The 257,798-nt window shown below is 41.1% G+C and overlaps 2 protein-coding genes across 9 annotated transcripts; both read right to left on the reverse strand.

Annotated features, from left to right (window-relative positions):
* Window positions 1-16,228: 16,228 nt before the first annotated feature.
* Window positions 16,229-45,220, reverse strand: Rap2a (RAP2A, member of RAS oncogene family). Its single transcript, XM_090341949.1, has 2 exons — window positions 44,696-45,220; window positions 16,229-20,273 (listed from the first exon to the last, which is right to left on the reverse strand). Exons 1-2 carry the CDS (start codon window positions 45,007-45,009, stop codon window positions 20,036-20,038), a joined length of 552 nt encoding a protein of 183 aa, XP_090198075.1. The 5' UTR covers window positions 45,010-45,220; the 3' UTR covers window positions 16,229-20,035.
* Window positions 45,221-84,007: 38,787 nt separating this feature from the next.
* Window positions 84,008-229,715, reverse strand: Mbnl2 (muscleblind like splicing regulator 2). 8 transcript variants are annotated; one of them, XM_090341951.1, is made up of 10 exons: window positions 229,434-229,715; window positions 180,869-181,486; window positions 136,471-136,635; window positions 129,249-129,449; window positions 125,704-125,967; window positions 119,321-119,374; window positions 118,494-118,647; window positions 111,235-111,270; window positions 109,855-109,949; window positions 86,704-86,816 (listed from the first exon to the last, which is right to left on the reverse strand). In XM_090341951.1, exons 2-10 carry the CDS (start codon window positions 181,040-181,042, stop codon window positions 86,802-86,804), a joined length of 1,158 nt encoding a protein of 385 aa, XP_090198077.1. In that variant the 5' UTR covers window positions 181,043-181,486; window positions 229,434-229,715; the 3' UTR covers window positions 86,704-86,801. The 8 variants fall into 8 exon arrangements, with proteins under 8 accessions (XP_090198076.1, XP_090198079.1, XP_090198078.1 ...); XM_090341950.1 differs by lacking the exon at window positions 109,855-109,949 and having other exon boundaries at window positions 84,008-86,816; XM_090341955.1 differs by lacking the exon at window positions 119,321-119,374 and having other exon boundaries at window positions 229,434-229,714.
* Window positions 229,716-257,798: the final 28,083 nt, after the last annotated feature.

Raw genomic sequence — 257,798 nt, forward strand, 5'->3', positions numbered from 1 at the left:
CTCTGTTAGGCACAAAGATGGAGCTCTACACAAGATGAACAGAGTTACTGCCTTATTCCAACCCACAGCCTCATCATGATGTCACTATATATCATATTCCACTGGAAAATATCTGTAAATTAGCACCTAGGACTTGAATATCTAAGGCTTTGCAGACCACATCGTCTCAGTTGCAACTTCAAAACTGCTTTTGTGCGGCTGGGAATTTGGCCTAGTGGTAGAATGCTTGCCTAGCGTGCAGAAGACCAGGGTTCAATTCCTTGGTTCCACATACATAGAAAAAAGCCAGAAGTGGTGCTGAGGCTTAAGTGATAGAGCTCTGGCCTTGAGAAAGCCCAAGGACAGTGCTCAGGCCCTGAGTGCAAGCCCAGGATTGGACCAAAAGCAAACAAAAGAATTCCCCCGCTTTTGTATCAGGAAAGCCACCATTGGCATTGTGCTTATGAGTGGTCATAGCCATGTGTCAATAAAACTTTATTTACAAAATAGACACAGGTTGCTGCTTGCCCACCCCTGCTCTACTTGCTATGCTATATTGCATTCAAACATTAGAGACATACTCAGGTAAAACTTCAATTTGACCTCAAATTTCCACGTACATTATACACCCGGGTTTATAAAAGTTACCCAGTTTCATTACCTGCTTGAACAAGTATTTATGTCAGGATGAAAGGTTCAGGCTACATTGCGATGGCCTCTGGTGGTAACATCAGATTTGTGTGGTTGTCCTCAGGTCTCCTTATCCATGGCTTTGTTCCACCTCCAGATGTTTCCTATATACTCTTCAGTGCAAAAAGCAGAGAATAAAATGACATACTGACCCTCAGCCACAGGCTATGATATTACCTCCTGCTTGCAGTTACTATGTGATATAGAGAACGGGGCCATCTTCTCATAGCATTGATCCTAACACTCTCCCGCCTGCTTTGAATCTCTTTTCCCTTCTATAGCTGGTGCAGATGCCACCAGAGCTTTCTTCTATGAATAGCTTAGCTGGCCAGCAGATCCTATCGCTCCCTTATTCTTTCTGTTTTCTTCCCTTCAAGGCTGACTTGCAGGGCCAATATCAAAGGAATCCCACCGCCCTCTTGCTTCCTTTTGGGTCTAGCCCAGGAGGCTTTCTGGCAGGAGACCTGAAGGAGGAAAGAGGGTGAAGATGGGTATTTCCTTTCCCCTCCTCGGCAAGGACCCAGCTGCCTGGCTTCCACATGCACAGTCACTTTCTGCATTTTCCCTAGGGTGGAGGGCTGGCAATGTGGCTGCCACCAGCTTGGATTCCTGTACCACACAGTGTGTCTTCTACACTCCACCCGAGACTTTATAATGTCAACTTTTGCACATAAACTCTTTCCAGAGTGCCCTCATTTGCTTGCACGGGTGCACAGGTAGGAGCTCTGAGGCGGTGGGTTTTAGCCCATGACTGTGGCCTGTGCCACAGGCAGAAAAACTCTGGGAGAAACTCCTAGAAACCTCAAAAAAGCACACAGCATCTGTCAAGTCTACACTGAAGCCCTTTGAACACCGCGTTCTTCAAAGGAAACAGTCAAGCAGAAGCTTTGGAAGTGGGTGCCAGGCAGAGCGGTGGAGCAGAGCCCTCAGCCAGCACCCAGGCTATGCGCTGGGCTGTGGCCCAAACAGATGCACGGGTTCAAACACATGTGACAGCATCACCAGCCACCACAATCAATGCCCCTAAATCCTGGGGCCATGTTTATTTGGGCAGCCTCATAGACAGTAAAGGAGTTAAGCAGGAGTTAAGAGATCTGAACACAACCCCCAGATCTCTGGGGACAGCATCATGAGCTAAATCTAGCACCCATCCAAGGTCACTTACTTGGTAGAGATGGATGAGGGGACCAGTTGTGTGTGGTCCCTTCCAGTTCTGTGTGATAAAGTGACTTCACCATAGGGGAGGCAGGACTCGCTTTCCTCTTCTGTATAGGAGCTATTGTGGGAATTAAATTAGGTAATATTTACAAACATATATTTAGTACATAGTTAACACAGTAAGCCTCAGCAATTAGTGTTATCATTGAAGGCAGTCCTTGATGGGACCTGCGCACATAGCAGGATCCATTCTGGAGCAGGATGTTCTGGGGTGCTTTGTGGAGATTTTTCTGTTGGACTCTATTTCCTAAAAGGGATTTAATTGTGCTTTTAGTTAGTGAGTGTAGAATGCACAGGTCCTCTATGGCTCACACCTCTCATGTCGGGGAGAAGGGAGGCAGCAGTGAACAAACAAACCTCATCGTCATGTTCGTGACAGTGCTATGGAGAGACACAGCTCAGGCTAGAAGATACATGCCTTTCCAAGCACATTTAATTTAAAATCAAACCACTGGAGAAAGTTTGGCTGTGAGCTTGGCGGGCTCTCATCTCCCCGAGTACAGGGCAGTAACTGTAATCAAGTTGTGACTTAACTGATTTTCCCATAGAGACCCTCACGACCTTTCTGTCCCCCCCATCCCCCGCCAGGACACGAGAGTAAACAGAATATTACAGACCCTTAGCACCTCTGCTCAAGAGTTTTCTGGCAGCACAAATGGATTTAAAACAAGAGGAAAAAATCATCTCATTTCTTCTTCTGCAATGAGCATGCACTGCTTTCGTAGTGCAAACTAAAGATTTTCAAATTTTAAATAAGTTGACAGCTGCAAAATAGAACTTCTTTTATTAAAGCACACCATGAGTTACCACTTATCAAGCTTGAAAAGGTGTCGAAACACCAGAAGAAGAGTTCTGAGGTCGTTATGCTCCTTTTTTTTCAATCTGGAGAGCCTAGCACGTGGATGGGGAGATCAGGCAAGAAGACCAGAAGCAACCCAGATTCACAAGACATCCAAGAAAGTCAGAGTGGCCAGAAACTTTGTACTCGTGCACAAATCAGACAGTAATGCAACTGGGTGTAGTTTCCATCTGGAGATAGTCCAGGTTCTTGGTGTCTTGAATGAAGAATTGAGTGTCCAGACTGGCTTTGAACCATGTTTCCCAGATCTCAGCCTCCTGAGTAGCTAGGATTACAGGTGTGAACCACCAGTGCCCAGAGGGTTTAGCTTCTTATAATGCTCTAATATGCTTCTTCCCACAGGAGGCAAGAGAACAGGGAGTTGGAGTAGATGGTTCTCTCCGTTGGGTAACACATGTTTGACACAGAACTCCATAAAATTTTCTTATAGGCAGATTCCAGTCTACACAATTTTACTTTTAGCTCTATTAATAAAATGGATTTAAGGGATATTTATGGGCCTTTAACAGTCTTCAACCCTCTTGGGATAAAGATCTGAATCCTCAAGTTTGTTAAAATAGCACTGTATGATCTGACTCTCATCCACTTCTCCACATTACATCTCTCGACCTCTGGCTTCCCAATACCCACCCACACTGGCCTCTTTTCTTTCTTAAGATACCTTCATGATCTAAATTATCATAGCTTTGTATACTGTTCCCTCTCCCTGGAACCATTTCCCCCCATACATACCTTTGGGATTTTGGTTTGTTTTTTTTTTCCCCTTCTTTTCCTAAAGAGCTTTCTTCAGACTTCTTTTGGAAGATTTTCTCCCTGTCTAGACAAGATAAAGTCTGATTTTTATAGCATCCTACTCTTTTCTTTCATTGTGCCTCTAGTAGTTTGGGGTATGTAATTATGTAACTATCTACATCTGTCTCCTCCCTATGCTGGAAGCCCCAGAGGTGAGGGCATTCCCTGATTGGCTCATGAGGGTAGCCCCACCTATACATGAGGATAGTTCCAGCTACATCAGAGACTTCCAAAATAACGATTGAGCTGAGGAATGTTAATAGTAGGCCAGAGAGGAAACACTAAGTATAAGTGTCTGTTTTATATTTCCTTACTCAGACCATCCTTAGATCATTAACTGTGTGCGAATGTGTGTGTGTTTGTATATTTGCTGCATACCGACTAGATGAGCTTCTTGACTATCAAAAGAGTGTTCCTCTTTGCCAATGGTGCATAGACAATTCGAGAAATTATAGATGTTGTTTATGAATTGGAGATGCTTCTGCAATGGAGCAATTAGTTTCAGTTGGAATTTGTGAAGTAAGCAGTATGCCACAGTAGAAAGAGCCCCAGAATTAGGCTTAAATCCTGTTCTTTGTGTCCACTGATTAGATACCAGTTGCTGTGCTTTGTTCTGGTAGAAAAACAACAACAGAACATTTAATAAGACCTGTTTCCTGTTTCTAAGAGGTGTGGTAACAAAGGAGATGGCTGGGGGGGCTGTGACGGGAGGACAGAGGGAATGCTTCCCTGGAAAGCCTTCCCACAGGGAAGTCTCTGAGTTCAATCTTGAAGAATGGGAAAAAAATCTACAGGAGAAACAAGAGGAAAAGGATTCACCTTTGATGCTAGGGAGACAGCACATGCAAAGATACATAAATAGAAAACAATAGCTCGTGTTTCCCCGGATGGTGAGGCTGAAGGGTTCCTGGAATGGCAAATACACAGGGAAATCGCAGGAAGTAAAAATGGAACAAGACAGGATCCAAACAGTAAGGAAATGTCTTTAAGGGTCAAGATATTTGTCTTAAAACAAGTAGCACGGAAGATGGCGGAATGATGAGGCAACATCATCTTGTCTGCATTTCACAAAGGGCTTGTGGCGAGGGTCTGAAGAGTTGAGTGGAGCAAGGCCTGGATGAGGGTAGGAAGGGGACAGACAGAATGACCCTCTGCTTCCTGTGAATGTAAGGTTAGACAGAAAGGAAAGGAACCCCACCAGATGGTTTAGGCAGAAAAGAGTTTATTGGGGCCTGCATTAGATGGAGGTGTGTGGAGACAGAGGGGAAGGAGGAAGAGAAAAAGAGGAAGAGAGGAAGGGACCTGTGTTTAGCTGGATTATATCTGGAAAGGCGTCAGGCGGGCCCGCAGTGGATAAGGAGGTCATCTCAGAGCCTCGGGAATCTCTCACTGTCCAAAGGAGGCCTGACCAGGGCAATTGAGAAAATGACCTCAGAGCCTGGGATCCTTGGCTGCCTCAGTGAGAGGTTTGACAATCAGGTGACTGACAGGTGCTAAGTGGTTCGAGGAAGGTGAAAAGGAAGGCAGGAGGGGCAGTTCTCCAGGGCAGACCTAAAATTAAGGATGTTAATGTTAATGCTGGGTCCTAATGACTTACTTTCAGTTTACCTGTTTTATATTTATGCTTATTTGATTTTATTTTTGTGCAAATAATCTAAGGTTTTACCAAGCCAGGCCAATATGACCTTATTGACAGAGGTCAGACCCCCCACTTTTTTTTTCTGTCAGTCCTGGGGTCGTGAGCTGCCTGTAACTACTCCTTAGGTCAGGATGCCTATGATTGGCTGTATGTGAGGCCAGTGACTAGTGGCAGAATCATCCCTACAAGTGTATATTGTTTTCCAATGGCAATATCTGGTATAGAAAGATAATCAGTCACACAAAAATAACAAGTGAAAAAGACAAACAGAAACATCCATCCACAGGAAGAGATGCACAAGAGCCGACAATTATCAGGCACATCTTAACAATAAATTCCCTTAAGGTGATGAAAGATAATATCAAGATGCTAGCAGAGAACAGAAAGTATTAAAGGAAGGTGCCAATGCACCGGAAATACATAGATGTTCAAGAAGTAATGTACTCACTACTTGACGAACGTAATTGTAATCCCTCTATAGATCACCCCAACAATTAAACACAATAAAAAAGGAAAAAATCTGAAATTTGCCAAAAGAAGTGTGAGATCACTTAAAAAAATAATTCCACTTCAATTAATGTCTCAGAAATAGCAAGACACGAAATGCTGGATTCTGTTTAAAAATGTTACTCTGCAGTTCTTATATCCAGTAAGAAACAGAATAAAGGTATAATGAAAATACTTCCAAACAAAGAAAAATGTGGGGGACATTTTCATACTCAGACTACATTCTTTCTTTGTTTGCCAGTCCTGTGGCTTGAACTCAGGGCCTGGGCACTGTTCTTGGACACTTCTTGCTCAAGGCTAGCGCTCTGCCACTTGAGCCACAGCACCACTTCCAGCTTTGTCTGTGAATGTGGTACTGAGGAATCGAACCCAGGGCTGCTACTAAGCTATGCTCAAAGTCCTCAGACTACATTCTTTAAAGAGAAGCAAAATGGGCAGGGTGTGTGGCTTAGTGGTAGAGTGCTTGCCTAACATGCACAAAGCTCTGGACTGATTCCTTGATATCACATATCCAGCAAAAGCCAACAGTGGCTTTTGCAAGTGTTGAGGATCAAGTAGTTAAGTGTTAGCCTTGAGAAAGCTCTAGGGCAGTGCCCAGGCCCTATGTTCAAGCCCTAGGACTGGTGCCCCCCCTAACCCCCCAAAAAAAGCAGTAGCAAAATGTTCCAAACTGAAGGTCAAATGCTCAGGAAGGAGTTAAGGAGCAAACAAAATGCTGAACATCAGAATGTATGGATAAGAATAAGACCCAATATATCATCATAAGGGTCAGCATGTTTATAGACTCAAAACTCAGGAAAACAGTAATGCGGAAATTAAGGTGAGTTTAGAAAATAACAAAGTTTCCAGGGACCAGTGGCTCATGCCTGTAAGCATAGCTACTCAAGAGGTTAAGCCGCAGCAGGAATGTTTGTGAAACTCTTATTTCCAATTAACTGCCAATAAAAGCTGGACATGAAGCTGTGGCTCAAGTAGTAGAGTTCTAGCCTTGAGCACAGAAGTGCCAAGGTCCTGAATTCAAGCCCCAGGACCACACACACACACACACACACACACACACACACACACACACACACACACACACACACACACACACACAGAGTAATGATGATGATAAAGTACTTTTGAGTTATTACATTGTTGAGGAGTAAGTAGCATATTAGTTTCATATGAAAAGAGTATTAAAAAATACCCCCTAACTCACTGTTTTGGTTGCTATAGTAAAATGAGGAAGAAGTTCCAAATGGGTAGAAGGAAAATATGGAGAATCTAAAGCAAAGGACTGATTTCAGAAAGAAAGACAAATGAAAGTACAAGGTAAGTCTAAATGTAGGCGATGTCTAAATGCACTAGGAGAATACTTCAAGGAGAATGGGCCAAAACGTTTGTTTCTGGCTAAAATAGGAAAAGAAGAAATAGACTTATTCTTTTGAACAACCCTCTTCCCCCCTTCCCCCAAAAAATCCCCAAACCAAAGATATGACACGATAAATTTCCAGGCACTGGAAATGAAGCAGGAAAGGGCAGTGATTCCTGAAAGACAGAAAATGAATGAGATAAGCTGTCATGCCCTGGTTCACCATGGGTGAAGGGTTCCAGGCGTTGGCCAGAGTTCAGCTTCTGGGTATGCTTGAATTGAAGAGATGAAAAGATGAGGGCAAGTTAGACTCTTCACAACAGAACTGCAACAAGTAGAGAGCGTTAAGAGACAGAAGCTCAGAGAGCTCCAGAGGGTCAACTTCAAGTAGTAAAGTTGAGTTTCATCTGCACATTATTGCGTGGGAAATACTCGAGACCAGAAAAAAATGCAAGAGCCTGACACTCATTTATGACTGGAAATGTAGTACCTGTGACCACCAGATTCGAAACCTTGTAAATGTTGGAGCATTTGGCAAACAGAGAAAGTCCTTTTTTTAAAACAAAAATTCTTAAGCAGTAATTAGTACTGTGATGTGTGACCTTGAATGCTGTTTGCAGTGGTAATACCATTTTTTGTAAATATTTAATATTCATCAAGAATAAATGGAAATAATTCATGCTCTCTAGTTGTGTCTACTAGAAGTCTTTTCAGGTAGCAGAATGATACCCAAAGAAAATATGGATCCATACAGAGAATCTGGAGCAGGGAAAAGTATAAAAATCTCTCATAACTACCAACACAAGCAAAGATAATACAGCAAGCACAGCTCGGGTGAACTTGTGGTGATATAAACAATATTACAAAGGCAGTGTACAGACAGGAACATAGACTGTTATAAATTGCATGGGGCTATCCCAAAATCTGTCTAGAGCTAGACCAGGGTGAGACAAAGGAGATAACTTCTTTTGTGGACACAGTTAAGGCTACTCCAAAAACTTAATGACTAAGGCAGATGCTAATTTGACCCAGTTTTTAAAATATAAAATCGAGTACAAAAATCCATGCGGAATAGCCATATTTTACTTTAAAGTCATTATGCAACATTATATTAGATCTTGAAATAAATGGAAGAAGCAGGACAGTAGACCTCCTTATTTTGGATGGATTATGTCCCAAGACAGGCACTGAGAAACTAGCAAAGTCAATCATGTAACAGATGCCAGACAGGCAGGTAGCATATTCATATGGACACAGTACAGGAATGAATCACTGCCTGGGATGGATGGAACAGGAGAGCTAGGATTTCATCATGGCATCCAGAACATATGAATCATTTCTAGAATTTTCCATTTAATCTCTTTGGACTATCATTGAGTGTTGTTAAGTGGAACTATGAAAAGGACATAGGGGATGAGGGTGATTATTGTAATGGTGATCTTATCTTTATTTAAAAATGGATATTTCGAGGGGCATGGTGGCTCATGCCTGTAATCCTAGCTACTCAGAAGGCTGAGATCTGAGGATCAAGGTTCAAAGCCAGCCCAGGCACAAAAGGACCTGAGACTCTTATCGCCAATTAACTTCTAGAACATGGGAAGTGGGGCTTGGCTCAAGGGTAGGATGATAGCCTTGAGCTGAAGAGCTCAGGGACAGCCCCCAGGCTGAGTTCAAGCCGCATGACCCACAAAAAAAAAGGTGGGATGGGGGGGGATATTTCAGCTGGTCACTGGTGGCAATCCTAACTTCATAAGGAGGCTGGAAAGTGCAGGCGACACTTACCTACAGTCAACCACCAAGAAGTCAGAGTAGAGCTATGACTAAAGTGGTAGAGCCCTAGCCTTGAGCACAAAAGCTCAGGGACAGGGCCCAGACCTTGAGTTCAAGCCCCATGACCACCACCGCCAATAACAAAAATTGATATTTCATCTATAATGGAATCTTTTGTATTAACTTTGATTTTAGAAAGAAATGATTGCAGTAAAGAGTTTATTTGGATTACTAAAGCTTTTAAAGTGTCCATATGTATGTATATATATGTATGTATGCATGTATGTGCATGTACACACATATAAGTATATATATGTATATATATATTTTTTTTAAACCTGTGCTCTATTTCTAACTTGGAGGTAGGAGCCAGATATATTTACATTTTTCTTTTTCTTTTTTCTTTTTTTTGTTAGTCATGGGACTTGAATTCTGGGCCTGGGCACTGTCCCTGAGCTCTTCAGATAAGAGTATCACAGACTTTAGTGTGCCCAGGCTGGCTTTGAACTGCAATCCTTAGATTTCAGTCTTCTGAGTGGCTACAGGCGTGAGCCACTGTGCCTGGTTTATTCACATTTTTCTAATGCTTTATTGATCACCTTCCTACATGAGAATGGCTAAAATGATCATTTCAGTCTTTTTCTTCCTTCTTTCTGTACTGGGAATTGAGCTCAGGACTTTGAACTTGCTGGACAGGAGCTCTACCACTTGAGATACACTTCTGGCCCCTTTCTGCATTGTTTATGACCAGATTGGCTGGGTGTCCTCTTGCTGATGCTTCCTACACAACCAGTATTTTTATTACTTGGGCCTTTTCTTTTGTAGACCCTAATCCCAAGTGAAGAGAAAAATGTTAAGTAGTTTACATTCTTGCATTCTTACTTTGGCTGCTAACCAATTTGTGTGTGTGTGTGTGTGTGTGTGTGTGTGTGTGTGTGTGTGTGTGTGTGTCGGTTGTTGGGGCTTGAACTCTGGGCCGGGCTGGCTCTAAACTTTGATCTTCTGATTTCAGCCTCCCGAGTAGCTAGGATTATAGGTGTGAGCCACCGTGCCTGGTTTATCTAACTTTTTTTTGTGTTTTTTTAAATATATTTTTATTGTAATTATTAGAAGGGTTACATTATATTCACCAGATAGAAGGTGCATTACTTCACAAACATTGATACTCTTTCTCATGTCTTGGTCCCCATTTTCCTCCCCCCCACCCTCACCCCTCATCTTGTTTCCCTCTTCCCTATCCAATTTCAAATAACCCCAAATACAAATATATCCAATATGTCAGATAACGAAGTGAGATACTGTAACAATATGAGATAACCAAGGGACAGCAAAAGAGATGAGAGATAACATAGTACATTAAGGACCACAATCACTCATTATATGGCTTTTGTTTCTATATCCTGGAGGTCCTTACATTTAGTGTCATACTATATGGCCTTATGTATCTAGGTTTTGCTCTATTGCAAATCTCTGCTAGGAGAGCCCAAGGTTTCTACTGATTATGACAAATGAGGGAAACCATTGAGCCTAAGTTCCTTTGAGTCTGGCTTACTTCACTTAATATGACTTTTTCTAAGTCTTTCCATTTCCTAACAAACGGGGTGATGTCATTCTTTCTGACAGCAGCATAGAATTCCATTGTGTACAAATACCACAACTTGTTGATCCATTCATCAACTGAGGGACATCTGGGTTGGTTCCATATCTTTGCTATGGTAAATAGTGCTGCAATGAACATTGTTGTGCTAGTGGATTTAGTATGTCCTTGTTTCTGGATATTTGGGTAAATGCCAAGGAGTGGAATTGCTGGGTCATAGGGGAGCTCTATGTTTAGTCTTTTGAGGAACTGCCATACTGCTTTCCATAGTGGTTGAATGAGTTTGCATTCCCACCAACAGTGTAGTAGTGATCCCTCCTGGCGACATCCCCTCCAGCATCTGTTATTATTCGTTTTCCTGATCCTGGCCATTCTAACTGGAGTGAGGTGGAATCTTAGAGTTGTTTTGATTTGCATTTCTTTTATGACCAGAGGTGTTGAGCATTTCTTCATGTGTCTATAGGACATTTTTGTTTCTTCTTCAGAGAAGACTCTCTTTAAGTCTTTGGCCCATCTTTTAATGGGATGGCTGTTTCTTTGGAGATTAGTTTTGGAGTGATTCAATTTTTTGAGCTGTTGATATATTTTAGATATGAGGCCTTTGTCCATTGTATGGTTGGTGAAGATTATCCAACTTTTTTAAAAGAGGTAAAGATAATGAATGTGGATATAAAATATCCTCTGCCTTAGAGAGTTCTGATTTTTTTTTTGTCCAGTCCTGGGCCTTGAACTCAGGGCCTGGGCACTGTCCTTGGGATTTTTCAAGGCTAGAGCTCTACCACTTGAGCCACAGCACCATTTCTATGTATGTGGTAACGAGGAATTGAACCTGGGTCTTTGTGCATGCTAGACAAGCACTCTACCACTAGGCCAAACTCCTGGCCCCGAGAGTTCTGATTTTTAAAGAGTTAAAATGAATTAGATTAAAAGGTGTAAGTCTAGCCAGCCATGGAGGCTCACACCTGTCATCCTAGCTACTCAAGAGGCTAAGATCTGAGGATTGCAGTTCAAAGCCAACCCAGGCACTAAAGTCTGTGAGACTTTTATCTCCAATTAGCCTCTAGGAAACTGGAAGTGGTGCTGTGGCTCAAGGAGTACAGCAGTAGCCTTGAGCTGAAGAGCTCCGGGGCATCATGTAGGCCCGGAGTTCAAGTTCCACGACTGACCAAAAAAAAAATGTGTAAGCCTTCTGTATATATCCAACAGTGGATTTAGCAAATTCTGAGCTAATTTATTGCTAATCTAATATGGATTCTCAATGTACTGGAATTTTCTTTTTTCCAATAGTTATAATTATAGTATTTGTTTCCACACTCTTATTGTTAAGAGTGTTTAAAAAGCTTTTGCAATGTTTTGCCAGTGATGTTTAAATCAACAATCCTGAAAAGTCTTGAGCTGATGGTTTAATCTAGAAATTCCGATTCAAACTGTGATCTAAAAAAAAAAAATCTGTGTTTCAGATGATGTGGATTTTATTAAGTTATCCTAATAAAGGGTAATCATTTTTCAAAAAGATTATTTGCATCTCTTCCGCTTTTTCTAATAGAGTTGGAGTGTGTGTGTGTGTGTGTGTGTGTGTGTGTGTATGTGTGTGTGCCAGCCCTGCGTGCTATTGCTGAGCTGTTTTGCTCAATGCTAGTGTGGAGCTGTGGCTCCACTTCCAACTTTGTTTTTGGCGGGAAGGTTAATTGGAGATAAGAGTCTCATGGCCTTTTGTGCCCTAGCTAGCTTTGAAGTGTGATTCACAGATCTCAGCCTCCTGAGTAGCTAGGATGACAGGCATGAGCTACTGGTACCCAGCTCAGTGAGATGAGTATTTCAGTATGATCTTGATTATTGTTAGCATATTTTAGTTATAAGTTTTCTCATTGATTTTCTTAGGTCTTCAAAACAGTTGTCTATATTTTTTCTTTTAATTTCTATCAATGTCTTTATATATTTTTTTGCTTTATTGAATTAGACAGAAGTGTTGGAGCAGTGTCTGATACTGGTGGCAGGGCAATCACAGTGGACTTTCTTTTGTGGACTATCCTCAGTAGTCTGTCTTTAAGTTGTTATGTATGTGTGGGGGTAGGGATGGTTACCCTGGTAACAGACTGGTATAATACAAGCACTGGAGATTTCACCTTGGCACTTCAGTTTCAGATTTCAGCATTGCCATGTGCAATTTAATGAGGCATTAGAAACAAGTATATGATCCTTCTAAGTTGCAAGTACTGTAACTTGGAAATTGAACACATAAATTTTAGAAAGATTTTCAACAAATGGTACAATATATTCTTGCCTAATTAACTTTAAAATTCAATTCATTACCCTAAGCACCTCAGTCTTCTAAGGTAAGATTATAATTGGCTTTTCCTAATTAGATTTATGTCACACTCCATTATTTTCCATTATATATGCTATTTGTACCTCCCACCACAATCTATAGCATTTCAGACCAGGACTTGAGAAAGTCAAACTTTGAGTTAATAAACAAACTCCTGAGCTGAAGGTGTATTACCCAGTTCACTTTTTTGGCCTGGAAACCACCACCAATTGCTGAGGAGCTGAGGAATCGTCCTGATTGATCTTATATCCTGGACATATTGATGCTTGCAGTCAGACAAATAAACTTACGTTTAACTCTAGCCACAAGACTGCAGGGATTAGGCTTTCTTGAGTTCAGTTGTGGCCCTGTTACACCATATGTAGAAATAATTAGGGCTAAATACCCCCCTCCATAAGTCTATGATTTTATGCCCAGTTCAGAGCACCTGAACTCATCTCTACCTTTGAAGACTGTCTAGCACCTGTCTATGGGGCCTGGTGGGCCACTGCTTAGGACTTAAAGATTCTACACAGCTTGTCTGTCAAGACAAGCTTCTCCATGGTGGAGTATGTGAGTTGGTCAGAACTGTACATTTCCTCTTCTTACTCTGCTCATGGTCAGTAGTTGATGAGCTTGTGATGACCGTCTGGCTGCCTCTTCCATTCCCATCCTCCTCTAGTGATCGCTAACGTTGAGTTAATCACAGTACAAAACTTGCCAGATGGCAACAGTAGGTGCGTGCTACAATATCTTTTAAAATTCAGGCTTTGAGCAGTCTTGGACAACATAGATGCTTCATTTGGAACAAATGATTTCAAGACTCAAAGAATGAGTGAAGAACAAAACTGACCAGTTAAAGCTTTCACAGATGTGCTCTGGCAAGGATGGCTCAGAGGAAGGGCTTCTTGCACTGTGAGCGCTCAGGTTGGAAAAGACCTGTTCTGAGATCCCACACTTTCCTCCAGCATTGCAGTTTCCAAGGTCTGTGGTTTAGGATCTTATTGTTTCTGAGAACAAATGTTATTTAAAGCTGAATCCCCAGTGAGGTTCTCTGTGGAGCTGGCAAAAAGGATTCCAGACACCTGCATTTTGTTCCTTGTGGCATTTTTTTCTCCCTTTACTCTAAAGAAAGGTGCCTGAAAAAGAACCATTGCAAGAAATGGGAACCAGAGTCCAACAGCTGAGTACCGCCCACTGTGTATACACAGGACTGGCTGTGTCATCTGAGGAGCCCTGTGTATTCATTCAGCTCCTTGCTCAGGATTCCTAGAATGCAACAAGGGCAAGGCTGGGCATTGTTCCCTTCTACATGCACGGGTTACATGTCCTAAAGCGAGCTCTGCAGATGAGTACTTAGGCTCTAATGGTTTTTGAACAAGTGAAATGGTACAGGGTTGAGGTGGACATATTTTTACTGGAGCAGTACTTCTTAATAGAATTTTCTGTGACTATCAAACTGGTCTATCTGTGCTGTCTGATAGTCCCTACTGAACATTTTAGATGGTCGAGTGCTACTGAATAAACAGTATTTACATTTTTTTTGGTAGGTCATGGGGCTTGGACTCTGGGCCTGGTTGTTGTCTCAGCTCTTCAGCTCAAGGCTACCACAGGGGCACTTCCGGTTTTCTGGTGGTTAATTGGAGAGAAGTCTCATGGACTTTAGTGCCTGGACTGGCTTTGAACCGAGATCCTCAGATCTCAGCTTCCCGAGTAGCTAGGATGATGGGCATGAGCCACCATGATGCTGGGCATGAGCCCGGGAATGTTTACAATTTTTATTTTAGCTAATATAAACGTAACTAACTATATATGCTGCCATATTAGACAGAACTATCTCCCAGATCATCCCAGCTACAAACAAAATGGTTGCAGGGCAGGGCTTGCCTAGCATCCAGGAAACCCTGGGTTCAACCCCTGGCATTTATAACACTGAGAAACACAATGTGTCTTTCATTTGAACTGTTTTTGAGCACTGACAAGTCTGTATGTTATTCCAATGGAAAATTATAGCACAGCTTCTAAACTCATAGGCAAGAGATTTCTTTGTGCCATAAAACCACAAAACTTGGGGAAGATTCCTGCTTCCTAGACTTCCTACAGATAAGAGGGTTTCCATGGCAATAGTGAATTCATCCAAACATAACTAAAAGCCAGGGACTGGGGTAGCTATTTTACTCAGCTCTGGTACATTTTACTTTTAATTATAGTTTTCTAAGCCACAGATGTGCTAATATGTCAGACAATATTTGTTCAGGACTCAGGCTCAACCAGTCATTGTTAGAAGAAAAGAGAGAGCCATGACCCTAAAGGACCATCAGGGATGCTGTAGATGGAATGAGAAAAGACATATTCTTTCACTACAATGTAGAATTCCTTCAACTATGAGACTACTGCCAGGTCTTTTCCTTGAAGGAAATATGTTTTTTTGTTTTTTTTTTTTCCAATGGGTTCTGGGTTTGAACCCAGGCCTGGGCATGTCCGAGCTTCGTTGCTCAAGGCTAGCACTCTACACTGAGCCCAGCTCCACCTCTGGGTTTTAGGTAGTTATCTGGAGATGAGAATTTCTTAGACTTTCCTGCCTGGGCTGGCTTTGACCAGTGGTCCTCAGATCTCAGCTTCCTATGCAGATTGGATTACAGGTCTAAGCCACCAGCTCCTGCTCTTCCCTTTAGCCTTTTCTAAACACCATTATCCTACAAGACCAGAGACCAGCTACATTTCAGTAACACAGCCATTCCTGTCTGTTCTTCCCTGAAACCCCCAAATGACAGTTTAAGGAAGTTTGGTTTGGGAAAAGACCCTGCTTCACAAGCCCTCAATCAGGTCAGTGGAGCTCCAAATTGGATGGCACTATAAAACTCCAACAACTGACATTTTCACTCATGGACTACCATGAGCTAGAAAGTAGACAACTCGAGATAATTTTGAAATACTTCTCCATCTCAAGGAAATTCTCTTAATTAAAATAAGAATTGTATAAGTATGAATGAGATTCTGAAGCCAATCTGCTAATATTACCAAAATCTAGGCACATATTCCTTTAACTAGCTGAGATTCAGTCTACAGTGCCTCTGTTATATTCATTTAAATTATCCTTATGTCCTCAAACAATGAAGCTTTCTCAAATGGTGGAATGTCGCCAGGGGGTTTCAACTGAATTTGAAGGCCACATCACCAAAGGCACCCTTCAAATGGGCTTAGGGAATGAATGGGCGCCTTATCAGAGCAGCTGACGCTGGGTACAATTAAGAGCATCTGTGGACGTTCACAAGGCCCCCTATAGAACAAGGAGGCCCTGCAGCCTGGCAGAGTAGCAACTTTCAGCTTCTGGCACCTTCAAGCCCACATGACACCAAAAACAAAGACGACTCCCATTAGCTTCCTGGCCCAGCTCAGAGATGTCGCAGGACCACTAGATTAGGCCAACAGTTCACGTTAGTTATTCCGAATAATGCCGCTAACTTTAGTACCAGCTACCAAGGAAGTATTTTTTTTAAGGCGCAGCTCATATTTATGAGTGATTTAAATCTTTCTCATGTCATTTTTATTTTTAAATGGCTTTAAGAGGATCTTGAAGCCCTCACTAGGTCTATGATGAATCCTCAGTTCTTTTTTTTTTTTTTTTTTTGCCAGTCCTGGGCTTGAGCTCAGGGCCTGAGCACTGTCCTTGGGCTTTCTCAAGGCTAGAGCTCCACCACTTGAGCCTCAGCACCACTTCTGGTTTTTTTCTATGTATGTGGCACCTAGAAATCAAACCTGGGTCTTCGTGCATACTTGGCAAGCACTCTACTGCTAGGCCAGACCCCCGGCCCCTGATTCCTCAGTTCAATTGTTTCCATACATCTGCCTGCAGAAGATGAACTTCGCAAAATGCACCTCTTTAGTATCTAAGATATACTTCACTCATGAAATGCGTACAAAAACCACAAATTCCAGAATTCATTAAATAAATTTATTTGTTAAAATAATTTAACTCCAAATACAACTGTTGAATTTGCATCGAGTTCTAACTACAATTCATATTTTAGTGGAAATGCCAAGATTTAACAACTGACATTGTTACAAAACAATAAACTGTTGTTCAATTTGAAATGGTCAGTTGTATTACAGCTCAACAATTAACTGTGAACTGTATCTCTGGGAAACCTCAAATCAATAATGATAAGTCTGTTTTCAAAAACCTACTGTAGTCATTCTTGAAACCCTGATCAAGATTTAATAGATGCACAATGACAAGTTAAAAAAAAAAAAGGAAAGAAAAAGACCCCTATAGTCTTTAACGTTTGATTGGCTAAGAAGACAATTAAAGCTTAACCAGTGCTAACACAGAGCTAAGGAGAACCGAATACAAAACAAACCCAACACCAATAAACTATGCACAACACTGTCAAATGCACACAGACACTGACAACATTCACCCTGGAAAACAAATACGAGACATTTTCAGGCAATATTTCCTTACACAAAAAGCAAATCAGTAGTTTTACCATGGAAAGTGGTGGCAACTGCAGGAAAGGAGTGAAAGTTCAGTCTTAATTCTACAAACCGAAGGAGAAGAATCATCGGAGCACCTTTCAACAGTTTAAGGAAAGATTTTATGTGATTTTTCTAATCAGATGCTGGCTTGTTCCCAGAAAGCTGAACAAATTCAAAGGCATCAAGTTACCACCACTGTCACAGCTTAAGAGAAAAAAAAAAAAAGCTGCAACATTAAAAGGAAAAAAGAAAGTTGCTGCCTTAGTATAAAAGTAAAAAAAAAAGGAAAAACCTTACCACAATACCTAAAGAAAAAGTGGGTCTTTGGATCAAACCATAATATTTTTAAGGCATGTTAGAAAAACTCACTTTTCTTAGTTGCTAGACTGATCAGGGCATAAAATAGTGACCTAAAGTCACCAACTCTCCTCGACAGCCACTGGTATTTCATGTGCCAACAAGTATAATCTTCGTGCTCTTGAGTTTTCAGTGACTATCTCAGCAAACACATCCATCCGCTGTACTAGTTAGATTCCTGCCGGGAGAAGGCCGAGTGCAGGAGGGCCTGGAGGCCATGGCACAGGGTCACTGCACGTGCGGGCCACGTGGGAACACAGATCAGGTGGCCAATCATTCCTAGGAACGGCTTTCTAGTAAAAGCTCACCTTACTGTCTGGCCCATATTTCAAACCCAAACCCCACATGTTAGCTAAATCTTTCCCACTTGACAATATTTTGTCAGACCTCTCTCATGGGATCTCACCTAGTCTTCAAGTCTGTGTAGCATTCATTGCATGAGAAAAAACTGTGGACCTTGTTTAAGGTCATAAATTGCTATTATGAAATCTTAAAAAATTGGAATCATTTTGAGAAGCTGTAGGCTTCAAAACTCATGTTAATTAAAAGAAAATCTCCTTTAGTGAGTTATTACTTCCTGCATCTTTGATTTCTGATGGATTCAAATCAACTTTTACATAATGAAGTCTGTTTCAATACAATTGGTTAAAACTATTCTAAACTGCCTGGTAACTGAAGTATTCATATTCAAATAATCGATTATTCTAACAACCTAGTTTTACCCACTTTATTTCTTCACTTTTCTCATGTCTTTTCCTTATCTATTAAGCTTAATGCCAATTACTGCAGAGTTGGAGGTGGGGCTCGCCATGACGTGTAAAGATGATTTAAAAGAAAAAAAGGCTTTTTGATACAGTACAGACTGCAGTATGGACTCTCAGGATAGGCGATTATCTCTGACTTGTGCCAAATTCTTAGGAACAGTAAACATACATGCACACACGAACACACACTCTTCCCTCAGTTACACACGTTAAGACCAGAGGTGGTTTGCACAAGACTGTGGAACGAGGAAAGGGTGAGGGGTATATGTATATCGCAGGCTCAGTGATACTGCAGTTCTGAAGGCCAAATTTATCTCCAGAGGGCGGGCTCAGGACAATCTCTTCAGTATTTACAACTGAAGTGAGGTGAAAACCCTTCTACCCTTGATTGTAAAACTTCTGAATAGGTTCTTCCTGTGTGCCATTACTCATGCAAATGATAAATACTTCACGGCTAGGCTATGAAAACCAAAAATGTCAGAGCTTTAGCACCTTTTCAAAACAAAATATTCACGCCAGCCTTATTTGCCACTTCAGTAATCAGGGCAAAATTGTTTTAAGAAAACCTTTATATAATTCTTCAGAAAAATGAAAGGTAAAAAGGCTTTTTTGTCCCTTACCTTTCACTCTATAATTTATGTTCTACTTTTAAGCTCAAATTATCTCACATGGTTATTCAACTTTTTTTTTTTTTAAATGCCTTGCAAATAAAGCTCTGCTACAGCAAAATGGATTTCCAAAGCAGGGTAGCCAAGGCTCACATCACAACCATAGCCCTTAAAGGCAGAGGAGGAATTTACAGCTTTAATGAACATAAAAATGCCAGACACCTGTCCTGTCAGGTTTCTGCAAACGGGAACAGCATGGCTTTGTTTTCCTTACGTGGTGGTAGCAGGTCATCATCTCCTAGACTGCCCATGCTGGGGAGACTAGGTAAACGCTCCATCTCAGTTGCTTCCTTCTTGTTCAGTAAATAAAGACCAGCCCTGCTTGGCTAAGAGAGGTGGATTTGTGCCTTTAATTCTGATCAGACCCCTGTGAAAATTTCCATTCTCTGTGGCAAAGTAGGTGACTTAAATTCTAAAGCCTGACTGTATCTGCAACACAACCTTGTTCTGACTTTGACTCTATCAAGGATTGATGCATGAGTTAGTTTCATGTCACAAATTAGAATCACATCTACAGTTCAGCATGAATTCTGAAAAACAGAAATGTGGCAGCTGAGCAAAAGCTCTCCCCGCAGTTCTGTTGGCAGGCCAGCTGGTGTCCGATTTGACGGAATACACTGGTTAGAAGTTCCTGAAGTTCAGTACTCTTGTAGGAAAATATTTCTCCTTTACTTTTTTTTTTAAAGTCGACAAAATATTTTAATTGTAAGTGGTCATAGGAATTCTTCTGGTGTCTCTCTCATGATTATTTTGAGATTGTACAATAGTTGCTTTGTCAACTCAGAGGCCACGCCACCATTGCTTTCAGATGAGATCACCCTGTAGATCGACGGCTGGTGCCTTCAAGATGCAGATGCACACGAAGGAGACAGGACAATGGTGAGGACCGCAGGCACTGAGCCCCGCTGTGCTCACAGGCAGCGTTTCTGAATAAGGGCCGCAGAGCACTGAGGATTCATACCACACATCGTGCCAACTGCAATGGCCTAGGCGAGCTTTCTATCACCTGCACTGCCAGGCACATTCCACCCAGGACAGCCACATTCAGGTGCTACTGTATGTTACAGGCTGAACAGCATGGATCGTCTTTGTCAGGCTGAGCAGCATAGTTCATCTGCCTCACGATTTCTGCAAACAGTTCGTCCACCATTGTTTTGCTCTTAGCCGAAGTCTCCATGAAAGGACAGCCCCACTCTTCAGCCAGCGCTCGGCCTTCATTGGAAGATACTTCTCTCTCACTCTCCAGGTCCACTTTGTTCCCAACCAAGATGACTGGTACTTTCTCATACCTACAAAAGAATACACAACACACACAGATTGTAGCAGTAAGCATCAAGTTAGACAGGGCAAATAGATTTTCTCTTTTCACTGTATCTTTCTGTAAAATGATCTCTTTAGTTGCAGGAGAAATTATATGCACCCGTTGGCTGGACACCTACCCAGGGCCATTTTACACTCAAGATCCAAGCAGCTCCACTTTAGTATTTGACAATATTGCCTAGACAGGGATATATGGGATGTTCTTAACTATGCATTTCTGCATACATGTAGAAGTGTCTGACATGGTGTAGTTGTTTACTGATAGTGATTGATTAAGGCGCTATTTGCTTAATTAGCATATATCTATTTGCTAAGAGCTAAGATACTATTGTCTCTACTTACTATAAAGACAGGCCTGTAAGATCTCTCCCTTTCACAGCACTGACCTCCAGAGAGGACACTAATACTAATAGTAAATACCAATAAGCAAGTAAATGACAGATTAGGAAAAAAACCCAAACACCCAAACTCCCCAAAATCAAACAAATAAATGGAAGACAGAGTCCAGGGATCGGGTTGGAAGCCCAGCTGTCATTTTTGGTAAGATCACCACACGCCTTGCTGGGAAGGCAGCTCGGGAGCTAAGAAGTGAAGGCTGCAGAGTAGTGCCCGGGATGAGAGAGAGAACACTCCTACTGGGCCATGGATCAGTCAGTCTGAGGCGAGGAGAGGACATGGCTGGCGGGTTCAGTAATAGCAAATGAGCACCGTGTGATCTCCCTCAGCTCCTGCGGGATCCTCACAGTACAGGAAACACAACTTGCTGCAGGGGAAATACAACTGAGAACCTGGGGTGCCAAAAGTGGCCTCACCAGACCAATTCAAGGCAGGGCTGGCACAGGCCCTTTGTCAACGGACAACAGAAAGTGTGTTCATGTTCTACAGTCATCACAATTTGGGAGGTTGGCTTCATTCTCTTCCCTTTTCTAAACACATGGCTTGGGTAAGAAGAATTCCAAAACGAATTTGTGTACGGAGGCAGGGTACCACACTGTTGGTGTGTCAGGCATTAGTGTCAGCTGTTGTCCTTGACATTTCCTTTGAGTATGACCAGTGTCAGAGAGTGGTTGGTGCAGCTCAAATTAATTTGTTTACAGTATGTGGACAAACACTTATTTTATTGACACAAACTTTCACACTGTTTATTGTATCCTTGAGCATGATTACATAATGTATGAATAAATAAAACCCGCTCTTTTAAGCAGCTGTGCCTAATGGATTGAATGAAACACTGCTTAGCTGTAGAATGTTGATGGGCTTCCAGTGAGGCAGCTTAGCAAAAATCAGGAGCTCAAAAGTATTGGATGTGTTTTTGAATGGACTTTATGTCTTCTCCTCTCTTGTAATTTCCCTAATAGCTACTGATAGGTATCTGGTTATGTCCATTTTATTCTTGGTCAATCATTAAAACAATCTGAGAACTATAAAGGTATGGATTGGTGGGTCCTACTCCAAAGCTACTGAATCTGACTCTGTGGGATTGAGGGAATACTAAAAATACTTATTCATACCTCTAACAAGCTTTGAAGATGGATTCTGAGAGCTTCAGACAGTTTAGGAAGCCCTAGGCTCACCTATGACCTTGTGACTGCTCACGACAATGACAAGACTAATCAGATATTTTCCACAACATCATGAACATTCCTTTTGAGGGTGTTGTAGTATGTTAAAGAAGGCCATAGTTCATGGGAATTTTATCATGCTGTTATATGCTTAGTTAGAAGCAGACTGAAATATAATTTTCTTTGAAATCAGAAAAGAATCAAAAAAGGTATTAAAATCCACTTGTTTAACTTTCCACGGTGTTAAAATCTCCTCTTGAGGCAAAATGTTAAAACACCTGATACTTGTCACTTTTGAGTCAGCCTCACCAAATGACTTTGTAGATTATATCTAAACATTTTTGGTGATGCAGAACTCATATCCAAAGGCAGCCTGCTTTGTCCTTCCTGTCAGCTCTCTTAACTGTTAGTGTTAAGTGTTTGTCTTTGTCCCCGTGTAAGGAACGGTGATTAATGACACTCTGCTCTCTTCTCACAGGTCCTCAGTTCTCTTCCTTTTAGTGTAAGGAGACTTTTTCTTTTCTCAAAACGAAACAGATTTTCTTCTCTGGCTTCTAGCTCAAATTAAACATATCTTAAGTAAGAAAAGAAAAATAGAATTCATTCTTATTTTACCTTTGTGAAATGATCACAGACTATTTTTCATGTCTAAATAAATAGAGGCATATGATTACTGAATCATATTTTAAACCACTCTCAGACTAGCCTAATGGTATACATAAAACACACAGGAAATCTATGAAACAAACCTGACACTGGAATCAACCCTTAGGCAAGGAGATCTATATAGAGTTTATAGTTAGAACCTAGGAAGGTTGGTTTTCTGCTGCTACAAGGAAATCAAAATTGCATGTAATGCTGAAAATGTTTCAATCTAAAATGACCAAACAGGCAAAGAACCAGGTAACTGTGACTAACCATCAAGGCTCAAGATAATCAATGGCTGTACGCATAAACTCAGATGAAGAGATCTCAAAGAAGCTATTACATCTGAGCATTTCTAACCCTCAAATCTGAAATGCTCTAACATCTGAAAATTGGTTGATGATATTATGCTACTCTGAAATGTAAGAACACTCAACTAGTTTAAGAAGCAGAAGTACCTAAAATTTAAAAATGATCATGGAAATCTGAAGAAAAATCAAGGTAATGGAAGGAAGAAATCATAAAGAACAAGAATTAAAGAAAACTAAAAAATAATGTAGAAAACGAATGAAATAAAAAAACTAGTTATCTTCTGAAACTCACTATATTTGAGTGAACTAAACCAAGCCAAGGAGTCAAACATCACATGGATGCGCTTCTCAAGCTGGCTTCCAGGAGAGATCCCGCAGGTCTCAGCTTCCTGAGTAGCTGTGATGACAGAGGTGAGCCGCCAGCTCCTAGCTTGAGGTGCAATATAATAATGAAAATGGGACATGAATATAAAGGAGGAACAATATGGGGTAGAGGGGAATGGGAATGAGAGGACATTACATGCACATCTAAGGTTGGAAGCATATTACATTTACATATACAAAGACAATACTGAACCCCACCAAATATTGTATGATATCAGAGGAGAGTTAGGGGGAGATAGTAGAGAGAGAGAACTTAGTCAAAGTACACTGTATGCATCTATGAAACTCTCACAACGCAACTCTCTTGTTATCATTAATGATTCCTAAAAATAAAAAGATGTAATACAAAATTTTGTGAAAGGATAACCAAACTAGTTGAGCTCAACAAGGCTCATAAACCTCTGGCCAATCTATCTGCTAAGACAAAAAAAAAATAAGAAATTTAAAACCAGAATGAAGTACAAAAATCACTAGATAATGCTATGGACATTGTAATGGAAATATAAAAATATGACTCTACAGACATAATGTTTTATTTCATAAATTAATGTTTCTATGACATACAAACCCTTAGCCTAATTTGGATTAAGTTCTAAAAACTAAGTCCCACTGATTGTATATAGATTCCCTTCTTAAACAGTTGTTTGTTAAAGTTGTCATTTGAAATATGATGTAAAAATCAATGTTAATAAATTCTTTAATTAAAAAAAAAGAACCTCTAGGATATAGAAACAAAAGCCAAAAAAAAATCACTAGACTCTGTAGATAAGACATGAAAAGAATATACTCCTGAAATGAAAACATAGATGAAATGCGCCAATCATTTGAAACAGCATGGTTATGTCATCCATCCTCGACTCTGCTGGAGCTGGTAAACAGCTGTCCATTGATGATCAATTGTATCATCTATCTAATCCTGCTTAGCTTCTATAGCCAAAGCCGTAGCATAAGATTAATTCAATCTTATCTCTTATTTAACTTTCCAAAAATGAGCTTACATATTAAATTCTATGACATTTTTAAATTGTAGTTTCCTACCTGTAGTAGTCTCTCACTAATCAAATGTTAACTAGCAGGGAGGTGTGGGTGGCTCATGCCTATAATCCTAGCTACTCAGGAGGCTGACATTTGAAGTTGGCCCAGGCAGGAAAATTTGTAAGACTTATCTCCAGTTAACTGTCAAAAATAGCAGACTGGCTCAAGTGGCAAAGCACTAGCTGTGAGCAAGCAACCTAAATGAACACCGAGGCTGCATTCAAGCCCCTGAATGAGTGGAAAAATGTTATCATGCAGGGCTTAGATCAAACTTTCATGTCTTTAAAGTCTTTCTCTACTTTCATAGATGTTCATTTGTCTAAATTCTTATTTCCATTTTATAACACTGAGAATTTGGTGTTCATGGGTTTTCATTAACTGCCGAGCATCTACTAGGCTGCATGAGGGACTGATGATATAAGACAAGGTTTCATATTCAAGCTGAAGGAAACACACAAGTATCACAGATAGACAGTTTGTACAGTTAGTGTGGATGTGGATTGATCAATATCACATGAAGTGAGAAAAAAAGCCTCTCAGAGAAGATCCTACACAGAGGCTTGAAGATCAAAAGTTAAGTCGCCATGGGAAGAAGAGACATTTTAGATAAAACGAAGAGCTAAGGTCAAGAGGAAGTGGGCAAGCACTAAGCCTCACAGTTTGAGGCTAGCCCAAGCAAGAAAGCCCATGAGACTCTTAACCTCCAACTATCAAGAAAGATGGAAGGGGAGATGTGGTTCAAGTGGTAGAGCACTAACCTGTGAGCACAAAAGCACAGGCACAGTGCTCAGGTCCTGAGCTCAGGACTGGCACCAAAAAAAAAGGGAGGGAGGAGACCAGTACAGTTATGCTATAAAGAAAGAAAAAAGAGAAGTAAGATAATGAATGATGGATGAAAGACAAGATAATGGATGGTTTTCACAGGTTAAAGTAGACCATGTATTCACAGAATAGAAAAAACACTCATCTAATATGTTTAAGCATGGTAACCATGTGGTAAGAGGTGAAAGAGAAATGGATTTTACATGCAGTTATACAGGTAGGCAATGACAGTTTTCTAGGAAGTGACAGTGGTGACCTGGGCTGGAGCAGCAACTATGACAATAGGAAAAAATGATTTAAATACACTCCTTCCCCACTCTGTGTGTGTGTGTGTGTGTGTGTGTGTGTGTGTGTGTGTGTGTGTGCGCGCGCGCGCGTACATGTTGTGTGTGTCATCTGATGGGGATATGTTCACAGAAAGGTGTTATTAGGTGATTTGACCATTGTGGAAACACCATAGTGTGAACTTTCACAAACACTGAGGGTATCGCTTACTACCACCTTACCCTCTAACCCTGGTGGTATACACCCGGTATATGTGGAATATCACTGACGGTTTGTAGGGTGTGTGACTGCGCAGAGGTAGTATAATGAAGGGTGTGGTAATCCACTGCTTGAAGGAAACAGTGTAAATTGTTTTGAAAAAATAGTAATCAAAAGTGACTAGTAGGTATTATTTACTTTACAAGTCCAGCTTTATCTCAGGACTAAAAACATTAGACCTCAAAGAAACTACTGCATCTGCCTCCTATTACCTGCTGTTTCTAATGTACTTGTACAGGGATCACGTGTATACACATTATAAAAATCACTACTTGCAAAGAAACAATCATAGAGTTCTTAAGAATAAGTATCATTTCTTTTTGGTGTAACTTTTACAGAGGTTATTTTCATACAAAAGTGAATATTTTTTTCTTCTGTACTAAGTGAATAACCTATGAGACTTAAATGTTCACAAATGCTAGTCAGGTTAACTCACTATTCATACTATTATGGATGTCTACTTATATGTTACTAATTACCTGGAGGTATTTTTAAGAATACGTTATTTACATGTACAAACTTTTATTAAGTAAGATTAAAAATCCTTTCTAACTCCAATATTGTCTCGAAGGTCTTTCAACATTCCTATTTCTACTAAAAGAAAGAATAGATTGGGGCCTAGTGGTAGAATGCTTGCCTAGCATGCATGAAGCCCAGAAAAAGCTAGAAATGGCGCTGTGGCAGAGCACTAGCCTTGAGCAAAAAGTGTCTAAGGACAGTGCCCAGGCCCTGAGTTCAAGCCCCAGGACTGGCAAAAGAAAGAGAGAGAGAGAAAAAGAGAGAGGGGGGAGTGTAGATGTAACATACTAAATACTATACTATATCCAGCGGTGACAGAACACACATTCTTTTCATCACCAAATTAATCATTTTGCAAAATACATGGCATTTTAGGTCATATTGTTTTAATGTACATAGTAAGCTAGAATAATTTATTGTATCTTATGAGATCATAATAGATGAAGTGAGAAATCATCAGTTAAAATACAGAAAATTTACAAACCCTTAGCCAAAATAACCAAATGAAAGAGGAAAGAATCAAATAAAATTAGAGGCAAAAAGGAAGTATTGTAATATATGTCACTGATATTCCTAGGAATATTAAGATGCATTTTGAAAAATCATACACAAGTAAATTGGTTCTAGACATATTTGATCTACCAAAATTAAACCAAAAGAACTGGGTACTTGTGGCTCATACATATAATACCAGCTAACTTAAGAAGCTGAGATCAAGATACACAGAATTCCACAGCATTAGAATTAGAAGACAATGAGAAATCCACAATAAAAGAATTTGGAAGCCAAATTCAACAGCACATTAAAGAGATCATACATCTTAATCAAGTTGCTTTTCTTGTAGACAAAATGATAGCTCACCATATGCAAAGCAACAAACATATAGCCCAGCCAGGTGTGGCGGCTCACGCCTGTAATCCTAGCTAAGATCTGATGATCACAGTTCAAAGCCAAACTGGGGAACTGAAGACTATGAGACTCTTATCTCCAATTAATTACCAGAAAACCAGAAGTGGTGCTGTGGCTCAAGGGGTAGGGTGGTTGCCTTGAGCTGAAAGCTCAGGCCCAGAGTTCAAGTCCCACAACTGACCAAAAAAAAAAAAATATATATATATATATATAGCCCATAAACAGAATCAAGGACAAAAATCACATAGTCATCTCAATAAGTGCATAAAGCCTTTAGGAAAACTCAATGTATGATTAAAAACCCTGAATAAAACTAAATAGAGAAGGATCATACCTGAAAGGCTAAAAATGCTTGAAAGTCTATAAATAAAAAATGCATAGCCAGTATCATATAGAATAGGGAAAAACTAAAAACATTTCCTCTAAACTCAGAGGAAAATTAGCCATAGCAATGAGGAAAGAGAAATGAAAGAACTCAAATAGAAAAGAAGGAAATAAAATTACACCTATTGTAGATGACAGGACTCAATACGTAGAAAACCCAAAAGCCTCTCAGAAATGATGTAACAATTTTAGCAAAGTAGCAGGATTCAAAATTAGCATATAGAAATTGGTAACATTTCCTTATACACCAATGAAATTAACTGAAAAAGAAGTAGGACAGTAATCACAGTCAAAATAGCCTTAATAAATGAATAAACAAAATAATACATAAGGATAAATGTAATTAAAAAAGCAAAAGTGATAAATGAAAAAAAAATACTGCTGAGACTGGAATATGGAAAAGAGCTCCCAGGTTCATGAATAGGGAGAATTAATATTGTTAAAATGTCCCTGTTACGAGAAGTGATCTAAAGATGCAATGCAATCTTCATCAAATTACAATGACTTTCTTCACAGAACTAAAGCAAAATTAAAAAAAAAAACAACAATAGCCAAATTCATATGAAAGCACAAAAACACCTCAAATCTCAAATGGCCAATGTAATGCTGGACTGAAAGAGCAATGCTCAAGATATCAAGGTTCATGATTTAAAATATACCAGAACCACAACCACAAAGAGAGCATGTGCTCAGTGATGGGACAGAAGACCTAGAAATAAGCTCACATGGCTACAGCAAGCTGATTACTGACAACACAAAGGTGTTAAAAGCATATTCTGGGATAAAGGCAGCCTTTTCAGTCAATTGTACAGGACAGACTTGCTATCCGCATACGGACTACTGAAACTATACCCTGATATGGCACTCCATGCAAAAATCAACTCAAAATGGATCAAAGGCCTTAATGTAAGACCTAGCAGAGGCAAGCAGGGGAATCATAAGATATCAGTACTGGCAATGCTGCCCAGGAAAGAAAAGGAATATTTTTCAAACAGGAACAGGTAAGAGAACAGAGAGAGGGCTCATGGGTAACTTAACTGGCTGTCACCAACATTCACTTTCCCATTTCATGTACACACTACTGAGGTGAGTCTATAACTTGAAATGTGAACTTTTTTTTTTTTAGGGTTAAGAACAAACTATATAAATGTTTTTAAAAAATGATGGCAGTACAGACTGGAAGAAAAACTTTACCAGTCAAACATCTGACAGAAAACCAGTATCTATCTAGAATACAATAAAAAAAAACCACACATTTGAAAAATTAATAACAAAGGCTGGGTGGAGTGAGGCACAGGGAGGCATCCGGGTCATTCCTTACTCAGGCAGTGCAGGTCAGCATGGACAAAAGTGAGGAGACCCTATCTTTGTCTCCCTAGGCTGGCTGGCTTGCTCCTGTTCGTGTTTTCTCCTTTTCTCCCCACCCCCTCTCTTGTTGGTCTCGTGGAGCTTGGACTCTGGAGGTGGGCACTATCCCTGAGCCCCTTTCAGCTCATGGCTACCACCCTACCCCTAGAGCCTTAGCACCACTTCTGCTTTTCTAGTGGGAGTCTCAGGGTCTTTAGTGCTGGGCTGGCTTTGAACTGAGATCCTCGGATCTCAGCCTCCTGAGTAGCTAGGATTACAGGCATGAGCCACCATGCCAGTCCCTCCTAGGCTTTCTAAAGAAAAATAACAGCCAGACATAGTGGCACATGTCTGTAACTCCATTAACTGAGGAGCTGAGGCAGAGGTAACAAGAGTTCAAGGACAATGTAGTTTACATAGGGAGATCCTGTCTGAAACATTTTTTTTTTTTAAAGAAAAACTGTTCAACTGTTAGGAGCAGACCTAGGGTCCTAGGGTCTCACATGCAAAAGCACATTGCTCTTCCACAGAGCTACATCTGTAGCCTGGGTTATGTTCCACAATGGGACCCTTTCATTCTTTCCCTTTCTTCAAGCCAAGCATTTCCATTTAAAAAAATAATGATGAGATATGGTCCTGTGGTTGGGGAGAGCAGGGGGAAGAAAAAAAGATTTAAAGCTGCCATTGTCCTAGCTTCCGCCAGAGGTTCACAGTACACAACCTGATGAAATAGCTATTATTTTAGAGATGCATGGCTGTGTTGGTATTAAAAAGCCAAATAATATAACCAGTAGACTAACAGTAGAAGAAAACTCATTTTGTGACATCCCCAGCCCTATAAACCTGTTTTGTAAGCAAGGCGGTGGTTACAAGGTCAACCTATATATACAACACCAGTATATTAGAATAAGAAGACAAAGAGAAAATTCATTTAAGATCATTTACAGTAGCAAAAATATCAAATACCTGATCTAAAACACTTTTACAATGAATGTAACAAAACAGTGCTTAGAGAAAGACTTAAGAACAGGAAGTTCTATGAAGGACATAGGTCCATAAGGTAGACAAATATGTCTTAAAGAACCAACTGTAAAAGATTAAACTGAACTTCATGAAAACAAGAATTAAATCTTTTCTTTGTTGTTGTTGGTCATAGGGCTTGAACTAGACTGGGTGCTGTCCCTGAGCTCTTCAGCTCAAGGCTACGGCTCTACCCTTGAACCAAACCCCACTTCCCTTTTCTGAGGGTTAATTGGAGATAAGAGTCTCAGGTCCTTTTGTGCCTGGGCTGGCTTTGAACCTTGAACCTAAGATCTCAGCCTTCTGAGTAGCTAGGATTACAGGCATGAGCCACTGTGCTTCCCCCGGCTAAGAATGAAATCTTATGAAAATAACCCATTAAAACAAGTGAAAGGGTAAGTCAAAAACCAGGAAAATGTTGTTAGTGGTACATATATACGGCAAAGAATGTATATCTAAATTATATAAGGCATTTCTACAAATCCTTCTTGTAAAGGTTTTTTCTTTTTTAATAGATGAAAGGCTTTGAAGGTATTTCTCAACAGAAGATACTCAAATAGCCATTAAGCTTATCAAAATATGTTCAACCTTACATAGCAGATGAATAAAATCTAAAATCACCATGAGATACTTAGAATCCTATGAGATTAGCTAAAATTAAAAGACTGACATTACTGAATATTAGTCAGGACATAAGGAAACTGGAACTGTTCCTGGAAAAAGAGTAAACTGGTTGTAATTACTTTTGGTAACTGCTTGAAGGATTTATGAATGCTGGACAACATGTGTATTTGTGGACTAATAATTTGTGTTTATTTCTAGGCATATAGCAAGAGAAAGTGTATATCCAGTCACCAAAGGATATATGCTAGATCAGCTAGGTTTTTTTGTGCCAGTCCTGGGCTTGAGCTCAGGGCCTGAGCACTGTCCCTGGAGTTTCTCAAGGCTAGAGCTCTACCACTTGAGTCTCCGCACTATTTCCGGCTTTTTTTTCCTATGTATGTGGTACAGAGGAATTGAACCTGGGTCTTCGTGCATGCTAGGCAATCACTCTACCACTAGGCCAAACTCCTGGCTCCAGCTAGAAAGTTTTTACAGTAGCCTACCTGGTCGGCTCCAATCTAGAACTATCCAACCAAATAGATAATGAAATGACAACATACTCAGAGGTACATACTGTACCTCAGTTAATTTGAACTACCACTACACCCAATGTGGATGAATATCCCAGAGAGAATACTGAAAGACAGAAGCCACAAGTGTGATAGGAAAAAGAAAAGACCTAATGTATGGCAATCTTTTAAAGTGACTGGAAGTGAACGGTGAGGGAACAGGCTGTGCTGTTTAAAATGGCGGTCCTACATCTTCATCTGGTATGGAGCCTGCTGCACAGAGGGTGTGCGTGAACAGGGGATGCTTCTAGCTGGATATCTAAGGATACTTCAGTTAAAAAAAGTAAGTTGAAACAGAAAAATCAGTAACCAAACAATTTCCTCATTAAACAGAAATAGTAGAATTACCTCCAAAACAATCTGTGGGTATTTAAATATAGTGTAAATGCACAATCCAGGGTTCATCAGTCAGTTTATTACTCTTAAATACTGCTAATGGATTTTCAACTTCTGTCCAAGATTTTGGTTGTTTAATTTATATCCAAAATTGGTAAAAGACTGAAAGCACTGGGATACTAATGTTAATGTAGAGCATGTGAATGAAATAAAAATGATGATTATGAACGTTTTCTTCATTATTAGATCTATAAGACGCTAAAGTACCTCAATACCCATGTTAAAAAGAGAAAATATAATAATAATTACATTTATCACTAGATGTGGAGATTATCTATAACAGAAACGTTACAGGCAAGTGTCCACAAGTAGGAGCCTAAAACTTTGTCATGTAAAAATGCAAAAATGTCTTAATAAAACAGCGAATTGGCTTTTTATTTATAAAGTACTATACCCAAGACATCAAAACTAAGAGGGAAAAAAACTAGTTATTGATCTATATTTGATTACTTTATATGTATGGCTAAGTTTTAACCTGTACTTTAATGTGCTTTTAGTCAACAAATAGAAAGTATATCCTTATAAATCTGTCATTAAAGCATGTCTCGCCTTATACAATGTAAATATCAAGAAAACTCAAGCTTGTACACATACAAAACCAATGCACATGTATCAAATTGAAGGAAAGCATTCAGACATAAAACATGCATTCTGTTTTTAGTGAGAATCAAAGTCTTAAATCATGCATTAAAAGACAGGCTCAACTGTTGCACTTGAAAAGATAAAAACTGATTCATTCAGGAATATATGCAAGTAGCCTTAATTTTTTTTAAAAGCCAGAACAACACATTTTCACAGTCCCGACAGATTTCTAGAAAGCTAAGATTTGATATCAACAAATCAAGAACTTCTCTCCAGCAATAAACAACTCAGGAGAGGAATATATTGACTAAATATGACCTGCTTTTCTAACTGGCTGGGTCCACTGGCATGAGTGTTGCTACCTACTAAAAGGGTCTTCAGATTTGAGAAAAAAGAAGTGATAGATGGGAAAGCAAAAGGAAACATGCACAGGGAAGAAAGCACCTAGAGTTATCATTCCTGGCAGAGAGTATCCCATCCATCCATGTAGCTGACTGAGAATGACAATGTGCAGAGGGTTTGACAGGATTTAAGCCAACATCAAATTAAAAGACACTAGAAGTACGAAATCACTGAGGCAGGGTGGGTGGTAAGCCAAAAAACCTCTGGTGGCTCTAATCATACTCAGGTACAGGAGAGGAGAGGTGGTAACCACAGGCCTTGGGGAGTAGTGATTCAGGGGAAGGAAATACTGGATGCTAGAAAATCTGTCCCTTTATTTTCTTACCCACTACAAACCTCTCTCATTTCCAAAACAGCTCAGACCTGAGTTAGTCCAATAGTCTCCTAACTAGTATAACCTGTTTCTCACCCCTCTATCCTACATGTTACTTCTTTATCAATTAGCTTAAAATATAGTCCTTCAAGAGGTCTTGCTATCCCCACAACTATAAAAATATGTACTAGCCTACAACAAAGCTTATTTTTAGGTTACTTCAAGGACAACTGTAATTTGGTTACTGGCTAAAGTCAAGATGTATACACAAACCAGAAAAATTGGATCTGTATTTAGAGAACCTAGAAATTAGTCTTTGTTCTAGGCCGTTAATGTCAACAGGACTTTGCTAAGGCCCAGACTCCTTATTTATTTATGTAGGAGGTGCTGGGGTTTGCATTCAGGACCTTGGGCTTGCTCAAAAGAGAGTGCTAAGCCTTACCCTCCAGTCCTTTATGCCTTTAGTTTCTGCTCCCCACCCCAGAAGAATCACATGTTTATGCACCAGAAAGCCTGGACTGGATCCTTTTATACTTGCCCTGTAGTTGAGATTATAGGTACGTGACACCACAGTTACTGGTTAAGACAGTCTTCCAATTTTTTTTTACCCAGTCTGGTCAGATTCCTTATTTGTGAAAGAGAAATAGTCATATATTAAAAAAAAAAAGATGATGGTAACAATAACAAATACATGTATGGAGGGCTGGTGTGGCAGACTTTTGCACTAAGCAATTTACATAAATTATCCATTGAAGTATTACAGGTACTGTGAAATACTACAGAAATGCTAATTATTCTCTTGTAAGTTCTCCCAAGCCATCTGTTAGCAAGTCAGTTCTAGAATCCTAATTGTAGGATATGGCTGCAAAAACGTACCAAAGTGTATTTTATTTCCATTCCCCTGGTCAAGTATGGTCAAATCTAACCATTTAACCTGAAAACTATAGATGCTTGTGGAGGGATTTGAGAATGATTACAATTCCCTTTAATAATATCCAGGGAGACTACTGACTGTTCTCTAGATAGAAGTATCTTTCCTTATGCTATTAACTTCTTGGTCCAAATATTGCTAAGTCACTCAATTTGAATCATAGTTGTGAATGCCTACTGAGACAATATCATGTAACAGAAAAAGATGATAAAAAAAAAACCAAAATCAGGCACGTAACTATGCATAGAATTAGCATTTCTGTGTTAAAAGTGTTAGCAACCCAGGCGGGATGGCTCGCTCCTGTAATCCTACCTATTCAGGAGGCTGAGATCTGAGAACTCAGTTCAAAGCTAGCCTGGGTACTAAAGAACCTGAGACTGTTATCTCCAGTTAATCACAAGAAAATGGGAAGTGGAGCTGTGGCTCCAGGGGTAGGGCAGTAGCCTTGAGCTGAAGAGCTCGGGGACAGTGCCCAGAGTTCATGCCCCAGATACCTCCCCCCCCCCCCAAAAAAAAGTCTTAGCAAGACATCTACTCTTTTGTTTTACCAACCAACATTCCAAATGGCCCAAGCTGGTTTAGATTGCTGGTTCCCAAAGCTGGAAAAGAAAATAATGTTAAGTATATATGGGTCATTTGGGGGTGAGAGAAACTGTAATTTGGCTAAGGAAGGGAAGAATGTACTGAATATACAGATGTGGCTTTCTAAAATTTACATGTGGAAACTTAATCCCCAAGGTGAGAATTAACAGTGGTTAGACCTGGAAGGCTCTGGCCCTCAGGGAAGGGATCCATTGTGACCTCAGAAAAGAGGCTTTCGGAGTCATTCAGCCTTTTCCATCTCAAGAGCATGCAGCAAGAGGGACTATGGTGCCATTAATAAAGAACAGGCCTCACCAAATATGAATTCCCACCTCCATGAGCATCAAATTACCTGGTCAAGAGGACCCCGAAGTACATACATAATTGCCACTAGTCCTAGAGTCTGATTTTTGACCTTTTATAACTCATTAAAATGAATAAGAAGTCCCTCTGAAAAGGTAGGCTAGGAAAAGCGATATTTTTGGTGGAAAGATGTTTCAAAACTTAGAAATCAAATTGTTAAAAAAAATTGAACTTCTGTGTAAATCAGCACTGTCAAACTCCATATTCAGACAGCAGATTTTAGCATATCAGAAAGATAAAGATAGTAACTTTATTTTGCATAATGCCCAGGGCAATGCTATGCAAATGAAGTTTAAACTAGATTATTTGATATTGGCAGTAATTTTTTTTTAATGGATAAAACTTTTCCTAGGACTGATTTATTAAAATGTCCTGTCAACACTTTACTATATATAACCAGCCATATAAACTGTTAAAATTATTTTTATCCTATGTATAGTTTTTGGTATTTGTAAAAAGGTCTACGATACGTTCTTCTTTTGGGGGGGGATAGAAAAGGGTCATGTCCTCCTGTCTCAGCCTCCTGAATGTAGGGATTACTGATCTGCATCATCACACTGGGTCACTACAGCATTTTTTCTTAAAGCATACTCACTAAAACCACTGCAATTCATTCATTCATTCTTTTCTTTCCTTCCTTCCTTCCTTCCTTTTTTGTGTGTGTTAGTTGTGGGACTTGAACTGTGGGCCTGGGTGTTGTCCCTGAGCTCTTCAGCTCAAGGCTACAGCTCTACCACTAGAGCCACAGCGTCACTTCAGTTTTCTAGTGTTTAATTAGAGAGAAGAGTCTCACGGACTATAGTGCCGGGCTGGCTTGGAACTGTGATCCTCAGATCTCAGCCTCCTGAGTAGCTAGGATTACAGGAAGCCTTGAGCCTGGCACCACTGCAATTCTTCTCTTCTCTTTTCTCTCTCCTTTCTTTCTTTCTTTGCCAGTCCTGGGGCTTGAACTCAGGCCTGAGCATTGTCCTTGGGCTTTTCTCAAGGCTAGTGCTCTACCACTTGAGCCCAGAGTCCTATTTGGGGCTTTTTCTGTGTATGTGGTACTGAGGAATAGAACCCAGGTCTTCATGCATACTAGGTAAGCACTCTACCACTAGGCCACGCTCCCAGCCCTACCACTGCAATTCTTTACAAAAACATATTGCTTACTGATTCAGGTCTCTATGGGTAAGCTGTAACAGAAAGCTAAAGCTTTCAAGGTTTATGCTGTAGGGTCTAAAACATACATAAGTGCTGAAATCGAAGAGAAAAAGCAATGGAGATGAGATGCTAGACTAGGCATATAATTTGTCTAAATACAATACGGCAAGTGAGTCACAGAATACTGTTTTATAACGTCAAGGTAAATGTTTGGGTTTTATATCCATTTCTGCAATTTTTGTTTTAAGATTTTAGGTATATCCATGTTAAACATAAAGAAATTATAATATAGAAAATACTAACTTGGAGCGAGCGGGGCCGGAGCGAGCTGGGCCTGAGCTAGAAAGAGGGGCCTAGCCGGGCCGGAGCGAGCGGGGCCGGAGCGAGCGGGGCCGGAGCGAGCGGGGCCAGAAAGAGAAAGGGGCCAAAAAAAAAAAAAAAAGAAAGAAAATACTAACTTGTTCCTATTACATAACTAATAAATGCTGGAGTTCAGCTTTAATCATAAAACTATATTCACAGATGAGAAGATCATTATGCACAATAAAATGCTGCATTGGCAAATACATATATATATACATACATATAAACATATATATATATATATATACACACACACACATATAACTTGAGCTCACTGAAAAATGGACATGTCTTAAAAAATTTTCCAAGCAATTATACAGAAAAATAGACATCTAGTGAAGAAAATACTTATAGGTATTGAGTAATTACATGATGTAGGATTTCCACATTTGAATAATTACATTTTAAGGGGATAGAAAGCATAAGTACTCATATTCTTTTTCTTTGCAATCATATTCTTAAATGTCTTAAGTAAAGCTCTGTAATGTTCTCTTGAGTAACTTCACTAATTGATTTGAGATATTATTATGGTCTTCTTCATTGACTGTCTTCATTTTACTGAATGAATACCACTGTGGACTAATGTAAGAAATCTTCTCAAAACAGTAGGTTTCAACTAGATGTAGCAGGGGATAAAAATCTGAGCATTAACAGAACATCACTTATCTGAAATGTTTGGGACCACTATTTAGTATTTCAGATTTTAGAATATTTGCCTATATGCAATAAAGTACCCTCTAGATAGACTCCAACTTTAAACATGAAATTCATTTGTATTTTATATACAACTTATACATTCTGTCTGAAGGCAATTTTATACAAGATTTTCAGCACACCTGAGTTTGACTACAACTAGTCATATGCAATTTTGTGGAATTTTGCCTTTATGGCATCATGTTGGTTTTCGAAGAATTTCAGATTTAGAAGTGTTTTGGATTCCAAGTTTTTAAACTGGGATACTCAACCCACATATCTAATACTCTGCTCCGAGTTTCCAAAAGGCTTTCCTTTCGAGAATGACCAAGACCATGCCAAAAACCCAAAATGCTGCCTTGCTCCATGTAAAATAATTTTAAAAATCCTTGAAAAACAATCTCTTCAAGTACAGTGTACTTAGTTTTTTTTTTTTTTTTTTTGCCAGTCCTGGGCTTGAGCTCAGGGCCTGAGCACTGTCCTTGGACTTTCTCAAGGCTAGAGCTCTACCACTTGAGCCTCAGCACCACTTCCGGCTTTTTTTTTTTTCTATGTATGTGGTACAGAGGAATCGAACCCGGGTGTTCATGCATGCTAGGCAAGCACTTTAACCACTAGGCCAAACTCCCGGCCCCAGTGTACTTAGTTTTATGTAATAATCCTTGTTTAGAAATATGTACAAATGTACAACATACAATTTAATGCACCATCAGACCTTTACTCCATAGTTAAATTATGTTTGTCAGGATTTAGTCATCAATTTTTATGATACTTATTAATTTTAAGAAAGTGACTCATGGTTGTTAGGTCATGTATCCTGAAGGCCCAGTTCTGGAGAACTTTTTGGTTCCTTGGAAGGAGGCGTGTGTGGGGGCAGGAGATAGCCATGTGCCTAAGTGTGCCAGAAGCTTCACTCCAGAGGCACATACATCACATGGCTTCTTCTCTGGTTAGGACTCAGCACACAGGGGGAAGAGATCAAAACGAAGCAATTGGTGAAGCGCTTCTGTTTCGTTTGTTAAGGAGGTTTATTTGTTTGTGGCAACTTATTATGAAGAGGAGCCATCAGCAGGATAACTTAAAAGACATAAAAATATCAATCATTTTGTAAAAACTTGTAACTTTTACTTAGCCCCATTGAACACCTTTTCTCTAATCTTATGCCCACTTATATCTCTATTGTTTTCTCACCTATACCTAACTCTCTTGAATTCTTGGCTATGCTTACTTGCTTCTAAATCCCGTTCCTAACCATATCCATTTATTTATACTCTGTAAACTTTATCCAGTCTGTTCATCTACTATCTCAATCCGCACTCTGCACATGATTCCGGGTCCTTATATTCATGTAGAAACCTGCCCTTCGAGGCTTTATTCAAATATTCAAATGACTTATCAAACATAGGGATCTCTGCATCATTATCATCACCCAGTAACTGAAATGATCTTTCCCAGCCATTCCTCTCTAATCCGATTCACCCATGTTCCAAATGTCAGTTATTTTTGACCTTTTCCTCTGGCTCTCCCACTGTTTGATGAATTCATCCCTTAAAACATTACTCCCATCCTTCTCTTAGACCCCAGTCTAAATCAGAATCTTTATACTTCATATAAATACAGGAGTGGCAATACTTACAACTATTTACAATGTTTACAATATTTAAAACCATTTCTCCTTACAAAACAGTGTTCTATGTATCATACCACCTCCACATTACTATGGAATGTTGATAATGGTCCTTGACCACAAGAGCAAGCCCAAAGTCTATGACTTTCTATGATTAAGCTTTCAATTTTTTTTCACTCTCTTCTCCCACTTTTACATAAATTTCTAATCTAGCCAATCTGGTTTAGTTAACCTCATAAATAATATTCTATGTAATTCTCAAGCCATTTCTTCCATGTGGAAGATATTCCATTCCTGATTGGTTACGGTTCATCTTAAATTGTATCTTTTCCCTCACTGGCACAGCTGTAGGTGTTCTCACCGAAAGAGGGCTGAAAAGTAGATTATCTCCTCTGTCGACAAAGTCAACATAAAACACTCCAATGCTTGGGGACAGAGTCCAATGACTGTACAAATACTATTCTTTCTGAACATTCCCATTTCAACCTATTATTTATTTTCTTCTACATGTTTATTGTTTCTTACGTATTTATTATTTGCTACTTGTTGGGTGCTATATGGGTCACCTGGGCATGGAGTTTAAGAAGACTGACTGCATATAAATCATTATACCAACAAATAATGGTTGATGAGTGCTACCGAGAAAAAAGCACTGATGTAAGGTTTGTGTGGAGGGCAGGGGTGAAGCCAGAAGTTAGTCTAGCATGATAGGACAAGAATGGATTCCCCACAGAAGGAGGACACTCTTTTAAGCAGGAGTAAAAGAATGATTAGGAATGCACTCTGAGAACCCAGAGAAAGGCACTTTCAAGGAACTACAATAAGGAGCTGGATGGAGTAGAAGAGGGCTGCAAAGACAAGGACCAATGAGAGCAGAGAAGGCTTTGAAGGTTTCTGAGCTTTACTTCAACTAAAAGCAGACAGGCCTTTAACAGCATGTTCCAAGATACTACAGGTCAAGACCATGGCTGGCCCTGGGATGGGTAAGAAAAAAGCAATTATTAAGTGAGAAAGAAAGCCGGCCGCAGTGGCTCATGCCTGCAAATCCTAGGTACTCAGGAGGCTGAGATCTGAGGATCACGGTTCAAAGTCATCCAGGGCACTCAAGATCATGAGACTCTTTTCTCCAATTAACCACTAGAAAAGCCGAAGTGGTGCTGAGGTGCTAGGGATAGGATGGTAGCCTTGAGCTGAAGAGCTCAGGGACAGCGCGCCCAGACCCAGAGTTCAAACCCCATCACCTACCAAAAAAAAAAAAAAAAAAAAAAAAAGAAAAGAAAAAGTGAGAAAGAATTCTAGTTTGATCACAATCGAAACCTTTACCAATCTTCTTTGTGCTTGACCTCACCCAAAGTTGTGGGGGGAAAAAAAAGAACAGGAATTTTCCTATTTGTCTACCTGGCTTTGACACAAGATATTGTGTGTGCATGCACATGACTATAAATACTAAAGAAATTACTTACCAGTTTTAAATTTGTGAGAATACAGAAACTCAGGAGGATGAGATCTGAGGATAGTGGTTCAAAACCAGCCTGTCAGGACAGCTTTTGAGACTCATATCACCCATAAACTACACAAAAAGCTGAAAGAGGAGCTGTGGCTCAAGTGGTAGACCACTTGCCTTGAGCAAAAGTAGTTCAGGGAGAGGGTCTAGGCTCCAAGTTCAAGCTACACACATACAAAAGCTCCATTTTTAGCCGGGTGGTGGCTTATGCCTGTAGTCCTAGATACTCTGGAGGCTGAGATGTAAGGATCAAGGTTCAAAGCCAGCCTAGGCACAAAAGGACCAGCGACTCTTATCTCCAGTTAACCTCTAGAAAACAGGAAATGGGGCTTGGTTCAAGGGTAGGGCGATAGCCTTGAGCTGAAGAGCTCAGGGGCAGCACCCAGGCCCAGGGGTAGGGTGTTAGCCTTGAGCTGAAGAGCTCAGGGACTGCGCAAGCTCAAGCCCCATGACCCACAAAAAATAGTAACAACAAAAAGCCTCCATTTTATGTTTGGTTATGCTTTGGTGCTACACTCAAGTTAGAGTCAAAGTTGTTAATAAATGAAAGGACAAACTGGGTGCCAGAAGCTCATGCCTCTAATCCTAGCTACTCAGGAGGCTGACATCTGAGGGTTGTGGTTTGAAGCCAGCCTGGGCAGGAAAATCCAGGAGCCTCTTACAAAAAAAAAAAAAAAAAAAATCTGTGTTTGAGGAACTGTTGGACACCTTAATACCTGTTTAATTCTAAGACTTTGAGAAGCACAGGTTGGAAGCTGACATTTCCGGAAATAAGCACGTAAACCCCAAGCCACATATCCTGTAGATCTGTGCTATCTAATGTAGAACCCAGGGCCAAAATATGGCAGCAAAGCACTTGGAAAGTGGTTAACTGATCCACATTAGCTACCAATACAACACACCAGACTTCAAAGGCACAGTCTATAAAAAAAGAAAGCAAAACATCTCAATAATTGACAATACTTTGGATGTATTGGGTTAAATAAAGCATTAAGATTAATTTGGGGTGAATAAATTCAACAGTGGTACTCACTAGACACTATGTTGAAAATGAACTATATAACTTGTAGGTAGGGATGGGAGAGAAAAACTAGGAGAATAAGGGAAGGGATAACATTGAAAAAAGAAATGTCATTACCTGACTAACTTAACAGTAACCCCTGTGTACACGACTTTCATAAGAAATTTTAAAAATTTGTTTGGTAATTTTTTAAAGAAGATTTTCTTTGCTACTAGAAAAATTTTACATTGCCTATTTGGCTCACTTTGCTTTTGTTTTATTTATCTATTTTGATGTCAATACCAAGGATTGAACTCAGGGCCTCATACTTTTGCTTGGCTTTTTTGTTCAAAGTGGGTGCTCTGTCACTTGAGCCATGCCTCTACTTCCATGGCTTACTTTGTATGTCTGTCAATCATGGCTGACCTAGACAAAACACTGGTTGTTGAGCTGGCCAGTACACACAAGCTAGAAGCTGGACTGGCATAGAGAAGGACATGTGGATTCACACAGGTTTAAAATCTCCTTTCTATCCAGGATTGGTCTTTGTCCTTTGGCTGCACCAAGGTGATCTCATGTTCCCAAACAACTGCTGAATAGAACATGTAAAGAATAGAACATGTAAAGCCTCTAGCAGTACACCTTGGGCAAAAGGCGGGGGAGGGGGGGAGAGTAGACAAATGTTGAATAACTTTTTTTTAGCTGTGCTCAGGGGCTGAGCACAGTCCTTGGGCTTTCTCAAGGCTTGAGCCACAGCACCACTTGCGGCTTTTTCTATATATATGGCACAGAGGACTCAAATGGGACCCGGGTCTTTGTGCATGCTAGGCAAGCACTCTTACCACTAGACCAAACTTCCAGCCGCTTGAATAACTCTTATAGCAATGAGTTTGTTCAAAACTTAGTCCTCAAGATTCCAATGGTGTATGTCACTCCTCTTCAAATCTAAGGAACAACTTAAAATGAATACCAGGAAGCTGAAAAATGTTCCTCAGGTAAGGGGGAGAGGGACAATGGGGAGAGGAGCATGGGGGTGGGGCAAATGGAGAGGGGAAGGATGGGCAAATACAATCCTTCCATTCAATGTACACATGTGAAATGGTAGCCTGGTTAACTTGAGGGCTGGATGGGAGGCAGGAAAATGGTGGAGAGCAATGGAAGGAATGACATTTGTTAAGGTACACTGCACTCATAACCTGTCTGGTTGAGTGGAAATTCCTTTACACAACCATTTAAAATTTAAAAAAAAATTAAGTATTCAGAAGGGCAGGAAATTCATGTTATTGAAAATATTATTCTTAAATGGTAGGAGTTAGACAAGTCCTACTTTAGATTAATGCATACCTTTTACAGTATACTTTTAGTCTATATACTATCTTTAGATTTGAATTGTTTGTAAGATGTCACAGACTGCAGAGCCAAATGAAGTCACAGCAAGGTATAAAACAACAGGACATAGATGGTGTGGTGGCGCATGCCTGCAATACCAGCACTCAGAAACTAGAGGATTCACTAAGAATTCACGGAACACCTGGATAATAAAGCAAGATATGACTTTAGCAAAAAGCCAAAACAAAAAAACCAGGATGTAGAAGGAAGGGAGACTTCCCTATGGAAGGTTTTTATGAACTTGAATCCAGCTGATAAATAGTCCTTTTATATCATGAACTGACACCAGTAAGTAAAATGGTGTCTCAGCCAACACAATTTTACCTTGCCAAGTCATAATGCAAATAAATTGTTCCAGCACATACCCTAACCTATCATTATAACAAAAAAGTAATCTGCACATTTTAAATAATAAGAAACCATAACATTATCTGGACTATCCTATCCACTATTTTTGCCAGGATCTTTCCCCTGGGCTTGCCGGAAGAAGTTAGCCCCGTGTTAAGGCATGTATGCATTAAATGTGAAAGGTGGGGCAGCAAGAGCATTTACAGACATAACCACTTGGCCTGCAACTGACATGTGACAAATATATGTGACTACCCTGTGGTGTACAGTTTGCTGTTTAACTGAGTGGTGGTGGGAAGATAATTTTTGATTTGGGTCACTAGAAAGTCCATATACATATATATTGTTTCCTAGGGGCCAGGAGTTGGGCCTAGTAGCAGAGTGCTTGCCTAGCATGCACGAAGACCCAGGTTCAATTCCTTGGTACCACATACATAGAAAAAGCTGGAAGTGGTGCTATGATTCAAGTGGTAGAGCTCTAGCCTTGAGACAGTGCTCAGGACCTAAGTTCAAGCCCCACAACTGGCAAAAAAAAAAAAAAGACATATATTGTTTCCTTAACTATAAGAGAACTAAAAAAAAATGAAATCGGAAAAGCAAAATGAAATCGGAAAAGCTATTTTAGAACAGAGACTGTGAAAATACTCACTGCATTCGAACTGAAATTTAATACGAGAAATAACATGCAAATTTTAAATTTAGCTATTATAGCACACACCCAATTAGTTGGGGAAAGGTAAGTGGGAGAGGGTCTTCCCTTATATTTCAAATACACCAGGAGTATCACTTGCAAGGAATTTTTCAGTGCTGCCAGAATGCAAGTTACTTGGTCCTGCCCCTTTCAAATTAGTAGGTACCTTTAAAGTGACCTATAATGTGATGGAGTCTACAGACACTTACAGCTAATTTTCAGTAAATGCCTTTAGATTTAGAGGTCTAGTTAGAGTTAGCTCTTGCTGGCACTAACTAATGAATAGCTGAAAATTACTAGCAGCATTAAGACTTAATTGTTAAGTCCAGAGTAAAATTTGCTGCCAACGCTGGAAAATGTATTCATCACAAGGAAATGTATATCACAAGGAAAAACATACTATCAATAGTAAGAGGAAACAAACACTTTAAAGCATTGAAGACTTCAGCTACCCTTCCAAAAGGCTGAGTACCAGGAAAAAAAAAACAAAAAACAAAACTTAATTTGCATTAACTTTAAATTTGCTTTTAAAACGTGGGGCCACACCACCTATGAAGGAACTTGCTTTTGGGGAAACGCCCTTTTTCTTGAGGAGGGGGAGGAAAAGTAACTAAGAAAAGTTCAGCCTCAAAGGTTAAAAAAAAAAACAAAAACCAGGGCAAACCACAACCACAACCACAAAAGTTTTAAGTGTGATTTGTTGCAGTCCGAATGCCCCACGGATGCTCACACTGTGCAAGCCCGCTTCAGCATCCTGTCTTCAAAAGAAGGTGATCCACCCGTCTTTTCAAGTGTCCAGGCTTGAATTCAAGTTTTTTTTTTTGTTTTTTTTTTCATGGGTGCAAAAAACCTCCCGGCAGCAGGAAACCTCCAGCCGAGAGACGAGAGAGCCTGAGAAAGCTTCTCCTCTGCCCGCGACGCTGCAGAAGGCGGTGGGAAACCTGGTCAAGGCAGCGCGCGTGTGCGTGTGCGCGCGCGCGGGGGGTGCCCTCTGCAGACTCTTCCCCTCCGCTCCTCCACACGCCCCGACCCCAACCCATTCTTCTTCTTCTTTTTTTTTTTTCCCAGCCAAGTTCTAAACTTTGTTTCCTTCGGGGCTGCAGAACCAGCGGCTACTAAATGACATCCCAGAGACAAAGGGCTGTGCTGTGTGGGGTTCACGGGATGCCAATTTTTCTCTCTCTTTTTTTTTTTCCCTCGTGAAAACAAAGCACTCAAATTTGAGATTCAGGAGGAAGGAGGAGGAGGTGGAGGCCGGCGGGCGCTGGGCTCCTTCCCTCCCGCCGCCTGCCCGCCCGCGCCGGGAGCGCCGGCGGCCCCGGGACGGGACGGGGCGGGGCGGGGCCGTGCCCCGAGCCCCGGCCGAGCTCCCCCCCCCCGACCCACCCCCGGCCCGCCGCGCTGGACTCACCGCTTCACTCGGATGATCTGGTCCCGCATGGGCTTGATGTCCTGGAAGCTCTGCTGGTTGACCAGGCTGTAGACGAGGATGAAACCCTGGCCGTTCTTGATGTACAGGTCCCGCATGGACGCGAACTGCTCGGTGCCCGCCGTGTCCAGGATCTCCAGCACCGACGGCGACGAGTCCACCTCGATCTCTTTGCGGTAGAAGTCTTCGATGGTGGGGTCGTACTTCTCGATGAAGGTGCCAGTCACGAACTGCACGGTGAGGGCGGACTTGCCCACGCCGCCCGAGCCCAGCACCACCACCTTGTACTCACGCATCGTCCCTCCGCGGCCGCCGCCGCCCGCGACATAGACCGACGCCCGACGCGCGGCGCCCGGACCCTGCCCGCCCGCAGGCAGCCCCGCGCGGCTCGCGGCGGCCGCCCCCACCTCACGGCCGCGGCGGGCCCCCGGGCGCCGGCGGCGGGGCGGCGGCTGAACGAGTGGCGGCCCTGGGCATGGGCCGAGCGGGGGCGGCGATGCGGCCCCCGCGGGTGCCGGCGGGGAGAAGCGCGAGGGTGAGCGGGAGCCGGAGCCGCCCGAGCCGCGGGCCCCGCAGTGCCGACCGCCCCGCCCCGCGCCGCCCCGCCCCTCGCGCCTCCACGCCCAGCCTGCTCCCGCCCGCGGCCGCCGCTGCTTCCCCAGTGCCCGGGCGCGCGCCCGAGCCCCAGCCGCAGGGCGACTAGGGGGTGGGGCCGAGGGCGGGGCCACAACGAAGCCCCGCCCTCTAGGTGGTCGCCTAGGCGACCGCCCGGGCGCGCTCCCGAGGGGCCCTGCGCCGCGCGGAAGCTTCTGTCTGCGCTGAGATAAACAAGCGGCGCACTGCATCCGCCGGGCAACACCCGCCCGAAAGGCGGGCGGGACCTGGGGCTCGCGTGCTGCGCGTGCGCGCGGCCTGCTCCAGGTGGGGAGCCGAGTCCGTGTGACTCCCACGCTTGGGAAGTGGCGGAGACGAGGTGGTAAAGGGATCTGGGTGACATTCAGGCGGGGAGTCTGCCAGAGCTGTGCACATTACGGATCCGCACCCAGAGAGACATAACGATGTCCCCTTTATTTAGGGGCGCTCGGAGGCGGCGGCAGAGACAAACTAAAGCGTGATTTCCCACGCCAGGACGTAAGGGCGGGGCGACAGGCCCTTCCAGCTCCAGCTGCGCAGACTCCACGCAGCCCGGTCCATGCCCGGTGACGTCGGCAGAGCCCCGCCCGCCCGTCCCGCTGGCCCCGCCCCCATCGCTGGCCCCGCCCCCCGAGTGCGTGACGGAAGTGGAGCTCTTCCCACGCCCTGCCAGCCGCGAGCACATGGAAAACCTGGAGAACGGAGGCCTGGGCGACACACCTCATAGCAACAGCCTGCCGGGGGCATCGACTAGGAAGCTGGGGGTTCATTTCCACCAATCAGATCGTATTCCTGGACTCCATGCTACCGCTCACGACCAATAGGAAGGTTCTTCATCCCATGTGATGTCTCCGCCTCCATCCAATCGAGAGGATAATTCTGGTCACAGATGCTGGGGGACCAACCCGAGACCTCCCCGAACCCCGCCCCTGCGCGCTCGCGCTGCCAACCAATCGTAGAAGATCTCGTGCGTGACGGAGGTTTGCGCTGAGCCAATCAGAGCTGGCGGCTCCCCGGCCTCTCCGCCCCCGCCCCTGGTTCTCCTACCCCGGGCTGCGAGTGGGGGAGAAAGGGCGGGGCGGAGAGGCTGGAGCTTGGTGGCTGTGCCCTGTGGTGGCCAGAGAAGGGGATGCATTGGCAGAGGAGAAGGAGGAAGCCCCCGTGACGGTCTTTCTAAACGATGGGGCCATGGGAGCGGGGCCTGGGGGATATGGGCTGGATCGCGGGCGGAATGGAGAAAGCTGGCACTTGAGAAAGCTGGCACTTGAGTCTCCAGGGTGGGAGATTTTCTGGTCTTGAAGAAGATGTCCTGCAGAAGAAGTTGCACAGGTCCTCCAAGCGTGCCTCCTCCGAAAGCACGCTCCCTTTTCCTTCAACGTGCTCCCTTTGAAAACTTAAGTTTCCCTGCCTCTCGCATTAGATCTTAGGACCACCGTACCATCTAATTTAAGAGACATTGGTCCCTCAGAATGTGTGTGTGGGGGGTGTGGGTGTGTTAGCTGGTTATTACATTTACTGTCCTTAAAAATATCTCCTCCTTCAATGGGCCGCCTCACAATTCTTGAGAATAATGCATTTATACAATTCTAATGCCAGATCAGGCTGTACCTCTTACAGGGCCTCTTCCCCAAAGGTCATTTGTAAGGGAGATTTGGGTCTGAGTTCCTCTAAAAGCCAGGATCCTTTTAACCATCATGCCTGCAGGCACCTACTTGGAGAGAGCAGATAGGGAGAGCCTCACGTCTTTTGCATGTAAGTGAGAGTGGATATAGTTATCTCTCCATATCTATGGGGGATTGGCTCCAGGATGCACCTCCCTACACCAGAATCTACCAGATGCTCAAATCCCTTATATAAAATGGCCTATTTGCATATAACCCACGCAATCCTCCCATATAATTTAAGTCATCTCTAGACTGCTGATACCCAATAAAATGTAAATGTTATGCAAATAGTTGTTATACTGTGTTGTTAAGAAAATAATACATACAGAATAGGAAAAAAGGGTCCCTTCATTGTTTTTGTGGTTTGTGGAATCCCCCTGATCCATAAGTCATAGATACAGAGGGAGGAAAACAGGTCTTTTTCTCTTCCTTTCTACTTCTCTCTCTCCCTCTCTACTTTCCTCTCTCCCTACCTTCCTTCCTTTTCTTTTTTAAATCAGTATGGAGGATTGAACTCAGGACCTCTAACCTCAGATGCTTTATCTCTTAAGACTCACCCACATCCTTTTTTTTTTTTTCTTTCTTTTTTTGCTTTGAGTTTATTTATCTGAGAGGATATCTGGCACTTTTCCCTGTGTGGCTACCTACCCCTAAAGGGACTTCTTACCTTGATCCTCCTGTCTGCCTCCCCAGTAGCAGAGATTACAGATTAGATATGTACTAGCATGTCCTGCTCAGTTATTATTTCTTGATTACATATTATCACATTATGAGTTAAATCAGAGCTATCAGAACCAGCAGTGAAGGAAGAATGTAAGGGAAAGGAAGAAACAGGAATGTTTAAACAATTGAAGTAGAAGAGTATGTCACATCTTAATGTAAGGAACGAAGGGAAGGTGAATTAAAATTGAGATGATTTATGTGTATGTTTTATGTGTGAGTTACATATTACCAGTGTTTCAAAAAAAAGTGGTGGGTAAATGACGTGTTCAGCTATATGGACAGCTCTTATTTTAAATAAACTTATGTGTTTATTTGTGATCACTTTAGTTCAGCAGTGTTTTTCTGATGAAAGACAAACCGTCTCTCTTTAGACAGCATTTGTTCCTTTTGGTGATAAGAAATTCTTATGTGTGAGTGGAGAAATTGACCTAGTGGTACTCTACCACTAGGTTCAATTCCTTGGTACCTCAAAAGCTGAAATTGGTGCTGTGGCTCAAGTGGTAGAGCCTTGAGAAAGCCCAAGGACAGTGCTCAGGCCCTGAGTCCAAGCCCCAGGGCTGGCAAAAACAAATTCTTAGATGTGTCAAAGCAGTCCTTTTCTTTCTTCCTTCCTTCCTTCCTTTCCCAGTCCTGGGCTTGAGCTCAGGGCCTGACTGTCCTTGGACTTTCCTCAAGGCTAGAGCTCTTCCACTTGAGCCTCAGCACCACTTCCAGCTTTTTCCTATGTATGTGGTACTGAGGAATTGAACCCAGGTTTTCATGCATGCTAGGCAAGCACTCTACCACTAGGCAAAACTCCCGGCCCCATGGCAGTCCATTTTTATGGAGATAAAAATCCTCTTACTTTGTGAGGAATAAAGGTCCAAGTTTGCACTTGAGAAATTCGAATTGGGATTATGGGTGCTAAAGGTAGGCTTTAACAACCCTTTACCTTAACTTCTATATCCTGCCGAATTGGGAATTCTGTATTGAGGTCACCTGATAGAAATGGTCACAGAGCTGGGTGGAGATGGATCATGCCTATAGTCACAGCTGAGACAGAACTGGCAGATTATGATTTGAAGCTACCCCAAGCAGAAAAAGTCCACGTGACTCCTCATACAAAAACTAGCAAAAATGCTGGACTGTAGGCATGGCTCAAATTGTAGAGCATCAGCTGTCAGCAAGTAAACCTAAGTTCAAGCTCTAGTATTGGCAAAGAGAAAACAAAGTTGTCACAGAATAGTGAATAACTACCTAGACAATCACCTGGCCTAATAGCGAGTGGGAAAGCTTCGTGATGTTTTCCTGACTGTCTTCTTCAACCTTTCATCACTGTTGACAGTTTTTGAATTGGAGAAGCACAGAGACCCCAGTCCTTGAGATGACTGTAGTTCATTTTTGTTCCTCATATTACGGAGCTTCAGGTTTTACTTTTCATGCAGGAGGTTTTCACAACCAAAGCAATATGTAGGATGTATGTGCTGCCACACCTGACCTGTGGCAGGACATAGATGACTGGTTGGGCTATTAACTGCTGTACAAAGAGATGTCAGGGCAGAACATTTTGAAGACTTAGGTAGGAGAGGAGTGTTTCCTCATTTCCTAATTGTGTTTTTTTCTTTGCCACCATGAACTCTCTTCTGAAAGAGATTATATACATAAACAGTCATGTCTTTGTCCATTTGTTTGTAGAAAAGACAAAAATGGGATAAGGTGAAACTGAGTTTTTTCCCCAAGAGCTATACATCTACGTGATAGTTCACGGACACTGCAGGGTCCTTTGGTTATAGAAGTGTGATGCTGGGAGAAAATAAAGAAAGAAACTTCATTTCTCCTCTCCCTACTGGATCCAAAAGGAGTAATCTCACCTATATCCTCATACCCTCAATTGTCACACTTGGGTTACCATGGAAACCCAGCTCCTTTCTTCCTTTCTGTTAAAGATGTTGAAAAAGGTGAAATGAAGTGGGAAATACATTGTGGTCTGGGACTTTCTGAGGGCAGCAAGAAGCAAAGATGCACAGGATTTAATACAGACAGGTTGGTAGAGGACATTTTTAATAAGACCAGTACATCGTGAGTGTAAAACCTTGATGCTTCTTGCTCCCTACTGATGCCTGAGGTCTCTGCTTCATCATAAAGGAGAACTTGTCAAGTCCAGCTAGCACCTATGAAAAACTGCTGGCAATTCTGAAGGGAAGGGGTGAGACATTCTTGGCTTCTGCAGCTCCTAATACATTTGAGACAAAGCAATACACACACACACACACACAGAGTTCTCCAGAAAGTACCAAATATGCTGGCTTTTCTTCAGAAAATGTGCTGTTCCTTAGTGCTTTTGAAAAGGAAATCGAATGCAGATACTGAGTATGCAAAGGGATCCATGAAAGAAAGCGATTGGTTGAGAAATCAGACTTTGTGAAAGCAAATTTTTCAATTAAGGAGACATGCTGGGGAGGGGCAGGGAGAAATATGGAGGTCTGAAGAATCTTGAGAGCTTGAAGTTCTGAGAGAAAGAGAGCTTTGATGTGATCCACTTAAAGGTAGACGTGGACACAGCCCAGCCATTTCCCTGTAATTTTGCAAAAGAAGCTAACACGAATGAGCACTGGACATTAATAGCAATGCTTTCCCCTTGGCCCATAGTGTAATCCATGACTCAGATCCACTGAGTGAGAAGAAGGCTGCCAGAGTCGGGGACTTCTGCTATACTGACAAGAGGGGGGGTGTTATCCCCATGTTTACACACTGTTCCTCTTGCTTTCTGCATTGTACATTAGTATCTGAGAAAGAGGACCCCACTTTTGAGCTGCCATACCTTATGGTGGAAGCAAAATGCCAGCCAAGCACAGACGACTAAGAAAGACAGAATAACCGGTGTCCCTGTTGAACTGTCACGCAGTGAAGCCCACACTGGAAGTGCCCACCTTTGGACTTGTCGGCCTATCTCAGGTTCTCTGCACTGAGAAGCCAAATACATCCCAACTGTTAGAGAGTGTAAGAAATTCCAGACAAAATAATTTTTCAGAAAATATCAGCAAGCTGGGATGGGGGTGTTGTCTTAGGCAGTAGAGTGCCTGCTTGCTGAGATCAAATCCTCGCACTACAAAACAACAACAACAAAGTTTGTAAAAAGCAGCTAGTGTTTGTGAGCTCTTCCATTAACATCCTGAATTATATGTAAAAATGTTTTATTTATTGAGCATTCACTATGTCTAGTTTTCTTAGTTCTGGGGAAACAGTAGTGAACAGTCAGCCCAAAGAGCTTCCAATCTAGCCGGAGGGAACAGACATTAAGTAATCAAGTTACATTTTGAATGATAGATGTAATGAATGCTACTATGGAAAGATCAGGCTAGGAAAGGTGTGTAATAAAGTATTATTAACCAAATATTACAAGATAGCTAACTTGGGGGCCAGGAGTTTGGCCTAGTCTAGGGTGCTTGCCTAGCATGCAAGAAGGTCCAGGTTTGATTCTCAGTTCCACATACATAGAAAAGCCAGAAGTGGTGCTGTGGCTCAAGAGGCAGAGCCCTAGCCTTGAGAAAAAAAGCCCAAGGACAGTGCTCAGGCCCTGAGTTCAAGCCCTGGGACTGGCAAAACAAAAACAAAAAGCAGCAACAACAACAACAACAAAAGACAGCTAACTAGACAATTGAATAATTATAGAAGCTGACAGTATAATGTTGATAATGCAGTATGTAATTCATATATGAATTCCTAATGATCAGGAGAATTGGGGCAAAAATGGAGGATAGTCAAAGACACTGTCTGAATAAAATTACTGTACAGCTATGTTTTGAAGGAAATGGCCAGAGGCCAAGCTGGATGGGGCAGAAGGGAAGATGTAAGCAACCAAGCACAGAACAAAGAGTGAAATGAGGCAAATATAATTCTTAACTTTTTTTTAATTCACTGCAGCACTATCACTCTACTGATGCTCCTTAGGAAAATGTCAGAAATCAGTTATCTCCAAGCAAGAATATAAAAGGCATAAAACATATAGAAGAATGACAGGAGAGTTAGGCCTCCTGGGTTAGTTAGATATGGATTAAAAAATGAACATAACACATGACAAATCAATTCTTTGGAGAAATGAACTTCAACCTGCTAGACAGTGGTTGTATGAGCATGCATCTGAAATTAAGGCATTATTCAAAATAATGACCAATTTCTACTGTGGGTGTCATGAAAGAATGGTCTCGTGAAGAGCTGGAGCTGAAGAGCTTGAAGAGGGAGTCAACTTTCACAAATACAAGTAGAAAGAAAAAGGAGCAGGAAAAAATGAAGACAGGAAGGAAACCAGTTATTATTTGTGGCAGTTTGTTCTTGACAAGCATTATGTAGAAGTGAATGTGATTTGATTGAAAAGAAACATTTCAATAGATATGTATTAAATAAAGGTGATCTTTTGGTAATAACGTAATTTGAAGTGTTTTCCTGAGAATGTCTTTTTGTACCTTGCTATAGAACAATCTCTTGAACAGAAAGGTTGATAGGAATAATAAACTATAGATAAATAAAACATTTTTTGATGTGGGAAACTCATAGATGTGTCAATTATAATAGTGCAACTATAACAAAAACTTGTAAAAAATCATAAGTCTTTTTCATTATGCAGTTTCTGATCAAATATGGTTGTACTGGTATTTATAATGCTATTTTCTGCAGTAGTATATGTATTTATATATATTTTAAGTTTAGCTATAGTAAGCATATGAACACACCTAGATATTATGGAAATAGAAGTTTTGCTTTTTTTTTTCCCTTGTGACTCCCTAAGTAAAACCTGAACAGACTTGTGTCTTTACATCAATACTACAAGATTTCTCCATCATCTGCTATGATTAGGAATATTTTGACAGTACTTAACTCACTTTTTATTTTACCAGCACTTACTCCAATACCTAAAACATTGTGGAAATGCATACAATGTTCATAAATGGATGAATGTTTGAACGAATTCTGACTTGGCTTCTCAATTCTGACTTGGCTTCTTAACACTTAGCTCTTTCCACATTAGGAAAATGAAAACAAAGTCAAGGTAGGAGATCCATATCTTGTACACCTAGCCTTAGACCCCAGGAAGCTTTCATCTTATAGAGTCTGTCTGCCCCAGGCAAAATGACTGTCAATTGATGGCCTAAGGTTGAGAATATCAGGAAGAAGCTAGAAAAAATGCTCTTCTGTTAACTGCTCTCTTGAAATTTTGTATTTAGGATTTTAGTGTTTTAGTATGAAGGAAATTCCTCTCCTTCCACATATCCATTTAAGTTTAACTTGAAGATAGACATTTTAGTTGTACTGTTGTTCTGGGGCTAGGCTTACCACTAGGCTTACCTGGCCATTAAGGAAAACAAAGTAAGTGTCATAAATCAGGATTTAAGACATGCAAGAGAGGTGTGCCTAAAGGGAGCACAGGTCATGGAAATCCACTATATTCTGTGCCATCCACATCACGCTGTAAACAATTATAACTAGGTTACAGAAAGTTGGAGGGGAGTAAGATCCTGGTATAAGTTCAAGTCGTTGCAATAGGCAGGTCTAAGAGATCTTCAAGATCTGATCTTGCAGATGTTCTGGTGATGCGATCAGACATCCTGAAATAGGAAGTCAGCAATGGAGGATTTCGCAAAGCAATCTGAAGACAATTGAGGATTTATCGGCTGGTAATCACCTTGAAGAAGGTAATGAAGAGTACTACATAATGCAGTTATGGAATTGTGACTTGTGGACCGTAACTCTCTTTATATGCAAATGGATATATGGTTTAGTCTGGTAAGTGCAATATGTTTGGTGTATCCAAAATCTTGTGGCACAGACATGATTTTTTTTTAACTGTGTCTTGCTCATCTGTGTGTCTCAATAAATTTGGGTGTATCTGGTTGCTGGCAACATGGAACAGTTGTTTTTCGGTGTCCTGTGCCAAGTGATTCTACCCTAACATTTTGAATCCCTCCCTCCCTTCCTCCCTGCCTCCACTCTCTGGGAACAGTATTCTGTTTCTTCTGAAGTAAAGGTAATACTTAAGTAGTAATCCTGGAAATTTACATAGGATATTGAATAATGAGATTACCTATTTTAAATCCAATATTTAAATTCTACCTCCTCCTTGAGTCTTTTGCACTAATCTCTTATTGCCTCATTCTCTAAATAGTTTACACCTTTTGTTCCTGAATGTATTACATGTGTACTATCTTATAATTCTTTCTCTGTGTCATTTTAGCCTATAAGGACTACTGGATATTTATGGGGTAGGGGAATGGAGAAGTTACAACATTTCATCTTTCTAATTCCTATAATGTTTTGATTAATCAATGACATTTATTCATGCATATTAGTTAAATGAGATTAAATATGAAATTTTAGGTTGCAGCTAAACAATTTTCAAATCATTGAATTTTCCCTATTTAAAGATATTACTTCTGCTTTTATAACACTTAACATCAATGGAGTTTTTCAGCACTGATTGACCCTAAATGCTAACAAATGAAATGTCAAAAACAGTATAATTCTCCAAAGAACAATCACATAAATTTGAACCACAACTATGTCCCATACTTCAGCTAATCATTTGTTTTCCTAACCAAATCATTATACTTGAACATAAACAAAAAATTCTGAGTCAGAAAAATTAGGTTGATGCTATAGAAAGACTCCCATTTTCTATCTCATTGCCTGTGAAATTATTCTTAACAGAATTGCATCAATGTTTCAAAAAAATAGCCAGTAAGACTATTCTAATTAGATAAAAATATAAATCAACAATAATAAAACAAATCACTAAGGCAAATGAGTTTTAAAAGACTCATTAAGTTATGAGTCATTAAGATATGAGTCAGTAGAGTTAAAAAAATATCGGGGGGATGTATAAAACCTTAAATATGCCCTTGATACAATTGTGTCTTGTGTGCTCTTGAAATTCCAGGAGCATTACTTGTTGCTTAGAGATTAAGTTAATCTGCTAGACACTGAAGTCTTGTGTCTGCAATCCTGCTACTCAAGAGGCAGAGATGTAACAATTAGAGTTTGAAGCCAGCCCAGGCCCAAAGCTCCATGAGATGCTGATAATCCAGTTAACAAGCACAAAACAGGAAATGGAAGTGTGGCTCGAGAAGTAGAGTACAAACACTGAATGAAAAAGATATGTGAAAGCACAAGGACCTAAGTTCAAGCCCCAGTACCAGCATCCCCCACTCACACAGACATAGCAAAAAGAAATCAAGGATATCTAAGTGAAAAGATGACAAAATATTAAGAGAATATTTGTGTTTTTAATCTCCTTGCTGGGAACTCCATCTTTCATCCCATCCTAAGGCCTGGGAAGCTTAGAGATGGCAAATGGCACAAAGGCAGCATAGAGGCTCCAGAAAGACTTTCCAGATGACAGCAGAGAGAGTGGAGAAGGAAGGATGCCTGCTTTCTCATTGTGAGTCCATCCCACACACCAGGGGGCCTCGGTGTGATGCACACAAATGATACAATCTGATCTACTTCTGTGAAGAAGTTTTTAGAGGCACAGTTGAATGTGCTAAAATGACATTACTACCTACTCAGAACATGATACTTCTGTATGTCCATATGCCCGACTTATTCCAAATGTAACTGGGGAAAATAAGATTCTTGGAACTTGAGACGTTGGGCTAAAATGTCCACGACTGTTGATTTGTCTCTGTAGATTCCATTGTGCACTTTGATGACCACATGACCGGTGTCACCATTGTAGTGCATGTATTCCCCGGCACAAGCCTTAGGTCATCATCCCTACCTCATGAGCCTATCAAATTTGTTTCTGCTTAGAAATTCTGAACTGGTCCTGGTGAGGTTGCTCACGCCTGTAATCCTAACAACTCAAGAGGCTGAGATCTGAGGATCAAGGTTCAAAGCCAGCCCCGGGCACAAAAGGACCTGAGACTCTTTATCTGTAATTAACCTCTAGAAAATGGGAAGTGGGGCTTGGCTCAAGGATAGGGCAGTAGCCTTGAGCTGAAGAGTTCAGGGACAGCGCCCAGACCAAGTTCAAGCCCCATGACCCACCAAAAAAAAAAAAAAAAAGAAAAGAAATTCTGAACTGGAATCCCCGAATTGAGCATTTACACTAGGAAATATGAGACAGTGATATCCGAAAAAGACTTTTTTTAAAATTTTTTTTTGTATTTTTTTTTTTTTTGCCAGTCCTGGGCTTGAGCTCAGGGCCTGAGCACTATCTCAAGGTTAGAGCTCTACCATTTGAGCCTCAGCACCACTTCCAACTTCTTTTTTTTTTTCTCTGTATGTGGTACTGAGGAATTGAACCCGGGTCTTCATGTATGCTAGGCAAGCACTCTACTGCTAGGCCAAACTCCCAGCCCCCTGAAAAACTTTTGAGGACTCTTTTCATCGTGTTCATGGACACAAGATCGTCAGTCTACAGAGAAATGTCAAACAATAATGCAGAATCATAGAGCCAGAGCAAAGCAGCGGTGGTTTCCCTAGGAGCAGAGGTGGCATCTCATTATTCCCAGGAGCTTTTCTCCCCATGAGAGGATCTAATTGCATGTTCTACTATTGGCATATGAGGATTCTGCTCTTCTCTAACCATATGTTAAGTTTTCCTTTAAGCTAATGCCAGGAGGTGTCTGTACTTGCAATCAAATTTCCAACAAAGTCAAGGTCATTCTATTAGAATGTATTCCCTCACATGCCATTTGGGTTACATTGGAAATGGATGGCATTCTACTGCCATTTTGTCAGCAATAAGTATATTGTGTGTCCCAGGCATTTCTCAGAACCTAATTGCACAGAGCTGATGATGGTGGTTTACAGGGCTGCTGTGTGGCTGTGATAGTTTATGTGGCCTGCCAGATTCACTGGAGGTGATACTTTGTCCCTCCGTAATGATGCAAACATTTTCTCTCCTGCAGATTTAATAACAGAATGTAAGGATGGTGCTCCAGGCAATAGCCAGGTCATGCAGAGTGAGGCCTGTGCTTTGTCTTATCTCACAGATTCAGGCCTTGAAATTGGTGCCAGCCTTCCACATCGTGGACAGTCTAGGAGGATTTGAGAATTCTGGCAACTATTCAACAAATAAAGAAGGAGGTGTTTTGCTTCCATTTATCATTTATTGTTTTTCTTATACAATAGTTTTCTGGTTGAAAAGTAATATAAATGATCTAAGCTCCTCTTTTAAACAAGACCTGGCTAGACCAGAAAACAGGTAGAGTTTCTCCTAGGAATTCTTCATTGTTTTACTGTAGCAATAGGGATACAGGCCTTCTGCATTATTGTTTAGGTCACATCTGTAAATTTGCTGTCATTTCTAAAGTAGTTTTAGATGCACAATTTTAAATAAAGTTTAAAATGAAACTCTTAGTCTCAACAATCACCTGAGTTTGGACAGTTTTGAGAGCAAAAAGAGTCACAATTAATAATGAATCTCAGGCAAAAGTCCTGGGAATTGGTCCAGACAAACCAGATGATATGTCACACCCAGGAATGCTGAGAATAGTTTTTGAGAATAGTTTTATAGGCTTTTGAGGAGTTCATGGATTCTTGGAATCTTTTTTTTTTTCCTCTTCGACTGAGGAAGGAATGCTACTGGTATTGAAACTCTACTCTGTCTTCCCTCTGGATTTATGTTGGTTTTCCATGTTGCTGTGAATGGTCTCAAACTCAATCATTATCTTCAACTCTTGGTTGGAATTTGTTCTCTATTTCTGTACTCAGTGACTTCTGATTATGTCTTCCATGATATAATAATTATATTTTTAGTAGCTTGCATTGTATGAATGTTTAGAATGGAGCCAAGAACTCTTCTTTATCAGCTCAGTTTCAAAAGCTAAATATTCATGAAGGTTTGACTTCTGTTCTTCAGAACTCTCAGGATGTCATATCTAATATCTGTCATGGATAGAACTAACACCAAGGAAACTGAACCAGTGTTCAAATCTCCATCATGCTATCATCCATCATCCAGCAGGTTTGTCTGGGAAAAACACAATATGACAGAACATACTATAAAATATATTTTGTCAGTTGAATTAAAGCCACAGCAGTGAGGCTACAGATTCTAAACCTGGAGGAGGAACTGGGATTATTTCTTTTACCATGGATGGTAAGTCAGCTTTCTGTTACTATGACAGAATACCTGAGATAGGCATCTCAGAAGAAGAAAAGGCTTACTTTAGCTCAGGTTTTCAAGAAATGGTCAGAGCTTTGAGGCCTGTGACAAAGCTGAGGTTTGTGTTTGACATGGTGTAGCATCACTGTTGGCCAGGAAGGAGAGACAGGGGTGGAGGAGGAAGAAGAGAGTAGGTATGCCCTTAAAGGGCCTGACTTTCTATTATGTCCTAAGGATTTCATAATAGTACTGGGCTGGTGACCAGGCCTTTGAGATCTGGGGCTCTGGAGGCCATTTATAATCCCACTCTAATCCCAGAAATAATTAGAAAAGGTTAGGGATTAGATGTGATCGTTTCTGCGTAGAAATGTGGGGGACACCAAAAAGTTTGGTCCCCATCGATGTAGTTCTTTTGCAGGACAGGATGCAGCCCTGCGCTCGCCTTTGTGGTGTCAGTATTCTTAGGAGACTACGGTCTTCTCCATCTCTCACATTCCACTTTCTTTAAGCAAGCTTTATCTGATACTTTTAATTCTAGGGCTTGGTGTCTCAATGGTGACATCTGACAGAATCTGACAGCATGTAAAGTGTGGGAAAGCACTGGCAAACAGTCATGTGTGCAGGGTTTCCCGTTTGTGATTTCCCTGTAGCTTTGGCTGGTTGGTTCTCTGAGCACAGTGACAATACTGGGCAGTGTACACAGAACTGGGCTATGACAGGGACTGATGAGGCCTTGAGGAGCAGAAATGTGCACAGACTCCCAACAGTATTTTTTCCTCTCTGTGCAGACTCCCAATAGTATTTTTTCCTCTTTACACAGACTCCCAATAGTGGTTTTTTTTCTCTCTGTACAGACTCCCAATATTATTTTTTCTCTTTTCTTGGCAGTTAAACAGTGTCAAATTACATTGTGAATAAATCCATACTGGAAGGTTATCCAAGTAAATTAAGCAGCAGTCTGCCAAGTACATGAGGTACAAAATAACTTTGCTTGGGTTCTCTGAAGGGATTGCATCCTAAGATTCAAACTTTATTCTTCACTGTTTAATAGTACTGAGAGCAAGCGTAAAGAGAGGTAGGACTTTCACACTACCCACTCTTACCTCTTACTGTAACCCTCAGCGCTACCTATCAAAAGACAGAGTTGAGAAACAACCCAAGTGTTTGTCCACAGAAAAAGGAATAAGTAGAATTTAATTCTGTATATCCATATGATGAAATATTTATTCAGTCATGAAAAAGAGCTAAAACATGCCTATCACAAATATACACATTTCTTAGGACAGGAAAATTCATAAATATAGTAGGCTAGAGGTCTCCCGGGCCTGGGGGAAAGTAGAGAATGGGAGTTGGTGTTAAATGGCTATCAAAATTCTGTTTGGTGAAGTGAAAGAACTTGGGAGATAGTGGTGGTGGCTATGTAGCCTTGTAAAAGTATTTAGTATTATTGAACTAGATATTTAAAACTGTTAGCAGTACGTTTTATTTTATATATGTTTTGTCTAAATAAAATAAAAGACATAGTATAGTCACTGCTGAAAAAAATTAGAGTAGTTGAACTTTTGCCTATGTCTTGTACTGGGTACAACTTACAGCAGTGGCTGAGATATATAAAACAAACTGTGGAAGGTGGAGAGAAGAAAGCGGGAACTTTGGGAAACTTTGATACCCAATAAATAACCAAGTGTGAGTTGTCTGAATTTTTTTTTTTTTTTGCCAGTCCTGGGGCTTGGACTCAGGGCCTGAGCATTGTCCTTGATCTTTTTCCTCAAGGCTAGTCCTCTATAATTTGAGCCACAGCACCACTTCCAGATTTTTCTGTGTTTGTGGTACCTAGGAATTGAACCCAGGGCTTCATGCATGCTAGGCAAGTACTCTACCACTAGGCCAAGCTTCCAGCCATTTTGTTTTTATAAAGCTAGGAAATGTTGGCAACAACTCAAGTGTGTGGGGGGGGGGAGTGGAGAGGAGATGCAAGTGAAAAAGTTGGCATTGGAGATTTGATGGAGGGAGGGGCTGGAGCTGTAATGGGGTAAGTCCCGCTTGGCCTTTGGACTTAAGAGTAGCCCTAGATGGTTGTGGCTGCTGGAAGAGCCTCAAGTTATCTGTGAACATCACCACAAAGCCTCAGCTTCAGTTTAGTACCCTAATACTACCTCATTGTTCCTTTCTAATGTTCACAGCACATTGTGAAAGATCCATTTGATCCCTTACATATGTGTGCCTGCCTTATATAGACAAGTCCACATCTGTGGAAAAGTTCAGGCAGATGTTCCTAAAGACAATGCATACTCACAAAGTATTCCAGTGCTTTTACACAAAACCACAGATATTTCCAATCTTCAAAGCACTGTCCTCGGTAAAGATTAGTTAGCTTCTTTTTAATTTTAGGAGAGGGACAAAACTTAAATTGAAGACAGCCTGGGTGTCAAGACTCTGCTTCTCGATAATCAGGGCAGGGAGCGAGGTAGAGACTAGAATCTGAGATTCCTTTGTGTCTTTCACCATCTTGTCATACCCTGTGTGTGTGTGTGTGTGTGTGTGTGTGTGTGTGTGTGTGTGTGTAGGTGTGTGGTCAGGATGGGACATCATTAAACTAGCTTCCAGTGCCTTTGTTTTCTTGTGTATAATAATAATAATAATAATAATAATAATAATAATCTTCTAGAGATTAAAAATAATCAACTTGGCTATTTATAATCTCTACCACAAACATCAATCTTCATTTTTAAATAAGGCACATTATTTATTTAATGCAGTCAGTTTTCTTAGCATTTGCTCTTATTGTAGGTTCAGGTGAATACAGTATGGATTTAAATTTGGTGTGCTTTCTTCTGCAAAATTCTGTCTTTTTTTTGTAACCCCTAGTGTGATTCCTATATCAGTTTTTCTTGAACGATCAATTGTTTATGCTTTTAAAGTTCCTAATAAACATTTTTCTGTTTTTAAGTTTTTATTTGTGCAGAGGGATTGCTGTTCCACAAAGCACTGCATGAATATAATGCATCTAAATCAGTGTCACTCCTTTTGCCATTCTTGCCCATCCCTTCCAAGCCCACCTCTCCTCTCCATTTTCTTAATTTTGTAGGATATGCATTGAGTTTTATGAGTTCATCCTCCCTTCCCTCTTCTTCCCTTCCTGCATCTTCCCCATTCTCCTACAAACATAAATCCTGCAAGACAGGGAGTCTCTTCCTTTCTCTAACATTCTAGGAGAACCTGACCTACTGGCTTATAAACAAGCAGTCTGACTACATCCCTGTGTCCAGGTCTGAGCCTTCAAGTAAGTTCTCAACCTGGGATGCATCACCTTTGCATCTCTTGGCCAAGAGATGTGTGCCACATCTAGCTTTATGTCCTTTCCTCCATAGCTCAGAAATCTAGCCACTGGGGGGGGGGCGGGAGTTTGGCCTAGTGGTTAAAGTGCTTGCCTAGCATGCATGAAGACCCGGGTTCGATTCCTCGGTACCACATACATAGAAAAAAGCTGGAAGTGGTGCTGAGGCTCAAGTGGTAGAGCTCTAGCCTTGAGAAAGTCCAAGGACAGTGCTCAGGCCCTGAGTTCAAGCCTCAGGACTGGCAAAAAAAAAAAAAAAAGAAATCTAGCCACTGTTTCATCCTAGGCCAGAATGTCCCAACGGTTGGGCTAATGGGTATTATAAGGCTTGAAGAAACAATCACACGGTCTCTTATTTATATACCTTCTGCAGAGAAATCAGGGTTTTCTTGGCTTCCTCAAATCTAATTAAACCATGAAATGACTCTATAAAGAGGTAAGCTTATTATCCCTCTTACACATTAAATAAAAAACTTAGAGGATAATCTAGTTATGTCACTTAGACAAGTTTAAGCAGATGAGATATACAAATGCAACGCAATGATCACTCCATATTTTGCTCATTAGATTCTACTCAGGAGGCTCTGAAGAAGGAATCTGGTATTCATGTTCTTTAGACCTATTTGCCCTCTTTCCATCAGTTCTCTAAGTCACAACATGGTAGGTTAACTTGAGAGCAATATAAGAAAATATAGACATTGTACAGGAGGAGGAGAGTAGATACTTATTTAATTTAAAAAGTCTTCCTTTTTTATTAACAAAAAGAACATACACATCACAGAATTTCCTTAGTGTCAATTAGTAATCCGTTAAATGCATTTCTAGGATATCCTAAGCTAAGAGTTAATGAAATTTGTCATTTATTTCACTGCCATAAAAGGCTAACCACAGACTATATTCTTGGGTGTCTTCTCTTATTTATTTCCATGAATTATTTATCTTATATCTGGAAATTTAATACATGTCATAGAGCTGCAAATTACACAATCCATCTTAGGTTTTGTAGTTTGCTGTCTAAATCAGTAATCAATCTCAGCTATTAGTTTTATTTATTAAGCCCTATTCCCAAAGTAGAGGTTTGACCCCATCTCATATTATGCTAAAAACACAGATATGGTTTGGCCTGATGTTGGAGGCAGTACAGCCAAAAGGAAAACCAATTTAAGTGAAAGGTGAATTCATAAATACTGTGCCAATCTGAAGTGCCAGAATTATGGGAGGATATTACTGTATCATCCTTGCCCAGCAGAAACTAGAACAAGCTTGCCAGCCGGGAAAAACATTGAATTAAATAATGGTTTCCAATTCCGGTTGTTCCCTATGGTTTCCAGCCAGTGAGACAAACTAGAAATTTTAAGAAATGAAATTTTTAGATGTGCCAAAACTTACTAGTGTGTGCTCTTAATTTGATTTCCCCCCTTTATTATATTGTTTCTATCTTAAGACCCCCAAATGTACCAGAATGTTCTAGCAGCTTTGTCTAGAAGTCCAGTGATACAATGGTGTGAATAACTGAGAATGGTAAGTTTTCTAGGTTGTTTTGGGTCAACTGTCTTTCCTTCGGAAGTGCAGAATAGATTTGTGGGATAGAGAATATGATGCTGAACCCAATTTCAGGACCCATGCAGTAATTCATCTCATTTTATCTTGTAGTAAGATGCGTATTTATCACCCCAACTCTTAAGACAGATTGTATTTTTTTTAAGCTTGCCAAACAGCCACCTAACTAACTTGTATGAATGCAGTGGTTTGTAGAGTCACAGAATCTTATTCACTAAAGAGAACTACGAAAAGAGGGTGTGGCTGGTATGCCAGTGTTACTCTGATTTCCTTTTAAACTATTTTTTTTTTCAGAAGGATTCCTAAACAGCATGTGTCAGGCAGCGAGTTCTCTGGATGTGCTATTTCCTGTACTAGGACATCCTCTGCTTCACACAGTCTTAACCTCTAAATCTCAGGATTTTCTAAATCTTCACATGAGCTCAGGTCCCTCTGTTATGGTCTTATATCCTTTCTGCAAGCCTTCTTTGATAGCAGCAAAATTTACATTCATCCAGGAAATTATCTTACTGGTGCCTGCCTTACACGAGGAGAAATAAGCTTAAGGAGAACAGAGGTCATGTCTACTCTTTCTCTTCATTTTACCTCGAGTTCTTAGCATAATGCTTAGGGTATAGCTGTGGACCTCAGCTAACCTCTGTGGTTCAGTGACTGAAAAATAAGAACAATTTGGCTTTTGAATTTGGTGAGGAAAGAACGATATCCATGTTCCTGAGAGCAGTAGAAAGGTATAGGAAGTCCAGAGATGACTCTAGAAGTGACTGGTTGAACTGGAAATGTCTACAGGAGCTGAAGGAGTCATGGTTGTGCAACAAATTCACCAGACACCAATTTTCTATTGCTCAACTAGAAGAAGGAAAGGAGAGAAAACAGAGCTGGCTCTTAGGTATGCTCATTGCTTCATGGTGCTTTTCTACTGTCATACCATCTGCTCGACTTCTCCCTACCCAGGACAAACAGCAGGGATAGCAGCAACCTGCAGACTTTAGACATTGGATTTCGGGGACATTTACCTTTTGGGGCCTTTGGTTTCCCACCCTTTGCCAAGGAAGATGTCACTCATGTGTATTTTCTTCAAAACTGCAAAGGAAACTCAAGATGTAGCTCCTTTTCAACCTGCTGCCTGGCATAACGATAACACTGAGCTATTGTTTGAAAGATAAAAATATACAAAGGAGTAGTAAAAATGGAGATTGGTGGGAGATGCTCCCTGTAGTTCATTCTTATGCTGTTTTCAATGAACTCAACTCAATTATCTTAATTTTAAGAACAGGATATAGGAGGAGGAGAACACGCAGATTTGTCAACACATGTCTGTTGGGGATTTTTGATGAAGAAGGCACCATGTGTCCTGATTAAAAAAAAAAAAGCATTCACAGTCTAATAGGAGAAGCCAAGTTGTGTCTAGGAATGTAAGACATAGTGGTGAGTATTAAAAGAGAAGCTAAAATACAATGTTACAGGAGGGCAGGGCAGGGAGAGAGTAATGCCAATTTAGAGATTTTAGAAGAGTCCAAAGAGCTTAAAGAGGAAGAAGGTCAGACAAGAAGGTGAGAGAGCACAGAGACTGTTTTGTTAATACCTATTGGTTAGAGTTGCTACTGTAGGGAGCTATAATAGAGACTAAGATTATAAATTTTGGTCCAGTCTATTGAGTAGGCCTCAAATGCTACACTGAACAGTTGGGTTTGATTCTATAAATAGAAACTGCTCAGAAAAGGCTAGCTTTGTCAGACCTTTAGTAAGTTTTGTTCTGTGTAGCTTAAAAAGAAAGCTGGAATTCTATTCTCATGAGGTAGAGAGAGACGGTTACTTTATGGACATTTTTGGTTTATATCTGCTTGGTGTGCAGGCATGGACTTTATTAGCTAGAAGCAAGAAAAGTGATTTTCAGTTTGATTCAAAACATACTATCTGTAGAAGAGGTTGGTTGCCCAGTGGCTTGGCTGATACTGGCTTTGCTGGCCTTCTTCCTCTTTAGGCTCAGTGAAACCTTCCTAGTTGAAGGCCCATTTTTTGACTCTTCTAGAATCTCTCAATTAGCATTCTGCAGAAGAGGCTGGTTGTCCGGTGGCTTAGGTGATAGGATCCTTGAGCCCCAGCTTGAGGACAGAAGTGGACCAATGTTTCTCTCTGTTGCCCTCAATAGTTGCATGCGCTCTGTTTCTTCACTTTATCACCCAAGCATTTTGAACTTTATTTCAGCTTTGTCCATTTCATTAGTGGCCTTTGGGAGTCCTTATGTAGGAAAGGTTACAGAAGCTAGACTGAAACATGTCTAATTTTTATGTAGACCTATGAAAATGGTGGCTAGGAACCCAACTAAAATAGAGAATGGAAGTTGACACATAGATCTATGACTAAGTATTCCAAAGAGGCTAATGGTCTTCCCAAGGTGAGCAAGCTGAGTTGAGTATACGTTCAAGAGATTCCAGGTCAAGGAGCTGCAGGAAGGATGTCTTAGCAATTAAAGGCCAGGAAGGAAGGATGTCTTAGAAGTTCAGGGTCAGAGTCAAATCTATAATTGCCTGGTGTGAGTGGGAACCAGCCTCCAGTAAAGGCTCTCAGGACCCCTTTGACCCACTGGTGTCAAAAGCTGTCAAGGCCCCAGAGTGCTCTGGACACTGGGCTCAGAAAGAATCTCCTGAGTGCAGACCACCGAAACGCCACAGCAATCAAAGGTGATGAGCAGCACAAGTTCAAAAGAAAACCCAGAGGGAGGAGACTCACCTGCATGGGAAAGCCAAACCAAGCAGACTCTCAGAGACTTTCAGTGTTCAATCAAAATGCTCAAAGAAATTCATGAAGAAGCAGGGTCTCTATTTTAATAACGGGCTAGAGGAGGTGGAGAGCATGCAGATCTGTCAAGAGGAAAAGGATGCAGACATTTTTAAGTCATGAGCAATAAAGGCATCAACACAGAGATCTGTTAATAATAGAGTGGATGCAGACGGAGAGGAACTAGATGGAAGGTCAAATGTGATGAAACAATATGGAATGTGCCACAGGAAGAAAGACACAGAGTGACCGGGGTTAAATGGATAGCTTCCGTACGTACTTGGCAGACATTACTGACAAGGAAGGAAGGTGGAAGAATAGTACTAGATCTAATTATTTAAAACTTTTTAGAGTTAATTTTAAAAACTGGAATTTAAAAAGGTACACAAATCCCTAGGAAATAGAAATTAATTTAAAACTAGATATATTATGTTAAAATCGCAAAATACCAAAGATAAAAATTCAAGTGCTAACAGAGATAAGATGATGTATACAGGAGCAAGTCCAGTGGGGAGTTGACTTGTTATGTGCTAGTCCCATGATTATGAATGTCCGAGACAAAACAATGTCTTATACAAGGCAGGAGATTAATTGGTTATCCACTTCAATGCCATTCAAAAAAAGGCAAGTATTTTCATATGTTTCTAAGAAGAATGATCAGCGACTGACTCTTTGGGCAAGAAGTGCTAAAGGGCTCACTTCAACTAAAAATAAAATTGAAATTACTTTCCAGAAAGAAAGAGTAGGAAATCCAGACATATACATAAAGAAAACTGATTTATGTCTGAATAGGTGTTCAGACATGTGGGTTAAAGATACTGTGTTCAATAAATGATGCTGGGATACTTCACTATCACCAAGGGAAAACAAAATGAAATTGGATTCCTGATTTACTCTCTGTACAGTGATCAATTCTCAGTAGAATAATTTGAAAGGTAAAATTATTATAGACAAAAATATAGGAAAATGTCCTCATGGCTTTAGGCTATGGAAGAATTTATTAAACCATAAATAAAAAGGTTGATAAACTTGATAATGTTAAAAGTAAAAGGATGGGGGTGGTGGGAATAATGGAAGAATGAAGGAAAGGAAAAAAGAAGGGAAAAAAAGGAGGAAGGGAGGAAAGGAGGAAGGAGGAAAGGAGTGAAGGAAGGAAGGAAAGAAGGAAGGACAGAAGGAAGGAGGAAGGAAGGCCTCCAAACTTAAAAAGACTAAAGACGTATATAGAACAAATTTCAGGAAAGGAAACTTAAATATCTAGAAACCTATAAGAAAGAAGTTTACTTACATTAGTGATTGGAGACAAGAGAATGAAATCACCATCATACAGGGAAAACAAAGGTAAACAAAAATGTTAATATAACGTCTAATCAGAAGATGTGGCATAAAAGTCTCGACAATTTATTTCCACCTAAACCATAGGATTGACTGCAGTCACTCAGCCAGGACCTAAGTTGCAGAGTATTCATTCATACAGTGGAATGCTGCCCAGTAGTGAAAATGGATGAGTATGAACAAAGCCCACATGTAGGATGAGCTCACATACATAATGCTGAGTGTGTAAAGCAAGTTGCAAAAGAATTCCTATTCCACAACACAGTTTACATAGAGTTTAAACATGCAAAATAACGCCCATAACATTTGAGGAGATACACTTCATACAATAAAATTAGGTGGAGATGCTTCATTCAGCAGGAAGAGTTCTAGAATCAAGACACATGTGGGGATTTTGGCTGAGTTTGAAATATGTTGGTGATAAAGCTGAGAGGTAGATACATACACATTTGTTCTTTCAAATTCTTCATACTTTTCTACATCTGATTTTTGGTTGATTTGTTTATTCATTCTTTTTGAGGCACAGTCCAGGTTAACCTGGGACTTGCAGTCCTTCCACCCCAGCCTGCCAAGTTCAGGGATTAATAGGCACCAACCATCATCATACCCAGCTAGCCTTGTCACATTGCATCATTGGTTTATGTAATGAGAAGGGTAGATGTGAGCTGAGAAAATGCAGATGGCATTACCAAGGAAGGGAAGAAGAGGTCACCTCACCCCAATACCATTGTGGGATTCTGCAAGTAAATCAGCATTTGAAACCAGAATTATGAATCAGTGCATTCTAGAATTATTTGTCAGTCATTTTTTTTGCAAGTCCTGGGCTTGAGCTCAGGGCCTGAACACTGTCCTTGGGCTTTCTCAAGGCTAGAGCTCTACCACTTGAGCCACAGCACCACTTCCGGCTTTTTTCTATGTATGTGGTACCAAGGAATCGAACCCAGGTCTTTGTGCATGCTAGGCAAGCATCTACCACCAGGCCAAACTCCTGGCCCTGTTAGTCATTTTTAAATAGTTAAATTATTCCAGATACAGGTCTAAATCATGGTGTGTCCAAATGGGAATTTTAATTCAATTAAATAAAGAAAAATAACTATTTTTTTCTGTACATATATTCTCATCTCTAACCAATTTCCCTTTTCTGAAAAGAATCATATAGAAAAGTGTCAAAGTAAAAAACACTGAGTTATTTATAATACTAATAAGGAACCTTCTACCCAAGAAACTATTTGATGCCTTGAAGAATTCTTAAAACCCCAATTAAAGGTTAGATCTTTTTTTTTGTTGTCATTGTCGGTTATAGGGTTTGAACTCTGGGCCTGGCACTGTCCCTGAGTTCTTCAGCTCAAGGCTACTGCCCTACCCCTTGAGCCACAACACCTCTTCCAATTTTCTAGTTATTAATTGGAGATGAGTCTCACATTCTTTAGTGCCTGGGCTGGCTTTGAATCACCATCCTCAGATCTTAGCTTCCTGAGTGGTTAGGATTACAGGAGTGAGCCACGGGGCCTGGCTTAAAGGAAAGATTTTTTTTTATGTGTGTGTGTGGTGAAATTTTTTTTTATCATTTTTTTAACTTTAGATTCTAAACTATATATCTTCCTATATCCTGTAACATCTACTCACTATAAAAGTTTCATAAATGAAAGTGCTCACCCACGCTTATGCCTCTCAGATACTTTTAAATGTGTTTTTAACAATGATACATTTTAATCGTCTCCCCTTTAAAATTCAGTCAGTCATTTTCTGAGTTGGGTACAGTGTGTTCTGTACTAAGGGGAAAATTGCTGCTTGGAACAAAGGTGTTGTTGAGTAGTTTTGCCAGAGAACTTTATTTCCAAGGCAGAATTTTATTTCACAGGAAATGTAAATCTGAAAGTATTTTTTTATTAGTAATTAGCTTTTAAAATAGAAACGACTTCATTTTCTCCACTTTGTTTTAGACGTTAGACATAGATGTGTGGGATTTTTTTTTTAAGCCTGTGCAAAAGTTTTTAGTAACATGACCTATTCTAGCTAAAAAATAAAGACAACCTGCTCTCTCCAGGATACTCCCAAGGAATCAGGAGACTCTGAGAAGTGAACTCTAAATGCTCTGAATGGGGGCGGTTCCAGGCAGAGCCATCCTCAATCCTATTGGCGGGTTTACCCTCTTTCCCAGTGAGACCTACCAATGTAAGGAAAGAACATTCACTAAATGGCCAGTCTTATTTCCATTTAGAAATGCAGGAAACAGAGGCACAGATAGGTTAAGGGTCTTGCTCAGGGCTCACATTTAATAACTGATGGGAACCAGATAAGAACCCACCCAGGCTGGTTGACTTCCAGGCCGCCTGCCATTTCTATTCTTGTTTTGGAGGTATTCAGCATTAGGCACGAGCTACTGGTGCGAGCAGATTTGGTCACATTTCTTGTTACCATTCTGGGCTTCTCCTATGACCGGTAAGTGGGGGCTTAGATCTGGACCCCAGGAGTGTGTACCCATGCCACAGTCACATATTCCAGCAAATGTTCATCACTCAAGTGACAAAACCACTGTCAAATCCCCATGTTAGGGCACAGTTTGTTGAATGTTTAAATCTTGTGGTGATCTCATAGGTGGGAAATGGTTTTAACTTCTGTATTTATCAGGTGCCAAACAAGGTAGGGGATTTTTCATGTTTGGGGGACATTTATATTTTCTCTTGTCTAAAATGTCTGTTTATGTCTTTCACCCGTTTTTATAGCATGTTTTCTCTTTTCTTATTGATTTACAGTAGTTGCTCACATATTTAAGCGTTCATTTTTAATGTCTTATAAATATAACACGTGTATTCTTTTAGTTTGTGTCTTCATATCTTCCTTCAAAAGGGAACTTAATTACCATACTTTTGCTCTACTTCCCAATGTTAGTTACTATCTTCTCAAACACTTATAATTTTGCCTTGCATATGTAAATTCTGAGTGTGTGAATGTGTGTGTGCATGCTAGTACCAGGGCTTGAACTCAAGGCTTTGCTTTTTTTTTTTTCTATCAGTCGTGGGGCCTAAACTCTGGGCCTGGTGCTGTTGCTGAGCTCTTCAGCTCAAGGCTACTGCCCGACCCCTGGAGCCACCACTGCGCCTGGCTCAAGTCTTTGCATTCTTGCTTGGCATCTTCATCCAAGACTGGTGCTTTACCACATGTGCCACACCTTACTTCCAGATTTTTAAGACTCTCATATACACTTCTTTCTGGGCTGGCTTTGATCTCAGCCTCCTGGATAGTTATAGGTATGAGCTACCTCTGCCCTGCTACATGCAGACTTTTATCTAATCAGGTTTGATGATTTTTAAAAAAAATGTATGGTGAGAGGTAGAACTCCAACTGAATTTTTCTTAGATGCATTGGATAGCCAAATACTCGAGTACTGTTTCCGGCATAGTTTCTCTGCCTGTGTTATTCTTCAGTCTCCATCTATCACTGTCATGAATCAAAATGTTCCTGTTAGCGTAGGCCGCTTAATTTTGTTTCATGGGCTGATTTTTTCTAACACTGTCAATTCCATGCTGTCATAGTTATCTCCATTTATTAATTAGCCCTGGTAAAGTGGAGAACATTCTTTTATCTTCATTTAGAGATATTTTAGCCGTTCCTGGTACTTTGTTTTTCCATATACTATTTGGACAATTTTACTAGTATTTTGGCTCAATTGTATTAAGGTTATACATAAATAGGAGAAGTTACATGTTAATGGTGCTGCTGTATTTTATATTTCTGCTTACTTAATTCTTTCCAACAAGTTGAAAATGAAGCTAAGGATGAAGCCAAGGTGGCTATGGTGGCTCAAGCCTATGATTCTAGCTTCTTGGGAGGTGAAGAACCAGGGCGGGGCCAGCTGGGCTGTGAAAGTTCACTGGGCTCCATCTGAACCAATGCCTGGGAATAGTGGCATGCTGTTGTAATCTCAGCTACAGGGACGAAACAGGGCTTGGCATAGTGGCACATACTGGCATCCCTAGGAGAGCACATGTGGAGAGATTGCAGCTCAAGTATAAAATAAGACCATACTTTGGTCTGCCTCTCTTCCTGCCACAGGCCATCTTTCCTGCGGTCTCCTGTGCCACATGGAGACTCTAGTTTACTGAAATTGGCTAGATTCCATGAGGCAGAATGTAGATTTGGTGCTAATTTGTGTTAAAGAATTATCTGGATTTTCAGCCTCTAAGCACTCCTTCCTATCAGAGTACCACAGTGCTTAAAGAAATAGTGGTCATGTTTTATCCAGCTGTCTTTCCTACTCTCCTCCAGAGACTCAGTCAATGTATGTATTCCATTGTGCAAGGAAGAAATAGTCTGGGATGTTCGTTACTGGGAGATAGAAATTGCTGAGTTGTCTGCTGAGCTAAGCCAGTACTGATGACAAGGCCTTGGCTTGCCTGACTCCACTGCAAGGTGGCCAGTCTCACTGTCCCAGGGAACAGGGCTGCCAGCTGTGTGGAGGAACTCGTTGCAAATGGCAAACATTGAAAGTTGGGCCTGTGCTTCAAGCATAGCTATGGATTTATAATGGCAGGCACAGTGCTGAGTTCCGTGTACAGTAACTTATGTAATTCTCATGACCACACATAGAAGGGGCTGGGAGTTCACTTACTTATCTATAATCACAGAGGCAGGAAGTGGAATAGCCAGGGTTTGAAACTCAATGAGCTCGGCTTCTAAGTCCATGCTTGGAACAACTACACTGTCTTGGAAGGTTGGAAGATGACATGTGTTTGGTGAGTGGTGAGTGCTAATCCCAGCTAGTAATCAGCAAGACTTCCCATATGACTCTGCTTTCCTGTCTCCATTACCTGTGGACAGGGCACAGAAAAGCTACATTCCATCACTTCATGCTCCAAGTATGTTAATTGATCCTTGTAAAGACTTTTGCCAGCACAGAACCACCTAATATGTAGCTGGTATTCAAAACATATTGCTAGGTCTTGGAGAAGTTGAGATAACCAGAACATTGATAAGTGTATACATTTCGTTAATTACTCCTTGCTGTCTTCACGGACATTTTTATCAATACTACATATTAACCGTCTCAGTCCCCAAATGGGACCCATTTAAACTTGCCAACTCCATGCAGCAACACTGGCGAATCATGTTGATTACCTGTGACAGACTCTGGACTAGGTAGAGTACACTCTAGTTTTTCAATCTCTTGGGTTCTATAAGCGGATTTGGCTTCCAATTCCTGTTTAACAAATGCAAATTTACTGTGCTGTGTTTTCTAATCTTATACAAAGATACTTGGTTTCCCTAAGTACTATTTTCTTCTAGTTTCTTTCCAAAGAAGTATCAGTACAGGGATGTATGTATGTATGTATGTATTTATTTATTTATTTATGTCATTAGGGTTTGAATTCAGGAAATAGTACTAGGAAAGTGCTCTATCATTAGATCCACAGCTCCAGTCTTTCTTAAGTTATTATTATTACTTTTTTCTTTTTTTTAAACCATCTGAAGTTCTTACCAGAGCCAGCTTTAGACCTGCATTCTCCTTCTTCTCACTCCTGTGTAACTGAAATCACAAGCATGCACCACCACCCCTGCTTGTTTCTTGAGATAGGGTCGCACTAACTTTTTTTTGAGGCCAAGGATGGCCTCAAACTTCAGTCCTTTAATCCCCTGTTGTATGATTACAGGTTTGCACCACCGCTTAATTAATTAATTGCCAGTCCTGGGGCTTGAACTCAGACTGGGCACTCTCACAAAGCTTTCTCAGGGTAATTGCTCTACCACTTGAGTCACAACACCACTTCTGCCTTTTTTTTTTTATGTGGTATGAAGAAATCAAACCCAGGGCTTTGTGCATGCTAGGCAAGCACTCTACCACGAGGCCATGCTCCTGGCCCTAGATGAGTTTTTAAAAAAGTGCTATATTTTCTCTAAAAGCACATGAAAATATTTTAAGTTTTGTTGTTGATTTAGCATGTGTTTTTAGTATGAGGGGGCTTTCACTGTGATATTTCTACCCATGCACAGTGTTCTTTGAACAAATTCACCTCCTCTTCCGTATCCCATGGTCCCTTGTTTTTCAAATGGTAATTATTTTTTCAAAAATCTCACTTTGAGCCTTTCTTCCTCTTCTTCTTCTTTTTGTGATGTTGATTTTAGTGCTATACTGGGTACAACACTTTCACAGACAAATGACTTTTTTGGCAAGGAAAAAAAAGAATCAAGTTGTTCATTTATTGCATTTTTTTTGGTATCAGTTTAGAAGTATTGCTTAAATCATGAGGTTGGTAAAAGCTGGAGATGAATGGATTAGAGAACATACCTGGGGCCAACTCAGTGGAAGGGAAGGAAAGAAAGCATGACTTGGCAGAAGAGGGGGTAGACACTGACACAGCCTCTGTGAGGCCTCAAGGAGAGACAGGACCAGGACACAGCCTTGCCCCCACCATGGAGCTGGAGATGACTGCAGCGTTGTCAGGCTTTGGGGAGGTCTTGTTGAGCTCTTTCCACACTCACCTGGCACTCTGAAGAAGGGAGACTGTGGACCGATGTGATTGGAATCAAAAGAGCTGAGGGCTGACGGCTCCCCACTGCGGGGGTAAGAGCTGCATGCAGAAGGAGGAATGGACAGCCCAGGACTGCATCCTTGTGTGCATATTTGTTTTATTTTGTGTTAATTGTAGCTGATGGTTCCTGCTATCGTCGAGCTTTCCATTTCTCTGTATGTAGAAACACCACCCCTTTCAATCAGCCACATTCATACCTTTATTCCCCTTGCTTTGCCAAATTCTACGTTAACCATCTACATGGATCCAGCTCCAGAGGCCTCTCCTGTGAAGTCTTCTGGGACATGTGCAGTGCTCACCCCTTCTCATGGCATTCTGTGCTTAGTGATCGGAGCTGCTTCATGAATGAGGTTCTCAACATAGAGCATCCGTGTTGTTTTCATCTTTCAATTTCTTTCTCTAGGTAGGTTGTAACTAGACAATGACAATTTCTGACTGGCTGCAATCTAATAGAGAAATAAACTCTGAGGGTTTTTTTTTGGGTAATAAACAGATTAGAAGCCAAAGTGTTTGTTAAATGAATGGATTCCTAGTTAGTTCATTACACAAGAATGACTGAGTATAGATGAGGGTATGAGAACAAATTTCAATGTCTTGTTTGGATTGTTTTTCTACGTCGGTCTCTTCTAGTGTCACTCAATACTTCCTGAATTCTAGTGTGCTCCAAACAAAGCAAAGAAGAAAAGGTGGTGAACAAGACGAGGGACCTGCTTCCGTGAAACTGAGAGTCCAACAAGAGTTGGAATGAAGATGATTCTGTGTGACTAGGGAGAGGCAAGCCTTCAGGACAGGAGAAACAGGAAGTGAGGAAGCAGGACTCCGTGCAACTGAGGAATAGAGGAGATTGAAGTTGTTGGATGGCTCAGCAGACCATAGTAGGATAAGGTTGGAGGTGGTGTCAACCACTGAAAGAGCTAGTAGAGCTGGGTCTTAAGTGAGGGTAAAAAAGCTCATTCCTAGGACTAGCACACATATGAAAAAAAATCTCACAAAGAATTTTAAGTGCCTAGTGTTTATTTTTACTGTTTCTGATAGGCATTGTGCAAAATTAAATCTAGAATCCCTGTGACAATGATAAACCTGTATATGCATGTGTATGTGTGTGGTGTGGTGTGTGTGTATGCGTGTGTGTGTAAAGTCATGACAAACTTGGCAATACAAAAGCATGGATATTGACAAGCACATCTAAATGAACCCTCCTGGCAGTATGATTGAATTACTTTTGTGTTAACTGTATAGAAAATACTACAAAGGCATTATTTTATGAGTGTATAATCAAGGGGGATACGGTTAAAAATTAAACCACACAATAGATTTAAACCACAGTGTTGGGTAGCTCCTAAAACAACAACAACAAATGTTGTTTTGCTTTCCATGTATTTACTTTCCTAGTTAACTTTATATTTATTTGAAGGGGAACCACTTTTTTCAAAAAAATCATTTTAAATCTTTTTAAGTAATTTTCTTTTCTTTTTTTTTCTTTTTGTTGTTGTCTGTCATGAACGCTAGGCCTGGGCACAGTCCCTGAGCTCTTCAGCTCAAGGCTACTGCCCTACCCCTTGAGCCACAGCCCCACTTCCCTTTTCTAGTGATTAATTAGAGATAAGAGGCTTATACTCTTTAGTGCCAGGGCTGGCTTTGAACCATGATCTTCAGATCTCAGCCTCCTGAGTAGCTAGGATTACAGGTGTGAGCTACCGCGCCTGGCCTCATTTTCTTTTAAGAGCTCATTCCTGGCAAAGTATAGAGAATAAGATTCCATATGGGATGAAGCATTGAGGTTGGAAATGTAAGAATGACATTATTATTCTAAGTAAGAATAAAGAGAAAAGACAAATAGTGTGCATCTTAACCAAGACAATATCATTTGAATAAGTGTACTGTAAAGCATATTAGGGGCTTTGAGAGCAATGACAAAAGCTGAATCCAGGGAAGAATACATAATGCTTTGCTTTACTTTAATTTCTTTATAAATATCTTATATATTGATAACTTTCACGTAGTAGGGAAACAAAATTTATCTGGGTGTTTAGTTATCTCAAGCACATTCATGTTACTTTATTTATCTCCCGTATTGATAAGGAAAATTGTATGTTTTATGAAAAATAAAAGAGATCATTCCCTGACACTGGTTTTGTAAACTTCAGGTCCCACAAACTTGAATCTGCTTCTGATGATGATGAGGCCTTGGTTCTGATTTCCTTTTAAAATGAAGCTACTGGATGCCATATGGAAAATACACCAAAAAGAGACAAAATCAGAGTGAAATCAAACAGATTGTGGATCGTAGCCAGTCAGGGTTGATCTGATTGTAGTTACTGAAGAAGACCTCTGGATGGCTAATGGTGGCCAGGAATCTTCTTTTCTAGCCGTCTACTATCAACAGTGTCTCTAAGAGGAGTTAGCCTTGGACAACTATGACTTTATTGAATCTTCTGGGATCTCATTCAAATGCAGTCTCTGCTTTTGCAAGTTCAGGGTTAAGGCCTGGAGGCCTCTTTTTTTTTTTCAAATCCCCAGTCAGTCCTATGAGGCAAATTCAAGGACTTCACTTGCAGTAATGAAATAGGAAAGCGCTATAGAACTTGATCAGACTTTCTGGATTTGAAATCCCACTTGGCTATAAACTTTGTGGCTTTCATTAGATTGTTTAACCTCTCACACTCAGCTTTTCATTTATAAATGGAAATGCCTCTAATCGAATCAACTGTAGAGAGTTTTTGTAAAGATTAAACAGGACACTTTATGTTAAGCGGATATCACATCCCAATAGCACACAAAAAGTTAGCTATTTTTGTTCTTGAAGCAATCAGACAGATTACTTAGTTGGCAGAGCCAAGCTTGGCCAGGAATCCTTCATCACCAGATTTGCAGATGCAGCTTGAGAGAATGCAAGGGTTTGTTCCTGTTACACAGGACTGAGTAAAATCAGTCTAGTCAGTGAAAATAGTCAGTGAAAACTTACAGAATCTATTTTTAAATAAAAATGACTGAGTAAGCCAGCAGCCAGTGGTCACACTTCTAGCCCTACATACACAGGTGGCTGAGAGCTGGAGAATTACAGTTGAAGGCCAGCTAGAGCAGAAAATGCTCTAAGTCTCTATCTTCACGATAACTACTGAAAGGCTGGGCTGGAGACATGGTTCAAGTAGCAAAGTATAAGCAAGGAAGCTAAGCAAGCATGAGGCCATGAGCTCAAACCTAGACACTGGCTAAATAAAGAAATAAAATGATAAATGAACAACTTTATAAGGTATTATATGTTATATATGAACAAATCACAAACTATTGTATTCTCAATGGAAACCGAAGATCTTGGAGTCTAATTGTCGTATTGTACAAACAAAATAGCAACACACAAATGGTTTTCCTAAGATTGTAGGTTTTGGCATCATATACCATATAGATATGTACTTGCTGAGAGCCACAGAAACCCTTTCATCAGTATTTTTGACAAGTAATGTCAAATGCTTTCACAAAGCAATCCTTATTCAAGCTCCATTTTTACTTGTTATGATTTGAACTAACACCTCCAAATATGAATATTAAAGTCCTAACCCCTTAGCATATGAATTTCTCTGGAAATGGGATCTTCACAGGTATTTCCAAGTTAAGATGAGGTCCTCGAGGTGGCGTTAATCCGATAGAACCATGCCCTTAAGAATCAGTGTGGAGGGGCCGAGAGTGGGGCCTTGTGGTAGGGTGCTTGCCTACCATGCATGAAGCCCTGAGTTCAATTCCTTAGCACCACATACACAGAAAAAAAGCTGAAAGTGGTGCTGTGGCTCAAGTTGTAGAGTGTTAGCCCTGAGAAAAATCCAAGGACCGTGCCTAGGCCCTGAGTTCAAGACCAGGACTAGCAACACACACACACACACACACACACACACACACACACACACACACACACACAAATCAATGTGGAGACAGGATGCAAAGAGAGAGAGAGCATGGGACCTTTGAGGCAGAGACTGTCACTTCCAAGGATGCCAGGACCAGTGACCACCACAAGCTATTAGTGTCCAAGAAAGGATTCCACCTGAGTGAGCATGACCTGGCCAACACCTGGCTTTCAGACTTGTAGCTTCTAGCATGAAGAGATGCAAGACACCTTCTGAGTGCAGTGTTCTCATGGCAGCTCTAGAGAACTGGTAAAATACTCTTCATCCTATCTCCATGTCTCCAGGTTTCTTGTAAACACTGGCTACAGTGTAAGCTTCTTGAGGGCAAAGGGTTAGATTTGGTGCCTTGTTTTGTTCCTTGAGCCACTAAGAGTGCTGAGTGAGTGCTCATTGAGCTGGGTGCAGTGGCTCATGCCTATAATCCTAGCTACTCCGGAAGCTAGGATCTGGGTATCACAGGTCAAAAAAGCCAGCCATGCAAAAAAGCTCATGCAGATGATCAGAGGCTTCCACAAAAATATGTGGCTCATGATTGTTTTTGTATGTTATAATTTACCTGTTAGCTTCTGGCATTATCCATCAGTGAAGAAACAGAAGAGCTGAGTTTCCATTGTCAGGAGATGTTGGATAACACAAAGGAATAGATAGTGATGGTGAGACATAAAGACTCATTTGCTAGTGTTTTAGAAGCATTCATTGATACCCAATGAGCAGCACTCATTAGGTGTTGGGTCCTACCCTTCATGGCAGTACATAATAATGTGTTTCCCTCATCCCTGTGAGTGAGATTGAATAGTTAGAACTGGCTCATAAAGGAAAGTGAATTCTATGTAGATGTCATTAAAATGTAGACTTGAGCATTGAATTTGGGCAGCATGACCAGAGACCAAGCTCAGAATCACTCAAGTGTTGTGGCATGAAGCCTCTGACTCCTGCTTGTGGACCCAAAATAGCCTCAGCTTTGTGTTTATACATAACAAAGGAGTTGGGTTTGTCTCTCTCCATGAATATGTTTGTGCAAGTGTGGAGTGTGTTTATCTTGTAATATATTTGGAACTTCCCTATAAAGTTGATCATTTTTCTCTAGACATCTTTAGAGTTTTAGAGTTAGCTTTCCATCAGCTGTTGTTTGGTTGTGCATGCATTTTTTTTCTCCCATGGTGAGTTGATACATTTTCTGTTTAAATGCATGGCTTCCCATCTCTTATAAACCACAGGATTTATTAGTGGCTGGGGAGCCTGCTGCAACCAGAGTACTTTTATAGGGTGAACTTTTATTTGAAAGAAAGGCTCACCAGGAAAAGAAAAGTTTGACGATCCCCATTTAGATCATTTCAGTTTGCACACAGGAAGAGATATAAATCTTTTCTTGTTTATAGAAACCAAAGATTTGGAAAGACCCACAATAAAGTTTTGAGCCAAAATACAACTGGTATCTAATTTGTCAGCCTCTCTGGACACAACTGGATTTTAGGGGAATGTATTCCATGTGTGACCTTTATTCAGAAATCCATTCTTTCTGGCTGTTCAGTTCAGACATTCAAATGATAACATTTTAGGGTTGCTTCTATGGAACTGGCTTATCGTTATTGGAAAAATTTAGTGGCTTTCATTGTGTTTTTATCACAAAAGAACCATATAAAGGCTTGGCAAAAACACATCTAAGTAAAATTTTAGAAAGGGGTAAGCTAGAGAAATGGCATAATGTAAAATTCTTTTACTGCTTTTCATTGCCTCTCAGGCTCTGTTTTAACTCTAGAATAGTACTTCATAATTCCTCATATGCATCATATTTTTGTGATAAGACCCATTTATCTGAAGGAAAGATGCTTATGATCTCACTTAAATCTGCATGAATGCTCTACTTTGTATTTTTTTTGCCAGTCCTGGGCTTGAGTTCAGGGCCTGAGCACTGTTCTTGGGCTTTTCTCAAGGCTAGCACTCTGCCACTTGAGCCACAGCACCATGTCCAGCCTTTTTTCTATGTATGTGGTACCAAGGAATCGAATGTGGGTCTTCATGCATGCTAGGCAGGCACTCTACCACTAGGCCAAACTCCTGGACCTCTGCTTTGTATTTTTAAATTAAATTTTGACTTGGAGGAGGCCACAAATAAAGCTCCTTGCAACACAGCTGTAAAGTTAGAGCGAGCCAGAACTTGAAACTCTTTGATCGTGACAGTGTTGTTTAATTGTTGTGAGTCTTGATTTCTCTTCAATTTTATGAGCGTAATAGATCTTTAGTGATGCTAAAGATAATGTAGACATGAACCAAACAAGTTGCATTTTGTTTATACCTTACATTTTTTTTTTTTTTAAAAAACAAACAACTCTATGGGATTGAGAGGGAGGTTGAAATGGTTTTTATTAAAATTCAGGTCAACTAGCCCATATGAAACTTTGCTAAAATGACACTTTAAATAGGAGGGCAATTGTTTTTCAGAGTTGTTGAAACAGAAGAAGAAAGTGAAGTCATGCACCAATTGCTCATGCATGTGGGCTGCACTGGCCTAAGATTTGGGAGCTGAGCTACGGATCCAGACATGGAGAGGCAGACATTGATGTGTGGTGCTATCTACAAATGTGCTACTTCTCACAGCAGGCTGAGTTGGTGGGCATCGTCTCCATAGCAGTTGGGATTTACTTATCCGTGATTAGTAAGTCTCTTCTGACACGAGAGGAGCTTGTTGGAAACCTCTGGAGAATATTTCACGTGGAGTGCTGACACAGCTTCATTAGGTCTCTGGCCAACCTTGCCATTTCCACTCATCACCCATCTCCAGCTCTGTCATCCACCTCTTTTCAGCAAGAACGCAGAGGGAAGGCATTACTGTCTCATTCTCTGTGACTCGGATTTGTTCATGGCGACTCAGCCATTTCTATGGAGATAGACCAGTCTGACGAGGATAATTGCTTAATTTTTCAGACACTGGGGTATTTGGGGAAAGGGAAAAGAACTCATTCTTTAGGTAGTCCACGCCTTCCTCTTACACACAGCAGAGCTTAGGGTTATGTGTCAGGACTCAAGCCTCTAGCTGTGTGGGAAGTGGAAAGTAGAAGAATGTAGTTTGAGGCTCCCCTCAAAGGTCCTAAAGATCCCCCAAAACAAAAGGTCCATGAGACTCCATCTTGAACATGGCTGAGTGGAATGGTCTGTATTTGTCACCCTAGCAACTTGGGAGAAATACAAATAGGAAGATCACGGTCTAGGCTGGCCCTACAATGAAGCAAGAGGCTATCTCAAAAAGCAATCAGCATGAAAGAGTGTGGCACAGTGGCTCCAGGGCAAGAGCATTTGCCTAGCAAGCATGGGGCTCTGTCTACTAGTGCCCCCAATACATACTCCTACATATTAGAATGTTGGTATTATTTTGGTTAGCCTGTCTGCCCCTCTAATCTATAGTGTTACAAGAGGACTTTGATTATTAATAGTGTATTTATGGGTTTGAAATATTTATTTTCAGTTTGGACAGCCTAAAGTCAAAATAACACTGCGTTTGGCAGATAATTACAGGATAATTTATACTTTACATCTAAATATTCCTATGCTGAAGTAATTATGTAGGGTTTTAAAGAAGATCCTCTCAAATTTAAGATACTTTTTTTTTTTTTTTTGCTGTTCCTGGGCTTGGGCTTAGAGCCTAAGCACTGTCCTTGGGTTTTCTCCAGGCTAGAGCTCTACCACTTGAACCACAGCAGCACTTCTGGCTTTTTTCTATATATGTGGTACCGAGGAATTGAACCCAGGTCTTTGTGCATGCTAGGCAAGTACTCTACCACTAGGCCAAACTCCAAGCCCAAGATGCATTTTTTTTTGTTTGTTTGGAGGTGTTACAGAAAATGTAAGTCTACTGCTGAAAATTATACTTCATAAAATCAGTAGTAAAAAAATAAGAAAAAAGGAAAGTTATGTTGCCTGGTGCTAGTGGTTCATACCTGTAATCCTAGACACTCAGGAGGCTGCGATCTGAGGATCACAGTTCAAAGCCAGCTCAGGCAGGAAAGTCCACGAGACTTTTATCTCCAATTAATGATCAGAAAACTGGAAGTGGCACTGTGGTTCAAGTGACAGAGCAGTAGACTTGAGCTGAAGAGCTCAGGGACAAGTGCCCAGGCCGAGTTCAAGCCTCACGACTGACAAAAAAAATTAAGTACCATTTGCCTTCAATTTTTCATCTAAAAGAATGAATTGCTCTCTAAACTTGGCACCCTGAACTTTCTATTAACAAAGGTGTTTTCTTAATACATGATAAATTGTACAGGTCTCTAGGCATTAACACCAAGTGAGACCAAAAGAGGCTACTCTTAGGAGAGGAATGGAAAGGAGCAGTGCCAATGTGCATCTGGTCATATAAATAATATTTATGTAAATGAACGCTAGGAAATGGAAACAAGAGGTGTTTTTTTGTTACAATTTTTGTTTGTTTCCTTTCTTTCTTGTTTGTTCCTTTATCTGCCTTTGGAAGAGCAAAGGAGGCATAGAAATGGTGGGAGCAAGGGTGAGCAAATTCAGCAGTGGTACTTGCTGAATACTATGTTGAAAATTAACTATACAACTTGTAGGGGACAGGAGGGAAAAGCTATGAGAGAGCGAGGCAAGGGGTGACATTGTCCCAAAATAAATACACTCATTACCTGACTCAAGCCATGGTGATCCGTATATGTAATCACCTTTATAAACACAGTAACAAATGCATGAAAAAAAGGTGTTTTTTTTGTTTTGTTTTGTTTTTTGCCAGTCCTGGGCTTGAGCTCAGGGCCTGAGCACTGTCCTTGGACTTTCTCAAGGCTAGAGCTCTACCACTTGAGCCTCAGCACCACTTCCAGCTTTTTTCTATGTATGTGGTACCGAGGAATCAAACCCGGGTCTTCGTGCATGCTAGGCAAGCACTCTACCACTAGGCCAAACTCCCGGTCCCTGTTTGTTTTTTGTTTGTTTTTTTGTATGAGGTGACAGATGAGATATTTTCTGCATTAAAAACTTGCTCATGCAAATATGTAGGCTTCTTATAGCACATACACAAACATGTTCTAAGGGCTTCTATGCTTGAAAATCTTAACCGGACAGGTTAAAATAAAAACAGCTTTATTTGTATATGTTTGATTTGATGAAGTGTAAAAGGCATATATAACTCCAAAGTGGTAGGCCTGCAGCTGTAAGTCTGCCATGCAGAGAACCTACTCTGTAATATTCCCATCTTGGCCTGCAGAGGGTCTGCCTGCCTTTTGTTTCTTCCCTCTTGGAAGTACTGGGGATGGACTTCAGGCCCTGTTGCTTGCTAGACAAGCACTGATCCATTTGAGTGACACCCTGACTCCTTTTGTTTTTGTTTCTGTGACAGGGTCTCATGCTTTTGCCAGGGCTGGCCTTAGATGGTGAAGTTCCTAAGGAGCTAGGATTACAGGTGTATACTACCCCACCTGGTTGAGAAGGTAATTTTTTCCAATCTCAGAAAGAAAAGGAATGGTGTAAATTACCTGCCCTGGTTTGTGTTCTGCAGAATTCACACTGAACTGTAAGTTACCGCTGTTCATAATAGTGAGAGAAGTGGGGCCTTTACAGTCATACAGATCACAGTTCTTTCTTTTTTTTCTGGACTGTGTTAATTACCGTGGAAAGAAAAAAAGTCCTTACTTTCTCAGGTCTGGATCCATTCCTGTGAGAAAAGTGTGTGATAAAGTGCGGCTGTCCTCATGCCCAGGCCTTCTTGTCTCTTGGCTGTTGGCCATGAATTGAAGATGCCTGATTGCTTCCCTAGGAGAGCCAGAATCCATATCCATACCAGTACACATCCTTGGATTTCTCAGTAACAGAAAACCTCTATCCCTCCCGAATCCTCTACTCCCCGATGTTACCATAGCAACAAAAAACTAAGACAGTAAGAAGTGGGTAGCATCTTCCTTGAGAAAGAACCTGGTCTCAAGGGCCAAGGATCCAGGGGTCCCTTGTCCACCAAGGAGGAGGAGAGCCGTGAGCCAGCAGGGACTGAACTCACCCCCTTTAGTGCATCCATTTTGTCTGGTGTTCAGTTGGCCAGGACTTCAGAGAACAGAATTTGCCTTTGTGTTTCTGTGTGTGACCTCACTTCTAAGTCATGCTTTCCACTCAAGCGCTTTCTGAAAGCCACATTTTAGATTAATGGGTGTTTTCTTGATTCCTAATGAAAAGGACCCATTTCCCCTTTCCGTATTGATGCAGCATTTATTATCAGCCAGCATTCATTATCATAGGCATGAAGAAGAGAGCTGAGTGGTGGTGGTTATTTTTGTTAAAGATTACTAAAAAGACTTGCGTTTCAAAATTGTCTAAAACATCAGGAAGGAACTGGGTGCTCGAAATGAGTGGAGTGGGGCCCAAGGGAAAAGGGGAGACGCATGAAGAGGAGGGTGCAGCAGAACATCCGAGGGATATCTTACAAAACTAGGAAAGAGAGAGAAGGTGAGGGATAAGAGGGCTGGGTGCGAATGCTGAAAAGGGTGACAATTATCAAGACGTATTGTATTCATAAACTGCTTTGTTAAATGTACAACTACTTAAAGATAATAAAAAGAAGAATTTTAAAAAAGCCTGTGAATATTGATGAACAAGTTCCTTTTTTCTAGCTTTGGAAAAAGTCCAAGCTCAAAGCAAAATCAACCCAGAATTTGGTTTTCCTTGATGACCTCTAATATTACTATGTGAATGTCTAAATCTTTTGTTTAGCTAATCATCCAGCTGTCCAAAAGAAGAAGGAGAAAAGACCACACACTCCTTTTAAATGCTTCTTTTATTTCATTGGTTGTACATTGGGTGAGTGAACTGAATATTACAACCAAAACATAGAATTGATACAAATTAGACTCCTGTTTACACTGTAAGATAGAACTAAGGAGAAAATTTTGAAGTGTTACAGAAAGATTTAGTAGAAATGTTACCAGTGGCATATGGCTGAAAGAATATTTCCATGAAGTGCTGTTATTTCCTGAAAACCAAGAGTGAAATGTGGCTCCCATACAAGTGGACGGTTAGTCTCTTAACTACAGTATTTGTTGAATTGATATCTTCATGTCTTGGATATTGGTGATTTTTTTGTTTTTGTAATTAAACAAAGCATTTAAGATTTATTCATCATAGTCAGACTTCTGAATATAAACAAACTTTTGGCAAATAATATTTATACAGAAAAATAGTTTTAGATCCTCTCAAATCCCAGAATTATTCTATAAAATTACATTATAAATAAATAAAAAGCAAAATCTGTTGTACATGTATTTGTACATCTATGCATTTGCCTTGCCTCCTTCTTACTGTAAATGGCATATTTATGACTCTTTGCATATTATACTCACAATTCTGGAAAATGGATATTATAGTAAAAAATACAGTCATCTATATTTGTTTGGGGATACAGGTGATGTTTTGATGCTCCATTATTAAAGGGCTGAAAATAGTTGTGTGCTAGTAATTAAAAAAAAACTAAAATAGTGAAATGAAAGAAAAAAAGACAATGTTATAACAATTAGTCTACAAAAATATTTCAATGATTCCTGTAATTTACTTCTTAGTAATGTATACTATGTTTTCAATGAGGTTAAATGTATAAACAAAGAAAAAGTAAAAGAAAAAAGGAAACAAGTTTGAATGGTTTAGGCAAGTTGTAGCGTAACTACATTGTTATAGCTGAGAAAATTACAATAATACATAAAGATGAGACTATCAAAGGAATACAAGTTAGATATAATACCTTTCCACAAATTAAAAACAAACTCAGCAATACAAGCACTAGGTAAGATTACAATTAGAATGTGATTTTCTTTTGATAGGATTATCAGATCTACTATATAAGACAAATTGATAGTAATTAGACTTTGACAACATGAATTAAAATGCAGATTTCTTTTTTTCTCAAACCAAAAAGAAAAAAAAAGGACATGGTTGATGCATCTAGTTTTCAGAGTAGGCAATGATGCCAAAATTTAAAATATTTTACATTCAATCTCAAAAGTCAAAATACTTCAATCACTAAAATGTTCACAAAGAAAATGGATGTTTTAAACAATTACACGTAATATCCATTTATAACAGCTGTTGTGTTCCTTAATAATTTAAAAACTATGTAGGTACTGTATAGGCTATGTGCAACATATAAAATGTGAAATATGAAATATTTGGTACGATAGTGCTTAAAATAAACTTTAAAACAAACTTTCTGAACAAAATTTAATTGTATCGCTATTACCTTGAAGATCAACCAAGTATTTAAAAAAGTAAACAACATTAAAATATGTTTTATCCATATATAGTATATATGTATGTGTATATATAATATGTATGTACTTGTATTAAAGTTTTTTATACTTTTGAGACATAAAATATGCTTTAAGTGAAAGAATTAAAAGAACTAGTTTTTTTTTTTCTCCATGCGGTAGTTAGTTACAACCCTTTATCCAACTTTTGAAATGCAAAAACAGTAATGGATTTTTTTAAAAAGTGAAAACTATCTACTTTTTTGTTGTTTACATAGTAATTTAGATTAAAGTCACAGTCAGGTTTGCAGTGACTAAACTCAAACTTACTTAAATTAGAATATTATACAGATCTCCTCACCTACAGCTTCCTTGTTTGACTAGGTTTGGATTAGAAGAGTTATTCTGTAACAGGCAACTGGATGGTGAGTTTGAAAGGCTCATCCTTGAGATTAAATTGTTGGCTTGGGCCTCTCATTCTTGTCAAGCTGGATGAAGTCTGGCAAAATCTAGGCACTTCTACAAAGTCTCTCTTATAAAACAACTTTAAAAATATACTTGTAAAATAATACCTTCAAGACTTTGTTGGGTGGGGTATGAAGCTCATACCGTGCAAAGTTTCATTTTCAATCTATTTAATGTTACTCCAGAATCATAGGATTCAATGCGGCATCTCCAGGCTAACCAAATCCCATACTTGGATGTGTCCCAGTACTTGTGCTTGAACTTGCATTCGATTTTAGACCTGCAGGGGCAGGTATCTGTTTTACTTCACTTCTTATCTTTGCTGCAGCGTGCACTTTGTCAAGAAGTGAAAGATTCCCCTTCGATTCAGTGAGTCAATGATAGGACAGTGGTTCGAGTTAGAATTGAACCTGCCCTTGGTATAGATTTTTCTTCTTTAAACTAATGCTAATCGTTTATTGCTAAATTTGAAATATTCAGAATCGAAATGAGTATTATTGGATGGGCTTTCTGCTATAGTTATGGAGATAAGACAATATTCCTAGGACAGAAACTATGTTTAGAAACTCTTTTAAAAGTAACCTGTATCCTCTTATGTCCTTAAACATCACAGCTGGTCTCAGGTAGTTAACTATCTTAGGTTGGAATATACTAAGCATACCATATTTAATACTCATATATGGATATAGCAGCACTACTTCTTAGAGTTGTGATCTGTCCAGAAGAACTAAATCTTTATTTAGCATGCAGTTTGTGGCAATTCTATGGAGGCGGAAACAGGATAGTATGTACAGTAACAATGTTTAGTTATTCTCAATGCGGATTCTTGGCATTCCATTCCGTTTCTGCTGATTATTTCAGAATTATCTGTTAAAGAAAAAGACAAGCAGGATTAGGATGCCTTCTGGGAAAGAGGAGAACCAGTTAGCACTTTACTCTTTTTTTGAAAGGGAGAACTTTCTCCCATTTTCTTATAATTCTGATGCGATTCTAGTTTTGCACAATCTCCATTGTTCATACTGGAGAAATTTTACACTCAGCCACTTGTGCTACGTGGCCACTGTAGAGAACAGCAACGCACAGCTTTCTGTAAGTCTGTGACAGCACACACGTGGTCATGCAGTCCAGTTAAATCTTTAGCTTTATCTCCCTTGGTTATATGCTATTATTATCCAGCTAATATTTGCTATGGTGGTCAAGAAGTCTAGCTAGAAGATTTGTCTGCACCTGTAAAGATCTTTGTAAGCTAAAACATAACTATTTGCAATGCATCACTAGTCAGGTATTATCCATCTATTGACTTATAATTCAAAGATACAGTCCCACTAATAGAAATTCGTTCCCCCAATATAGTAACAACCGGCTTCAAATTCAAAGTATTAAAGAGAAAGATGAATACCAATCTAATGAATCAATTAAAATATTCTTAGTAAGCATGGATAAGGTAACGAAAACGAAACTGTGATTCCTCTGGTATGATTGCCAAGTTCATTTCCTATTCCAAGCATTTGCAAAGGAACAAGAATTGGGCCTATTTCAGCTACTCCATTAAGTACCAAGCTTAAATGCCAAGTTTTGAACAGATTCTTACAAGAACACTTCCACTTGTTGCCATGTTTTGACAAAACTTTGTGTAATTAATAAATTGAAATGTTTATTTACTAAATAGTGAAGACATCTTTGCTTAGAAAATAACTGATAAAAATTCTTTGAGGGTACTGATCAGCAAATATTCTTAGACATGGGAATTCAATTCCTAAGAAGAACTTCATTTCTAAAAGTACAATTTATTATGCTATTATGTCAAAAATCATACAAGTATTTTTTCCCCTTTGAATGAGACTCCTGATGCTTATAAGCAATAGTTTTAGCACACCTGAACAGGTTTTCCCATAAAGTAAATAAGCATACTCTTTATTTCACGGAAACACTGATATGTAGAGAGTTGATAAAAATACAAGAATTTACATTAATTACTTATGCCAACTGAAAGCAGAAAGCAACAGGAATCGAGTTCATTCTTTTAAAAATATCTTGGAATTTAAAAAGCTAACTGGGAAAAAATGCCATTCCTTCATGCACATATTGATAGAAATAAAATAATGTATAGTAATGGTTATATGTAGGTACCATCACAGTTTCTAATCTTTGATACTATCCAAATACTATAATGCTATTACTATCATTTATATCAGTCAAATATCTGATCACTAAATTTTAGGTTTGAATATTTGACTGTTAAAAGAATTTTTTTTCTGCCAGTACTGGTGTTTGAACTCAAGAGCTCTAAATTTGACTGGCACTCTACTACTTGAGCCATACCTCTAGCTTAGCTTTTCGCTGGTCATTTTGGAGATGGGGGGGGCTTATAGACTTTTCTGCCTGGGTTGGCACTGAACTGTGATCTTCCAGATGTCAACCTCCTGAGTAGCTTAGGGTTTCAGGTCTGAGCTACAGGCACCTATTCTATTTCATTCTTGTGCTGCAATACTATCGGTAAGTTTTTCAAATAAAATTGTGTCTAAGATATAAAATCATGTCCCAGCTTTCTATTTTCTTTTATTTTAGTAAGAATTTCTCTGACACACTTAAGGAAAAAAAAAGTCCAGTAGTTTCTTAAGTTAATATATAATACTGAATACTTCAAAAGATATTTGCATGTGGCTTATTAATTGAAAACAAACTGCCATAGAGAATGAAATTTTGAACCACCTGGAAAGAAAAGTGCTCTCCTAAAAAGCCTGGCCATAGGCAAATCATCATTTGCATTATGGAAACTACTTCTAATGCATTGAACTTACATTCAACTAACAGCCATTATGACCACTGAGTTTAAATTGCATTGAAAATCAGTTTCGGGGTGAACTAAGAGTGTTACCTGGCTACCTTCCCAGGACACTCCTGTCCCTCAGTCACAGTCTTCTACACTTAATAGATGGATAAGAACAAGTAGACACGAGCCATGATGCTGCTTAATTTGAGGCTATCACCGTTGCCTGGAACCTTGACACGAACACTCTATCTACCATGGCCTTGTCTCTGGATTCCTTCAGGCTCATACACACGGTATAAAAAAAGAAATAGACTCTCAGAAGGTGTGATGAACCCTGAGTGGTTTATGAGATTTGATATCAGGAGATGGAGGAAGCTGTGAGCGTTTCTCCTTAGGTGTACCAATTTGAGAGTGGCAACATTGTTTTTTGAAAAGAACCATTTTTTATTTTTCTTCAGAGAAAAGTAGCTGGTGGTTACAGTTTGAGTGATGTGCCCTGTACACAGAGCCAAAATGGGAATCCACATGAGGACCAGCTGGCAACGGAGGCTTCTTTGATGGACACCTGTGATGGCAGACAGAACCCCAGGGGACCAGGGGACCCATATGTTTGGTGGGGAGAACACTTCGAGGACCCCATGGAGGGAAGAGGAGAGCCAAGGACACGCATATTCTTGGGTCTGTGAGAATTAGGGGAAATGTCATCATTCAAGAGGCATCTTTATTGACTCGTCCTTAATCTGCCTTTCCTGTATTCAGATTACATATTTAATTGGCATAACGAAACATAATTTAATGACGAATAAGTACATTTTTTTGCCTCTTCTCTTCAGAGATTTCTAAAATCTGTCTGAGCACCACTGTAATTTCTATAGCCAGGAGGATTGGAAAACATCAGATAATGACTATTTCTAGACGATCACAAAAACATACAGTCCTAAGATACCAGGCCTATACATGACCCTGGTACATGGGCTCCAGATCGAGCATGGACTACCCTGACTCCCGAATTTGTCAATTTAATACAAATTAAAACAGATGATCAAACGGAAGTCAACAAAACAACCATAGCTTCTTCCCTGTCTTAAACTGGATCTAAGTTGAGCATGATTGATACTCAATGTTCTACCCTCAGGCTCCAAAGGTACTGCCTCTACCTCCCAGGAGTTCTTGGAAGGGATAGCTAAAAATTGCAGAGACTGCATAGAATTTAGAGAAATAGAGCGCATGCTGGGTTTTCTGAAGATCTCTTCTCGGAAGTACCACTGTTTTTGTGGGGACGGTGATATGGACTGCCTTGATCTCTAGGGGGTTCTGAAAATTTCCATCATAGCCTTATAAATCACATATTCATTGTTGTCATATTTTGCAGATATGAAAGACAACAAAACTAATTTTAACTGGTTTATAGAAGCCAGATGTCTGCTCTCTCTGGCATGCAAACCACCACCAGGATGTGGACTTGGTGGGTGGTCTGAGAGGACACCAGACAAAGTATAGCTCTCAAACTCTTGTTTGTACCTCTAATGGGCCAGCTCAGGCGAGTGCTCAGAAGATTCCCGTGAGCTTAGGAATCTGATGAGTCCCAGAATGGGGCCTGAAAAACAACAGAGCCTGATGTACTAGACAGAGACAGCCATTGTGACAGTGACTGTGTGGAGGACACAGAGGGGGAGAGATTGCCAAGGTCCTGTGAGACAGTTGGGCCTGAGTGGCCAACCACATCCCACCCAGGGTGCCGCCCAACGGATGCTAAAACCGTATTTGCTCTCAGCGATAGAACATCCCATCTAATCTCAGCACCACTGCTCCAGATGCTAAGAAACTTCAGCTTGTGAAGTCACAACAATACAAAGATAAACAAATTCTCTATCTGCCTCATGAATGGCCTATTTATTCTCATAAACAAGTAGTATTTTATATAATATATAATTTTATATGACAGAAGGAGGTTAAATTCTTAAATAAGATTCTAGCCAATCTTATTGATTGATTGATTGATTGATTGATTGACTTTTTTATGGGTCATGGGGCTTGAACTTGGCCTGGGCATGGTCCCTGAGCAATTCAGCTCAAGGCTACCACCCTACCCTTGAGCCAAGGGTTTTCCCGTTTTCTAGAGGTTAATTGGAGATAAGAGTCTCAGGTCCTTTTGTGCCCGGGCTGGCTTTGAACCTTGATCCTCAGATCTCAGCCTCCTGAGTAGTTCGGATTGTAGGTTGTCTAGCCAATCTTATATAGTGAGTTAGAATTCTGAACTGATAGTTTTGTCTTCCACTCCTTTTTCCCCTTAGACGAGAGAACACACAAATGAGAAGAGCTGATGCCCACAAAATCCACAATTCTATTTATAAAGTAAAGGCTCAGAAGTTCCTTCCAAAGTCTCCAGTGGCTCCTCTGGTTGTGACAGGCAGATTTGTGTCTCTAAAGTATTGGTTGTAGTAGTAGAGCCTACTTATTCATAAGGAAAAGAACTCATGCTAAATGCATTAAACCATCGTCTCGAAGTAGTTGAATTTAAGAATCTAGTGATTCTGCTCAGTATACATTCTAATAATTACAATAAAAATATATGAAAACAATCTGCGTTCCATATTGTCTACCCTTCCAAAGAAAGTGGAATCTCAGCAATTAAATCACCTTCCAGAATAGGGTTCTGTGTGGGTCAAATGTGTTTGGGCTGATTTTTTTTTGTCGGTCATGGGGCTTGAACTTTGGGCTTGGGATGCTGTCCCTGAGCTCTTCATCTCAAGGAAAATGCTCTACCACTTGAGCCACAGTGCCACTTCTGGTTTTCTGGTGGTTAATTGGAGATAAGAGTCTCATGGACATTTTAGTACCCGGGTTGGCTTTGAACCAAGATTCTCAGATTTCACCCTCCTGAATAGCTGGGATTATAGGCGTGAGCCACCAGCACCTGGCTCTGGCTGCTTGTGTGGGAATACTGCTTCTTGAATCTAGCACCAGCTTGAGTTGTAGCAAAGTATGGGGAGGCAGGGATGGGAGAGTGAATGGGGTAGGGAGAGAAGGCCCACTGGAGAGCTAGTTCTGCAACTTTCAGACATTTGGCTTTCAATCCAAGGAACAGGGCACTGGGCCAACAGACACCTACTCCCTACAAAGAAAATACCATCATCTCTCCCTCAACTGAGTCATCTGCAATAAAATATGCATGTTCTCTTGTCTCTTCCCTAATGATGATGGATTTAGGCTAGGCCATCTATCGAGAGAAAGAGAGAGAGAGAAAGTGAGAGAGAGAGAGAGAGAGAGAGAGAGGGAGGGGGGGGAAGGGGGAGAAGGGAAGGAGGGGGAGAAGGGAGGGAGGGAGGGAGGGAGGGAGGGAGGGAGGGAGGGAGAGAGAGAGAGAGAGAGAGAGAGAGAGAGAGAGAGAGAGAGAGAGAGAGAGAGAGAGAGAGAGAAAGAGAAATGGTTTTGGTTTAAGGCAAAGTAGCATGTGTCAAAACTAAACCATTGAACTTGAACTCAGCACCATGACCTTAATGGTTGATCTAGTCAGGTCTCATGAATGAGTCTAAAACAAGATCAAGTAATATAGTCGCTTTTATATTTCAGGACTACCAGATACTAACATTTCAGACTCTTCTGCCATGTGGTCTCTCTCCTTTGGAAACTGAGTTTCTCAGTGGCTTCTAGGAATGTTTACATTTCTTATGTAAAATGGCCCATTGCAGAGATGCAGGGATGTCAGATGACTCAATTAAATAATTCAATTCATTTGAACTCTGTTCTGTGAGAGGGGGAGACATTTCAATGAATAGACCATTTGTTCCTCTGTATCCAAAACATGAAAACAATTAGAAAAGAGGAATAAGGGATGTTATGGTTCAATCTTTCAGCGAATAGCCACGCAATACTACCTTTGTAATGTGGACTTCAGAGAGAGGCATAAGCTACATCTTGAAAAATATCTGTGTGGCCTTGAAAAATAAAGGAAGCTCAGTGGATCTTGATATCACCAGCTGGTACAGTAATTGAGTTCCACAGCAAAACTGAATACCTGGAGTCAGAAGGGAATGCTTACTTCACCTGAAGGCACGGGCCTGATGTCAACAATGGGCGCACAGGAGGCCACTACTAGGTGTTGGTGACATGTACAGATAAATAAATATAGCCACTGAGGACAGAATGCTGCCTTGTTGGCATCTAATAGAAGACTGCCAGAGCATTCACAGGACAGAGAGCAACAGGGCAGGAAAAGGACCTTTTGGACAAGAGGTAGCTCTGTACCCTGTAGGGAATTCCATATTTCAGAACTTTCCAAGAAAAACAGATCCACCATCCTGGTCCCTCTAGCCTTTGTTATATCCAACAAAGGGGAAAGCACTCCAGGCTGGGGCTAGAAAAACCCACAGAGGAGGGAAACAAAAACTCCACCTGAAGCAAATTCATCTTGGTAGATTCCTCAGAATTCCTTGTCCATGGTTACAGGGCCCTGTGTCCTCAGAATGCAACTAATGAACAGAAGTTTCACTGCTTTCTTGAATATGGTTATTTATTTTAAAATGGAAAACTGAAGTTTTCTCGAAATACGATCAAGCGGGCTTGCCTCTTGCTCACAATCCTGATCTCGCTCCCCTGTCCCTTCTTCTGTCCTTGCCTTCTTTCCTCCCATAGTGCTCAGGATCAAACCCATGGCCCTGCCCAAGCTAGATAAGAGCTTTTCCTCAGGGCTGCACCTCTGCCTGTTTGCTTCATCCACAGTGTTCTTCTCCTTATTTGGTTGCACACACTCCTTTTACTACTCTCCATTCCTACCGCTCCATTTGTCTCTACTGTTTAATTTCTTTTCATCTCTGCCCTACTTCCCTACACCGCTTCTCCATGGCAACCTCAGTCTGAGGAGATCCCTCATCTCATCTGAGATACAAAACCTTTGGACTATTTTGGTTGTAGCAAATGGCAGAAATATAGTCGGGCAGTTGTATAAGTGACTCAATCTAATTTGGTATTTAATCAAAGACTTACTGAAGCCAAAAGCAAATGTCACTTTTATCCCAGTGAACATATGGTATTAGAGAAAAGGTAATTAATTAAAGCAATTATAATTATTCATGTCAATAACTATACACTTCCAAGCACTTTCTTGAGCACATCTCCTGACAATATAAACTCTAATGGTATGAAAAGTTCAGAGATAATTTGTGGTATGCAGAAGGGCATTTTGAAAATTAGTCTTTCATTACTGTGGGGGAGGACTTTGCTAGGGGATGACAGTGTTGTACCATATTTCATTCTTTGAAAACATATTGTTATCTGTGCAGAAAAGCCATCTACTGAGGCCCTGTGAAAAAATGCTCCAATATGATTAGTTTCACTCTTGGGAAGAGCAAACTGAGGTGTGCTAGAATATCGATAAGGTTTAGTAGCATCCCAACGAGCAGTTTGGTTAGAAGTAAAACAGCCCTATCTCCTGGCGTTATAGAAGTGTTGAAAACAAAAACATAGGCGAGGGTGCTGTGTGTTTAATCAGAAAGTCAGAAAGCTATCTTTGCTCAGTAGTTTCCAGAGAAGGAAGAACCCTACACACTGTGACCTTGGAAAGGTGACATGGGAGCCAGGGGGAAAAAAGAAAGCATATGGAAATATGGTGGCGTGAATGGGTGTGGTGGTTCCTAGGGACAGGTCCCAGACTTTATTTTCTTCTTTTAAAGTTTTTTTAAATTTTTATTTTTTTCATATATTTTTAATTGTAATTAATAGAAGGGTTACATTATATTCACCAGATAGAAGGTGCATTACTTCACATACATTGACACCCTTTCTCATGTCTTGGTCCCCATTTCCCTCTCCCACCCCGGCCCCTCATCTTGTTTTCCTCCCTTCCTTATCCGACTTCAAATAACCAAATACGCACATACACAATATGTCAGATAACAAGGTGAAATATTGTATCTCTCATGGTATTTCACTTACATATGTCTTAAAAATTAAACTCCTTGTTGAGTATGATTGCCCATGGCCCTTGAGCTCAGGGCCTGAGCACTGTCCTTGGGCTTTCTCAAGGCTAGAGCTCTACCACTTGAGCCACAGCAGCATTTCTGGTTTTTTTGCTATGTATGTGGTACCAGGGTCCTCGTGCATGCTAGGCAAGCACTCCAACACTAGGCCAAACTCCTAGCCCTGGCACTTGACATTCTTGATCCCACACTACACTTCACATCCTCACTCTGGAAACCATCCCTGAATAAGATTTCAGGCATGACATTCTCTGCAGAGTATGGCTTCTAGGCTTTGACAGGTAGAAGATGGGAAGGTATTTTCTATCACATTCTGGAAGATTGGATAAGGTCTGTACTTTTGATGTCTTTCCTGAATTCCAAAGGGAAAGAAACCTCCAGGAATATTGGCAGTGTCCTAGCCATCCTGTGCTATTAGCTCAGTATTATATATGAACCATGTTAAGAGTGAACACGTGGTGAATGGCTGCATCTAAAGGGCCTGTGATGGCTAGGCACCATTGCAAAGTACTTTGGAAACTAAAAACTAGTAAGTCCCAGGATAGGAGCGTTGAATTCACTGAAAGAATTCGTGGAGAAGTCATCTTTTAAAAATGTTTTGATTCATGTTAAACTTTTTGTATGGTGTTTCTAGGTCAACCACTCAAGTATTCTGTCTCTACGGGGAAGCTGAGTTCTGAACCATGTGATCAAGGGACTTTGAACAAACTCATACAATTAAGTCCTGTCTATACAGAAGGTTACATTATTTGACTCTATCAGGAAACAACAGAATATTGGGCCATGCTATTTAAGAAACTATTCTAAGATATCTAGAATATTTACAGTGGGAGGAATGGAAGGCTACATTATAATAAGGAATAAAAATATAAGAAGTAAGTGAAAATAAGGAAGAGATGCTAAGGTTAAATAGACTGTCCAAATTTGAATTAGTTTCACTGAACTGGATATCTGGATATGGTGGTAGAAGCCAAGAAAACTTTGCTTATGCAACATAATAGTATGAACTACTTTGTTGTATAAGTGTTTTTGTACTTTGTTTTGCTCATCCCTATTTTTGACATCAGGATTATAAAGGCTATGAATTGGCAACTCAGGACTGAAGATGACATAAATCACATTTTCTAGACATGCAAATTCACAAAGTGCCCATGAAAAATTAAATTAAAGCAACAAAGAGCATTTAAAAAACAAGTTTATGCAGCAATTGCAAAGCAATTTTGAAAATACTCATTTATACAATATGAGATTTTTTACTTCCCAATATGGGTTTTTAGTCACAATACTAGATTGAAGATTCAGGCCAAGAAAAACCAAATCACTGAACCATGATTCTGTTGGATTTAGTGTAAAGTCCCCAACAGTGCCCAATGCTTTGCTCTTGTATCCATTACCATTGGGTTTAATTTAGAATCCTGGGCACATTTTGGCTGCAGTATCTCTTTTGACAGTGGAGCAGAATATATAATTCAGCCTGTTAAGAATTGCCTTTGAAGATACCAAAGGCAGAAAAGCAACAAACTGCTAAAATTTAGTAAAAAGGACCAGAAGGATTAGTGTTATATGCACCACACAAAAAAGTATGTCTTACTGCATGGCAATTGTGCATTTCTCAAATCCGTAAGATGTTGGTACCACTGAAAATTTCCAGCACAATTAGGGTCCCTCCTTTTAAGTGTGTGTGTGTGTGTGTGTGTGTGTGTGTGTGTGTGTGTGTGAGAGAGAGAGAGAGAGAGAGAGAGAGAGAGAGAGAGAGAGAGAGAGACAGAGAGAGAGACAGAGAGAGAGACAGAGACAGACAGAGACAGAGACAGAGAGACAGAGACAGATATACACGTAGACAGGATGAAAGAGAGAAATTAATAAGAACACTGAATTGTGTCTAAAATTAGGGTGTAAAGAAACATCAAAAAAGTACCTATTAGTGGACTTTGGGAGTGTTTCTATGTCATCAACCAGACCTGTAACCTTTCTGGACCTTGGTTTCTCTGCTTGTATCATACTAGCTCCTGAGCAATGTGGTGGGCCTTAGTTCAGGGAAGGCAACATTTGTCCCCAGTCAGCTCCTGGAACTTTCAAAGTATCCTTTGTAGGTTGGAAGCATGGTCTAGTGGTGGAATGCTTGCCTAGCATGCACAAAGCCCGGGGTTTGATTCCCCAGTACCACATACACAGAAAAAGCTGGAAGTGGTGCTGTGGCTCCAGTGGTAGAGCACTAGCCTTGAGAAAGCTCAAGGACAGTGCTCAGGCCCTGAGTTCAAGCTCCAGGACTGCCCAAAGAAAAAAAAAAGAAAAAAATCCCATGTAATAAATGACAAGGGGAAACAAAGGAAGGAATTCCTTCATCCTGAAGGATGCCACTCTCTCTTTAACTTCTTCATTACTAAGTATCCCTCTCAAGGATAGGAGGTCAGGTTCATTCCTTCAGCACGTGCTTTTGGAGATGATCACTTTTGCATTATAATTATTTTTGACAGTAACCATTCACATGCTTGTTCACTGCTTGTGCCATTTGCTATAGAAGCCTAAAGGACTCGATTGGTTGAAATGGAGTCTTAAGGACTTTTTGTGCCTGGGCTGGCTTGAAACCCTAATCCTCATGCCCCAAGGAATGAGGCTTCTGGGTTTGAGCTTCTCTGCTTGGATCTCTCTTTTCCAGTTATTTTAGTCCTTGCAGTCAACTCTTTGCAGCCAGGATTATCTACCAGTGAAGTGATGCCATTTTTTTTTGGTCTGTGTTCTACCTCATGTTCACTGGACTGAAATTCCCTTGATCTCACTAACCAACAATGTTTTCTGACCCTTTCTGATAGTGAGCTTGTCCTCTGAAAAGGCCTTATCTCTACTAGAAAGTAATAAGGCAAGAAGCAAGCATAAAGGGGATCCAAATAGGGAAAAAGGAAGTAAAACTATCCCTCTGTGCAGATGACATGATCCTGTATTTAAAGAATCCTATAGACTCTACTCCCAAGCTCCTTTAGCTGATTCAAAACTTTGGAAGCGTAGCAGGGTATAAAATTAACCCTCAAAAATGAACTGCCTTCCTCTACGCCAACAGTGAGAGGAATGAGGCAATAATCAGGAAAGCAACTCCTTTTGCAATAGCCTCAAAGAAAATAAAGTACCTAGGAATTACCTTAACTAAGAATGTAAAGGACCTTTTTGATGAAAACTTTAAAACCTTGAAAAAAGAAATTAAAGCAGAACTGAGGAAATGGAAAACCTCCCATGCTTCTGGATTGGAAGAATCAATATCATGAAAATGACAATCTTGCCAAGGGCTATCTACAAATTCAACGCAATACCCATCAATATCCCAATGTCATTCTTTAAAGAAGTAGAAGAGGCAATCCAAAATTTCATATGGAATAATAAAAGACCCCGTACAGCAAAAGCACTTCTTAGCAGAAAGAACAGCGCAGGAGGAATTTCAATACCAAACTTTAGACTTTATTACAGAGCTATAATGATCAAAACAGCTTGGTACTGGCACAAGAACAGGCCTGAAGACCAATGGAATAGAACTGAAGACCCAGATATTAAACCAAGACCTATGGCCACCTAATCTTTGACAAGGGAGCCAAAAAAATAGAATGGAAGAAAGATAGCCTCTTCAACAAGTGGTGCTGGCAGAACTGGTTAAGCACCTGCAGAAAACTAAAGCTGTACTACAATTAACTCCAAATGGATCAAAGACCTGGAGGTAAAAGTCGACACTTTGAAAACTTTACAAGAAGGAATAGAAGATACACTAGGCCTCCTTGGCACAGGTCGAAACTTTCTTAATAAGGACCAAGAATCACAACAAATCAGAGAAAGGCTGGATAAGTGGGACTGCATTAAACTGCGGAGCTTTTGTATGGCAAAGGACATAGCTAGTAAATTAATTAGGAAGCCTACAGAGTGGGAGAAGATCTTCACCAACCATACAACAGACAAAGGCCTCATATCTAAAATATATCAACAGCTCAAAAAATTGAATCACTCCAAAACTAATCTCCAAAGTAACAACCATCCCATTAAAAGATGGGCCAAAGACTTAAAGAGAGTCTTCTCTGAAGAAGAAACAAAAATGGCCTCTAGACACATGAAGAAATGTTCAACATCTCTAGTCATAAAAGAAATGCAAATCAAAACAACTCTTAAGATTCCACCTCACTCCAGTTAGAATGGCCAGGATCAAGAAATCTAGTAACAACAGATGCTGGAGGGGATGTGGCCAGGAGGGATCACTACTATACTGTTGGTGGGAGTACAAACTCATTCAACCACTATGGAAAGCAGTATGGCAGTTCCTCAAAAGACTAAACATAGAGCTCCCCTATGACCCAGCAATTCCACTACTTGGCATTTACCCAATCATCCAGAAACAAGGACATACTAAATCCACCAGCACAACAATGTTCATTACAGCACCATTTACCATAGCAAAGATATAAACCCAACCTAGATGTCCCTCAGTTGATGAGTGGATCAACAAGATGTGGCATTTGTACACAATGGAATTCTATGCTGCTGTCAGAAAGAATGACATTGCCCCATTTGTTAGGAAATGGAAAGACTTAGAAAAGATCATATTAAGTGAAGTAAGCCAGACTCAAAGGAACTTAGGCTCAATGGTTTCCCTCATTTGTCATAAGCAGTAGAAACCTTGGGCTCTCATAGCAGAGATTTGCAATAGAGCAAAACCTAGATACATAAGGCCATATAGTAGGACGCTAAATGAAAGGACCTCTAGCATATAGAAACAAAAGTCATATAATGAGTGATTGTTGTTCTTAAGGTACTATGTTATTTCTCATCTCTTTTGCTCTCCCTTGGTTATCTCATATTGTTACAGTATCTCACTTTGTTACCTGATATATTGGATATATTTGTATTTGGTTATTTGAAATTGGATAGGGAAGGGGGGAAAACAAGATGAGGGGTGGGGGTGCGGGTGGGGGGGAGGGAAATGGGGACCAAGACATGTGAAATGGTATCAATGTATGTGAATTAATGCACCATCTATCTGGTAAATATCATGTAACCCTTTTATTAATTACAATAAAAAAAACCTCTCCCCTTCTTCAATGGCAGCTCTGGTTAGAACCCAGTTTCCCCTCAACAGATCAGTGATTGTAAATTATCAAATGCTTTTGCATTTTAAACATTTTCTACCTATCAGTTACCTATAGTAGTTGTAGTAGTGGGGCTGGACTCAGGCCCCTGCTGTTTCTCTATCACTTGACTCTGTCCCTACTTCCAGCTACTTTTATTGTTTTCAGTATGTTGTTAGAGAGGGACTCCTGTGTCTTCCCTCCCATTCCCACATCCCTCAAGCCAGCCATGAACTCTGGTTTTCCCTATGTCTACCTCCTGAGTAGCTGAGATTACAGTCATGACTCTTAAAAGTCTTTTATCTTGACTATTTCTTAGCATTCTTAGCATAATGGGAAAGACAGTGGTCCTCCCAGGGGATTATGAAAATGAAACAGTGCATTTAGTAAGTACCTGGTGACAACAGGCTCAAGTTAAATGATGTTATTATTGTTGTTACTGTTATTACTATTATGTGGCAATATTTAAATGATTTCACTTTCTTTGTCTAAGCCACACAATATAAATCATGACACATTATAACATTTGTTAGTAATGCTCAGATCTCTGTGCTTGGAGCAAATGACTTTTTTCTTTCGCTGTTGTTGTTGGTCATGGGGCTTGGACTCTGGGCCTGGGCACTGTCCCTGAGCACTTCAGCTCAAGGCTATCGTTCTACCCCTGGAGCCAAAGTGCCACTTCTGGTTTTCTAGTGGTTAATTGGAGATAAGAGTCTCACGGACTTTCCTGCCTGGCCTGGCTTTGAACCTTAATCCTCAGATCTCAGCCTCCTGAGTAGCTAGGATTACAGGCGTGAGGCACTGTGCCTGGTTAGTTAATGACTCCTTATGGACTCTTCCATGCACTTAATCTAGTAAAGCCTTTATCTGTCTTTCACCTTCTCCCTGCATGCACAGCATGAAGAAGAAGTGAGCTTTTCAAATGAAGTTTAACAAACAAAAATCCCCACACCCAACCAACTCTTAAAACACCTTTGTCTACTGTTAGGGCATGTGAATGGACTTTTCTCATTCTTTACACTTTCTGTAGCTTTCCCTCTTTTACTACCCCTTCTTGTTCAAGGCCAATGTTCACAGAGCAGAGAGTCAGAGGAGAGCCAAGGAAAGAATGCGAACCATAAGAATTGATCTAAGCAATCCCTTCTTTCCAGAATCCTCCCAGCAGAAGCAGCTCCATCGTCTGCCCATACACCTCAGTGTAACAATAGAAAAAGTCAAAAGAAGGAGTACTAGAACACTTAGGAAATTAATACAGGGAAAATACTTTGGGAAAAAAATGAAGCATTGAAGTTGAACATCTCTGAGTGTTTTTTTTTTTGTTTTTATTTTTAGTCCTCAAAAACTTTTCTAAATTATAAAGAGGAACTAAAGCTATATTTTGTTCAATTAAAAAAAGAAAGGCCCAAGAGTGTGGCATAGTGGTAGAGTACTTGCCTAGCATCCATAAAGACCCAGGTTCGATTCCTCACTACCACATACATAGAAAAGATGAAAGTGGGCTGGGAATTTGGCCTAGTGGTAGAGTGCCTGCCTAGCATGCACGAGGAACCCGGGTTTGATTCCTCGGTACCACATACATAGCAAAAAGCCAGAAGTGGTGCTGTGGCTCAAGTGGTAGAGCTCTAGCCTTGAGAAAATCCAGGGACAGTGCTCAGGCTCTGAGCTCATGCCCAGGACTGGCAAAAAAAAAGATGAAAGTGGTGCTGTGGCTCAAGTGGTAGAGCACTGGCCTTGAGGAAAGCCCAAGGACAGTGCTCAGGCTCTGAGTTCAGTCCCCAGGACTGGAAAAAAAGATACATTTAACACTGTACAATAGCTATGTGTTGATGGCTGGGAAAAAGGCCTGTGCAGTGTCAGGAATCTGAGTTTCTCATCCCTATGTCCCTATATCCTCTCATCCCTCATTCCATCACTCTCTGCCCATCTCCTCACTACAATGGAAAGTGAAAAGCTTGGTTTTCAATCTACTTCCTCCCCAACCCCTCAGTACGGGTATGATCTCAGATAAGTTCCTCAGTGTCTCTAAACTGTAGTTCCCTCATCACTTCCATTAGAATAATAACGGTCCCTTTCAGGGGGATTTTCAGTTTTAGTGAGATACTGTACATAAAAGACTATGCACCGTGCTTGGCAACATGGTAAGTGCTTCATGGAGGTCTGTGGGGTGGCTTAGGTTTGTGCTGTCTGCATGCTCTGTAGGCCTTGGGCCCAGCCAGGATCACTTCAGACTCTGCTCAGCAAGAAAGGTAACAGGGTAAAAGAGAAAAACACCACACCAGGCAGGACACAGATAACTGAATTCAAAGCCTTCCTCCCTTACTTGAGTTGAGTTAGATTCTTCATTGATCCAAGCCTCTATTCCAATTTGCAATGCAACACCTATCACAGTTTTAAAATGTTAGTTTAGAGACACGGCGTGATGACAGTAAATTCACTCTCATGACTTAGTGTCTTCTCTTTCTATAATTTAGTTGATCATGGTCTTGAGTCAGATCTACAATGACTGATGCACCAGGGACCAGAGGAAAAATGGGTGGCATTTTACAATGATCTGTTTAATAATGCTGTTTTCAAAAATGCCCTGTGATGACTCTGTATTTGATTACAAGAAGCTTTTCGAGGGGAGTTGAAATCAATGGATACTACGGAGCATGCAGACTGATGGGAAGAATAATACAATTTGATTGCCCAAACGAACACCAACAGATCAAAAGCTCCCAGCATGCACATTTGATGCAGAAGCATGATAGATTCTAGTTGTTAGAACAGCCATCATCTGTTATCAGCTGATGCCCCAAACTCTAGGCAACTGGCTTGTTCTAGCATAAACAGAAGGGCGGAACTGTAGACAAGAGTCATTTTCTTTTTAAACTCTATGGGAGAGATGTCTTAACGGAGAGTGATGTGGTGAGGAAGGGCAAGACGTGAAAATCCAGATGTGCTACAGGCTGATGGTAGCCTCCAATCGAGCAGAGGAGATCAAGGAAAGGATTAAGAAAGCTCTGGCTTTGTGTGATTCAGGTTCACTCATTTTGTCTATTCTTTCCATCTGTTTCATCACATCATGGACTGACTTGCTTTTTTGCCAGGTCAAGTTAACACTCAGCCTCTCCCAGCTACCTACACACTCAGCAGAGTCACGGTGACTCAAGCCTCTAATATGGTATTTCCTGTCCTGTTCTCATCCTGGCCCTCCATAGCCTGACCTCTTCCCTACACAGCTGTGCAGCTGCATTTTCCAGGACTTCCTACTCTACCTTGTGCTCCTAACTTCTGGTATTATCCACTCCCTGGCAGTGAGGTCCAAAGCAAATCATTCTTGCTCACACAAGCCACGCTTTTTCTTCTTTTAGACCTGAAGAACAATGCCTGGTCTGTTTATCTATGTGATGAGAGAAAGCCCTGGACTGGTTCTGAAATCCCTTTCTGAACCACATACTCTCTATCAGGGAACAGGTTCATGGGAGGAAGCTAGTTCATTGGGTGTGTCCTTGAGAGTAATTTTAGCTCTGTCTCCTGCCTGCCTCTCTTTTGCTTTCTGGATGCTCTCCAGGCCCTCTTTGCTATCCACTCTTGCCTCTATGATGATCTGCCTTCCCACAGGCTCCAGAGCACCGGGCCAGCTGATGACAGATTTAAACGCCTCAATTGGTGAGGCCACACTAATCTTTCTCAGGTATTTTGTCACAGTGACAGAAGTCTGACAACAGGGGCATCAAGGTTATAGACAGACTTGAGATCAACTTGCGGGCTCTGCCACTCATTAGGGCTATGATCAAAGTTTATCTTCAATGTCTTGATCTATGTAAGAGAAAATAGAGCCCATTTATAGGTTTAAATGTGAAAACATACATAAAATGGCACAGTGGAGCATTTAGGAAGGTGAGTTCCCTTTTCCTTTGACTCCATCTTTATCTCTACTCTTGAAACTGGCCCATGCCATTTATCTCATTACTTTACCCATCCTTTATCTAATGTCCACAAACCCCTCAGAGCCACTTTAGGGATGAGCTCTCCTATAGAGCTTATTTTCCATGAAGTGATATTTATGCATTGGATTTTGTGTTGTTTTGGTTTAGATGGTATGTCTCAATGGAGTCACATCTTGACTGGACAATGAACCCCTGAATCTCCTTGACCGATGGCCTCCAAAATGGTCACAGACTCAGTCAGATACACGTGGGTTGGATGTTAGTGCATACAGCAGTGTGATCTGGGGGTGGAGAGGCCAGATTAAAAGCCATATCTGAAAGCCAGATGATATCATATCTGGCAAGCAGAGCCACTGTCACCACAGGCTTTCCTCTGAGCCCCATTCATCTGCACATAAAAGCTCGTTACTCCCCAAATAGCCATACAGGAAGGTAGGCAGCATGGAAAGGGCTTAGGTAAAATAAATGCCTTGGAGTGAAGGTTCACTCTGTTCATGGCAGCTCACTCAACCCTTGGAAATGGGCCTGGATTTCTGCCCTTTGGCTAGGTTCTCTCTTCCTTTACAAATCTAGAGCTGGAAAAAAAAAAAACAAACAGCTAGGGTGAACCACATATTCGCTCTGCTCCAAGGAGGAAACCTAAAATTAGAGAAGTAGAGCGTGATTTTTCTACCATCGACAAAAGCCAAAATACTGACGGCACTATAACTTTCCAATTACAAAAGTGCCCCAAATCCCATCAAAATGCAAAAAAGGGTGGGATTTGCAGGTGTAATATATATGGCAGAAAAGCTTCACATAAAGACTCGACACTTTTTTTCTGTTCAGCTGTATAAAATTGGAGCGGATATTATATCTTTAGGTGGTATATACAAAAGAATTTAACCCAGCTTCTCATCATGAGGTGTAAATTATTCATGGAAAATGAAACTGTGTAAGACCACAAAGCTTATATAACCTGGCTTTCCTTAGAGAATCTGCAGACATTTATTAATTAAACCTCACAGTAGTCCTTCAAAGTAGCTGCACGTAAGGCAGGAAAACAAAAGGCCTAGTGTCTCCTTATTTTCTGATTTCATTAAGGGAAAAATTCATCCTCCTCTAGGTGGTTCTTATAGACATAAGTTCATCCAAGATGGGCAGAGTACTCCCAAATTTGACAACTCTTTCTTGACCCTACTAGTAATAGATCTAGATTTTCTAACTCTGATGGACAATGGAAGTTAGAATTGAAAAAATTGCTAAGTAGCTTTACTTAATAATGTCAACTGAATGCAAACACTGTCATTTTTTATAGTTTATCTTACGATAGACTTCAATTTCAATTCTTCTCTCTCTCTCTCTCTCTCTCTCTCTCTCTCTCTCTCTCTCTCTCTCACACACACACACACACACACACACACACACACACACACACACACACACACAGAGAGTCAGGCTTCCTTTCTCTGAAATATATTTGACATGGCAATTCTATTTCATTTGAGGCAATCATGCCCAATTCAGAAACCAGCCCCTTTCTCTACAGACACAGTAGTAACAAAGCTAAAGGTAGCTCAGTCACTAAGGCAGTATGGTGCCTAGAAGCTGTCCTAGCCCAGACGGTTGTTTGCAAGGGCTGGATTATAACAGTTGCATTCTATGTTTGGGGGAAAGAGAAGAAAATACTTGGGTCCAGCTGCTTTGAGAATCAAGGAAACTGTGAAAAAAAAGAGTGTTTCACAGTTTGATCAGCAGCACAGAGGATGGCCAGCCGCTCTGCCATGTATTTCAGGAGCGATCTGACAGGAGCCTACGCCTCCCACACTGCAGAACCAAATGGTTACTTGTGAAGCAAACACAGGCCCTCCCTTTTCCCCCCAATGGGTCAAGTAGTGAATAGCAGAAAACGTTGAATGCCTCCTACATTTGTCTTGATATAGTCCCAACAGATGGCCTTGAAGAATAGGAATCTCACAAAGCAGATGTGAGGAGATGTCACGAAACCTGACCTTACCCTTCTTGGTGAACTTACAAGTGATTGTGAAGCTGAGCTAAGTATGAAGTAGAATGTTTCTGAGATTTTTCTCTTCCCTCTTTAGTAGCTTAGAGCAGGCCAGCTGGAACATCCCAGATAATACATAGATCGTTTATTTCATTTTTTTCAAAAAGACTTTGTTTACATTTACTCTCCATATAGTGAACTTCTATCAAGCATATACGGAAAAGGGAAATTGATGGCTTCTCTTAAATTCCAATGACGAATGGCTCGAGTAATTTCCCATAAACCCTGTTGAATGGACAAAGTCTGTAGAGGAGGCCTCAGAAGTTGTGGTGGCCTTGATACCTCCTATAGATAAATATGAGGCAGCACTCCTTGGAGACATGGTTAAGTGCTGGTTAACATATGCCAGAAACATTATTGGACTTAGCATTTAAGACACCTCTGGGTGCTTAGATTAGATTCCTAATCCTCAGTTGGAAAGGATTATTTTCCCCTAATAGAAATATGAAACGAACAATGAATCAGAGAGATGATGGAGCTTACTGTCCAGAAAGCCATACTAAGGTGACACGGAGTGACACTGGAAGGCAATGTTTTTCAAGCACAGGCCTGGAGGCTTCTGTGTATCTCACTGAGGTAGGCAGCGGGAAGCAAGAAACTGAGAAAGTGTGGCAGTTGACCAGAGGGGAAAATGCAACTGCCATTCTAGAAGGGACTGGGCTCGTGTCCCATTCACATCAGCCCGCATGTATCTTTCGGTCACCTGATGCTGATTTATACACAGTACCAAATGGCTTTATATTTCCTTTTGGCTAAAAGTAATATTCCCAAAGCAGCGGGAACTGGTGAGACCAACAGGCTACTTGCTGCTGTTCCTGGTCCTGGTATAGATGCTTTATGGTTCCTGCAGACTCTCTCTTCCAATCAGTCTGCTCAGAATTTCTAGGTTTGGTTTCCATCACTACCTACTTGAAAACCCCTAAGTGGCAGAACCCTTTAGCCTGGCATGAAGGCCCTGCAAACTAGGAGATTCTGATTGTTCAGGTTGTTGGCTCTTCTCCAGCTAAACAGGGAAGCTGCCATGAGAAGCTTTCATCAACCTTTTTCCTCTCACGAATGATATAGTTACTTACAAGAACCTACTAGATCTGAAATGTTCGAACTGATGGTCTGAAGGGATCAAATTAGCTTAAAAAAGGGAGAGAGGGGTCAAAACCCAGGTACATTTGGTGTTGAAGATGAGAAGGCAGGATGCTTGTCCTTCTACAGCATCTGAGCGTCCTCTCTACTCTCTGTCCTGCCCATGTTACCTTTGTGACAAATCCATGCCTCAGGCTTGTGTAAGGGGCGCATATCTCAGTGGTTGTGAGGATTTCTTCTGCCTTTCGCAACTGAACAAGACCAGATTCCTCTTTCTAGTTGAGTTAAAAGGGTGACATCTTAACTGGATTTTTATTTCACAATCATTAGTAAGTCTCTGAGTTGCTTACATTTAAAGAATTCCCAAGTTCTTCTGTAGATGCTATGAGACTTGTTGAAAAAAAAGTCATACCCCCAAACCTATGGTTTGATGATTTACTTTTCTGTGTAAGCAGACCTTAATCAAGTATTGCTTTAGAATTTTATTTTATAACAACATGCAACACAGTAGCAACTGTTGAGTCAGACAAACTGTAAAGCTCAGAATCTAGGATTCAGAAAGCTAGTACTCCTTTAATTACAGTTGTTGACATGAAATTAATGTTAGAGTTGTTAGTCCCTTACTGATTACACCAAACTTAAAATGATTTGACTTAGTTTCTAAATGATCCATACTTCCTATTTCTTGCCTCTTTCTACAATTTCTACTTTTTCTCCCTTAAATGAAACCAAGCAATCAGTAGATTGAAAAAAATATAAATGACATTGGCCACACGCTAATAATATACAAAGGAACTTGCTTTGAAACTCCAAGACCTTCCCTTTCCTAGAGAAGACCTCTTTAACATTTGAAATATGCAACTTGCTACTGAGTATAGGTGAAATTTTGATATATTATGCTTCAAGCTTTTTTTTCTAACAAGAAATTTGGTAATAAAAATCAGATATTTAAAAAATCATGCAAACATGGTTGAAGGAGATAGGATGTAGACTCAGCAAATATCCATTTTCTTCACGAGAACAAGGAAGTATCTGGGCATGGAACTGCATGCCTGTTATCCCAGCTACTCAGGAGGCAGAGACAGAAGGTCTCTAGTTCGAGGCTAGCTCAGGCATGGTTAGGGAGATCCTATGTAAAAAACAAAATGCTGGGGCCAGGAGTTTGGCCTAGTGGGAGAGTGTTTGCCTAGCATGCACGAAGACCCAGGTTCCATTCCTCGGTACCACATACATAGAAAAAAGCTGGAAATGATGCTGTGGCTCAAGTGGCACAGTGTTAGCCTTGAGAAAAAGCCCAAGACAGTGCTCAGGCCTTGAGTTCAAGCCCCACGATTAGCAAAAACCAAAAACCAAAATGCCAAGAAACCAAAGGGCTTGGGCCATAGTTCAGGTGTGAGAGCGCTTGCTTAGCATGCATAAGGCCCTGGGTTCCAACAGAAATGATGAGCAAGTGATAAGAGGTATTTTGAATCTGATGACAGGAGGATATAAACAGCTTCTTTTCCTTTGGCCATCCTATGGTCTAGGTAAGGAACTTGCTGGCCTCCCTTTGTGATTCCCATTAGGGAACTTGGTGTGGGTTGATGAGCAGAACTGCAAACACATAGTTCATATTGCATCTGTGCAGTCTACTCCTTACTCCTTCCTGCTTTATCTCAACATGTGGAGGACAGAGCAAGAATTGTCCTGGGGGATAGGGAAGGGGGAAACCAAGATGGGGGGGAGGGGAGGGTAATGGGGACCAAGACATGTGAAAGGGTATCAATATAATGCACCTTCTATCTGGCAAATATCATGTAACCCTTTTATTAATTCCAATAAAAAATATATATATAAAAAAAGAATTGTCCTGGGGGTTTGTTTTCCTCCTGGCCACCCAAGGCATTCACACCTCTCGTTTCAGTGAGGAAGCCTTGCGCCTTGGGATCCCACAGTCACTGGCATGTGGATTCAGGCCCCCTAGCCTGCAGGAAGCCGGATGCAATTTATGCCAACCCGCTATTCCCCAATGCCCAACTTACCAGTTTTCCTATCAGTCTTGCCTTCCTGCCAGCCTACTCCTAGATTATTTCTCATTTTGTATTAGCACCGTGGATTATTTTTATTATATAGCACACACAGAATTCAAAACGAAACAATCTCCCCCACACAGAAATTACTCTTTTCTGAAGGTGGTTTTTAGGTGAAGGGAGAATTTATTCTCCATCATCACACATGCTATCTCTTTGTGACCAGGAAAGCATATGTCTAAGTTGACTGCTAAAGTCAAGGGCACAGTCACAGCTTGTGGCTCTAGGGAACAGTCAATGGCTCTCACTAGTTAGTGTCACAATCCAAGGTGGTACTGGAACATGCATTAAACCCACAGAGTTAAACTCTCCTAATGGTTTACATCCAGCTCTGTCTGTGAACCTAGTGGTACATTTTTTTTCTCCTTCTAGGATGTATAGCTCTAAGGCCAGGATTCTGGACAGATTGTCTACTGGGGACTGAGTGAGTTCGGTGGTACACTATGACCAATGTCAAATTAATACGTATTATGAGGACGTCAAATTTGGTCCTTAGAATGAAGGGGGAGAGACCTTTCTAAGAGGAGAGTTCTTCCTCTACCACAGGTCGTAATGAATAAACCAAAGCAAACTAGAGACAACTCTGGAGTACCCAGGGGTGCACCTTCCATTTTCATGGGGCAGTTCATAAACCACTGGAGAAGTCCTGCTGTCCTAAAAGGAATTTAAGCCTATCAGGTTAATTACACAATATTAGGTACGAAAACAAACAGTGCAACACAAAACATAGCTACATCATTATTTGCAGTAAATGTTAACTCTAAATAAGTGCAACCTGTCTGTAAATGCTTGCTATAAAACTAATTAAAAAAAATAAAATTTGATGGATAAACATGAAAAAAAAATTCTCTCACTGAGAATTTTTTTTTTAAATATCAGCACTCATTTAGAGTTTGGGATTTGTGAAAGAAAGCTTTAAAAGGAGCAAACCTGATTGGCTGTGGCTGTTGCTGCGAAGGGGACACTTGTTGCAGGAGTTGTTGCTGCAGAGACAGTGGCGGACGTAGCGCTGTGCATCATGGGTACTTTCAGGAGGGGAACCATGGGAGCAATGAACAGGAGGGTGTGGCATTATGGTAATAGAAGTGGTATTTGGCATGGTGAATATCAGAGCAGCAAGCCATCATGGGTTAAACCAGCAGATGGCATGCAATCACAATGCAAAGCAAGGAAGCATGGGAGAGAAATAAAAAAAAAGGGAGAATAGCTTATTACAAGTACAATTAAAGGAAGTTTTAAAACATAATCAGTGATTCCCAGAAAGGCCAAAGCAGACTACTTGGTTGATAGCTTTAGTAACATGTTTCTTTCTAACAATAGAACCATTCCCAATTTGGCCTATTGTAAATATAATAATGGGTATTTTTAACTGGGAAATAGCCAATCAAGTAAGAATGACAATCTAATATGGAATAATCATAAATTCTAAGACATCAAGGGCCCAATATGTAAGTCTAATTTGGGATAAGATATTCTTTGGAATTAACTATGGTCAAATTGAACATTTTTTTCCTTTTTCAATTTGAGATCTTTTAGATAAATGGGAATCTCTGGGGATTGTGTTTTATTTTGATCAATAAACAGCAAAGCAAAAACTATGGCCTTGATGTAAATTCTAACACAGTTACTCTGAAACAGCCAGACAAAGTCTGTCAATATTTGCTTTTCTGGACTCGAGCTGGAATCAATCCATACGTCCTAAAGACAGATTGAAGAACTATTATACTAAACATTGTTTAACATCAAAAAGAATGAGCAGGTACAAAAGTCATCACAAATTAGCTAACACTCATAAAAGATAAGCAAAGTATATCTGATATTTGATTTCAAAATAGATCCATGTATGTATATTGTATATATATATATATTTAAAGAAATACTTCTGGGAAACTCTGATAATTCTAAGACAAGCAAGAGGAGATAAAGGCACACCACTATGAAACTTTAAAACATTGATGAAATTAGCCTGCCTCCTGTCTGTTTTCCTTATGCTATACCAGATAAACTATAAAGAGAAACAAAACACAAATCATTAAAAAGCAGACTTGTACTTGTGGTTTTATGTTTTGGTAGCGGTTGTTCTAACACAAAAGATCACATTAAAACCATCATTTTCTTAAATATACATCTTTTTTTTAAAAAACAAAACAAAACAAAAAACCTTGTTAACTCTAAAGCCAAATAAGCCTTTAAATCTACGACTTCCTCAAGCATTGTTTTAAACCATCTCTGAAATAAATGTCCAACAAGTGAAAGTATTGTATAAAAGACATTATATAAAAATACAAATAAAAAAAGGTTGAAACCTACCAATACTGGTAGCGGGTGTCATGCACAAAACTGACCCTGACGTCATGCAATGGTGGGTGGAAAAAGTGGATAAAGGGAAAGAAACAGGTTAGCGGTTTAGAGTTAACATTCAAAAGTGAGATCGAAGCGCAACCAGAAATAAGTAGGGTTAGTTCACATCGTCAGTACAGACAACAATATCACTGACTTGTAAGCCAATCATCTCCCAAGCTCACACTTAGAACTACTTTTGCACGCTTGCTACTCATATATATATCACCAAGATTCTAACCAGAAGGACGTGTGACAAGGTTGTAGCCTCCTTCCTCTATGACTTCAAAGTATTTTACAGATATGATCAAATTAATCCTCCAAAGTTGGAAGTGGGAATTTTACAGATGAAAAATCTGAGGCTCAGTAACTCTTTCAAGGTCATGACTAGTGTGTGTCAAGGGCAAGACTAGAAATAGAACTCCATTCCCAGATGCTGGCCAGGTTGCAGGATTACTGCATTTATGCTGGGCTTGCTGCATGGGAAGTTGTTTGCTTAGTGGATTGATGATAAAATATTTTGTGTCAACAACAGTATGAAAAGAACTCTAATCAAGAATTTTTTTTGTATTTTCTAAATCAAAATTGTGTAGAACTAGAACTGAAATGAGAACCCAGGGCACAGTTTGTTTTTGTCTTTGATTTTGTCAAGGTCACATCAAGGTGACCGTGGAGGAAGGATTTTGGTAAGCCTCAAGTCTAAGAGGGTAATGGGCCAAAGTGGGGGAGGTCCATCCCTTCCTAAGGAAGAGGTGCTTTTACCTAGGGTGGTCTTATTAATGTACATGAATCACAAAACTTGGGGGGAGGTATTAAGACATGTTTGGGGGGCTATTAAGAACTGCATTGAGAACTTTGAGGAATTATCTGCTCAGGGTTCTTCTGTTCCTTAGGATGAAAACTAAGCAATGCAAATTCAATTAACTGGGGACTGAATGCTATGTAGGTGACACAGAGATCATTTTTAATGACGAATCTGAGATGTAGAAACTATTATTGTCTTCACTAAGCTCACCAGAGGAAAACTTCTTGTCTAACCACTATTGTGACCAGGTTCCTATCACCTTATCAGAGAGGTGATGGGAATCCTACTGGGTTCCTCAACAAACACGTGTCAGTCTAGACAACCACACACACACACACACACACACACACACACGCACGCTTTCCTATGCCCTCCCAACTTTACCACACTTTTTTTTTTTTAAACATTCTGGCAATTTTCTCTTTCTGTATTCTCATCCTTCCCTCAACTCTATCTCTGTATTCTGGAGTTTTCCTCAGTCCTGGGTCTTTTTCCTCTACTTTGATATGTCAGGCCTGGGTACTGTTCTGCCTCCACATTTAAAGAGCATCAATGAACTGATGACTTGCACACTTTGTGTTCTGCTCAGATTTCTTCTCCACTCCCTTCAACTCACTGCTCCTGGCCTCCGTACTTGAGTAGTCTCATGCGTGTCTATGTGACTGACTATGTGTCAACCTTCCGTTTCCCAGTCTTCCTCCATCTCAAGAGTTGTGTGGTGGACATCAGCACCCCTGTAGAACTCCCCCTGGCAGGGAATGTCACACCTGCTTCCACTTCCCCTAGTGATTCCCCCCACCTTGGTGGGGGCAACTCACCAAGTCACAGCAACCTTCCTCTGCAATGCAGCTTCCCTTAGTCTGTTTGCCCATTGCCTCTACCACTTCCTGGTCCTAAGGTCCACCATGGCTAGTCTCAGTTATGCCTCAGTGTCTTCACCGGCCTTCCTGTCCCTATCCTTAGTCCATTCTTAATCAACCTCTGCCTCTGCGAGGCCTGGCCATTCCTCTGCTGGGGAAGAATCAATGGCTGCTCTTGCTTTTGAGATGAAGCCCCTCCTTGGGCTGTCCTGGCATCAAGACCTGTACAGTTTAGCTTTTCATTTCATTCAAGAAAGCACATTCCATGTCCGTTCCCGTCTGTTCAAGCCTCCCACAAGCTCTCTGCTCTGTGCAGAACAGTCCTCACTCCTCAAGGCCCACGCCAGGTCTTCAGGAAGCTTCTCCACTCTTCTTCCAAAGACAGTCTTCTTTTCATCTAACTTTTTGCACTTGTAGTTCTTTAAATTGTACTCCTATTTTTATATGGGTGTCTGTGGGTCTTTCCTCTTTTCTTGTAAACTCAGTAGAACAGACTTTCTGCCTGGCTGTCTCCGGGGCGATGGTACGGGGGTCACTGTGTCACAGGGCTGTTCTTCATCATTAGTAGGAAGTACACGGGGCGGGGGTGAATTTCTTCTTCCAATTTATTCAAACACCCAGCTTGTGTGAACAACTTCATTTTTAAAGTCCCCCATGGCTGGATTCAAAGTAGCCCCTGTGACAACCCCCTTGGTTTGCTGGCAGTGGCCTTTGGACAGACTTGGCGGGAGGTATTCCTGAGGTGTGCATGTGAGCGGGGGTCACAGGGTTGCTGAGGAGGGACGGCTGTACCCCAGTCAACTTGCTAGTGGAGCTGTCAGACGCATCTGCCCAGCTTCCAATGAACTCAACCAGCTGCTCCTCTGGCGGCCTAAGAACGATGTGATGTGGCAAGTTCATTGCTCTTCATCGGGTTGGCTCTCTTATGCAATGGTCTTGCTCTTCTTTTCAAGGCTCAGCTCTGCGTTTTCAGCTCACTGCTCTCTTCCACTCTTCCAAAGACCCCATGAGTACTTGACCCTACCACGCAGGATGCTACCCTGCAAATACACGCCTGTGATGAGCTCCCCCCATCCCCACCCAACGATGAAATCTCCCTTCTCTTTGCAAGTCTGCAGCCAATGTCTCCAGCTTTAGAAATCTTCCCCCATACGCTTTGTACCATCACCCACTGCGCATGCTCATCCTGAATGTTGTGCCCTCACCTTGGTCTTGAACTCCTTTGTATTCTCACCACCGGCACTCAAACCCAGAACATACCGCGTGTCCAGGAAATGTTTGCCAAATGAAATGAAATGAATACGTGTGTATGTGTGCATGTGCATGTGTGTTGGTACTGGGGCTTGAACTCAGCTTCACGTTCTTGCGTTAGCTTTTCTGCTCAGAGCTGGTGCTCTACCACTTGAGCCACAGCTCACCTACAGCTTTTGCTAGTCAACTGGAAATAAGAATCTCTCAGATTAGTCTGTCCACGATGGCTCTGAACCTCAGTCTTCCTGTTTGAGCCTTTTGAGTGGTTAGGACGACAGTGTCTGGGCATTTGATTATTTTATGTGGACTGTTTCTACCCAAGTAGAAATGAAGTTTCTACTAAATTTCTACCCAACAAGGAAAAATTGGTCACAAGTCACACGGGCAACCTTAAGTAACATCACTGGGCAGCGCTTAGGAAGCATTCTCCCCTATAGGATTTATTCTGTGCTCCCATTATAATGGGCTAATGACTCCAGGAAGGGTTCTGGTGGTCACCTGTTTCTGTTTTTTTTCTGGCCAGCTGGGACATGTCACTAGGGGGCTACTTTTTTTTTTTGTCAATTGTGGGGCTTGAACTCTGGGCCTGGGCACTGTCCCGGAGCTCTTCAGCTCAAGGCTACTGCCCGACCCTTTGAGCCACAGCCCACCTTCCAGTTTTCTGGGTGGTTAATTGGAGATAAGAGTCTCATGGATTTCGGACTTTAGTGCCTGGGCTGGCTTTAAACTGTGATTCTTAGATCTCAGTCTCTTGAGTAGCTAGGATTTCAGGTATAGCCACTGTGCCTGGCTAGGGTATTACTTTTATAAACAAAAGTTCTCAGATTGTTTCTGCTTCCATTACATAAAGCATGTAACCCCTAGTCACTGTCAATCAGAAGTATCCAGATAATTCTTATACCACTTTGTAGAATAAACACAGCCTCAGGTTTTCCATCTGCAAAGGGCAAATAACTGTTTGCCACTAATAGAACTGTAACATCTTGAAGAAAATAGATAATATCTACAAGATCGCTTCCAGTAACTCAGAATAAACCTGTCAGAGAAATGCCAAGAATCATTATGGTGCTATTTTGGTGACTGTGTGTGGTTTTGTCACTTTCTAACATAGCAAAGAGAAAGTATAACTACTTGGTTAAAATAATCTCTATCGAAAGGAGGGAAAAAAAAGCTCCACCCACTGAAAATGTTCTAGGGCATAAACCAGGGTGATAATTATCTTAGTATGGTTTTGGGAGAAAAATCCCATATTTTTATGTGATATTTTATGTTGATATCTTTACAACCTGGAGGTAGAATTCCTAAAAATCTAAATTCACATTGTGTCAATGGGAGAATTTCAGTAGCATATCAAGACATACTATGAATGTCTTTTCCATAAAGGGTGACCTCTAGGAAAACAAAACAAGAAAAATGTTATGACTTTATATTTACTATAATCGCTTAGATAAAGCTTTCACATGCAAGTAAAGCAATTTTGTCCACTTAAAATAATGGGTCCACTATCTGCTTAGTTATACAAATTACTCTTTTTTCTTTTTCTTTTTTTGCAAAGTCCTGGGCCTTGAACTCAGGGTGTGGGCACTACTGTCCTTGGACTTTCTCAAGGCTAGCGCTCTACCAGTTGAGCCACAGCACCACTTTTGGCCTTTTCTCTGTATGTGGTACTGGGGAATTGAACCTAGGGCTTTGTATATAATTGGCAGGCACTCTACCACCTTCCCACATTCCTGGCCTTCAAATTATTCTTTTTTTTTTTTTGCCAGTCCTGGGCCATAAACTCAGGGCCCGAGCACTGTCTTTGGACTTTCTCAAGGCTAGAACTCTACCACTTGAGCCTCAGCACTACTTCTGGCTTTTTTCTATGTATGTGATACCAAGGAATTGAACCCGGGTTCTCGTGCATGCTAGGCAAGCACTCTACCACTAGGCTAAACTCCAGGCCCTCAAATTATATTCTTTTGAACATCATCACTTAATTTGCAGAGGCTAAAAACCCCAGGATTAACAATGAATGTGTGCCATCATGATCACTTTTAAAATGAAGTTGAAAATGTGGTTTATAAGAAGGAAACTCTGATGTAAAAACTTTGAAATTTCTGCTGTGGATTTAAAGTGGGGGAAAACATATGGTACTTTTAATAAAATGTTCTCTCTTTCATCATTTCAGAGAAACGTGAATATTTCTTAGAAGCTGAAATGGCACTTCAAAACACAAGCTCCACATCTCTTTTTCACTATGACCTTGGTATTATGTAACAAATGGAAACTTTTTAATTCACTGGATTACGTGGGCTATGTCCATTGGATGAAGGTTGCTGACATAGCTGAGCTGTTCCTAGAGAATCCACCAGAGGGCAGAAGTGCACAATCACCGCACCCAATACCTAATATCTGTCCTTAATATAAGACCTTTTCTGAAAGGCAATCAGTTTATTGCATGAGGGGTGTCATTGCTGCTTCTTTTGGAATTACTGAAGTGGCTTGCACGTGAAATATATCTTAAAAGGTAGATTCTTTTAGTAATTCCTCCAATCTGTCATTACTGGATTAGAGCAATGCATATGTAATTAAGGGCTTGAAAGTCTAGCAAAGGCTTAGCTTGGGTCTCAGGTATTCCCAAGATGGAAATGGTTTTATTTTCCATTCTTTAGGAACACACTAATCTTTTTTATGTTTTTCCTCTCAGTAATTTTTTTTTACCAAGGTCTACAAGTTAGTTGCAGAAATTATCCAGGAATTTGGGGATAAACTAATTCCCTAGTAATTGTTATATAATGATATTAGTTCAGGTGGGTTATATGTATTGATACAGCTATGCTATTTGTGTAGTCATTAACTAGGGCTGTCATTCAAGTGCTGATTGGATGCTGAATTCAGAGATTTCTCTGCATGTCTATGAATTTAAGATAGGTACAGAAATAAAATAAGAGAATTAAATCCTAAAATTCATTTTGCTTACATAATTTATACTTTTGTTGTAATAAATACAATTGTTTATAGGTTATTAGATTTTAAGGTATAGCTATTGTAATAAAGAATATTACAAAAGTATTTCTCTACCTCTGATTAAAATGAACTAATATGCTTTGGAATTTAAGAAAATGAGTGACAAATGAAAAATTCCAATCATAAGGAGAAGGATCCGCTAAATTATTTGTAGTGTCAGTGTTATTTAATCTTTATTCATCTTCAATTCACTACTACGGAGTGAAGAACTTCTGTTCTGAACCCCAAAGCTCAACAAATGGGAGATGAAGTCACATCCTGTTTCTAGCACAGACTGAGAGTGAAAGCCACAGCCTCGAGGAGCTCCCCACGTGTGGAAGGTGTATGTTTGGGGTACCTGTGTCTGTGGCAGGGAAATGAATGAAAGCTGGCATAAGCGTTGACATGCATTATGCTCTTTTCTTCATATGTATCTTATCTATTATCCTACTTTTCTTTAAAGAGCCACTTCAGGCTGATTTTGTTTCCTCGAAAAGCCCTTTGCAATCTTGTATCTGGATGCCAGTGGGCTGCTGTAGTGTCTATTGGACAAGGCCTGGGGGACCCAGTGTCTATAGTGTCCCTTGACACCTTAGAAAGCCACTTGTCATGGGGGGGGCCTCAGTTTTCTCATCTGTAAAACAGTCAACTGGATGAGGAGACCATGGAGATCACTTTACGCACTGAGATTTTATGATGATAACATTTTATAATAATTTTATGATTGATAGATAATGAACAGCAGCACCTTCTTGTATCATTAGATGCTGGCTCGGAAATGGAGGATAAGGACTCATATCTCTCTATAAAATTTGTGAACTTGGGGACTGTTGAGAAGCATGGAGAGAGAAAGAGAGACAGCATAAAAATATGAGCAGAGGATTGCTTTACTTTGAATAGCCTCATTATTTTTTAGTGCACTGAATAGGAAGAAAAAAAAGTGGTTAGTATTTACTGGAATTGCTATTTTTAGGTCATTCAGAGTTAAGGGCAGATTTCAATGGTCACACATAAAAGGTCTTATTGACAGAAACAAGTGTACAGGGCTTGCGTGAAGGCAAGAGAGCAAAAGCCCCTAAGTGCTCTGTTTGTCCTGGGTTAAATCTATCACTCAGTTCAATCAGATATTTGGCTTTAGAATCCTAACACCTTCCAGCTATGCAAGTAAGGTCAAAACATCTAGATATCTAGACAAGGATACAGTCGAGGCTGTATTGCACCATTAGATGCAAAACTAGAGGCCACCAAACAGCTTAAAGAAATGAGAAGAAAGCACATGACCGGAAGGACAGAAGGAGGCAGAGGTGGACGGTCAGGGCACATACCTGTGGGGATGAACGCAGCATGCTGTTGCAGCTGGGCACTGGTCAGAGCCTGCTGGTAATGTAAGACACTGGGATTGAACACCGTACTGGCACCGTTGCTTTTTTCAAGTGCTTGTCTCTTTGGTAAAGGATGGAGAGCACCAGGAGGAAAGGCCTACAAGGAAGAAGTCAATAAGACATGTCTAACTTAACGTAACCACATCTCCCAGGTGTCTACAGATCATCAAGGACAATATTCTTTCTTTCTTTCCGTTTTAAGTGATAGCTAAGGAGATGCTTATGCCATGCACCTTAATTTAAACAGCGGCAATGTCGAATGAGTGAGAATTTGTTATTGAGAGCAAAAGCATGATTTCCGTAACCCAAAAAACGGTAGCATCTCAAGTAAGGAAAAGAAAACCTATCAAGCAACAACAACGGAAACAAAAATGGCTTCAGCTTTTTTATTTTTATGGGTTCAACTAGTCTAATGGAGGGGAAAGGGGAAGAAAAAAGCATTTGTGTTATTATTAATACCTATTCTTTAACTCAATGGCGATTTCTTGACTGTTAAAGTTAATAAGAATTATAATAAGCCTTTTTTCTGAGCCACGTAATTTAAATTTGCTTCACTCTTTTGGAAAAGAGGTATTAAAAGTTGTTAGGGTCAATTGTATTTCACCGATTACATAGGCAAACCAAGATGGCTAAACACCTTATTGAAAATTTTTCCATTTTAAATTAACAATCAGGATTGGCTGCAACCAGTTATTTTTACAAGTAAATACAAATCTCAGATGGTTCTCTGAAAAGCTACATGCAAAGCGAAAGGTGAAAGGTCAAAGTACCAGGTCTACAGTTGCTTCGAGAGGTCGCTTCATTGCTTTGGCAGTCGACTGAGTCTTTTAATAACAGGCAGCGAGCACATGATGGCAGTGGGCCAATGGGATTCAAGCGAATTAACATACAGGTAAACAGCAAGCAGAGGTGCATCATGGGAACGGCATTGCATTGTGGATAGGTGAGAAGGAAAAAAATATTCTGAATGCAATATACAACGTACAAAACACTAGGCATGCACAACAACAAAAATGTTCTCTAAAGAAATGAATATTACACCTTTAAATTAGTATTGAAGCAAAAATGCATCTACTATACCTTAGTTAAAAGCATATAAGAGAGTAAAATATAGATGTTTGAAATTCAGGAAAGTTAATTAAAACAGCAGCTTGCATACACACCATAAGCATTTTTTTATATTGCTTCAGAAAAAAAAATGCAAAACTTTCAAGGGCCATCAGCTTGAAGAACGTCTGATAAGTTAGTTTCCAAGTATATATTTTAAAAAAATTCCAAAGGGATCAGGCACAATCCAAGTTGAAAATTTTCAGAGATAATTTTCACTTCAGTTCTAGTCTAACAAAATGAAGCAGCAAACTGAGACAAATGAAAATTCAGGCAAAAAAATATTCAAACACAAGATTATATAGGCAAAAGTGTTTGGGTTTGGAGGTTGATTTTTTTTTTGTCTGAATCATATAGATAATTGCCTCAATTCTTTGTTTCACTCTGCTAGTGTGGGTCTTTATAAGATTATATGGACTGATGTGCCAAACATGAAAGTACTGAATTTAAAGTGAGTTTCTAAATTTTCTCACTTATGCCCTACTTTATTTCTGCTTATGACTAACTTATCATCCATTCTGTTATTGACTACAGTTGAAATTATAATTTATTTCATTTCAAAGAACTTACCGGTTACACTACGAAAATACCCTCTGAAAAGGTATTTAGTGTCCTTGAGTATTAAAATAATTTTTATTTAGTTATCCTATTTGTAGTCAAACCAATTAAGGAAGGTGGAATTCTTGGCTAGACCATGTACAATAGCAAACAGCTAAAATAGCAAACAATAGCTTAAAGATTTGAAATAAATGATGTCTATTAATCGTATGTTTAGTTTCATTTAAACAATTGAAAGAATAACAGATATGGATTAATTTAGACCATAATGAAAAACTTCCTCTTTCTGTTTGTCACTAAAAAAAAAATCGGAAAAAATTCTATGATGGAATTCTATGAAAATAAAGAAATTCAAAGAACAGCTACAATGCAAATAAGAAAAATGAAATATCTCTTTAGTATGTTTAGCACAATAAGTAAATCCATCAGGGTTTTATAATAATGAAGAATTTATATTCTAAAGTTCTGAGGTAGAACTATGGCTTTGAAATAAAACAGAGTGGAACAAAATACTTAAAATGGGAATAATTGATCTTTTACTTGATAAACAAAAGGCCGTTTATCATCTTTTGATGATTCAAGAAAAGATGCACAACAGGAGATAGGTAAAGTGCTATGGTGTGGGGAAAAGACTGATTAGAGATAGAATGAGAAGGGCTGGAAGAGGAGATATGATTTGGCTACATGGCAAAGAACATTCAGAAAAGTTTTGATAAGGGACACAAAATAATGCAAAAGCAACGTTGTAAAACTTCAAAATTAAAAATCAATCCAAAACAGCGCAATAACAGAAAAGCTTTTCTGTTTTAAAACATTCAGTTTGACATTTTATAATTTCTATGGTGTGTGTGTGTGTGTGTGTGTGTGTGTGTGTGTGTGTGTGTGTGTGAGAGAGAGAGAGAGAGAGAGAGAGAGAGAGAGAGAGAGAGAGAGAGAGAGAGAGAGAGAGAGAGACAGACAGACAGACAGACAGACAGACAGACAGACACTAAGGCTTCAAGTCAAGCTTTTTTTTTTTTGGCTAGGATTCTACTCTTTAAGACATACTTCTACTTCTAGACTTTTGCTGGTTTAAGAGTCTCTGGGATTTGTCAGTCATGGCTGGCTTCTGAACCATGAGTCTCAGATCTCAGCTTCCTGGATAGCTAGAATTATACAGCCACCAGTGGCTGGTCAAGGTGCCATATTTGTTTGAAATCTTTCATCCCTGTCATTTCACACTGTTGAACCATGCTGGGATGGTTTGATTTATTCACATATTTATTCTTGTGCTTATACGATCTGTATTGATCAAAGAAAGCTACACAGTAGACTATTCTCTGAGTACATACTCAGAATAGTAGCTGGAAGCTGAAACTCAAAATCATTCGGCCTTAATTTTCAAGACTCAATTTTTTTCTCCTTCATTTTTCTCAGTCCTCAGGGTTTATAGAAAATGAATCTACTATTGAGTGAGTTTTTCCTGGCATGCTAACCAGAAAAGTCTCCAAAGGCTGATATTTATGATCAAAATTTTGACTCAACAAAGCATCCTTTAATGAAGTCTATCTCCAGATGGAATAAGAAACGTTGAACACTTCTTTTTTGGATAACCATATAAAAAGTTAACATTCTCCACATTTCCCCTCTTCTTTTTCACTTACTGAAAAGTAATTTTCCTATAATTTAGGATAATCTAAGAGTGAAAAAGAAACTGAGCTCCTCAAATTGAGCGTGAGAATGACATGTCTCTCTTTTCTATTGAATACTTTGCTTCCCTTATTAGATGCAAATACCTTCTTTCAAAGTAAACAGGTTTTGTAGGGAAGGTGTGCTTCTTTTAAATTGGGCCCTTTTGTGAGGATCAGGCATCAGGCCTCTTTTCTTATCAACCTCACTGACGTTTATAATCCGGTGCCCGTACAGCCTAGGGTACCTAAGTGAAAGAAGATGGAGGCCCTACATGTGCAGCCAAGCTTTTTTTCCAGGTCAAGGCACACACCCTACTTCAGGTCAAGGTGGACAAATCACAAGATCACAGCAGTGTCCCAAGCAAGACAAACTCTGAGGGGTCAGGAAACCCTGACAAAATAATCAGAACCGCTTACGGGAGATTAAAGGACGTGAGGAGCCGGATGGAATCCCCAGCTTCTACACATTTTCTCTCCATCAATTGATGCCTCTCTTGCCGATGGCCCCCTGCCTATTTCTCTTTACAAACTAGTGCTCTCCTAGTCTCGCCCCATCTTGGTTTCTGTGAACAAAGACCACGTACTGGATTTGTAACTCCCTTTATGTTCAAACTTGCTGAGTCTCACATCTTAACATGTCTGGTGAGAGCAATACTTGTATTTTAAGAATAAGGCTCAAAAAGAAACAAATGTGCCTCTTCTTCAAGGCAAAGCTTTAAATTCTTTTCTAAAGGTTCAATTAATCAAAATAAGGGGGAAATCCCCAGATAGCAATAACAATGCCACTAGGGAAAGTTGGGTGAAGATGTGAAAGGCAGGTGAATGGCTTATCACTTCTGTGCACTGCAATCATTCCCCCCATTTATCCTAAAGAAGAAAATAAAACAATCATTTTCCTACAGTGTCCTGAGTCATCTTGCTCCTGGGAGATGAATACTTAATCACTTTATCCAACTGAGTCTAAACTGGTTTTGGCTAAGTTCACCTAAAAAGACATGACAGATTCAGTCATTTTCATGTCATTGTCAAGAAGATGCCGGCTTTTGTTCTGAAATGACATTCATCTGGGTTGTTTCTGAAGATGTGGCAAGAACCGGTGACTCTGCAGCACTCCAAATTTGGGTACAGAGTAACAATCTTAAGAAACTATGGCAACTAACTCTCCTGGCTAACTAAGTCTCCTAACTTTCCAGAGTTGAACTGGGATATTACAGTCAAGAGATGGTCTGTTTGTGAGTGGACATATTTCTTCTTAGCCCCATCAGCACTGGTGTCTATCAGGCATATTATTACTTCAGTGATAGAAATCGAAATTGTTTATAGGCATCAGAGCTGGCACTCATAGGAAGCAGGAAGACAAAATCAGGGCTGAGCTCTTAACAGTGCTGTTTTTTTGTATGATTGGTATCTGAATTATGGAGATTCCTGTTTTCATATTCTCAGAGCCTCATCTCCTTCCTCAGCGGTTCAAGATAGCCACTGAGACCCAAACAAAATCACATATAGATAATTCCTATCACCCTGATCACCTGACAGCCACTGAAATATCAAAAAAAATTGAATGATTTTCCTCCTAATTAGGGCTTACATTGTTTTCTCTCTTATCAAGAGATACAAGAGTATGTTCTATAGCTGTCCACAGCTAGAGGAGAAGCTAGCCTTGGAGAATACAACTGACAAACTAAGAAAGAGGGGAAAGACAAGAAAAGACCTGCTGGATTTTAATTTTCTAGACTCACATTTCCTCTCTTCTCCCCTCATGATCCAGTGAAGTCCGATTCTGTCCCTTAAGCTACTGTCTTATCTTGGTTATATCCTGAGGACCAAGCTGTGATGTATAACATAATTCCTATGGGAAAACGTAGCCTTAGTGCCCAACCATCAACACACCGATTAGGGAAAGTTGAGACTGGCCTGAAAAGATGATTACCACAAACAAAGTTCTACTTCTCCAGGATAAGATTGCCAAAGAATGGGTGGAAGATGGACCTGCGTACTGGACAAATGTCTCCACGATGAACAAGGATGGTGAGAGGAATTCCTGCTCATCTCTGGAGAGTCATCACCTTCTCACTCTGCTGTCCTCTGATCAGAATGAATTTTGGAACTCTCTTATGAGAACTCAAAAAGGGAGATTTTTCTCTTCTCTGGATATGTATAGTCTACATATCCAGTAATGGAACAGAAAAGGGCTGAGATCTCTAAGATTAAAAAATGGGGGTTGGCAAAGGGTTGGATACTTAAGCTAGTGGGAGAGGAGAGGAGCTCAGATTGGAAAGCTCAGTATAACACACAAGGTCACAGCAAGACCGTCTGTGTTCTTCTTTTTGCAGCCCTATCACTTATGACAGGTACAAGATTTCCTAAATAGTCATGGTGTGTGTGTGTGTGTGTGTGTGTGTGTGTGTGTGTGTGTGTGTGTGTGTGTGTGATGAGTTTGCGAATGTGGTAGCTTCCCTTCCACTCACTACAGGGATCTGTGTCTGAGGTGTGTTCGCTAAGGCCTTATCTTTATCTTTTCCTGCTGAGTCCTGTGGGCTTTCCAGGGCTCACCCCGTGTATCCCCCCTGTCACCTGGAATATCATGTGTCCCCTAGCCAGCCCTGAATCCTGAGGGCAAAGATACGTGTGCCTCCTGTACTTCACCTATCCAATGGGTTCTGATCCACACCACCCCCTCTAAATGCCTTCAATGAAGGATGCATGGTTCTTTGCCCATGGAGAAATCTATTAGAAATGTCCAGAACCTGCTGGATGATTCCTAAAATCTGATGTACTTTGGAACTTCTTGGGGGGCATTCAAAGCGAAGTCATCCCCCAAGCCATTCCAGGATTGAACAGGCAATTCCGGGAGGTGGTGAAGGTGAAATCAGCGTCAGACCCTTGACAAAACCTTTCCCTTCCTTCTGAAAACTTGCCAATATGGAGATGGAAAAGGTCTTAAAATCTGAATTCTGGCTACACTGCACAGATCTAGTAAGCAAGACCAAAGACTCTGGCATCTGGGGAGCTCGGGGGTGATGTCTGCAATGGATGCTGACTCTGACTGCGACAGGGCCTGGTGTCTACAACCAACCAAGTTGCCACTGGCCACTGAGGGACAGTGAGCAGCAGAGAGGGAAACACAGGAGGCGAGCCTGGCTTCTAGGTCTTTTTTTTTTTTCTTTTAGCACCTCACCAGCCCACTTCTATTTTTAATCTGCTGTATGAATTGCTCTTCCGCTTAAGATACCGCAGCAGGGAGGAGTCTGATAAACCCTGCATATAGAAGGAGGGGGGGGAGGGAGTACGAAGACTAGAAAGTGCCAGATTTCTCTCCCTCCCTCACTTGAGAGGCAGTTTTTTTGGTTTGGGGGGGAGCGGGGGACAACAGCTTCATCTCTTAGGAGACTTCAGATGGAAGGGATGAAAACAGACAAGATGCAGTGGGCCCAGACATGGACATGTGGAATGGGGCAGGGGGGGGGGGAACTACTTCTTAAAGATGGCAAAGGCATTTTTTTTTTAAAGTGCAAAAGACAGCAAAACAAGTTCAATAAAAAAAACGATAGTGAAACATATATATGACTATGTCATTAAAAAAAATAATAAAACCCAAGGATTCGGAGCCTTCCCCTCTCAGGGAGACACCAGGGATTTATTTATTGTGCTGCACAAGGAGGGAGGGAAGGGAAACATCAACAGAACTTAGGCAGCGGAGCAGGGGGGGGTAGAGCAGCCTTATCTCCCAGGCGAGCCGGGAGCAGCTCAGTGGCACCCCGAAGCACCGACCCCGGCCCTGGGGCGTGCGGTTGGGCGCACGGGCCGCGCGCACTTACCATGACTGTGGCCGCGGCTGCGGCTGCCTGGGCGGCCACCGCGGCTTGGTTGGCTTGGTGCTGCGCAGCTTTGATTTTGGCCTGCAAGTGTGCAGGAGGGTGAAAATATTTGCATTTCTCCCTCATGCAACGCCCCTTTATGTAATCCATACAAACGGTTACGGTGTTGTCGTTCGTGTCGATCATGGTGCTGTCGGCGGGGTGTGCAAAGCGGCAGTCGGTCTCTCCCCGGGCGCAGTTGCCTCGCTGGAACTCCCTGCATACCTGGGACAAGGACAAATGAGAATGAAAGCAGAAAGGGACAGTCTCTGCCTCCTGTGGTTCTAGACTGTCTGGATTTATGGATCTTTAGGTAACACTACGATTGGGGATGCAGACCCATCCGTCTGTCCATTTGTCTGTCTGTCTATCATATTATATGTATATCATCTGTATACATATCTAGATCTACAAATATATGCCTATCATCTATGGACAGAAATCATCTGTCTATAGATCTAGCTATATATACATATATATGTACATATATATAGCTAGATACATATTCATATCTGTGAAAAGATTATTTTTCCAATTATCTACCATCATAGATAGGTTGATCAAAAACTTTCAGGAATGACTGTGCTCAGTCTTCTATCAGGACACGGATTGGTGGTTAGGCCTGTGAAATTCACCAATCTGGCTCCTCAGAGCATCTCTGACACCCCCTCTCCCCCCAAGGAAAAGAAAAACTACACCCATAATTGCCAATCACAGCAACTAGGATACCAAAACTTCCATTTCAAAATCATGTCATTAATATTATATATGTATACCTGTGCATACATATACAAATATGCATATATGCATTTACATACACACATGACCATACAAATACATGCATGAATGTGTATATATGCATATGTGTATATATGTGTGTATATATACAGATGACTACACACACACACACACACACACACACACACACACACACACACACACACACACACATATACATAGTCAAGTTGTGGGACTTGAACTCTGGGCCTGGGAGTTGTCCCTAAGCTCTTCAGGAACAGGCTACTGCCCTACCCCTTCCTCTTCCAGTTTTCTGTTGGTTAATTGGAGATAAGAGTCTCACAGTAGTGTCTGGGCATTAGACACTGAGTAGCTAGGATTACAGGTGTGAGCCACCATGCCCGAATGATCATTAATATTTTTGATAGCTCCAAAAAAAGATAAAAGAATTTTTTTTGTCAGTCTCAGGGCTTGAACTTAGGGCTTGGGTGCCATCCCTGAGCTTCTGAACAGAAAAGGGTTAGAACGAGACAGAGGGAAATGGAATCTAGGTAGAAGTGTTGATTTTTTAAGTTCTTGATAATTCTTCAATCTCAGGTAGACATAATTATCTTTCACAAATGCTGGTGGGCCAAGGTTTTACTGTATAAAGAAATAATCGTTTCTAATCTGAAGTTTTCTTAATAGTGCTCCAACTATACATAACATGAAATAAACATGTTGTGTGTGGCTTATATAATTCTTGCCTGCTTACCATCCGCAGGGAAGAATGACCAGCTGAATTGTAAGGTAATTCCTTTTCGTGTCCAATTCCCCAGCCCACATGTAGATCACCAGTGACATTAAATGAAAGGGCACTGACAGGAGGTCTGAGTCTTGTGAAAGTCAAACACACTTAGGACACAGTGTTTCCCTCACTGACCAATGGCTAAGGGAAGTTGGAAGGTAAACCACAGGCTTAACTGTGGTGGGCTGAGTTGTGAAAGGTTGCAAAGCTGTGAATTATTTCATCCTACTTTGGGAATTAGCACACGTTCCATCTTGAGTTCATAAAATGTATGAAGTGGAATTTACTCGGCTCTTTGCACAGATTCAGAATAAGCCTTTCTCTGCCAATGTAATCACTCCTGCTTAGGACAACAGAAAAAGTGCAGCCAGTTTCTGACTGCAGCTGACTTCATTCCTGGATTGAAATGGACCAAAAGCTGCTCTGTGATTGTCCATGTGAAGCCATTTCTACACGTGTCTTTGTCTATTGTGGGAGGGACAGGTTGTTCCAACTCTTCTGATCTAATCTGCTTTCTGAAAACAGCCCCATCCTGAGTGCTAAAGATCACCAAGGCCCAGCAGGTGGAGCCCAAAACATGTCCAGCTCCCTAGCAAGTTCGTGCATCGATATTCACAGGCCAGGCTGCGGTGTTTCAAAACAGTAGTGATTAGAATTACAGTGTTTTCATTTAAGGAAGGATGTATTCTAGATTGAAGCCATGTTGAAAAAAAAAATAAAAGAAAACACGTATCTTTAGAACAGTTTGCAGTTCAATTCTGAATTCTAACACATTCACAGGTTGGTCAGTGGCAAACATTTTGTGACCCTCTAGGTTTTCTGGGTTAATATTTAAACCAATGCACACTGAAAGGACATTTTCCAATGACCCAATGTTCTCAGTATACAAGGTTACCTAGTAACTCTAATCAGTAACAGAACGAAAGGAGATCTTTGAAAAATCTATCAATCAGAATCTTTATATAACCTTACAGAACGCTCTGTTGACCACCAGTGATAACCATAGTAAAGTTAATAGACTAAGTCTCTAGCTTTGCTTCAGGAGCAAATTTACTCAGCAAAGTACAGAAAGATTGTCTTGATTTACAGCTTCAAAATTTGCATTTATGAATATACCAACTTGTTATGTTGAGTTTTCTAGAACACTTGATTTTAAGTGAAAGAAGACAACTAACTTTACACAACCTCTTCCTTCCCCTTTCAGCTCCCACTTCCTTCACTCGTCAGCAAAACCTTCAATCCCAGTATTTTGGGACATTCAAGAATAGCCATACATGGTCTTAAAGCACTGAAACAGGACCATGCCCATTGGACTGCCCTGAGTGCTGGGCACCTGACTAGTTCTAGAACTTTCCAAGATTCAGGAAAGGTTAATGCTGGGCACAGCAAGAGACTGTAGTTTGCATTAATCTCCGTACTTTGCATTGGGATGGATTTTTTTTATTATTTTTTTATTGTTGGGGTAATGTATAGAGGGGTTACAGTTACATTCATCAGGTAGTGGATGTATTACTTCTTGTACAGTGATACCCCTTCTCATGTTTTTGTTCCCGTCTACCACCTCACCACCTCTAAATCATCTTGTTTCCCCCACTTCCCTTCCCTATTTCAAATAAACAAATAAACGTATATATAATATACCAGGTAACAAAGTCAGATATAGTAACCACATGAGATTAACCATTAAGGGAAAAATGGGATGGATTTAATAGTCTCCTGATTGAAACTCTTTTGCCCTTAAACATATACTCTATATAGATGATTTTATTTGCATTAAAGTTACTCTTTTTCCCATAGAGTAATTCCCTTTGTACTTGGTATTAATTTCAGACCATAGGATTATGACTGCATGGGTTTTGTGTGTGTGTGTGTGTGTGTGTGTGTGTGTGTGTGTGAACTCAATGCTCTCACAAGCGTTCATTTACACAGATGTTTTCCTCTACGGCAAATACATCTCAAAACACAGACACAGTGAAAGTACCTCCAGTTTGTCAGTCCTGAGAAGTTTCTGAGTTGCAGTTGAGCCCGGGACAGTGACGGGTGGACTTCCGGGAACAATGACGGGTGTGGTAGGCAGAATTTCCGTTGGGACCAACCCAACTCCAGGGGTGACAGGTGCTAAGTAAGGAGCAAAGCTAATAGCCGTATTTGTCCCAATGGCGGGACCTACAGGAAAAGTGGGCTGTTAAAGGAAGACAACACAGGATCAGATTCAATAGAACAATACCTAAAAGACATTATCAGCAAGTATTATCATTTGAGCAAAAAATATGAAAGCTATTAGCAAGTGTCATTTGAACAAAATTTATTCATCACATATGATACTCTGTATGAGGTGGTGGTATAAAAATTCATTAACAATCACTTCCTTTTTGTTTTGCTTAATAAAAGTGAAAATCATACAGATGTTCACTTCCCTAAATGATACAAAAGTACAGGAGAATATCCTAGATACCAACTTAGAAAGGACGGATTAAATTTATGTTCTCCACAGAAGAAAATTTCCACTTTAAGTAGTCAATCTTCTAAACAATTGAATGTTTTCACATGAAGATCTATGGAATCCAGTTTTATTTCTCCTACAAGTCTCTCATAGGGAGAAAAAGAAATGAAATCGTTGTTTTCCAGGTAAGCAAGTTTATCCAGATTCAAAAAACGGAGCTTACTTGGGATTTCACAGAGTTCAGACTTACCAATACATGTCATCTCCATTTGGAATAGTCCCAAAATTCAGGTGCAGCTTTCATTTAATTCCTTAATTCAATCTTTCCTTCTTGAAAGATTGGATGAAAGAGTTTGAAATCCTGCACAATATCTCCATTGACCCTTAACAGTGGGCTTGCTTTCCTGGGTCACAAAATCCATATAAAAGTGACAAGAGTAGATAGTGCTCATTAAATAGTCTCAGCACTGGAACTGTGGCCCAGTGGTAGAATTTGCCTAGTACAGATCTGCGATTCAATGCCCCAGCCTCACAAAAAAGAAAAGAAAAAGTAAAGTTGAACAGTAACTGCTTTTTACAAACACATTAAAGATACTAAAAGAGAAATTAAAAAATAAAAGGTCAGGGAGTGACTGGTAATCACAATTACCTGGGAAGTTCATGATTCAAGCCTAGCCTAGGCAAAACAAAACACAAACAAACAAAAACAAAGAAGAAGCCAGCTGCAGCATACTGGAATTCTAGAAGTCCCAGGTAAAAGAATGAGACGCTATCTGAGAAACAAATCACCATTTGGCTCAAACCTCAAATGGTAGAGGCTTGTTCAAGGCCTAAGTTCAAACTGAGTACTGACAAAAAACGAAACTCCTCAAACAAAACAAATACAAAACACCAATACTATACTTAGTCTTGGGACAAGAAGAAATATTCTAGTGAGTCAATGGCATAATTGTTTTTAAAAGCTCCATTTACAAGTACATAACTAATTTGCTTTTCAGGAAAGAAATTATGAACACTGAAAAGAAGATTAAACCTTGTTTGGATGTTTTCAAGATTCAGTGGTTTATGCACCACTATGATCCTAAAGACTTTTGTCAGGATATATTTTACAGTAAACTGGGCCTGAATGACTCCTGTTTGGTTGGTTGATTTTTCATTATGACTCTTAACCTATTTGTTTTTAGTTTTCATGTTTGTGATCGTGTCCATGTAGTTTGCTGCTTGTATCATATTTATCTCTACTTAACTATCTTGAGTAACATGATTTTTATTTGTTTATGACAATACAACAGTAACAGGAAAAAAATGAACATCTCTTCTAAATGGTCATGCTAGAACCCAGTAAATAGTTGCTAGTTTGTGCAGGGAGTTCCCAGAGAGGAGGATGAGTCCATTTCGAGGTGATTGAGAGCTCAGCTGGCCTTTGAAATCCCCTGTCAAGTCCTCCCATGAGAACCTCCTTATATCTTCACAGCTCAGTAATGTATTGGCTTTGGGAGAAAGTCTCAGCCTGTCATCTTAACCTGGCAAGTAGATGGCAGTTACAAGTTTCTTTTTCCCCTTTGACTTGCCACAAAATGTTATGTGTATGCTACCCATTTCAGTCATAATTACAGAAAATTACAGATTTTCAGTAACTGTAGCTTTTATAATTTAGTCTTATTGAAAGAAATCAAGTAATTCAATAGTACAAGGACTATGTAATCTTTGAATTAAAGAAAATCAATTCAGTCAGGCAAAAGTGGCTCCTACTTGTAATCCTAGCTATTTGGGAGACTGAGATCTGAGAATCAATTCAAAGCCAGTCTGGTTAGGGAAGTCTATGGGGACCCTTATCTCCAATTAACTACCAGAAACAAAACAAACAAACAAACCAACAACAACAAAAACAGAAATGCAGCAGTGGCTCAAGTGGTAGAGTGCTAACGCTGAGAAAAAAAAAAAAGAAAAGAAAAAGAAAAAGAAAGAAAGCAAGCTCAGGGACAGTACCCAGGTCCTGAATTCAAGCCCAGGGACTGGCAAATACACAAACCCGCGCGCGTGTACACACACACACACACACACACACACACACACACAAAATTCAGGGTCATAATTCATAACACATCCATGATTCAATGGAGCAACCACGTCAGAAATACCTAAGAGGGATTTTTAAAGTGGAGATACATTCTTATACAAGAGGTCAAGGATAGGAACTTGAATACTCCTATCTTTTTCCTTTTTCTTTGCCAGTCCTGGGCTTAAGCTCAGGGCCTGAGCACTGTCCTTGGATTTTTCTCAAGGCTAGAGCTCTACCACTTGAGCCTCAGCACCACTTCCGGCTTTTTCTAGGTATGTGGTACCAAGGAATTGAACCTGGGTCTTGGTACATGCTAGACAAGCACTCTACCACTAGGCCAAACTCCCAGCCCGATAGTCTTATTTAAAAAAAAAATAACACATGGAGTGATGTGTGACCAAGTTTGAGGACCACTGTCATAAATGAGGAATGTAGACTCAGCTGGACACAGGTGGTTTATACCAATCCTACTAGCTACACAGAGACTGAGGTTTGAAGATTGTGGTTCAAAGCCAGCATGGGCAAGAAAGTTTAAGACACTTATCTCCAACTGACCACCAAAAAGCTGGAAATGAGGCAGTGATACAGTGTTGGCTTTGAGTGAAAAAGCTAAGGGACAATGCCAAGGCTTTGAGTTCAAGTTCCTGTACAGGCACATGCACGCATGTGCACATATAAACACATACACATAATGTACATAATTTTAAAAATAAAGAATAAAAAGAGCCTACTGAAAAAGCATATTCTACAACCAGCCTGGGAAGTATGGATAGCTCTGATCAGCCACGTGGTTCTCTATGGCCTTGGAAAGGTAGCTTTTAGACCTTGGGTTAAAATGAATCTACTGAGTCTAGGTCCACAACATATCCCGGCACTGAGTGTCGTTTTCTCTGCAGCAGCTGGGACTAAGTGGGACTTGCTTCTTGGAAGCGCCCCAGCAGCAGTCAGGCAAACGAAGCTGCAGTTTCTGCACAGTGAGGCTGTCAGTGAGGGGAGACAGGAATAATCTGGTCCCTGTCTTCTCTCCTGTGCTAACTCATCACTGAAGAGGCCAGAGGATACAATTCTTGAAGAAAATCTCTTCTGAAGAGCTGGTCGTGCTCTTTACTCACACTGCCTGACATCCCTCTGTTTCTCTCCCCAGAACCCCATGCTCTTCTCTCCTTTCTCCAATACCTTATACCAGCAAGTCTGGAACACCAGGGTTGGAGAGGCGATGAAGGGGGAGACCCATTATGGGTTAGGCCGGGAGTTTGGCCTAGTGGTTAAAGTGCTTGCCTAGCATGCATGAAGACCCGGGTTCGATTCCTCGGTACCACATACATTGAAAAAGAGCTGGAAGTAGTGCTGAGGCTCAAGTGGTAGAGCTCTAACCTTGAGAAAACCCAAGGACAGTGCTCAGGCCCTGAGCTCAAGCCCAGGACTGGCAAAAAAAAAAAAAAAAAGAAGACATTATGGGTGACAGTCAAGGTGAGTGGTTTAGATTTTGTTCCAGTGAGCAAAGAGGGAACCAGTAAAAGGCCTTAAGTATTGGGGTGATGGAGTCTTATTGGAGCTTTATAAATATTCCTCTGGTTGATGTATGTAGGGGGATAGTGGGGGTAAAATAGGAGTAGAAATCAAGAGATCAGAAAGGAAATGCTTATAAAGTTGTTTGAAAAAAATTGGGGATGGCTCAGAGGAGTGTGCTGGGCAGTTGAGATGTGGTGGCTTGGAAGGCAGATATGATGGACTTACTGATGAATTTTCTATCTCAGAGTGTGGGTGGGTCTGCTAGGTTTTAGTTGGAGACTGTGGGTTGGGGGTTCTGTTTACTTAAATGGAAATGTGGTGAAATGGGGATTTGGGTTTTGAACACATCAACTGTGTGTATGAAATTTACAGGTGAGTTTAAAGAATTTGGACTTATGGTTCCAGGGCTCCAGAACAGAACAAGTTTGGATTGGAAATGTCCATTTTTAGGGAAAGGGGAGAGGGGGAGCCTGTTAGGCCACCAGTAAGAAGGTGAACAGAAAGAAATATTCAATCTGGGAACCTGAGCTGAATGAAGAAGATAGAGAAGGAAGTGGTTAGAGAGGAGGTTTCTCCTATTGGGCTGTTAAAGGGGAAAAACGCTATCAATGCTGTAGTTTTAAAACAACTAAAATGTACATTGCAATTCTAAAGGCTGCTGGAAAAATCTAAGACAAAGGGCCTTGACAAAGTAAATGTGCAGAAACGGCTGACCTCCTGGCTCCTGTGACCACTCTCTCTGGCTGTGTCTCCTCTTCTTGTAAAGGTGCTAATCACCTTTATGAGGATTCCATCCTCCTGACCTAATTGTCTCACAAAGGCCTCACCTCCACTTGTCACATTATCACTTGTCAGGTTAGACTTCCACATATGACGTAAGCATTCCGAGTACAGCTGTTTAGATGTACAGAGGACTGGGGGACATAAGCCAGCAGATGAGTTTAGGAGTCAGTGAACGGAATAGGAAAAATACCCTTAGTGCTTTCAAGAGGATGACCTCAAAATAATGTGTGTCAGTGCAATTTCTGCATCTATAACTTGCTTGTGACTGCCATTACAAGGAAAACGATGGCTGAAGACAAATGAAGGTAGCATTCATGGTTTGGGAGGCCAGAAGTCTAAAATCAGTTTTGCTGGGTCCAAATCAAAATGTTGGCAGATGTCACTCCTTCTGAAAGTTCTGTGGTAGAATCTGCCATTCCAGTGTCTTCTATTCTCTGGTGGCTGCTGATTTTCCTTGGCTTTGTCTACAGCCCTCCAGTCGCTAGCTCTGTGAATACATTATCTTTTCCCGTTTCTGCTTGTGTCAAGTCTCCTCAGTCGTACTTTTGAAAAGAAACGTGTAACTGCATTTCAGCTAGCAGGATCTCCTCATGCAAAACATTGCATTTTATCTGCCACGTCCCTGTTTTCATAACTCACTTCTCAAATTCTGAAATGATTTGTTGGTGCATATATTGCTTTTTGACTTGTCACAGTTCATATTTTAATGCTTCTTGTGATTTAAAAAAACCTCTACTGGACTACTAACATGCAACAGCATTCCTTTTTCATAGAGATATGGTCATTCTTAACTCCTAATTAATATTAGAGGCCAATACATAAACCTAACTTTCAAAACTAGGTCAATCAACAGATGAGGGAGTTTTCAAGGTAACACAGTCCTCATCTAGTACCAGGGTCAATTATTAACTCTAAATAAACAGGAAGTACAGTATTCAAACAAGCAAAAAGCCTAATGTTGATCATGTTGTAAATGTGTTTCCATACATATTATTTAGTATGTACAAGGTTATTAGTTCAGTACTTAGGTAAATTAATAATGCTTTATAAAGTATGTATCAATGCAAAGGATCATAAAATTATACATGAGTGAGCTTTAAATAGAAGTACTTGGATACCTAGCTTAAGATTCACTGTGTTCAGAAGTCTATCTGCACTAAAATGAATCTATCTTCAATAAGTTTGAACACTTGGGTTAGCTCTTACAACTCTTCCAGGAAGTATTTATTTGAGACTGCCTTTCTTCGGGCAGCCTTTCTTCATCCAAACGCTTCCTCTAGGTCTGCCTTGTATCTGTCTATCCACAAAGGCTGTGTCTGACTCATGGTAGAGTTCCCTGCCCCTAGCATTTTTCACTCTGGGAAGAACCAGTACCTGGCTACTTTGTGCAGCCGGCTGGCACCATGCAGAATTGCTAACAACCTGCTCAGACACTCTCTCTCATCTTGGCCACCCATATGCTCCAGTCCATCTCACAAGAACATAGTAAGAAAATGGAACTCACTGGTAACTATCTGTTTTAATTTAACAGCTTTCAGTCACATAGATTTTTCCTACAATGAAAGCTGATTTTTCTACAATAGTCTTTTGTGCTTGTATTTTTTTTAAAGCAAATTCATTCCCTTGACTTGAATTCTTTTTAGCTTGCTTTTGTGCAAATAAATCACCAATGTAAGTGAAACCCACTAAAGTCAAATGTACTCCTTTCCCTCAGGGCTTCATTCTTAAAGCAATTTCTAGACCTTGAAGGAAATACCCTCAAACATTGAAATCTGGGAGAAAATATTAACCAATATATATTCATATACTTTACTCCCTTGGGCATTTTTTTGTTTTTATTTTTTGTCATAGCTGCTACGCCTTTTCCTGGTCTGGGAGAGACAGGCGCCATCTTACTCAGCTGGTGTCTGGCCAAAGCTTGAGAACCCTGAAAATATGCCCAGCTATTGGCTAAGTTCAAGGGCCTGTACCATAACTCGAGCTGTGTGACTCTGGTTTCTTCCTTTCCTCATCCTAAAAAGGATACCATCAAATTTGGTGTTCCACTGTGGAAATAGTTGAAGCATCACCACCTCTTCAATATCTAGCCTATCAAGTCATACTCTGAATAAAACAGTAGAGCCATTTCCATTCTAAGATGGTTGAGAAGCAGAGTCTACTGATGAGAAAGTGCCAGAGTGAGGCTGATTTCCGAGCTATTGATTGGGGATCGTTTTTGTTCCTTATTCCCACACATACCATCTTTCCATTTACATGTTTTTGAAAGCTGTTTTTCAGTAACTACTAAGCATCAAAGCTATTTGCTGTAAGCAAGGTGACAAAGGGAGGCCATCTTAGGTCACTGAGGCAACGCCCATTGTAATGCTTGACTCAGCCAGCCGCCATTCGATAAGACCAACTCACCACAGGATGAAGTGGAGTTCCTGGAAACATAAATTGCATCTGCTGGGCAAGCATGGCAGCTGCAGTTTTTTGCTGGATCAAATTGTTCCTCCCATTAATTTCTAGTTGAGTTTTCAAGTGTGTCGGAGGATGAAGGTACTTGCAATTCTCTCTTGAACAACGGCCCTGTAAGACAAGACATTTGGGGTATGAAATGGTTATAAAAAGCAACAAGAACATTGATCATTTTACAGCTTTTTATCTATCAAGGAAAAAGACTGCGCGCTTGAGCCTGTGTGTGTGTGTGTGTGTGTGTGTGTGTGTGTGTGTGTGCGCGCGTGCGCGCACACGCGCTGAGGAAGAATGAATCAAATACTATATAATATCAAGGTTGGCTTGAATCTATTAAGCAGAGAACATTCATACAGGCTTTCTTTCTTTATCCTACCTTCTTTCCACTTTACTTCCCTCCATCTTTCCCCTTCCTTCCTTCCTTCCTTTTCCTCTCCATTTTCCTTTTATCATTCCTTCCTCCTCTCCTTTCTTTTGTGTTTTTTTAGTGTGCCAGTACTAGGGTTGAATTCAAGGCTTGGACACTGTTGCTTAGCTTTTTTCTTTTTTTTTTTTTTTTTTTTGCCAGTCCTGGGCTTGGGCTCAGGGCCTGAGCACTGTCCTTGGACTTTCTCAAGGCTAGAGCTCTACCACTTGAGCCTCAGCACCATTTCTGGCTTTTTTCTATGTATGTGGTACCAAGGAATCGAACCCGGGTCTTTGTGCATGCTAGGCAAGCACTTTAACCACTAGGCCAAACTCCCGGCCTTCGGTTTTTTCTTGAAGCCAGCACTCTACCACTTGAGCCCCAGCTCTACTTCCAGCTTTTTGGTGGTTACTTGGAGACAAGAGCCTCACAGACTTTTCTGCCCAGCTGGCTTTGAACAATGATCTTCATAGCTCAGCCTCTTGAGTAGCTAGGATTACACATGTGACCAACTAGTACCTGCCTTCCTGTCTGTCTTTATTCTAAATCCTGGCAATAGATTCCAAAGACATATGGACTACAAAGAATCAAAGGAAAGATGCATCTTCTGGGTAGGATAGAAGCCATCAGAAGGGCATGTATATTATGGCCCATGAAAAGGAGTTTTTGAACTTGTTCTGGTCTGATTTATATATATTGGGGTAAAGTAAAACTATGACATTATGTAGCACAGATGTGCAGTGAAGATGGGAGAAGAGATTAAAGTATGTGCTCAAGACATCAGCTTCTTCTTGGTGGCACTAAGGTGATGGGAAGAGAAGAACTGGAATTTTTGAGTTACACCTGCCCTGGGGGGAGGATGTCAGGCTGCCTCTGAGTGTAGTACTTTGTTCCTCAGAAATAGCCAGCCTAGACCCCACCATAACCCAGGACGGGATACCATTCCTGATGTCATGAGGTGTCGGGGAAGAGTGTTCCTGGCTGTGATAACATCTGGATGCTGAAACTGGGTAGGCCCCTTCCCCCCACCCAAAAAATAAGAAAACCAAGCAAACATTAAATGACAGGTGTGCATACAAACAGATTGTAAAAGAAATTGCATAGGGTGGTGTTTATATTTAATGTCCAAGTTTTCAAAACTACCGATTGCAGAAATCACGTTGTTGTGTGAATTATGCGATTCTGTGGGAAAAAGAACAGTAAAGTGTTATCCAGTTTGAGTATTATCATTCCCTAAAGAATTAGTCCATTTGCAAGTAGGAAAAGAGAATCTGAGTTCGTTTACCAGATATAAAAATAATTTTTAAAAGCAAGCTTGGTGGATCTATGGGAATGAATTTGTTTACAGTCAGGCTAATTCTCAACATCTGGTGCTCTCCCTCTGCTTCTCATGAGTTCTGGCAGCACTTTTGGCAGGCTCAAGCTTCCTCTCTGGAGTGAGACTTCCCTCACCACAAGAAGTATTGACTGGTGTCCTGGGCTCAGCACTGATGGTCTGTGCCCTCAACCTTTGCTGTCCTGAGGGGACCACTCTTAGTGCCATTGCCATTTGTATTACCCGCTGGGATAGTGACGGATTAGAGGACTTCTGGAGGAAGTGGATGGGTAAAGAGAAGTCATTGCAATGGGCAATGTCAGTCTCTGTCCTCAGCCTTCAGTTCATTCGGGATGTTTTGCTCAGCTTTCTATGGACAAATAGACAACCCAGGCCAGTACTGGAAGGGCTACTGTGAAGATATAGATAAGATGTAGCTGCTACTGTAAATACATCTAATTAAAATAGTCTAGGAATCTCTCCTCTCTGCAAATATGCTGGACTTTGTTTGGACTTAAATTCTTTTAGCCAGGTGAGGTGGCTCACACCTGTAATTGTAGCTACTCATGAGACTGAGATCTGAGGATCCAGGTTCAAAGCCAGCCTGGGGACTAAAAGTCCATGAAACTGTTATCTCCAATTAACTACCAGGAAACTAAAAGTGGCGGTGTAGCTCAAGGTAGAGTGGTAGGTAGCACTGAGCTGAAGAGCTCAGGAACAATACCCAGGCCCAGAGCTCAAGTCTTACAATCAACCAAACAAAATTCTTTTACTCATTGCTTGTAACTTCTCAGGATCTCTCCAGCCCTATCTACTTGCTTCAGGCCTCTTTGAATTTACTTTTCCTTCCCCTTTCCTGACAAACTGCCTTGATCTCTCAGTTGTTTTTTGTTTTTTTTTTTTACACCAGGACAATCAAAACTCCAGGAAAGAATTCAGACACAGCCAGATATGAGCATAACCACTCTGAGAGTAGGCTGCTTGTGTGTCACATGCCCAAATGCCACTGTGTCACTTACGAAGAAATGTGGTCATGTCAGACATAGCCACCACCCTGGTATCTATCTGTCTGTCTGTCTGTCTATCTGTCTGTCTATCTATCTATCTATCTATCCATCCATCCATCCGTCTACTTTTGGTGCTGTTGGAGTTTGAACTCAGAGCCTTAAGCTTGTGAGGCAGGCAGTCTTGTCACTGAGCTAAGCGGCCAGCAAGCATTTCTTGTGTAGAAATGACGTTGCTTATCAGAATCCTCTCTGGAAATTTCACTCTAAATTCTCTTTAGAGATAAACACTACCTGGTAGTTTCTCCCCTTGTATGCTTTGGGTTTGTGTACACAAACATGCTGGAGGAAAGTCATGATTTTGGATCACAGATTCTAGGCTCATAGTTTTTGCCTTGATGCTTCCCTACCCATAGAACTTTGAGTAATGACTTAAATTTTTTTCCTTCATCTCAAAAATGACAAAAGTTATGGTGTCTTCTTAGAATTGTTATGAAAACAAATGTGTTAACACAGGTATGAGGCTTAGAAATAACTGAGTAAATATTAGCATCAATGAAAGAAAGAATAATCTTTGTTTAGGCTATTTGGTTTCCAAGAAGATGGGATCATGGACTCAGTAGTATTTTGGTCGGCGCTTTGGTTTTATAAACTTTCACATCAGCACATAACAAAAGCTACTTAATGATGCTTACCCAAATATCAGATGTTTCAAGTTAAGTTTTAGTGCTATGGGCTGTCCTGTGTAATTATTCATACATAAAGAAGTATTCTTGGCTGGGACTGTGGGCTAGTGGTAGAGTGCTTGTCTAGCATGCACAAAGCCCTGAATTTAATTCCTCAGTACCATATACACAGAAAAGACTGGAAGTGTCGCTGTGGCTCAAGTGGCAGATTGCTAGCCTTGAGCAAAATGTGTCCAAGGACAGTGCCCAAGCCCTGAGTTCAAGCCCCAGGACTGATAAAAACAAAAAAACAAAACCCCAGAAAACAGAAGTATTCTTGAACTCCAGTTCAATTTTATGTTGGTATATGTCTGAATCCTGGTCCATGGGTGCCTGATGTCTGAGGCATGCTAACTCCAGGACAAAAAGTTCTAGAAAGCAGCATTTCAGTAGGAGTTCCAATAAGATTCTATAATCCTAAAGGAAATGCTACTGTCAAAATATAATGAGCTATCTGACACAGTGAACAATTTGTAAGGAGGTATTTGTTAAGGCCTATGATTTCTTAGGACATGCATCAGTGCACAGAAACTGTTAAACTGTTGATTATCAAAGCAAATTGTCATAACCAAATGACAGGGGCCACGGTACAGAAGTGAAAAGCATCTTTGTTTATCATCTGGGAAACAAAACAAAAGGTGTCAGAAACAGCATCTCCTGAGTTTAGTCTAAAAAAATAAAGACAGAATTGTCTTGGGAAGAAAAAAAAGTCTTCCGTGTGGCTGCTGACATTTATTTCCTGTTTTTGTTTTTCACGCTTCCTCCCTTTTTCTTCTGGGTAAAGCACTGTTTCCCAAGAGCTAAGGGAGTAGGTGACAGGGCTGGGAAAGCTAAGCAGAGTGGGGGTGGGGGGCACTGTGTCAGTGTTTGTGGAAAGTCTCTCGAGAACTGGATGCAGGGGCCCAGGAGAAAGCCAATGAGATCAGTTCATACCAAGTACTAATTTGGAGTGGGTCATGTAAGCTCTCAGGCTCCACCACAAATGGGATGTGCCAGGTGGTGAAATGGCAGATGGGTGTACACTTTTAGGCTAGATCTCTTTCATCATTCAGCATTCATTCATTCATTCAGCAAGTATCTCCTGCTCCGTGTAAATTAAACAACAAAAAAATGACACAGTGCCTGCTTTTATGAAGCCTCCAGGCTAAGGGGACAAATGGAGGTTAACCAAATCACATTGCAGAGGGATGTCTTAGAACACGTCCTAGAGGAGGATGTTGAGAAACAAGCGTGGGAGCAGGCCAGCACTGACATCCGTGGGTGGGAGATGCATAGGACCTGGGCAAGGAATGGGAGATGGCCAGAGCTGGCTTGTATGCGTGTGACGGTGAGATTCTATGTCTGGCACCCACCTGCACACGCATGGCACCTAGGTTGTATGTGTTACCTATGTTGTGAGTGTGGTGTGTGTTGTGTCTGGCACATGGGTGGTATAACAGTGTGTATGCACGTTGTGAGTATGTGTGCAGCGTGTGTTGGAGAGGACACTCCGAAGAGGAGGCTACACCAGAAAATGTCTCCTCTGAGAACTTGCAGGGAACTTTACAGGCTGGAATCCAGAGGGAGTGTGAGTAAGAGTTGCAGGAGAGAGAAAGGGAAGGCAGAAAGTGGTGGGTACAAGTTGGATAGCAGAACTTTGAGAACCCCATGAAGGGGTATAAGCTAAAATTCCTAAGCAGGAGATTAACAAGATCAGATTTGTACAGATAGTATATTTAAATACTGCGTGATCAGATTTCATATTTCTAAGTATGTGAGAGGTTGTGTAGTTCGTAGACTACTTGACTAAAATAATGGAATTGTCGTGGAGTTGACGTTAGATTTGTACGATTTACCTCTGAAAAGAATCTGTACCCCAGGAATATTTAGATGAAGGACAACTGTTAGAATCAAGTAAGCACTTCAAGCTGAATTAAGTTTATTAAAATAAGCAACCATGAAAGATTCTAATAGAGAGTACCCGCACTGATCCTCAGCAGGACAAAGAAAGATGCTAAATAACTATAATATGCACTTGGCAGAACAACAGATAAGAGCTGTCACAATTACATGGCCATTAAATTACATGGCACATGAAGGGGGGAAAAAAACCTAAACCCCAAACCTCAGCTTTAGCTAACAAAAGACTCCAGAATCAAGTTAGTGTGCAGAAAGGAAATGCATAATAAGAAAATGAGATTTTTTTTAATTGCTTATTTTTAAATAAGTGATTATGAGAATCTTTTTCTGGTATGCTCTCAATTAGAAAAAGTCAATCAGAATACAAAAGCACCAGGAAAACAGACTAATCAGGAGCTTGTTAAAGAAATCCTTCCTTAACAACAGAAGCCTTTGCCCATAGTGATAGCCACCAGCCAACCATATCCAACTGCATCTCCAGATGGAAAGCAAGAGATGGGACTGGATCTATAATTTGGACAGCTAGGGGTCCCCCCACTCTTGATATTGTGCTCTTTGGCAATCATTTTAGTCATGTCTTTGTGTGGGCTGTGTCATCGGTCAGTGGTTTTGAAAAGATCCTTCCGGAGCAAAGGGTTCCAGTGAACACTGATGCAGATCTGGACACACGCTCCAGCTTTGTCCCTGCTACTTTCAGCAGGTCATGAGGTCATGAAGCTTTTAAGGAACAGGCCAAGCTGGGGAAGAGTGAGTGCTCATTATAACCAGTAAGGGCAGTTGAGAGTGACTCTAACGTGTCTACATATATGTCAGGGACACGTTGAGTCCTGGAGGCCTGCTCTGGACCACAAAGCTAGCCACAGAAGAACCACAGAAGAGCCACAGAAGAGACTCCGAGATTCCTCCCATTCCAGGGGCTCCATGACACTAGGCATTGTAGTTGGAAGCTTTTGGACCCAGATCACTGGGCCTCAAAACCAGTTCTGTTCTTGTTGCCATGAGATGTTATGTCTCCAATCGCCCCATCGGTAAAATGGAGATACCTGGTAGACTATGTATAGGGGCATGGAGGATATGGGGGTAGCAGAGACAGATGTGGAACTAAGGTTTTGAACTCAGGACCTGGTAGGCAGGTGCTTTATCATTCCAGTCATGTCCCCAGTCCTCTTTGCTTTTCTTTACTTTGAAATAGAGTTTCATTCTTTGCCTATGCTGTCCTGGACCAAGATTCACCTATTTCAATGCTTCCAGCTATATCTGAGGAGACAGGCACATATCACCACTTCATTTTTTTTTCTGTGCAGTTGGGGTCTTGTGAATTTTAAAATAGGTATTAAAAAAACAATCTTCCAACTTTAATTTCTCAATTGCTATTTTTCTGTCTGGCCCGTGTATACCAACTCTTCGTTACTCTTCTTCTCATGTCCAGTGCCAATTTTTGTAATTTATCTCTTCAAAGAGCCTCAGATCTGCTTCTCTTTGATATAACCACAGTAGGCTTGCCAGGACTGGCCTACACGGTATGGCTAGAGTTGAAAGTAGCTAGGTATTGCAGTTGGAAAGTCCCCTGGAACGCTGGCTGTGGCTCCATCTGCAAATAACTATGTAAACTTTTACGTGTAATTAATAATTTATAGTCTGTGACTCATTTTTTTTTCATCTGCAAGGTAGGAGTGATCTTACTCTCATCTCCTAACTCTTTCAAAAACACCTTAGAACCTGAGAGACAGGGGAAGTTACCCAGAAAGATAGAAATTGCCATGTATGGTTTGTCCAGATCTACATCCCCTTGAAAAATTCCTAATCTTGCACAAGGAGAAAGCCACATAAGTTTATGTGAGTAAAGAGTGTAAAGAGAGTAAAGAGGAGTTGGCTCTGGTGAGAGTTCACGCATGTTGTAAGAATTAGAGAAGCTAGTATTGCTGAGCCTGAGAAATGTCAGTCACAATGGTATCTTAGGTAACACTGATTAAGTCTAGAATTTATTAAGGACTGAAGCATTAGCAGCTCAGAGGCAGAAAATCTCTATCACAGAGGCCACCATCTTGAGCTGGGCACTGGTGGCTTACACATATAAATCCTAGCTACTCAGGAGGTTGAGGATCATGGTTCTAAGACAGCCTGGGCAGGAAAGTCGTGAGACTCTTGTCTCCAATTCACTAGCAAAAAGTTACTTCAAGTGTAGTTGTGGTTCCCGTGGTAGAGTACTAGTCTTGAGCAATAAAGGTAAGGGAGAGCAACCAGGCCTGGAGTTCAAGCCCCTGTAGTGGCATGCTCTCTGCCCCTGCCTCTGTCTCTGTCCATCTCTGTCTCTGTCTCTGTCTCTTTCACACACACACACACACACACACACACACACACACACACACACACACAAGGGAGAGCAACCAGGCCCGGAGTTCAAGCCCAAGCATGCAGTGGTATGCTCTCTGCCCCTGACCCTGTCTCTGTTTCTGTCCATCTCTGTCTCTGTCTCTTTCATATACATACACACACACACACATACACAAAATAGACAAAACTGGTATGCAGGGCACCATGTTGGTTCTTTTGCTGGGGACACAGCTGGGCAGATACTTTCTAGTGACTTAACTGTCTATGTGCACCATATTCCTCACTGCCTCAGTTTCTCTAGAGTTTCAAAACTCTTCAAAGCGTTTGAAGGGTGTGGTTAAAAAAAAAACCCAACAAACAAAGGCCGTGGCTTTGAACAGGGGAGCTCGTTATTACTGACTCACGAGTTTTATGGGTCTGAGTCAGGTTGTTCGTGGATGAATTTAACATTTGGCTCGAACCTCCTCTTCCTTCAGTATATTTCCGGAAGAATACAACCAAGTTAAAGTGTCAGGGGAATGAAATGGTTATTTACATCAAAGCTTAATGTATGGCATTAACTATGGGACTGAAATAGCTCTACTCCAGGCAAGTGACAGATTAGGCTTTTAGGCTTCTTTTGAATTCCAATAAACTAATTGAGCCACATGAGTTCCTGGTGTTATTAACTCCAACTCCATAGCATTGCAGATGAAATCCAGCCACATTAGAGCACTGAGATCAGAAGGAAAGTGTAGCTTTGAGGAATTGTGCTATGTAAATGATAACCAGAACTCTCATCAAAACACACAACGTTCTGCATCACGGACATTATGCATGAATCTAAAATAGGTCATTTTTGATTGTTGTTGATTATGTGGTTCAATTTCTATGATCATTCATCTTTGACAGACAATATCTGCAACCATTTTTTGCTAAATGGATACAATATTGTACTTATTCAAGAGAGATGGATTGTTTCCAATCTTCTCTCATCTGGGAGGTGTTCCTTTTTCTCTGTGGCTTCCGTTGTGTGGAGGAAAACAGAAGGAAGAGTTGATAATGGAGTGTGCAGAGTAAAGAAAGAAATCACCCATGGCAGCAGGTGCTTGTCTGTCACCATCTTTACCAACTCCACTACCATCACCCACTACATGGCTTGACTGAAGTGGAGAATTCCAGGACACAGGTGGGGACTCAGTAAGTTGCTTTTCCGCCCTACTTTCCCCCAGGGAAAACCTGATTAGACCCAACTGATCATTCTACTGCTGGTCTTGATTGTGGAGATGACTCTCAAATGTTCTCTGCCCTAAGGCTAGTGCTTTAAGCTCTCTGGAAGGGAATTCCAAAGAAATGCTTCCTCTTCTCCTCTCTACATTTGTATTTAGGGAAGCTGCTATCAGCAAAAGACTGGAAAAACCTTGGAGTACACCACAAGGAGATCTGAGACCCCTTCCTCATCTGCCCACACAGCTACCCTGTTCCTTCAGCAACGGCTGGCCTTGGCACATGCCATTTATTCAGTGACCATAGGAAACATCTAAAAGGTTAAACAAAATGAGGCCTGAGGAGGTGGCTTAGCCTTAAAATTTCAGCCATTAGGGGGTGGGAAAAATCAGGGTTCGAAGCTAGCCCAGGCAAAAAAAAAAGTTAGCATAAACTTCTCTTGACCAATAAGCTGGGTATATGATACTTCCTATGGTCCCAGCTATGTGAGAAGCTCTATGGAAGCCAAATATAAACATTTATGTATGTGTGGGAGGGAAGGGGGAGGATCTCAGTACAGGATAGCCTGGTGGTGCAGGGAGTGGGTGGAGTGGAATACAAGGCCCTATTTGAATAAAAATGAAAGCAAAATGGATGCAGAGTGGAATGGAAACCCCTTTGTACAACTACTTAAAGTTTTTTTTTTTTTTAAAGAGGATTTGGAGCATGGCTGAAGAGGCAGTGGGCCCCATTAGCCGACATGAGGCTGAGTTCGAACCTCCTACTATCCCAGTATCCTTACCAAACCTACACACAAAAAAAAACCCATAAATATGCATCTGTGGTAAGGAGAGTCAAAGATGGCCAGTTTACCTATGGTGTACCACTTCAAGAAGTGCATGAGCCTGTTTAAAAAAGCAGAGTGTGGCTGCCTGGGTAGTGTCAGTTTCTCAGAGCTCTGTGCTTTGTGCCTAGGAAGGTTCAGCTATGGGCCATGTCCCCTGTACCGGTAAAACTGCTCATGTTCCCATGTTGATACATACTGAAAATGTGCCTGAAGTTGGCAAAATAGACCCTCCATTTTCAAGAGATTCCAGGAAACATACCAACTTTTGGGCACCAGATGCTTCATTTGAAAATGATTTTTCTCGTTCTCAAGTATAAGTGGACTGTGAGATACCGCGTGTGGATGGTGGGCAGTGGACATACAGAACATGACCAGTGCCTAGCTTCCGAGTATCTGGGTTTTCTGATGCCATGTGCATAAATGTAGGCAGTAGCCTGAGTGAGCTAGAAGCTCTATGAAACACTCACACAGGGGCCTAGATTCCCCTGTGGGGAGAGGCTCTTTTGTCTATGGCTGTAGCTCTGCCGACCACCCACAGCACCAGGACTCTTGCATGGCACTTGGTGTAGATTATCCAGTCCTTTTACCAGTAGGTGCATGCACAGTTAGGAGACAGCCTGACCAGGGGGGCAGAAGGAGAGCTCCGTCCTGCAGGAAGCACTTCAAGAATCTCTGCAAAGGGATCTGAGCTAAGATCTTCACCACATTATCTAGTTGAGGAAGAGGATGGGGAGGCAGAGTAAGAGGTGGCAATCTTGTGAGTCAAAACAAGCCTGGCTGGAGTCCAGTGGGTGGGCAACACCCATAATCCTAACTACTCAGGAAGCTGAGATAGGAGGATCACAGTTCAAAGCCAGTCCAGGGCAGGAAAGTTTGTGAAACTCTCATCTCCAATTAATCAGCAAAAAGACAGAAGTATTGGTATGGTTCAAGTGATAGAGGGCCAGCCTTGAGTGAAAAAGCTAAGGGACAACACACACACACACACACACACACACACACACACACACACACACGCACACACACTGCTCCCCTACAAGCCAAAGTCATTCCTGGGGTGGAGTGAGAGTTATTTAATTTCATTCTTCTTGAAAAGACCGTCATATAACATCTGGAGTAGGACAAGGCTTAGTAAGTGTTGACTGCCACTCTTACTGTCATGAGTGACGATCCGTTCCAGAGGCTGGTCAGTAATTTCAGTACAGAAGCACACATCTCCTTACTCACAGTGTCTTACTGCCTGGTCTTTTTTGGCAGTCTGGTGAATCACCTATCCCCAAGAGGGCTTCCGGGAATTCAAACAGACAGCCAGCCCTTCAAGGCTGACATTTTAGTGGCTGTGCACCTGTGCCCTTTACTGAAATCCTGAAAATAGTTCTATTCAGGTAGAAAACAGCTGTTTCCCAAGCCTGAGTGATATCAAGTGTTTTCCCTCACTCATCTGACCACTCTTAAATCACTCCTTCCCTCCAACACTCCTCTCTCTTGATTTTGGTAAAGAATCAGCTCAGCCCAGCAGGGAGGTATTTAGGACAAACTATTGTGAAAGCCACATTTAATGACAAATCTTGTGATGAAGCCAGAGTCCCCTGGGGTCACTTTCTAGAAGAAGTGGGAGACAATGACATGGAACAAGGAACAGAAGGGATGACTGGGAAAGCTGGAAAAACAAAATAAAAGACAGAGTAAGAAGTATTGGGAGACGATGACACACTAGAAAATCTTCTTTAAACCAGGCATTGGCATTAAGTCACAGAAGAAAAAGAACAATTCCTCTTAGGCTGGTCTGAATTACTTGGTAGCTTGAGAAATGACCTAGGAACTCAATTACCACAGCATATTTTGTCTGGAAAAACCAGCCTGTGAAGGTGGAGGTCAGAAGGCCCTCTACTGCAGCACAGTGCGGGGTGGCGGGGATGGTGGGGAGGGAAAGTCAGCTGAGTTATGCAGAGACATGAAGAGCTTGCTACGGGCCTCTCTCCCTTTACTCATCGGGCAGACAGTTTTGGAGCACCTGTTATGTGCCAGATGAAATTGCATACAGGACATGGAGCTGTGGCCTTAGCCTCGATAAAAATAGCAAAGACTTATATAATACTGTACGCATCCCGGAGCAGGCAGCCCGAGTGCCTGCAGAACACATTCATCTCATCTTCACACAAGCTCTTAAAAGAGGTACTGCTAACAGTTCCCATTTTATGGGATGAAATGGAGGCCTAGAAAGGGGAAAGAACTTCTCAAGGTCATTCAGCTTGGAAGAAGCAGAGCTGGGCTTCCATCCAGGCCTTCTATCCACTGGCCTTGGGCTTGGGGCCCTCACCTCTATGCAGAACTGTTTATAAAGGAACTCACAGAAGACCATTCACCTCACACCTCACAAAGCAGTCTTCACACACGGGATCCTGTTACAGCTTCACAGAATTCTTGTAATATGTTGCCCCAATCTGAAGATAAGGAGGAGGAAGGGATATCAAGATTCTTTCCAAGGTCATGTTCAAGTCAAGGAGGGCTGCATTCCAGTCCCCTGTGACTGCAGCATGCACCTTCTCTACCACTCCGTTGAAGAGTTACGGAGTAAAAAATGAGGTTTGGCTCAACCTAGGAAAGATCTGTTTAAAACAGAAGAGGTGACCTTGTGAGATAATGAACTTGAGGAGAGGTGACCTTGTGAGGTAATGAATTTGAGGAGATGCTATCACATGGTCACTGTGTGGGCTGACTTGTGTCTCCCTGAAAAGATGTGGCAACATCCTAACCCCGAGTGCCCCCTAGAAGTGACTTTATTTGGAAAATAGGGTCTTCCTGACATGATGGAGTGAAGATGATCTTATCTCCAGGGGCCACATCCAGTAAGACATGTATTCTCAGCAAAAGGGGGAACGTGGAAACACAGAGATCCAGGCAGACAGACAGACACATACATGGAAGATAAGAGGAAGAGACACAGGAAGAAGGTGGCTGTCTAGAAGCCAAGGGCTTCAGAGAAAGAAAGGAGGCCTGAAAATGACCTGGCACCTTCAGAGGAACATGGCTTTGCTGATGTCCTGAGCTTGCGACAGCATACCTTTCCATTTTTCTAAGCCATTCAGTTAGTGTTCCTCATGGTAGTAATCCTCCAGGAATTGTTAGCTATGTATATTTTCATAAGATCCAGAGGCTATGCTAGAGAATCACTGTCCTACGTTTGGCTGCTAACATTCAGTTCTGACAATGTATTTTTCCCCCCAAAGGGTAAGAAGATTCCTTTGTTTATTCAGAAATAAGCTGTCACAGTTTTGGAAACCTTAACAATTACAATGATTTTCTTTTCTACCAATGAAACTCGTCAGCTTCAATGCTATCAGGGTTTTTTTTTTTTCATATGGAAGATTTAATAAGAGAGATTTAGTAAAAGACAAAATGTTTTACTGAGGAACTCATTAGTAATGCATAAAGGCCTACTGAGTCTCCAAAGATCCATTCTCAAAGAGAAATGCTGGGATAATTTTTATATTCTGATTACAGCGAATGACTTGATAAAAGTTGTCCTTGATATTGAAATTGCTGGGTGGGGGGAAAGGAATGACTCAGTTATCTAGAAAATAAGTCAAAGAAAATGGGAATGAATCTGGCCACCCTTTTAAAGTTGTTCTCACAAAGCTAGACATAGCATTTCTATGGTTCTTCTTTTTTTCATAAAGGGAGGTCATCTTTATAGACACTTAGACTTACAGAACAACGATGGTAAAGAGTGAATAGGCCTGCTCTGTCCATTGACCCGGTATCTCGTTCATTCATTCTTTCTCTTACAAGTGAAGTACCTTTGCCTCTGTGTACCAGATCCAGGAATTTGTACTCACTAGACTCCTCTGGAAGTCCTGCCCACACACAGGAAGGGTCACGTGATCAGTCAGGCACCCTGGTATCAGTACCCTGGACTGCCCTTGGTCTGGACCTGATACGGTTTCTCAGACCTTCCACACCTCCAGGTTCCCTTAAGATGAATGGAGAAAGCAAGACAGAGGACAGAGACCTCATGGAAACCCACCTGTGCTCACCTGGCATCTGAAGTACACCCCTGTGGTCATGGGTACAGATGGGAATGACCAATTTGTGTTCAAATCTAGCTATACAGGGATGCATGTGTCACTTCCTCTCCTTCTTTGTACCTTCCAGAAGACTTTGTGGAGGAAATATTTTCCCTTACAATGTCTACGTGTTCCCTATCCATTGGTGCTGGTGAGATATTTGAGCTCAGAATAGTCCAGAAACTGCTGGTCAAGTTGATCCACTATTACAGAGCCAAATGTCTTTTTTTCCAGGTATCTATCTATCTATGCATATATAAACATGCCAGTTAGATGTCGATATATATCTCTATATATTCCATGGTATCATTTGTCGAGTGTGAATATACATCACTATAGGTATTGCTGCTGAGTGTAATAATTAGAAGCATACTTGGCACTGTGTTAAGTATTTCACATACATAATCACAAGCAACCTGGTAAGAGAGGGAGGTAGCACTAACATCTCCAGAGTGCACACGTGGGAATGAAGACCTGGGCAGACAGAGGACCTTATCTCACAGCATGCAGCTAGCAAGATCTGAACTTAGACCCCTGCGCCGCTGCTGTTAGTCATTGTGCTCCAGTCCTATAGTCACATAATGATTATTTTTTCATTGCATTTACTGAGTTCTCACAGAGTGCCAAGAACAGTGTTAAAGGATTCCCAGAACTGATCTCATTACTGACCACAATTAGCCTGTGAGGTGGGTGCTATTTTTTAATCTCTATTTTCTAATGTGGAAAGCAAGGCACAGAGAAGTAAAACAACTTGCCCAAGGTCACACAGCTAATAAATGGATGATCTCAAGCCATTCGGCTGACTCCCAGAGCCATCATCTGCTCTGAATACACGTCACTGGCTTCTACCACAGGTCTGGAATTGTTCCAGGACTGAGTAGATGCAGAGACGCCATGATAATTGTTCCTACCTTTGAGAAACTCCAGATACATAGATTTGTAATCCATAGACACAGGAAAAGAAAACATTGTAAAATGAGTAATATTTAAGTATAATATTTACCAGAAGCATCTCATGTATTATTTTATAAATCATACATCTTTACAAATCCAGTTACAGCAAACAAGTACATTATATAAATATGGTTATATTTTAAGACATCAAACTAATCAATGAAGGGGATAATTGCTTGGGACAGGTCTCCTCACTCTGCAGAACGAATGTAAGCTGATAAAGAAAGGATGAGAAAAGAAAAAAAAAAAGGAAAGAAGAAAAAAGAAACAGACCCCTCTCAGCCTTTTGTCAGTAATGGCAGGAGGAAGTACCAGTAAGAGCCTCAAGGCTTGTAACATAGACCCCTAAATTTGCAAAGATGAGGCTCTTGAATATCACACAGGTAAACAGATTATTTGGATTTAAAAATCTAGCTTGTGACTTAAGCAAGGACCATTGTTTTGCATGAAAAGGTGTAAGGGATGGAGAAGTGAAGAGTGTGAAGCCGTTTCTTGCTACTATTATTTTCCCCAGTTTGAATCATCCACTCCTCTTACAAGGCCTCGCATGGCTGATCTTCCTCCTGGATGGCTTATAGACTTTTCCCTAGCTGTCCTGAGAAAGCAGGGCTACCTTCTCTGTACTGTTTAGCATCCTGTACCTCTGATGTCTGCCTTTGCCACAAGCAGTGCTGGTCACAGTATGGTTGCAGTGTTGGATTTCATCTGGGGCCCAAGTCTGTACGCTATTCGCAAGTAGAAGCTCACACCTGCTGTGCTGTACAACCAACACCATTGGTTGTACAGGGTTCAGGGCCTGGCTCCATTTTTGTTTCACAGATGGAGTTTTGGGAGGCCGATTTCCCAAGATAAGACACCTGTCACCCTAGGGGCATGAAGCCTAGACAAATAGGCTTTCTGTCTGTATTGTCCCCCAAATATCTTGGACAGACAAATATACCTGGAAGACATTTTTAACGGTTGTACATCCTGCTATGTATGTCATTTGAGGGGAGGGAGTCCTTTTGTCATATACACACATACCGGACTCTGCTAATGTAGGTCAGAGGGTCTTCCCTCTACAAATCAGATGTATTACTGCCAAGAGTTTTAAAATAATCTCATGTGTTCCTTCAAATGAAAACTCCAACAAGGATATGAACTTCTACTTTTCCAACAACATGAACTTCCACAGGTTCACACAGATGATTTATGCAAATGATAATAGGTTTCATTTGAATAACATGTTTCATGCACTTTACTCATGGTTCTTTATCATTGTCACTGTCTTTATTTTACATAGCAAGTGTATAGCTTACCAATTGTCACCTAGCTGGTAACTGGTCAAATTAGGGCTCTAACTTTTGTTTTCTCAGAAGCCAAAGGCAAACTTCTTCCCAGCCTGACATCTATCCTCCTCCTTCTAGTCTGAGAGCTGCCAACAAGGGGGGTTTTGAACTCTGTGCGCTGGGGATTTCAAGTAGAAGGAAGTACCATGAAAAGGCATGCTCAGGAATCCTGTCCTTGGACAAAATTCCCTACCATGTCCAACTATCCATTCATTCCAAATGGATTTCTTTCTTGTTTATGGCAATGAATGAAACAAGTCCAACTCTCTTATCTTCGTGGAGCTTGAACATCTTAATTGGGGAAGACAGAGAGCGAACAAGCTCAGTCAATCCAATCTCCGTTTGTGCACAGCGGTGATAATGGTAGAGAATAAGATCATCTGGGATGGAGAAGGACTTGTGAGGGAAGAACTTGTCTTCTGCCAAAGAAGGTCTCACAAGAAGATGCTGAGACGCAAAAGGCAGAGGGCCCAAACTTGGAAGGTTCTGGGATGAGGAGATGGTAAGTACAGTGGTATGTGGAACCATGCTAGCACGTTGCCATGTTGCGGGAATGACCACCAGGACCACATGGCTGCAGCAGAGGGGCCAGACAAGTGTAGTGACTACTCCAAGACAGGTGAGGACAGTGACGCTTACCAGTCATCACGAAGACTGTGGCTTTTACTCTGACTGAGATGCAAAATCAATGCAGGGTTAATGCACTGCACTGTAGTACTGAGAGGCTTCTATGTTCTTCACGTAATTTTTTAAAATGTATTAGCAACTTTAATAAATTATGAGGAAGTGCATTATGTCAAACTTCCAATCAGTAAATATTGCTGATCTCATACAGGACTCCATTTAGCACTGCCCTTGTGATCTAAGAGTGGGTCAGAGCCTAGCAGAACATGGAGGCCTTGAATACAAGAAGCTGGAAAACAGTGGGTCCCCTGTTTCCAGGATGATGATCCATAGACCGCGCTGGGTCTCCTCCTGCAGAGGAGAGGGCTGGCTTTCCAAGCAGCCTCATTTCAGCATTAAAATCGAAACACCTGGGAAGGGATCACACCGTCTCTGCAGTCTGGGATGTGCTATGAGGACAGAGCTGTGTCTCCGGGATGGCTGTCTCAAATGCACATGCTCAGCTTTCAGAACAGCAAGAATGGAAGAGGGCTCGTTGACAGAGCAAAAAAGCATGCTGTGCTGGGCACACTACTGCTAGCCCAATTTATAGCTCAGCAGAGTGGTCCTTAGAATCCCAGCCACCTAGCTTCCCTCTCTTGCTCGTGACCTCTCTCCTTTGTAGTTTTGATGCAGGTTTCCACAAAGAGAACACTGGCTGGTTAGGCTCTGCTAGCCTCCTGCTCTGAGCCCTGGGCAGAAGCAGGGCTCAGGAGCCATGAGAGGGCAGGAACAGAGCAAGATGTACAAAAAAACAAGAAGAAAAAGCAGGGGCAAACTATTGAACACTGGCCTCAAATAATCAGACTGATAACTTTGTTTCTATTTTCAGGATTTCAGCTTTTAGTCTGGCAAATACTACACTATAAAGTGCCACTGGACCCTAGAAATTAGGGCACAGGACTGGGAGCTTTCACGTCCGAATTCATGGGACTCAGATTTGTGGGCATTTGCTTCTTTGCTTCTTTTTGGGGGGCATATGCACATGTAATTTTTCCTAAGAATTTTTTTTTAAAGAAACACAACTGACAGTATTGATTGCCAAAGATAAAAGTTTGAGCTTTTTAATTGAAAGGACCTCCAGGATATTGACACGAAAGCCATATAACGAATGATTGTTGTCCTTAATGTACTATGTTGTCTCTCATCTCCTTTGCTGTCCTTTGGTTATCTCATATTGTTATAGTATCTTACTTTGTTATCTGATATATTGAATTTATTTGTATTTGGTTATTTGAAATTTGATAGGGAAGGGTGGAAAACCAAGAACGGGTGGGGGGAGTGGGGGGGAGGGTTATGGGTACCAAGACATGTGAAAGGGTATCAATGTATGTGAATTAATGCACCTTCTATCTGGCAAATATCATGTAACCCTTTTACTAATTACAATAAAAAAATTCTCAAGAAAAAAAAAGTTTGAGCTTTTAAGCAAAAATTGGAATTTGGGCAAACTTACATCTGTAACTGTGTTTTTGACAGCTTCCCAATTCTCTTTTCTTTTCTTATTTTTACTTTTTTATTGTAATTAATAGAAGGGTTACAGTTATATTCACCAGATAGAAGGCGTATTATTTCACAAACATTGATACCCCTTCTCATGTTTTTTGTCCCCATTTTTCTCCCCCCACCCCCTCCCCTCATCTTGTTTTCTCCCCTTCCCTATCCTATTTCAAATAAACAAATTATATATATATATATATATACAATATACCAGATAACTAGGTAAGATACTGTAACAATATGAGAATAACCAAGGGATAACAAAAGAGATAAGAAATAACATAGTACATTAAGAACAACATTCACACATTATATGGCTCTTGTTTCCATATCCTGGAGGTCCTTTCATTTAGCGTCATCCTATACAGCTTTATGTCTCTAGCTTTTGCCCTATTGTAAACCTCTGCCAGGAGAGTCCAAGGTTTATACTAATTATGACAAATGAGGGAAACCATTGAGCTTATATTCCTTTGAGTCTGGCTTACTTCACTTAATATGATTTTTTCCCCAAGTCTTTCCGTTCCCTTACAAATGGGGCAATGTTGTTCTTTCTGATGGCAGCGTAGAATTCCATTGTGTATAAATACCACATCTTGTTGATTCAATCATCTACTCAGGGGCATCTGGGTAGGTTCAATATCTTGGCTACGGTAAATAGTGCTGCAATGAACATCGCTGTGCTAGTGGCATTAGTATGTCTTAAGAATATTTGTGGAATTAGTTTTCCCCTGAGCTTATCTATGTGTTTATATATTTGCTAACCCAATACTTGGGGGGGGGCTTTTTGCTAGGAGAGCAGGGTTGTATGAGCTACTAAACACTGATTATAGGATGAATAAATTGTGGCATATAATTATACAAAAAACGGTTCCCAAAGTTATAAATTTGTCTATCAGGGATAAAATTCAGATTCAAACACACATTCATTACTTGAACTTACAGTAACTGCTCTAAAGTTTGTTCCTGATCAATACATATTGAGAACATCGTTTAGTAGAATGGGGGCTCAGGGAAATCTTCTCATTATTGTCACAGAAATCTTAAAATTTTCAGAAAACACCGAAGTAGTAAGTAATGTCATAAACATTGAACACAAGTTGTGAATTACTGATGTCTGATTAGAGTAAATGACAGATTATTGAGAGATCAAAAGAAAAAAAGAGAGCCTCCTAATATTTGGCAAAGCCCCATCACGTTGCATTCATTTCTTCAAGATCTTTCCTGGTTTTTCTGGGCCTGGGCTTTTGCAATGGAAAGAATCCAGGGCTCACAAAAACATCCATGCAATGCAAGCTGCTAATCACTTGCTTCAAGCAAAAGAAGACAGAATAGAAAAAGGAAATAAAAATTATTTTTTTAAACAAATGTGTATATTGCAATTAGGAAAAGAGCTTAGGAAAGCAAAGTATAGTCAGAAATGCTTTAAGGAGATGCACATACTTCTTTGTTTGGATCAGAAGTGGCACTGGATTCTTTTAAAACATATTTTTATGATCTTTAAGTGGTTCTACAAAGGATCTGCCATTTTACAAAGCAGTGCACAAATGTAACACCTCTTGGTCAGTGGCACCCCTTTTAACGTTCTCACCCACCCCCACTCGCCCCTTCCGTCACTCTTCTTAATTTTGGAGGATAGTCATTGGATTCTTTTTTTTTTTTTAAATTTGTTGTGGGGATAATGTACAGAGGGGTTACAGTTATATTACTTCTCACACATTGATACCCTTTCTCTTTACTGGCTTCTTGACTGCATTCTCTTCCCCTTTTCCTCTCCCCATGGCCTACTCCTCTTCCAAGTACCATTTGCTGGTGTTCATTTTGTTCAACTTTTGACTTTGCCTTTCTAAGGAATTTAGAAATTGGGTTTTTATACACCCATTGCAGCGATGGCAATCCCCAGCCAGACTGCATCAGTGTAGTCCTGGATAACTCCCGTGAGCTTGGAAGCACTTGGGTCAAGGTTGACGTGTATGTCAACACTTCTTTTTCAGCTGTTGCCTTAGCCAAATCATTTCTAGCATGTGCTTACACGCCATGAGGATTTGAAAATGTGAAAGTTTCCAATGGGTCGAGTTATTACTGAGAGCCAGCTCTTGGCCACAATTCATTCACATTAATACGAGGAAGGGAAAGAAGCTGAAAGAGCTTCTTAGTTCAAAGACATAAAGAAGATGGAGAATGAGGAGGAGCATTGCCTGACAAGAGAATGGGAAGGTTATGGCAAATGGAGGAGCCACCCAAGGCTCCTGCCTCCTCTCCTTCACCAGCCCATGCCAACATTCCAACACATGCTTCCTACAGGAGCTTCAGCATCCTTAAAGCAAAGTGTCCCCAGCATGATCACCACACATCCACAGTGCTTTCCAAAAGACATTCACTTCTAAAAACCACGCCATTTCAAGAAACTGGCTACCAGCTCTTTCCACGTAACATGATTTCTGAATCTTTCCTTTGGCTGGCAATTTAAAAAAAAAAAGAAGCAATCCCATAAAACATAGCTCGAATATAAAGCATAAGTGTGTGGGCTGGCTCGTTCCCTGAAATTTTAATTGTAAACATTATTAAAACTTGAAAAACAGGGTGTACCACCCTACCATAATTACCACTGTGTTGGAGCACTGTCTGTATTTTGTATTTTTATATAGCTACAATTTGGAGGAACAGATAGTTTTGTCTGCCGGATGTTCTTACATAAAACTTGGTCTCTCTGTATTGCCTTCAGTCTTTTTTGTCTACAGTGACTGCATTATTCACACCTGAATGAATGCACCAGTTAACCGTTTCCCCTATTTTATCTCTTTCCGGTTAGGCACGTTCATAAATGATTTTGAGACAAGTACTTTTACACACATCATCCTTCCTACCTCCCTTCTTTTTTTTCCTCAGGGTAAGTGGAATTATTGGATTAAAGAGTATGGATTTTTGCATGGCAGTTAATGTAGCTTGAATTGGCATATTCTTCAATGTAATCTTATCTGAGCACTCTGCCTATCTACGTGTTTTTTCTCAAGAACTAATCATATTACACTGATTTTTATCGGACAGTAAGCATGTGTTTTCCCTTTTGCCTTAACTGACCAGGAAACTCAGAGCTAAGGTTCAAATCCAATAATGAGTTCATCTCAGGTAACCTGTAATATGTTTCTCTTTTCCCTTGGGTCAATTCTGTACATTGCTTTGTACATTGTCCTAAAAAGAAAAAAATCTCTCTCTTATATATACATATATGTATATATGTATATATATGTACATATATATACACACACATATCTATCTATCTATCTATCTATCTATCTATCTATCTATCTATCTATCTATCTATCTATCTAAGTTGAATTTGAAAAGTTCCCTCAGATCCTGTTCTAGACCAGGTGGGTTATAAACTCTTACTCAAATATACAAGAAGTGTGCATACCTATAGGTATTTATGGGTATAAAACGTCATGTCAGTAGCATTATCAAAGCAAAATGATCGTGGATCTGGAATTCAAGACAGTTCATGATTGCAAAGGTGATCTAAGTAAGCAATTCTGTCCTTTTTCTGTCGGGACAGTGGGGTAAGAGAGAGAATGTAAGTTGTTGGGGATCATAGGAGCCATTTGGAAAGCTAAAATTAACTAGAGCTCAACCCTTCCCATACCTAAGTCCAGCCCTGAATGAAGCCTAGGGACCCCCTGATCGGTTGTCCCTTTGACCTTGACGTTTCTGTCAAGGGCTCAGCCTGAAGTGCTGCTCTATGTTCCATATCTTCCTTTGCTTTCCCATGGCTACCTTCCCAGACAAAGCCACATTTATTCCACTCCTGCCTAACCCAGATCTCTTCACATGCTATCCCTGGATTAGTTCCTGAACGGCCACAATAAAGGTGACTTAACAGCAACAGGGCTTCACAGCTCTAGATACAGCGAGTTTGTGATCCAAGTGTTAACATGATTGGCTCTTTAGAAGGCTTTGAGAAAGGATCTGTTCCAGGCCTCTTCTTGGTTTGTTGATGGTTGATTTCTTCCACAAGTCATACCAAATCAAGGACCAATCTTTAATCTGCATACCTCTGGGAAGCCCCTATCTCCCAATAAGCAAATTCTAAGGTGGAGAGGTTTGCAATTCAACTTCAGATGTTTTGTTTTTGTTGCTGGTACTGGGGCTTGAACTCAGGGCCTGGGCACTGACCTACAGCAGTTTTTTTTTTTTTTTTTTTTTTTTTTGCTCAAGATTGGCTCTCTATACTTGAACTACAGCTGTATTTCTGGCTTTCTGTAGGTTAGTTGATCATAGCTGGAGATAAGTCTCCTAGACTTTCCTGGTTGGGCTGCTATTGTCATGATCCTCCGATCTGAGTCTCCTGAGTTGTGAGGATTATAGTCGTAGGCTACCAACATCCAGACTCAACTTAAGATTTTGAAGGAAAAGCCATTTCCAAGAGCATTTTTCTAAGGTTTTCATTTCCTTGCTGAAAATCTTCCCTGGTCTCAACAAAATAAGGCCCAAACCTCAGCTCTCATCCTCCCGAGTAGCTATGATTATAGGCACGAGCCACTGGTGTTTGGCTAATCACTTATCACTGTATTAGGATTTTTATCTCCCTATATGCTCCTTGGTTGTTTTTTTCCTCGTTGCTGTTGTTGTACCATGCAGTTCACCTGTGTTATTCTTAGATTCCAAACTTACTCCCCATGTGCTTTCCTGCCTTCACACCTATGCTCATGTGGCTTTTTGCTTGGGTGTCCTCTTTCTCTGCCTTCCTGAGCCCATTTCTCATGTTCCTTGCTCCATGGGATTTGTTCTTCTTGTCTTGATGCCAGTTGAGTTGAAGATGATAACTCCTGTCTTGTAGTTACTGCTGCATTTCTTCTAGTTGGTCTGGAGCGACCCAGCTTTCCCTCCCTCCCTCCTTCTTTGTGCCTCTTCTTTAACAACTTCTTTATCACCCCCATGGCGACTACTTAGACTCTTCATGAACATGCAGGAGGGTAATGGAGATTCTGCTGCAGAGATCAATAATCACATAGTTCAAGGACCCCTGGAAGGACCCGTGTTACAACAGCCGCACAGACTGTTTCACGTTACACATTGTGGCTTAAATACAATAAAGGCAGATGTAGGATTTGCCATTGAGCTGTGTGGGACAGGTAATGTAGAATGCAGGACGACATCATCCCTTTTGCTAGGAAATTCCCTTCATCCTCACCATTTCCTCCTGCCACCCAAGAGAAAATTCCATGAAGTTCATTTCTAAGGAAAAGTAAATATCCAGATGGCCAGAGGGATGACCTTTCTTTAACAGAGGGGATGGGTTTGTTATCCAGCCAAATGTTTGAAATTCTTCCACCAGCATGCATAATTGAGAAAGATGTGTTAATTACCCTTGCATGACAGCTGGTAGGACTTCCTGGAGGAACTTGGAGAGCAGGATTGATCTTGCATCCTTAGAAGTCACCAGACTATGTGAGAGCAAGGGAAGGCTTACACTACACATGGCCAGATCAGTGTGCAGGGTCTTTGTGTACCGGGCCTTGTGGGCATCACAGCAACTGGTCAGTGATCTCAAGCAACAAAAAGCATCCTGGCAGGCCTTTGCATGATCCTCGAATGAGTGCTACCAGGGAAATCACAGGCTGTATATTTCTGTTCTTCTAATGGTGCGATGACCAAGAGGGGACCAGCCTCACGCAGAAATCCAATTCCAGAAGGTGGTGATGAGATTATTTTCTACCCTCTGTAGCTGTGAACCCTTGGCACCCACACAATTGGTGGCTATTTAGGGGAAGTGAGGACACGGTATTGACTCAGCATCGTGGACATTTTGAAATGCAAGCAGAAAATATGATCCTTGCCCTAGAGGAGTCACTGTCTTGGCACTGCGTGGAAAATAATTTAATTCTCTCCAAGTCTTTCTCGGATCCAAGATTTTATGATTCTATGATCAAGAGAACTATTTTATTTTTAAGCAGGAAAAAATGTCGTGAATACTCTTTTGTCTAAGATGCAATTCATATTCACTGACTAATATAATTTGCCATATTGCTTTTTCCACTAAATGGTTCAGTTTTTATAAGGCAAATCTGCACAAAAGAGCCTTTCAATGTATTTTTTCCTTTTCCTGTTGCTGACTAAATATTTTTTCTTTCACCTGGAGTCACATGAAGTACAGGATTACAAGATTTTTCTGAAATCGAATATGATGACATTTCAGCTTCCAAAGTAACCACTTTGGTGTTTGTTCTTACATTTCTAGAAAAGCTATCTGGTTTGGGTTTAGTCTAGGGAAAATACATTAAAATGTGTAGGAAAATATACATTTCCTTTAAGCAACTGGAATCAATTTAAAGCATTGGCAGAAACAATGGAAAAATCAATGGAAGTTAAAGTTGAGAAGCAAAGTTTGTCTCTGCAAGTGTCACAAAACTTATGTGCAGTAAGACAAAAAAGAAGGATCTATGAAAAGATGGAAAGTCAAATAATCAATCAACCAGTACAGCTACATTGAAGACATGTTATGAATGGGATGCAGAGAGATGGGACCCATAAGATTCACAGTTCCAAGCCAGGCACTGTGACTCATACCTGTAATCCTAGCTACTCAGGAGGCTGAGATCTGAGAATTGCAATTCATAGCCAGCCTGGGAACTAAAAACCATGAGACTCAGTTTCAATTAATCACTAGAAAACTGGAAGGGGACTGTGGCTCAAGGGGTAAGGTGGTGGCCTTGAGCTGAAGAGCTCAGGGACAGTGCCCAGGCCCAGAGTTCAAGCCCCATCATGACAAAAAAAAAAGATTTACAGTTCCTTTCTATGCTTTAAAGACATTTTTCTTTTCCAGTTTAACTAAAGAGATAACAAAATGGTGCAAAAATAATGGCTCAGAAATTATCTTGATAAGAACTGAGTTCCAAACAGCATGACCACTGAAAGATCTAACCAAAGGTTGAACCTCCATAAACTCCTGAGAATTCATCCACATATATGTCCTAATTGGACAAGAACTTGCAGTCCTTAATTTTGCTCTTATTGCTTAGCAACCAACAACAGGCACTACTGGTTCCCAGAAGAACAAAGTCTAAAGGTTCTCTACTTAGGCACACAGATAAGGAGTTACTAAAGAGAACACCTGGTACTGAGATCCCTTTAGTTTCTCTGTAAGTGTATGTATCTGCTTCTCTGTAAGTATATGTATCTGCTTCTCTGTAAGTATATGTATCTGTTCCTCTGTTCCTCTGCTCCTTGTTCACATGTAGCAAGTCAGGAGTGAGTTTGTGTTTTTACTAGGCTTTCCCACCGGTGGCCCCAAATCAACCTCCCCTCGACGACAAGAGATCCCGGTGCTATAGTCTGATGCTTTATTTAAGTGACAATGGTAGCAAAAAGAGACCATCACGTTGTGTCTGATGGTAAAGGAAGGCTCTAGAAATATGTTCCTTGAGGACAAGGAGAAAAAAGGATATGGTTAGATCTGGAGAAAGAAAACCAAAGTGCTTGCAACGTCAAATAATGTTAAGGGTGTCAAGTAAAATGAAGGGCTGCAAAATCTGTCTAAATGATGGGAACAATCAAAATAGTACTAGAGATTTCATGGAGGGCAACCAATGTTAGTAGAGTGTTGGGATCAAAAACTCAATAGCAGTACAGTGAGCTAGGAATAGAAAGTGGTAAGAAGTGAGGCTGAGTCTTCCGTCTGAAATAGCCTATTAAATCAAGTTCTTATGGATCAAATATTGGGGGAAGAAGGGAGAAAATGACAACATCATAGAAGATTTCTCCCCTATTCGATGTTTACTTTGCCTAAGAATAGTTGAAAGAGAATTTGAGAATAATAGTAACTCATCTAGAAGTATAGTATGACATTAAGTTTTCAGTGAAATCAAAAAAATTAGCCGGTAATTGTGATCAGAAGTTAAGACAAGAAGCTAACTGGAATGTCACCTTTTTGACAGTCCTGTGAAGGTGATAATGAGCAGTTACTTGCTTAAGGAGAAGGAGAATTTAATTAAAAGGAAGAAGAAAATAGGCAGGAAGGAAGAATTCAGAAGGGTTATTTTCAATGAAGCCTTAGGTAGGAGTTCAATCAACATATCAGATAAGGCCTAAAATTCAAATAGAGCTTTCTTAAATTCAGTAGAGTTTGGTGTCTTTACAGTTTCTCCTCAAGGACTGTCTTGGAGGGAATGATGAAGAGCTCATTATTTTAATAGTAATGGGTTGTATTTGCAAGTGTTTAATAGTTTGTAAAGTACTGCCAGCTTTATTGGGCTTGTTTTTTTTTTAAAGAAATTTTTAGATCTACCTAATGTAGATCTTGATTCTGCCATTACCGACCTTTACAAAGATTTTAAGGTCATCTACATTATAAAGGATGGATCTGGTTCCACACCAGTCTTCAGAGATCTTACACTATGATACATAGCTTGTCAACACTTTATGGGAAACATCTGGGACCAGAAGAGACTAGGATTTTCAGACTTTTCTTTTTCAGATATTAGAATATTTGCATATACATAAAGGTATCTGAGAATGACATGCAAGTTTACAAAAAGAATTCACTTATATTTCAGGCATGTGGCCTGATTTTATATAATAGTCTTAGTTTTGTATATGAGAGAAACCTTGTTTATGATGTGCAGTTTTCCATTCTGGCATCCTTTGATGATCAAAATGATTCAGTTTTGGGAGTATTTGGGATTTGGGGATGCATTGAGCTCAACCTGTACTATTGCAGTTTTTACTTGTTAGATCATGATATTCCTTCAGAGACTAAGGAATAAAAGTTAATGTAAGCCGGGGACTGATGGGTCTGGCTTACAATCCTAGCTACTTAAGGGGCTGAGATCTGACAATCCTGGTTCAGAGCCATTCCTGGCAGACAAATCTGCAAGACTTTTATCTTCAAATAGCCAACCAAAAACTAGAAGAGGAGGTATGGCTCAAGTGGAAGAACAAAAAAGCAACGTGAGAGGATGAAGCCCTGAGGAGTTCAAGCCTCAATATTGGTGTGAGTGTATGTGTGTGTGTACAAAAAAACCAGAGAGAAAAAGAAAAAGAGAGTATGTAGAGAACTTACGAAAGGATAATAACAAATATAATTACAAAATGTAAAAAAACCCTTTTATTATATTTTTGACCTAAGTCAAAACGGTATATGTACATACATGTATATATATGCATGCATGCATGCATGTATGTGTGTATGTATATACTGAAGATAGATCTTGAGTCATCCCCCAGAAATATATTTTTCACTTTTAAAATTTTATTGTGAGGTTTTATTGTGAGGTTCACTTTTTCCATGGTCTGCCATGGACTTGTAATCCTCCTGTATACAAGTCCTGTGAGGCTGGGATGACAGTTTTTCAGGTTTGATTAAATAAGATAGGGGTCTCTTGAACATTTTTGCTCGGACGTGCCTTGAAACACAATTCTCCAAATCTCAGCCTTCCCCAAATAGGTAGGCTTTTAGCTATGGGCCATTGCACCCAGTTTAAATGTAAATTGTTACTAATACAAAGAGCTAGTGTATTCCATGATCAAATACACACTATTGATATCACATTTCACTAAGGCAATCTCTGCAAAGGTAAGGTTGATAAAACATGTGATGAATCTCTTCTGAATTTATATATATATATACATATAAACATATATATATAAATATATGCAGTACTTTTGAAATATGGTGTTTTCAACTGAATTAATCAGAAAACTTTTTAAACAATGCAATTTCTTGCCTCTTCAATGAAAAATATAAACCAATAGCTGTGAATTCAAACATTTTTTTCAGATGTGGGTTTAGGTTTGGAAAATACTGTCATTGTCATAAAAGTCTCTCACTAGAAGTCAGGAGCTGGTGGCTCATGCCAGTGATACTAACTACTCAGGAGGCTGAGATCTGAGGATCGAAGTTTGAAGATAGCAAGGGCAGAAAAGCCTCTGTGAGACTCTTATCTCCAATAAATTACTCAAAAAAGTTGGAAGTAGTGCTGTGGCTCAAGTGGTAGACTGCCAGCCTTGAGCACAAAGAGGCTTCGAACAGTGCCTAGGCCCTGAGCGCAAGCCCCAGGACCAGCAAAAATAAAAATAAATAAATAAATTCTTTCACTGGCCTAGTGCCAGTGGCTCTCACTGTAATTCTATCTTCTCAGGAGGCTGAGATCTGGGAATCACGGTTTGAGGGTAGCCCGGGCAAGAAACTAATCAGAAAAAAAGCCAGAAGTGGCAGAGTGCTAGCCTTGAACAAAAGAAGCACAAGGGCAGTGCCCTAGCCCTGAGTTCAAGCCCCAGGACTGGCAAAAATATGAGTCTCTCAATGGACTCATTCTCCCCAGTCACTTCCTCAGAGTGGGCCAGAAGTTTTAGAAGAGGGCTTCTCAGGCCATGGAGGTATCATTTATTCAATTATAGCATGAAATAATATCCCACTGACCTGAAGGAGTCAGAGAATATCCAATTATGCCTAATTTATACCATGGGACATGCTGGTTCTGGCTCAGTGTAAAATCCTGGTAGAATGGCAATTTAACAAGCTTGACAGGACATCAAAATTGTTATGTTGTCTCCAGACCTCATTAAATGGAAGCTTGCACTTTCCTATAATGTTCAGTGGGAGTATAAACTATTATTATTTTTCTATTTGTTTATGTAAGGCAAACGCTCAACAAATTCTTTATTGGGAGACAGTCACCATTCCGAGGGAATCACTGTGAAAGCGATGCCTCCTGCTACAGAGAGCAGTGAGGCCAAGAGAGTAAACATTCCATTGTCCTTCATGGTTATAGCATTTAATGCCATGTAATATATTCCTAATAAATTTGATATGATTCAAAATCCCAAAGCAGCAGCCTGGGCAGGTTAGAGTGAAGCAAAGGCTTGCTGGCTGGGACTTGCTTGGGTTCCGGATTTTCTCTCTGTGTCTTTGACCATGACTTGCCCTCAGTTTCTTCTATGGTGTTGATCATTTCATTGATGCCTTACAGGTTTCCCTGAACCCTAATTGTAGCTGCTTCTTATCCTTCCCAGTCCTTCATGCGCTCCTGACTCCATGTATTGGCTCGGGAGGGGAGCATCTACCTCATGATATCTGGTCACCCAACTCTGCATTGCTCCTGTCCCCCAGATACTTGAGAAATGTCTCCCCCAGTGGACTCCTGCTCCCTCAGCATTCCCATCTCTGTCCATGATTTCCTCCTCCCTCTGGGGAGGGAGCTACCAGGTCCTCCACAGGCCAGGGACTTGAATTCAAATCCACATTTGATGCAGTGTAGCATCAAGTGGGTTGGGTGTTATACAAGACCTGCTTCCAGCCCCTGCTTGGCCATCTGCTAGCTCTTGTTCCTGAAATCTTGAAACCCGTCTCCTCAACCACAGAGGACTTGTATGGAGGTTGATGGCATGGCCACTGAAATGCTCCGGGCCTACAGGACACTGTGTCCATATTTCATATATACATTCTCTGCTCTTTCCTCTTCCTTTCCTTTGCAGTTCTGCCTGTCAGTCTTTCTGGGATCCCTCCCCCTGCCTCTTACTTCCATTACTGAGGCAATAGTCTGGGCCCAGAAAGCATTCCCGGGAAGTTTGTCTAACCTCATGGTCCTGACAAGCTTATACTTATTTGGATTAGAATCCTCTAGATCAAATGTAACTCTGCCAAGGAGCAGGAAAAATAAAACTCTACCATTCTCTTAGCACATCTATAAAATGGCGCCTTCTCACAGGGCTGGCTGAAGGATGAAGTGTAATGACTTAAAAGAGTTTGGCATGGTGCTGGGTATACAGACTATAAATAGCAGTAAGACAGAGTCCTTTCCACACAAAATGGATCTTGTGTCCTAAGACCATGTTACATATGGCAAATAACTTCTCTTTCCTTCTTCTCACAGGACTCAGAGGCCTTCCTACCATCCATACCTCACAGGCCAAATACAGGTGGAAAAAAAAGCACAAAGGGCTTCATTTGGCATTCAGTTCTCCCCTAGGACAGAATATTCCTACCTGTCTTTCTAGAACTTTCCTCCTCTCATTTGATCAAAACAATGAGCCTCTTCTAGAAGAAAGCTCTTTAGAAAAACATTCGAGAATGGTTCAGATCAAAGGAGAAATGGAGGAGGAACAGCTCAGGAAAAGAACTCTTCTCCTGCCTTTCCATATGAGAGGGACTTGGTGAGGGAGGCATAAGAAAGATGGTGACCGCACCTGGAAGAAACAGCAGCTGTCAAGGTCAAGGAGTCCTGAGGCAGTGCTGCAGCCATGCTGAAAGCTTTGAAAGGTGTGAGCTCTGGGAACACACTGGAAGTCAGTCACCCCGGGGAACGGCTCAGAGTCCAATCGGAGGAAATCTGAGGAGCAGAGCTCAGTGCTCAGAGGCCATGCAGTTCTGGAAAGCGGAAGATCCAGCCTGCTCTTGTTTCCAGTGGCCACAAGTAATTTGGATACAATGGATGCTCTGCTCATGGGACAGGCTGCAGGACGCCTGGGCACCACTGGCTACTGGAGAATTAACCTAGATGGGTGGTGTTTCTTGCCAGAGAAACCCTTCATCTAACCTGGTTTGTAAAATTGGGCCAGGGAACTGGCCCCTTCTTCCCTGGGGCTAGGGGAGAGCTCGATGCCAAATGCAGTATGATACAGCACTTCCTGCAGGTAACTCAATCTTTTTGTACCAGAGCAAGCTCGCCACCAGGGTGACCTCAGCCTAAAAGCACCCAGAATGACATCCTGTGATTCAGCTTGTTCTTCTCCTGGTCCTTCCACAAACCAGAGCCCACATGTTTTTGCTGCTTTTCCTCCTCCTGGGAGTGCTCCTGACAGAGTGATTTAATTAGGAACTAAATAGCTCTAGATCCATCTAGAAAACCAGAGAAGGCAAACTCCACCTCTTCTACCTATTGGTATATGTGATTCAGGTCTCGGCTTTGTTATCCTGACCTGCAAACTGAGGGTATCTATTTTAATGATCTATGGCAAGGATAAATGGAATAATGCATACAAAAAACCTGACAACATGCACCCTACCTAGCAGGCAAGCGGTAAATGCTCATTCGTTCTCCCCCTCCCATGCTAATGTCTTCACGGTTAAGACAAATATCATATAGGCCTGGTAGCCTCATTCCAGTATCCCCTTATTAAGGAACCATCTCTAAATCCTTTTCATCCTATCACCACCTCAGCTCTGAAGTTCTGCTTCGCTGAATAGATTTACTACTGGCTGGCGTACATCAATGCTAGAGTTACTCATCGGTTCTGACGCAGATGTCTTGTTTGGCCAATTAGATAGGTGTCTCTGAGGGAGGAAGCTAGTCTCGGTGATAATTCTAGCTCATCCCTCCAATTTCCTACTGTATCCATCATTGTTGCAAATGCCTGATAGAATTGTGCAAACAAAGGAATGAGTCAGAAAATCCCAATGAGAAAATAAAAGGGTAGTTTGGAACCTAGAGCGTGGCACAAGCGAGGCAGGCATTCTCATTTAAGTCATGCCTCCAACCGTGTTGCACGTTTTTTGGTGTTATTATTCTGGTAAGATCTCCAACTTTTGCCCAGGGTTGGTCTTAGACTGAAATCCTCCCGTTTATACCTCCTGCTTGGTTAGTATCACTGAACTACCTCGGTAGCTGAAGTAGGGTGTTATTAATCTCTTGCCTGGGCTAGCCTGCAACTGCAATTTCCTTAAAATCTGTCTCCCAAGTCACTAAGCCTGAGCCATCATGCCCAGTGACCTGGCTTTTTTTTTTTTTTTCCCGTCTAGGGCATGGCATTGTCCTTGAACTTTCTCAAGGGTAGAGCTCTACCACTTGAGCCACAGTGACACTTTGGCTTTTACAGTGTATGTGGTACCAAAGAATGGAACCCAGGGTCTTGTGCATGCTAGGTAAGCACTCTACCACTAGGCCACAATTCTGGACTGACTGGGCTTTTTAACAGTTCTGATCCAGTATACATTGAATGGGCAGATGTTTTAAAGACTTCAGTGGTTTGTTTGTTTGTTTTAGCACAGAAGTGGCTGATACGGTAGGTGAAGCAAAGGCAATGGTGTGAAGTTAGTTATGAGGGGGTCACGTGAGCGGCATGGAGCTAGGGTCTGCTCTGACCTAGCAGCGCAGGCTGGGGAAGCATGCGACATCACTCAATCTCTCTGCTTCCATACAGCAATGTAAGGAACGCTGATAAAGCAATGGTTTCCTGACATTTTGCCCATTCTTGGCCTTAAGAATAAAACTTCATATTTCCTTCTTTTCTACTTGTGTTTGCACCAACATGTACGTTCTTTCTGATCACCTTGCTAGGGCCTGATTGCCAAGTTTTCACTAAAAGGTTTCAAATGGTCATGATGTGTGTTGTCTACAAATTAGGTCCCTTATGATTACCAGTGGGCCAGGGGTCAGTGCTCAGATCTGTAATCTTAGCTGCACAGGAGGCTGAGATCAGAGAATTGAGTCTAGAAGTCTGGGGCAGGAAAGTCTTGCAAGACTTTTTCTCCAATTAACCATCAAAACATTAGAAGTAGAGCTGTGGCTCAAGTGGTAGAGAGTCAACCCTGAGTGACAGACTCTGAGTTCAAGTTCCAGGACTACCAACAAAAGAAAATGTAATAATAGCAATTACAATAATAACAACAATTATAAATAAAGACAGGAGTGGTCTTCCTTTAAGGTTGGTTCCCATCAGGCTGTGCCAGTGACCTGGTTTTGCAAATTTAAGGCTGTAGAGCCAGCCTAAAGAATGATAGATAAGGACCCTGGATATTCATCACAGGGGAACCCCGAGTACTTCCTGTGGTGAGACACAAAAGGTTCTTATTCACTGGCCTAAGTTGTATGGCTCAAAACCATAGGATTATTGGGTCTTCTGTTAATAGTTTAGCAGTTGCAACCTGATTAACACATTACATCTGTAGCCATAGAAACACGTATCTATTTTCAATTCACACAGATAATAGTGTACAAAATATTGCAGCAAGTTTTTCACACTATTAAATAATATGTTTGGAGGTATTTTCTATGTCACATGGGTATGTGTTCGCTGTTGATGAGAGGGTGAGGAGGACAGTAATTCTACCTTATTTTTGAAGTGCTATGTCATATTTCACAGTATTTACAAACTTTAGTTCATTTAGCCAGCTCCTTCTGTAGCTTGCTGTACCAATCAGCCATTGAAGTGCTTTTACCTTTCACTACTGCTAACGACTTTGCATGAGTACCCATGTGCACGTTTGTATATGCACACAGGATTTTCTAGAATAAAAATCTAGAAATGAAAGGGTTAGGTTGAGTAGTACAACCACTGGAGAATATAATTTGTGAGGACAAATGATCTTTCAAAAAGTCTAAACCAACTTCCGCTCCCATAAGCAGATAATTCCGTAATTTTTTACAAAAACATAGAATTTCTAGTACATTGTTTGTATTAGGGATTTTACACTGTAGCTGGTTTACAGGAAAATAGAGAGGAGAAAATATTATACAAAGAATGGGAGGGAAACCTCGAAAAAAGGAAGAGAAAGTAGCTAGAACTTAAGAGCCAAAAATGGTTCTACCTAGCGACATTGGGTCCCTTGAACAATTATGCATCTGCACACGACAGTTTTCAGTCCCGATTCTGTGATTTATACCATCTTCTTCTTTGTTTCTGACTTCTTCCTGCACTAGCCAGACACACTTTAAGGTGCCCACTTCCTGATGACCACTGTGTGTTCCAGAATTCCAGGCTGCTACCTATACCAGATTCCTGGTAACTTCAGGGACCACAGTATTAACTGTTTGTCTTTGCATTGTTAAGACTAGGCTATATCTTCTCTGGAGTTGAAGTGTATAGTTGCTACAAGGAGACACGGAGGGAGAGAGCGAGAAATAGACTGGCAACAGTGCAAAGGTAAGGCACATATTGGAGATGAATCCCTAAGAGGAGGAGAAAAGGCAACTTGGACCTTCAGAGTGACTTACTTCAACAGATTTTGTGGACAGAAAGGTCAAACAAATTCAGAGAGAGGTGTGGCTTCAGAATGAAATGTCCTTTCTCATCAGAGAAATGAAACTGGACTCATGTCCTCTGAAATTCATTTATGTGTCCCATCATTTAGTTTATGTTTCAACCATTTAAACAGACCTCTTGTTTAATGACAGTGAGCCAGTGTCATCATGGTTTGTCCCAGGAATTTTCTGAAGATGCTGCTGTTAAGACTTGATGCTTAAGGCCAACTCTAGCCTTCTTCATTTTCTAGTAGTTATATTAACATTTTCAAAAAGATAATTTCAACTAATAATAGTATTATTTCTCTTTTCAGAACCTTTTACAAATAATTGAACATTTAAAAAATAAAGCAAATTTAATAGCAGCATCCCTACCATATTTTTATTAGCAATGAGTCACACAAGTGCCAAGAATAGATCAATGGAAATTTTTCACACTGTATTGATGCTTTAAGCATTATACTACACTTATCTCTGATATAATTTTTCATTTTCTTCTAGGGGAAAGTTTCTTTGGATTCTTTCTCTTTATTAAAAAAAGCACCTTGAAAAAGTTCCTAGATATCCTACAATGTGAATCTTGCTCCCTTGTGTACATGAGATATAAAGGTTAATAAGTAATTAGGATGAATGCTCATTCCAAACTTGGGCAATTAATATGCCATCATTTTCATTAAAAATGCGGATTAATTATATAGTCACCCAAATGTCTTAGACTGGCTAATAAAAAGTTACCTAAAGCAGTTCTAAATCTTTTAGGGAGAAAGAGAAATTAATCAAAATCAATTTCCTCTTAAAAATTACAATTTGAGTTTGAGAGATCAAAGGAAAGAGCGGAAATGAGTGTCTCAACTACTTAAGTGAATAGAATGTGACAAGTCCCACGGTTTATCTTATGTACTGAGTCATTATTACTAAGAAAACCTAATAAGATATGGCAGATGTTTCAATGGGGAAAGTTTGACAAATAACAGTTCTTTGCTTCTTACCATGTAAAGCAGCCCTCTGTAAAGGGGAGAGAACTCTTACAGTATCCAGATCTATTTTGTTGGTTTCCTAGGAGACTGTGAATGGAAAGTTATGACTCAGGCACGTTATGTATTTAAACCTCGTTCTATACCTTAAATGCTGGCATTCGTCACGTACTAAAAATGTGCAAAATTCCAGAGTTGAAGAGTTCATGACTAAAGTAATATCATGATTCCAAAAACATAACTAAGTTTCACTGGACTTTAACTGGTCCTCTTTCTGCCCCATCATCTCCTGCATATATCAAATTTATTTCTTTTGTGCATATTATGGCTCAGCTGGACGGCTGGCATGTCTTTGATAAAGATGAATACTGTCCAAGTTACAGCTCAGGACCATTTTGATATGTCACAACCTATGACGGAGATCCTTATCCTGAGTGAAATGAACCATGATGTTAAGATCTATACAAACGAGTGATTTTCCCATGCATCCCAGATATTTATTAATTGCTTAGCAACCAAATATTTCAACATTGACACCAGAGGAAATGTCCCTTGCCAAGCTAGGGTTGGTCGTTGTAGTAATTAGTTCTGCATGGGCCTGTTCTTAGTGTGTCTGGTCTAGAAGGAACTTAAAAAGACACCTAATCCCCAAATCAGTCGCAGCCTGGCATTTATTTGAACAGCTCATGTGACTGATGACTTTCATCCCTCAAGGCATATTTATATATTTCCTTCTTGTATTGAACAAAGACATGTCTCTCCAGACCTCCCACACTGGCTCTGATCTTTCTACGAAGGAAGGGTACTTCCTCTTCCATACACCAAACTGAGTATTTGCAGAGAGCTGTCATAGTTACACTGCATCTTTTTCTCCAGACCAGGCTTATAGCTAAGTTCATCCACTCATTCCTGTGTTCTCACAGACAGATGGCTCTTCCTTCCCAACAAATGACATCATAGCACTTCAAATTAGTTCTAGCTCATGATATACAGGTGGTTGCCTTGTTGAACAATACAATCAAAATCTACACAGGAATCAAGACTCAAAAGGCTATGGGCAAGTGTATGATCTATTCATATCCTGACTTAGAAAATGCTGTTGGTGCTTTATTTGAACCTTGTAAGACAAATGGAAACTTCCAGTAAGACCTTCAGGGATACATAATAGATTTATGCAGCAAAAGAACAGCTCCAAAGAATGTGATGAGATCATTTAAAGTAATGTTGTCTAAATTTGGCTGTGCATCTGAATCACTGGGGAACTTCTAAAAATACAGATTCCTAGGCTCCATCCCTGGACCTGCTCAGTGGATTCCTATAATATGGGACATACAACCTGAAGGTCAGTCTTTCCTCTTAGCTGTAGGCTACCTAGACCACAAAAAGTTCTTCTATGGTAGGTTTTGTTTTGTTCTTTTACTATTCTTTTTTTTTTAACTATTCTGTTTGTTTACTATTCCTTTTTAACTTCAATTATATTTTCATTGAAGTATATTAATTGTGCAAAGTGAGGTATTTCACTGTGATATTTCTGTACATTCATACCATATATTTTGAGGAAAAGTATTCTCTACTAATAACTAATAGCAAATAGTATAATATCTAACTGTGTGGGGGGGTGGCATGGCTTTGTGCTTGAGCTACTTTATGAAATTCTGAAAGCAAGAACAGCATGTTACAATTTGATATCTTTTCCAAGCAATATGGCAAAATATTGAATAGAGCTATTGGTTGGTTGGTTGGTTGGTTGCTGAGGGATTCTGGAGGCAGAGTGGAAAACATAGGAGAGGAAGAAGAGGCAGGTATAAGAGCATGGCTGGATTTTTTGTTTTTAAGATTGGGGAAGTGGTTTTTTTTGGAAGCACTTCCCCTGCATTGTGCTTATGGTCTGATACTCCAAGAATGATAGAAGAGACAAGGTGAGTTTGATGTTCCTGTTTCTTAAACATGGTCATAGGAGATATTAAATGGTGATTCCTAAGGAATCATGAGGGCAAAGTTCCCATCTCTTGCTTAGGCAAGGCACCCAATACAGTACTTGGTACTTAGTACCAGCCACACAACTCTGCAGGGCGACTGAATGAGTCGAGACATGAAACTCCCTTCACCTTGGCTTTATTGGCCGCTCAGAACACAGCGGACCTCTGGAAATCTTCATTTAGGATTCTGGGATCCCAGTATTTTCCAGAATCAGTTGGGTGCCAGAAGGGAAAGGAAGGGAAGCTCTGTGAATTAATGTCTCCAAACAGGGCTGCATCTGGGTCAGGGCCGGGTTTTGTAGCAGGTGTGGAAATGATCTCTCTGGTGTCATTAATGATTTTGCTAAGGGCTCGACACCCTGCAAATATTCCTTCACATGAGTGTGGGACTTGAGACTGAATATAAATGGATATTTAATAAAAATGACATCTATCACATTGTACTTTTCACCAAGTGAGTTTTAGATTAAAATTGATTATTAAGGGAACAATAAGCCATCACATCAATCTTCCATTCAAAAATTTGAATCTATAGCTAGCTAGACAACTTCTCTACTAATTGAGCCACACCCCCAACCTATTGACAATGTTGGTTATTTTTGAAGTAAGGTCTTGCTTTTATGCCCCAGCTCGCCTGGCCTACAATCCTCCTCCTTATGTTTCACCATGTCACGGGGAATGCCGCGACACTCGGCTGCTATACTCCCCCATAGCTGGGCTAGAAGGCATACTCTACTGAGCTCAGCCATTGGTTGAGATGGAATCTGAGACCTTGTATGCCCAGGCTGGCCTTGAATTCAAGACCAATTCTCTGATTCCTACTCCCCAAGTCGCTAGGAACACAAGCTTAAGCTACCACACCCAGCTTAGACAGGATTTTTAAATTTTACTTTTTTGTTATTATAAACGTTATATATAGAGAGATCACAATTATGTAAGCCAGGTACTGAGTACATTTCTTTTTTGGACAACAATGCCTTTCCCTCATTCTTTGTTTTGTTTTGTTTTCCCCTGTCCCACCCACAAGACAGACTTTTTTCTTTTGAGAATAAGAAATGCTCCAGTAAGATGATGCTCCAGTGAGAATTAAACCGTTTTAGAACTGAGTGTGCCCTTTTTATTTTGCTTTGGCTATATTACATTCTGTCTTTTTTTGCTCCCTGCCTCTCCACCTTTCATTTGGAAATAACTATCTCCTACAAGGATTAATATTTGGAATAAGTATAAACCTCAAGTCATGAGAAAATGGTCTCACTGGCCATATCCCAAACACGCTGATTGATTGGTGAGGAAAAGTGGCAAAAGAGTGCAAGTAAATGCATCACTATCTACTCACTCACTTAACCCTGAAGGTCATGCTCAGGGACAGAGTTTGTCCTCACTATATATCCACCTTACTTCTGGTAATGACAGGACTGAGGGAGACTGAGGCACACTGGGCTGTAAGCTTTGAGCCAGAAGACATGGAGTCAAACCAAGTGGAAAGTCTGTGCTGTTGAGCATCCATGAGGTCACGGGAGGTGGGTAAATTCCTTGTTGGTGTGGCCCCTACAGCTCAAGCCAGGGATACCCAGCCCGGACTGTGCCCCTGCCACTGGAAAGCCGGGTGTTGTCTTAGAGCAGTGGGTCACAAGCTTTGCCAGACTTGACTTGGTTGGTGGAAACAAGCACTTCAAGTAAATGCTAGCAGAGCATTCACAAACAGACAAGAACAAACATAAAAACCAAGCGTAGCTTGCAGTTGTTCTCTCATTTAGTTAAGTTTCTATTTCCTAAACAGCTTTATTCCCCCAGGCTTCTGTTGTTTATTTTGGTGTCAGTCCTGGGGCTTGAACTCAGGGCCTGAGGACTGTCCTTGGATACTTTTTGCTCAAGGCTAGTGCTCTGCTACTTGAGTCATAGCACCACTTCCAGCCTTCTCTACGTGCGTGGTACCAAGGAATCGAACCCAGGGCTTCGTGCATGCACTCTACCACTAGGCCATGCTCCCGGCTAAGGGGCTTCTGTTTCAGAATGTTATTGATTGATTTCACCTCAGTGTTCTAAACTTGCTAACTATGAATATTATCAGGCTTTTAGAAATGTTATAATTAGTTACATCAATGATTCATTCTGGGCAAGGAGTTAGGGAGAAAATGGATGATGCCTGCTTGGAAGTTACAGTTACCTGGAACCAAATACTTTCTCCACTATTTACAAGTTTGGTCGTCTCAAGTAAGTTTCTTACATATTTGAACCAATGCCCACATAGACTGGCTGACTTTATATTATTTATCTAGCAAAGTTAGTGGAAAGAATCAATAATGCATGAAAAGGGACTGGTACTATGGGACTACAATGGTGATTATGAATAATAAGAAAATTGCCTGGGATCATATTTGCAAACCAGGCCAAATTTAGGTATGTAACTTAGGAAATGCTCAGGTAATTTCTGCACATAATTAGCCTCTAACAGCCCAGTACTGATTCAAGAACACAAACTTCAGATCCAGGCCAATTACATATGAACGTCATCTTTTTAGATATGTTTTGCAGGAATTGTCTTCTATATATCTCTTTACTACTGAAGCTATTATTTACATGTACTAAAACTTAACATTTTCTTTTCTATCTCCTAATGCATCGCGTGCAACTTGAATTACCTCACAGAGAAAATGGAATGATTTGTCAATTCTTCAGTGCTAAATTTTATTCCCAGCATTGACTTCCACATCTTGAAGTTTCTGCTTTTGAAATTCTCTGGGATTTCAAATCCTCTGTGCAGTACGTGACTGCACAGGTGACATGGTGTATGACCACGTGTGGTGTGAGGAAGAATGTACCCTTAGAAGCACATGGAGTGTCTGAATAGACTGGATGATGGATGAGAAATAACATCAGCCAGCCGAGCTCTAGACACTGACCCATCTTTCAAGACTTCTCTGCCTTGCAGTATTCATCTCTTCCATGTAAGATGAGAAGCCACTGGAAGATACTAAACTGATACTTGATAATATCAGACTGAGATGTGAAAAGAATCATAGTGTCTGAAAAAAAATTGTACTTGGTGCTATCACAGGGTTTAAATCTAGGGTCCTATGCTTCTTGGGTCCAAGCTTTAGCACTGGAACCACACCTCCAGACCTTTTTATTTTATTTTATTTTTCAGATACTTGTACCTAGGCCAGCCTGGACTATGATTCTTCTACTAATGTCTCCTGAAAAGCTGAATTACAGGCATGAGCCACTGCGGCCCGTGAGTTGACTGGCTGAACTAATTTTGATAGGGTATGTCTAACATATATCTAAATTTCTAAAACTTGTTCAGCTAATTTCCTCAGAACCAACATGAGCAATATGATTTACAAATGGGTTTCTTTTATAAAGCTAAATTCAAATGTTTAAATGAATAAACACTAGGCAAAAGTCATAAATCCTGAAATCCTTAGTCTTAATAAGCACTGGAATGAATTCATATAATTCTTTCCAGATGTTTCGATTTGCAAAAATACCCCAGATTAATTCCTATCAGTTACAAAAAGAAGGATCTGAAAAGGAAAATCTCAAATATCTTAACTAGGGTAGAAAATGTCTTATGTCTCATAGAAGTGCCCGAGATGGGGGCTTATTTGGTCAAGGCCTTTGGGACTAGGGAGTTGGTTGCTCATGAAACAATTTTTAGATTGTCAAGTTAACCTAACTTGAGGAACAGAGTGTTCTGGTATGTAACTTGGCCTTTTAGAAAGTATTTAAGTCATGTGCTCACAATTACACTGCAATACGCTTTCAAAACAAAATCTGCCTGATCCCAGGTGCTTAGCACAAAGGTAACAGCTGGGGTCAATGGACAAATGGCTGTGGTATCTAAACTATCTTTTATAAAAGCCGTGTGTGTGTGTGTGTTCGTGTGTGTGTGTGTGTGTGTGTGTATGTGTGTGTGTGTGTTCGTGTTCATCCTGGGGCTGGAGCTTAAGGCCTGGGCACTGTCCTTAAGCTTTTTTGCTCAAGGCTAATACTCCTCTACTGGAGTCACAGCTCCACTTCTGGCTTTTTTTTTTTTTTTTTTTTTTTTTTTTTTTTTTTTTTTGGTACTTAATTGGAGATAAGCGTCTCCTGGATTTTCTTGCCTTGGATGGCTTTGAATCATGTTCCTCGGATCTCAGCCTCTTGAGTAGCTGGGGTTACAGATGCAAATCAATGGTGCCTAACTGCAAAAGACTTTTACATGTACTGTTTTCACTCCAAAGAGGTCAGCAATCTTTTTCACAATCCCTACTAAGTTGTTTTCATATACATATATTTTTACTCACATAACTTAAAACAAGATAAAAAGGCCCACAATTGAACTGTCCATATAACAAGAGGCTAACATAGGTCCTTCCTACTGTTATGAATCCTTACTGTGGGGTGGTGGCTCCGTAGTACAGCTCTTGCCTAACATCTTGACACTAGCACTGAAATGCACACATATGTATGTACACACATATGTATGTATCTCACGGTTTTGCAAACCTTCCCTTGTAATAAACAACAACAAAAATACTGTTTGCCTTATCTTATTCTTCTCAATATTATGACTAATTTACTCTTAAGTTAGCCATTTTTATTAGTGTAAACTCTTACTTGACTATCACGGGTTCAAAGTTACTCAGTCATGAATAACCCCACTGAAGGTGGGTATGGGAGAGTTTAGACTTGGCTCTAAATAAATTCTGAACCGTTTGGGCTCTTGTCAAATTCTTTTCAGCTTGATAACGTTAAACATATAAAACATCTGATTCAATCACCTAAAAGTCTACATCTCTAAAAGTAAACTGATAACTTGGAGCAAAATACAACCATACGTCTACACTTAAAAATGGTTGTTAGAAAATAATTTTTTTTGTTGTCAATACTAGGCTTGCACTCTTGCCACTCCTGCTTGGCTTTTGAGCTTGCAGCTCTACCACTTGGGCCATCCCTCCACTTATGTATTTTTGCTAGTTAATTGGAGATAAGAGACTCTCAGATTGTCTGCCCAGGCTGGCTTTAAACTTAGATCCTCATATCTAAGGCTCCTAAGTAGCTAGAATTATAGGTGTAAGCCACCTGCACGAGGCTCTGAAAGCCTCTTTTTACTTTAATAGTGCTTAGTGTCCTCATGGCTTACCTCATGTTTTGTATGTGAAGATGATATTGTTCATGATCTTTGATCTGATGGATTTGGGAAACAGGAGTAGCCTTGTGAATCCATAGTATGCAATGAATTACAAAGACCAATGCCTTTTCTGGGGTTTGTTTTCCCCCAGTTGATGTTCAAGAAATGTTGAAGCTTTCCCCTCTATGTCTGTATCTAGACTTAAAATTTGAAGAAACTTGCAAAAATGGTGATATTTATAGCCAGTATCCAACCAAAGAAATTTTAGATTACTAACGTGAAGGAACTGTGAATGTCCCGGAAAATTAACTTCTCATTTCTGACATGTTTCCATAAATTCAAGCCCATTTGGTGAGTTTAAATCTACATGGCTACCACTGCCTTCTCTACTGGAAGCAATAAAGTATTTTACCTTTGAAAAATAAAGATAATAAATTTGCATTGTTTTTTGTAGTGAATATTTCCATTGGTGATAGTCATAAAGGGAAAATCAGATCAGATTTACTTTTTTTGGCATAGAGGCAATAAATACAAATATACAAATGTGCTGTTATATGTGTATAATACATTGTTGTAGATTATGAATGGTGCTTTATCTATTTGGTTTTAGTTTAGCCCAATATACATAAAATGGAGGGAACTCATGGTATAGATAAGACATCTAATTTCTTAAAGTGTTACCATCAAAAAACTTGTTAGGCTACAGATGCACTCATCTGCTTTTAGTATATAAACAAAAAGACACATAAATATATAGTTGAATCTTATGTGTTATGAATTATGACAGAACCTCTTTTTTAACAGAAGTAGTGCTTACTTCTCCGTAATATAAAGTATCAAAATTACTCTTTTAAGGAACAGTTTACTAATGTGACTTAAGGAATAAATTCCTCCTTAAAAGAATAATTTTTGGCACCAGATGAAATCATTCCAAAGATTACATCTAATGAATGTATCAAATACCCATCCATAAGCCAAGGTCACTAGTCTGTAAACTCATAGCACCAGCATTTCTCAAATAATATAACAAGACCATGATCAAACTCATCTTTAACTGCTTGGTAAACTCACTGAATCCTTACAAAAATGATACCAGTAAGCTATTTTTTTGTTTTTTTTTTTTTTTAAATTAAATGTCTTATTCGTCTCTGTTCAGAACAACATCTTTATCCCTTTCACAGTGAAAAACTGGACCTCAAACACCATGACTGTGGGGCCATAGAAATTAAACAAAACCCCAAAGCATGGTGGGGCTAAATCATCTCACTTCTTTTCAGTAGTGCATTCACTAGATGTACCCCTATCTTCCAGCACAAACTCTCTTCCATCGATCTTCAACACAGGTAACCCAGGGCTCCAAAAAGATGACTTCAGACTGTCAGCTGGAAGCCAGCTCTCTTCTATGGGTTCACAGCAACTTTTTTCTCTGCTCCCCCTGGAAGGCCTTCCTCTCTCTCTTCTTGCACCGTACCAGTTTGCTGATGAGTTCTCCCTTCCGACCAGACGTGAGCTCATCAAGGGCCTATCTGAATCACAATTCTTTCTCTCTTAACTTATAGATAGTATCTCCTCCCTAAGTACTAAGTGTGTACTAAATTTCTGGGATGCCTAACAACAGTTTTAAAAGAGAACAAAAGCACTATAAAATACAATTTTGGAAGTCCTTGCTCAAGAGAAAAAGCAACAAGAGCAGAATATTCTTCAAGAAGTTAAGTCTGAGTGACTGGCCCATGAAAGTGACACATTCAATTTCTTCTCTTTTACATAACCTCCTGAAGATGAAACACTGATAAAATATTTATCTTCACTTGTCACAGCCTGACTTTGATTTAAAACCCTTGAGTACATGAATGTCACGCCAGATCAGAAAGACACCAGTGTGGACTTTTTATTTAAACACACTTATGTTTTTATAAGTATAGATATGTTCCATATGAAAGAATTTGAGTGAAAAATCTGCCCACACTCACCACAAACAAACAAACAAACAAAAAACCAGAATCTGAAAGCAGTAGTTACATTTCTAAAGTACAATGAAAAGCATCCCAATCGCAAGTCCAACTTGGCATGGAAATGACACACAGAGGCACTGTCTTACCTTTAAGGAATCAAAGCAGGCAATTACTCTCCCGTTTTCAACCTGGCAACTTTTGGGGGGGTGGGCAAATTTGCATTCTTCATCGGAGCGGGAGCACGTTCCCCGCTGAAACTGTCTGCAGACTTCCAAGGTCAGCCACTTTGTGTCTCTGACGGGAGCAACGTTCAAAGCCATGTTGAGAATGTACTTTGGGCTCTGTTAGTTCCTGTGAAAGGGTGAAATCAATCCAAGTTCTAGAGACTCCAAAATTACTAGAGTGAAAGCTCCCACATGTAAGTCCGAAGTTAAATGGTAAGTTGCTTACTGAAGTCCAACTCACAGAACAGAATTGATGAGGAAAGGATTTATTGGCAGGCAGTCACTCATGGATCAATATGTCCCACTTGTAGACTGTGGGCCACAAGACAAGCCTGGGCACGGTCATCTCTGGCTTCCAGTGTCCCAGTCTCTGGATTCTTTCGTAGACAGGACTCTAGTTAATAAAGTGACTTCAATACCATGGCATTCCTGGAGAGAATATTTTGTTTTGGTGCTCAGAGTAATAGATGATGCTCAAAAATAAAATGCTCAGATGGTCATATTTCAACAGAATTTTCTTTCCTTCTTCCTCTGTCAATTCTGAAATTAAACAATGATCAAAGTCAGACAGTTGAGGTATCTTCACTCATAAGGTCAGGCTAAAATGTATTTCACACATACACACAAACAGTGAGACATAGGACGTTAGAGGGGCGGGCACTTTTTATCATGAACCTGCAAGATATAATAAAACATTAACTGCCTTAAATATGTCACCATTTATCTGCATTTCCTTTCCTGTGCAATAAAGAAGAGATATTATTGCTTTGAAAAAATAATAAAACATTAACTTATATCCATACTCAAAAATATCGATACTTGAACTATTTAGAACCTATCTAAAATTTGCTAATATGCAGATTAGAGCTTTGAGTACAATAGGGAAAGCAATGCATTAAATCTTTTTTTTTTAAAGAAGATGCAATTGAAACTGTACTGTAGAACAAACAGGCAGCAGTCCAAAAATGAGGGGTGACTCAAACAGATGAGCGTGGCAGACACAATAATTAGACCTTCTGAAACAATTCAATCTAATGTGCTTAATCGCCAAAACAGTGAATTAGAACTGTGGCTCCCCATTAATTTCACATTTAAGACATTGATTTTAGAGCTGGCAATGCTACATATAATTATTTGGAATGTAATAAAGATATTGTCATTTTGGACAAACTGTGGGATCCTTCTTCATTCTGGTTTACAATGATCTGATCTTGGGGGCTTAGGCAGATTCTTCCCTGATCCTTAATTTTCTGCTTTTTCCTCTCCCTCCCCCCCTCTCTCTTTCCCTCCCTCCCTCCCTCCCTCTCTCTCTCCAGTTAGTTCTTACTTAATGTTGATCCTTCCTTTACTCTGCAAGTACTCTCCACCTAGGGCTAGGCTTTATAGTTTTCTGTTTCCCAAATACCTTGCTTCGTATAATCTCTGATGCCTCAAGAAATGTTTGTTGACCGCTCTAGCTGACAACTGAATGAATAAACACTAGTTAGTTCATTGGAGTTGCATTAGGTTTACTTTGAGCTTGCTTCTGGCAGCATTGGGGTTTTGAACTCAGGGCCTTACACTTACTCGGCAGACTTTCTATCTTTGGACCAGCCCTCAATTTCGTTTTAACTGAGACACAACCGAAAAATGTTCTCATGTATGACATATTGGAATTGAAACATGTCTACAACAGAAAAAGTAATTTATAGGTTTAGATTTATAAAATCTGCACATTTCACATGTTTTGATCTCCCAAGGGATTAGACACACTACAATTTGCACATTTCCAAGAAAATGTAATAATATTTCTGAGGGCAATGCCCTTTCCAAGACAGTGAATGACCGAGGCTTGTAGAGGTACATGCTTGCTCACTGATGAAATCACCCAACTATGCACCTCAGAATGGACCTCAAAGTGGATCCACAAATCAATTCAGTTCCGTTAACTCTGGGCCAACGAAGCCAAACAGGTGTGTCAGTACTAGGGGTTTTCCTGGCCACAAGTGTGCTGCTGTGTGGGAAGGGACCATAATGGCATGATTCAAGCTTACCCAATCACAGGGCACGCCTGCAGCAAAGCTGTGCATGGGACTGGCCTGATGGGAAACCCTACCGCATCCCCATTGTTCTTTTACTTGTTTGAAGATGTTCTGCAGGAAGTGTGTGTGTGTGTGTGTGTGTGTGTGTGTGTGTGTGTGTGTGAGAGAGAGAGAGAGAGAGAGAGAGAGAGAGAGAGAGAGAGAGAGAGAGAGAGAGAGAGAGCGCGCATGCACGCGCATTAAGGGAATTGGCAACGTTGAAAGCTGTGACACATACCTAACTTCAATTATAAAATATTTGAGGGTTCCAGGCAAGCTTCTGCCTGTTTGCTTGGCACACCAGTTGGAAGTAGGAACATCAACTAGCTTAAGTCAAACAGCTTAAGAAGAAGATCTTAAGAACCAAATTTCCTCTGGGTCAGGTTTCATAGACCAGCCAGGACCTGCATTCTCCCTCCCTCTACCCCTACCTGCAACTCCACTGGAGAACAAAGGATGCTGGAAGCCAGCGCTAAAGGTAAATTCCTTCCAATGCCAGTGGAGCTGGAGCATAATGCCAATGGGAATGATGGACACATTTAGTTTATACCCAGGAAACAGTAGAGAGAGTCCCCCAAGTCCTTGGTAAGTTACAGGAAAACAAAGACAAAGCCCTTGCTCAGTTTCAAAGGCAGCAGAAATAGACACATAGTCAGACACTGCATTTCTGTGTAGTTGGTATATGCATGAATAATTAACTCAGAAGCTCATAAAAACCACACCTGGGTAATACTTTCCATCTAGTCTGCTGAACAGTGTTTGCTTATGCTATGTTTTTGAGATAAAGAGGACTTCTCTTGGATAAATTCTCCTTTCTACTTAGAACAACAACAAGAAATCCAACCAGAATTCAGATGGTTCAACTCTATTTAAGCACATGACTGCTTTTCAAAGAAATGTTATCTCACTGATAAAAACTATATATGTATATATATATATCATAACATCATATTTTAGAATATATGTATTATGGTAATCAAAATCATCAGCACATGTATTACCTTATCTGATTTTCATGGTGGGAACAGGTAAAAATCTACTCTCAGTTTTTTTCAAGAATTAAATTCCTTGCTCCTAACCATGGTCGCTAGGGTTACGCAATAGAGCTCTTGTGTTTATTCCTCCTCTGAGATTTTGTGTCCTGACATCTTCCAATTCCCTTCCCTGCCTTCCTACACTCCCACTCTTTTTTCTCAGTTTTGTTTTGTTTAAAATTCCATCCACATATAAATCTTTAAAACAAACTTGCTTTTAAGAACAGGAATGAAGATCATACATCACAGTACAGGCCCGTAGTCCCAGAATTCTGGAGGATGAAGCAGGGAGACTATGAGCTCAAGGTCAACGTAATAAGACACTGTTTTGTTTTGTTTTTAAAAAAAAAAAGAAAAGAAAAGAAAGCAGGGCTTTTTCACTCATGCCTGGAGCTCTACTACTTGAGCCATGCCTCCAAGTTCAAAGGCTGGTTTTCTGCTGGTTAATTGGAGAGAAAAGAGTCTCCCAGATTAGTCTGCTGAGGTGCCTTCAAAGGCAGTTCTCAGATCTGAGCTTCCTGAGGAGCTAGAATTACAGACATAAGCCACCAGCACATGAGTGGGTGAGCTTTGGGATGGCCAAATCACCTGTAAATGAAAATGTTCTGGAGGAAAGGGAGATGGGTGCATCACACTTGAACACTGCTGTCATAACCTCTCCTGCACTCCCTCTTCTTCCCAGCTTGCTCTCTGCTCATTACAAAGCAAGCCATCCAAGGCTCCGCTTCTTTGGGCTGTCCCAAGGAGGCAGAGGCAGGCTTAGGTGGGGTTGGGTTAGGGTGGGGCTTCTAAAAGAGGTGAGCAATGATGACAGGCAAGCATGGGAAAGACCAAGTTTTCACGTTACAAGGCTGCACTGTGCTAGTGAGAGGCCTAATTCAATGCTAGATCTACTAGACTGCAAGTTCCTGAGAAAACGTACGTTTTGGCTGCACATTTCAATACAGGAGTCATCTATGTGTAGCTCATATGTGACTCACATGTGACTAAGAAACTTGTTTGAAATTTTTATTCCTCAATAATTTAAATTCAATGTAAAATGGACCTTTAGTTCAGTTACTGGAAACCTTTCAAATATAGTTTGACCAATTTGAGGATACAAATCTACTTCACCAATGGTAAACTGTACGAAACTGAAATACAGATCAAGTACTTCCAATGAAAATTTAGCCTCCAAACTGAGATCTTCCTCATATCTAAAATATAGTCTGAAATTGAAGACAAAAAAGGGATCATATTTTATCAATATTGTTATACATATAACATATAGGAAACTTGTTATATTTTAATATGTTGGTGTAAGTATTAAACTAAATCTTACTTGCTTCATCTTACTACCACTAGAAAATTCAGAATTGTATGTGTAGCTTCTAGCAACAGCCTTAAAGGCTTTCTGAATTTCTTCTATTAGTCAGTATAGACCTTTCCTGTCCCAAGGACTACCTTTTGGTCCTCATTTTACCAAGGTTCCTTGTCAACTATCCACGGCAAAGCTCCTTCTCTGAAATCTCCCTTCATTACCTGTAAAATGGTGAGCGCAGTTCCTGGTGACCGCGGATTTATAGGCAAAGTACCCAAATACTTTGTAAACAGTCAAGTGTCCCAATGCAAGATGGCAAAAGTTACTCTATAACTATTTTGTGAGCGAGTCTACATTAAGATGCACGCATCCCGTACAAGATGACCAAGCCACCTAGGGGTGGGTGGCACCTAGGGGCGGGTGGCACCTAGGGGCAGGTGCCCTGCCACAGATTCTGAGAGCAGAATTGTGCCATGAGCGTGGAGACTTCACCTCTTCACACACAGGCCGCTGTGTGCACCAGCCCCCAAGCTCTTACTCTGCAGCCCAAGGGCACTGAAGAGTTTCCACTCCAGAGGCAGCTGTGGCATAAAGGGAGCACCATCAGGGAGCACCACCAGGACGCCCCAGCAGTCTCCCACACTGGGAGTTGTAGCAGCATTGACTGGAGACTGCTTCCTTTGAGTACAACAGTACCCATTCTAGTTGGCTGGAATGGGGAAAGGGGTGGCATTCCAGACTCATCTGCCCAGAGGAACCCCTGTCTCTACCTGGAAAGGTCATGGTTTCTCTGATTCCCAGGAAGGTTTCAGACATATCAGCCTGGGCCCTATGATGTACAAAACACCATTTACCTTTCTCAGAAGTTTCTGGTCTATACTGGGGAGTAAGATCTCTGCGCATATTATTTCTAGTACTTAGTTTTACTTTTAATATGCTTTATTGTGTAAGTTGGGGTTTCCAACATAATGCTGTGCCATACACACAGATATGGACCCCATCATTGCCTCTTCTGTGACATGCTCACAGAGGCCTGGCAGCAAGGGGAGATCTTCCTTAGAAGCTGTGTGGCTTATCAATAAAAGCAAAACAAGGCCAGGCACAATGGCTCCTGTCTATAATTCCAGCTAGTCAGAAGGCACTAGGTAAGAAGATTAGCATCCAAGACCAGCCTTAGCAAGAACTCAATACGCTTCCTGGAAAATAATCTGAAGCAAAAATGTAGAGATAGTGGGGATTTCAGTGGTAGACTGCCTACCTAGCAAGCATGAGGCCCAAGGTCACCAAATAGATAAATACATATATTCTTCCATATCTATCTATGTGTGCAGACACACAAAACAAAACCAGACTAACAGAAACATCCCAGAGATGTCCCAGATAAGATTCTTCTGTGAAAAATGAAAGACTAGACTAACTGTAGACTTGACATAGGATGAACCAGGCTATGGGGGGGGGTGAACTTGGTTTTGTGGAGCCCTGTGCGAGAGAGAACTGCTTTTTAAGGGGCTTTAAGTGTGTTTAAGGGGCTTCAGCTGTTGGCCAGAATTTCTTCCCTCCAACCAGCATGCTAAACACAACACTGAGCAACTGTCTTTCAATGAAAGACCAAATTGAAGGTCAAGGTTAAAGATATGATGTCTAGTGTTCTCCTGGAATGTTAAGGGTCTATGAGGCTCTTCATCTCCAATTAACCAACCAATAGTCCAAAGTGAAGCTGTGGTGTAAATGGTAGAGTCAAGCCTTGAGGGGAAAAAAGTACCCAAGGGTCAGCATTTAGGCCCTGAGTTCAAACCCCAGTAGTGGCATAAATGAATGAATATGAATTTACTGCTTATGTTCCCAGGCAGAGGTTGAATTATGTAGCCCTGTGAGATGGAAATGGGAAGGCCCCTCAGTCTGTGAGGGGAGAAGGTAGCTTTCTTGGGTTCCAGGCTGAGGAGCCTAGGGGTCTCCCCAGCAGCAACATTAGGTGGGAGGTCTGTACTGTTGTGAAAGAAGCACCAATCACATCCTGTCTTCAGGCTGAGATAGATCAAAACTGAAGCCCATCCTAAGGTCAACAGCTCTGCCAGTGAGTGCTCAACTCTCCTGGCGGACCTTTCGTCATCCAGGCAACTTGGTTTGCTAGAAATGAGCCTCCCAGAGTAGTAATTAAAAGATCTTTGCAAAAAACAAACTGGTTTCTCAAGTCAGGCAGTCAAGCACTCCTTAGCCAGTAAGCACTTTATAGGATGCCCTTAATTTTATTTTAAGTAAATCTAATTACAATCGAGAACCCTTGTCTCTTTGACCTTCCTATTTCTCTGTTTTATTTTATCTTTAGAGATTCCTGTCTCTAATACTTAAATGCTTGGAATACAGCTTTTAGAAAATAAGTTTTCCTTGTGGTGCATGGCTTGATGTTTAAGCATCCTCACTGCTATTTCTGGAGCCTGACTGCAAAGAGCCTTCTTGGGTTCTCTCTACTCATCCATGACTTGGCTCCAAACTGAACCTAACAGATCACCAGCTCCAGAGAGGGCTGTGGAGACACCACGAGAAGCACCCACACCCTCACCCACTTGGTCCACAGGAGTGGGGCCCAATACTTCCCTGTACAAAGAGGGGCCTAAGCCTGAGCCTCTCCACGGGAAGCTTGGTGGACCCAGAAAAACACAGAAATGAGGGAAGAGACTGCAATGCAGAGGAAATAAAGATCTTGGCTAAGTTGTCAAGACGATAAAAAAAGAAGAGAATGGCAAAATGGTGTTTATGGAATTTGGTTTTTCATCGTGAGCCAGTTGTAGTGTTGCACACTTGAAATCTCAGAAGTACTCTGAAAGCAGAGGCAGAGGCTCAGGATTTTGAGGCCTGAGCTACTCAGTGAATTTAAAACTAGTGTGAGCTATGTAGTAAGATTGTCTTGAAGAAGCAAGGGCTGGAGATGTAGTAGGAAGACTGCCTAGATTGTGCATGACCCCCGGTTTAGCCTTCGAAAATTATAGTTTTCATTCTAGATTCCTTAAAGATGGTGTGTTTCCTTTCCTTTTCCTTTTCACTCTCTTCTCACTTTTTCCTTCTTTTCTTTTGCTTTCCTACCTCCTACCTTCTTTTTCTTTCCCATCTTTCTTACATCCCCCTCCCTGTCCCGTTCCTTCTCTTCCCCTTTTCCTTCTTTCCTTCTTCCCTCCCACCCTAGACTCCAGTCTCTCCTACAACCGTGGGCTACCTTGCCACGCCCCCTGCTGCTCTGGTCTCTACTCCCACGTCAGTGTTGTCTCAGCCAGGATGGTTTCTTCTTAATGAATATAAAGTGGTGCTTTGAATGTTCTGCTTGCTTTAGGGATAAAATTCAACTTATCTACTCCGAGTTCTACTTCTTCTACCTCTGAATTGCTTTGTGATAGTGCCTAGCTACTTTAAAAAATTACTGTAAAAGTGATATACCAAGGGTTACAGTTACGTAAGTCAAGTAAAGAGTATATTTCTTTTGGGACAATGCCACCTCTTCCCTTGCTCTTTCTCAGTTAGTGCCTAACTTCTTTTTAATATTTTTTTCTAAGTCCTGGGCTTGAGCTCAGGGCCCGAGCACTGTCCTTGGGGTTTTTTTTTAATTTTTTTATTTTTTCATATATTTTATTGTAATTAATAGAAGGGTTACATTATATTCGCCAGATAGAAGGTGCATACTTCACATACATTGATACCCTTTCTCATGTCTTGGTCCCCATTTCCCTCCCCCACCCACCCCACCCATCTTGTTTTCCCCCCTTCCCTATCCAATTTCAAATAACCAAATACACGAATATACAATATATCAGATAACAAAGTGAGATACTGTAACAATATGAGATAACCAAGGGACAGCAAAAGAGATGAGAGATAACATAGTACATTAAGGACTACAATCACTAATTACATGGCTTTTGTTTCTATATCCTAGAGGTCCTTTCATTTAGCATCATACTGTATGGCCTTATGTATCTAGGTTTTGCTCTATTGCAAATCTCTGCTAGGAGAGCCCAAGGTTTCTACTGATTATGACAAATGAGGGAAACCATTGAGCCTATGTTCTTTTGAGTCTGGCTTACTTCACTTAATATGATTTTTTTCTAAGTCTTTCCATTTCCTTACAAATGGGGCAATGTGGTTCTTTCTGACAGCAGCATAGAATTCCATTGTGTATAAATACCACATCTTGTTGATCCACTCATCAACTGAGGGGCATCTGGGTTGGTTCCATATCTTTGCTATGGTAAATAGTGCTGCAATAAACATCACTGTGCTAGTGGATTTAGTATGCCCTTGTTTCTGGTTGGTTGGGTAAATGCCAAGTAGTTGTCCTTGGGTTTTTTTCAAGGCTAGAACCCTACCACCTGAGCCACAGCACCATTTCCAGTTTTTTCTATGTATACTGTACCAAGGAAATCAACCCCAGGTCGTGCATGCTAGGCCAAACTCCAGGACCCAAGTGCCCAACTCTTTGAGCTGCAGTTTTATTTATGACCAAAGAGACTGGTAATATTTAAGCCATATATATGCAACAGCCAGAATGTATTTACTAGTATATTACTGGTCTTTTGTGGTATGTACCTCTGGTACTAATGTTAGTTCCTCAAAGACAACTATGTCAAGTTATACTTTGCTTAAAAGATTTCTCAACAGTTTTATTATAAATGAATTTTTCATGCATTCACCTCCATCAATGAAGGCAAGACTGTTCATTTACTTTTAGGAACATCAATTTCTAATGATGACATTTGTCATATCAGAGTCAGTTTACACATACTTACACACACACACACACACACACACACACACACACACACACACAGAAATGAACGTTGTAATTTCTCCAAAGTCAGTGATGTTTAATCAGAAAGAAGTAGAAAAGCTCTTGGTACAAAGGTGTGTCTAAGCCATGAAGTTCTTTCTAGAATATGAGTTAGAGAAATCTTGGATGGATCTTCTGAACTCAACTAGAAACTCTTATTCTAAGTAGGGAAAGAACATAGCTGACCACGATGGACCATTTCCCATGACACTCTGTTATGTCAGACACTTTCTAGTTCATTTTCCTGTGTGCTACTGCTAAGACAGGGCTCACCTTTTAGCTTACGGCTGTTACTTTACCATTTGAGCCACAAATCCATTTTTGGGTTTCTGTTGTCTAACTGGGGTTAAGAATCTTGCAGATTTTTCTGTCTGAGCTCACTCTGAACGGCAATCCTCAGATCTCAGCCTCCTGAGTAGCTACGAGTCACCAGTACCCAACTTCTAATATACTTCAGTAAGGAAGTAAAGTCACTCAAAGCTACACGGTGAATCAAAAATATCAACATACCATGATAAAAGGTAATAAAAGGGGAGTGCTCAACTAAAACGTTTTCTCAAAGGGGTAACATTGTTCAAGAAGTAATGTAGCCACTACCTGATGAATGTAACTCTATACATCAGCTCAACAATTACAAAAAGTTAAAAAAAATGTTTTCTCATACACATATCTTACAGTTCCAGTGAGAAATTGTAAAAAGGAAAAAAAATCCAGGGCTGATTTTAATATGTGAAAATTTCCAATCCATTTTCATAGTCCATTCTAGAAGGGCTTAGCGATTACAAAAACAACAACAACATAAAACATCTTTAATTAAAAAAGAGAGAAAAAGTATGTGAATTAATGCACCTCCTATCTGGCAAATATCATGTAACCCTTTTATTAATTACAATAAAAAAATTAAAAAAAAGAAAAGAGAGAAAAATTCTAAATATACTTCTGAAACGACATATAGATAGAATATATCCAGCACATATTTATATTCAAATTGCGTTCTTCTTCTCACTGTGTCTGTGTCTCCAACCCAAATACTTACCATTCAGTTAGAAGTCACTAGATCAGAATCACAGTAATTAACATTAGATAACATTTAAGATGGACACAGCTTTTACTGGTATCTAGCGTGGCCAGTAACCAAGAGCTACAGCCCGACAGAACTAAGGTGGAGCAGCATTCCTGGGGAATCTATTTGAATTCCTTCCCTGCCCTCATCCTGTGCTGCTACTATGCTCATCTTTGACCCTTTTTTCTCCTTTGTCCTTGACATCAGCCTACAGCCTGTATAACTGTACACCTATAAATGCCACTGCTCCCTTTTCTGAGCAAATTTTTTTTTCTTGCTTCTGTCAGTCATGGGTCTGGAACTCAAGGCCTGAGTACTCTCCCTGAGTGTTTTGGTCAATAGCTCCACTTCCAGTTTTCTGGTGGTTAATTGCAAAGAAGATTCTCATGGACTTTCCTGACCCAGTCTGGTTTTGAACTGTGATCCTCAGATCCTAGTCCCTGAGTAGCTAGGATTACAGGTGGGAGCCACCAGGACCTGGCTTTCTAAGCAAATTATTATCAACATACCAAAAGAAAACGATTTTGAAAAGATGAGCAGCATATATTTTATATTTACATATATTATGTATTTATACATTTTATATTCTCATATTAGGTTCACCTATATTAAGATACATTAGGATACAGTGAGGAGTGATCAGAAACAGATTCCTCTAGGGGCTGACACTATCCTAAATGTAACAAAGAAAGTCACAGATGTATCTGTGAATGGCCTTTCAAAATGCACAGGTGGCTCACACCTATAATTCTAGCTACTCAGAAGGCTGAGATCTGAGGCTCATGGTTCCAAGCCAACCGGAGCAGGAAAGTCGGTGAGACATTCATCTCAATTAAATACCAAAAAAAGCCAGAAGTAGAGCTGTAGCTCCAGTGGCACAGAACTAGAATTGAGCAAAAAAGCTCAGAGACAATGCCGAGGTCCTGAGTTCGATCCCCAGTACTGGCACAAAAACAAACAACAATCATAACAACAAAACCTGAACTGAGGATGGCTTCCTGACAAGTTAAAGAACAGCCATGCAATAGTATGCACAGTGTTTACATTCTCTAAATCTCCGATTATACTAAAACTTCAGAGGATGAAAAATAAAATTAAGATTTGGTACAAAAAAGTAAAATGGAGTTTTGATCTTATCTCCCATCGATAGGAACAGGTCCTCCCCACCCCAGTTCTGGAGCTTGAACTCAAGAATCTCAAGCTCTCAGTTGGCTCTCTTGCTTATGGTTGGCATACGACCACTTGAGTCATGTCCCTAGCCCAGTTTTTTGCTAGTCAATTGGAGATGGAGTGGCAAGGGCATTTCTGCCCAGGCTGGCTTCATTCGTACCATAAGCTTACAGAGTACAGCCTCCCGAATCGCTCGTGTTACAGGAGTGACTCACCATCACCTGCCTAAATACTTCTAAACTATGTGACTGTTGAGAAGGCCACCTGAAGGTCATGCAAAACACAGGCTGATTCTCCACTATGGCAACACATCCATCCCAAGATGTCCAAACCATCACTCCTGTCCATTGGATTCCACATGTGTTCCAAAGTTTCCTAACCCTCTCTGGGGGATTGCAGGATCCCCAGGGATGTGAACTCTTAGGCTGCGTAGAGTAGACTTCAGTGTAACAGTTCAGTACAATGACCATAGAGGACTTGGATAATAGAAAGAACGGAGAAAAGACCCCACCTGCAGAAAATGCTCTTCAGAACCTCATCTGAGAGAGCTTGTAGGGACCAGGGACTGGTTAAAGAAAAGGCATCATTTACACAAAACTTACACTGCAATGATGGGAAGGAAAAGAAGAAGGTCTTCCAGATCCTGAATATTATAACTTAGTAGGAAAGGGGATTGGAAATCAGGACAACAGAAAAGAACTTCAAAATATACAAATCCCATGTGTATAGAAAGCCATGGATGCTTTGTTCCAAAGGAAAGTACCAGGAAGGGGATGCGAGGTACAGAAATTATGGTCACAGGTGTAGAGTTGTAACTCATATTCCTGGAAATGGGAGCTAAGACCTATTAAGTTTTCACTGATACTTAGAAGGAGAGGAAGGGAAGGAGAAATTTGTGCATATATCTAAAGAAAAGGGAAGAAACTCAAACAGGGTCACAGACAAATCATTTAGTCATTCAGAAGTGAAAGAAAGAAAAGAAAACCAAACCACAGAAAAAGAATGATGAAGCCAGATACTGGTGGCAGACACCTGTAATCCTAGCCACTCTAGAGGCCGAGAGCTAAGGCTTGAGGTTCAAAGTTAGCCTAGGTATACAGATTTGAGACACTCTTATCTCCAGCTAACCAGAAAAAAAGCCAGAAATGGAGGTGTGACTCACATGATAGAGTGCCAGCCTTGATCAAAAGGCCCGGGACACTGGGTATAGATAGCTCATGCCTGTAATCTTACCTACTCAGGAGGCTGAGATCTGAGGCTCATGGTTTGAAAACAGCCCAGGCAGTGTGAGACTCCTATCTCCAATAAACTACTCAGAAAAAGATGGAAGTGGTGCTGTGGCTCAAGTGGTAGACCACTAACCTTGAGTACAAAGACACTTAGGGACAAAGCTCAGGCCCTGAGCTCAAGTTCCATGACTGGCAAAAAAAAAAAAAAAAAAGAAAATAGTACAGAGTAGCCAAAAAAATCCACTACCCTGAGGACTAAAGGCATGGATGTGTGTGCGGGCTGAATAGCGATGAGCTATCCATGTGGCAGACGTGCAGCTCTCCAGGTGGTGGTTTTGTGGCAGTTTATTGTGGGGTGCAGCAGGAATCACTCACCATGTTTGCAGAAATGGATGCTGCAGTGCATGCCTGACTCCTGGCTCTGAGGCTTGATGGGCTCTGCGCCCCTCTGGGGTCCTTGGTTGTCCTTCCTTCCCAAAGCTCAGACTGCTCCTGCAAAGGTCTGGATGCAGTTTGGGGCACTGCCCTTCCCTGGCTCCTTGCTTTTTTCAGTGACACAGAAGAGCCTGGAAAGCAGGCGAGGTAGAGATGGGGGAGCCAGGTAGCTGCAGCTAGCTTAATGAGGGACAGGAACAGGCATGCTAGTTCCTGGAAGCGAGGAGATAGATAAAGTGCTTGTTCCCGCTCGGAAGATGGAAAGAAGGAGCAGGAGAATGAAATCTGGGTAGCTAGAGTCACATTCCTGCCTTCTCAGGCAGGTAGACATCTGCTGACCATGTGTGGCAGGCAGCCGTGGGTGGCCCTGAGGGAACTGAAACCCACGACATCCCAGCAGGCAAGAGAGATGCAACAGGGAGGATAATAAGTGGTCCTGAAGAGCCGGAGCTTACTGTGAAGAAAGTTCCTGCCACGTTCTCCACCGTTCCCTGCATGGGCAAGAGCAGGAGCTGAGGAAGGGAGAAGCCCATTTCCAAGTTCCAAGCCAGGAACACATGGGTTGTAGAAACAAAAGGACTAGAGGTCCAGGGATGGGGGTGGAGGGAAAGTTACCCGCCCAGGTGACAGCAGCTAAGGGAGTGGGTGGCAGGCCTGCTCTATCCTGGGTAGAAACGGCCTACACAATCATGAGACTCCATAAATAGTTCAATGTGGGCACATGTGTTCTGAATTTGCACGTGCCAACAAGCACCAGTGAGCCATGTTTAAAATACACATGGCTGTTATTCCCATCCAGGAGAGGTGGATGGGCTCATGAGCTCTGCCTGCCCCCCCTTCCTCCCTCCCTCCCTCTCTGCCCCCCCCTCTCTCCATTCATATTCATACGTGTGGCGAACGGGAGGAGCCAGTGATGCTCACCTGGGGGGATGAATCACTGATGGACAAGGAGGGGGCAGAGAGAAAGGTGCATAGGTGTGAGAAAAAGCAAATGGGCCAGCATCTTGAGCAGAGAGCCAAGACCCCATTAGATCTTAGAACAAATATGTGCTATATGTGCTGAGAAGCAGGTGTGTGTGTGTGTGTGTGTGTGTGTGTGTGTGTGTGTGTGTGTGTGTGTGTGTGTGTGTGTGTGGTGTTGATACTGGGGCTTGAACTCCAGGGCTGGTTCTGAACCGTGATCCTCCAATCTCAGCCTCCTGAGTAGCTAGGATTACAGGCATGAGCCACTAGCACCTGGTTCCTTCTGTGGTTCTAAACTCAGTCCTGTCCACATTGAGAGCTTTAGGCAGTGATGATTCCAAATCCATATTCTCTCCATTTTCCCCTTTTCCTTCTGCCCCTTCTCCTTCCTCTGACATCAGATCCAATGGCAAATCCATTCTATCGTCCACACGCTTCCAGGATCTTATAGCTTTCTATGTGTACACTGAACCAGAACTGTCTCTCTAGCATCTTTAACTCTCTCCTGGCCCCTGTGATAGCCTCCTCCTAACCAGCCTGCCAAAAGCTGCTTCCTCTTCTCCCAGCCCTCTAGTCTCCTGTGGAGCGAAGTACCCTGTGGAATCTTTTTTGATGGCTTCCTCTGGCCACACTTGTGGACCCCGTCTCTTCTCACTTGCCCTGCTCCAGGTATCCTGGCCTTTGGCTGGTCTAGCATGACCAGGTAGAGCCTTCCCACTGAACTTTGATCTCCTTGTTCTCTCTGTTGGGAATATTCTTCTCCCCAGTTGTCACCTGTCCTGTGTCTGCCTGTGGAGACACCTTCCCTGACGCAATATTGCATCGGTCCTATCTTTTCACTCCTCTAGTTCCTTCCTATCATTATTTGACACCCACCTCGTTATCTGACCAGCTATTTGTGAGGAGAGGGTCTGCCTGAAGACCTGGGCATCTAGAATCATATCTAGCTTTGGGATAGGGTGTGCCCTCCATAAATACTTGCTAGTGTGCACAAGTGGATGCGTGGGCAAATGGCAGACTATGCTGCGAGCTCACAGCTCGCACCTGTTCTTCTCTCTAGGTTATTCCAGCTTCACGGTATGGCGGTTCTCAGCCCCTGTGGCTCTCTGGGATGCCACTTTCTGAGCTTGAAAAGGGAGGGGCTCAGTAATTTCCAGAGTTCCTCCTGGCTTAAAAGTTCTGCGAGTGTGTAGTGATTGACTTAAGGAGAAGGGTATTTTTAGGAACTCTTCTAGAAATCTTATCGGCTCGGCTGGGTTTGGCCTAGATTTTTTTTGTGTTCTTTTTTAGTAGGCCCTTTTGAGCTGTGGGATCTACAGGGGACATTGGCACTGGGGGGAGGGACAGCACAGAAGGGCGTGAAAGAGGAGAAGCACGATGGCATGGATGGTACCCTGGGAAAGGCCCTGGATGTGCACACGTGCAGACCCAGCTGCAGGCACACGAGTCTGTGGCTTTCTTCTCCATGTTTTGTTCTCTCACTAGGGCAGCACTGCAGACACCATTGTGTGCCAAAACCTCTGCTGGTCCCAGCCTGGTCTGCACAGGACAGCAGAAGTGACAGACTGAGATGAGGATCTCACAGGTCTTAAAAGGTAGAGCATATTTCTGGCAAGCAGAAGGCCCTGAGTTCAAGCCCAGTACTGCCAAAAAAAAAAAAAAAAGAGAGAGAGAGAGACTGATGTTTGCTTCTTTAAGTCCACTGGGAGAAATCTCAGCAGGAGCAGATTCCCAGGAGAGACTATTCCAGGAACACTGAACAAAAGACTTCTCCTAGCACTCTGCCATGTGAGCTGAAAAGCAGAATGTAGGAATCATGGAGTGGCCACTTTATTAAGCAAGATTTGCTGATGGGATTTCACTTACCCTAGGAAAAAAAAATTAAGTCAATTTCCTGCCGTACTTTTCAAAAGCACCATTGAGAAGGAATGAGTCAAGCCACAAGCATGCAATAGGCTACCAAATTGAACCTGAGTCAACAAGTCCTCTTATCTCACAGGAAACTGAGCTAACTGCTAGATATGGAAATCAACCAACAAATATTTACTGTGTTTCAAGCCCCCAGCTCTGAGCAACAAAATAATTCTGGCCACCAAGTAGAACTTATAAGATGGAAGCTAAGGAATACCCAAGAACCTCCTGCCTGGCAAGGTGCAAACTCAGTGCAGAAGGTGAGACATGGAATCCCTGACCCTCCTTCCACGCATGCCTGGAACTGCATCTTTTGTTGCCTCTCTGTCCATATCGGGCTCCTTAGAAGCTAATCATCACCCACCTCTACTTCCCAGCTGCCACCAAGCAACGTCACCCTGTGTGCTGTGTCACCATGGTAACCAGAGAAGCAGGGAGAAAGGAAGAATCCCAGCTATAGCCTTGTCTCCAGAAACTTGAGGGGGAGGGTGGGGGCAGCAGCACAAAGCATGTTCCTTCCCATTTTATAGGAGGGGAAGCTGAGGAACCGGCCAATACTCTCTTAAATTTCGCCCAAAGGGGAGTACAGTGCCAGAGTGGTACCTGTTGTTTATGAGGATTCTGTTTCAACATCTAAAACTATATGCCTAGAAACCTATAGACATCTGTTTGAGCAGTTAGAATGGCTGGGTGTGTGTGTGTGTGTGTGTGTGTGTGTGTGAGTTTGCACAATCCTGTCATTCATATCGGAGCTTGGATTTATGGCTTAGGCAGTGTTCCTTAGCTTTTTCACTCAAAATGGCCTTTTACCACTTGAGCCATGATTCCACATTGGCTTTTTGGTGGATAATTTAGGGATAAAAGTATCTTTTTTGCCCAGACAAGCTTTGAGCCTTAATGCTCAGCTCTCTCAGGCTCTTGAGTAGCCAGGTCCAGGCTTATGACTATCTTCATATTTATTATCTTTGACCTTGCCTCAAGGACACAATTGTTAGATAAAGGCAAGTCCTGTTCTTTCCCAGATTCACTGGCTGGTGGGCTTCTTTGAGCCCTGTAATTCCTCTCTACCCACTACATTCCTCTCCAAACCATATCCATTTCCTTTTAAATGTTTTTTTTAAGAGAGGTACACCACTGAGTTGAAAATTAATAACCTCACATAACCTGTGATACCACCCTCAAGACAAAGTCTCAAGTTACTTGTTCATTATTTTCCAGAACGATCTTATCATCCCAGTTCCCATGGGCATACTTCAATTCTCTGCTAAGGCTGGCTGCTGATTCCTCAAACTGGTCTGACCTCTTTCACTAAGTGAACCAAGAGTTTTCAATCAACCCACCCCTGAGAAGAGAAAACGAAGCAGGGATGGAGGGAGGAGGGAAGGAAGAGTCAGAATAATATACTTTGTCTGATATGCGAATCATCACAGGGCTACTGACATAAGTACTTTAGATATATGTTTGCATATATCTTGGGGGTGGGGAGGGAAGTAGGTTTGAACTCAAGAGTATGGACATTGCCCCCATAGCTTTTTCCATTTAAGACTGGTGTTCTACCATATGGGTCACATCTCTACTTCTGGCTTTTTGTTCATTAATTGGAGATAAGAATTTCAAGGACTTTCCCTGCCCAGCTGGCTTTGAATTTCAATCCTTAGACTTCAGTCCCTGGAATAGCTAGGATTACAGGAGTGAGCTACTGGCACCAGCACTGATTATTTGTTCGTTTGTTTGCTTGTTCTTGCCATTAACACTATATATGAAAAAGCAGCCTGGTCCTGCAGTAATGTTTCTGTATTGAAAGTACAAATACATCTCTTTTGTTACAAGTGATAAATATTCAATAATCATTACGATTAGAATAAAAGTCTCTGTACGTGTGGATATAAATGACATTTTTGCTTACTTTAGTGTGTCTTTTTGGTGGTCAGTTCTGTTTATTTGTGACTTAGCAGAAAAGTGGTCCTCACAAGAAATCCACAGGGTAAAAGATTCCAGAGACACAGCTAAGGCAAACATGTGCCATGGCCAAGCCACTGAACTTGAATCTCCCGTGGCCTTGCCTCTACTGCTGCTGAGAGTCCAGACATATACAGACTATGAGAGGATCTAAAATGTCTTGGGGCAGAATGCTCGTAGAAGTGCATTGTCCTCTAGGGTCCTCATTAAGCTGAGGTAGAAAGACCGTGGCAGTTATGGTGGAAATTTTGGTTATGGGCACTCGGCTCATTCTCCACAGCTCTTGGCAGGGATGCAAGCTCTGATCTGTTCCCTTTTTCCAGTAAGAATGACTCATCACTTACAAAGACTTAGTAAGTCTGACTCTGAGATCTTAACTATGCCAGCTCTGTACCCAGAGCTGTTCACTCAGCTGAGAGGCACTGTGATTTCATCTAGCTTCACAAACAGCCATTCCAATAGTTAAAAACAAGAACGACCCCGCCCCCCAAACATTGCTAGGTAGGTACCAGTAGCTCATGTCTGTAATCCTAGCTTCTCCAGAGGCTGAGATGTAAGGATTACTGTTTGAAGACAGCTAAGCAGGAAAGTCTCTTAAGACCCTAATCTCCCATGAGCCATCATGAAGTGGAAGAATGCCTTGAGCCTTGAGCCAAAAAGTTAAGAGACAGAGCCCTGAGTTCAAGCCCCAGTACTGGGGCACGCACACACGCCACGAATAAAGACCCAGGTCCCCAAGCGGAGCACTGTGAGATTCTGCTGCTATATAATTTAAATGGGTGACTATTTGTCTTCTTCCAGAAAGAGTGAGCTCAACTTTTACTCTTCCCCTATAGATTCGGCAAACAGTTTGAATGAAAAGAGATAACCCATTGAAGGACAAAGAAAAAAAAGGGCAATTTCTTTTTGATGACAGGCCCACATGTCCCTCTAAGAATTAAAAAAAAAATAGTGCAAATCAACAAAGGCAACATAAAGGGCCATCTTTATAGGCTTCAAGCCACTGAAGTCAAAGCTGCTAGGTTTGGGGCACAAGGTCTGCTGGAGCAGAAGAAGCAACTTAACTTCCACTATAAGATCTTCAGAGGAAAGAAAACTTGAAGCTGTGTTAGAAACGAGAAAAAAATATTAGCAGCTAGTCTTCAAATCTCTGTGTGGCTTCAACTAGTCATAATGAAAATCTTTAAGCTTGTTTTGTTTACAAATTATCTTTCAAGTAGTTGTACAAAGGGGTTTCAGGTTAACATGTCAGTTTATGAGCATAATGCAACGCTGCATCAGGAACTTAGGAAATAGAAGAGAGGACAAAGAGAGCTGAAAAGGAAATAAGGAAGCAAATAACAGCAAGAAGTATGGCAGTTGGTTGATATCAGAAAGAAAAGAAACCAGTATTTTAATAGTGAAAATATATGTGAATTTGCTTCAGAAGTAGAGATGGCACTTGAGATAACAATTACTCCAAGCCAGAGAAATATGGAACAGTGATTAAAACAATCTACGACCTACAGACAAATGTAGATATCCAAACGAAAAACTTCTAGCATTCCTGGAAACAAACAGCCTCAGCTATAAAAGAGACTTGTATCTACCCTTATCTGTGGGACTCTTAGGTCCAATTAAATGCCAAAAGAAGCCAGAAGTATTAGAACTCAAGTGCTAGAATACCAGACTTAAGGGGAAATAGCTCAGGGACAGCATCAGAAGGAACTCAAGAAAACAAACAAATAAACAAACCAAAAAAAAAAAAAAAAAACCACCAGCAACAACAAAAACTTATAGTCATTCTTTTACAGATATAGAAAATCAGATCCAAATACTTACTGTATAACAGTATTTTTCCTTAAGGAAGCAAGTATTTTATCAACAGAAAGTACATTGAAACAAAAACAACCCAAGACAAAAATTCTAAAAATGTCCCTTTGGGCTTTTATGCTTACGAACATGTCATTTCCTCCTTTAAAACAGAACACTAGGTCAAATGTTACTGTGATCTAGGGATAGTCATTTGCCAACATTCCTAAATTCAAGGATGGAGAAAAATAGGGAAATCACATTCATTTGCTTAGTCTGGATACATCTTTTGTAGTTGTTGTTGTGAACCATGTTCATTTAGACGTTATAAGATGCATATTAAATATCACAGTTTGTTATCCAAACTGTGTATTGAAAATTATGTGTTATTGAAAAATAAGTCACAAAGTAAAATAGTTTTTTAAACAACTTGATGATTATTTGAATCATTTAAACTCAGAGGGGCGTGGGGCCAACTTTCAAGAGATTAAATAAAAGAACAAATAAAGTGACAATGGCTTACAAATTGTAGCTTTCTAATAATAGTGAAATTTGCCTAACACTTTTCATAGACTGGGCATAAAAATGTTTAATTATAACTGCCTATTATTGCTTCTAATAATAAAACCTAACCAGTATAAAATTATCTGCTAAGACACCAGAAGTGACTGTTTGAACATGACTGTAAGGTTTTTTTCTCTATATTCTATCTACTTCCTTTCATTACACAGGATTTTAGAAGGGATTTGAGGAAAACAACGTATCCTGATTTTTATCTTTCTTAACAATAAATGAGGCTCAGTGGCCCAAGTTTGGCTAGAAGCATGAGTCACATCTTAAACTTCAACCAACTTTGATTCATTGAAGTCCACAGAAGTCTTATGAAATGTTTTTAAAAGAAAAGTGCTGTAAAGAATAAATAATGAAGCTGAATGTAGTGGCTCACATCTGTAATCCTGGCTACTGAGATCTCAGCATCATAGTTCAAAGCCAGCCCAGGCACTAAAGAACATGAAACTCTTACGTCCGATTAACCACTAGAAAACGAGAAGTGGGGCTGTGTTTCCCGGGGTAGGGCGGGAGCTTTGAGCTGAATAGCTCAGGAACAGCACTAGGCCCAGAGTTCAAGTCTCACAACTGACAAAAACAGAAGCAAACAAACAACAACAACAACAAACCCCAAAGCACAAGGTTATCTGAGGGTAAATTGCTAAGGGTAGAATGTATGAAAAAGGATTTGACAAGTAAACTTAGATTCTGAGTACATACTTTCTAGATTTTGCTTAGTCTATAAGGGGAGTAAAATTCTCTTAATTAGCCTGGAGATAGTACTATCAACTGCTTCTGAAATTAAAACTTTTTTTCTTTTTTCCATTTTTTTGGGGGGGGGGGATTTTTATCTTTAAGTAGTTGTACAAAAGCGTTTTAATTCAACACATCAATTTAAGATGTCACCAAAACAAGATGTGGTTTAAAACATGGAGTGACAATGCTAATTAATTCCCATTCAATTTTTTTTTAGGTGTTTTATGAATGAACAAAAGGAAACATGTAGAGTTCTAATTGTGTGTGTGTGTGTGTGTGTGTGTGTGTGTGTGTGTGTTCCAGTTCTGAGGCTTGAACTCAGGGACTGGGAACTGTCTCCTGTCTTTTTTTGCTCAAGGCTAGTGTTCTATCATTTGAGCTACAGTTCCACTTCTGGCTTTCTGTTGGTTATTTGAAGTTAAGAATCTCATGGATTTTTCTGTTTAGGCCAGCTTCAAACCCTCATTCTTGGATCTCGGCCTCCTAAGTAGCTAGTAGCATTATAGACATGAGCTACCATATAACTCTGAAGCTTTAAGGCAAAGGCTTGTGCTAATACTCTAGGCTGTTGTTAACTTTAATCAATGAGCTGGAGGAAAGGCAATGCTGAAAAACAAGGAAGTCTTCTCTAAAAACCTGACAGTCAGGGGCAAGTTAAAAGTCAGCCATCTCCAGTTCAAGGTCTTAGAGAACTGCTTGTCCGTCTGTCCTGCTTTTACAAGGATCAAAGGAGACAATTCAGAATTTTAGAAAGCAAGGTAACCTAGGAATTTCAAAGGGGGAGCGTATCTGATCTACTCCTCTGTAGACTTTTATGAGCACCAACCTAGAATTAAGGCACGCGTTCCTTCCTCTAACAAGTCTTAAAGACAAAGAAACAAGTAGAGTACATTGACATTTCAATGGATTATCATTTTAAAGAAATCTTGGGGCTTTTTTCATATCTTCATGAAAATATTTAATATCATTATTATTGCTATGATCGGCTGGTATTTACAGTTTTCCCCAATGAATGCAGGACATCTAGTAGGAATTAGCTCCTTACATTTCAGAAGGCACCGGTTACTCGATAGATAGTTTCTGAGGCTGTCAGCCTACCCAGTAAGGAAGAATTCCTATGTGTGACTGAATGGTTTAGGCTCGTGTGCACATTCTTCTCACGATTGCCAGCCTGGGGCCTCATGGTGACCCACAAGCGATCGAGATGCATGCTGGCCCCTTTGCTATTTACAGAACAGCAATAAGGATATTAAGAAATCTACTGGCTTTGTGATAAAGCTGCCTGCAAGCAGCTCATAAAGCTGATATCTGTGTCCTTTAGCCGGAAGGAAAGGGCCTGTCTGAGGATCCTGTCTTCCAGTGTGATTCCGTACAATAGATCGCTTTTACTGCACAGGGTCAAAAATTCAGCACAAGAAATTAATAAAAGCTTCTAAGAAAGGAGAAAGAGAAAGGAAGAAGAAAAAACAGGGAAAAAGTCTCTCCCTACCATGAATTGACAGACTGGGAATTTAGAAACGGGAGTTTATTTCACAGTAGTTATCTGAAAGCAAGCTTCCCGTGGGTTCAAAGTTCCATTCCATGCTATATAAAATGTCAGGATGAGATTCTGGCTTTCTACAGTATGATTTTATTGTATGCTTTGTGGTCTTAACCTTCCTATAAATGTTCCCTTTCTAGTTTTGTTTTTTTTTTTTTCTTAAACATGGCTTTCTAACATAATAGGCATTCCTGTTTTCTTTTTGAAATGAGAAGGTAAAGTGGGTTATAACACATGTTTGAAGTTCAACAGGCCTTCGTGTGTGTGTGTGTGTGTGTGTGTGTGTGTGTGTGTAAGGGAGAGAGACAGAGACAGAGATAGGGAGACAGAGAAATAAAAACAGAAAGCCAGACAGTAGGTCACATTGTGGAGAGCTCTCCAAAAGCTAAAATTCTCCATTTTTTTTTTTTTGCCAGTCTCAGGTCTTGAACTCAGGGCCTGAGCTAGAGCTCTACCATTTGAGCCACCATTTCTGGCTTTTTCGATGTATGTGGAACCTAGGAATCGAACTTGGGTCTTTGTGCATGCTAGGCAAGCACCCTCCCACTAGGCCAAACTCCTGGCCCCAAATTTTTCACTTTTTATTAGTCAATACAGAAAATATGTCTAGAGGAGTCTTACAAAGTTGGGACAAATGCCATGTATTTAAGTTTTAAACTCCAAACAGAAAGTTCAGCCAACTTTTGAAGCTAGCTCCAATTTAAGCTTCCACATTGAATAAATAGTCCAATTTTCTTACTTCTCTTCTCCTTAAAATGGGACAATACTATCTATTCCTCAGCCACTGGAATCATTGCATTAGAAAAAAATAGTTTTTGAAAGTTAGCGTCAAGGTGCCTAGAACATTTTCAGCTCTGGAGAGGTACTTGAATGCTCTGTTCCATACATTTTCTGTTATTTCCAGTCAAGGTGAAAAGAAAAGGTGGCTGTTATGTGGACTTAGCCTTGAATCTCAGATTTATTTTAGTACAGGGAAATTAGGATCTACTCACTTTACTTAAAAACAAAACAAACAAACAAACAAAAAATCTTATAGGTGTCAATGGCTCAGGCTGCTACTCCCAGCTACTTGAGAAGCTAAAATCTGAGGATTGAGGTTCAAAGTCAGTCCAGGCAGCAAAGTCTGTGAGACTCTTATCTCTAAGTAACTACCCAAAAGCCAGGAATGGAACTGTGGTTCAAGTGGTAGAGCACTAACCCTGAGTGAAAAGGCTAAGGGATAGTGCCCAGGCCCTGAGTTCAAGTCCCATAACCAGCCCCAGTACCCAATACACACACACACACACACACACACACACACACACACACACACTCCTGCCAATCAAATAAATAAATAACATAAATAATAATTACACTTGAAAAACAAATGAAATATTCAACTTTCATTCCAAAGGGCTCATTGGAGCGTTACAACCCTACCCCTACCTAAACAATGAGAAAGAAGAGTCTTTAAATAATTGCTCCTTAAACATGACAGGAACAAAAATACATAAAACAAACAAATAGAATACATAAACTATAAGTACATTTAGTAACTTCAGGGTTTTTTTTGTTGTGGTGGTGGTTGCTGTTTCTTTTTCACTTAGCATTTAAGTGAATTAGAGTTAAATGGTTTCCACTCTTGTTGAAGCAAACTTTGTCAATGGGATTTTGGAAACATCTAGAAAGTTTATTATTAGCAACCTACAAGTTATCATTTTGTAGAAGAAGAGGATAATTTGAAAGAATCCCAAGAGACTTTCCCAAAGGCCCCAAAGGGCAGCTGGCTGGCCCTCCATCTCTGCCTTTCCTGTCCATGACAGGCATCACCAATTGATCCCAGACTTCTTCCTCTGTGCGTTTAGACTTGGGATCCAAGAACTCCTTAACACAAGTATCTAGGCAGGCAGTCTCCCAACTGATCAGGACTCCTGCGTGAGTTGAAACCACCCTTAGAGTAGGCCAGCGTTTACCTTTGAACTATTGAAGAAATTAAAGAGCATAAGGTTATGCTTACTAAAGAAATGAACAATCTTAACCTAATTCTAATGGGAATATTTACCCTCTGTCAGAGACCAAACTTCTCAGGAGCTTCATTATCATTAATTTAGATATAAGTACCTTAGTACTACTTATCAATCATTCTTATCCCTTCATTAATAAGAGCTTCTTAAGGGTCATCGTGAGATAAAATGTCATTATAATTAATAAAAGTGTACATCTTTATGAATAGTCTATAATTCAGGCTCTCACATAATTAGATTGAAATGAAGTTTTATTATATTTCAATTTCATTTTCCATAGTAGTGGATAGATGCTAGCCTACCCCATGTGGGTCTGGTATATCTCTCACCCAGATAAGCCTCTGTTTTTATGGGCAGTGTAAAGATGTACCCAGAACTGATTTCTTCAAAACAAGCACCATGGAACAAATGTCTGATTCTTTGGCCAGCACACCCCAGCAACAAAACAAACAGCCCATTATATGTGGGGCAAAGAATGAGATTACAAAGTCAATGAAGAACAAGGCCTATTATCAGTGGAACTACATTGTGAAACGAGGGTACAGAAGCATTGTTAATACACAGAAAATGTCGGAGTTTTAAAGTTAACTTTAGTGGTGTGGGAGACATTAGCCTGAAAATAAGTGGATCTCTCTCTCTTCCCTTTCCCTCTCCCTCCCTCCCTCTCTTCCTCTCCTTCCTCCCCCCTCTCTTTTTCTCTCTCTCACTTTCACTTGCTCTGTTTCTGCATTTTTTCCTTGAGACAATATGCTTTCCTGATCTTGATCTCCAAGTATTATTTGGCCCTGGCCTAGTTTTCTTTCTGTCCCCCAATGTCTTGCTTTCCAAATTACAGCCTGTATTTATTCAGGACAGCCACAAACATCACCATGTTTGAAATGCAAGAAAACATAAATTTGTTACAAATCCTTTACGAGTGAGATTTTTACATTGTTGATATCCCAGGGCTCTGGAAGATAAACTAAACAGTAAGAATCGCCTTGGAATTTTACAAGCATTTCTATGACCTCATCCTGTAAAACGTAGCCTTTAAACTATGAGGAATTTGGAAACCAGCTTTATTCAATGTCATGTGAGATAATTTTTTCATCAGTTTTAGCCCAAGAGGAGGGTAAAATTATGTCCACATGGGTGGGGGGTGGGCAAGAACAAGGGTGTGGTTCCTTTCCCGTTGGAAACTGGAGAAGAAAAAAGCAGGAATCCACAGACAAGAAGTTTGACTCCGTCCAGTTTACCCTTTGCCCCTGCCTTTCCTCACAAACAGTAACAAAATGAGATCTATCTGTGCTGGAAGACAAAACTTACAGCTCCCAGCCCAATCCATTCCGCATAAAACAGTCTAGTGTCTGCATATCACATTATGCTATTTGCTGACAAATGTATCTGTTAATTCTAGTGGTGCTCTCTGAAGAAAGGAAAGAAGAAAAAAATAGGAAGGAAGGAAACCTGCTTAATGCCCAGTGGCACATTCACTTCATTCAGCTTAGAGAGGAGACTTGATAGCACCAGAAACAACTAATTAGAAGGCGTGTGCTAATTAGAAGGAGCCTGAGCTTGTGACACCCTTTTTACCCTCCCTCCAACTTGCTGTCATTAAGAACAGCCTCAAGGCCCAGTTCAGATGTCTCCTTCTGGAAAACCATTGTTAATCCTGACTCTTGGGCCCTCTGTGTGAGGAAGCCACTGCTGCCCTCTCCCTAAACACATTAGAACCCCCTCTACCATGATCAGGAATCAGAAGTTGAGCCACGTAAGCCCAGAGCCAGGCAACTGCATCTTGGAAACCCAGCAGTCAAAACGACCCATAGCCTGGGAAGCAGGAGCCCACACCTGTAATCTAGCTATTCAGGGGGCTGAGATCTTCCGATCAAGCTTTGCAGCCAGCCTTGTGAGACAAATTCAAGAGACTCATCTCTAACGAACCATCCATTTATCTCCCTCTGCATATACTATACTTTAACATGTTTGTTCTGACCCTGGAGAGGATACAACTCCTTTGAACAACTAACTTACAGTTTAACAAAATGAATACCAGGAAGTTGGAACATGTGGTGGGGAGAGGGGTTAGGCTGGGGAGAAAGGAAGGCTGGGTGAATATGGTCATTATACTTGATGTAGAAATGTGAAAATGGAAGCAGGCAATGTGGGAGCCTGTGGGATGGTGAGAGAGAGGGAGAACGATCAAAAGGGTGGCATCGATCGGGCTGCAGTACACTCACAAACTGACGTGCTGAATTGAAACCTCTTTGTACAACGACTTAAACAAAGATAATTTCTTTTAAGTATACAAAGAAAACAAAATTAACCAGTGAAAAGAAAATCCAGAAGTGGAGGCTTGGTTGGAGTGGTAGAATATCAGCTTTGAGCAAAGGAGCATGAGACCCTGAGTTCAAGCCCCAGTCTACTGCATTTATACGGATTTGTGTTTGGGTAACTGATTAAATAAACTATCCAAAAAACAGTCCAGAAGGAAGTAGTAAGGACCTAGATTGTCTTACCCTCAGAGCTCAATGAAAACCCCATCCACTTAGTCTGCGGCAGAATTTGATCTGCTTCCTGTCTCATGCTGCTTATGTCTGCCACAGCCCTGCTTCCCTGCTGACAGTGCCCTAGAGTTGAGCATGAGAGGTGAGGCTTGAGCTCAGATCCAACTTGAGCAGGAGGTGGAGTCCAAGGACAAGATGCTGCTCGCTCCCCAGAACAGGAGCCACTCAGGTCTGCTTTCGTGCTCCCTTCCACAGGAACCACTTGCGGAAAATGACGTCAGTGGGAAAGGCCTGCACCATGCCTGCCTGTTACAGTAGCATCCTTCAGATCCAAGCTTAACTGTACTCAAACTGTCAATCAAGCAAAGAAAGCAGGAAGGAGAAAAAATGTCCTGCTCCCTCTAAGCTCTTTTAAGACTATCAGGCATTTCCACCCCTACCACTGGGACTCCAGACACTCAGGAAATTCCATTTATTATGCTAAACTAGAACATACTAGGGTGGGTACAGCTCTTCTACTGTACCCTAAAGTCCTCTCATGCATGCAAATGTCTCTGGGCTCTCCTGTGGCACCATGCTGCATCCAGCAAAATCAAATGCTCTTGTCAAGATTGTATTTCTTACAGACAATGGTGGAGTATCCAGTGTTATAATGATAATGCTCGTATTAGCTAGCTATGAGTGTTGGAGGTAAAACTCCTCCAAATTAGTCAAGGTGCCCGATTGGCCCCTGTAATCCTAGCTACTCAGAAGGCTGAGATCTGAGGAGGGAAGTTCAAAATCAGCCTTGGGCAGGAAAGTCTTTGAGATTCTTACCTCCAATTGACCATGGTTCAAGTGGTAAAGCAGCGCCTTGAGCAAAACAACCACACAAGAACACAAAGCACTGAGTTCAAGTCCTCATACTGGCACAAAATTATTTAAAATAACTATTTATCTATTAAATATTTAATATATTTATTTCAAAAAAGAACCATCCTGCAATAAAGTGGACTTGAAGGGGAAGAAATTCCAGTCTTTCATGGAGCTGAAAACAATTGGTGCATCTGGCTAAAAAGAAAACAAGAGGGCCAGGAGTTGAGCCTTGTGGTAGAGTGCTTGCCTAGCATGCACGAGGACCCGGGTTCAATTCCTTGGTACTACATACATAGAAAAAAGCTGGAAGTGGTGCTGTGGCTCAAGTGGTAGAGCTCTAGCCTTGAGAAAGCCCAAGGACAGTGCTCAGGCCCTGAGTTCATGGCCCAGGACGGGCAAAAATATAAAATTAAATTTAAAAAAAAAAAGAGACAAGATATTTAAGACAAGTGCCTGCCTTTTACTTCTTCCTAGATTCAAACACTCTAAAGTACAAGAGAGCCTACGATATCATTTTTTTGTGGGCCCAAAGATATATTTTTGTAACTGAAGTTTCTGGGGAATCTAGAAATGTGGGTTGGATTTGTTAAAATCCTATCTATCTCCTTGTGGCTAACCCTGGTTGCGGAAGGCAGACACACCTTCTTTGGATTGTAGGCACAGGTCCAGCTTTCCCTGGTAGCTTCAGGAGGCATCGGAAGTGTCATGAGTCAGGCAATTTCCTTTGCAAGGAACCCCGTGTGAGCACACAATGAGAGCTCATTTCCTCCCATTGGCTTTTGTTTGAGCAGTTTCCTCTGATATAGGATGTATTCCGTGCTCCTTCACAGTTATCTAAATCCAAGCATCCTCTAAAAGTCAATGCCATATCTACCCTAATTGCAATCATGCCCACCAACTCAGTGGCCTAACTTGAATTAGCCTTTCCCCACACCCACCTCATTCTCATTTTACACTAAATATGTAGCCAGGTTCCACTCAAAATGGGGTGAATCTCCAGTTTCTCCACGGATGTTAGGTACGCATCCTTCTGTATGTATATGTGTGTGTGCTGCTTGTGCCTATATCTGTCTTCTCAGTTTTATTGCTGGCTGTCAATCACTTTGGTTTTGCTTCCTGTACACAGCACCAGGGAACTAGGGACACAGATTTTAATCAATATTATCTGAAGGTGATTCATAATAGATTTGAAGATTTGTAGTTGTATATTGACTAGGAAAAAATTGAAATCTTTCTCAATTGAGAACTGAATCTGAGACTTTAGGTGTTGGAGATATTCCCCATCTTGTGACCTCTAATTTTGTGTGTATCTTTGTGTCTGCATACCACTACTGGGGCTTGAACTGAGGGCCTAGGTCTGTCCCTTAGCTTTTTTGCTCAGGGATGGCATTCTGTCAATGAAACCACAGCTTCACTTCTAGATTTCTGCTGGTTAACTGGAAAGAAGTATGTCATAGGCTGGCTTCAAACTGTGATCCTTAGATCTCAGCCCCCTGAATAGCTAGGATTACAGATGTGAGCCACCAACATTCTGCACCATTCCTAATTTTTTTTCACTTTCCTGTTCTGATTTCTTGCTCTGTGTCATCCAAATAGACTCTGCACCATATTTCTTTTCTTTCAATTGTGAGTGATCCAAATCACAAGACCCAGAGCTCTAGCAGATACCTAACTTGTGAAAAGTCTTTCTGCCATAGCTGGATTCTCAGTGGGATAAAAGAACATAATGCACTACCATCTTCCAGCGCAGGCCACAGTCACCACATCCAGGAGAAAAGGGAACCTGCTTCTACAAATCACCTGGAAGCATCCTTGCTTTTTGGTTCTTGCGTAACAAGGACAATGACCTTTCTCTGAGAGACAAAGGCTCGAACTGACTAGCAGATGTCATGGAAGTATTTCTGGATCCCACAGAAAATTCTTCCATTCATTCACTCATTTATTCATTCATTCATCTCTAAAAGTTTAAAGTTCAGGAGTTGGGTCCTTGTATGATCCAATTCCCATTTGCTTGAATAACCTAAAAACACTCTGCCTGAGTAGAGATGTAATCCATTTTTTTCTGTGCCAGAACAGCTCAAGGCCTGGCCCAGTAGGGAGCTAGTTTCTGTGCTCCATTTTCACATACGCACTATGAGAAACTTTCCAAATACAGCCCAGCCCTCCTGGTTTCCAAATGCAACTGCATTTCAATCATCCTGGAAATACGAGGATTCCTTCAGTCTAGCAGAACACGTGCTAGTGTCTGACCGTTCCCACCAATAGTAAACACTCCCCATACATTTATTTTTCTAGAATATCAAGCCGTCCCCATTCTTCTGAAAGAACAATAAGGTCTTTGTGAGAAACAATGGTTGAGGAATGTGAAAAATCATCCCAAAGAGTCTCTGTTCTTTCTGGAATTGTGTGGATGGCCCGTAACTTGGATTGTAGGTTATTACCCAAGAGTTTCATGCCATCCCAGAAAACATTATCTTATTAGGCAGTATTTGTAATCTAGAAAGTCCTTTACAGACATGATTTTGTTTCATCCTAATCATCACCCTGAGAAATGGAGGTTATTATTTCATGTTAAAGATGAGAAAACTGAAGTTGAATCTGTTTTTCTGGAGTTGTGCATCTAAACCTGTAGCAGAACCAGAATTCTCATGCAACGTTTCAATGGTCTCTATGCCTGTATGCCAAGAGGTCTGTGACTAATTTGTGTTTCAATTATTGGGTGTTCTCAGAATAAATGTAGATTCCTGGGCCCCACCCAAGACATCCCAAGTTAGAATTTTGGAAGAGGCCAAGAAATCTGTGGGATTTTTTTTAAACCAAGTTTTTTATGCATGTGAACACCAACAAGGCCAATGTTTGGAGTCACTCAGTGGTAAGAAGGGTATGGCCAGAAAACACTTCTTGAGTGACACTGGGTAAAGTGAGGGTGGGACAGATAGAAAACCTTGTCCCACTGCTGCAGAACTCATCTGGCCTTGACTATGGATGTGCTTGCTTCTTATTTAGTTTTCAAGTAGCCCTTCAAGGGCAAAGAAATAGGTCAATCCATTTTGTGAAATGTTCAGTATATTTTGTACAGCTGAACAAAACCAAAACTATCTAATAGCAACTAAGACTTTAGAACTGAACTTGGGACACTTCAGATAACTGTCAATTCGTATCTGTCTCCTCTCTGTCTCTCTCTCTCTCCATCTCCCCATCTCTCTTTCTCTTTTCCTATTACCTTCATCAGTCAAACATCTCCTGAAACTTAACTGAAGCACAATCTTTAGTTGAAGGGTTGGACTGAGCTGAGCTGGCCTTCCTTTAGTATGGCAGCACAGCTTCATAGGAATGTCTCTACACTCTTGGGAAAAACACATTCTGTTTCTAATGTAATGGAAAATTCTGGCACTAACTAGGTGGATGATGAACTAGGGATTTCTGTGAGTATGACTCATAGCTAATAATCATCTATAGAAATGCCTGCCTCAATAATAAAGTACTTCAGTCATTCCATTGTATCCCATAAACATTCACCCAGTATTGACTACTTACCCAACCTTGGCTCAGGTTTAGAATGTGTGCAAATTGCTACAGTAAGGAGACACTTAAAAGTATTTCAGCTAGGTGGCTCATGTCTGTAATTGTGAGAGTCTTATCTCTAAATAACCCTCAGAAAACCAGAAGTGGAGCTGTGGCTCAAAGGGGTAGAGTGATAGCTAACCTTGAACAAAAGAGCTCAAAGACAGCACCTAGACCCAGGCCCCAAGTTCAAGCCCCACAACTAACAACATAAAAGAAAGTATGTCATCTGTGACATCATCCCTAGTGGGTTTTTGTTCTTTAAAGGGACAGCATTGGGCTCACAAATGATCAATTGCTGAAATCCATGGAATGAAGCAAAAAGCTAAGAAAATATACGTTCGAACAGAAATACAGTGAGCGGCATCGTAGAGTGCTATTCACGGTAGCACTCCAGAAAGTGACATGGTTGCCGTGTTGTAGTTAAGCCTATAATGACACCAAGTCGCCTTGGAGACCAGGCTAGCAGTGGAGACCAGCACAGCCTCCTGGCCTCTCACCAGGACAATGATTCTAAAGAAAGAAAAAACTTCTCAGAGAAGCACTTAAACCTCCACTTACCATTTCCCTTCAAATGTGACAGATGCTTTCCACCTTTCTTGTCATAATAGAGTCAAACCTATTCCCATAAACATTCATACAATGTGGCTTAGTCTCCATCCATTCCTGAAGGGTGCCCGAAGCTCGGAGCAGCACTGTGTACCAGCTACCAACCGGGCACACCTTTTCCTCAGACCCAACCCAGCTCATCTTTGCCTTGTTTCCTTCCCCCTTTCCACCATGAATCCTTCAGTTTTGCCCTCAAGATTCCATGTCCTTTGCACTATGTTGGTTCCAACTCTCCAATACCTGGGGTTTCCATTCACCACTCCTCCAAATGGACTCTTCCCAAAGGTCGGGCTGCTTCTTTCAACTTCTACATGCTGTGGGCCTGAAATGATAGGCTGCTCCATCTCTTATGTGCCCAGAACCTAAGCTAGATCTGCTATGAGTGAGGATGGAACTCTGTAAGGGTGTGGCTACCCACAATCCAATTCAACCCGTACCAAGCGCTCTCTGGACTACACCTTTCAGGCTGTAGAAAGCTCTGCATGGATGCTTCTCATGTGCATACATTGCTTTCGGATGCATGTCAGATGCTGTCTCTTCCAGGAAGTCTTCTACCTCCCTCCTGAAGGGCACCATCTCCACCATGGTGATTTATCTATTATTACGTCTACCTCACCTTGGAATACAAATGCCAGGAAGGAAAATAAGATGGAAGAAAATGGAAGGCTTCAGAAAGATTTCTTTCTCCCTGCATTTTTGTTGCTGCTGTTGGTGGTGGTGGTGGTCACCGGGCTTGAACTCTGGGCCTGAACACTCTCCCTTAGCTCCTCAGCTCAACTCTACCACTTGAACCATAATGCCACTTGTGGTTTTCTGGTGGTTTACTGGTGATAAGAGTCTCATGGACTTTTGTGCCCAGGCTGGCTGTGAACCAAGATCCTCAGATCTCAGATTTCTGAGTAGCTAGGATTACAAGCATGAGCCAGGGCATCCAGCTCTCCCTACATTTTTATATGGAATTTTTCTTCTGCAAATGTTTCCATAGCCAAGAAAAATAAAACTCACCACATACAGAAACACTTGCCCTGATATAGCCTGTAAAACAATGTCATCAGTCCAGCTTACCAACAATGAGGGAAAGACAACCCAAGAACTTTGCTTCACTAAGCCATCATGAAATTCCATGATCATCTTGATTTGGTCAAAGGAGAAAGAGCCACAAGTGCTCTGATCACTACAGTTTACATCCTGTGGCAGCTCAGGACTCAGGTCTGTGGCAGTGTGCATAGTTGGATTCTTGCCACCCTTAGATGCCCTGATTTATTTTCTGAGAGCTGTACTCCCTTAAACTAAAATGGACTAACAGGTACTGGGCTACACAGAAAGACAGGCAAAGGGCATCTGATATGCAGTCTCCACATCCTTCCTTCCAGGTATTAATCACCAGTTAGGAAAAATCATCCTAGAAGCAGAATTTCCATGGGGAAAAAAAAAAGAAGAAAAGGGATGAGATTCTTCAGAGGATGATAAAGTGAATGCCACTACCACCATCATTATTTAATTCTGATGATTTCCCTCCTTCTCAAGTTTTAGGGTGAAACATTAACATGTCAGTAACACGGTCTAGGCTAGGATGGGAGGGTCCTTCAAAGTTCTAGTTATTAGTGAATCACTGAAGTCCTTGGTCCCCAAAGGACCCATTTCTGGAAGCCCAAAGGGCTAAGAGAGAACGAGATGAGGAAGAGAAAGCTTGATTGTGAGCAGAAGGGTACAGGAGCCCCTGCTGTGAGCATTCTCTTTAGTTTACAATACCAGAGTAAGGGAATTAGCTATATATGTATTTCAACTTTTTCTTTTTGCCAGTCTTGAGGCTTGAACTCAGGGCCTGAGCATTGTCCTTGGGCTTTTGGACCACAGCACCACTTCCAGCTTTTTGTCTATGTATGCAATACTGAGGAATCAAACCCAGGTTTTTGTGCATGCTAGGCAAGCACTCTACTGCTAGGCCAAATGCCTGGCTGCATTTCAACATTTTATTAAAGAATGAAAGGCTGAGTTGGAGACATGGCTCAGGTGGTAGAGTGCTAGCCAATGAGCAAAAGTGTCAGATACTGATTTTAAGTTGTGGTCTTGCATGGAAGGAAGGAAAGGAGGGAGGGAGGGGAGAAAGAAAGGGAAAGGCAAGGGGGAGAGAGAGAGGGAGAGAGAGAGAGAGAGAGAGAGAGAGAGAGAGAGAGAGAGAGAGAGAGAGGAGAGAGAGAGAGAGACAGAGAGACAGAGAGAGACAGAGAGAGACAGAGAGAGACAGACAGACAGAGAGAGAGAGAGAGACAAGGGGAGAGGGAGAGGGAATGAAAACAAGGTTGCAATTCCTAAGTGTCAGTGCATTTCCACTGCATATGTTAAGAAATAAGGGTTTCACAGAGGCCCCGGGAGTCTCTCAGGACCCCCACGCATGACCAGCTCTGGCAGACCCCTCTTTCTACTTCCAGGACAGCGTGTATCTCCTTTATTCCTTTCTTTGAGAAGCCTGCTCTGGTAGCGATCGCCATTTCAGAACAGGAGGAAAATGTATCAGGGGAGGAGCAATTCTGTGTGTAGGAAAGAAGTGTTTCTAATTTTCAGCCCTGCAAATGTGAGGGAAAAAGGAACATGAGCCCGGGGAAAATAAGTTAGTCAATGCTGTCCTTATTCAGCTCCCCCGTGGAGGCGGCATGGCTTCCTGCCACATGCCACTTAGAGGAAGGACACAGACATAGCCTTTCCTTACCTGTCTCCCTTTCCTCAGCTGTGCCTGATCGGCGCAGGGCCCTCTGAGGCTAGGTAGACAGGCATTACTTAACAGCAGCCTGCTCTCTAGCTAGAAGCTCAAGATGGTGTTGAACATATGGTTTTGATTTTTCTTTTGGGGTGTGTGTGTGTGTTTTCCGTTCTGTTTTTAGCCAGTGAGTAAGATCGAGTAGCACAGAGGCCTTGCTCTAGGCTTTGCTGGGCCAGGATTGCACCAAACTGGAATGGGAGATTCATTGCTGGACCCCAGGCTGTTTCTTCCCAACTGCCCCCACCTCCCCAAACCTCAACCAGAAGGCACCCCAGGGAGCAGGGCTGCCAAGCCTATGATTGTAGCAGTCCCTCCCCCCCCCCATCAGATCCCCTCTATGGAGCAGAACAAGCACATGTGCAGGCCACATGGGCACCTCGCCTCGCATTTCGGCCCCAATTGATCAATATTGAAGAGATCAGAGCATCTCTGATTAACTCAAGACCTGGCACACACGTGGCTACAGAGGCGGGAGCCACTGGTTTGTACAGCCAAGTCCTCCTTCCTTACATCCTAGGTACTTAATTCTTGGTGTTCTGGGAAACCCATCTTCTTCTAGGTTACTTCTTCTGATCAATGATTTAGTGTGGTTTGGGTTTGACAACACATATTCTACTCTGAAGTGTGTGTGTGTGTGTGTGTGGAGGGGGGTGGTGGTTCATGAGCTTTAGGAACCAGCTAGAAAACAGGCAGTTCTCATTAAGATGGCAAGTTTTCAGCCTGACGGAACATTGGTGAGATTTATAGGGCATAAAGAAACGGAGCAGTGGGGAAGGGAAGGAGGAAGGGATGCTGAAGAGTGAGTAGAAGGAAAAGGGAAGAGGGAGAAAGATAGGGACAGACAGAGACAGAGACAGAGAAAGAGCTGAGTGTGGGACTAAGTCAGAGCCTAGGGATCTTCAGGTTAAATAACAACCCAAGGATTTTCTTCAGAAACCTTGGGAAGCCTGTCTCAAGGTGAGTCTAAAGGCGTGCAGGAGCAGGTTCCAGCTAGCTGTCGATATACACCTGGGCCCCTCGCAGGGGAAGGCCGGCGTTCTCCTGGCCCCCTTCCTCTCTTATTTGCTCAGGATGTCCCTGAGTGGCTCCTGGCAGGGCCCTGCCATGTTTGTCTAGAGGAAGCAGAGTAGGTGAGTGCAGCCGCTGGGATTAGTTCATTCTTTGGTGACCTTGGCACCTATTGGTGACAGACGGCGTCTAAGCTGCTGATGACAGAGACCTGAGCAACACAGAGGCACTTAGGAGGCTTGAGAGGGACTGCCAGGCAGAATGCCACATGCTGCAAAGTACAAACAAAAGGAAACCTAAGATGTGCATGTTATGTCTGTGAATTGACTTAACTTCATTATTCAAATGGAGATGACTCGCTCTCTATAAACCTTTATATTTATCTCGATTATATATCTATATATTTATCCATCCATCTACCTAGCAGTCTATTGTTTATTAGATTATCTATCATCTCTCTATACATTTCCCTAAATCTTTGTCTTCCTGCCAGCTATCACATGGGGGGGGATAATTTTGTCAAAACCCAATATCTAACATCTGAGCAGGTATTTGAGGGGGGACAGACACCTAGCACTGGTGCTGTTGACCACTACGAAGGCCCCTGGTCTTTGTGGACAGTGCCCCCCCCCCCCGCTTCACCTTCAGCCATCAGCTGTTCCCAAAATACAGAGCACTGCCCCCTCTTTATCATTGGTCCTCCACTGTCGAATAGGAGTTAAGAAAAGACCCAGGCGCAAGTGCATGAGGTTGCATGAATGAGATGACTGTCTCCTGAGTAAGGGAGGTATGGCAGTGGTATTGTCAGAGGAAGCCTGGCATCACCTGAGTGAAGGGCTGGCTTGCCGAGGACTAATCCAAAGTTCAGGACAAGGGTGAGGAAGGGAGGCCATGAGGCCGGACCGGTCATCATAGCAATGAAGAAGCATATTCCAACCACCCAAGTGCATGGCCTGCGTGTCCATGGCCTGTGTGTGCATGCCCGGGAGTGTGTGTGTGTGTGTGTGTGTGTGTGTGTGTGTGTGTGTTATGAGGTTGGGTTTGTCTTGCCACTAGGAGACACATTCTGTTGTCAAAAACTGAACTAAGAAAGAAGGTAGCTGTGAGTGTGTGGCTAAGGCCTCTGGTGCCTTTCCACTCAGCACTGGATGGTATGTTCATCTATCTGCCCAGTGTGGTCCGTGGATGCAACCCCTCACCCACGCCTCATCCGGGTCCCTGAGGATTACCTGCAAGCATTCAGACAGCAGCGTGGGAACTAGGCAGTTAAAGAAGGCCAGCTCTGGGTTGGCCCCAGGGGCCTCAGGGGCCAGTCATTGTCATCCTGCCTCTTAATTGCAGTCTGCTAGCACCAGGAAACTTTGAAGCAAGGAAACAGGGAAACTCTAGAGATAGGGCTTGTTTTTGTTTCCTGAGGGTATGGTGTTTGTGGTGGCTGCAGGAAGCTGATAGTGCAGGGTTCAAATGAGGGGTTTCCTGAGGCAGGATCAATCATCCTGTCTAGCCTGGTGTAAGGAGCCCCCAGAAACCTACGTCATAAAGTGTAGTCAGAAAGTGAGGTACATACTCAGACGGGAGAACCAGAACAGACAGAAAGGAGAGTGGGGCTCAGAAGGAGCCACAAAGGCTGCTGGGAGAGAATCAGGAAGAGAAAGCAGAGAGAATAGTATGTGCTGGGGGGAGTGGTGGTGTGTGGAGGGATCACGTGGCACTGGAGAGGAAGTAGGGGACAGGGAGAGGGTTGCTAAAAATTCTCCCTCAGGAAGCAAAGTCAGGGCAGCACAACACGTCTCCGACTTGAACATGTCTTGGAGTTGACAATGAGCCTTTACCTTTTTATACTTCATATAAATGGGAGGGACCCATTAGATTGGGTATTACACACACACACACACACACACACACTAAATGACCAACAAATCAGAATAAACGATGACCAAGTCTCTTTACGAGAAGGACCTCCTGACAAAACAGAACTCCTGCCTCAACAGGATGCCAGTAATTGTTCATTTCTATTCCATCTATTCCATTTCTGTTCGAACGATTTAGAATTTAGAACTGTGAAAGTTTTCCTAAAGCAAGCCTCAAGTGAGCCCAGTGTGACCTCACCAGACAACTCATTCCTTCTTCTAGCTCCAGGACTGCTTTGTAAAACATCTTAACCAAATTGATGGACAGAAAGCTCTCCGCAGAGGACTCGCCATACAGTAGGCGCTCAATAAACTCAATAAACATTTCCTCTATTTCATTCGTAAAAGGTTATGGGTCAATTAAAAATGTATAAACCCCCTCCACCATCTGTGAATGGGCTTCTGGGCAGGGGACACTTCCTCCAAATCAGTTTAGCTCTACTGCTGGTGCCAGGAGAGAAGGGGCCACATGGAGGAACACAGGAACAATAGGCAGAGGCATGAAATACAAGACTTACAAGAGATTCGCTGTGTCTTCAATAAGGCCCAGGCGTTTGATAGCTGTCTCGCCTGACGAGACATTCATTTATACCACCTGACTTCCAATCTACCAGTTTTGACCCAGTTCGATGTGAATACATCATGTCCTACCTCTACCCTTTGTGTATCCAGTGGCAGAATGAGGAGAGAAAAGGCATGAGCTCCATCTTAAGAGAATGAATGCATTTAAGGAATTTTCTGTAGTGAACACATTCAACTTCTGGGTTCTGGTAGTCTGAAACATCTAGGAAAAAAATGAAGGGGAGGGGGAAGAAAACCCAGGGCTGATTTCCAGAGCATTTGTTTCTTAGAGTGGAAAAAGAGAAATCTCTGCGGCTGATCTGTAAACACATCGACCTTCCCTAGAGGTGGTAACCGTACTTCTTGGGGGAATTTGTGAGTACTCCACGGAGATACCAGACACCCTGGGCACAGGAGACGTCCACAAACAGCTGTGTGTAGCTCCAGAGCAGTTTCTCATCATGGGGGTCCTAGCTGGCCTTTACACTTGCCTGGGGCCAGGTTAGTGCACCGGTGGTAGGTGGCAACCTTAGCTCCATGTGGAATCTGAGAGTGGCTGGCCACAGCTGTATATAAACTCTTCAAAGGCTCCATCCGAGAGCCCCATCCGTCATCTGCTCCCATTTTCATTTCTGTTCTCCATCTCTGGGGAGATGATTAGCAAAGCACAGGCTTAGCTCCACCCAGGACAACTGAATCGGAATCTACATCATTAATGAGATCCCCAGGTGATTTGCAGACACGTGAAAGTTCCAGAGATGCTGTCCTGGTTTAGTCCCTGGAGACATCTGCTGGGAGGGCATCAAACCACTTGCAAACTTCCCAAGTCTGTGCTCATTCATGTTGATGGTCTGTTTTCTTCATAGTAATCCTTATGGTTGGAGTCCATTGAGATAGCCAAGAAAAATGCAATCCCAGTGTGTTTGAAAACTGACCAGAATCTAGAAACATTTCCTACCCATCTAGAGTGTCTGTCCTAATTGGTAACATCCCTCCAAATACAGATTTGGAAAGATAGATGCAGAAGTATTAAAGTCAATGCACTCTCCTTGGTTATTTTACTTCATAACACATCCCCTATCTGGATAGAAGATACAGCCACAAATGTTTCCTCATCCATTCAATAGTCTGTGGCTCTAAAGATCATCCTGAACCAGGGTTTGCCTCCAACAGTATCTATGCCAGAGACCCAAGGTTCCAGGGGATAAAATAAAAGCAGGAGGGCATATGGCCCCCATGGGATCCTTAAGCTTAATAGGATGCATTATTTTAAGACAAACACATTTTTGTGGTTGTTTTCCTGAGTCTTTGCTAGTTTGCTTAGTTTCTTCAAGAACTAGACTCCCCCTGGTTCACCTGCCTGCCTCTCCGTGCTCTTTCATTTCATGTGTCTGTGGCCATTTGTAGCAAAAACTGTGGCTTCAAGTTGGCTGTGTCTCAGGACTATAACCGATAGCCTAGAGTCTAGGCTACGTTCCACCTCACATTGTCAGAAGACCCTAAGGTATCTGTGCATAGATGATCTATTGTGTCCCAAACTTAAAACTTATCATGCCCCTTTCTTCTCTGATCCTGCTTCCATTGGCTGGCCTTACTCTACTTCCATTCTGATGATGGCACCATTAGTATCTCTTCTGAGAAATAGGGGATGATATCAGTTGGCTTTTCTGAGCTCTCATCAGCTGCTATGATTTTCCTTGTGGACCTATCCTTTCTCCTTCATTCTCACGTGACCTTCCCCATGCACTTCCTTTCCAACACCATGCCTGGAATAGTCCCAAAGTTTTCTAGTCAACAGATGCTGTAGTCTCTATTTCTATCTAATAAAGTCTGAGTTGGATCTTGATCAAGCATTAGACTTATGTTGAAGATAATGACATTAAACTCTGCCACATGATTCTTCACCTCTATACTACTCTGATTTAAGAACTTCCATGAAGCCTTATTTCTCACGGTCCCCTAACACAAAGTCCTTTTTCCCAAGGTCAGAATTTTTCACTGGCCTGTAAGTCATATCACATTGTTCCTCTTTCCTAAGAGTTGGGCAACGGCTTTTCTAACCTTTTTAAATCATTCATCTGCACCAGGAAAATAGTTTTGCAGACATAATCCTAAGTTACTTTTTCAAATTTATTTTTTATTATAATGTATAGAGGGATTATAGTTGTATTTGTCAGATAGTAGATGCATTACTTCTCACACATTGATATCCCTTTCTCATGTTTTTGTCTCCACATAAGTTACTATTTTATAAATGGTATACATGCATAATAATACTAACACATTCTGTATATCATGAAAACTGACATTTTAAAGGGATGAGCAAAATAATATATGATCTATGTTTCCTTCCCAGTGGATAATCTTGCTAGACATTCAACACTAGAAAAGCTAGTCTAAACAAAACACACCCATTGAGAGGAAGTAGCTTTGTCTCTATGTAGCTCTCTATTAATCCACCCAAAACAGAACTCTCTTTTCCTGAATTCTTGGAGCATTAAAATTATAGTACTAAATCATTTATGTAATATATGCTTCACCAATACTTTCAGTTTGATTAATTCAAGCTTGTATTTAGGATGCCAGAAAGGTATAGATTTTTAGAATAGTTCAATCTCTTAATTAAACACATTACTGTCTTCCCAAACTCTCTGGGTTGGGCTCTATTCAACTATGCAACATTTATTTCAAGAAAACTCCAAGTTAGACTTCAATGTAACTTCATTATCTTATAAAATATCACATGCATGAGATTCCCACAGGCTTCAGAACTAACTTTTCTACTTTTTGCCTAATAAGACTTCTGGCACAATGTTTATCCTCACTTAAATTCAATTTGCACTTAATTTCTAAAACAGAGGGTTGGGGATTTTATTAAACATTGAAAATAATAATAATCACGAAACCAGACACAACAGATACAAATAAGATGTTTCCATCACTATTATACTCAGTATTTACAGATTATAATTGGGCACAGGTTGCTCATCCTTGTAATAGGAGTTATTCAGGAGGCTGAGACCTGAGGATCCCAGACAAACTCCACAGATTCTCAGCTCCAATTAACTGGTAAAATGCTAAAAGTAGTAGAGGAGTGATTTGAGTGGTAGAGTGCTAGCCTTGAGCAAAAGAAGCTAAGGAAGAGCACTCAGGCCCCGAGTTCAAGCCCCATTGCACACATAGACACATACACACACACACACACACACACAAATGCAAAACAGGAAATGAGCTGTGGCTCATCAAAGTGGTAGAGGACTTGTCAGAGGAAAAAAGTTCAGGGGCAGCATCCAGACCCTGAGTTCAAGTCCCATGACCAACCAAAAAAAAAGTAACTAAAGAAAACAAAGAACAATGAAGTCATGAAAATGCAAAACAAAATAAAAACACAAACACATATATGTATTTAGTCATGCATATATGCATTGGGTGTAGTTATGCAACTCTGAATTATGTAGTTATATAATTATATATGTATCTAATAGTTATAGAAAGTTATGAATATTTTCCTAAAGTAATCTATCTCCCTCTTCTAGCCAGAGCTTTCATTTCTTTTTACAAATTAATCATTTTCATCAGCTTTTTGTCAGTCATGGGTCCTGAACTCATGGTCTGGACACTGTCCCTAAGCTCAGGGCTAGTGATTTACCACTTTGAGTCATAGTATCACTTCCGGTTTCTGGTGGAAATAATAGTCTCATTGAACTTTTCTGCCTGAGCTGGCATCGAGCCTCCATCCAGAATAGCTAGGATTACAGATGTGAGCCACCAGCACTATGCTTTATTTTAATCTTCTTAATTTTATTTGTTCAGCTAAAACTATATTTTTTTTAACTTTTTTACCTACAGGGCTTTGGACTCCTGTGGGTCTGAGTGTAGGCAGAGATTGGGGTGAGCATTAGCTGTGGGGTGGACAAAATATGTTACTGAATTTTCTGAGCTTTCCTTCTTGTCAGCCCACTGGGAATCCCACTGATTCTGCAGAGTTCTCCTGCTCTTCTAAGGATCAAATACATGGGTAAAGCTCCTGGCTTATAAGCGTGCATCTACAGGTTCATTTCTTCCCTACCTTTCTGCAGGCTTAAGAAAATGTAGAGAAATACTATCTGAAGAAAGTGGAAGGCTGGGAATTGGGGTTTCCTTGCTGATGAGTGCTTTCCAGGTCTTCGGGCCATTTACAACCCTTCACGACTGTATTTTAAATACCTCATTACTCCTTGTTTGGGTTGGGGTTCAGAGCTTGGCATTCAAAGCTGGGGATCCATCTCTTTGCTGTCCCTTAAAACACTTGGGGAAAAGAGGTGGTAACATGCTGGGAGGTTCCCAGACTGGTCCAAAAATTCAAGTCAATTAACTGCTAAAACTTATCAACAAACAAAAGTTTACAAATCAGGGTTATAACCAGATTTCCATAGTGCAGCCCCCCCTTCTCATTTTAGCCCTTCTACTTTTTAATTCTCTGTTTGAACTGTTATTGAGATAATGCCAATGAAAGCCCTTTGAGAAGGAGCCACACAAATGTTAATTATCCTTCTGTAGACATTTGTGTGCTCAACTATTCTTATCTTGTTTGTAAGTAGCTCCCCTCCTAGCGTTTGTGGATTGTAAAGGTTCAGGCCACAGCCAGTGGCCTTTCAGAAGATCTTGCCTTCTCTCTCTTTCCTCTGGGGGTGCTTTATGCTCTTCTGCAAAACCTGGCTTGCCTAGGTACTCACAATCTTAGTCCCATTTCTCAGTTTGCCAAGAGCCAGGACTCAGAAGTACTTTTTTTATTATAATTATTGTTTTGGTTTATTAGGGGTTTTGGTTTGTTTGTTTTGGTGCTGGTATTAGGACTTGAACTCAGGGCTTGAAATTCTCACTTGGCTTTTCACCTCAAGACTTGAGCCATCTCTCTATTCTTGGCTTTTTGTTAATTAACTAGAAATTAAAATGTCTCAAATTTGTCTGCCAGAGCTGGCTTGGAACTAGGATCCTGAAATCTCAGCCTCCTGAGTAACTGAGTACAGGTTGAGCTCCCTCAGGTTGGCTCAGAAAAGGATTTTTTAAAGCATGGCTGCCTCCTCAGGCTTCCTTCTCTAGCTCTTCCCCAACCTTCTCCCTTAATTGCACAGCTCATCTTTGAAAATGGATGTTAATTCAGATTTTAGTAGGGAAAATGATCCAAAACCAATACCAATCAGACAATCAATTTCTAAAATGAACACAGCTTTCACAACAAAAGCAAAAAACAAACCTCGGCAAGCAAGTATAAACCTTAAGAGCCCTGCATCAGGTTTCTTGCCTGATGGGGCAGTGAGCTAATTACACCAGAAGCCGCTGGTTGCATGTGACACTGGGGCTCAGAAATAGAGTTTCTGAGATTTCCTTTTGTTGACTGATGCTGTTTAAGACTTTGTAAATTGTCTGGAGTCCTTAGTTACCTAAGGGCTGAAACTCTGCTAGCTGATTGATATGCCGTCCATGGCCTTAAGTCCTTAGGATTTTTCTTTCTATCATTCTCATAACTATCACTAACCTCACATCTCCATATGTTATGTGTGCATGTGCGTATGGCAGTCCTAAGGCTTGAGCTTAGGGCCTTAAGCTCTCACTTAACTTTTTTTTTTTCCTCACTCACATCTCTGTTTGAACACACCTCTCTATTTCCAGTTTCTTGGTGATTAGTTGGAGACAAGAGTCACCTGGACTTTTCTATCTGGGCTGGCTTTGAACCTCCACCCTCAGGTCTTAGCCTCCTGAGTAGCTAGGGTTACAGGCATGAGCCTGCTCAGTTTCTGTGCACTTTGTAAACAACAGGTACAAAAGCAAAAATGATGTGCCATGCATGTTTGTGTACACACACTCACATACACACACTCACACAGACAAGGCCAGGTGCTAGGTAACTGGGTATTTTAAGCAAATAGCAAGAGCTAGCCAGAGGGGGTGTTTAACCAACACTTGTTGATTGATTGGTGGGGTATGCTGACTGAGTAGGCCTTAGACAATGGATTCTTTGTCCAAACACTAAGATACATTGTTGAGCCCATTTTTATTACCAAGCGTTTTTTGTTTTTTTTTTTTTTTTTGCCATGTTGAGAGGAGACCGCCAGCAGAAAAGTCCACTAGCCCCAGAGCTCAGATCCACAAAAGAAAGCCCAGGGCCTTCATTTTCACACCTGTTTTCACTCTCAGTGGTGGAGGTAAGGGCCTTGAGTCAGTAAACAATACCCCACAGTTAGGGGTCCAGGCCAGCTCCAAACCCAGCTAGGTCTCCCCTGTGTGGGCTAGGGCCATTCCCACAGTTGCAAGAACAGTTTGTACACATTTCCCCCCCCCTCAAGAAAAACAAAAAGGAAACCGAGAATAGAGATGGAGAAAAATAACATTGTAAATGATTTACCAAGCCCGCTAGGCCTTCCTGCTTCTTTCTCCCAAGAGGATTTCTTCCGATGCATAAAATATCAAGTTCCACATTCGACATGGCAGTGGATAGCCATGTCTGCCCAATTCAGTGGATTCTTCCAAAAAGAATGCTTGGGCTCCTGACCTTTTCCTCTTGTCTGCACCCTGTCCTCTTTCCTCTGGAGGCTTCAGGCAGGGCCTCTGCAGCTTTTGTGAAAGGAGAAATATTCCTTTCCCTGCAGTGCCCTGGCTCTTAGGACTCTGACTTTGAAGTTCCGACCTGCCTCTCTTTCTAGAACTTCTAGGGTCTACCTGCCCCTTGTTGCCAGGCTTTTCAATGGGGCATGAGAATGGAACTTTTTCAGGTCTGACTATAGTTTTGTGTGTGTGTGTGTGTGTGTGTGTGCAAGAGAGAGAGAGAGAGAGAGAGAGAGAGAGAGAAATACTGCCACTTGAACTCAGGGCGTTGTCCTTCAGGTTTTTTCACTCTAGGCCAGCACTACATCACTTGAGCTACAGCCCTCCTCCGGTTTGACTTACTCATTTCTCGCAGTGGTTAACAGGAGATAAGAGTCTCTCAGACATTTCTGCCCAGGCTAGCTTTGAGTCAGATCCTCTCATACTTCAGCGTCTGAGCCACCACCTGCACGTGGCTGATGTGGTCAGTTTTGAGACACAACTCTACCTGAGATGCTGAAGTCTTCCAAAGCCTGTTTTCAACAGACTTGCGTTTACACCATTTATATCAACACGTCTTGCATTTATACCATTTTTTTTCCCCATGAACCAAAATCCCATATCCCTTGCTATGTACTTCTGTGTCGCTACTGTCTTGCTATTTTAGAAGATGTAAATATACCAATTCACCTTTCTTCCCATCTTTCTCTGGCTCTGGGGAAAAGAGTATATAGTATAGGAAGAGACAAATACACACAAGATTGACCCTTCTCATTCTACCACAAGGAATTCTCTGAAGCTCAATATCAAAATCCTCTTCTTCCACTTCTTGCTTGGAATCTTGAGTACCTGATCTTGAATTTCTATGGCGCTCCCTGAGCGGGACTGGCTGGCAGCCAGCCATGTGATATTGATTTGTTTTCACCATAGCAACAGCGAATTAAAACAACCAGCAGAGAGAAGGCAGCCTGCTCCGCACAGAAGCTACATGGCCAAGAGATTTCACAAGCCTATTTTTCTCGTTTTCTCTCATCTTCATTCTATTTTCACAAATTTCACATAGGAGTCAAAGTAAATATAGGACCAAATGCTTTTCTTGGGTATTCTGAAGCCTAATTTGGGGTTGATCTGGCTTACGTAGCTTCTAGTATATTAGATTAGATCAATGGAGAAACTGAAAACAACAGTGCGATGATTTCCTTGGAAACTGTATTCATTTGTAAAGGATAAATATCCCTAGAAAATTCCCCTGAGTGCAGACTGCAGCAATTTATATATGATTCTGTATCTCAGTACCTCAGACGCTGTCAACAATTTCTTAATACGGCCAGATTTTATCCCTTTGTACTTTAAAACAGCTCACTATGCCATGAAACAAGCAACTTTTGTTTTTGTTTTAGTTACAAGGTCAAGGTCTCTTAAAAAATGCTAGAATTAGGAGCAAGTATAGCAATTAATATTCAGCTCTGTTACATGGAAAAGTGGAGGTAAAGACTTGCTCAAGGCTACATAAGTGGTGGGAATTCCCCGGGACTTCAGTGTGTCCTGCCTAAAATTCGTTTTTGCTTGTTTTTGTTTTTTCCCAAAGGCTCCTTTGTAAGCACCAACCTCTATCTATCAGACCACGATCACAGTAGCACCTGTGACCCAGGTTAACAGCTGGTAGTATTGTTGTTAATTTCCTTTGCACCATCTGCCCAAGAACAGTGCTTTATGTATAAAGGCTGCTGTTTCCACCATCACAACCAGCCTTGAACTTGATGGCTTAACCTGGAGCCTAGAGAATGGCCCTAGGGAAGTAAGAACCCAGAGGCAGATCCACACAGGTGACTAACCACGCACCACAGGAAAGTTAGGCCACAAATCAAAAAAAGAAAGGAAGAAAAAAAAAAAAGCTGAGCTCAGCTCTCCTCACCAACTGATTCTCACCAGCCAAGCCAAAGCCCTGCAGGAAATCTGTGCTACCCCACAGGTAGAAGATGCCCTATTTAGAAACGGGGAAATCATTTACGAAGAACTGGCTAGAATGTAAAGATATGAACTCAAGTCCTGCCAGCCGGGAGTTAGCATGTTCCTAGCCAGTATCGCAGCATCCAGAGAAATTTTCCTTTCCACCAGCCAAAGAAAAAGAACACACAGCAGAAATAGTTGGGAGATGACGTCAGAAGTTCTGAGCTAGTGTCCTGAACTTCTCCTTGAAAGTAAGAACGGTGGATCTGGAAGAATCTACGTGGCTTTGCCTTTACTTCAATGAAAACCAACCCTCCACAAGCAGGAAGGATGAAGAAACTTCCTCTGGCGTAGCGAACATAAGAATGTCCTCTGCCTTTAATTATTTTTTTAACCTTATTGTTCTCCAAATAGAGATTCTCCAATTAACACTCTCTCTCCACTTAACCTTTATCATTGAAAGGAACAGTAATGGTTCTTGGAGAACACAGTTGTGGCAGTTAAGAAAAGTCAGATTTTTTTTTAATTTTTTTTCCTTCGCTCCAGTGCTTGCTAACTATTCTAAAAATGTTACACATTTATTGTAAACACATGCTTCCCCGAGAGGCCTAACCAAAAAAAGCACAGTTTCTTCACGACTGGCAGAAATTTTAAACGGAAAAGGGCAGAAAGAAATCTTTAACAAATATATCCTTTTCTTCTCCTGGGCCAAGTGTGTTAAAAATAAATCTTCTCCCATCATTTCTCACTGGTGTTTTCTCGACAAGAAAGTTGATAGGGCTGGGCACAGTGAAAACACGGCTTTCAAAGCCAGCCTGCTCTCATTAAATTATTCTGCTGGCTGTGTGTTCTCATTAAAAATGCATACGGATCGGATAATTGCAGTAAGCATTATTAACCCAGCTTTACTTTTGAATATAATGGTTCTACTTCTAAGGCAGAAACAAAGGCTCAGACATGCCAGGGAAAGAAATGTAAACATTCAACTACAGTAACGAAACTTGCCAGAAAGCTACCTCTTAGTCCTTGTTTAAAATTGTGCTTTTGAAACTTAATTAAAACTGTAGCATTCTAAAGCCAGGGAGACCTCTCATTTCCCAGAAATAGGTGATATTTTTGTGGCCCAAACATTAACCCAAACATTTAGTATAAAGTTGTCTTTTTTTGTTGTTAACAACAACAACAACAAAATAATTCTTAACTGCCAAGCAGTCTGTTTTCAAATAACGAGATCCTTGTAAACTTTACTTATGCTAGTCGTGGATATGTACTATCGCAAGAAAATAAAAACCTTCTCAAAATTTCCCCTTTCCCTTAAACATGAATAATAATAATAAAATAAGAATAAATGGACATAGTCTTTGAATTAAAAAACTCAGATGCCTCACCCTACATTCACGGCGTAGGAGTTCTAGTCTTTTCTTTCCTCAAATCAAAAATGTTACGTAAAAAAAAAAAAAAAAAGAACCCTCTAGGCTTCCGTGCAAGTATTCCATCTAAATTAGTGGAATCCGGTCTCCCCGGCCTCTCTAAGCAAGGCACATGGAATGCACCATACTGCAGCAAACTCTTTAAACATTCAGGAAAAAAAAAAAAAAAAAACCAGGGTGTGGGGGGGAGTGTGCGGGCGACTCTCTTACCTTGTTCAACTCGGCTGGTCCTACTCCTGGACGGTGACCCCAAGAACATCTGGCAGGCTCCAGAGGCCGGCGCTTCTCCACTGCATCACCAGGAAGAAATGTCCAGGCCAAGAGTTCTCATCCCTCGTTTATTGTATTCTGGAAAAGCCGCTTGGCGTATCTGGATTTTTTTTTACTTTTCTTTCTTTTTTATTTATTTTTTTTCTTCTTCTTTTTTTTTTTTACCTTCAGATGATGAAGCAAAGACAGTCTAAACTCTGTTGCTGTGAAATGCAGCCCTTCCTTCCCCCAAGCCACGCCCCCGCCGCGGCCAGCCAATCAGCGGCCGGCTCGTCAGCCCTCCTCGTCGGCTCGGCGCCCTCATAGGTTGACTGACACAGCAACATGGCGCTGGCAGGCTCTGAAAACAGAGCATCCATACTGGGCAGAGAGGAATTTCCCTCGCCGGGAGAAAGCCGTCGCCGCACCGAGACAAAGTGGCACGTAATTGGCAGCGCGGGGAAGGAAAGGATCGGGGGAGGGGGGGCAGCTTTCAGACGAGCCCGCCCAGAGCCTTGCAAACACGGGAACTCCGCAGAGTCTAGAGGGACCCAGATTGGACTGTCTGACCAAGCCTCTGCGTGTGTGTGTGTCTAGATCTCTACCTAGATGCACATACGTAGGTGTGTGTGTGTCCATGCAAGCAACTCCATGTCTGCCCTGGAAATCCATACCTCGGGAGACCTTTGCATGGGATTTCCATGATGCAGGGGTGGGGGGGGGGGAGGACTGGCCCGATTCTAAATCAGAAGGGCTGCTTCTCAGCCCTTGCCTGGCTGTCCTGTAGGCTGTCTCTTATAGCAGAGGTGAATTCCTGTCGCCCGGATAACCTTCTTGCTTAAGTTTTCAGACCGCTGGGGACTTGGATTAGGGAAGGCACTGAACAATAACGACGGAGATCTGCTGTTTTCGCCTTGGCTTGGCAGGCACCCACAAGAGGGTTTAGGTGTGTCTTAACAGTCTCAGATGCCATGTGATAAATGGCACGCCTGGGCCCACGTTGCCATTCACCAAGCAGTGGTTACAGGAAGGTGTTTGCTGCAGAAAACACAGGACACACACACACACACACACACACACACACACACACACACACAGACCCCACTCCAGAAAAAAAAAATGCTCCAGAAACTGCTGGGGTACCTTGAGATAAAGCAAGAAAAGAGAAATGGGTTGATTAGGAAGGGTTATTTATTTTTCCCACTCAACAACATTTCTGCATGGTTTGAAAACAAAATCCAAAAAAAACATATGGCATTTAGAAAACACAATAAGCACACATTTTCCTTCCACTAACCACAACGTTTTGAATTAAAAAATATATATCTGTATGATGAGTCTATGTTTAGGCAGAGTCAGGAACAAAGGCCCTATTCATTTGAAAGGGCCCACACTGTTTTTTTAATATATATATATAAGCATATATATAAGCTAAGCAACTGTATATATACATATATAAGCATATATATACATACATATAAGCAACTGTTTAGTGCATCTGGAATGAGGTTAATAAGGTATAATGTTTTGAATTTGTCGATCGCATCTTAAAAATATGTTTCACATGAGTGGTGGACTATTTTCTTCAATAAAGTACAATGTTCTCCTTGATTTGTATACACTTCCATGTAAATCCATCAAATACTGTAACTCTCGGGCTTTCATCTACTGTAATTTTTCTGCAAATTTAAGTTATCTCTGTGATCATTATAATAGTTTACAAAGGTAGGCCCCAGTAGCTCACACCAGTAATCCTAGCTACTCAGGGGTCTGAGATCCAAGGATGGTAGTTTGAAATCAATCAGTGTGACTTTTATTTCAAATAAATCACCAGAAATCAGGAAATTGAGCCTTGGCTCAAGTGGCAGAGTGCCAGACTTGAGTAAAAAGTTAAGTAACAGCACCCAGTCCCTAAAGTCAAAGCCCCAGTATGAGCACAAGATTCTGTCTTTAATATTCCCATTCCTCTCATCATATTCCTCATTCTTATTCTTATTACTCATCTTTAACTCCCATTTCTCACCTCTTCTTCTCCTGAAAGAAATAAAATATTGTTGATTTTTCCTTCCCAACTAGTCTAAGACTCTGACCTATGATCTGAATGGTATAAATGCTAATTAATGGCCTCTGGGACTCTGGCCTTGTCTCTAGGCTTCCTGGCTGCCAAACGGGTTTTCCCAAATCATGTAAAGACATGTTCTTTTCATGCTCAAACCTTCCTCTATAAAATCCAAATTACAGACTTTCAAGGTCCTTCTACCAGAGTCAATATTTCTTTCACTGGTTGCCTAAATGAACTTTTTGATGGCTCTGCCCTTACCCCTAGCTCTTGTGCCTGGCTCAAGCTTTAGACCTCAGTTCCCCTCTCCTGGCTTCTTTCTTGTCTTCTCTGATGTTCTCATCTGCTGACATGCTTCACTGTTCTTGAACAGAGGGTTACAAACTCTCAACAATGTTGCCATGTGTAAATAGCCTGCCTTAGTTGACCTTCTCCTATGAGAAAACAGTTTGTGTCCTACAAGAATTAAGATAACAGCACCCAACATGCATAGGACAGTCCAATAAATGACAGCCATTCTTCTGTTGCTTCTACATTGTTTAGTGCATATAGCAAGATGTCACACATGAACCTGCTGACAGATTTCTAGCTTAGGAAATGATGTCGTCATACTTATTCAATTGCATAAACTAAAACCATGGTCCATCCTTTTTGACCTTCCTCCCTAACCACAATTTGAACTCCATTATCCAAGTCTGTTAAATTTAATACCTGAATGTTTCAGTGTGGTTTGCTTTGTGTCAGATTATCTGTGTGAGCCATCAGTGTCATTTACTTTGACCATTGAAATCATTCCCAGATATGTTTGTGTGTGTGTGTGTGTGTGTGTGTGTGTGTGTGTGTTTGCTGGTACTGTTGCTTGAACTCAGGCCCAAGACTCTGTCTCTTACCTTTTATTCTCAAGGTTAATGCTCTACTACTTGAGCCACAGCCCTACTCCCAGCTTTTTAGTGATTAACTGAAGATGATATATATTCTTAGCATGTTTTAAAACTCCTTACAAAACAAAACAAAAAGCTTACAGCTTTCATGTAGAACTCAATGTTTTTTTTACCCCTTTGATTAAAACTTTTATTATGGATAAAATAAATTGCCTCACCCTTCAAAAAATAAAAAGGAAGTTCAGATGTCCTAATCCTAAAGTGATGGTGTTTGGAGACAGAAATATTAGGTGTAGATGAGGTCATAGGGGTGTGCTCTTTGGGATAGACATTAGTACTCTTCTGAGAAGGGGTGGGGAGAGGAAGAGCCTCCCTCCCTCCCTCCCTCCTTCCCTCCCTCCTTCCCTCCCTTTCCCTCTCCCGCCTTCTCCACCATGTAAGGACACATTGAGGATGCAGCTGTCTGTAAGTCAGGGAGACATCCCTCCCTAGCATCTGACCACACTGGTCCCTCCTCTCAGATGACCAGACTCCAGAGCTGGGAGAAGTAAATAGATGTTGAGTAAACTTCTCAGTCTCTTGTGTCCTGAGCCTCTCTGCCTGGCTCTTGAACCTAAGGACAGGATCCTTAACCCTCAGCATACACTGAGGCCCTCTGTTGTTTTCTCTCACCACCCTAGAACTTGAGGGCAGTGCTTCTCAAATTTTCATGTGTCTGTGGTTCCCCCAGGGACCTTGTTAAAATGCAGATCCAGGCCAGGCAGTTCCGCGGGGACTACAGAGAGTCTGGTTTTCTAACAAGCTCCCAGCTCATAGAGTGGCTGTTTGCCCATGGACTTTGCTCCAAAGAGTGAGCTTTGATGGATGCTGTTGACTTTATAGCTCTTATGACAGGTGATGGTTCTACTTTAACCTGATCAGCTATTTACTTAAGAGTGGTCTTCCCAGCCGGCTTGTTAGAACCCCAAGCCATCGTGGTCTTACCTGCATTTCACCTTTATGTAACCAGCACAGAAAAAAATGAGCAATGACAAATGAAATGACTGGTGTGAATACAAACCCAAACCGAATTTTATTTTTCCTTCGTTGTGATGTTCTCTCTCTCTCTCTCTCTCTCTCTCTCTCTCTCTCTCTCTCTCTCTCCCTTCCTCCCTCCTTCTCTCATCCTCCCCCCTCCTCTTCTCCCTCCTCCACCTCTTCCTTCTCTTTTCTTTCTCTTTATAACTTAATATAGCTGTCTTGAAAACGTGAACTTGAAGTTTAATCTTTAATGGGTATGTCACATGCTAAATGGGAAAGACAATAGTTGAGAAAACAGAAATACAAGAATCAAGAAGATGGTGCCAGGTATGGTGGCAAACATTTGTAATCTAAGTACTTTGGAGATAGAGACAGGAGAATCTTGAGTTCAAGGCCAGCCTCACCTACGTAGTGAGTTCCAGACTAGTGGGAGTTGCAAAACATTATCCTGTCTCAAAAAGCCAAGGGCTAGGCATGCAGTTTAGTTGTGAACTCTTTGCCTATTATGCACGAGGTCCTCCGTTTTCTCCCCATCCCTGGAAAAAGATGAAGGGAGGAAAACAGCCAGCGTGTCCAAAGGAAGGGCTATAGGAACTGAAACAAAAGACAACATCGTCCTTTTGTCCAATATGACTTTTCAGTTGCCTTCTACAGGTTGATGGGTTCAGGTCTGTAACTCCAACTCCATTCTCTTGACCTGAATGTACTCTGGAAACTCATCTTCACCAGGTCTCCAACTAAAAGCATTTTCTTCGCTATTGCTAGAACTTTGGGCTGAATTAACTTGATTCTATTGAAATACACTTCTCTCATAAGCATCTTAGTCCCGTGTACAAAGCGATCATGCCTTTCTTCTCCATCCATTTATCCCCGGTCCTTCGAAGATGCAGTTATGTAACAGGCACTACATGGTTGAGTAGTTACCTGGGAACACTTGAAAATGGCACTAGAAATAAAGTGCCTCCAACAAATACAAGGCTGAAGCAAAAGAGGGACAGGGAGGCCATCATTAGAAATAAAAGGATCTACAGGACAAGCAGAAAGTGCATATACAAGTGAACACATGAATGCATATTAAACGTGGGTTAGAGAAGGAACAGCTGCAAGGCACAATGTATTGTGACATCACTTCCTTTTCTGGTTATACCAATGTTACCAAGTGCTCAGGCACCATGAGAGGTCTTTGGATATTTATTATTATTATTATTATTTTATTATTATTATTATTAGTCTTGGGGCTTGGACTTTGGGCCTGGATGCTTGAAGATGTTTAACATGGTGGTAAGTTCCAGAGAAACACAGTCTCCCTCTGAGTAGCAAAGGACAGGAATCTCAACACTTATGGGGAAGTTTAGCTAGGAAGGAGAAGGGGTAAGAGACAGGAAGGACAGTTGCAAGCAGGTCTGGTCTGCTCATTTCTCTGTCGGTATAGTTTGAATTTACACCTCCTTACTTAGTGTACTACTTTGGTATACACTCTTATTTTCTTCTCGTGTTTCATGTGTTACCTTGATTGTAAGTCACTTGAGGGTTTGATCCAGAGACCCTCAAGGAACAAAACTTTTCAAATTCCCCACAATACCTTGCACGAACCATTGCTGAATCCCTTTTCGTCAATGGATTTCTATTTAGGATGCTGAACAAAATTTACATCCTTTAGAAAAAAACAGGTGTATATTTTTTAAATTTGTGAATTGTTGGGGGAAGCAGGGCATAAAAATTAGTTTTATGGGCCGGGAGTTAGGCCTAGTGGTAGAGTTCTTGCCTAGCATGCACAAAGGTTTGAGTCCTCAGTACCACATACATAGAAGAAGAAAAAGCTGGAGATGGTGCTGTGGCTGAAGTGGTGGAGCTCTAGCCTTGAGAAAAAAAAGTCCAAGGATAGCACTCAGGCCCTGAGCTCAAGTCCCATGACTGGCAAAAAAGAAAGAAAATTAGTTTTATACTTATCAGAAAAAGTTATGATGTCTTGTTGAATTTATCACAAGAAACGTTCGCCGATTTGTAAATTTTCTTTTTTTTTTTTTTTTTGCCAGTCCTGGGCTTGAGCTCAGGGCCTGAGCACTGTCCTTGGACTTTCTCAAGGCTAGCACTCTACCACTTGAGCCTCAGCACCACTTCTGGCTTTTTTTTTCTATGTATGTGGTACCGAGGAATCGAACCCGGGTCTTCATGCATGCTAGGCAAGCACTTTAATCAGTAGGCCAAATTCCCGGCCTGTAAATTTTCTTTACGTCCAGAGGAAAAATGACTTCAGGGAAAATTGGGAATTAGATTTTTCTGGGGTAAGAAAAAGAGAAGCCAATAAACTTCAAAGAAAACCCACGTTAAAGGATCTAGTGTCTAAGAAAGCCTTGATATGGATCTTGGGGTTCACAGACATGTCTCAGGGTTATTAGCTCCAACCATTACCAGGATTACCATCACCGTCACCCCTGTCACTGCCACTGCCATAATCACCATCATCATCATCACCATCATCACCATCACCATCATCATCATCATCATCACCATCATCACCATCATCATTATCATCATCATCATCACCATCATCACCATCATCATCATCATCATCATCATCATCACCATTATGATCACCATCACCATCACTATCATCATCATTATCACCCTCATCATCATCATCATCATCACCATTACCACCATCATCACCACCATCACCATCATCATCATCATCATCATCATCATCATCATCACCATTATCATCATCACCACCATCACCATCATCATCATCATCATCACCATTATCATCATCACCACCATCACCATCACCATCATCATCATCATCATCATCATCATCATCATCACCATTATCATCATCACCACCATCACCATCATCATCATCATCATCATCACCATTATCATCATCACCATTATCATCATCACCACCATCACCATCATCATCATCATCATCACCATTATCATCACCACCATCACCATCATCATCATCATCATCATCATCATCATCACCATTATCATCATCACCACCATCACCATCATCATCATCATCACCATCATCATCATCATCATCATCACCATTATCATCATCACCACCATCACCATCATCATCATCATCATCACCATTATCATCATCACCATCATCATCATCATCATCACCATTATTATCATCATCATCATGATCATCATCACCATTATTACCATCATCACCACCATCACCATCATCATCATCATCACCATCACCATCATCATCATCACCATTATCATTATCATCATCACCATCCTTGCCTTAGGTTCTAGAATCCTTGTGAGATTCCACTGAAGAGGGATTCCTATATATCAAATAATGGTAATAACCTGGGCACAGGTGGCTCACACTTATAATCCTAGCTACTCAGGATGCTGAGATCTGAGGATTGCAGTTTGAAGCCATTGATGGCAGGAAAGTCCATAAAACTCTTATCTCCAATTAACCAGAAAAATGTTACAATAGAGTTATGGTTCAAGTGGGAGCATGGAACCTTGGGTGAAAAAGCTCCTAGGATCTGAGTTCAAGTCCTTGCCCACAAAACAAAGTTGTAATGAAGTAGTAATGAGGGTAGCAAATTGCCACTCTTGTAATGTCAGCACTCTGGATGTTCCATCCTCTCTACTATGTTCCTAAAGGCAAAGACATGCTCTATTAGTCCATGTAGCAGTTCTAGCTAAACATCTTCGTGTTTATGTCTTAGCGGTTTGAAAAGCAGATAGAAAATAACTGAAAGAATATTTCGACTTCATCCTTAACCCCAATTAGTCACTAATGGATCGCATACGCCCATTGGGCACTGTCTACAATTCTCAAAGCTTGAAATCAGATCACAGTAACTATTCTCATTTCCTGTTCCTTGCTGATTTGGTTTTGGATGGTACTTGCTTTTCATCTTGGCAACTGCTGAGAATCCAGCTTTGCAAAGATATAAAAGCTCATCAGATGGAAGGCTGTGTGATTGTGGCCGCATAGTTGTGCACAGTGATGGTAGGGGGGAGATGCCTCATCTCTCTTGAAAATGTGACATATCACCCAGCACCCCCCGTGTGTTCATGATAGCTTCCCATGTGCCTCGGAGCAATTTGGGAAATGAGCACTGAAGCAAGAGTCCTCAACAGGCTGGACAATGCCAGTTGTCTCATTGCTTGTTCTTCACAGGGTCTGGCTGACTGTGTTTTCCCTAAGAGACTTCTCGGTCCTTGTTGCTAGGAGTGGCCGCTCTGACTCTCAAGAGGGTTCACTCATACTTGAGTTTCTTTTACCTCTGACTTTTACATGGTATGTGTGTGGAGGGGGAGGAAGGCTGGTACATGCGGAGACGAATTTTCTTTCCTGGGTTACTGGGCCTTGTCCATCTTGGCATATGTCATCTACCTTTCCTTCTTTTACTCAGAGCTCTGCTTACTGCCCTTGCTGGGATTTGGAGGGGCCAACAACTAGTGAGATACCCCCCAAATCACAATACTGCTTTCAATGTCTCAGGACCAATCTATGCATGTAACACCCCTGCCCCACAACCCCCATGCAAGTAAGCTGATTTAATTTCTATTCCAATGAAAGTATCCAGTTTCTGAAAACTCAAATGTTTCTGGGGAGCTCCCATAGCAGTGGGGACAGGGAGAGGCAATCAATTTCGGATACATTTACGTACATGCCCACTTCATAATGGATCATGGGCATTAAGCTATTACCATCCCTGATTTATATATGAGAAAAGCCACCTGCCTTGCATCACACAGCTACTTAATGGTGAGTCCAAATCTCCCAGACAGATGGATTCAGGGTCAGCATTTTCCCCATGATCCATGTTAGCTATAGATACAATAAACACATCAGATGATAAATGAAAAAGAATGAAGTATACAGGGAAAAAAATAACACAGACAGGGAACGTAGGACGTGGTGGGGGAGAAAAGGCACTGAGGCAACACTAGCTGGGACCAGTCCTGTCTGAATTGGGTGACTAGTGTCTGGCTTACGCGGAAAAGCCCTCTGCAGAGGCTTGCCTGGACACAGGGTTTCTGCAGCAGAGGCTCCTTGAGGAGCCTCGGCGTTCAACTGCTCTGGCCTTCTCTTTTTTTCTTTGATCTTGCTGGGAATTCTCTCTGCAAAAAAAAAAAATGCCAGGACCCATTATTACAGTATAGTATGTCTGGTGGCTCTTTTTCTTCATGCCCAGGTCTGTCTGCTCTTTTTTGCCTTTTTCCTGTCAACAACTAGGAGACTACAGATCTTTTCCTTTTCTTTCTTTTCTTTTCTTTCTTTCTTTTCTTTCTTCCTTCCTTCCTTCCTTTCTTTCTTTCTTTCTTTCTTTCTTTCTTTCCTTCCTTCCTTCTTTCTTTCTTTCTTTCTTTCTTTCTTTCTTTCTTTCTTTCTTTCTTTCTTTCTTTCATCTATCTACATCTGGAGATTTCCCTATTAACCTTTTACTAAATTAAAAGAAACCCCTGTCTTGTATTCTGCTGATTCATTAAAGAATTTCATCTCAGGATCTGTTTGGATCCTGGTGTGTATGGGTTTTTGTGGCAGTCCTGGGGTTTGAATTCAAGGAGGAACTCATGTGATGATGCCCCTGAATTGCTGGCCCTTCCAGCCCTGTTTTCTCACCTGTTGTTTTTAGGATAGGGTCCTTCCTTCCTCTCTGAATTGCCTCAGGCTGCTGTCCATCTACTTTAATGCTTCTCATTTTTTTTTCTGAGATCATAGGTGCGTTCCCATGTCTAGCTTCCTTCTGTGGAGATGGAGTCTTACAGCCTTTTCTGGTCTGGCCTTCAGGCTGAATCCTTTTGTTCTCAGCCTTCCGCATAGCTATGTTTACAGGCATGAGCCACTGATGTCTCCTTAGAATCTTGGTATAGATTCTTGAGAAATTAAAACCTCACACTGACAGAAAATGTTCTGAGCCTTCTTTCAAGGACATAGGTGTTGTGTTTTTATAATAAAAACAGTTTTACCTTTATTGTAAAAAATAATCTGCACAGAGAGCAGCAGGCTTTGTTTGATCTGCCATCAAAAAGAGATCGTGTCAAGGATCTACATATATATATATATATATATCCAGAAATAGGCAATTATTTTGCCTTCCAGCTGAATTAGAGAGAAAAACAGGTTCACCTTGGCAACCGTGTGTGTTATGGATGGCATCACCTTACATCATTCTGGTCTCATGTCACTGCGATCTTTCTCTCAAATCTCAAACCACAGCTTTATAGACCTCTGCAGTTAAAGGCTTAGGAGAAGGGGAAAAACAGAAGGCATAACCTTATTTAAATATTCACTGAGTCATTTTCATCTTGAGCTCTGTTTGCAGGTCTCCCCCAGCCCCAAACCCCCGGCAACATGAAATGAGAATCGTTCTTTTTCCACTTTCCCTACAGTGCATTCCAGCTCTGCCTGTGTCTCATCTCTCCTAAATCTGTGCCCACGCACTCCTGGGATACCCAGCCCCTCCAATGAGTCTGGATCACTTAGAAACCGGATCGTTTTACTGGGTAAAATGCAGTGCAATCCTGAGTCAGTTACTGCAAGATTGCAATTGCAGAGCCTAGGGCTGGAAGACGTCTGACTCTTTGCATAGATTTTTATTTGTATGGCAGGAATCAAGTGGGTGAGGTGACACAGTCCTTGGGAATAAAGGACACTAAATATCACACACTGAGGGTTATAATCCCCAAGAATCCTGCCATCTCCAAAGCCCCAACTCTCCTCCATCCAGGGAAATTTCCTGCAGCCCTTTTTGAATAACGGACACCAGAAACTGAACTGCCCCGGAAACTGATTTGTGTTTCCTCTGCTTCGAAAGTCTTATGAGTGGCTTTGGCCTCAAATTAAACTGTATTTGAAGATTCCCCATTGTGTAGAATTATTTATTTAAGCCATGTTTATTTATGGTCAGAGGCGTTTGGACATGGTGAAAGGAAAATGTTGCTATCAATAAACAGAAGACTGTCCCTATGACAAAGTCAGGCTCTGGGTCTTCAAAACCACAAATTATGTAGAAATACAAAGATTCCCTTTAAGAACACTCTGTATACATTGGCTATCAGGTCTGCAAAGGTTTTGAAATTCTCCATTCACTGGGTGCTTGGTATTTTTTAATCTATTTCAATCTTCTAAGTTACTTTTTAACACAACTAAGCATTTATAACTTTGTATTATAGTTACATACTGAATTCTGTAGCATCACTGAGGATTATCTTGGACCACACTTTAAAAATTCTTTCTTCTCCAGATTTCACATTTAAATATATTGAGAAATAGTTCTTTGGGAGTAGAAATCCTTGTTCTTCTTTAAAGGATTCTACAATATTGAAAATAGAAGGGTACCAAATAAGTGGTAGAAAAATGACAGCTTTTGTCAAATGGGCAGTTAGCAACCTTAGAAAAAACATAGACTCAGCCATGTGCTGGTTGCTTATGGTCCTCAAGAGCCTGAAATCATAGTTTGAAGCCAGTCCAGGGAGAAAAGTCTGTGAGACACTTATCTTCAACTAGCTAGCAAAATCCCCAAAGTGGAAGTGTGGCTCAAATGGTGGAGTGCCAGCCTTGAGTGAAAAAGCTAAGTGGCAGTGCCCAGGCCCTGAATTCAAGCCCTGCTTTTGGTGTGTATATGCATGTGTGCTCACGTGCACTTGTGTGTGCATGTACACACACACACACACATGCACACACATCAAAATCACCTAACAAGTATTTACTGTCTTAATCAGACTGACATCCAAATAAAGATAACAGCAAATCTCTCAAAGGGGACAAAGAAGTAGCCTGAGTTATCTTTATTTCTTCCATACTGGACACATTATTAAACATTCATTCATTGCTCACTCTCCTTTGAAAAGCACTTCGTGGTAATTTATCACGTCATCCTCAATCTGGGGAGGTCACTAGCTCTCCATTCATTTTACAAGCAGAGACTTCAAGGCCCAGTAGAGAGCAGACAACTCCGGGTAAACTTGAGCCCATTCTCAGGTACACAATTGACAGGCTGGGGCAGGAAGCTGGCTCATGAAGTTTGGGTAAGGTTCTCTTGTTCACTATAAGAAATAATGAGGGATGAGGTTGCCTTGGAAACAAAGAACTTCCTGAAATAGTCTAAAGGAATCACAGAGATTTAACTGGTATCATTCATTTCGATCTCTGTCTCTCTTCTCTTACACACATACATAAATGCACATAATTCTGAGCTCAAGGCTTCACATTTTATTATTGTTATTTGGGGTTCATTGTTTCTGTTTTATTTTGGATAGCATCTATAATTTGCTAATAACCTTGAAATTATGATTTTCAAGAACACATTTATGGAAAGCCCAAGATATCAGGAAGAAGGGGCCATGAATAACATTAAGGCCACAACTTTGATCTTCACTTCTAGAGTTCTAGGAAGACTCCAAGTTCTATTGTAGTATTTGGATCTGGCTATCACATCCTAGCTTTGCAAAGGAATGAGGGCTTTGCTGTCTCATCCTCTCGTGACAGAGACAATACTGAGCCTTGGACTCCTACAGTTCTACCTCAGAATACCCCTAAATCTAAGACTTTCCCATAGTTTTCCCTACTAAAGTCCCATCCTGTAAGACACCTGAGGGAAACTGAGCAAGCATTCCCCTTGGGATTCACTTGGGAAACTTCATACTGCATTGTCTACTTGTATTGCTTTGTCTATATCGCACAGTAGCACACTAAAAACTTTTACAAGAGGTTAATATTTAATTTTGTTTACGCTCCGCATTTTTGGGTAACATTTATTGATGTAAAAAATGAAACTGGAGAGATTCAATTCTAGTTTTTTTTTAAAAAGATAATTGATTCTCTGCATGATCTAGGCTATCCCAGGACTTCTCTCCCATTGGCTAGCTAGCTTTTAGCATCCTTCTTAGTGTTCATCTCACACATAGTCATTTAGCGACTTCACAAGCATTTCAGCTGTGTAAAGAGGTTGGAGACTTTACCACAGCTTGAAAACAAGGGAAGAAGAGATGGATCTGGAGTCTAGCAGGGACATAGAGAGGAATGGAGGGCACCAGGCAGACCCACTAGTGGGTTTTGTTGGCTTAAATTGATTTCCACATGGGGAAACTGAGTCACAGACAAGCTAAATAACTTGGTGAAGGTGACAGTACTACCTGGACCATGGCCTTAAACAGAATCCCCATTTCCACCCTCAAATCTCACATTTCCCCACACTCTAGCTGCCACAACACCCTTGATAAAACATCACACTATTAACACTGCCACCAAAGAGCTATATGGTGTAGTGGGCTCCAGTAAGTCCTCCACCAAGCTGACCACTTCCAGTGGCAGCAAATGACTCTGTCTGTGCCCCTGTCCTTAGGAGATCCTCTCTGTGGTCATCTCCATGGCAGTTCTGTGTTCAAAAAAGGACAAATATGTATAAATGTTAGCCACTGTTTCGATCACTACAATTTGTAGCTTAATTCTCAAGTTTTCCCTTTTTTTAAAAAAAACAGTCAAGATTTGATTATTAATGGCCAGGAGCAACAGGAACCAAAGGCAAAATAAAATTCTTCTCCCCACCACTATGGAGATGAGAGAGACTGAAAGGTCTTAGTAGATGGAAAATGAGTCACCTGTCAAGAAGACTGGGGCACCTTCCATCACTAGAGTCAACAGAGGGAGGTGAAATTATCCTTGCTCTGCGGATCAGAACTAAAGGCCTCATGGTCCAGATAGAGCACTGAATTTTGCTGGGTCAAATATGTCCTTGCTGATTCACTATTGTGGATAGAACCCATAGAGACAAAGCCATGTTTACTCAGCCCTTCTCTACCTACTACTCACTGGCTTTCACATTGATTGATTTAATAGCTTTACCCTCTAATCTTACAAATAACTCTGTGTGTATATGGGGGTGTTGCATAAGAGTGAAGCAATTATTACACTCCTGGAAGATAGACTGAACATTTTTACCTGGGTTAAAAAGCAAAGAAAGTAAATGTAAGATTCTCCAGTATTTCCCTTAATGTTCTGTGGTCTTTTCTTTCCTTCTTTCTTTTCTTTTCCTTCTTTCTTTTCTTTTCTTTCTTTCTTTCTTTCTTTTTCTTTCTCTTTCTTTCTTTCTTTCTCTCTCTCTCTCTCTCTCTCTCTCTCTCTCTCTCTTTCTTCTTCTTCTTCTTCTTCTTCTTCTTCTTCTTCTTCTTTTGGTCTTAACAAATTTGATTAACTTCTAAATTAAAATTTAAGATTGGGAATGCATCTAATACATTGAATATATTTTGATGACATATAACTCTGGCACAGAGTTGAATTTTGTAATTCTATCTGGGTCAGCTATGTAAATCAACAACATTAATGAGCTTTATTAAATCATCTTAGTCAAAGCTCCACTGTCTTAACTGTTTACTTAATTCTACATCCAACAAAAAACAGCTGTCACCTTCTGACAAATCCTGTTCTGAATGAGATTTCTTTTTACAAGGGGAAAAATGGATTCAAGTGGAAATTAAACTATGCCTCCATGCTTCTACTTCAGTTTATTTTATGAATAAGACTTGTGCCCAGGGCTGGCTGGTCTGGGCCATGACCATTCTACATATGCGTCCTGTGTAACTGGGACTGCAGCTGTGCACCAACACAGCACCTTGTTGGTTGAGATAGAGGTCTGGCTAATTTTTGGCACTGTGATCCCCTGATTTCCGCCTCCGATTACAGGTACGATCCACCACATCTGGCCCCAAATTTGGTTTTTGTTTAATAAAATTTGGAAATATTTGAAATGACTATGGTAATACTTCAGTCATATTTTCTAACATAGTAAATAAGTGACCAAGTCACTAAATCCAAGAGTCTCATGGATTTTTCTGCTGGGGCCATGACCCTGGGACCCCAGCCTCTTGAGGAGCCAGGATGACATGTGTGAGCCACCAGCACCCCACAATTGTTTTCTTTTCTAGATCTCTGCAGTACAGATTGAAGTCTGATATTTCCAGCTTTGTCCTTTTCTTTTCAATATTCTTTTGGCTATTGGGGGTTCTTTTGAGCTTCCATATAAACTCTATCTTATTTTTTCTGTTTCTGTGAAGAGCACCAATAGAAGCTTAACATGTAGGTCTTTAATAATTATATGTATAATATAACTCTGGGTATCTGTGCATTTACACTTCCAGTTCATTTTTTAATGTCATCTGTGATATCTTTCATCAATATTTTACAATTTTCATTGTGGATATTTATTGACTTCTTTAATTTATTTCCTAGGTATTTGTGTGTGTGCATGCATGCATGCATGCGTGTGTGTGTGTGTGTGTGTGTGTGTGTGTGTGTGTGTGTGTGTTGTAAATGGGGTTTCATTCTTGATTTTTTTTCTTGATTTTTCTTTCTTGATTTCCTTTACTTTTTAGGCTAGCTTTTGATTTTGTGTATAAAAATTCTACTGATTTTTTGTATGCTGATTTTGTATCCTGCAACTTTACTAAATTTGTTTGTCAGCTCTAACAAGCTTTTTTTTTTTAGTAGACTATTTAAGTTTTCCTATATATAAGATCTTGTCCGCAAACAGGGATAATTTGGCTCCCTCCCCTCCAATTTGAATGTTCTTTATTTCTCTCCCTTGCCTAATTGCTCTGGCTAGGACTTCTAGTCTGCTGAATAAGAGTGGGAAAACAAAAAATCCTTATCTTGTTCCAGATTTTAGAGAAAGGCTTTCAACCTTTCTCTGTGCAGTGCAATGTTAGCTGGGGGTCTGTTGTATGAAGCCTTTATTATCCTGCTGTATATTAAGTCTATGTCTATAGTGTGTGTGTGTGTGTGTGTGTGTGTGTGTGTGTGTGTGTGTGTACTGTGATCCTCAGATCTCAGCCTCCTGATTAGCTAGGATTATAGGAGTGAGCCTGGCTTATATTGTGTTTCTATCATGAGCAGATATTTAAGAACATGAATGAGCTACACTTTGTAATGACAAATTTTATATTTTTGTACTTACTTTCCTCTTTGATTTACTTGTTCATCATTCACTCAAGTACATAGTTATTTATTTATGGCTGTTCTAAGCAGGGTATTAGACACTGAGGTTTTGACCATTCCATTTGTGAGTGGTCAACGTGGTAGATAAAGAACGAGGCTCTTCATTCTGGTCAACAGCATCTACCTAGATTTATCCATCTCTAGCTGAGACCCATAGAAAAATGCTCATGGTGTGCTCATTACTCTAATCATATGATTTCCCCATCAAAGAATGCAAGAAGAAGCCGGGCTCATGCCTGGAACCCTAGCTACTCAGGAGGATGAGCTCTGAGGATCGAGTTTCAAAGACAGCCCGGGCATTAAAGACCTTGACACCCTTGGCTCCAATTAACCACTAGAAAACTGGAAGTGGTGCTATAGCTCAAGGGGTAGGGCAGTAGCCTTGAGCTGAAGAGATCAGGGACAGTGCCCAGGCCCAGAGTTCAAGCAACACGACCAACAAAAAAATAAAAATAAAAAAGAATGCACAAAGAACAGAGTATTGACCAAGACGTGGAGACCAACGGGGTCAATACAGGATGGTTTCTTTGATAATAAGCAAAACCTGCTGGCTGTGACCAATCACATGTTGCATTCATGTTAGAGCCATCAGTGACACCCACTCCTCAGTAGATGTGAGCTTTCAGATTGCTCCCCAATTGAGAGAACAGTTCATTTAATAAAGAACATTTCCTGGGAAAGGAAAAGTTTACGCAGCACGTCCTTGTGACATGTTGGCTGGAAACCTTTCTCAGGAGCTACAGCAATGGAATTCACTCTTTTCATTTATTTTATACTTATGTTTTCAATGTGAAAGCTAGATAAATAAGGGCGGGAATGTCATGGACGTAAGGCATCTTTTCATGGAATGACAAATAACAGTCATAACATATCAGGGACAACTTGGGGGATTAAAATGTGAGAGGGGCTACTCAAAGGGCTTCACATACATTAATCTCATTTAATCATCACACCTCTAAAAGGTACATACATGGCTGGGACTTTGGCCTAGTGGTAGAGTGCTTGCCTAGCATGCACAAAGAACCAGGTTCGATTCCTTGGTACCACATACATAGGAAAAAGCTGGAAGTGGTGCTGAGGCTCAAGTGGTAGAGCTCTAGCTTTGAGAAAGTCCAAGGACAGTGCTCAGGCCCTGAGCTCAAGCCCAGGACTGGCAAAAAAAAAAAAGGTGCAAACGTTACTGTCATCCTATACATGAGAGGCTAGTCAGTAGTTGGTCTAGAATGAGAATGTCACTCACACTTATGGTAGAGCTTATTTTCAGTATGTTAATGCTCCCTTAGTAGTGTTTTACAAAATTTACTTTTGTCACTGGAAATACTGAGCACGCGCAAGGGGTGCGTCTAATACATTGGCTTGTGCACAGTGCTTTTCTCAATAATTGTCACAGAATGCCATTCCTGCTTTTCCTAATTTCCCTAGCCCAGCAGTATCCTGAGTTAAATCCAGGATATCAGGTCACTTCGTTTGTGAGCAATTCAATGTGAGTTTCTAAAAGCAAACTGAAAATATATACTCACAATACTATGGTCATCTGATAATAATACCTTGACAGTCTCTGGTTGCAAATGTCCAGTTTCAAGCTGTGATGTAGCTCCTCAAGGCCAGAATCTTCAAGGTTTGGTTTGATTCTCTACAGACAAAAAAAAATAAATGTAGCAATTAGTAATCACATCATTTGTATTCTAACATACGTCAGTAATTACTTGAACAAATGAACATCTTCTACGTGCAAGTTGCTCAGGCCACCTATTTTTCTATGTAGCCATAGGATTTATGCCAGCTGGAGTGGCTCAAGCTTGTTATCCTGGTTAGGAGGGAGGTTGAGTTTAGGGCATCATGGTTCTAGGCCAGACTGGGCATAAAAATTCAGAAGATTACCAATGTCCCCCAGTGGCTGGGAACAGTGATCTATGCCTGTCACCCCCAAAGACACTAGGGAGTACAAGAACCTACCTTGAAAATAACCAATGCAACCAACAAGATGTGGTATTTATACACAGTGGAGTTCTATGCTGTCATCAGAAAGAACAACATCGCCCCATTTGTAAGGAAATGGAAAGACTTGGAAAAAATCATATTAAGTGAAGCAAGCCAGATGCAAAGGAACGTAGGCTCAATGGTTTCCCTGATATGTAATAATTAGTACAAAACTTGGACTCTCCTAGCAGAGGATTATAATAGCTCAAAATCTAGATACATCAGGCCATATAGGATGAGGCTAAATGAAAGGACCTCCAAGATATGGAAACAAGAGCCATATAATGTGTGATTGTTGCTCTTAATGTACTTTGTGATTTCTCATCTCTTTTGTTGTCCCTTGGTTATTCTCATATTGTTACAGTATCTTACCTTGTAATCTGGCATATTGTATATATGTTTATTTGAAATAGGATAGGGAAGGAAGGTGGAAAAACAAGATGAGGAGGGGTAGGAGGAGGGAAATGGGGACAAGAACATAAGAAGGGATATCAATATGTGTGAAGTAATGCTTCTTCTATCTGGCGAATATAACTATAACCCCTCTAACTATTACAATAAGAAAAGACAAAAAAAAGAAAATAACCAATGCAAAAAGGGGCTGGAGATGTTCCTTCAGTGTTAGAGTATCTGCCTAGGGAAGCATGAAGCCCTGAAGTTTTAAGTTCAATTTCCAGTGTCACCAGAACTAAGCAAAACAATATGGTTTAGAGAGTCACCTGTTCAAATTTTGTTTCCTATGATTAAGTAGATATTACATGTATATATATAATGCATATATATATATAAATAATCTATCTATCTGGAGTCCCAGAGGATAAAGTCCCAGAGGATTTTATTTAACGTATACAATTTCCTTGATGGACAGCCTTTGCAGATTTGAAAAAAGTGAAACTACTCTTCTGCAAAAAGAATAATAGGTAAATTATTTCAAATAGCCCCTTTCTCTGTGATAGCCCCATTTATCTCCTCATTCACCAACCACACACACATACATATATAAAGATGCATATCTAAAAGGGGTTTTAGCACTGGTAGCTCATGCCTATAATCATAGCTACTCAGGACCTGAGGATCATGGTTCAAAGCTGGAAATATGACTCAAATGCTACAGTGCCATCCTTGAAAAAGAAAAAAGCCAAGTGACAGTGAGAGGCCCCGAGTTCAAACACCAATAACAGAGCAAAAAGCGTAAGTGGTTTTTTTTTTTTAAATAAAACAATGGGACACAAAACAACCAAACGTGTAAAGAATGGTATTTCAAGTTTGATTTTCTCTGTGATAGGATGAAGAGGAAAAGAAATAAATGAAAGTTCAGAGGAGACTCAGACAGGAGGCTCACATGCCTCTGGAGATAAGATGCTCTTTTGAAGTCCCACTTTTCTTCTGTGTGTGGACACCTCTGACCCCAGCCTCCTTCCCCAGAAAGAAAGTGATAGATCATTAAAGACTCATCACTCAGAGACTTCAAGGAAGAAGTGCTCTGGAGGAAAGGGGTTTTTCCCCTGCTTGTTGGTCCATTAGCTTAATGAGTGAGGGAGAGGAGGTAATTTCAGAGAGAAGAGAGTCTGAGGTCATGAGTAGGGAAGAAAGGATCAGGATGATGAATAATGAGCTTTCATAAACAAAGGTAGAGCTTAAAAGGAGATAAGTACAGCGGGGCTTCTACCTGGGGTGGAAGGTCAGCCAGCCCTAGTTCCCAAGGAGTCTTTTGGTCCACCTCCCTGGAGAAAGCAGAACCTGCCTGTACACACGAGTGCAGAGCAATAGATTCCTTAGCATCTAGCAATGCCTTATCCACTTAGTTTAAAACACTCCACAGTGACTCCATTTATCTTTTAGTGGTGTCTGTAGGTTATTAGGCTATGAAAGTCCATACTCAAATACAAGTAAGGTTTCAGAGATTAAGTAAATTTCAGACTTTGAAGCGATGTGGCTGAAATGCTTGATAAGTGTTGGTAGTCTTGTCAGGAAAAATGTAACTCAGAAGGATTTGTTGTTGTCGTCCAGTGTGCATTACTATTCTATATGGAATGATGAGTCACACAACGTAAATAGTATGAGGAGAAATTGCAGCAATGGTCATGTGTCAGCTTAGTCTTGTGGGGCCTGCTTCCCAGATTCCTTTCCTTGTGGGGTACCAGCTTAGTGCGGGCTTCAGGGTGCACTTGATTTGCCATGTAGGGCAAGGCAAAGGCCATCTCTCCTTGCTCCACAGGTGGGCCTGGGCACCCACCAAGGTGGTGCTGTTAGCTGGCTGCTTTTTGTGAGTCTGCCTCCTCCTATAGCGCAACTCAGCTTCGACAAGCTCTACTGCCTCTACTGCTTCAGCTTCTCCGAGGCCTGGAGTATGGTCAGGCGTCGCCCTGAGCTGCACAGTATGCCTTCTCCAGCAGCTCCCCCAAGGGATCCAGCTTGGACGTTGTGAAAAACAGATTCAAGAGCCAGGGTTCTCTTACAGATCATATAGACTTTGTGGGGTTCTGGTTCGTCCAGAAAGGCACCTGTTGACCTCTGGTCTTCGCCACAGCTAACTTTCTTCCTACTCACCAGTGTGCAAGTCCTAAAGGCTCCAGGTAAACAGTAAATTGTCAACAGCCTGTACAGATTGTCTCATTCCAAAGTTCACAGATGCATCAAGGTCTAACTCCTTTGACTCTTACATGGTATCAGAGCAATTCTTCCTTCTTCTACTCTTCCTCCTCTTCCTCCTCCTCCTCCTCCTCCTCCTTCTCCTTCTTATTTTTTATGCCAGCACTAGGGCTTGAGCTTAGGTCCTTTTCATGCTCTTGCTTAGCTTTTTACTAAAGGCTTATGTTCTAGCACTTAAGTTACATCTTCACTTCCAGTCCTTGTCTGGTGAGTTGGACATGAGTCTCACACACTGTTCTACCTGGGTTGGCTTCAAATCACAATGTTCACATCTCAGCCTCCTAAATTAACCCATCCAACATCTTTGGAAGTGTGAAAAATAGTTAATGACTGAAACATCATTCAGTAGAAGGAAGAAAAAAAATCACCTAAAATTCATAAAAAATGGTCCTCAAATTGGCAAATGATACAAATACTGAGTATGAGATTGTGTCTCATCTTTCTCAATGCACAATCAATGATTATCAATTAATATTAATATTCTGACCTTTAAGACTAACAAATCAAAAATTAAATAATTCCAGAAGCTTTACATTTATTGGCTATTACAGAGCTAATAGAAAGATAAATTTGTCTCTTCACCTAACTCAAACATCATAGCTTCTGAGCTTCATCTTACATATACTCTTTAAGTAGTTGTACAAAAGTTTCCAAATTCAACAAAGCAGTTTATGAATACAACGCTCCCTGATCCATGTCATCCCCTCAACCTCCTCATCCCTCCCTCCCTCCCCCTTCCCCTCACTTCTCTTCATTTCATAGGATATATATTGATTTTTTTTTACTGCAGCGTCACTCTTCTCTTGGGTGACATTTAGATTGAAGGGGCTTGTATATGTCATGGGTAGAAACTGAAGCCTGGCCCAGAAGGCAACCTTACTGCATGCTATCTCTTGGTAGATAAACAAAAGCTGGGGAGGGGGGGACATTGTTTGTGTAGAAACCAAAGAAATCCCAGTTCTTAAACTCAGTGGTTCAATGTTAGAATATCTGCTTTAACACGTGTGAGGCCCTGGGTTCCATCCCTGGTATTATAATAAAAAAAAAGGAAGGCATGAAACGAAAGGATGAAGGATGCCTGACCCTTAGAAGTAGCATGTGACTAGGGAAATCTTCTTGAACTCGGGAATACCCAGAGTGAACTGGAGACAACCATGTTCATATTTCTAATTTAGGAGTCAGATGAAGAGATGAGGCAAAGGTGACCAGCCTTAGAAATGACAGGATCAGAACTTGAATGACGTGGGATGTGACAGGACGCTTGAGCTTTTAAGCCTGGCATTCTGTTTCTATCTCACATACCATCTCATTCCACAATAATGTGAATTGTTTCTTCAGGAGCAAAGGTTTCATGGGATGTGCCTACTTGGGGTTCTCCAGGTAGTGATAATCTCTCTACATCCATGGCACTTTTTAGAGGGTGGGAGGGTAAGTCATGTATAGCCAGTATACATTGTGCTTGGCCACCTGTGTATACATTACCGTATTCATTCCACAAATATTTCCCTAAAGTATTTGTCTCTTTGCAGGCATCTGCCTTAATGCTAATGATGATGTAAGGAGCCTATCAACTTATGGAGCTTCTAATGGGGAAAGACAGGAGATGAGTTTCTTATACTATATGCAGGGGTTACAAGTGACTTAAGGAAAGAAAGGTACGTAGAATTCCCATGGGGAGAGGGCCATTTTTGTCTAAAGGGGTTTCTGACAAATATTACTGGAGTGGAAATATTAGAGAAGGAAGGGAATTAGTTATTGGGGCTCTGGAGCATGAGAACCTGAGAAGAGACAACAGAATATGTTCAGTCCTGAGGCACAAAAAGACTAGGATTGCCCAAGAAGCCACAAAGAAGCCTAGAGTAGCCAGTACACTTTGAGCAGAGGGTGGAAGAGGACGGAGTAAGAGAGACAGGGCAGGGCGAATCATGCTGGACCTTGTACAGGTGACTTGTATGATCCCATGGGAAGTGACTGGAGCTTGCTAAGAGAAGGACGGAGATACCCAACTCACATGATCATCGCCTAAACTAGGGGGGTTATGATGGGACAGGAGACCAGTCAGGAGGCTAGCAATGGCTTCAACAAGCAGGAAACAAGGTAGCATGTGTCAGAGAAGCAGCAGCAGAGATGGCAAAAAGTGGAGGGTCTACACTTATTTTGAAGCTATTATATATATATATATAATATATATATATATATATATATATATTCCTTTTTTGCCAGTCCTGGGCTTGAGCTCAGGGCCTGAGCACTGTCCTTGGATTTTCTCAAGGCTAGAGCTCTACCACTTGAGTCTCAGCACCACTTCTGGCTTTTTTTATGTATGTGGTACCGAGAAATGGAACCTGGGTGCATACTAGGCAAGCACTCTACCACTAGGCCAAACTCCCGGCCATTTTATATATATTTTCAAGAAGCCTTTCTGAAGAATCACTGTAGCTGTAACAGAAAGGGAGGAGCCAGGGATATTGTCAAGGATTTTGACATGAGGACCTGGAAGGAGGGAATTAGCATTTACTGACACAGGGAAGCCTGTGGGAAAAGAAAACCAGTGAGTTTGATTCAAGTTTGAGATGCTGTATTAGAGCTAAGATGTGTGTGTTTGCATGTGTGTGCAGAAGGGAGAGACACAGACAGATAGACTTTAAAATTTGCTACCTGCTTGTATGTGAGAGAGATGAGAATTCTCAAGATCTGCAGGCAGACTTAGCAAACTAGAGCTCCCGAACAGTGGAGTTCTGGTCTGCATGCTAGCAGATTTGAGAACTAGGAAGGCCCAATGTGTGTGTATGAGTAGAAAGCTGGGGGAAAAAAAACTCATTTTAGTTTGAAGACCATCACCAGGAGAATTTCCTCTGTTCATGGAAGTCGATCTTTTTCCGCTCATTCATTTAATTGCACAAGACCCATCCACCTCATAGAGAGTGATTTATTTTCTTCAACTTATTGAATGAAATGTAATGTCAATTGTAAATACCTTCACAGAAACACCCAGAATAATGTTCCATTAACTATCTGGGCCACTCATAGCATGGTCAAGAGGATACAATGAACGGATACAGATATTTACTGGATACTTAAAGACAATCTAGTAGGAGTCTGAAGTTCAGCAGAGAAGTTTGGGCAGGAGGTAACAACTTTAAGAGTCTTATTTATACTAAACTCTTTCTGACAGCAGGATCTGACCTTGATAAACATTGTATCTAGGCATAGCAACAGGAACTCAATAGACAACCACTGTATGTGTGGGGGAGGAGAGGTAGCGTGGGGACTACAGATAAAAAAAAATTGGGAAAATGCTTAAGTCGTTAATTTTATCTAGCTTAATTGGATCCTAAAATAATCTAAATATCCAATAACAATATTCTCTAGCGAGAAATTATATTGCTGAAGTCTAAACTTCAAATCAACGAATGATGCATTTGTAGATCAAAGAACATAAACACACTGTTCATGTGATTTTTATCAAAAGAATCAAATATGAGAAAGAAAGCATAGAAAATGAGCACAATTGGCTAGCAAAAAAATAGTTAATCAGAAACTGCTTGAACAGATGAAAAACTATCTGTGGGACCAAGAAAAAGAAAACCAATTGTAGAAGAAAACTTGCAAGAGATTATCAATATTGTTCCAGGAAAATGAATAAGTGTAAAGCTGATCGTGACATGCTAATGGGTAAACAGAAAATTCAATAACTAGGAACCAGAAATCATATTTTAGCCAAGGATATGGGATGAGTACTCGTGTAAAAACATAAATCTATTGCAGAAATCATGAAGTCTATTCTTTGTTCTGATTGAGTAAAAGTGAATAGAGAAGGCAGAATAATTGTACATGCAAAAGACCAATAATTTCTTAATAGAAATAAAATTGTGATATCAAGACAATTTATCTATCCAGGAAATAAACTGTATATGCTGTTCCAACCAGAGAAACATATCTCACTGAGTTTACAGATGGGAGAGTTAATACAGGAGTCATCTGACTTTCCTCTTCAAGTCCCAGGCTGGATAATCAATGTCTTCAGAGGCTCTGTGACTCTGCTTTTTTAATTTTCAGTATCACTGAAAGCAATTTCCTGGCATTCTACAATCTAGCTCCAGGGGCAAAGTAATTGGTGACCTTTGGTCTCAGTAAACAATCTGAATAACAAAGATCACAAAAAGGACTTCAGGGGGATGTTCAGTTTAAATTGTATCTTTCTAGGCTGCTGCTTCTCAAAGATGTGTCTTTAGAACTCAATGGTGGCCAAAGATGTTTTGGAAATATAGAAGGTTCCAGAGATTATGGGGGGAAGGGGTGTTGTGGGGATTATGGAACTTGGCTGGTTGATGTCTTTGTATCTCTACCTCATCCTCATCCTTCTGTGTCCAGGTTGACCCTCTATGTCTGAAATCTCAGTCACAAGGAGGGGATAGTGTCCTTCTTCCTGCTGAGCTTATTTCTCAAGGTCACTGAGACTCTCTGAAGCTGTAGCTGCTGCCATAGCTCTCATCCTTGATTTCAGCATTGTCTTCCCAGCATTGCTATTCTCCAGGCACCCCAATGTCTCTTGAAGGTCATCTATTCTGTCTGTCTCTTCAAAATTTCTTCAGAATTTCTGACCCACTGACAGTGGCTTCTGCCCTTCTGAAGGACATATAAGTGCTCAGTGTTTTCTTTATCCTTCCTTCCTTCTGTCCTCTTTCTCCATCCTTCCTTCTCTCCTCTTTCTCTCTCCATCCTTCCCTCCCCCCTTCTTTCTTTTTGGTACCACTGGTGCTTGAACTCAGTGCCTAGGCACTGTCCCCAAGCTTTATTGCTCAAGACTAGCACTCTACCATTTAAACCAGAGCTTCACTTCTGGATTTTTTTAGTTAACTGGAGAAAGAGTATCATAGACTTTCCTGTCCATTCTGGCTTCAAATCCTGATCCTCAGATCTTAGCCTCCTAAGTAGCTAGGATTACAGGAGTCAGCCACCAGTGCTGGACTTGCTAGGTCATTTTCAAGAGATGACGAGAACTCAAAAAATAGGGATTATATAGTTTTATAACCCACCGATTACTGTGCTCCTTTAAATGTAGTACAACCTTAACATTCCTAGACAGAGATCATTGGCAAATTACAGACTATCTGTCATGCTGTTGGATTCTTATGCCAGCTCCATCTTTGAGGTTTTCTTCTTACCCACGTAGGATAACAGAGGAACGGGGCTTCAACACTGCTGGGCAGAAAAAGAGGGGTTAAATTCGTTATGGTTTATGGATTGCTGTTGGCTACTGGATTTAGTTTGCTGTCATGATTACTCAAGAATCTTTTTTTTTTTTTTTTTTTTTTGCCAGTCCTGGGCTTGAGCTCAGGGCCTGAACACTGTCCTTGAACTTTCTCAACGCTAGGGCTCTACCACTTGAGCCTCAGCACCACTTCTGGCTTTTTTTCTATGTTTGTGGTACCAAGGAATCGAACCCAGGTCTTCATGCATGCTAGGCAAGCACTCTACCACTAGACCAAACTCCCGGCTTGCTCACGAATCTTGTAATCTTTTGTTATGATTGTGGCATTTGGGTTCAGAGATTGTCAGGGCTATGGCCCCAGCTTGGCCTGTTAGCGCCTAACAAGCAGTAACCCAAGGGCTGCAAGCTTGGTTTGGGCGAGTAAGCTAGCCCACGGTTGGTCCCGGGGCTAGCAGATGTCTGTGCTCTAACTGAGGCTAGTTGGAGGAAGCTGGATCAGGTCTGCACTGGGGACTGGAAAGGTTAGATTTGGGTCTTTGAGATAGACTTGCACTGGGTTGCACCTGCTGTGCTGTCGTTGGGCTGCTCCCACCATCAGGCCTCTGCTGCACACAGGCCACGGGGTCATTTCCATCACCTGGCTGCTGGGCCACTCCTGCCACCCAGCTGATGGAACTGCTGTGGGAATTAGTGTGGGACAGACTCAGGTGGAAATGATTGCAACACGAATGTTTTCTTGAGTTAAGATAAACACATTTGCCTTGCTAGGACTATGGAAGATCTTGGAGATTTTTTTTCCTGTCACCCTCTATGGCTGCTGTGTAACGAATGTGTAACACTACCCTTGTGATGCCATTAGAGGAGAAACAACAGGCTGCAGAATCTCAAGTTCCTGCAACCAAAATGGATTATCACTAAGTTACCCATCCATTGACAATATTCAAGTGTCCAAGATTACCAGGAACCAACCATTAGTGAAAATGCACCTAAAACCTTTTAAAGTCACTTATCACATCAAATGATCTGATACCAGGTATAATTATGCTATTAGAGATAATTTTAGCATCATGGCTTACATCATGTTAATTCACCACATGCCATATTGAATTTCTAGCCTAAAATTATCAACATATTAATTGCACAAAAACTGGGAAAAAATAGTTCAATGCAGTTATTCTAAAAGCCTTATGTAGAGAGGCCTGTTCATTCATTCATTCATTTAACCTTTTTTTCTGAGCAAAAATTATGTGCTATATGAGGTGCTAGGTTCTGGTAATGCAATGATAAAATAATTGTCCTTGAGCCATATACTTGTCAAAGGGGTAGTGTTGAGGGACAGATAATTTCAAGCAGGGAGTCAGCCATATTTAATTAATATGAAAGATGTATGAGCTGGCATCTCTGGGTTGACACCTCTAAGATGGTTGGGCTCTAAGATGAGATAATGTCCAAGTTCTTAAGGAGAAAAAACTACAGGTAGAATGTTCCAAGTGGGAGTAATAGCCCCCCAAAAGGAGATTTAGGTTGCCTAGGCACTGATAGGGCTACAATATTAGGATTCTGCAGAGTGATGCGAGAGGGTGATTTACAAGTGGCTAGGATCTGAGTTTTAAAGGCTTTGACCCTGGACTTAAATGAAATCTTCAGTATGCTTAATTAATTTGGCTATTCAACAAACATTTAGGGAGCTTATGTCTGATCCTGTAGTAGAAATGGAGGAGAAAAGGATGGACCAAACCGAATGCTGCTTGTGGTGCTTGGATTCTAAAAGATGGTCTGACGGCTATGGCACCTTACACATGCTTCATGCGTTACATAAGTACATGTTTTTCTGTGGAGGAAAAATGGCACCAGTAGGCCATGAAGATGGAGTTAGGATGGGCTGCTTTAAGTCCCCTCTGTGGGATGGTGTCATTGAAAGACAGGACAGTTTCAGAGGTTTCAGCCCGTGGTCCTCTGGCTCCATTGTTTTTAGGCGTGTAGAAAGGCAGGACATCATGACTGCAGAAGCCTGTGGGATGGCTACTCACGTCATGGTAGCCAGGAAGCAGGTAGAATGAGCATGGGTCTGGGGACAAGATATGCCCTGCAGAGGCACCTTGCTAGTGATTGATTCCCTCCATCAGGCCTCCTCTCCTGCAGTTTCTACTACCTCCCAGTAGTCCATTTAGCTACGAGTTCACAAATAAATGAGTCCGCCAAGGAGGTTAAAGCTCCTGTAATCCAGTCACCACTGAGCACTTCCCAGCCTTGGGGGAAATCAAGATTTTTGACCCAAGAGCTTAGCAGGGAGACGTCATTCCAGATCTAGACTATAGCAAACGTGCAGAGTATTCCAGGCGAAAGAATGTTCTAGAAGGAAATTCAAAGCAGTGCTGTTTTAAGCAGGAGATGCTTAACCAGCTCCACAGGCTGAGGAGTCTGGAAGGTAGAAAGGGGGAGGATAATCTTCAAGTGACAGATACCAGAGCATGTGAAGTCCAGGGCACTCTACTTACAACAAGCAACAGAAAGCCGATGACACATGACGCTG

The sequence above is a fragment of the Megascapheus bottae genome, chromosome 11 (genome assembly GCF_031878675.1).
Source record: "Megascapheus bottae isolate mThoBot1 chromosome 11, mThoBot2.hap1, whole genome shotgun sequence".
NCBI lineage: Eukaryota > Metazoa > Chordata > Mammalia > Rodentia > Geomyidae > Megascapheus > Megascapheus bottae.

Bases quoted from the DNA above. Each gene is read 5' to 3' on its own strand.
- Rap2a (XM_090341949.1), bottom strand. From the start codon at position 45,009: ATGCGTGAGTACAAGGTGGTGGTGCTGGGCTCGGGCGGCGTGGGCAAG. The intron at 20,274-44,695 runs GTGAGTCCAGCG...ATTCTTTTGTAG, and splicing joins CAGATCATCCGAGTGAAGCG to GTATGAGAAAGTACCAGTCA.
- Mbnl2 (XM_090341950.1), bottom strand. From the start codon at position 181,042: ATGGCTTTGAACGTTGCTCCCGTCAGAGACACAAAGTGGCTGACCTTG. The intron at 129,450-136,470 runs GTGAGTTGGTCT...TTCCTTTAACAG, and splicing joins GAACTCCACTTCATCCTGTG to CCCACTTTTCCTGTAGGTCC. The intron at 118,648-119,320 runs GTACTTTGACCT...TCTTCCTTGTAG, and splicing joins TCGAAGCAACTGTAGACCTG to GCCTTTCCTCCTGGTGCTCT.